This window comes from Hemiscyllium ocellatum, chromosome 26, assembly GCF_020745735.1.
Source record: "Hemiscyllium ocellatum isolate sHemOce1 chromosome 26, sHemOce1.pat.X.cur, whole genome shotgun sequence".
Taxonomy (NCBI): Eukaryota; Metazoa; Chordata; class Chondrichthyes; order Orectolobiformes; family Hemiscylliidae; genus Hemiscyllium; species Hemiscyllium ocellatum.
In genome coordinates, this window is record NC_083426.1 from 15,633,691 (window position 1) to 15,885,704 (window position 252,014).

General features: G+C 40.6%; 1 long non-coding RNA gene across 2 annotated transcripts; it reads right to left on the reverse strand.

The window, feature by feature from the left end:
- Window positions 1-74,247: 74,247 nt before the first annotated feature.
- On the reverse strand, window positions 74,248-223,874 carry LOC132828304 (uncharacterized). Of its 2 annotated transcripts, none has more exons than XR_009646099.1 (3): window positions 223,607-223,874; window positions 196,249-196,348; window positions 74,248-74,308 (listed from the first exon to the last, which is right to left on the reverse strand). It is a non-coding gene; the product is annotated as an uncharacterized LOC132828304 (long non-coding RNA). The 2 variants fall into 2 exon arrangements; XR_009646098.1 differs by lacking the exon at window positions 74,248-74,308 and adding an exon at window positions 161,632-162,099.
- Between the last annotated feature and the right edge of the window lie 28,140 nt (window positions 223,875-252,014).

The following is a 252,014-nucleotide window of genomic DNA, read 5'->3' on the forward strand; positions in this document are numbered from 1 at the left end:
AGACACTATGCGGCAACTTAACTTGGCCTGCACATTTTGGGCTGTGGAAGGAAAATGGAGCACCCAGAGGAAACTCACACAGACACAGGGCAAACATGCAAACTCCACACAGTCACCTGAGGGTGCGACTGAACCTAGGTCTCTGGCCCTGTGATGCAGCACTGCTGACCACTGAGACACTGCCAATTTTGTTGTTAAGCCAAATTTCTCTCCGACCTTGCAACATTCCTGTGGGTCGTGACAGCCGTCTCTTTAGCTTTGAAAGTTTGTCGAGAATTTCTATAATGCGTTCTGGAAGGGCAAAGTAAATAACAGACTACGTTTCTTTCATTAATGATCCTTGATTCATCAATCAAAAATGGTAATGCTTGTTAGAATATTCCTCATGTACACAACTCCCTGTAGTTTTTTATTCATTACATTTAGTCTTGATCTATAATCTAGAATGGATTATTTCTTAAATGCCTCCAGTATTGCATGCAAGACTGCATATAACTCTGTAGTTTACTAAAGATTGACACTGTGTTAGCAGCTTCTTATCCTTCTACTGTTATCTCTTTTACAAGGAACAATTGATGATTTCAAGCCACTGCAATCTTTATCCTTTTAATTTGGAATCCTTCTTTCTCCCCAGTTAAAGGTATAGTTAGTTCCACTTTTAAGTTCTTTTTTCTCATTTTCATCACAATCAACTCTTCAAATGACACAAAGGACTTTATTTTTCATAGCTTCTTACAGCCCAGAGTTTTCTCTGTGCTAAGAGGCACTTATTCAGACTTTAATGAATTTAAAACGCCTTTGATGAATGTCAGAAGAATAATTGATTGATTGTAGCTATATGGCATTAATTCATCTTGCCAATAACAGTTGCGGGTGTTGGATGGCGATGGAAATGGAAGAGTTGTCCTTCCTCTGTTTCTTTTATTAGATTAAATGAAAAAGGCACAAAATTCTTTGAATAGTGGAAGAAACTTTGGAGAAAAATATGGCAAAGAAATGAAAGAGTTGCTAAATGTTCTTGAATTGCCCACCAATCCATTCACCCCATCCTGCCTGAAAGAGCTGTTCAATTAAATCCATTCCATAGCCCTTTCCCCCAAGCACTTCAAGTATTTATCAAAATTCCCTCTTGAAAATTACTGTCAGATGTGCTTCTTCCAGCCTTTCATTTGAACACATTCCAGGTTACAATAAATTTTTAGATAAACAAAAGAAAATCTCCTCATCTCACTTCTACAGAACAGTCATCAGAAGATTTGGCAAGACCTTTGCTCCATGCATAGCTATTAATTAGTGCAAACGTTTGTATATACCTACAAAATAACAATGGCTTGTTTACAGATCAATAAATTCTTCAAGCACGTAGAATAATGGAAACCAACCTCATATACCAGAAACTTAATGATGAAAGATTTATTTTCACAAGCACGTCAGAAGGTCATTGCCTGAGTGTGTCAGCTCACTATACTGCATGGGCTACTCAATCATCAACTTACTGTCATCATCCTCTTTAAATGTAAGAAACTACACAGCCTGGTTGGTCCAGTGTGGTGAAGGAAAACCTCTTTCCTAAATAGAAGAGGTTCCTGTAGTTAACAAGATATAGTTTATTACACATTAGCAGCTAGTTGCAGATTAGATTGACACAATAGACATTGAGTGGAATCTTACAGGGGTGTGAGTGACATGGGCTATGTGTGCCAGAATCAAATGAGAAATCATGTGAGACCCAATTTGGCTTTGGGAGCAGCTTGCACCAGCTCTTATGTTTTTCGCGAGTGGTGTGGTGAGTTTCTCGCTAGGCAGCGGACAATTGTTAATTAAGCGGGATCAGTGCTTATCTTGTTAACAGCATATCTTGTCTCATTAATATTCAGCTTCCTATCTTACCAAGCCACCAAACAAACCAGACGCTGGGAAAACCTGACGGGGAAGCCAGAGCAGATTCGGCTTGCCACTTGTTCTGAGCGAACTCCACGTAGACTTTGATCAAGCTACACTTCAGGGCGTGACCCACAGGCACTAGTCACGTGCATCCTACACCACATGGTGTTAGCGATTTTGGAGCCACAAAAAGACATGACCCACTCTCACTAGTATCCTTACATACAGGTGAGGAAGGACTACACTTTGACTGGGAAAACACATCTATCCTAAGACCAGGTAAAAACAATGACTGCAGATGCTGGAAACCAGATTCTGGATTAGTGGTGCTGGAAGAGCATAGCAGTTCAGTCAGCATCCAAAGTGCAGCGAAATCGACGTTTTGGGCAAAAGCCCTTCATCAATATCCTAAGACCAGGCAAACAGAACCGTGCACAAGAATCCCTAGAAGCATGGCATTCCAACTGGAATTCTATCAACAAACACATCGATTTGGATCCCATCTATCACCCTCTGAGAGAAAGAATAGGAAATGACATCAGCAACCCAAGGAATCCTAAACACATAAATCGAAAGCTGGCCATAACATTAGTGCTTCACTGGAGGCTCACTGATGATGTTACCTAGTATGGTGATGAAACTTATGAAAACAGATTTCCCACCTCAGCAAGCAAGCTTACATTGAGAACCACTGGTTCAGAAGACAGTTCATCATCTCTTTCTCAAGGGCAACTAGGGATGTGCTATAAAAGCTGGCCTTGCTACCAACACCCTCATCTCATGAAAAAATGTATTAAAGAGCCCTTCCTCCGTATATATTGACATGGGATATCCAGCAACTGCTCATCCTGCCATCTATCTGATACATTGGCACTGTGCTCTGGAAGCAAACTTGCATTGCAGGGTGCATGCCCACTCACACCGAAAGTCTGCCCCCACCCCCCACCACACTGTACACAGGCACAGTCACCTACTTCATAGATTGGATCAGGCAATATCTCAGTTTTGCAAGCTTACTCTCTTAGCACTCACTCTCTTAGTGCCCACTGGCATACTTCAACATACTTGCCTTGCCTTGTCTTACCTCCCACCATGCCAATTAACACAGTCCCATTACCGGGCAACTTACCTTGCCAATCAGCAGTTTTCAGTCAACGGCTGTGTACAACTTGTTGTCTGCAGAGTGCTACATCAATCTCTCACCTGCATAATGGTGCTGAGCGGTGAGTTGCTCCGGGAATGGCATGTGGTAAGGAGAGGCAGGAATTGGATGTGACGGGCAGCGCAGGGTTGGATGAGGTTGTTCATGAGGTGGGTTTGGTGGGATATAGCAAGAAAACTCATGAGTCCTCACTATGATAATCCCTCCGAGAAACCCAATGCGACTTGAACTTAGCCAAGACAAAACATGAGATTCAATCCATTCTCACTGAGACCTTTAGCAGCTATAAGGTCTCACTCCTTTGAGATCCTACTGTTCTGCCCTCAAGGACATCATCAAAGTGGGTAGGTAGTGCTTATGGCACCCAGTATTAACCCTTTCAGACCCATATGCCACAGAGGTGGTTAGTGGCATTGAACTAGAATTTTAAGAAAGATCTTAATAATTTAAGAAGATTGCTGGTCACTTTCAATCCAGTTCCTGGCACCCATAGGTTCAAAGCAGAAAACGTTCCTAATCCTATGTTAATTGGCAGTGAACTGGCAGTATCACTGACACAGGACAATTGGCAAAGAGGTAACTATTATAGTTGAGACTGTGGATCTTCAATTTGATAATAGGGCAGGACCAGTGTTTTGTGTTTCGATCACGCTCCTGCCGATGCTTTTTTGATGGAAACAGCAATTAAGGAAGGTTAGCTATTTAGCCCACTCATATTTACATGGTCTAGCTAAACTGTGTTATCATAAAGACTGCCCACTTTCCCCTTCCAGCTCCATTTTGATTTAACCCACTCCCCTCACCCTACCTTGCCTTCATTTTTGATGGTCTGCGTTGCTCTTAATGGCTGATTTTAATCACTGGTCATAGTTAATAGATGAGAATCTACTGCTGGTGATTTGGTGATGGGGAAGAAAACATGTTTAGTTCTGTGTAACAGTACTTCTAAATATAAAAAGTAGTCTGCCAAATTCCACCTCTGCACCATTGGCTGCACCACCCCACTGCTGAAAACCTCATTCATGACTTGATTACCTTCAGACTTGACTATACTAGTCAACTTCTGACTGCTTTCATGCATTTTACACATGATAAACTTAAGGTCATTCAAAATGCCACAGCCTGTGACTGGAGTCATCTCAAATCCCATCAACCCATCACTTATTGGTAATACAAATGAGACCTGTGACAAGATTCCCCAAGTTGTTATGGTTTCAGACAGATATACTAACATTTGAAGCTCACAGGTAGGCAGGTATCTCACCTTCTTTATTCATCTACCTCCTTGCTTGGATAGAACATAGAACAATACAGTGCAGAACAGGCTCTTCAGCCCTCAATGTTGCGCCAACCTGTGAAAATATTCTCAGCTCATCCCCCTACACTATCCCATCATCATCCATGTGCTTATCCAAAGATTGTTTAAATCTCCCTAATGTGGCTGAGTTAACTATGTTGGCAGATAGGGCATCTCACACTCTTACCACTCTCTGAGTAAAGAACCTGCCTCTGACATCTGTCTTATCACCCCTCAATTTGTAGTTATTTTCCCTCGTACAAGCTGATGTCATCATCCTAGGTAAAAGACTTTCACTATCTACCCTATCTAATCCTCTGTTCATCTCGTATGTCTCTATAAATCCCCTCTTAGCCTTCTTCTTGTCAATGAGAACAGATTCAAGTCTCTCAGCCTTTCCTCATAAGAGCTTCCCTCCAGACCGGACACATATTGATAAATCTCCTCTGCACCTTTTTCAACGATTCCACATCCTTCCCAAAATATGGCGACCAGAACTGTACACAACATTCCAAGTGCGGTCGCAATAGCGTTTTGTACAGTTGCAGCATGATATTGCGGCTCTGGAACTCAATCCATCTACCAATGGAACCTAGCACACCACATGCCTTCTTTACAGCACTATCAACCTGGGTGTACATGGACTCCAATATCTCTCTGCACATCCACATTACCAAGTATCTTTCCATTGACCCAGTACTCTGTCTTCCTGTTATTCTTCCCAAAGTGCATCACCTCACATTTACCTGCATTGAACTCCATTTGCCACTTCTCAGCCCAATTCTGCAGTTTATCCATATCCCCCTGCAACCTGTAACGTTCTTCCACACTGTCCACCACTCTACCGACTTTAATATCATCTGCAATTTACTAATTCATCCACCTATGCCTGCTTACAGGTCATTTATAAAGATGACAAACAGCAGTGGTACCAAAACAGATCCTTGTGGCACACCAATAGTAACAGGACTCCAGGCTAAATATTTTCCATCAATCACCACTTGCTGCCTTCTTTCAGAAAGCCAGTTTCTAATCCAAACTGCTAAATCACGCTCGATCCCAAGCCTCTGCATTTTCTCCAACAACCTACCATGTGGAACGTTATCAATGGCTTTACTGAAGTCTACAATCACTATGTCAACTGCCATACCCTCATCCACAGGCTTGGTCACCTTCTCAAAAAACTCAATGAGGTTTGTGAGACATAACCTGCCCTTGACGAAACCACATTTACTATCTGCAATCAAATTGTTGCTTGCTAGATGATTATAAATCGTATCTCTTATAATCCTTTCCAAAACTTTTCCTACAACAGATGTAAGGCTCACAGGTTTATAATTACCTGGGTCATTTCTACTGCCCTTTTTGAACAAGGGCACAACATTTGCAATCCTCCAGTCGTTTGGTACTAAACCTGTAGACAATGATGACTCAAATATCAAAGCCAAAGGCTCTGCTATCTCTTCCCTAGCTTCCCAGAGAATCCTTGGATAGATTCCATCGGCCTAGGGGACCTGTCTACTTTCACTCCTTCTAGAATTGATAACACCTCTTCATAACTAACCTTGATCCTTTCTAGTCTAGTACCTTATACCTCATTCTTCTCCTCTACAATATTCTCCTTTTCCTGTGTGAAAACCGATGAGAAATGTTCATTTAGCACGTCTCCAATCTCCACAGGGTCCATACTCAACTTCCCATTTCTGTCTTTGACTGGCCCTATTCCTACCTGATTCATCCTTTTATTTCTCTCATACCTATAGAAAGCTTTAAGTTCTCCTTTAGTCTATTTGCTAAAGACTGCTCATGTCCTTTCTTTGCTCTTCTTTACTCTCTCTTTAAGTCCTTCCTAGCTGATCTGTAACTCTCCATCGTGTTATCTGAATCATCTTGTCTCATCAACACATAGGTCTCCTTCTTCCGCTTCACAAGAGATACAATTTCTGTAGTAAACCATGGTTCCCTTACCTTATCACTTCTTCCCTGCCAGAAAGGACATATCTATCAAGGACACGCAATATCTGTTCCTTAGACCAGCCCCACATTTCCATTGTCTGCACCCCCCGCATTTTGCTACCCTGTTCTATGCATCCTAATTCTTGCCTAATCGCATTATAATTGCCCTTGCCCAATCAATAAATCTTAACCTGTGGCATGTACCTATCCCTTTCCATCGCTAAACTAAATGTAGCTGAATTATGGTCACTCTCTCCAAAGTGTTCACCTACAACTAAATCAAACACCTGGCCTGGTTCATTACCAAGCACCACATCCAGTGTGGCCTCCCCTCATGTCGGCCCTTCAATATACTGTGTCAAAAAACCTTCCTCTACACATTGGACAAAAACTGATCCATCCGACGTACTAGAGTTACAGCATTTCCAGTCAATGTTGGGGACGTTAATGTCCCCCATAATGACCATCCTGTTCCCTTCACTCCTACGCAGAATAATTTTGCCAATCCGCTCCTCCACCTCTCTGGAACTCTGCGGAGGCCTATAAAAAACTCTAAGCAGTGTGACCTCTCCTGTCCTGTTTCTAACCTCAGCCCATACTACCTCAGTAGACGAGCCCTCGTCAAAAATTCTTTCAGGCACCGTTATTCTATCCTTGACTAACAAGGCCACACATCCCTCTCTTTTACTGCCTTGCCTGTCCTTAATGAATGATCTAAACCCTGGAACCTGCAACATCCATTCCTCACCCTGCTCTATCCATGTCTCCGAAATGGCCACAACATTGAAGTCTCAGGGACCTATCATGCTGCAAGCTCACCTACCTTATTTCGGAAACCTCTGGCATTGAAGTAGACATATTTCTTGCTGTCTGGCATCATACTTCTGTGACTGTGAAATCCTGTCCCTGTCCTCCCTACTCTCGTCCTCCTGTGCATTGCAACTACACCTCAGTTTCCCACCCCGTTGCTGAGCTAGTTTAAACCCACCTGAATAGCACCAGCAAATTTCCCACCCAGGATATTAGTACCCCTTCTGGTTCAAACGAAGACTGTTCTGTTTGTACAGGTTCCATCTTCCCCAGAAGGAGTCCCAATTATCCTAGTGCCTGAAACCCTCCCTCCTGCACCATCCTTGCAGCCATGTGTTTAGCTGAGATCTCTCCCTATTCCTTCGTTGTCATGTGGCACAGGTAACAAACCAGAGATAACAACCCTGTTTGTTCTAGCTCTCAACTTCCACCCTAGCTCTCTGAAATCCTTCCTTACATCCCTATCCCTCTTTCTACCTACGTCGTTGGTACCTATGTGGACCACGACTTGGGGCTGGTCACCCTCTCCCTTCAGGACCCCAAAGGTACGATCTGAGACATAACGGACCCTGGCACATTGGAGGCAACACAATGAAGTTAAATTTTGAAAAGAATCCCTTCACTTGAGGATGCTGTTTTCCCAGACCTGATCAGTTTGTTTTCAAAGGAGAAGTTCAGAGCTGAGTTCTGAAGAAAAGAGACAGCGGACACAAACATGAACTCTGTTTCTCTTTCTGCACAGATGCTGCCTGACCTGCTTTGTTTGTCTAATATTCAGTGTTTGATTCAGAGTTCCAACGTTGGTTGTATTTCACTTTTATACAAGCTGTTGCCCATCATGGTTTCAGCTGGTAACCAAAAGTTGCGGAGTATCATGGTGAGCAAGGGCTTCCACCCATTTTGATACTATCCATCTGGAGTTAAAATGGAACCTAATTGGGTCGTTGCACAAAACAGCAAATTCATTTTTTATGTGACTCACAAATTCATGATCCTGAGTGCATACAATAGGAAAATGCATCATTCCGTATTGGATATACTAGGACACTTGACCTCATGTCAGATTTCAAAATAGAATTAACTAATTCATTCTTTCTTTCTATCTATCTATCTGTCTGTCTGTCTATCTACCTACGTGTCTATCTACCTGTCTGGCAATCAGTCTATCTATTAGTCTATCTGTCTGTCTGTCTATCTGTCTATCTACCTGCCTATCTATCTATCTGTCTGTCTGTCTTTCCTTCTCTTTTTCTTTTTTATTCTCTTTTTCATGCTGTTCTTTCTTGTCCTATTTCTTGCTGGTTCATAAAATAAGAGTAGCAACCAACCCATTAACAAATCCGTTTATACTTTAGTGGCTGAAAGAAATTGGATGAATGGTCAGCCATCATGCTGTGACCTTCCAGCAGTAGCAATGCCTTTCTTTGAACCCAAACAATTCACACTGTGACATTACTATATGTAAGAATTCTCAGTGCACAATTATCAATATTCAGGACATTCTGAAAACAAGGTTCTTAAAGAACGCATTTGTCGTTATTTTGTTTTGTTAGAAACTGTCCAACCTTGCCGTTGGATGCATTACTTCGATATGCATTTGTTGGTTAATGCTTCAGAGAGTCTGGGTCAATTCAACCAGAACCCAGTTTTAACTCTTTATAACCCAGACTCTTCCTCAAATGAAAACATCTGTCCAAGGTTCACAGACAGACATAAAAGTTGCAGCAGTTGTTTCTTCTCAATTTAGTTCAGGCTATTTTCACAACTCATTAAATATTCAGTTATTGATCCATGCAGAAGGCACATCTCATGAGTGAAGTTAGCGATGTTATTGCAATTTAATTGCTATTGCAATCAACCATTTACCATGCAAAGTAACTTGTAGCTATGGCACATCTGAGCAATCTGAGGGTTGTGATTTGAAATTGAATGAAAATGATGAATGGATTGTTGGTAAATTTACAACTATTACAAGCATGATGGCTGACCATTCATCCAATTTCTTTTAGCCACTAAAATATAAACGGATTTGTTAATGGGTTGGTTGCTTGACTCATCTTACCTACAGCCTGTAGGGAAGGAAACCTGCAACCCTTACCCGGTGTACGTGACTCTGATTTTACATCAAGTGGTTGATTTTCGTGCCTTCCCACTAACTAGGAATGGACAATAAATCTTGGGCTGCCAGAATTAGGCATGCCGTCAGAACGCTTTAAAAAATTGCCATATTTTTAAAAAATCATAATTGAAGTTACAGAAAATTGTTTAGCTGATACTGGCCAATGAAGCAAATAAAATAATTTGCAAATATTCTTTTACTGCTTTCTCCTCCAACAAGAGTACAGCAGAACCTTTGGTGATGCAACTGGTTGTAATGGAGTACAGAAACTTGATTGAAACTCTCTGGTCTTTGTCTGGTTGAAATGCATCTTCTAAACTGCAACCAACTCTCAGGCAATTGCAAATGCTTTGCTATTTAGTTCAAATTGGTCCCTAGCCAAATTATACCTTGAATTTGGTGGTCAAATCTGGGGTCAGCTCAGGGTATGTTATTACAACAAAGAAATTCTACATACAGTTGATAATTTATGTGGAAGAATTCTCTTCAGAGACCTGTGTAACATGGGTTTGAGATTCTCATAAATCTAGACTACCTTTCAATTAAATAGATGGAATATACCAAACTAACTTGTGCCTATATGCAACTTATGAACCAAACTGGCAAATTAGAACTATCTTCTGTTGCCTCGATAATTCTTTTCAGAGATTGCAGGGTAATTTTTTTTCATTGCAAGCACTTGATGGCTAAGGCTAAGAATAAGAGTGTGCTTCTTAAAAAAAAATACCCTGATAGTCAAATCATGCAGTGTGAGCTGTGCTCAATCTAGCCTTTAAGAAAGAAGAATATAACTTGTTCACGAATTTCCATTCATAAAGGCAATGACTCATAATTTCAAGGAATCCTGGACATCTCAAGTAACGGACCACTCCTCAACTGTGTGGAGTTTTGTTGGCTATTTACTCGGAGAAAGTGAGGACTGCAGATGCTGGAGATCAGAGCTGAAAATGTGTTGCTGGAAAAGCGCAGCAGGTCAGGCAGCATCCAAGGAGCAGGAGAATCGACGTTTCGGGCATGGGCCCTTCTTCAGGAATGAGCCCTTCTTCATTCCTGAAGAAGGGCTCATGCCAGAAACGTTGATTCTCTTTGACTAGTTACTCCTTGAGTGAAGAAAATGGACGGGGGGGGGGGGGGAATGTACTGCTTATGTCTTCACTGAGCATCCAAGAAATTACTTTCCAGCATGGCACCCTGTCAATTTAACACTAACCAAATTATAAGATTTGACCATTAAGCTGGTCACTCCATATGAATATTCTAATATGATTTCACACTCTCCAATAACTGTTGACCCCTTTCTTTTGACTTTCCCCTGTTTGAAATCATACAATACCTATGATGATAAGAAAAAGACAAACACATAACCTCAACACCAAGGAGAGGGAAGCACTGAAAGCACTAAGAAACGATAAGAACATAATCATACTACCAGCAGATAAAGGCAGAATGACGGTCATCCTAGATAAATCAGATTACATCAAAAAAGCACAACTACTCGCAGATACCAACACCTACCAAATGAAGGATTCTGACCCCACACCACAACTCACCAATAGAATAAATAACACACTAAGGAATCTACAAAAAAACGGACAGATAACCAAAGCTGACCTACAAAGAATGAAACCAGAAAGCAACAACATCCCCAGATTCTATGGACTACCCAAAGTACACAAACCAGACATCCCACTCAGACCCATAGTATCACTACCAGGGACACCAGCATACAAACTGGCCAAAGAACTACAACAGAAACTGAAACACCTGGTCAGCGGATCCAAACACTCCATACAATCAACACAGGAATTCTTGGACGTCATCAGGAATACACACATAGACAAAGGAGAAACCATGATCTCATTCGACGTGACGGCACTGTTCACTTCGATTGACAAAACCCTAGCCAGAGAAACAATAGCCAACCTACTGGACACACAGAACAGAAAACAGGAGGCGGAACCTATCAACAAAGACGGCATACTTAAACTACTGGACTTGTGCCTCACTACACACTTTACATTCAACAATCAGATATACGAACAAATCAACGGAACACCCATGGGATCACCAATCTCGGGACTCATAGCAGAGGCAGTTATGCAAAGGTTAGAACAAACAGCCCTACCACAAATTCAACCCAAACTCTAGGTCAGATATGTCGATGACACGTTTGTAATCATCAAAAACACGGAAATAGAAAAAACACACCGGATCATCAACGCCACACTCACAGGAATCCGATTCATGAGAGAAGAAGAAAAGGATAGCCAACTCCCATTCCTAGACGTGATAGTACAGAGAACACCGAACGGAGAATTCACCACAAGGGTACACAGGAAAACAACACACACAGACCAAGTCCTAAACGATGAAAGTAACCACCCCAACACACACAAACGAAGCTGCATCAGGACACTATTCAAAAGGGCCACAACACACTGCAGTACACCAGAACTGCAAAAAGAGGAAGAGGAACACCAATAAAAGGTATTCGCCAAAAACGGATACCCGCGCAACTTTATCAACAGATGCCTAAGAGACAGACCATGGAACGAGGACATGCCACAACCAAAAGGACTAGCCACACTACCATACATCAGGAGCGTTTCAGAACTGACAGCCAGACTACTGCGACCCTTAGGACTCATAACGGCACACAAACCAACAGCCACGTTCAGACAACAACTCACTAGAACAAAGGACCCGATACCCAACATGAGCCAAACTAATGTAGTTTACAAAATACCATGCAAGGACTGCACAAAACACTATATAGGACAAACAGGAAGACAGCTAACAATCCGCATACATGAACATCAACTAGCCACGAAACGACACGACCGGCTATCCCTAGCAGCCACACACACAGACAACAAGCAACATGAATTCGACTGGGAAAACACTACTATCATAGGGCAAGCCAGACAGAGAGCAGCCAGGGAATTCCTAGAGGCATGGCATTCATCCACAAACTCCATCAACAAACACATTGACCTGGACCCAATATACTAACCACCACAGTGGACAGCTGAAACTGACACCCGGAAGTGGCAAGGACAGACCACTATAAATACCGGAAGAAACATCAAAGAAGCGCTTTGCAGGAGGCTCCAGAGCACTGATGATGTCGCCTAGCCAGGGGACGAAACGTTTGCAACAAAAACTTCCAGCTCGGCGAACAGAACCACAACAACGAGCACCCGAGCTACAAATTTTCGCACAAACCTTGATCATACAATACAACTTAATGTCTCAATCATCCTAAGGGATAAAGCTTAAATACTTCTGTATGATAAGCTATTGCAAGTCTAGTCCTGAAATCAATTGTTTTAGAAACACTAGTTGGCTGGAAGGTTATTGTAACAGACTCAAGCAAATTAAAACATCATAATAGGACAGTGCTTTGAGATTGGAAATATGGAAGGTACAGTATTTGGATAAATAAATTTATTTTTATACTACTTTATAATGCTTTTTAATCACTGGTTTGTGATTCAGTAAATATTTATATCAGTGGTGTTTTCTGGTTCACTCACATGTGATTCAACTTTCTCATATCATTCCATATTGCAAAAAAATTCCAACAATCAGAAGTGACTTGGTCCCATGTATTCTGACTGGACAGGTTCAAGTGTAATGTGGTAAAGTCATGGAGTTCCTGGATATGATCCTTAAGCACATGAAACCAGCTTGAGGGTCGAGTGCATCACTAAAAGTAATGTTCCTTGAACAAGATCCAAATATTGAATCCCAGTATTGGGAACTGGCCATTTGATTTTCACTTTGTATCCTAATACCAGGATTTCAAGTGGTCACCCCAATTTTACACAATTTAAAATACAGCTTAGACTTCACATTTATGTTTAGTAAATGTGTTCCAGTCCAGAATATCAAACCGTAAGTACTATAGACTTAATCTCATGGTTTCTGATAGATTTTTAACATAATATAACTGGATGATTATGCACCAACAACACAGCCTTGTAAATATACTAAATTGGATTCATATGATATCCTGCTAGAACAATGCATTTGTGCACAGTGGAATGTCACTACTCAGGTTTACTCCAGACATTCCAATCATAGAGAGTTCCTTATCTCATTCATGCCATCAGGGATGATAGGATGGCAAGTCTGGTGAAAGGTCATTGATCTGAAATATTAACTTTATTTTGCTCTTCAAAGATGTTCCTAGATGCTTTGAAGGACAAGCTACATGCATAGCAGCCATCTGCACCCTTTGCCCACCCTGGATGACATTGGCAAAGCACTATCCTCACCAAATCATCATGGCACAGTTGAGACTCAGTTTGAATAAAGTTCAGTTCTTCAGTACTGTTCTTTGGAGTTCATCAACACTTTTTATTGCAATGCTGTTGCTAGGTCACTTTGCATGCAGGGACAGGCACCCAGAATTGCATTGGGACAATGCTCTTTGCTTTCTTTCTTAGTGCTCACTCACTTTGATTCCTCCTGGATGTTCAGAGCATCTCAACCTTGCCTTGCCTTTTAGCACAGAACTAGAGCCAGGCAGCTGGTCACTTTTGGAAGCACAACTGGAAGTAATGTACTGTCAAGGGGGACGATGGTCACTCAGGGAGTTGGCCCTTTGTCAGTCAGGAAAGATGGTGAGATGTTCCCAAGTAAAGCACAGAGGGCAGGAACAGTTAGTAGTTGGGGGGAATGAGATGGATGAGAGTCATTGAGAGAAAATAATACAAACAATATTGAGAGTGGAAGCTATGGTCCTTTTTGGGAGGTAGTCCAATGACAGAGTTAGAGTGAGTATGAGGTATAGAGACATGATGGTGGCCCTTACCTTTGTGAGGAGCAGAAGGCCATTACTCTTCTTGTGGCAGTGTGGCACGTTCCTCTAGACTATGGGCAACACTCTGACCTGGGTGGCTACTTCAGACCAGGCTGACAGCATTTGACACAGCGTGCATTTGGGGTTTAATTATGGCGCCATAACATGAAAAGCATTTCAGCACTGTCAAATATCTCGCACTTATGAACACACGATTGTGTTAGACTGGTGCTGTGCAGGTGTAGTGCATACTTAATGAGGTGAGCAGTGTAATATTGTGTGAAATAACTCCATTGGGCTCACAGAGGAAAAACCTCCAGGAAATTCCCCAGAATTGACACAGTCAATTTCTGGACATGTTTAGCCCACAATGTTAGACTGAAGAATAGGAGAAGTAGGAATAGGAGTCGACACATGGTCTATCAAGACTTAGGTTGGGCTTCAATTCACCTCATTAACTCTCAATATCCCTTGACTCCTTGAGAGAAACAATGGCGGTCAATGCTATCCTTAAATATATCTAATGAAAAAACATCCACAATCTTCTAGGGTAGAAAATGTGAAAGATCCAAAACTGCACGAGTGGAGAAATATTTCCTTACCTCATCCCCACTCTGTTCCGTATTTTAGATTCCTTGGAGTTTCAGTGTCTACTCTGTCAAGCTCCTTCAGAATTGCATATGTTTCAATGAGATTACCTCTCCTAAATTCCTAAGATTCCTACCTCTCCTAAATTCCTGAGATTACCTCTCCTAAATTCCAGCGAATATTATCCCAGTTTACTCAGCCCTTATTACAGGACAACTCTCTGATTCCAGGGACTAACCTCACGAATCTTCACTGTGGCTATCGGCAGTGCAAATATATCATTCTTTAAATATAGAGAACCAAATTTACACAGTATTGCAGGTATCCAATATTCAGTATTATCTGAAAATAATTTAAATGTGAATTGAAAGAAAATGTGGACTGTAAGGTGACTTCTTGGCTCTTTTGGTTACATTTTTGATGATTGAGATAGGTTGTACAAATGTGTTCTCAATGACAATGATCTTGTTCTTACACCCTTCCCAAATGATTATGTTTATCCTTTGAAAGAATGTTTAGCTTGAAAGAAAGGTAGTGGTGCATAATGCAAGAAAACCTCTAACAGTCAGGTGTAGTGGAGCATGAGATATTGTTTCAATGTGCAGTTAGCCTGCAGAGGAGAAATCAAGCAAATACAAAACCGAACAGAAGTAATTGAAAACACCTGGAATAAAAAAGCAATGTGAGTTTGTGCAACCATCTCTTTATTAAACTGAACACTCTTGCTTTGCCTATTTGTGATATCCAACAAATCATAATAAATCTGGAACATTAGTTCCGTTTATATTGATAAAAATGTTAATATATATCATAATATTCAATTAAACGAATAAGCAACAGTTTCTTTGCATTATATCGTTTCTTTGGTCAAATTAAGCACTTCGGTTGCTGAGTGAATGAAAATGCTGGACAGTTGGAAATATGTTCATGAGAAAAAAAATAGTATATTTGTGCCCATCACATTAAATGATACACTGATTTGACTGCAATGTTCTTTTTAAATGCTCTAACTTTAGTTTGATTTTCAATCTGATATCTGCTATGCACCACATCTTCAGAAGTAAATGTGTCAAACACGACGTCCTTATGCAGCATTGCACGAAATGTAAGCTTTGACCAAAAGAAAGTTCGCAAAATAATTTTAAAACAAGGTTAGTCTTTAGAAGCTTGAACATTAGAGATTACATCGAATCAATTTTGGCATTTGCAGTCTTTAGTGAAGAGAAGCCAAACTTGGAAAGTTATAATTGATTAGATAGTGCATTATTACAGTCTCACATCAAGCCTTTGAGCAAACGCTTTAACAGCATAACCATATCCTTCAGTGACCTTTTTGATTTTTGTCAAATATTATCAGCTTATCAGAATTGGCAGAAAAGAACTGAATCCCACTTGATTTTGATGAAAATAACTTGTATATGGTATTGATATCTTTTGTTTCAAAAATCAAGTTTCAACATAATTGCTCATATTCTAACTAATTCCAATACCCCAGGTTCAAAACTGTTGAGCTCCTGAATTTAATTTGTCCTTAGGTTTACGTGTTTGACTGTTTGAAAAGTCTTACCCTCCAGTGCTGTTGATGTGTTGAACCATTAGCCCAGGAACTTTGTGAAAAGTTCTCAATTAAAAACAAACTTGGACCTAGATTGAAAGAAATATCATTACCATATTTTATGCTTTAACTTACTGTTATTGATGTTGATTCTGTAGCTGTGTCACTTCTGGCAGTTCTTATAAGAATATCATTGTCTGTATTCCCTTTAGAAAATCAAATACTTATCATTAGCTTTTACCTTCTTTCGTCTATACTGTTGACTTTTTTCAATGCACGTGTTTATAGATTGTATGCAGCTGACTTAATTGGAGCAATAAATGGGAGGTGTTTTGATGTGCAAGGGGAGTGGAGATGAACTGATGCATAGAGTTGATTCTAAAATAGTCGAGATTTATGTGCACTGTTCATTCAGCTACTTCAGACCTTCAGATTCAGCATCTCCTCCCTAACAATCTCCCCACTTGCTAACTCTTAGCACTTGAATAAAATTGCCCCTTTAGAAAGACAGCTTTACTGAAGTTTACTGAAATTAAAGTTACTCCAATGTTTTACTTAAAACAGAATCAAAGTTGACATTGTTCCTTATATACAATATTACAAATTGATATTTGATATTACAAATCAAATTAACATGAAATAACAGGTTTAAAGAAGTAAAAATAGAAGATTTAACCCTTATCCACAGCTACTGCTTTTTTGAGATTAGGTTTATTTTTAAAATACTTTCTCTTGAGTGCCTCAAGCCAGCTGGCCTTTCTCCCCACAGATTAAATGTAATGGCAGACATGATAGTATACCTGCCACATCTGTTCGTGTGACATATGCTCCTGAGGGACATGAGGGTCAAACTGTGGTTGAATAGGATCAAATAGCTACAGTCTGCCAAATGCACCAGATTCAAAATGCTGGCAATCACAGGGTAGCAAGAGTAGAATTAAAAACAAAAGGTTATTATGAATTATAGGTTTTAATTTGGCACATCATTGATCGCAGGTTCACAATATTTGTGATTTGACTACTGTCTGCGACAACTGAACCAGCTGCTCCTTCAAATATCTGTGTGAAAGCATCAGCAACCATCCTCTGCTGCTTTACAGTTTATCAAATAAATGCTATGCTCTGTAAAACAACTGCAAGACTAGCCCAGTAGTTATGATACAAATAAACAAACAAGGACCACTCAGCCCATCAAACCTGCTCCACCAAGCAATAAGACCAAGGTTGATCTGATTTTAACCTCAACTCTACATTCCTGCATAGTGCCACAATTGTTCTTCCTCAAGAATCTATCTACCTCAACCTTAAAAAAAATTTAAAGAATATGTATCCACTATCTTTTGAGGGAGGGTATTCCAAAGACTCACAACGCTTCAAGTGAAAAATGTTTCCTTATCTCTGTTATAAATGGACGACATGATATGGAGGTGCTGGTGTTGGACTGGCATGTACAAAGTTAAAAATCACACAATTACAGGTGATAATCCAACAGGTTTATTTGGAAGCAGTAACTTTCGGAGCGCTGCTCCTTCATCAGGTGGTTGTGGAGCGGTTTCACAACCACCTGATAAAGGAACAGTGCTCTGAAAGCTAGTGGTTCCAAATAAACCTATGGACCATAACCTCATGTTGTGTGATTTTTAACTTAAATGGGTGACACCTTATTTTTAAAACACAGCCCCTAGTTTTAGATTCACCAATAAGAGGAAACATCCTTTCCACATCCACCTGGTCAAGTCCCCTCAGAATCTTGAGTTTCAGTGATGTCACCTTTGACTGTTTAAACTGTGGAGGATACATGGTGCAAAAATGAGGAACGATACTATAGTGGCCATCTTATTGGAATCTTGGATAAATTTTTAATAGCTCATGTCAGAGGATGGTTCATGTATGGAATGAGCTGCCAGAGGAAGTGGTAGAGGCTGGTACAATTACAATATTTAAAAGGAATCTGGATGGTATATGAATAGGAAGGGTTTAGAGAAGTAAGGGCTAAATGCAGGCAAATGGGACTAGATTAATTTAAGAGATCCGGTTGGCATGGATGAGTTGGACAAAAGGGTCTGTTTCCATACTGTGCATTTTTATGACTGTATTACATTGTGAATTCAAATTCCATTTTGAGAATACATTTCTCTTTAAAGCTCTGTAAAGGTATAACAGTGACTGTGAAGTTGTTTGTTGCACAAAACAAAACCCCAATCCTATGGGGAATGAAATGAGTCAGCCCTACCCTGGAAGACTCCTGGCCAACACTACAGTTCACTCCTAACAGCCCACTGAAGTCCCCACACAAATTAGTCAGTTGTACCAAACTTTCAGAGGTTAAAGAGAGTTATTTACCACCTTAGCAGAGGAACCACGATGAGCAACAAATGTTGGCCTTGCCAACAACACACACATTAAACAATACACATTATCCAAGTCTCTTAAAGGTGTTTCCTAATTGGAATGAGGTTTTCTTTCTTTGTGTATAAACAGCACAGAGCTGAGACACAGATGGAATAAAAACCATATTTCAGAATAAAAGGATATTTTAAAAAAAACATAATGGTAATGGACAAAAAAAAACAAAGTAAAACTTTGAACATTTTGATGACCAGATAGCTCCACAGATTATGTGGTAACGTGAATACTGAGAATTTTAAACATGCTGATAATGTAATTAACTCCATTATCCACAGCTAGATTCAAAGCCAGGTCCCAAAAATAAAAAAAGAGAGCATGCTAATATTTGTAAATCATTACAGGATGAAGATTTCAAGTGTGTGATGAATGATCATTAATGTATGAATTTATCTCTAACAAGGTGATTTATCTGATGTGGTAATGTGTACGTTATCTAATGTGGCACACAAAACTGGGTGTGCACATCATGGTGTTGAAGAATCCAATTGACAATGTACAAACTTTACATTTCTCAGGCACATAAGCATCTGGGCTAACATTAAATTAGTAGCTTACAAAAGAGCAACATTCATTCAGTGGAGTTTTATACTTTAAGAGATCGAAACATAAGATAGAGTATGATACCTTTGTACCATCAGGGCACATATAATGATGAAGTGATGATATCATGAGCACATTTCTTAAAGGCTTACTGACATACTGGACATGAGATACAACACAATTTATCAACGCACTATTTATCTTACTTCTCTGTCTTGAAAATGTTGATATCTTGTCCTCTCAAATATTTACCTTTATACTATGATGTTTGTTTTCAAGACTTGTTTGTATCCAGTAGAGTATGTACCTTGGAATTACTTTTGGTTAGCACTTGGTTTGCAGCTCTAACAGGTTCTTCAGCAATATTTTATGTTTAGTATGAAACACCAGCAGCAGCTGCCTTGGATGCAGCTATGTTGTCACCATAAAACATAGGAGCAGAATTAGGTCTTTCGGCCCAACAAATCTGTTCTGCTATTGAAAGAGATCATGGCTGTTCTAGTAATCCTCAACTCCACTTTCCTGCCTTTTTCTCATAACTCTTGGTTCTTGTACTGATTAATAATCTGCGCTGAAAATGTGTTGCTGGAAAAGCGCAGCAGATCAGGCAGCGTCCAAGGAGCAGGAGAATCGACGATTCGGGCATGAGTCCTTCTTCAGGAAAGGCTCATGCCCAAAACGTCAATTCTCCTGCTCCTTGGATGCTGCCTGACCTGCTGCGCTTTTCCAGCAACACATTCTCAGCTCTGATCTCCAGCATCCACAGTCCTCACTTCCTCCCTGATTAATAATCTGTCTAACTAAGCTTTGAATACACTTAATGACCCTAAGACATGTATCATGTGTCCCTTAGTCTTACAAACTTGTTTTTGACAATGTATTCCAGGTAATATGAGACGTTTTAAAGTTAGAAGCACTTTTTTTTATGTTCCATGTTGAACTTGTTCCCTACGTGATACCTAGCTGACCATTTCAGTGCAAATTTTAACTGCTGTACCTTTGCAGTTTGGAGACCACAAGCGGAAAGTAATAAAGGCAAGCTATTCCCTGTTACTGAAAAAGTTACATTAAATTTCTTGATAATTTGTGAATTGAATTGGAACAATTGTGATGAAGCACAAGTTTTGGGTTTTACTCATGGAATAAAAAAGGCATTAAATCTGAACAACTGGTAACGCATGTTAACTGTAGCCACATTTGTTGTCAGTTTCTCTTTAGATTAGAATCCCTAGCGTGGAGACAGGCCTTTTGGCCCAACAAGAGTAACACACCCAGACTCATTTCTCTCTGACTAATGCACCTAACGCTATGGGCAATTTATCATGGCCAATTCACCTGACCTGTACATCTTTCGACTGTGGGATGAAACCCACACAGACACAGGGAGAATGTACAAACTCCACACAGGCAGTCACCCGAGGGTGGAATCGAACCTGGGAACCTGGGACCCTGGTGCTGTGAGGCAGCTGTACTAACCACTGAGCCACCATAATTTCCCAAATTCCTTTACTTCCACATCTTCCTTGAAAATATTGGCATTTTGTCCTCCTGATCCCTACCTTCTCAACCTCATAATCCTGCACTTACATATCATATTCATAGGGAGGATACTTTGAAATGTATTCACTTGTAGTCCAAGAAACAATAAGCCCTCAGAATGAAAAGCATCACTTTTATTTTCCTTACAAACTTCTTTCTCCAAAGCAGTCATTATTTCTTTGCTTTAGTATGGATCAGCAGACACTGACAAGTTTGATATCCTCTGCTGTTGTGTATTTATATAAATATGGTGGACTGTCACTTTTAGAGTCAGAATACATGATGCAATGATTACATCATCAACCATTTTAGAGGAGACAAGCGGCTCTCTCTAACCTTACTGACTGCTGAGTGAATACCACCATGATAAAGATTCCTGGGCCTCCTGGTTCTTCATGGAACCTAATATCTCCAAAGAAAACATTAATTACTTACACAATCATGGGCCATCATAATCAAACTGCATCTAATGCTTGTCTATGTACATCTGTCACTAGATCAGGAAAGGGAGCCCTAGGTGATAGTCACCTGCTTTACTCAGGACCATCACAACACAAATGTAACTCAGTACAGACCAAGAATCAAACCAATAGGGTCCAAAACAAATAAATACAGACATTTTTTGAGAAACTTAACAGGTCTGGCAGCATCTGTGCAGGGAAAACAGATGCTGCCAAACCTCTGAGGTTCTCCAGCAAGTTCTGCTTTTGTTTGTTTCAGATCTCCATGTATTCATATAAAGTGTTATGCATTCACTGTATAAACTGGTTAAGTCAGTGGAGTGGCAAATTTTCTCGTAATAAATTAAATATTAATTGTAATATCACTTCTGTTTTTACAAATACATTCCTGGCTAAATTTAAGCTCAAATTAGCACTTTGTAATGAATTATACAATTTGTTCATACCTTGTAAAGTCCTTCGCAGGTTGTAACCTGACCAAGTCATCTATGTATACAACCTAGATGGATAATCCTGTGTCCGTTAATCAATGGAAAACCGCTGGTGCAATATGTTTTCATTCAAAACTGCATGACTTCACATTGATAAAGTCCATCTGGTATTATGAAAACTGATATTTCTTTGGCTACACCAGTGAAAGAAAATTGTCAATATCTTTTGTAACAAATAATACATGTCCAATCCTCTCAATTGTGGGAATTATATATGAAGCTGCCCTGTTTCTATGTTTTTTTTTCAAATAATCTATACATATTCATTTTGATCCATTTCGTTTGCAGAGGAGCTTCAGTAGCTATGACTCAGCTCAATAATGCTATTGTCCATCATGAACTCAATCAAATCCCCCATTTGAGCTACATTTCCTCTGCTGAATGTTAAGGATGTTGGTTTATGGGTAGTGCATCCTCACATTAACATCACATTTAACTACAGATGTTTTTCCTTGCCTTTTTGCACAAATCATTTATTTTCTTTTGTAAGTCACTTCTGCCATTTTCTGAGAGTAGCATGATATTCCATCAAACTACTTAAGCACATTTGTTTCATCCAAACTGCTCACTAGAGAATTGCCGTTTGAATTTTCACTTTCTAAGTCATTGTCAAGTTGTCTTTATTTCACTCCAGACTTAGATTCATAGAGTCATAGAGATATGCAACACGGAAACAGACTGGTCCAACTGATCCATGCCGACCAGATATCCCAACCCAATCTAGTACCACCTGCCAGCATCTGGCCCATATCCCTCCAAAACCTTCCTATTCAAATACCGATTCAAATGCCTTTTAAACATTGCAATTGTACCAGCCTCCACCGACACTCTCTGGCAGCCCATTTCACACACACACCACCTTCTGTGTGAAAATTTTGCCCCTTAGGTCTCTTTTACATCTTTCCCCTCTCACCCTAAACCTATGCCCTCTAGTTCTGGACTCCCTGCCTATTTACCCTATCCATGCCCCTCATAATTTTGTAAACCTCTATAAGGTCACCCCTCAGCCTTCGACACTCCAGGGAAAATAGCCCCAGCCTGTTCAGCCTCTCCCTACAGCTCAAATCTTCCAACCCTGGCAACATCCTTGTAAATCTTTTCTGAACCCTTTCAAGTTTCACAATATCCTTCTGGTAGGAAGGAGACCAGAATTGCATGTAATATTCCAAAACTGACCAAACCAATGTCCTATACAGCTACATCATGACTTCCAAACTCCTGTACTCAATACTCTGACCAATAAAAAAACAGACCAAACACCTTCTTCACTATCCTATATACCTATAACTCCGCTTTCAAGGAACTAAGAACTTGCACTTCAAGGTCTCTTTGTTCAGCAACACTCCCTAGGACCTTACCATTAAGTGTAGAAGTCCTGCTAAGTTTTGCTTTCCCAAAATGCAGCACCTTGTGTTTATCTAAATTAAACTCCATCTGCCATTCCTCAGCCCATTGGCCCATCTGATCAAGATCCTGTTGTAATTTGAGGTAACCTTCTCCACCTCCAATTTTGGTGTCATCTGCAAACTTACTAACTATACCGCCTATGTTCACATCCAAATCATTATTATAAATGATGAAAAGTAGTGGACCCAGCACCAATCCTTATGGCACTCCACTGGTCAGAGGCCTCGAATCTGAAAAACAACTCTCTGTCTTCTACCTTTGAGCCAATTCTGCATCCAAGTGGCTAACTTTCCCTGTATACCATAGATCTAACCTCACTAACCAGTCTCCCATGGGGAACCTTGTTGAACCCCTTACTGAAATCCATATAGATCACATCTACTGCTCTGCCCTCATCAATCCTCTTTGTTACTTCTTCAAAAAACTCAGTCAGGTTTGTGAGACATGATTTCCCACACACAGAGCCATGTTGACCATCCTTAATCAGTGCTTGCCTTTCCATTTACATCTTTCACTGTTGTAAATATACTTCGTTCTCACTGTCCTCCATGTCAGACTATCATTGTAACAATCACTGATTTTTTTTCCTTCTGTCTAGTGTATTTACTACATAATTTACACCACTGAGTTCATTTCTAATTTTATAAGATACAATGTACCTTGCTATTAATGGTTGCCCAGAGAGAGGTAACAACACTAACACCTTTTGTCCAGCAGTAAAACTCTGAGATTTGCTTTTTTTTTATCTTTTTATCAAACAGTTTGTTGACCACTTTTCAAATGCTTTTTGACCCAACTTGCAAAATTTGATTAGCTTTTTGTGAAGTCCGACATGCAAGTTGAAGTTGGAGAATCTGAGCTTTCTTTATATTCGTTTAAATAATTTAAGTGATCCTCTTGCATCATAACCTGAGATCAATTTAAAATCTGAATCTTGAGAAGTCATCAGGAAATCCCTAATGGGAAATCAAAACAAAGGAATTCCTTTACCTCAATTACTAGGATATTCCTGAAAATCAAGGTCTTCAAAGTTTGATATCATCTTGATTAGCCAGATACTCCCAGATATTATTTATTTGAATATCAGTGACTTACAATTTAGCCTTTGATCTACCTGTACTTCTTTGGATAATTCATATCATGTGAACAATTGAACTGACTTTACTGCACTACTTTTGTCACAGTTTTTTCTAAGGCATTTCTTCAGGAAATCTTGTTGACGGTGTCCTTCTGTTTGTTCCCTGATCTTAATCCATTTCCATCCCCAAATATTCTATTCCTCCAATTTCCTTGTCAATTTCCATCTGGTCATTTTTACAAATGTAACTATGCAAAATATCTTAATTACCCGCCAGAATCGCTGGTTCTCTGAATTTTTAAACTTGACACTCATCACAATAATTCTTAAGAGATTCTGGAAAACTACTGAAAATTGAATTCTTCCATAATCATGATTTTCTTCACATTCTCAAAATCTTTCTTTGACTTTATATTGAAACTTTAGATTGCTGTTTTAACAGTTTGATAGTCTGCAGTTTTATCTCTGACAAACTGGCGTACAATTCGTTTCTGTAACTTTCAGAACAATGTAATATTGAATTCCAAGCATCTTTGGCCTCTATAACTTCCTTGCTTTTGTTTTCTTAATGAGTTGTTAAAATGTTAAAATGAGTTAATAAAGATGTTTAAATGAGATTAAAAAAAGATTTTTTAATTCTTTCAACTCCATCCATTGTACATAAAAACAATAGACACAGATTTCTAATTAAATCAAATTCATCATTGGGCTCACAATCATCCTCTGAGCCACTGTCTCTTCTTTCTTGCTTTAGTCTAAGCTTTTCTCGAGACAAGTCATGTTATCTCATTTCTCACACTCTTTTGATCTCAAGCTTGTTTTATTCAATTTCTCTTCATTTTTCTTTCTACTGTTTGAATTTCTTTTGTTTTTGTCTCCTCATTTTCCAAATCTACTGCTCTTATTTCCATTTCTCTTTTCCTTTCTTTCTTCTCCCTTCCATTGATATTTTCTTTTCATCATCTCTTTTCAATTCTAATTCAATGTATTAGTTTTCTATATGAATATTAGCAAATGTCGACAGTGACATTGCAATAAAGACTGAAAGAGCTGCGGATGCTGTAAATCAGAAAGAAAAATAGAAGTTGCTGGAAAAACTCAGCTGGTCTGAGAGCATCCGTGAAGAGAAATCAGAGTTAACGTTTCAGGTCCGGTGAGGAAGGGTCACTGGACCTGAAACATTAACCCTGATTTCTCTTCACATATTTTGCCAGATATGCTAAGCATTTCCTGTGACATCACAATTTCAAGTTTCTCTCCTTCTACTTCTAAGTGCTGGGTAATCACTTCAAGAATTTCATCTTTGTGCATTTATTATTTCTAAGACAAATTAATCTGCGCACTGTCTCTGGCAGCCTTAGTCAAAGATTTCAAACAATCCATGGCTATATTTTTTAATCCCAGGAAGTCTTACAAAAATGTAAAGGCGGTTTTTGACTCTCCCACCCGATGTGCTTCACAACAATTCTCCTATTTTTATTTCCTGTAGTTCCAGGTATTAATTTCCTTAAAGATTCATGAATGCCTCTAAAATTCAATGGCTTTCCATCCCAATAAGACCTCTACTTTGTGATGGACATACTGGTGGTAATACTGAATAGCTCTGTCTCAACAGATCAATTTTATTTTTGAATGCTATGGTGATCAACAACTGAACATATTAACAAGAGACTAACAAGTTACTTTTAAGAAAAGAGCCTAAGTTTATTACACAAATAAGAGGCAAGCAAAGCTATGTAGGTATAATGATAATATGGAAAGGTTTTTTCATAAACAGCAAAAGGAAAGACTAAATCCCTTTTACAAGTAATATCCTTTACTGACACTCAACCCCAGATAAATATCACCTTTATTTCACTCCTTACTTTTGCACTGAACTGATGAGCTTGCAAATAGTGATTCTGTCTCTCTCCCAGAGACACACAGGCACAGAATAACTCACTGACCTTTCTCTCTGACCTCTAGGGGAGTTTTCTTGCTTTTCTGCTTTTCTGATTTCTTTTAGATTTTTAAATAGCTCATCTGCTTGCAATGGTATTTTCTTCAGTATTCAACCTACTTTAGGTCTCACTTTTCCTCACTCAAAAAGGCTCAGTTTAATAAACATCCCTACAATTGCCTCATCGGGTAGCTCATCTCATCCCTTACCTAAGTCTCATGACTTCCTTGACATGTTATTTTGACTCACTGCAAAAAGAAATTGTGAACCTTATGTAAAACAAGTTGCTTTCTCAGAACTGAAAACCAAAAGTCCATCTACCTTTACTTTAGAACTCAAGTTACCAAATAATATATTAAAGTTCTATAACACTCTGGAACATGTCAATCGACAGAATTGTCTTGCAGCCATATTGTTTGACATCTCCCACTGTTAATAATCCCAGGTAATGCATAATTCTGTTGGCTCACTCTTAAAGAAATTTAAGTTACCAACACAGTTTCCGAAGCTGTAAATATACAGAAAATGTGTGGGTGGCTCAAGAATTGCCACTAATCAGCAAAAACTATAAAGAGTCAGTTGTGTTAATTCTAAGTGACCAGAAAAAAAAGAACATAGTAAATCAGAGTAGGATAGATCAAATGGCATCTATAGTTTAACCTGCTATTCCATGTTGGACCATGGCAGATTTTCTATTTCAACTCAATTTCTCTATGATTCCTTAAAGCTCCTTATTTCCTGAATGAACAAAATCTGTCTGACTCTGCCTTAAATAAATTGTATAGCGGACTACTCACAACTCCCTGTGAAAGAAAATTTCCAAGATTCACAATCCATTGAATGAAGAAAGTTCTCCTTATCTCATTCCTAAATGATTCATCCCTTTTTCTGAGACTAGGTCCCTGTGTTATAGTTTCTCCAGCTAAGAGAAACAACCTCTCATTTTCGACTTTATCAAGGCCCAAACTGTATTTTTCAATAAAATCATCTCTCATTATTCTCAACAAGGAAGAGTACAGACCCTTTTCTCTCAGGTTTTCACCATAAGACAATTTTCTCATCTCATGAATTAACTAATCGAATCATTGCCATATCTTCCTCTAGGACATGTGTAATGTCTTTGATATAGAGACCAATACTATGCGCACTACTCCAGTAGTGGTTTCATCAAAGCTCTGTACATTCGTCTCAAGACTTCCCTATTCTGTGGCAATTCTCATGCAACGAAAGCCAACATACCATTGGCCTCCCTAATTGCTTGTGTACCTCCATGTGATGTGGGTGTTGCTGGCTGGGAGTCAGCATTTATTGACTATCCCTAATTGCCCTTGAACTGACTGGCTTGCTAGGGACACTTCAGAGGGCAGTTAAGAGTCAACCACATTGCTATGGGTTTGGGGTCAGGTGTAGGTAAACTTCCTGGACAGGCAGGAACAAAGCTGAAAATGTGTTGCTGGTTAAAGTGCAGCAGGTCAGGCAGCATCCAAGGAACATGAAATTCGACATTTTGGGCTAAAGCCGTTCTTTAGCCCGAAACGTCGAATTTCCTGTTCTTTGGATGCTGCCTGACCTGCTGCTCTTTAACCAGCAACACATTTTCAGCTCTGATCTCCAGCATCTGCAGACCTCACTTTTTACTTATGGGCAGGAACAAAGCAGAGAACAATTAAACTGCATTTATTTCAATGCAAGAGGCCTAACAGGGAACGCAGATGAACTCAGGGCATCATTAGGAACATAGGATTGGGATATCACAGCAAATACAAAAATGTGGCTCAGGGATGGACAGGACTGGCAGCTTAATGTCTCAGGATACAAATGCTACAGGAAGGATAAAAAGGGAGGCAAGAGAGGAGGAGGAGTGCCGTTTTTGATAAAGGATAGCATTACAGCTGTACTTAGGAAGGAAATACATCCAGGGAAGTTATTTGGGTAGAAATAAGAAAGGGGTGATCACCTTACTGGGAGTTTATTATAGACCCCCAATAGTCAGCAGGAAATTGTGAAACAAATTTGTAAGATTTCAGTTATCTGCCAGAATAATAGGGTGGTTATGGTAGCGGATTTTAACTTTCCAAATACAAACTGGGACTGCCATAGTGTTAAGGTTTAGATGGAGAGGAATTTGTTAAGAGTGTACAAGAAAGTTTTCTGACTCAGTATGTGGGTGTACCCACTAGCGAAGGTGCAAAACTTGACCTACTCTTGGGAAATAAGGCAGGGCAGGTGACTGAGGTATCAGGGGGGAGCATTTGGAGCCAGCAACCACAATTCTATTCATTTTAAAATAGTGATGGAAAAGGATTGACCTAATCTAACAGTTGAAGTTCTCAACAGCAAAAAGGGGACATGAGATAACTTTGGCAAATAGTGTTAAGGAGAATCCAAAGGGTTTTTACAAATACATTAAGGACAAAAGGGTAACTAGGGAGTGAATAGAGCCCCTCAAAGATCAGCAAGGTGGCCTTTGTATGGAGCTGCAGGAGATGGGAGTGTTATGAAATGATCATTTTGCATCAGTATTTACTGTGGAGAAGGACATGGAAAATATAGAATGTGGGGAAATAGATGGTGACATCTTGAAAAATGTCCATATTACAGAGGAGGCTTGAAACACATAAAGGTGGATAAGTCCCCAGGACCTGATCAGGTGTAACCTAGAACTCTGTGGGAAGCTAGGGAAGTGATTGCTGGGCACCTTGCTGAGATATTTGTATTATCGATAGTCACAGGTGAGGTGCCAAAAGACAGGAGTTGGCTAACGTGGTACCATTATTTAAGAAAGATGGTAAGGACAAGCCAGGGAATTATATACTCAGTCCCAACCCTCGAACTCAGCATCACCTTCCTAACCTGCAATCTTCTTCCTGGTCTCTCCGCCCAACCCCCACTCTGGCCTATCACCCTCACCTTAACCTCCTTCCACCTATTGCATTTCCAACGCCCCTCCCCCAAGTCCCTCCTCCCTACCTTTTATCTTAGCCTGCTTGGCACACTTTCCTCATTCCTGAAGAAGGGCTCATGCCCGAAATGTCGATTCTCCTGCTCCTTGGATGCTGCCTGACCTGCTGTGCCTTTCCAGCAACACATTTTCAGCTTTGAAATGCCCATCAGCCATGATTGAATGGCGGAGTGGACTCGATGGGCTGAATGGCCTTACTCCACTCCTATGTCTCATGGTCTTACGGTCTTAAAGTGGAGTCGCAGGTCGATAGGATAGTGAAGAAGGCATTTGGTCTGCTTTCCATTGATGGTTCAGAGCATTTAGTGTAGGTCATGTTGCGGCTGTGCAGGATGTTGGTTAGGCCATTTTTGGAATATTCTGGTCTTCTTCCTATCGGAAGGATATTGTGAAACTTGAAAGGGTTCAGAAAGAATTACAAGAACATTGCCAGGGTTGAAGTATTTGAGCTATAGGGAGAGGCTGAACAGGCTGTATCTGTTTTTCCTGGAGCATTGGAGGCTGAGGGGTGACCTTACAGAGGTTTATAAAATCATGAGGGGCATGGATAGGATAAATAGACAAAGTCTTTTTCCTGTGGTGCAGGGGGCCAGAACTAGAGGTCATGGTTTAGGGGGAGAGGAGAAAGATATAAAAGTGACCTCAGGGGCAACGTTTTCACACAGAGGGTGGTGCGTGTAGGGAATGAGCTGCCAGAGGAAGTGGTGGAGGCTGGTTCACTTGCAACATTTAAAAGGCATTTGGATGGGTATATGAATAGGAAGGGTTTGGAGTGATATGGGCCAAGTAATGATAAACGGGATGAGATTAGGTTAAGATATCTGCTCGGCATGGATGAGTTGGACCGAAGGATCTGTTTCCATGCTGTACATCTCTATGACTCTATTATTGCATCACATGGGTTATTACAACAATTCACAGTGGTTTAATTCCAGATTTTCACGGATTCAAATTTCACCATCTGCTATGGTGGGACTCAAACCCATGTTCCTAAAGCAATTGCCTTGGTTTCTGGATTGCAAGTCCCATGACAATATCACTACACCACTACCTCTCCACATCCAAGTCCCTCGGAATATCAGAGGTCCATATACATTACAATGCTTTCCATTACCTTAATTTCAGAATTAACTTCTGGAACTTTTAGTTAATGCAAAGAACTTTTTTGCAAACTGCTAAATTTAACAAGCACTTTCTATGAACACTACCACCAGCTCCTCGAGGATACTAGATTCTAATTTCCCTCCAATACGTTTCTTTTCTTTCGTAAAGATGCTGGTTCATGTTGGGATAGAGTTCCCCCATTGTTAGTCACTTGCAACACCTTGCCCGAATGCCAATCATAAGTATAGGTAGCCTTAAAGCATGTGGTTGTAAAATGAATCAAAGCCAAATGCAAAACTATTTTCACTCAAAGATCTTTCACACACATCGTAATCAGTTTCAGCAATCTTATTATATGTATTAGAAATGGATGTCCTCCAGCAAAACCAATTAGAGATATAAATTATATGGATTATGACATTGCAATGATTTGTTGATTGCAAGGATTGCAGTGTTTCAATATGTGACTCAACACCATCTTTTAATGGCAATTCAAGAAGGACAACAAATTCTGGATTAGCCAGTGATACCCACATTGTGTACAATAACTTTCCAAAAATCAGGTGACCAGATGAGTAATGGTGCTCTTTTCTTTGCTGTCAGATAGATTAGGTTTGGACATCTGGTTGGCATGAACCGAAGAGTCTGTTTCCATGCTGTGCATCTCTATGACTCTCTGACTCTATGTGTGTTTGTGAACGTAGGAGTGTGTTTGTTTGTGGGAATGGCAGTGATGCGCCTGTTTGTGGGAGTGTGTGTGTGTGTGGGGTGTGTGTGGGAGTGGGTGTGACATGCGTGTAGATGAGGTGGATATGCTTGTGTGTGTGTGTACATGTGTGGGTGTGACGTACCTTTGTGTATGTATATGCGTGGGTGAAGTGGATATGTTTATATCTGTGTGTGTGTGGGTGAGGAAGCAGAGATTGTAATTGAGCATCGTAGCAAGCAACATCTTTAGTTGCAGTGTGGGCTGATTATCAAAAATATAAACAATTTTATAAAGCTCATGTTTACTGTTTAGTAGAAGAGAGACTTGTGGACGTAAAGCTAACTTCACTTAACCTTTTACCATGAACACTGTTGAGTATGGAGAACAATAAATACCAGAAAATTGGGTGAGAATGAGAATACCCAGTTAATTGACTCTCTTCCACAAATTTAGTGTGGAAATGCAATCTTCATGAATAAGCAAATAAGGTAAACCTGCCTCAAAATTCACTGGACCACCTGTATATAAGAAAGTGCCGTCAGGTATTTTTCATGAACCTGGAGAGCTTGTGAGACCCAATTCATAAACTTCTGGGAGGAAATTATGTGGATGGTAATAATTTTAATAATGAAATAAGTTTGAGGAAAGCCAACGTGTTGGAATGTGGTACTAGCCATGGGTACCCGCATGGGCCCCAGCTATGCCTGTCTCTTCGTAGGATATGTGGAACAGTCCATCTTCCGCAACTACACTGGCACCACCCCCCACCTTTTCCTCCGCTACATCGATGACTGTATCGGCGCTGCCTCGTGCTCCCACGAGGAGGTTGAACAGTTCATCAACTTTACCAACACCTTCCATCCCGACCTCAAATTCACCTGGACTGTCTCAGACTCCTCCCTCCCCTTCCTAGACCTTTCCATTTCTCTCTCGGGAGACCGACTCAACACAGACATCTACTATAAACCGACTGACTCCCACAGCTACCTGAACTACACCTCCTCCCACCCTGCCCCCTGTAAAAACTCCATCCCATATTCCCAATTCCTTCGTCTCCGCCGCATCTGCTCCCAGGAGGACCAGTTCCAATACCGTACAGCCCAGATGGCCTCCTTCTTCAAGGACCGCAGATTCCCCCCAGACGTGATCGACGATGCCCTCCACGCATCTCCTCCACTTCCCACTCCTCCGCCCTTGAGCCCCGCTCCTCCAACCGCCACCAAGACAGAACCCCACTGGTTCTCACCTACCACCCCACCAACCTCCGCATACAGCGTATCATCCGCCGTCATTTCCGCCACCTCCAAACGGACCCCACCACCAGGGATATATTTCCCTCCCCTCCCCTATCAGCGTTCCGCAAAGACCACTCCCTTCGTGACTCCCTCGTCAGGTCCTCATCCCCCACCAACCCAACCTTAACTCCCGGCACCTTCCCCTGCAACCGCAGGAAATGTAAAACTTGCGCCCACACCTCCTCCCTCACTTCCCTCCAAGGCCCCAAGGGATCCTTCCATATCCGCCACATGTTCACCTGCACCTCCACACACATCATCTATTGCATCCGCTGCACCCGATGTGGCCTCCTCTATATTGGGAAGACGGGCCGCCTACTTGCGGAATGCTTCAGAGAACACCTCTGGGACACCTGGACCAACCAACCCAACCACCCCGTGGCTCAACACTTTAACTCTCCCTCCCACTCCAGTGAGGACATGCAGGTCCTTGGACTCCTCCATCGGCAGAACATAACAACACGACGGCTGGAGGAGGAGCACCTCATCTTCCGCCTGGGAACCCTCCAACCACAAGGAATGAACTCAGATTTCTCCAGTTTCCTCATTTCCCCTCTCCCCACTTTGTCTCAGTCGGTTCCTTCAACTCAGAACCGCCCTCCTAACCTGCAATCTTCTTCCTGACCTCTCCGCCCCCACCCCACTCCAACCTATCACCCTCACCTTGACCTCCTTCCACCTATCACATCTCCATCGCCCCTCCCCCAAGTCCCTCCTCCCTACCTTTTATCTTAGCCTACCTGGCACATTCTCCTCATTCCTGATGAAGGGCTCTGGCCCGAAACGTCGAATTTCCTGTTCCTTGGATGCTGCCTAACCTGCTGTGCTTTAACCAGCAACACATTTTCAGCTCTAGTCTTCTGTCCGCCTATACCACTGTGAGTTTTATCCCCATCTTATATTGCAAAGGTTAATGGATGTGTTTCCACATTGTGGGTATTGGACCTTGGGAGCCACTATATGGTGATGTCATGGAAGTGTTTCCCACATGGCTTAAATAGCACAACATGGGAGGAATGAACTAGAGTTGAATTTGTTCTGGAGAGAGAATCAACTGAGGATAATCGTCTCTTAATAATCTAACGTAAGATTTAACCAGGTACTTCTCAGATTGTTATACACAGGTGTGTATAGTCGAAAAGTGTGGTGCTGGAAAAACCCAGCAGGTCAGGCAGCAGCCAAGCAGCAGGAGTGTTGACGTTTTGCGCATAAGCCCCTCATCATCAATATTCCTGATGAAGGGCTTATGCCCAAAACATCGATTTTCCTGCTCCTCGGATGCTGCCTGACCTGCTGTACTTTCCCTGAGCCATGTTTTGACTCTAATTCTCCAGCATCAGCAGTCCTCACTTTCCCCACAGTTGTATATAGTGTCAACATACAATAGAGTTCTACAAACGTTGAAGTTTGAAGCGAAGTTTTGACTTTGCATTCTCCTTGAGCAGTCTAGTTTTGAATCCAAAGTAAGTGTGGCCCAATACAAAAAAAGGTGAAAGACACATCATGACCATGTTAATGGATGGCCTATAAGGTGGCAAATAGTGAGGAGGATAACCTTAGATTACAGGAGTATATAGATGGGCTGGTCAGATGGTCTGATTACTGGGAAATAGAATTCAATCTGGATATATGTGAGGTGATACACTTGGGCAGGACAAACAAGGCAAGGGACTACATGATGAACAATAGAACCTTGCTGAATATGGAGGATCAGAGAAACCTTGATATGCATGTTCACTGGTCTGTTAAGATACCAGGATGGGTGGATAAAGTGGTTGAGAAGGCATATAGGTTCTTGCCTTTATTAGCTGTGGCATAGACTTTAAGAGCAGGCAGGTTATGTTGGAACTGTATAAAGTGTTGGTTAGGTTATAGCTAGAGTATTGTCTGCAGATCTACGTTATAGGACGGATGTGATATCACTGGAGAGGGAGCAGAGGGGATTTACCAGGATATTGCGTAGACTCAAGAATTTTAGTTATGATGAGAGATTAGAGACAAAAAGATTGCAGATGTTAGAATCCAAAGTAGACATGCAGGCGGCTGGAAGGACACAGCAAGCCAGCCAGCATCAGGAAGTGGAAAAGTTGACGTTTCAGGTATAAGAAGGGTTATACCCAAAACATTGATTTCTCCACCTCCTGATGCTGCCTGGCTTGCTGTGTTCTTCCAGCCTGCTGCATGATGAGAGATTGGGCAGTCAGGGGTTGTTTTCCTTGGAGCAGTGCAGACTGAGCGGCAACATAACTGAGGTAAATAAAATCATGGGGGGCATTGATGGGGTAGACAGGCAGAGGATTTTCCCCTTGATGGAGGGACCAAGACTAGAGGCACAGATTTAAGGTAAGGGTTTGGATGTTTGGAGGGGACGTGAGGAAAGATATTTTCACCCTGAGCATGGTGAGAATCTGGAACTCACAGCAAGTAAGGGTAGTAGAGGCAGAAACCCTTGTCACATTTAAGAAGTATTTAGACTTGCACTTGTGCTGCCAATGCATACAAGGCTATGGGCCAAGTGCTGGAAAATGGGATTAGAATAGGTCGGTGGTTGTTTTTGACTAGCACAGACTTGATGGGTCGATGGTCCTTTGTAAACCTCTAGGACTCTATGAAAAGTGCAGGCAGAATTACACAAGGAAGATGTAAGTGGCAATTTACATACATATTAAGGTCAATTCCCAGGCAAAAAGCCGAAGAATGAAGGAAACAATCCCTCAAAAGGAGCCAGTCTTCTAGGTGTGTCTGTGGGAGTTTCTAAGTGAGGAGGTGTGGGACCTTCTGCATGGAACAGGAGGAAGCATGCTAGCAAGATGGCACTGACACAGGAGGATTGCCAGCACACCTTTTGCAACATTTCTCCAGGTCCCTGCTTGGCAGAGAACCAAATCAAGCAGTGCCCACAGCAAGCGAGTTTTGGCGTTTACATCCAGCACACTCTGGCTACATTGTATAGTCTTATTGACCTACACCCACCCATTACCTTTTCTTGGTAGCAATCACAGGTTTTCCCATCATTGTGAAGTTTGATAATTTTTTAACATAACAAATCAAAATCAGATGGATACATATTGGATGCATTTTGTTCAACTTAGACTAAGGAAGAGGTTGAGGAAGGTCTGCCTCTTAAAAAAAAGATGATAGTGGGTGAAATAACTCCACAGAGAGAGGCTGGTGTCCCATCACCAAGCCACCCTTTATTACACACGGAGAGTCCTTGACACAGGTCCAGCTCTTTCACAGCCAGCTTTCAGAGTGCCAGGATGTCTGACACTCTTGCTGAAAATGTGTTGCTGGAAAAGCCCTTCTGGGCTTATGCCCAAAACATCGATTCTCCTGTTCCTTGGATGCTGCCTGACCTGCTGTGCTTTTCCAGCAACACATTTTCAGCTCTGATCCCCAGCATCTGCAGACCTCACTTTCTCCTGTCTGACACTCTTGTTCATTTTTCTAGAACCTGTGACACAGCTGTTTAATCTTTTTTCTCTTTTTTTGGGCGTATTTTTTCCCCAGCATCCATGTGTGTGTGTCAGTGCGAGACACAGTGGAAGACGCAAGGTGCACAAATCTTTATTCAATTTCCACCAGATTAACAACCCCAATCAGGGAACTCATATTCTATGAGGTCCACCTGGCTGACCTCATTACAATCACAACAGTGGACTCCACATTAGGCCAGGGACTACTTTGAGAACACCTTGGCTGAAGTTAGGTAATTGAGCAGATTAGCTATTGAAACTAGAGTTCTCTTGGTCTGCAAAGTTCATTTCTATATAAGGTAGTACTGAGTCACTGAACTTTTGTAATAAACAGTATCTCTGGAATCAACATAGTTAGTTGCTTAATTGAAATGCGGAAAATTCAGAGGCAAATCAGTGGGTAAAAACATTTTTTTAAAAAAAGATTATTTTTAGGTAAAGGGAAAACAGAATCATCCTTTCAAATAATGTAAAGCATGTCAACAAATCAAGTGCAAAACACACATGAAGGGCAAAGAATACCACATACATTGCTAAATGTCACAGATGCTTAGTAATTATTGCCTTTCAGGAAGTAGCAGTAGCAATGGGCCCGTGAACCTAGCCACAGAAGAAGCTGGCTGTGTGGTATTTATGAAAATCACGCAATAATGGAACAGAAACAAAAGCTGGAAATTTTAAAAAAGATGGCAAATCATTAGAACTACTCAACAGAGCAGGCAGTATTTGTGGAGAGAGAGAGAGAAAGCTCAGAACTAGAAAATGTTACAGGTTAATAGCTTTCAGACAGAGGACAAAAGGAAGGGGTTTCTGACTGGGGAAAGGGCTGGCAGAGGGAATGGAGTGAAACAAAGGATAGGTGGTCTCTTGTGACATGGGGGAGGTAGTGTCCCCACATCTGCATCAGGAGACCTGCGTTCAAGTCCCACCAGCTCCAGGGGCATGTAATAACATCTCTGAATAGGTTGATTTTATAAAATAACAAAAGGTGGTCCTGAAGACAGGCAGGTGGTAACAGCAGGATAGCAGATGGTGAAAGGAAATGTGACAAAGAGAAGATTGTTGTGGCTTGGAATGAAGAAAGATAGGCATTTCTCAGGGCTTGTGGAAAAACCTGGTAGTCTTGTACCAAAAGAAGGAGCATACCTCAAACATGAATCTGCACCTCCTCCAGAGTGACAACCCTTATACACTAAAGATAATGTCACCATAGTCCCAGAGGACCATTCATTAGAGACAGACAACTGCTGGTGAGTTTGACCTGAGGGTTACCACACTACTGACAAGGGCAAAGTTGAAAAGGTGGGACCTTCATGGTGACCTCAGCACACTCAGCACAACTGAACCTGTGCTGTTGGTGTTGCTCAACTTCACAAACCTGCTAGCCATTCTGCCAACTGAGCTAACCAGATGCCCATGAAACAAGATAAGGGATGGGTCGACTGGAATGGGGAAGTAGGGGAGGCTTTGATTGTTGCTGATAACCATCGAAGGAGTTGGATTGGGTGGGGGGGAGGGGAGTAGTGAATGCTGACAATTATTGCTCCCCCTGTTTGCCAATGGCCACAAGGCAAGAGGACACTCCAAGGCTGTCCCCTACAGACTGTCCTAGAAATAAAGGTCATAATAAGGGACCATCCTTAAAATAAGAGACATTTGGTCACCTCACCCTCCTCTTGTGCAGTCAGGTTCCACTCTCCCACTCAGGAGTAAACAGGAGCAATGGTGAAGATTTAAAATTGTTGAATGAAATATTAAAGTCCAAAGGCTGTAAGTATTGAGTTGAAAGGTAAAGTGCTATAGGAAATAAGAACAGAGTGGTCACTTTGGTCACAGTACAAATCAGATGGTGAATTAAAGTGGTAAGCAATCCTGAGTTCATGAAAAAGTATATTCACAGAATCCCAATGGTGTGGAAGCAGGCCATTCAACCCATTGAGTCCACACCAACCCTCCAAACAGCATCACATCCAGACCTATCCCCCTACCCTGTCCCTGTAACCCATATTTCCCACAGCGAATCTAGTTAGTCTGCATATCCTGGCCATTATAGGCAATTTAGCATTGCTAATCCATCTAACCTCCACATCTTTGGACTATGGGAGAAAACTAGTGCACCTAGAATGAGACAACACAGAGAATGTCAAACTCCACACAGAGCAACTACCTAAGGCTGGAATTGAACCCAGGTAGCCTAGCACTGTAAGGCAGCAGTGTTAGCCATGCCACATGGAACTATTTGGCAAAATGATCACCAATCCAGCATTTTGTCTCCCTGGTGTAGCAGTGGTTGCATCATGTGTAGCATACACAGTTTGCTATGTTTGAAGAAGAATATCTCTGCTCCTACTGACAGGAGTATTTGGCACTCTGGATGGTGGGATGGGATGAAATGAAAGGACAGGTGTTGCATTTCCTGTGTTTACATGGGAAGGTGCCAATGGGAAAGGAAAGAGCATGGGGGTGGGGAGTGGAGGTGCTGAACACAAAGTAGACCAGTGTCTCACAGAAGGATTGGTTCACTTGGAACAGTTCAAGGATATAGGGAAGATGAGATTGATAATGGCATTACAATGGAGGATCCCTGGATGCTGCCTTACCTGCTGTGATTTCCAACATTTTAATTTTTAGTACAAATTCCAGCATCTGCAGTAATTTGCTCTGACCTTATGGCAGAGGATGGTGCTTTAATTTAGAGGCATCTGGGCTGGAAATCATAGGTTTTTGCAAGGGAGGTGTAGGAAGGGCAGCGATTGGGGCAAATATGGTGGATGAAAGGATAAAGGAAAACATTCTGGAAGTTGTACTGTGGAAGGTAACACGAGAAGGTACGGGATGGGGTTTGGGAAAAAGATTGATGAAATGTTCTCTGATGGGGTTGCAGATCAGTGTCATTCAGTTTTGAATGTCAACGACTGAACATATATCTAGAAACAAAAACATAAATTGCTGGAAAAGCTCAACAGGTCTGGCAGCATATGTGGAGAAAAATCATAGAACATGGAACATAGAACAGTACAGCACAGTCCAGGCCTTGTGGCCCTCAATGCTATGCTGACATTTTATCCTAATCTAAGATCAAACTAACCTACATACCTTTCATTTTAGTGTCATCTATGTGCCTATCCAAGAGTCACTTAAATGTCCCTAATATATCTGATTTTATTATCACTGCTGGCAGTGCATTCCATGTACCCACTATTCTCTGTGTAAAGAATTTACCTCTGTCATCTCCCTTAAACCTTCCGCTAATCACCTTAATATTTGCCCCCACCCCCTGCACTTATTGGCCATTTCCACCCTGGGAAAAAGTCTCTGGCTATCCACTCTCTCTATGCCTCTCATCATCTTGTACACCTCTATCAAATTACCTGTCATTCTTCTTCACTCCATTGACAAAAGTCATAGCTTACTCAACCCTTTTTCATGAGACATGCCCTCCAGTTCAGGCAACATCCTGGTAGATCTCCTCTACACCTTCTCTATGGCTTCTACATCCTTCCTATCATGAGTTGACCAGAACTGAACACAGAGATTATATTTCTGAGGAAGGGTCACTTGGCCCAAAATGTTAATCTGGTTTATCTCCACAGATACTGCTAGACCAGCTGAACTTTTTTAGGATTGCTGTTTTTGTTTCTGATTTCTAGCATCCACGTTTTTTCTGATTTTTTTTAGGTTTTATTTACTGTCAGATTTAAAGTTCTCTTCCATTTATTCCCTTTTTGAGTCTTTATTTGAGTTGAATTGATAAATTCACAAAATATAGACAAAAGCTAACTGCCATGATTAAAATGTACAAGTTTCAATTAATAATATAGCAGAGATGACATTAAAATCCAATAAAAATTGACATTAATTCAAAACCACACAGGTATTGCAGTGGTTAATTGTTCCTCCCTCTCAAAAGTCATTAGAAAGCAATGATGAGCTGGATACGTGGGTGTTAATCACTGGTAATAGCTTGTGGGGATGCAGCTATTTAAATTGTGTTTGGTGATCTAAAACCAAGATAAACACCTACAGTGATTGCTCATTCATGTTCCTTGTGGAGTGTTCACAAGTTAATTGCTGTTGCTGGGGTCCTTCCTACATTATTATTGAACTAAGCCAATAGACAGGGTATTGCATGAGGCACATGCTTCATAAACAGCAGGTTTTTGCAGGGTTGTTAAACACCAGGCAAGCAAATGTACTCAATCCAATGTAAACCTGGGCAGAAACTTTACCAGGATATTTACCACTTCTTTAATATTTTTAATTCTCAAAAACATTGACTTCCTGAAAACAATAGTTCGTACATTCTGCAAAATATTATTGTGACTTTGTATTTTGAGCCCTGGAGGCTATCAGACCTTGCCTTGTGCCAACCAGATGAGTTTAGTTGCAACGTAGGTCTGTTGATGTTTTAGAAACTGTTTCTTTTAAATTAGGAGAAACTAAAAGTGCTGTACATACAGAACTTGCACTTGGTATTTTTGGGATATTCAGATCTATTGTGAACTATATCCATGTCCCTAAAGAAACATCCAGTGTGAACTTGCCATTATTAATAACAAATGGATAGTTTGCTATATTGTAAAAGTTGTGAAGTGATATTTAAGGATATTCATGTTGCTACCATCTGTAAAAGTGTAATCTGCCAAATTCATAGGGCCTCTTTTGAAACTTTACCAATGGAATAGCCACATTTTCTTGTAAAATAACACAATATAAATCGTGGATTAGGAGCAAATAGTGTGTATTGGCCATAGGACAATACTATCATGTTACCAATCAAGCCTGGAACTGTCAAGATTTTATTTCTAGCTTAACCTGAGTAAATGTCTTTCTAAAACATTGTCAAAATTTGTCCTGCAGTGAACAAATCACTCTTAAATTTTCTCTTGCGTGACATTCCAACGTTTAAAGGCTGGGAAAGAACTAACAGGAGTGGGAAATTGGGAACGAACTAGAAGACTTGAAGATGTCACTCTGGAAATTCATTCTGTGGTTGAGGGAAAAGGGGGATTTGGAGCTTGCTCTGCTCCATTAATGGGCTGGTGTACAGGCAGTCAGGGATAGTGTGATCTTCTTATCTTGTATTGCTCCAGTTTCCTTTACTCAAAATGATCTCGCCTGTCAGTAAGTTACTCCCACCTAATTCTCTTCTGTCCAGGTCTAGTACACCTCCAATTATAGTCTGACACAATGAAACTGGTCCTCTCATGAAGGAGACAGATTTGAGACACAGAGACATAGTGATGCACAGCATGGAAACACACTCATCAGTCCAACCCATCCATGTCGACCAGATATCCCAACCCAATCTAGTCCCACCTGCCAGTACCCGGCCCATATCCCTCCAAACCCTTCCTATTTATATACCCATCCAGACACCATTTAAATGTTGCAGTTGTACCAGACTCCACCACTTCCTCTGGCAGCTCATTTCACATGTGCACCACCCTCTCCATAAAAAAGTTGCTCTTTGGTTTCTTTTATATCTTTCCCCTCTCACTCTAAACCTATGCCCTCTAGTTCTGGACTTGCCCATCCCAGGGAAAAAACCTTATCAATTTACCCTATCCATGCCCCTCATGATTTTATTTACCTCTATAAGGTCACCCCTCAGCCTCTGATGCTCCAGGGAAAACAGACCCAGCCTATTCAGCCTCTCCTAATAGCTCAAATCCTCCAACCCTGGCAACATCCTTGTAAATCTTTTCTGAACCCTTTCAAGTTTAACAACATCCTTCCGATAGGAAGGAGACCAGAATTACATGCAGTATTCCAAAAGTGGCAAACGCCTTCTTCACTATCCTATCTACCTGTGACTCCACTTTTCAGGAGCTATGAACCTGCACTCCAAGGTCCCTTTGTTCAGCAACACTCCTTAGGACCTTACCATTAAGTGTTTAAGTCCTGCTAAGATTTGTTTGCCCAAAATGCAGCGCCTTGCATTTATCCAAATGAAACTCCATTTGCCACTCCTCAGCCCACCAGCCCATCTGATTAAGATCCCATTGTAATCCGAAGTAGCCTTCTTTGCTGTCCACAACACCTCCAATTTTGGTGTCATCTGCAAACTTACTAACTATACTACCTATGCTCGCATCCAAAACATTGGTATAAATTACGAAAAGTAGTGGACTCAGCACCGATCCTTGTGGCACTCCACTGGTCACAGGTCTCCAGTCTGAAAAACAACCCTCCACCACCCTCTGTCTTTTACCCTTAAGCCAGTTCTGTATCCAAATGGCTAGTTCTCCCTGTATTCCATGTGATCCAACATTGTTAACCAGTCTCCCATGGGGAACCTTGTCGAATGCCTCACTGAAATCGATATAGATCACGTCCACCGCTCTGCCCTCATGAATCCTCTTTGTTACTTTTTCAAAAATTAAATCAAGTTCATGAGACATGGATTTCCCATACACAAAGCCATGTTGACTATCCTTAATCAGTTCATGCCTTTCCAAATATATGTACATCCTGTCCCTCAGGATTCCCTCCAACAACTTGCTCACCAATGACATCAGGCTCACCGGTCTCTAGTTCCCTGGCTTGTCCTTACCACCTTTCTTTAAAGTGGCACCATGTTAGCCAACCTCCAGCCTTCCGGCACCTCACCTGTGACTATCGATGATACAAATATCTCATCAAGGGGCCCAGCAATACTTCTCTAGCTTCTCACAGAGCTCTGGGATACACTTGATCAGGTCCTGGGGATTTATTCACCTTTATGCATTTCAAGACATCCAGCACGTCCTCCCCTGTAAAATGGACATTTCTAAAGATGTCACCATCTATTTCCCTATATTCTATTATTTCCATGTCCTTTTCCACAGTCAGAGCTGAAAATGTGTTGCTGAAAAAGCGCAGCAGGTCAGGCAGTATCCAGGGAACAGGAGATTTGACGTTTCAGGCATAGAATCTCCTGTTCCCTGGATGCTGCCTGACCTGCTGCGCTTTTTCAGCAACACATTTTCAGCTCTGATCTCCAGCATCTGCAGACCTCACTTTCTCCTCCTTTTCCACAGTCAAAACTGATGCAAAATACTCGATTAGTATCTCCCCCATTTTCTGCGGCTCTACACATAGGTCGCCTTGCTGATCTTTGAGGGGCCCCATTTTCTCCCTAGTTACCCTTTTGTCCTTAACGTATATGTAAAAACCTTCTGGATTCTGTTTAACTCTATTTACCAAAGCTATCTCATGTCCCCTTTTAGCCCTCCTGATTTCCCTCTTAAATATACTCCTATTGCCTTTACATTCTTCTTAAGGATTCACTCGATCTATCCTGTCTATACCTGACATATGCTTCCTTCTTTTTCTTAACCAAACCCTCAATTTCTTTAGTCATCCAGCATTCTCTACACCTATCAGCTTTTCTTTTCACCCTAACAGGAATATACTGTCTCTGCACTCTTATTATCTCATTTCTGAAGGCTTCCCATTTTCCAGTCATCCCTTTACCTATGAACATCTGCCCTCAATCAGCTTTTGAAAGTTCTTGCTAATACTGTCAAACGTGGCCTTTCTCCAATTTAGAACTTCAACTTTTAGATCTGGTCTACCTTTTTCCATCACTATTTTAAAACTAATAGAATTATGGTAGCTGGCCCTGAAGTGCACCCCCACTGACACCTCAGCCACCTGCCCTGCCTTATTTCCCAAGAATAGGTCCAGTTTTGCACCTTCTCTATAAGGTACATCCACATGCTGAATCAGAAAATTGTGTTGTACATGCTGAACAAGTTCCTCTCCAGCTAAACCCTTAACACTATAGCAATCCCAGTTTATGCTTGGGAAGTTAAAATCCCCTACCATAACCACCCTATTATTCCAACAAATAACTGAGATCTCCTGGGAAATTTGTTTCTCAATTTCCCCTGACTATTAGGGGGTTTACAATACAATCTTAATAAGGTGATCATCCCTTTCATAGTTCTCATTTCCACCCAAATAACTTCCCGGGATGTATTTCTGGGAATATCTTCCCTCAGTACAGCTGTAATGTTCTCCCTTATCAAAAATGCCACTCTTCCTCCTCTCTTGCCTCCCTTACTGCCCTTCCTGTAGCATTTGTATCCTGGAACATTAAGCTGCCAGTCATAGAGTCATAGAGATGTACAGCATGGAAACAGACCCTTTGGTTCAACCCGTCCATGCCGACCAGATATCCCAACCCAATCTAGTCCCACCTGCCAGCACCCAACCCATATCCCTCCAAACCCTTCCTACTCATATACCCATCCAAATGCCTCTTAAATGTTGCAATTGTACCAGCCTCCACCATTTCCTCTGGCAGCTCATTCCATACCTGTACCACCCTCTGTGTGAAAATGTTGCCCTGTAGGTCTCTTTTATACCTTTCCCCTCTCACTCTAAACCTATGCCCCCTAGTTATGGACCCCCCGACCCCAGGGAAAAGACTTTGCCTATTTACCCTATCCATGCCCCTCAATTTTGTAAACCTCTATAAGGTCACCCCTCAGCCTCTGATGCTCCAGGGAGAACAGCCCCAGTCTGTTCAGCCTCTCCCTATAGCTCAAATCTGCCAACCCTGGCAACATCCTTGCAAATCTTTTCTGAACCCTTTCAAGTTTCACAACATCTTTCCGATAGGAAGGAGACCAGAATTGCACGCAATATTCCAAAAGTGGCCTAACCCCCTGTACAGCTGCAACATGACCTCTCAACTTGTGTACTCAATACTCTGATCAATAAAGGAAAGCATACCAAACGCCTTCTTCACTATCCTATCTACCTCCTGTCCATCCCTGAGCCATGTTTCTGTAATTGCTATGACATCCCAATCCCATGTTCCTAACCATGCCCTGAGTTCATCTGCCTTCCCTGTTAGGCCCCTTGCATTGAAATAAATGGAGGTTAACTTATCAGTCCTACCCACATCTTCAGTTTGACCCACAATCTTCTCTGCACTTGCAGTATGTTGCACACTATCTCTTCAAACAGACATCTAAGTTAAACTCAAACTAATATAATCACTGGCCAGGTAGTAACACTATGATGATGCTGTAAAAGAAATGTCCAAGTTGTAAATTTGAAATTGTTGACATCATAGTCGTCTGACTAAATTGACAATTATTTGGATGCTATTTTGTGTAAAAGCAAGATGTTTGAAACATGGACATGACAAAATATTTTTGCAAGATTTTCATAATATGTTATTACTTCCAATGAGACTTGAAATATCGACATGCCTTAAACATAAATCAGTTGTTATTTATAGGAGGGGAACGTATGATGTTTTGAAGGGAGTGGTGACAGAGTTTTATTTGACAGGTGGCCAACTACAGTTCATGCACAGTGTGGAATTCTTCCCACAATGTGGCTTTATTAGTTTCTATGTTGGTAGGAATTCAAAGTCCATACATGACTTTTGCCTGTTCATTGGAAACAGGTTGATAATGCATTCCTGGTTTAAAGTAGCTCAACAGGAACTGGATAAGTTTTGACCTTTCAATTATTGTGTTACCAGATAGCAAAGTAGGTAGCTACCAAAGCTTTATTTGTGCTATCCAACATGTCGTCCTGCCAAACCTCAGACAGATTATTTATGTGACATACGCACTCTTTTTCAGCATGTGACGACCAGGGTTGTATATTACCAGGATGTCTCTGGTAACTTTGTTAAGTCACTCGCTAATGATTGCTCCCAGCTCATCTTAGGTGGAAATATAGCAGTTGATTCCAGTCTTAGTATATACACTTAACATATACTGATGTACCACATAACTACATATCTGATAGCTTGGCACTGATCAGGAAGCGAGAAACCTGGCTGTCCTGTCTTAGGTCCAGTCCAGGAGCCAGAGTTCAATTGTTAACAAGTAGTTAGTATTCTTGTGGAGACCAATCAGCAGAAAGAATATGAGCAAAGACATCACCATAATTTTTTAACAAGCTTGGTATATTTTACGGAATTTTTTTCCAGAGGCAACTGTTCCAAATGAAAACTGGAAGGGATCCCTGAACTCAGAGTGAAATAATTTGACACCAAGGTAGAGCTTGCTTTCTCAGCTTTGCAATTGTTTTAGTTGACCTGCGGTGTGTGCCATTAATGTATAAAAATATCTTGTTCACAATGTTCATTGAAAGACACATTCAGAAGAAGATCCATTCCTTTCTTTTTAAAGATCAATATAATGTAAATGGGAATGTTTGAACTTTTTAAATTTTTGTTTTTCTTATGATGCACCGTTAAAAATGTCTTTCATAGCTTTACAACAATGAAAGAAACTCTTTAAATGCAGCCAGTAAGCTCCCACAAACAGTCTATTTTGATTTGATCTGATATTGATGGACCAATAGGTATTAGCCCACTGGAGGTTGGTTAGCTCAGTTGGCTGGCTGGCTGGCTGATTTGCGATACAGAATGACACTGACAGCAAGAGTTCATTTCTGACATTAGTTAAGGCTATTGTGAAGGTCCTGACTTCTCAACCTCATCCCTTTTCTGAGGTTTGGTTTGCTCAGTTTAAATTCACCATCAGCTGTCCCTATCTACTGAGAGAGAAGCCCCACAGTCCTCTGGGACTATAGTGACTTTACCTTTAATACTGAACAGGTCGCTATGAGGTCTCCCTTCCACTTTTGTAAATCACGCCATGGGATCTTTTAAATTCACCTGAGTGGACAGTCAGGGGGTTACCTCTTCAAAAGAAGATATTTGATAAAGAAGAAAGATAAAATTACTATTCTGTTATTGAGTTGGTGTTATAGGAAGCAAGGTTAAAAATCACACAATACCAGGTTATAGTCCAACCAGTTTATTTGGAAGCACTAGCTTTCAAAGCGCTGCTCCTTCACCAGGTGTTAGTGAGAGAGGAAGACCTTAGATACAGAATTTCTGAGGAAAAGATCAAAGGATCATACAACTCATGCAAACGAATTGAACACACCTAAGATGATTCTTCACTCTTTAATCAGTTAGAATGGAGGTGTAGATTTTGATTGATGCAATGTGACAAGAGAATGCAATGAGAGGAAAATCAGTAATTCATCAAAATCTTTGCTGTGCTTTTTTGTTCAGCTACATGTGAGTACTGTATCAAATAAATTGCAATCACCCCCATTGCTGTGACAACGTTTTTCTCATCTACTAATATATGTTTGGAAAGCACTGCCTGCAAATGTGGTTAGAGACAATAAAAAAACTGCAATTACTGGAATCCAAGGTAGAGAGGCAGGAGGCTGGAAGAACACAGCAAGCCAGGCAGGATCAGGAGGTGGAGAAGTCAGTGTTTTGGGTTTAACCCTTCTTCAGGACTGTTGACTACTTCACCTTCTGATGCTGCCTGGGAAATATGGTGGAGGCAGATTCAACTGAAGCTTTCAAAAATGAGTTGGATCAGCAACTGAAGAGGAAGGATTTGCAGGGCTATGGAGAAAAGGCAATGAAATGGCACTAGGTTAACTGCTCTTGCAAAGAACTGACACAGATATGATTGGCCGAATGATCTTTGTCTATGCTGTAACCATTAACCTATGATGCATTGTCTAACTGATCTTTTTCAATAGCCTTAAAATCACTTTTGGCAATACTAAAGTTTAAAACATTCTTTTGACATTCCTCCAATATTTTGTAGTGACAATAACACAACTGACATTTTTACAAAATGCCCGCATTGCAAATATTTCTGGGATAATGCCATTTATTAACAGTAGTAATTAGTATTCAATCTCAATATTTTCTCTCATAGCAAGTTTCTCAGAGAAGATGCATTTTTTTCTCCCTCAGACACAATACTAGTCAACTTTTATAAAGTGAACGATGATAATCGGTTTCATTTTTGTTCTAGAATGCTTTTGGAAGGGGAGGAGCCTGTGCAGAAGGATGGCCTCTGTATTGTGAAATGAATCAATTTTTGCGCATGGCCTCTTGTAAACCATGAATAGATTCAGCAGGCTAATGACAGAAGGTCTTAGTTTGATGTGCTGTAGCCTAGGAGAATTTGATTCAAGCTTGGGCTTACTCCAGGTAATGAGTTATCATTCAGCTGAATTGCCAGGCACATTACTAAGCTCAAGTGAAGCGTAGAAGGGTGAAAAACTTAATTTGTGTGTGCACATCCTCTGATTGCGGAGCCACTAACAAGAAGTTTCATCAATTTTAAATTGCCTCTAAAAGCCTAAAGAATTAGGAAAACTGATTTTTACAGATTTGTTGGAGTTAGGAATACTTTTCCATAGGGAGAGATCATTGGATTTTCTAAATGAAAAGTTTAATGTCTAGGAAGATTTAGGGTTATAAATGACAGGCAGTGAGAATAGTTTAAAATGTCATTTCAAAGAGCTAGCACAGTCAGGCACAATAGCCTGAATCGTCACTTTCTGCACTATAGCTTCTATAGTCCTATGTATACATTCATGAGCACACAGACAGGCATGTTGCCTTAGACTGTGCTTCAGCATCCCTTCTAGTGGATTGACAATACCACATTGGTATCAGCTAGCCTTTGCCAGTGGTCGCCACTCATTTGAAGACCACGATATAAACCAAGTTAAAAATAGAATTTTAAAATACAATGGTTTGGGCTTTTATAGAAAGAAAGAAATGGTAGTTTTAGCATTTAGGTCATCTTCTGAGAGTTTATCCTCATCAAGCTGTTTATTTCTGCTGCAAATAGTCCAAAGCACAATTTTGGATTAACATGTCAATCTTTGGAAATGTTATGGTCAATGATTCAAAGCTCCAAATCTTTATCAGATATGTAGTATGTGCAAACATTTGCGACATATATGATGGCCAACAATTGCAGCCTTATTACCAGAAGATCCATTGCTAAATTGTAGATGTTCAGATTAAACATAAGGCCTTAAATGTTGCATAATTCTCAAGAGTAGCTTATTTTTGGTTTTGGACAAAACGATGCTTGAAAATTTGTAGCCCTTTATACAGAATGTTTCCTCCTTCCAACAGAATTATGAGTAGATTTTTTTAAAAAAAATGTACACTTTTTAAAGTGCTAGGTTTACAAAATGGGTTTTGTAAGTTTCTCTTCACTTTTGTACAAGCTATGAGGTAACCAGTTCCTTTCAGCTGGTATACAGCTTTGCTTGACGTGTCAATCCTTAGCTGAAATGAAGGCCAGGAAGACATCTATAACAGTTGGCAAGTTGAAATAAGAGAGGAAGTTAGATGCGGCAGCTGGCAAGTATTCTTCCTATTGCTGTTCTAACCAGCCTGCAGGTTACAGCATCAATGCACTCAAGAGGAAAGTGCCTATTCAGTCAATTCCGCTTAAAGCGGCAGTATTCCTTTTTGTCAGTCGACACAGGCTGTATTTCAAAACTGATAGAATAAAAGTTACACAATCTCTTCTTCAGTATAGTCAGAACAGAGTTCAGTAGTGTTTCCTGCACTCTTTCAACACTGAATACTTCAGGGAAACCATTTTATCCTATAAGATATCATGTTATTTTACTTTTCATAAATGTATTTAAACTATAAACAATCAATAAAAAAATTGTAACTTGTTTCTATTTTCCTCCATTTCCTATTTCTGACTGTTTTCTCTTCAGAAGTTCCCCTCCCATGGCTATGAGATCTTCCTCAGTCAGGTGGGTGGGACATCAAAATTTGGAGATTTTTACCTGGATATCATGAATGTGATCCATTGGACAATCTTTCACAGTTATTACTACCTTGTTACAGAAATGCAGGGAGATGTGGTCTTCCATAGATAACCCAGTTGGGACTTGTACAGCCCATTCTCTGATATATGGGAATTGGAGGAAACTCCCAGTTGAAACTGCGATTCTTAAGTTTACAATTTAAGAGCTGGATATTTTAGCATCATTAGTACCAAGTCACTATTTATAAGTGAAGTGAAAGTAAATTAACAGCTAAACATGTTATTTTGGTTTCAATGGAGTTAACAAACACTCGTGTGAAAACAAACTTCTGTGAAGCATAACGTAGTTCCGTTGGCTACCTGACCTCGCAACCTAACTCTCGGAGTTTAAATAAGTTCAAGCAATTCAAGATCAGGAAGTAGGTGGAAACAAAAAACTGAATCAATAGCATCCCTTTATCATGTGTCTCCAACAATAAAATACAGGATGGTATTAGTCCCTAGATATAGGGATAGCATGGACAGGATAGTATTGGGTGGCACGGTGGTTAGCACTGCTGCCTCACAGCACTAGGCACCTGAGTTTGATTTCAGCCTGGGGCAACTGTCTGTGTAGAGTTTGCATGTTCTCCCTTTGTCTTTGTGGGTTTCTGCTGGATCTATCAGTTTCCTCCCACATTCCAAAGATCTGCAGGTTAGGTGGATTTGCCTTGTTAAATTGCACCGTAGTCTCTAGGGATGTGCAGACTAGATGGGTTAGCTATCAGGAATGGAGGATTATGGGGAGGGGGGAGTCAGTGCAGACAAGGTGGATCGAATGGTTTGTTTCTGTTATGTAGGGATTCTATAAGGACTGATGCAAAAATCCTTCCTTTCTCAGATGTTGCTTTTGCTCAACCATTACCAGTTTTCAAACACAGGTGCACTGGCTCACTCACCAAATTTCTAGACTGTTACCACATCTACAAGGAAGTGAACAGAACTGCCCCATACAAATACTGTGGCTTGAGGAACAGATGAGATGCTGGGAAACGTGTGGGAAGTAACTCACTTCCTAACTCCTGAAAAACCTGCCCACTATCTTGACCAAGCACAAGGCAGGAGTGTGATAGGATATTCTTCGCTTTAGCTAAATGCCATCTAGAACAAAACAACTCCCTTTGTTTGCACCCTATCCAACATCTTAAACATTCACTCCCTCCAAAACAGATGTACCATGATAGCAATGTGTACATTATACCCACCAAGACTCCCTTTAATAGCACCTTCCAAACCCATGAACCCGACCGCCTAAGTCATCATCCTGACTTGGAAATATATCGCTGTGGCTCAGTCAACAAGGTACAGAATGGAGCAAAAGCTGAAAATGCGAGAAATACTCAGAAGGACAGTGTAACATTTTTAGAAAAAGAAATTGAAGATTAATATTTTGGCTTAATGATCTTTTGACAGAATGAAACTGTAACATTTAAACATTGAGACTGTTTGGTCCATTGGTTTCTAAGAATTTTTCCATGTAGACATTGAAAATACATGTGGAAACCATGTAAAAGAATAATTTATAATGACTTTAATTTGGGTTTCTGAAAATCACTTCGTATGATACTTACTTTTGCTGTGAGGCTGTGTTTGAATTGTGCCCATGTATCATTTCAAGGTTTTGTCAAGAGAGGTTTATTGTATTATCTAATTCTGATGTATATTTCACATTTAATGTAACAGAACAAAGCTTGATAGCCTATGTAATCATACGTACACCATTGGTGAAGGATGAATACAAATATTCTTTCATGCGTGTGCTATCATGACTCATCGCTAACAAAAGTAGCTGTAAGTCGCTTGTTAGCCCCACTGTCACTGTAGAACTAAAGAAATGCTTAATTAATTCAAAGCATCATATCAGCTTTTTGTGAGTTGCAGCATGCTGGTGTCTGGACTGTGGCATCAATACTTTATACCCAGCACGCTGGGAATATTTCTGGCAGGGTAAACTACTCTCAGGACTTTTGGGGCAAAGTTATCTGCACTTCACAGTTGCTTTTAGCCGTGCACTGGGCATTTTGTTTCTGTTTTGCATCCATCAGGATAGTCCGGCCCCTTGCACGTGGATTTCTAATAAGTTGAGAAAGCAAATGTTGAGATTTCGGACACTACTAGCTACCTGATGAAGGAGCAGCGTTCCCAAAGCTGGTACTTTCAAATAAACCTGTTTGATTATAACCTGATGTTGTGTGATTTTACGATGTTTCAGTAAACTGAAGAACATCAACCCTTTCTCTGAAAGAAGCTTGGAACAATTTATGGAAGAATATGGTCACCATTTTTGAATGGTGCTGAGAGAGGCTGCAAGGGTTTAGATAGTTAGAAATAAAACGCATAAGAGAGAATTTGATTTTGAAAATGATTATTTTTAGAAGTTAGCATTTGAATATACATTGAAGCACCCAAATTAGGAGCTGGAGGAAGCCATTTGGCCCCTCAAGTCTACTCCACCATTTAATAAAATAATGACTATTCAGATTGTCATTTCAACTCCACATTGCCACCTCTTCCTGATAACCCTTTGCCTCCTTGCTTACCAAGAATCTATTCAGCTCTGCCTTGATAATATTCAATGATTCTGCTTGCAGCTTCTTTTGAGGAAGAGACTTCCAAAGACTCATGACCCTCTGTGAGGGAAAATTTCTCCTCATCGCTGTCTTAAATAGGCAACTCCATTTAAACGACGATGGACAATTTGAGAATGACATTCAAAGAAGGTTGATGCTCACAGCTCCTGAATTTCAACAGTACCAATGCTGAGCTATGCTGCGCACAATTCAATCCCCAGGGATTTCTTTGTGAGGGAGTGAGGGAATACTGGGGTTGAGGAGCAGGGTTGGCATGGAGATGGAAAATTAACCTAGATGGTTGCTATCTCACTTCATTATTACAGAACTGATGGAGGATACAGGCTAAGTTATCCACATGACTGCTCACTGGGAAAGATACATTGCATGCCAATAGAGTTATTTAAAAAACCGAAAGGGGAGAATTTGCCATACCCAAAAGATTGGGGATCTGTCTTTTAGTGCATTTACCAAAAACTAGATTTGAATGTTCATGTCCTCATTTTATCCATCCTTATGGATGAAGTACAGTATTGGATGGAGTGTAAAATAGTGACCTGGTTTGAATCCAGCCCAGTCTTGCCGAATGGGTTAGATATTGTATTGACAATTTTCCCCAACTAAGTAAGAGGTCAGCCAACTTGGGTCTATTCATCTGCAGTTTTACAAATAACAGTATTTACACATACATACTACACCACCAAGCTGTATACTACCGTATCTTATTTCTCAGTCCCACATAACATCATCTAATGCATTCTATTATGGATATAAACATACTTTTAAAATAGTAATTACTCCATACTTCCTGATATTTAAAGCTGTTTGTTAAAATGAAGGAAAAGGTAACACATTCAGAGGTTGTAAATACATATTCCCTTTAAAAATAATAGTCTCCAAATAAAATTAAGCCTTTACCACTGCTGTGATAATCTTAATTCACTGCCTTGTGGACACCAATGCACAAAAGAGGATCCAAAATTTGGCATTGATTGTCACAAATTCTCATTGAGAAATCCCTCTCTCAGATTGGCTGCCTGAATAGTGTGCAAAATGGAAATGTCACACTATCTCAATATGGGGTACTGCGTTTAAGGTTGAGTAGAGGCAAGTTACTGGACCCACACCAGGGTTGAAGCTGCTTTGGCTGCAATTCACAAATCGTAACTGACCTGGCAATATCTGTCGCAGCCTCTTGGTGAAATGTGGAAATGGCTTGCGTTCCCCAGGGCTTGTCAACTCTCACCTTGTTGAGGACACGGGCATCATGGAGAACATTAACTGATGGTTGTTTGGCCATGATCCATGGGCGTTTCAACAAGGTGCATGTCATGACTTTGTTTGTCAGTGTTAGCTTGGAAGGGTTTTTTTTTGGATGGTGTGTAAACTTCAGCTTAAAAAAGAAATGCGAATTTAAAAAGAAACGGAGAAAAGTGAATTCACAAGGAATCAAAAAGGTTTCCGTCTCCACCCTGAGAATGAAAATATTGTTACATGTTAAATGTAGGCACATAACCTCACACAAAAGAGGAAGGAACTTGAGTGAAAGTGGCGCACATATAAATAAAGACAGGCAGAGGAATTAAAAGATAAAATGAGACAAAGGGAAAAAAAAATCACAAAGAACCATATCAAATCTGACAGTCAAGGATAAAAATCTTCAATGGCCCCCTGCTATTTCTATATCGTGTTCAAAGAAGTCTGAAGTCATGCCAGAACTACTCACTAGCGTAAAATCATGGTAGGTTCCAATAGCAAATCATCAAAAGCCTAAAATAGCTATTTCTGAATCTAACTTGTCCTTAACCAATTTAATCCTGCGCCAATGCTTAAACAGAAAGAAAGGAGTGCAGGAATGGGAATGGAAGATTTGTGCTTTTCATGTTGCCTTGATAGTTTCTCACCCAATGTTCCAATCCTACATTCTTTGATTCACCAGCATCATGTGTAGGTCTGAATGAATACCCCCACCTATTCTGCCACCTTTATTGACATGTACCAATACATAGGAAACTGTGAGACATCTGGATTTCAGTCCCACAGAAGTTTCCACACAACTTCCTTTAAAATCTATAATAGCTAATTTTGCAATCCACGCCCTTGGAGCAAATTGCAATCATGAAACATAAAACAGCAATCCTTTCTTTTGCAAACAGAAATCAAAAAAAAAGCAGAGGACTGGTATGGTATGAAGCCACTGATATGCCTCAGCTCCAATTAGAACATAGATCATAAAACAGTACAGCACAGAACAGGCTCTTCAGCCCACATATTGTGCCGACCACTGATCCTCATGTCTGCACCCTCAAATTTCTGTGACCATATGCATGTCCATGAGCCTCTTAAATGTCCCCAATGACCCTGCCTCCACAACTGCTGCTGGCAACGCATTCCATGCTCTCACACCTCTCTGTGTAAAGAACCCGCCTCTGACATCCCCTCTATACTTTCCTCCAACCAGCTTAAAACTATGACCCCTCGTGTTAGTCATTTCTGCCTTGGGAAATAGTCTCTGGCTATCGACTCTATTTATGCCTCTCATTATCTTGTATACCTCAATTAGGTTCCCTCTTCTCCTCCTTTTCTCCAATGAAAAAAGTCCGAGCTCAGTCAACCTCTCCTCATAAGACAAGCCCTCCAGTCCAGGCAGCATCCTGGTAAACCTCCTCTGAACCCGCTCCAAAGCATCCACATCTTTCCTATAATAGGGCGACCAGAACTGAACGCAGTATTCCAAGTGCGGTCTAACCAAAGTTTTATAAAGCTGCAACAAGATCTCATGACTCTTACACTCAATACCCCTGTTAATGAAAGCCAAAACACCCTATGCTTTCTTAACAACCCTGTCCACTTAGGTAGCCATTTTAAGGGATCTATGTACCTGTACCCCAAGATCCCTCTGTTCCTCCACACTGCCAAGAATCCTATCCTTAATCCTGCACTCAACTTTCAAATTCGACCTTCCAAAATGCATCACCTCGCATTTATCCAGGTTGAACTCCATCTGCCACCTCTCAGCCAATCTCTGCATCCTGTCAATGTCCCGCTGCAGTCTACAACAGCCCTCTATACTGTCAAAGACACCTCCAACCTTTGTGTCATCTGCAAACTTGCTGACCCATCCTTCAATCCCCTCATCCAAGCCATTAATAAAAATTACAAACAATAGAGGCCCAAGGACAGAGCCCTGTGGAACACCACTCACCACAGACCTCCAGGCAGAATATTTTCCTTCTACTAACACTCGCTGTCTTCTGTTGGCCAGCCAATTCTGTATCCAGACAGATATGTTCCCCTGAATCCCATTCCTCCTGACCTTCTGAATGAGCCTACCATGGGGAACCTTATCAAATGCCTTGCTGAAGTCCATATACACCACATCCACAGCTCGACCCTCATCAACGTTTCTAGTCACATCCTCAAAGAACTCGATAAGGTTTGTGAGGCATGACCTGCCCCTCACAAAGCCGTGTTGACTGCATTTAATCAAGCCATTCTCTTCCAGATGGTCATAAATCCTATCCCTCAGAATCCTTTCTAACACCTTGCAGACGACAGACGTGAGCCTTACTGGTCCTTAATTGCCGGGGATTTCTCTATTTCCTTTCTTGAAGAAAGGAATTACATTTGCCTCTCTCCAGTCCTCAGGTACGACTCCAGTGGAGAGCGAGGATGAAAAGATCTTCGCAAGTGGTGAAGCAATTGCATTTCTCGTTTCCCAAAAACAGCCGAGGACAAATCTGGTCCGGGCCTGGCGACTTGTCAATCTTAATGTTTGACAAAATTTTCAGCACATCAGCTTCCTCTATCTCTATCCATTCCAGCATGCACACCTGCTCTTCAAAGGTTTCATTTACTACAAAGTTTGTTTCTTTCGTAAAGACAGGAGCAAAAAACTCATTTAGGGCTTCCCCTACCTCCTCAGACTCCATACACAAGTTCCCTATGCTATTCCTGATCGGCCCTACTCTTTCTTTGACCATTCTCTTATTCCTCACATAAGTGTAAAATGCCTTTGTGTCCTCCCTAATCCGTTCTGCCCAGCCTTTCTCGTGCCCCCTCCTGTCTCTCCTCAGACCATTTTTAAGTACATTCCTCACCTGCCTGTAATCCTCTGGAGCTGAGCTTGACCCTAGCTTCCTCCACCTGATGTAAGCTACCTTCTTCCTTTTGACGAGAAGCTCCACTGCTCTCGTCATCCAAGGTTCCTTTATCTTACCACTTCTTGCCTGTCTCAGAGGGACATATTTATTCATCACTTGCAACAACTGTTCCTTAAACAGTCTTCACATGTCTATAGTGCTTTTTCCATTGAACAATTGCTCCCAATCCATGCTTCCTAACTCATGTCTAATCGCATCATAGTTTCGTCTTCCCCAATTAAATATCCTCCCATTTTGCCTAATCCTCTCCTTCTCCATAGCTATGTAGAATGTGAGGCAGTTGTGGTCACTATCACCAAAATGCTCTCCCACCACAAGATCTGATACCTTCCCCAGCTCATTTCGGAGCACCAAGTCTAGAATTGCCTCTCCCCTCGTCGGCCTGTCAAAGTACTGAGTTAGGAAACCCTCCTGAACACACCTTACAAAAACAGCTCCATTCAAATCTTCTGCTCGAATCAATATTGGGAAAGTTAAAGTCACCCATTACAACAACCCTACTACATCCATATTTTTCCAAAATTTGCCGACCTATGAGTTCTTCAATCTCCCTGCTCCAATGGGGGGCCTGTAGAAAACCCCTAATGAGGTGACTGCTCCCTTGCTGTTCCTAATTTCCATCCATACTGACTCGGTAGGCAGATCTTCCTCGACAATAGAAGCTTCTGTAGCTGTGATACCCTCTCTGATTAGTAGTGCTACACCCCCTCCTCTTTTTCCCCCCTCCCTATTCTTTTTAAATGCTCTGAACCCTGGAACATCCAGCAACCATTCCTGCCCCTGAGATATCCATGTCTCTGTTATGGCCACTACATCATAGCACCAGGTACTGATCCATGCTCTAAGTTCGTCACTTTTATTCCTGATACTTCTTGCGTTAAAGCAAACACACTTTAACTGTATCTTGGTTCCTTGCCAGGAAAATCCTTCCCACTAGCTGGCCTACCTCTTGCTATTGTCTCATCTGCATCAACTCTCACCTCTGGTATACAGCTCAGGTTCCCACTCCCCTGCCATACTAGTTTAAATCCTCTCGAACTACTTGAGCAAACCTTCCACCCAGGACATTGGTCCCCTTCCAGTTCAGATGCAACCCGTCCTTCTTGTACAGGTCCCATCTTCCCCAGAAGGCATCCCAAATATCTACATATCTGAAGACTCCCTGTTCTTCGCCTTGCCATCTCGTGGCACTGGTAGTAAACTAGAGAACACTTAAGGGCGGCACGGTGGCACAGTGGTTAGCACTGCTGCCTCACAGCGCCTGTAGACCCGGGTTCAATTCCCGACTCAGGCGACTGACTGTGTGGAGTTTGCATGTTCTCCCCGTGTCTGCGTGGGTTTCCTCCGGGTGCTCCGGTTTCCTCCCACAGTCACAAAGATGTGCGGGTCAGGTGAATTGGCCAAGCTAAATTGCCCGTAGTGTTAGGTAAGGGGTAAAGGTAGGGGTATGGGTGGGTTGCGCTTCGGCGGGTCGGTGTGGACTTGTTGGGCCGAAGGGCCTGTTTCCACACTGTAAGTCTAATCTAAAAAACTACTCTGTTTGTCCTGCTTTGCAGCTTCCATCCTAACTCCCTGAAATCACTTTTTATATCTTCGATCCTTTTCCTGGCTATATCATTAGTGCCAATATGTAACAAGATTTCTGGCTGTTCGCCCTCCCCTTTTAGAACCTTATACACCCGATCGGAGACGTCCCGGACCCTGGCACCAGGGAGGCAACATACCTTCCAGGAATCCCGATCCTGACCACGAAATCTCTGTCGATTCCCCTAACTATTGAGTCCCCTACCACGAGTACTTTTCTATTCTGCATATAGATGGGTATTAGCTTATAAAATTGTTCTTAAACTGGAAAAGGTAAATTTTAAATAACTACTAATGCAATGTCATTTTAATTCAGAGTCCATGTATTTCTTAATTTTGCTATGAATTAATTTTTTCTAAGCCAGTATTTCATAATATTCACCTAAATAGTTCCATTCTTTGAGCATCTGTGAGGTAATACTCCTTTAGTCATACTGAACATCATGATCCTACCATTTACACCATGGAAAATAGCCCTTTGGCATATCATATCTATTCTAATCTCATTTTCCAGGCTTCAGCCCATAGCCTCTTAGCCTTATTTTTAGTTTTTGGTACCAAAGATGCCATCAACATTTGGCCACTACAAATTCTCTACTGAAGCTCACTGTTGATTCAATTTTATGTTTTATGTTTTGGTTCCTCTTCATGTCTTATAAAGTAGTGTTTAGTGAAAGGTCCATTTTCTCATATTCTCCATAGAACAAGTTGACAATGACCTCGAGCACTCACTCACAATCACTTCAATTGGTGGTCATGTCATTTGTATGCCTGACATCAAATTCCTGAATTAACTATTCCACTACTCAGAACTTGTTCATGACAGGGGACTTCAGGAGAACAACAGAAGTATTCACGACATCCCTGAAGATGTCAAACTCACAGGTGACTGACTGGAGAGCTGGCTTGTGACCACCGAGATGGAGAATATTCATTTGGGAAGGCACCGATTAAGAGAATTTGTTGGGAGCATGGGGAGGCAAAGTTGAGGCTTCAGAGCAGGACACAAGCTTTCAAACATCGAAGCTGTCTAACCCAACAAACAGCAACTTCCCCATGTGTAACAGAATCTACAGATCATCCATTATCAGCAATCTCAGAGCCCATCAAATGACCGCCAATTGAAGTGATTGTGAGTGAGTGCTCCAGGTCATTGTCAAGGAAGAAAGCCATGCCTGAACATGAGGGATGAATGAAGATGAATAGGAAACTAAACAATCAAGCCTTGGACACTGAAAACAAACAACTCGCAGGAGATTTTAAAAATCCATTTAAACAACCCATGTTCCTGCGTAACTGTCACAACAGACAAATTCAGGAACAGAGGCAAAGGCCTCTCTATTACAAAAATTTTCAGTACTTCAAGATCAAGATGCACCTTTACCTGAAGAAACTTTTCTGCTCAGTTAATGAGCAATGACCTATTCTTATCAAAGAGTACCACACAGGAATTTCCTATCAATCCTATCAATGACAACATAATCCTATTTTCTCAAGATGATATTGTCTACATCTCATCATTCTTACATAACTGCCAGTGTTGAAGTGATAGAACCATCTACAGAAACAAACATTTCTACACTTAAAGTAGAAAATGACGTTGCTTTGCCTCCAGAATTGTCTTCAGAGTTACTTCCATTTTGTTTTCAAGTATGGGATTCATTCCTGGAAAGGAGAGCAAAGCTGAAGGAAAGGAGCGTGAAAATGTTAATTTCTTGTCTCCATTTCCAAGAGGATGTGACCATTTGAATGCTGGAGTTTGCTGGAGTGAAGGGTAAATTCAGGAACAGAGGCAAAGGCCTCTCTATTACAAAAATTTTCAGTACTTCAAGATCAAGATGCACCTTTACCTGAAGAAACTTTTCTGCTCAGTTAATGAGCAATGACCTATTCTTATCAAAGAGTACCACACAGGAATGTCTTAAATGCTCAGTTACAACTACAGGCAAAAAGAGGTACAATAAAAGAACTTGTGGCGGTGTGGAGTAAAATAAATTGAAACTTTATTCTGAATACAGTTACTTAACATGTGCAAAATGAACTACATCATAATGATCTTAGATCTTATGGAACAAGAACCTATGGGTTTCCATTTAAGATGTCCCCTATTACCATCATCTGGATATAGAATAGTGAAGAAGGCGTTTGGTATGCTTTCCTTTATTGGTCAGAGTATTGAGTACACGAGTTAGGAGGTCATGTTGCAGCTGTACAAGACATTGGTTAGGCCACTGTTGGAATATAGCATGTAATTCTGGTCTCCTTCCTATCGGAAAGATGTTGTGAAACTTGAAAGGATTCAGAAAAGATTTACAAGGATGTTGCCAGGGTTGGAGAATTTGAGCTATAGGGAGAGGTTGGATAGGCTCGGGCTGTTTTCCCTGGAGCATCGGAGGCTGAGGGGGTGACATTATAGAGGTGTATAAAATCATGAGGGACATAGGTAGGATAAATAGGCAAATTTCCCTTGGGTGGAGGAGTCCAGAACTAGAGGGCATAGGTTTATGGTGAGAGGGAAAAGATATAAAAGAGGCCTAAAGCCCAACATTTTCACTCAGAGGGTGGTACATGTATGCAATGAGCTACCAGAGGAAGTGTTGGAGGCTAGTACAATTGCAAAATTTAAAAGACATCTGAATGGGTATATGAATAGGAAGGGTTTGGAGGGATATGGGCCAGGTGCTGGCAGGTGGGACTAGATTGGGTTGGGATAGCTGGTCGGCATGGACGAGTTGGACTGAAGGGTTTGTTTCCAAGCTGTACATCTCTATGACTCTATGACTCTAGTTATATTCAATAAAGCCTGTTGCTGTTTACTCACAAGAGGGTATTTCTCACATTACTTTAAAATTTGAACTCATAACCTGTTGACTTTGAGGCAAAAATATTTGGTGAAGGCTTGTAATATTATTACTTTTCAGAACTTTTATCCCAACTTAGAGTAAATGCGGATTTGGTTTTCAGTGTTGTGAAGTCCTCATCATATTTTTAAGAAAAGGTCAGAAAGTCATTTGGAACAGTGAACTAAAGACAGCTTTTCCAAGGAATTACATCAACAACTAAAGAAGTTAACTAATGAGATTTTGACTTGGGTTTTTATGATGAACAGAAAAAGACAGATGGCCAGGGGGTCACAAATGGATTCAGTTCAGAAGAAAAGATCCATTCCAGCAGATTTGAAGATATCGGTATTGGACTGGGGTGTACAAAGTTAAAAATCACACAACACCAGGTTATAGTCCAACATGTTTAATCGGAAGCACTAGCTTTCGGAATGCTGCTCCTTCAATTACCTGATGAAGGAGCGTCGCTCCAAAAGCTAGTGCTTCCGATTAAACATGTTGGTTCTATAACCTGGTGTTGTGTGATTTTTAACTTCATTCCAGCAGACGTTTGGACTTTAGTTTGCAGATGTTTTCAAGCCATCAGAGCTGGAAAGAAATATTAAGTTGTTTTAGCAGCTTCATAGGAGGGAAACGGCAATGTGCTACCCTGCCTGCCTGGTTTCTTGGGGGATAGTAACAGAGAAAATCCAATCTAATAAGGTCCAGAAATTCATCAAAAGGAAATGTTTGCAACTTTGTCAGTTTAGTAAGAAATTTTAAATGAGGATAGGATTAATACTTCACAAGGAATAAATGTCTGTAAAGGTTATTGCTAGGAAGAAATGCTGAGTTTTCTTTTTGCTATTTATGATAATATCTTTTGAGATGGTTTTATACAGTTAGCTTTGTCTATTAAGTTTGTACATTTACAACCTTGAGTGAATATTTTCAGTGACTGACCACCGCAGCAACCAAATTTCAAATATAATACTTTAGGTTTATAAAGCCAGATTTCTCTCTGGGATCTGACTTGGTCAAAGCTCCCAGCATTTGGAGTCATAACAATTGTTATCAGTCAGCATGCTGATGGTAGTCTAAGTCAAAGGGTGTGGTGCTGGAAAAGCACAGCCGGTCAGGGAGCTTCTGAAGAGCAGGAGAGTCGACGTTTCGTGCATAAGATCTTCATCAGGCAGTTCTTGCTGCCTGACCAGGGGTGCTCTTCCAGTGCCACACACTTCAACTCTGATCTCCAGCATCAGCAGACCTCACTCTCTCCTAATGGTAGTCTAAGCCTATATATTTCTTGTACAATTTACACACCAGATAGCCCAATGCCGTTTGATTTCAGCAATTCAAATTTATCCAAAATTTACAAAGTCTTTAAGCTTGGAATAATTAAAATTCTATATTTCAGGTCAAACTGAAAGAAAGACTTACGTTTGTTTCAAACTTTTCAAATCATCTGAATGTCCCAAAGCGGTATAGCCAATACAGCCAATGAAATACTTTGATATAGTTCTCACAATTGTAATCCAGGAAAAGTAGCAGTCAGCTTTCACACAGGCAATACGATGATGATCAGATATTTGGTAATGATGGTTTTAGTGGGTCAGATTTCATGGCCTTTGTAAAATCTGAGAAAGTTTTCACTGAAGGTGCCAGTTCTGAAGTAAATACAGGGGGTTTCTGATACATAAATGTCAGATTTATGAATGCTCATACGTAGGAACATGATCCCATACATGGATGTATTAATATTAATTTTAAAGCTGTAACATGCAAGTTGTTATTTTATATTGTCCTGCATTGAGTTCTGAGTTGTGCACAAATTGACTTGTGAACAGACTCAAGAATGGAACTCACTTGCAACCCAGGGACGGCCTGTATAAAGAACTTCAGATGCTTAAAATCCAAAACAAAAACAGAGTGCTGGAGAAACTCAGCAAATTTGATAGCATCTGTAGAGAAAAACAGAGTTAACAATTTAAGTCTAGAGACCCTTCATAAGAATTGAAGATAAATGGGAAAGGGTAATATTTACGCTGATGATAGGATAAAAATAGAGTACATGGGAACAGAGCTCAGAGAGAAAGAGATGGAAATAAAAGGGATAGGCAATGAAAGAGATAGATGATGACAAGCTGAGAAACAGCACAGCTAGTCTATTACGACTATTCACACTTCTTGTTCACATCAATTAAGATAACATCTTCCTGCAGACTTTTACTCATAAACACTGCTGTTCTTGGTCCAGGTCCTCATTAATTATCAGTCAGGTACATCAGTATCACTTTTATCTAACAGTAATGCCTTGCAAATGTGTTTCTTCCAATAAGATAAAGTATAGTTAATTTGTGGCCTTTGTGCTCTGGGAGAATAATGCAAACAGATAAGCTGTTTAAAACATTCCATTCATAATTAATTAAATGAGAAACTCAGGAGGCAGTTTTGGAAAAATGGACCAATTGTATAACTGTGAATATTACAGGGCATTCCTGATAAAGGGCAAATGCCCAAAATGTTGGTTCTCCTTGGATATTGCCTGACCTGCTGTGTTTTTCCAGCACCACACTTTTCCATTGTGGATATTACAGCATGGGCAGCACAAACGTATTAACTTATGACCCATGTACAAAGTAACGAGAAATCTTCTTTTATGAAACAAAAAGCAATCCTGTGACAGCCTGATTTCTGCAACATGGATTGTTTCACATTTCCTTCCCTCCCTTTTGCCACCTGGGCTTTCCTCCTATGATGGTTCAGAGGTGGCTCACTCTTACCCAGACTCAGAAGATTATGAGTTCAAGTCCCACTCTGAAGACTTGGGCACCAGAAATTGAGGCTGACACTCTTGCAATATTGGGGGAGTGCTTCATAGTCAGTGGAGCTGCCTTTCAAATCAGCTATTAAAGCAAGACCACTCTCTCAGGAAGTTATTAAAGACACAGTATTAAAGAAAAGCAGGGGAGTTATCCTTGGTGCAAAAGTCATCCTTCACAAGTATCAGCAAAAGAGGAGACCTAGTCATTATCACATTGTAATTTATGGGAACTTGCTGTGCATGAATTGGTTGCTCTTTTCCCTACATTATAACTGTTGCCTTTCACCTGCAGTGGAAGTGCAAGTCTTTATTTCTTTATTTCAATCGTTGTTCTTGTCTTAACTGACAGTATGACATCTCTGAACATCAAGATTGAAAATATTTGACTTTGCGTTTCCTCAATTGTATACTTGGCATAACATCAAACACTTGCAGAAACATTGTGTCATTTTTTAAAAGTATTGCTTAAAATTGCAATTGTATGTGCATGTAAATGTATTGTGTAAGGTGATCACTTCTTCATTTATTGTGCCTTCTCTTTTCTTCTTTTCAGCCTTGGTGAGTTTCAGCGTTGTGTACAGTTATCTTTTCCTTGTTTTCTTAATTTTCTTCAGTAAGGATGAGCTTGCCACAACTCACTAATTTGATATGCCTTTTCCATTTCTGTGAGACTGTTAAGCAGGTTCTAATAATAGGTGCAAACACTTGCTCACATACCTTGAAATCTATTCCATTTCTCAATCAGATGGGTTGCTAAATCTCCACTGATGATATCCCCTACATGCAGGAGACGTGTTTTGGTCAATGAAACAATTCCTCTCATGCTGCGCTTCCTTCAAACTACAAGAACTGACATAGTTATTTGTCAATCTATTTTATACGAAATACCTCATTCTGCTCATTGAGCTTGTTCCACTTTTCAAAAAGACTGACTGAACTCTTTGTTATCTTAACTGTACTTTCTGCTTGACTGCAGAACCCTTGACTTCCTTACATATCAAAAGTCTGCCTGACTCAGGCTTAGATATATTCAATGATACAGTTTTTCCTGCTCTTTGAGGGGAAGATTAGTGACCCTCAGACAGAAATTCCTCCTCATTTTAAACTTAAGTAAGAGACCCCTTCTCTTTAAACTGTGTCCCCCAGTTCTATATTTCCTGCCTGTATCTATCTCAAAGCTTCCATACTTGAAAGAGTGCAGTTTGAAAAAAAGTATTCAAAAAAGTAAAAAGGGAGTAATTGTATGCTGCCTCTTTTGATCTAGATGCAATCATCTGCCATTCTACAAAGATCTGTTGCTAACAATCATTTAATTATAATTGATTTCACAATTCCTTTCTAAATAGCAATTAGACAAATTAGGTTTAAACAAAGATTAACACAAGCATCAAGTACTGGATCTTACATTCCAATGCTGTCAGCAAAATAAAAGAACTGATCATTGACTGCAGGAAGAAAGGAAGAAGACATGCCGCTATCAACATCGGCAGAGCTAAGGTAGAGAGGGTCGAGAACCTCAATTTCCCTGGAGTGAGGATAACCACAAATCTGTCCTGGACATCCCCCATAGTTGCAACAGCCAAGAAGGCACAACAACGCCTCTTCTTCCTCAGTTTAGGAAATTAAGCATGCTCATAAGGACTCTCACCAACTTTTACAGATGCACCATAGAAAGCATTCTATCTGGAAGCATAACGGCTTTGTACAGCAACTACTCTGCCCAGGACTGTAAGACACTACAGAAAGTTGTGTAAACAGCCCATACCATCACAGAAACCAACCTCCCATCCATGGGCTCCATTTACATGTCTTGTTGCCACGGAAAGGCTGCCAACATCATCAAAGACCTCTCCCACCTCGATTGTAGACTCTTGCAACCTCTACCATCAGGTAGAAGATACAGAAGCCTGAACACATACAACAGCAGGCTCAAGAGATCTTTTTCCCTGCTGTTGTTAGGCTGCTGAATGGACCTCTCTAATTTCAAATCTAATGTTCACATTGCTTTTGGTCACCTCCTGTGCAGCTGTCTAACCATCCTATGATTTGAATGTCCTGCCTGCAAAACAAAACTTTTCACTGTACTTGGTATATTTGACAATTCAAATCAAATCAAATCAAAATTGAAAATATCTTACTTGTCATGAGTAATGGCAGGAGATCTTCAGTTAATATTAAAATAATTTAGTTGTTCATAAATGTTTGCACAAAAGGTCTTTTGTTTTTGTCTTCCAGCTATTACTGAGAATAAATAAAAACCCCATAGATTTGCTCTGTGACAGCCTGCTCGCAAAAATCCCTTTATTGGAGCATGAGAAGGTTGTCTTTCAGTCCACCTATAATCAAGTTAATTTGTTATATGTGACAGCAGTTTAAGAACATTAAACAAGTGACCATAACAGTTTAAGACGTAGAGGAAGACCATTTGGCCCATCAAGACTGCTCTGCCATATGATGAAATCATGGCTGATCTGGTGATCTTCAACTTCACATTCCTGTCTTCCCTGCATACACCTTGATTCCTTTATTGATTAAAAATCAGTCCACCTCAACCCTGATTATAGATTAGATTAGACAACTTACAGTGTAGACACAGGCCCTTCGGTCCAACAAGTCCACACCGACCCGCCGAAGAGCAACCCACCCAGACCCATTCCCATACATTTACCCCTTCACCTAACACTACGGGCAATTTAGCATGGCCAATTCACCTAACCTGCACAATTTTGGACAGTGGGAGGAAACCCACGCAGACACGGGGAGAATGTGCAAACTCCACTCAGACAGTTGCCTGAGGCAGGAATTGAACCCAGGTCTCTGGCGCTGTGAGGCAGCAGTGCTAAGCACTCTGCCACCGTGCCACCCCTAAACTTAACGATTAATCTTGACAGCCCTTTTATTAAAGAATGCTACAGAATCCTTACCCTCAGAGAGAACAAATTTCTCTTCATCTCTGACTTAACAGGGCAACCTTTAGTCTGAGATTATGCCCTCTGATCCTAGACTTTCCTACAAGGGGAAACACCTTTCCAGATCTACCCTGCCAAGCCCATAAGAATCTTGCATGTGTCAATAAAGTCACCTGTCATTCTTCTAAACTCCAATGGGCACAGGCCCAGTGCAACTTGGCTGCTCAGTTCCATTGTTAGTTGTCATCCATTCACTGTGCAAGCCTGTTCACCATTTTATAAGCAATACTCATGCAAGAAAATCATAAAGACACACAGTGCAAACATCACATTCTAATCGGGTGGTTTTCTAAGGTTGGGATTGAACCGTGTCTCATACAGTTGCACTCACATTTGACTCAGCAGCTTGTAGATTCAAACGCCACACCAGAGATTTAAGTGCATAGTCTAGCCAGTCACTCCAATGTAGTACTGGCTATCACTTGAGAGTTTACACCCAGCCTCTGTCAGGTGACCAAAAATGACACCATTCAAAGAAGAGAAGGGCAATTCTCCCAGTACCCTTGCCAATAGATGTATCTCAATCAACACCTCAAATAGAATCCCTGTTCATAACTGCTAGTGTCTGTGGGACCTATTACATCTCAAATGTAACTAATTGGCTGTAAAGAATTTTGGGACATTTTGAGGTCATGAAAATGGGGTATATAAATGTCAATTCTTTCTTTACTACTTTATGGCAAAATGTAGTTCCATTATCAATCAGTGTGGTGTTCTCAAACAAATAGTTTTGAGAATAATAATATTCCAGATGTGGATGTCTGTACAAGTCTGCTCAGTGTACTGGTGCTCTGTTTTAATAAATGCAGTCTAGTTGTTGTGATAAACTCTTCATGGGATAATTTTGGTTATAACCCACAGCATTTTAAAAGCGAAAGGCTTGGAACATAATGGAGAAGATCGAATACAATGATGTTTCAACTGTGTTGACTGTGGAAGGATTGAGTTGTGGGACAAAGACCCAAGGTCAGATTCCTGGTGAATGAGATAATACAGCTCACTCTTCATTACAAGGAAATGTCTTTCATTACGTGCTCATCCATAGAAATACATACAAAACTGCCAGTGAGGTCTTTCATCAGAATGAGGTGAGTGACAAGGTAGTCAAACGAGAGGATTCTCAACTTCCTTGGAATGACTGTTTCAAAAATACGCTCAACAGTACAGAAGGAGGCATGAAAATTGGAAAAGTATTCAATGCAAAAAAAGATTAAAGAAAACAATTTTGCCTTTTTAATATTTGGACCTATGAGAGAGTTGCAAAGTTGCTTTTCTTCTTGTTTAGTGATTTTTCATTCATTCATTTATAAATATTTTATCAATGAAAGGGTAAACAAGGAAGGCACACACACATAAAAAGTGAACCATACATATACCTGAGTTCAGGGGAAGGGGAGTGAAGGCTACAGCCATGCCAACGTTTGGACAGACCTTCCTTGAAGTTATTTACACAGGAAATATTACAAGGTGTCCCCCTAGTGGCTTAGATTAGAACTGGCTGCACTTGTCACTTGTGAATGTTTCAGAATAATTCATGAAAAAATTGGATATCCCTCTCCTCTGGGAGTGAAAGTAGGTCCTGAGCCTGAGCAGGTGAGTGGTCGGGTACTGGAAGGATTTCACATTAGGAGTGCAGTGCAATTGAGAATGGCGGCTCTCCTCTCAGAGGTGGTATTGCCTCAGCAACTGTATCAACAGCAGGCATCAGGTGATGCAAGTGACTGCTACTGAGGCTGCCTGCTGTGGAAATGTACATAACTCTGCTGTGGCACCCTCGAAGGCAAGGTAGGTTTCCTTTCTGTGCCCGATGACCAGTGAGGTGGACAACTGTCACAATGGGGTGGGCTCTTTCAGGACTTTCTCTCTCAGAGGGTTGTGAGTCCTTGGAATTCCCTTCCTCAAAAGGCAGTGGATGAACAATCTTAAGACAGTGGGAAGACATTCTATAATATGGAGGGGATCAAATATTATTGGACATATGAAGGAATATAGAGTCGAGGTTAAAATCAGCCATGATTTATTGAATGGGGGAGGATGTCAAAGGCCAAGCAGCCTACTCTTGTTCTTGTTTGTGTGTCTGTCTGGATTAACTATTACACAAGTCACCTCCTCCCATGTCACACATGGAACCCACAGTTTATCTGACGGTTGCCCTACTTGTTGTATCAGATTTGGAATAGTTTTGACGATGCTAACGTGATGGTGAATGCAGAATAACACATAGTAAATCTTGGTGCTGGTCAACAAAAAAACTAACACTGGATGGCATGGCTGCTCAAAGTGCCAGAGACCGTGGTTCAATTCTATCCTCGGATGAATGTCTGTGTGGAGTTTGCGTGTCCTCCCTGGGTCTGCGTGGGTTTTCCTTCGGGTGCTCTGGTTTCCTTCCACAATCCAAGGATGTGTAGGTTAGGTGGATTGGCCATGCTAAATTGTCCAAAAAATCTAGAGATGTGCAGGCTAGGTGGATTAACCATGGGAAAAGTAGGGTTACAGGGTTAGGAGAGGTTGTAGGTTTCCGTGAATGCTCTTCAGAGGGTCAGTGTAGACTCGATGAGCTGAAAATCTTGCTTCAACACTGTAGTGGAGTCTATGATTCTACGAATATACAATTTCTAAGTTTTTATCCCAGAGCAGACCTGATAGCTCATTCTGACATTGCTCCAAAAAATGCAAACTCTGAGAAATCAATTAAATGTAACAAGTGACTTTTTTCCCTCAAGCCTTTTCTCAGAGTGAGAACCATATCAGCATGGTTGCACTTTAGGGTATGTTTACTGAAGAAACCGAAACTTCAATTAATTAGTTTCTTTCTGACTATTAACATACTTTAATGAGAATCGCTTACATTTTACTGATCTTGGCCAAGAAAGTGCTGATTCATGTTGACTCAATAGGCATTGGCCACTCTGATAACTTATTCAAACATCATATCTTCATGCATCAGCCCAGACATTAAAGGAGAGACTTTGACCTTGATGCCTTGGCACCAGCAATAAATGGATCTTATTGATCTGTTTACCTTAATCTTCTCTGAATTATTACCTGAAAAGATTATATGATTCAGTGGCAAAAGCAGAATTGTAATTAATCCTAGAGTTGTAGAGTCATGCAAATTTATAGCATGAAAAGTTTTAGAATGCAACAAGTTCACAACAAGCTCCATTCTTGCTAAACTCCTCATAATTTTATACAATTCAGTTAGGACTCCTCTCAGCTACCTCTGTTCCAAAGAGAATGATCTCAGCTTATCTATAAACCTCCCCAGTTGCAGATTAGGAACCAAATCACACTTACCCACAATGAGTCTTTAGTCACCTTGGCTATGACTAGGTTCATAGTCAACTATTTTCTTAAATGTTATGAGGATTTCCCACACCATCCTTTCAGGCAATGAATTACAGACCTCCACCATCCTAAGGTTCAACACTTTTATTCTTGAATCCCCTATAAAACCTACTACCTATTACTCTGGACAGTGTTACGAACCATTCAACAAAGGGGTAATGGGGTTTTACACTCCATTCTATCTAAACCCATAATAATTTTATACATTTCAGTCTGATCTCCCCTCAGCTATTTCTGTTCTGAAGATAATGGCCCCAGCTTGTCCAATATTCCTCGTAATGACAGTTCAGCAGTGCAGGCAATCTGTTTGGAAATCACCTCATGAACCTCCTTAGTGCACTCCAAACTTTGCTGGAAAGTAGTAGCCAGACTGCATGCAGTACACCATGCAGTGATCTAATTAGTGTTTTGTACAGTTTTCATATTTTATGTCTTGTAAAGCCAAGAAATTCTTATGCATTCACATCCCCTTCATCACCTGCCCAGCCCATCAGGAATCCATGGGTATGGAATGAATGGTCTTGATTTATTTCTGCAGTTCTTAGTATCCCATCATTTACTGTTTGTTTACCTGGCTTGTTAGGCTTCCCCAAGTACACTACCTTATTCACCTCCAAAATGACCTATAGCTGCCACTATTCCATTCACCTGATTGGTCCATTAATGCCTTCCTGCAGTCCAGAGTGCTTTTCCTTAATTTTAATTACACAGCTAATTTGGTGACTTCAACCTCAAGATGGATGTTCTGCAAAGCTACAGTAACCTAATGACGATTGAAATACATGTATTAGTGGGAAATAATACATTCAACAGCACTTCACTTTGCTATTTAGAAAATGTTGGGCATGTTTGTCTGATCAGACATTAGTTTAAAGTGAAAGATACACAAATATTTTAAGTGCAATTCTTCATCAGTTCTGATGGAGCACTCACCCCGATAAATTAACCCATCTGACATTCTGAGCTTGTTTAGAAATTTGCTTTCCTGTGTTTTCTGCTTGCTGTTTTTTTTTATCATTTGCTGCTATGTAATTTACACAATTTCCAAGTAATTTTCAGATATTTCCAGAGTCACAGTTCCAATTTGCAGCTTATAGATTGGTAATGGTTTGTAACAGCTACTTGTTAAAGGTGCAACTCTGCAGGCTTTGTAGCACTTTCGCATTATGAGTAATTCTGGAGGACAGAATTTGGCTCTGTTTGATGACTTATCATTGCCAGAAAATTTTCTTGCTTTCAAGTTCATCCAGCTACCTGTCATAAATAAAAATACTATCACGAGGTACTATTTACAGAGTCTCATGTTTAGAAGTTTACACATTGCATACCAAGTTACATGATGAATTTGTAAATAAGAAATTTTTCACCATAACTGTTTAACAAAATGTTACTATGAAATAGAATCGCTCAATTTTATTGAAATATAACCACCTCTGGGTCTTACGAGTTTATATGGCAGACAATATTTGTATTTCCGTTTGTCAGACCCCAAACATGGGAAATACTAACTAAAATATATCAAAATCTGTTGTTGCTGAGAGAGATCAACTTCTTCAATCCTTTATCTGTTTAATTGAACACCAGGTTTTACTCTGTATTCACTTTGTATCTTGAGTTATTTTTTAATATATTTGATGTCTTATTTATGAGCCATTGGAGTCCATTGGTAGTCACTGTTCCCACTTAGGAACTTAAGAGGTTCATACATTACCACAGAGACAAAATTGAGGCAGACAATCCTGTGTAGTATTGACGGAGTACACGCTGTCAGAGGTGCAGTCCTTCAGGTGGGATGTTATATCAAGAGCCCCTCTACTCTTTCACGTCAATCCAAAATACCTCACAGAGCTACCTATTCTTTAGTAGTGCTGAAGAGTGCAAGTGAACATTTATCTCTCAAACAACATAAATAATATTTTTTAAATCCTCCAATTATTATAATATTTATCTGTGGGACCTTGCTGCGATTCATACATTGGGTGCGATTTTTTCTACATTCTAACCACACGTACATCACAAAAAGGGCTTTAAGGCATTCTAAGGTATTTAAACCACTGTAAAAATAAAAGATTACCTTTCTTTTTCAGGCAGTGTTAGAAACAAAAAGGTATCCTTTATAAAAGTGGAAAAATTCCAGGATTAAAACCTGCATTATCTCAGGAAACAGTGTCACTGAACCATCAGTAGAAAACTGATTTATTGACTTTCCAAATATTTTTTACCATTAATTCACTCTGAAAGACAACTTGGCCTTTCACCTCAGTGACAAATTTCCCTTTGAAGCCTGGCTGCTGTGCAGGAATCCACTTGTCCCAGAGATGGATACAGCTCAGATTCTCAAGGCTGCAATTTTCTAAATGTGGTGAGTATCAACAGACTTTGACCGTACCTGACATTATCTCACATTTCTTTCCAATCCAAAAAGATGGCAGGTTTTGCATTTATTACCCAGTGATCAGAGGCTGAATTGTAGGGTTGTCACTGATGGGAATTTGATGAGGTAAATCTTTAGTGATTTAGAGTGATTGAAATTACATAGGAAGCAGCCACAAAATACCTAATCTTTTGGGTACCATGTTACAACAGTTTGTACTGAACCCATGTGTAGTATAACAAGAATGTCTAAAATTCAGAATAGATTAGAAATGGAAAACGTTTGCTGGAATTCCATACATTCTTCAGACTTTATTGAATTGAGTTACATGGAGCTTCCAGTGCTGAATCAGGCCATTCAGCCTAACTAGTCTGTGCTGTTGGTCACACACCATATGTATTTCCTCCCATTCCATGTACAGAGGAACCTTGATTATCCAAACGAGATGGGTGGGCACTATTTCGTTCAGATAATTGATTATTTGGTTAATCGATCCAATGCCGCTCCTCTGGGGATCAGAGTTTTCTGAAAGTTCCTTTTTCCTCGTTCTGCCTGCCTTGCTCCCACTCTCTGTCTCAGGGTTCGTTTCTGAGCAAAGACACACTTGTATATAAGGGACCTGCAGCACTGCTGAAGCATCCTGCTCCCCCCCAATCAGTTCACTGGGATTGATACAGCAAGCATTCAGGAGACCTGGCAGCAGCACACCACGCACGAGCCCCCAACCCATTGTCTGACACCCCCAACCTCATCCACCCCGGCCTCCCTCCAACCTCCATCCACTCCGCCCCCTGTCTGACTCCCCCTAACCTCATCCAACTCCACCCCCGCCCACACGCAGTCACACACACAACTGTTTACTGCAACATTTTGTCAAGTTCCACCTTTGCCCTGTAAGAACAATGTTGGAGAGATTACCTGGGGAAGGGGGGTTTAGGGTACACTCCTGTGTAGAACTCCAGGGGAAGTGTGAGGGAGAGAGAGAGAGGGCGGGTGGTCAGTCATTTGGAGACGGTGCCTAGGGTCCCATCAATGTGTGGGACTGTTCTCGGCAGCATTTCAGTAAGCCGAGTTTGTTTTTAATCATTGTAAACAAGTTATTGATATCTTTAAGACTAACATCAGGGCAATGGAGTTTTGTTGCACTATAGCTGGTTAAATCAAGAGCCTTTTCTCATTGAGATTCAGCTGATAATGGCAAACAACCTGACCACAAATTGGTAGTAGTTGGCATTGCAAACACACAACAAGTTTAACTTCGATATATTTATGAGGTAGAATTCTCTCGAATTCTCCCTGTTATTGGACTCTGCATTTCGAACAATTGGTGAATATTTTCATTGCTTAATATTTAGGTATTTGATTCAGACCACTGACCAAAGAATAAGGTAATAAACAAAATGTACAGGCCAACATAATTTTACATAGGTTCCGTATCTGTGTAAAGTGATTGATAAGTACCTTAGTGAAATGACATCAAATGTAAATAAAGTAAACTGACTTATTACATGAAGGCAAAAATTAACCACAATGTAGTTTTCAGTTGAATTCAATCTATTTCCTACCATAATGTTGGCAAAGTACATCGCTCCCATTAACGCAGTTATCTGACTGACTGGTGCCTGAAACTACCTGGTATTATGGTGCATCATTTATTCAGAGTTCAACCAGCAGACTCCACTTCTCCCTGGATCACTAAGAAATGAGATGTCTCTACTTCACTGACTGTTTTCAATCTGTAGACTAGAACTAATCCTATTGCAAGAACCAACAATTGATTCCACCAGTGTCCTGGCACATAAGCATTCACCAAGCATTTCACATGTTTACCATTTCCTATCTCCTTTACCTCTTGTTAATGTTCAGTCTTCAACTGCTCCAGAAAATAAGATCATGAAAATCGAACAACAGCAGATGATGACAGCAATTTACTGAAGCAAATAACATCACTGACTTAAGGCTTCATTGGTTACAAGCTCCAAATGTATCACTTTTTGAACAATGTTGAAAATCACACAACACCAGGTTATAGTCCAACAGGTTTATTTGGAAGCACTAGCTTTTGGAGCGACGCTCCTTCATCAGGTGGTCGTGGCACCTCCAAATCAATTCTGAACAATGTTTCTCTTTTTCCTCTAAAGCTTTATAATTTCTGGCACTATCCACTTCTTTCAGTCCTACTTTGGTATTATCCTCCATTATTTTTGTTTTGTGATTTTCTCTAACTCTTCAAGCTCTCTCAACGATAACCACTGATTCACAGATCTGAGCAGACTGGTCTTAGCTAACCCACGATAGCTAAAAGTTATAGTTGCATAGGTACGCTATAGTTAACACACTCTTAAACAGATATGCATATAGAGATATTTGTGTCAACTCACCATTTTGTTTTCATATCAGTCTGTTGGGGAAATGCCCTGTCTTCACTCTGTTCAAGAGTCCTAAATTGGATGAAAATATTTTGCATGAATTTTTTGACATTTTAAAGTATTTGTCATATTTCCTGTTAGAATGCTGCTTAGAAATTCCTCTATGAAACCTGACTATTTCAGGTTTGAATTATTTGTAAGTTAGCTCAATTCCAAGCCGATTATATACAAGGTGTTTTGAAGATGGTAAATCTGAAAACTTCATATTTAAACAGAAAACTAGAGAAACAAACATTATAGGAATAAACTTTGTGAAATGAGTTTCAGCATAATTTAAAGCCACATTTTTCTGGAAAAATCTGAAGCATTTTTGATTGAATGCAGAGCATCTGAGGCAGTAATTAAAGCATAATACCTGTAATGTCAAAACATTGGGGGGAGGGATGCAATTTTCATGGTACTGCATTTGGTGGGGAGCCCTAGAGGAACTTAAGGGCTAGAAATGTGTGGGAATGAGAGAGAGAGAGAGAGAAGGGCAAAAATTGTGTTCGAATGTTTAGTCTTTCCACTTATTTGCCTTTTAGGTGATCCATTCAGGAGAAACATTGCACAAAGTGCAATGATACAAAATTGAAGCGTTTGGACAGAGTTGAGGTATAGATCATCTAAAATTAAATCAACTGCATTATATGGTGAGATTTTAACTCGTCCAAAACCCATCTAATTACACAGTGACAGAACGGGTTTCTATTCTGCCTTCGGGCTGGACAGAAGAAATCAGACAATTGACTTTTGTTGGGGTACAGTTACATAGGTTTTTAATTTATTGAGCAAATGCAAATCCAGGGGACGTCAAGTGATAACTTCCTCTTTTGCTCATTTAGAAGTGATCAGTCTGCCACTTAGTCTGTAGCATAAAGGGGTTACACATCTGTAATCTATACCATTCTTTGTGTCTCTCCCCAAGTGCATAAAGGGTTTGTATTGGGACCATGGGTAAAATATAAATAATATATTGAAACATATAATATATTTTACATGGATATAATATACAAATGCCACACCCCTATGGCCATTATTTTTAAGCCAACCTGGCCAGCCAGTGTCAGGCAGAATTTGACTTGATACAATATTATAGATACTACAACTAAAATGGATCTTTGTCTCAGTTGATACCAATGCAGATGCAGATAGCAAAACAAAAAGTACACAATAATGATTACAAGAATGAAAACTCATTCTAATTGTTCGATCATTTTCATGGACATGAATTAATGGATATATTTTATTGGGAGAGGGGAAAGGATTTTTATCCTGTGAGCAGAGTGATAATCATTTCAAAAACGAACTTATCAATCCGTTCCATTTATCAAATAAAGATTACGAAATGCAACAAAGGATGACAAGTGGAACTTGCAGGTCAATCTTTTCTTCCACAGTGGCTTGGAAGATCATCAATTCTGGCTACACTGAGTTATTTGGTTCACAAACCCCAATAGGGAGGGAATGGATTTTAATAATCCTAAATTTCTGCTTTATTAAATATCTCTAATAACAATTAGATTTCTAATTTATAACTGAGAAATGCATGGGGTTTTAGCTGTTGATTATAGTCTAGTTGTTTTCTTTCAAGCATCAAGGTTTTTAGAATTGAATTTCATTTCCATATATTTTAAATTCATGGCCTGAGGTTAGAAATTTGGATAATCCACTGTTGAATCCAGGAAGTTCCCTCAACCTCAGCTAACGACATACAGTGGTGCATGAATGAAAAATTCCATTCATAAAACTAGCCAGAGGCAAATGGTATATCAACACTGTTGAGTGGAACCCAAAACAACATTTTGTAAGTGGTGTCAATGCCTTTATCCTTTTAATTCCCCAGTGTCATTTTCCCCTCTTTCCTGTTACCTTTCATTCCTTTTTCTTTCATCACTGTTCCTTGTACAAAAATTACACAATCTTCTTTTTATTAATTTATATCATTTGCTCAAGGTTACAGTCAAGTCACAGTTCAGAACAAGTTGCATTATTTAACAAAAAATCCAACCCATCAAGAAACCTGTATACTTGAAACCTTGAGGAACTTTTTCCAGTGTACTATTGGGGAATCTGCTGCTTATATAGTCATAGAGTCTTGGAGATGTATAGCACGGAAATGGACCCTTTGGTCCAAGTGGACCGAGCCAACCAGATATCCCAACCCAATCTAGTCCCATTTGCCAGCACTTGGCCCATATCCCTCTAAACCCTTCCTCTTCATATACCTATCCAGATGCCTTTTAAATGTAATTGAACGCATCTCCACCACTTCCTTTGACAGCTCATTCTATACACGCATCACCCTCTATGTGAAAGAAGGTGTCCCTCAGGTCCTTATTAAATCTTTCCCCTCTCACCTTAAACCTATGCCCTCAAGTTTTGGACTCCCCTAACCTGGGAAAAAGACCTTGGCTATTCATTCTACCCATTCCACTCATGATTTTGCAAACCACTATAAGGTTACCCTCAAAAGTTCTGTTACATTCATGATTCTTACTGAAATAATTCCTTTGGATTAGGCATGAGATTGGAACAACTTCATCTTGATTTGTGTGAGCGAAAGTGAAGGTGTACAGATCAGGAAGCAGTTAAATACAAACCAAGTCATCAACATTTCTGATAATGAGAATTCCTTAGGAGCTCATGGATTATTTATAGAAAAAATATCGAGAATGTTCCAATGGAATCGAGACAGCACCATTGGTTCAGAATACAGGCAACTTTTAATCAACTAACATGAAAATGAGATGGTTGTAGCCACTATAACTGGGAGAATTTAGTGCAAATGCTGTATCCAAGTCACTATACTGGATTTGTGGTCAACTTACAACACATGGACTACATTGGTTCAAGAAAGTAGCTCACCATCACCTTCCCAAGATCAACTAGAGATGGGCAATAAATGTTGGCAAGCCAGTAACACCCATGTCCCATGAATGAATAAAGAAAAAAGATCTTGCTGCCTCTCAGTAGGGTGACCATTGACTACCAAAAATATAATAAGCCTTTTAGCTCAATGCAGTTTGCACCAGCTTCACAAAGGAAGGTCTGATGTGGAAATCCTTGCTAGCTAGCAAAATTCACCTCTTGCTTAAATAGTATTTTTCTCTTTGAAGAACATCCTTACATATCAACCTTGGTCCACTGGTGTTACACTTGCCTCTGACTTTAGAAGGTCATGGATTCAGGTTCATCTTACAGATTTAAGCATGTAACACAGAGTGGCATTTTGATGTTGCATTAAAGAAATGCTGGACTATTTGAGATTTTGCCCTTTGGATGAGATATTGCACTATTTGAGGTTTAAAGGAATAGAAGGATATTTTCATTAATATTGGTCTAAGTTACTGGCACCAAGTGGGGAAGGATGTTACCACAAAGTCTTCAGCAGAAGAGAGGTTCACTCTAAATAAAATATGTTTATTACCTAGTACTTAATAGCTATTTACATTACATCTGAGTTAAATGAAAGTCTCTTGTGAGAGATCAGGCTAGACCTAAGAGTTCATAGATACATTACTGCACAGCAACATGTAACATAGCACTATAATGAGTGAAAATAGACTGGTTACTAACACTGGTTAGTCTAGTATCCTGATAAGTGGAGCTTATTTTGTGATGTCAGTTAGAAACTAATTGTCTTGCACAAAAATAGCAAATAGAAGTCATTGTCAATTTTCTTTTACTCTTAAAGGAGTAGCCAAGTCCACAAGAGCAGGGAGAAATTAAGAATGACTCCTTGAAACTTCACATTTTTCATTTCTATGAAGCCTTAGAGTACTTACTGAATGAGATTACCGAGAGTCAGAGATGTGGAAATAGAAAGGTAAATATGAGCTTCAAGGTCCTTGTAGGTTATTCCTTCTCTTACTTGATTGCATCTTATGCAATGCATCAGGAAACTAGCGTGAACTTTCATAAACTTCATAAACTTCAACTGAGAAAGGTTTGGGTCCAATGATCATTGCAGTCTACAGAAGTCCAGGTACGTCTGGATGCCTGAGAAGGAGCACATGGGATTTTCCTTTCCGAGGGCAAATTGGTTTAGTCTGCATTCACTGGAGTTTAGAAAAATGAGGGGTAATCACATTGCCATACTAAATTGCTCATAGAGTCCAGGGATGTGTGGGCTAGGTGGATTAGCCATGGAAAATGCAGGGTTACAGGGATGGGATGGGTCTGAGTGGGATGCTGTTCAGGTGGTTGGGTGGACTTGATGGGCTGCACGGCCTGCTTCCACACAAGATGAATTCCTCTATTCTATAAAACAGGGTAAACGCAGGAAGGAAGATGCAGATGACTAAGGAGTTTGAACCAGAGTCACAATCTAAGGATATGTTGTGGGGCATTTAGAACTGAGATAAGGAGAAATTTCTTCACTCGGAGAGTGATAAACCTACGGAATTCCCTGCCACAGAATGCAGCTGAGACCAAAATTTGGAAGTTTTCAAGAAAGGGTTAGAGCTCTTAGGGCTATAAAAAATCAAAGGGTTTGTGTGGGAAACAGGGTCAAACCAGTGAGTTGGATGATCGACCATGATCATATTTAATGGCAGAGCAAGCTCAGGGTGCCGAATGGCGTATTCCTGCTTCTGTCTTCTATTTTTTTTTGTCAATGACGATGAAGAATTGAACTCTAATACTCTAACCAACAAAAAACTCTCCCATAAACCATCTTTGAAATGATACTTCTAAGTTTGACTAGAAACAAAACAACACCAGTTTCATAGAGTGACGTGGGATTATGCTAAGTGATAATGATAATGCTCATAATTTGAGGAGATGCATTGAATGTGGGGATGTTAAGAGAGTGGTGGATAAAAAATTGGGAGTAAAATATGCACTGGTAAATCACATTTGATAATGGGTATCACCAGCTCTTTGTTAAACCTCTAGATTATCAAGGTGATATAAAATATGGACTGTTGGTACTTTTATTCTATTGGCTAATTTAATACCTGGGACCTGCATGGATGGGAACAACATTCAAAAGGCACAAAAACATTGACTTAAAATGGCCACAGAGTTCACTTGGCTTACATAAGTTAACAAAGTTTACATTAAAGACCGACTGAACTGAAATTAATATTTCTTCAAATACAGTGAAATTAGCCAGTCAGATACAATGGGATGTGTGCAAAGGTCCGCAGCTATATTTTGATTTACACCATTATGAAAATCTTAATATGCTGGAGATAATGCAGGTAATTATCAAACCTAACACTTAGCTGATGCGCAATATACAACTGACTTTTATTCCAAGGATATCATTAGTATACCAGGAGGAGATGGAATTAAGGATGTAGTGCTGAACATGGGCTGAAAAGGCTGCCTCTTTCTTAACGTGTAACCTCCTTCTTAAAGGTCAACTACATTAATTGGAAAAACGCATCAGAGAACTCAAAACTTAAAATGATAATTGCAATATTTCCTCCTCTGATCTTCTAAGAATCTGACTAACCAACAACCATGGTTAAACTGCATGACTCGAGGGAACCCAAAGAACTTGAAACCTCCATTATTTTAACTCCTTTTTTACTGAACACTATCCCTGGTTAACTCTGTATCTGTGATACGTAAGGGCCCAAATGACTGCACAAAGGCATTATGAATATTTATAAACCATTATAAATATTTATAAATAAAACCATTTATAATAAATAAATATTTATTACTTTATCTCAGGGTTAGCGGGTAATAAACCTATTCTTTGTTTAACTCAACAAAATCTTGTGAATGTAAAATTGGTTAACACCAGCTTAATTAGATAGAGTTATCATGTTACGCTAAAAAACAGTAAACATTTGCTGTGACCAACTGAGAAAGTTGAGAGAAAGGGAGATGGTTCACCCCTTCTCATATGTTGGGCACAAGATAAAATCAATAATTGAAGCCATCTATTAGGCAGTGGGTTAGCCATCTCAACATCAATGTTAACTTCTGTCAAGCAGCTTCAATTGGACATCAGTCTGCACTCTCTATGGAGATTACCACCTGGCTGACTCGTGCTCAAAGATGCAAGCCTTTTGGTGAAAGACACCTAAGAATGAATGATATTTATCTTTAGAAATCTAATATTGTCTTTCTTATGATTAACGTGGCCACATCAACACATCACATAGCTCAAAACTCTAAATCTTGCTAATGGTGCTGAACAATGTAAATACAGTTGCTGAGTGACTGCTCCGAGATTTTATGACTGATGGTGAAGTTTAAGTTTTTCCTAAATAGCGCTGGATGAATGGTTCACGCTTGGTTTATCCAGAATAAGTATTTCTTCAGAGAAGAAAAACACATACCTACATCATTAATGAGGATGAGTGGGGGGGCGTTAATACAGGTGTGGGTAAAGTTTTACAATATTTGATGATGATAGCATTTAAACTAGGTGAAGCAAGTCTCACCCATTCGCTGAAGGGGGATCTAGCCCAGAATGTATTATCCATCCCTGATTAGTTGAGGAGGTGCTGAGCTGACTTCTTGAACCACTGCAATCCATTTTGTGAAAGTGCCATTAGAGAGGGAGTTCCTGGACTATGACCCAGCAACATTGAAGGAACAGCAACATATTTCCAAGTCAGGATGGTACACTACTTGGAGAGGAATTTGCAGGTGATGATGTTCCCATGTATCTGCTGCCTTGTCCTTCTAGATGGAAGTGGTAGTAGGTTTAGAAGTTGCTGTCTAAGGAAACTTGGTGAATTTCTGCAGTTGACGGAGCACATTGTTTCTACAGTGGTGCAGGGTGTGAATATGTCATTCGTGGAGAGATTGAATATTTGTGGATATGGTGCCTGTCAAGTCGGTTGTTTTGTCCTGGATGATGTCAAATTTCTGGAGTGTTGTTGGAGCTGCACTCATTCAGGCATATTCCATCACACTGCTGATTTGTGCTTTGTGGATGGCAGACAGGCTTTGGGAAATCAGGATTCCCAACCTCAGATCGGTTCTTGACATTACAGGTATTTGTACGGCTGATCCAGTTCAGTTTCTGGTCAGTGATAACACCTAGAGTACTGATATGGGAGATTCGGCAATGGTGATGCCACTGATGTTAAGTGTTCAAGGTTTGTGCGAAGATTTGTAGCTCTGGTGCTTATTGTTGTGGTTCTGTTCGCCGAGCTGGAAGTTTTTGTTGCAAACGTTTCATCCCCTGGCTAGGCGACATCATCAGTGCTTTGGAGCCTCCTGCGAAGCGCTTCTTTGATGTTTCTTCCAGTATTTATAGTGGTCTGTCCTTGCCGCTTCCGGGTGTCAGTTTCAGCTGTCCGCTGTAGTGGTTGGTATATTGGGTCCAGGTCGATGTGTTTGTTGATGGAGTTTGTGGATGAATGCCATGCCTCAAGGAATTCCCTGGCTGTTCTCTGTCTGGCTTGCCCTATGATAGTAGTGTTTTCCCAGTTGAATTCGTGTTGCTTGTTGTCTGCGTGTGTGGCTACTAGGGATAGCTGGTTGTGTCGTTTCGTGGCTAGTTGATGTTCATGTAAGCGGATTGTTAGCTGTCTTCCTGTTTGTCCTATATAGTGTTTTGTGCAGTCCTTGCATGGTATTTTGTAAACTACATTAGTTTTGCTCATGTTGGGTATTGGGTCCTTTGTTCTAGTGAGTTGTTGTCTGAGCGTGGCTGTTGGTTTGTGTGCCGTTATGAGTCCTAAGGGTCGCAGTAGTCTGGCTGTCAGTTCTGAAACGTTCCTGATGTATGGTAGTGTGACTTGTCCTTTTGGTTGTGGCATGTCCTCGTTCCGTGGTCTGTCTCTTAGGCATCTGTTGATAAAGTTGCGCGGGTATCCGTTTTTGGCGAATACCTTGTATAGGTGTTCCTCTTCCTCTTTTTTGCAGTTCTGGTGTACTGCAGTGTGTTGTAGCCCTTTCGAATAGTGTCCTGACGCAGCTTCGTTTGTGTGTGTTGGGGTGGTTACTTTCATAGTTTAGGACTTGGTCTGTGTGTGTTGTTTTCCTGTATACCCTTGTGGTGAATTCTCCGTTCGGTGTTCTCTGTACTATCACGTCTAGGAATGGGAGTTGGCTATCCTTTTCTTCTTCTCTCGTGAATCGGATTCCTGTGAGTGTGGCGTTGATGATCCGGTGTGTATTTTCTATTTCCGTGTTTTTGATGATTACAAACGTGTCATCGACATATCTGACCCAGAGTTTGGGTTGAATTTGTGGTAGGGCTGTTTGTTCTAACCTTTGCATAACTGCCTCTGCTATGAGTCCCGAGATTGGTGATCCCATTGGTGTTCCGTTGATTTGTTCGTATATCTGGTTGTTGAATGTAAAGTGTGTAGTGAGGCACAAGTCCAGTAGTTTAAGTATGCCGTCTTTGTTGATAGGTTCCGCCTCCTGTTTTCTGTTCTGTAAGTCCAGTAGGTTGGCTATTGTTTCTCTGGCTAGGGTTTTGTCAATCGAAGTGAACAGTGCCGTCACGTGGAATGAGATCATGGTTTCTCCTTTGTCTATGTGTGTATTCCTGATGACGTCCAAGAATTCCTGTGTTGATTGTATGGAGTGTTTGGATCCGCTGACCAGGTGTTTCAGTTTCTGTTGTAGTTCTTTGGCCAGTTTGTATGATGGTGTCCCTGGTAGTGATACTATGGGTCTGAGTGGGATGTCTGGTTTGTGTACTTTAGGTAGTCCATAGAATCTGGGGGTGTTGTTGCTTTCAGGTTTCATTCTTTGTAGGTCAGCTTTGGTTATCTGTCCGTTTTTTTGTAGATTCCTTAGTGTGTTATTTATTCTATTGGTGAGTTGTGGTGTGGGGTCAGATTCCTTCATTTGGTAGGTGTTGGTGTCTGCAAGTAGTTGTTGTGCTTTTTTGATGTAATCTGATTTACCTAGGATGACCGTCATTCTGTCTTTATCTGCTGGTAGTATGATTATGTTCTTATCGTTTCTTAGTGCTTTCAGTGCTTCCCTCTCCTTGGTGTTGAGGTTATGTGTTTGTCTTTTTCTTATCATCATAGGTACGACCGTTTGTCTCACTGTTTGTTGTGTCTCTTCTGTCAGTCCATTGTTCCTGACTGTGCATTCTAGTGCTGCTAGGAAGTCTGCTGTCTTGGCATCCCTGTGGTTGTAGTTGAGTCCCTTGGCCAGTATAGTTCTTTCCATGTCTGTGAGCTGTCTGTGGGAGAGGTTTTTGACCCAGGTGTGTGTTGTAGTGTCCTCTTTTTTGTGTGTTAGTTTGGCCATTTTTTCTTTTAGTGCCGTTTTTTTGCGGTGTGTTGTCCTGTTCTGTCCTATAGTGACAGCCTGTTCAATGGCCCGGGTCCATTCGTGATTAGTGGTTTTTGAAATTAACAACTTTTGGCGCGCAATTTCTTGTTTGTATTTGTGGAGTCGGTTGTGAGCGTCTGGGATCATTACCTGGATCATCCTGAATCCGTTCTGCTTGGCTGTTTCCCTGGCTTGTGGATTGTTGACTGGTGGTCTGTACTTGACACATTGTGGACGGATTTGATTCTTTCGGCATTCGTGTAGGAACCGGAGTTGTTCGTATGTGGCGCTTAGGCAGTTAGCGCAGGATTCCCATTTCCTGGCTTGTCTCAGCGTCTCTCGCCCGTAAGTGTTCAAGGTTTGTGCGAAGATTTGTAGCTCGGGTGCTCATTGTTGTGGTTCTGTTCGCCGAGCTGGAAGTTTTTGTTGCAAACGTTTCGTCCCCTGGCTAGGCGACATCATCAGTGCTTTGGATCAGATTACATCAAAAAGCACAACAACTACTTGCAGACACCAAAGCACTGATGATGTCGCCTAGCCAGGGGACGAAACGTTTGCAACAAAAACTTCCAGCTCGGCGAACAGAACCACAACAACGAGCACCCGAGCTACAAATCTTCGCACAAACCTTGAACACTTACGGGCAAGAGACGCTGAGACAAGCCAGGAAATGGGAATCCTGCGCTAACTGCCTAAGCGCCACATACGAACAACTCCGATTCCTACACGAATGCCGAAAGAATCAAATCCTTCCACAATGTGTCAAGTACAGACCACCAGTCAACAATCCACAAGCCAGGGAAACAGCCAAGCAGAACGGATTCAGGATGATCCAGGTAATGATCACAGACGCTCACAACCGACTCCACAAATACAAACAAGAAATTGCGCGCCAAAAGTCATTAATTTCAAAAACCACTAATCACGAATGGACCCGGGCCATTGAACAGGCTGTCACTATAGGACAGAACAGGACAACACACCGCAAAAAAACGGCACTAAAAGAAAAAATGGCCAAACTAACACACAAAAAAGAGGACACTACAACACACACCTGGGTCAAAAACCTCTCCCACAGACAGCTCACAGACATGGAAAGAACTATACTGGCCAAGGGACTCAACTACAACCACAGGGATGCCAAGACAGCAGACTTCCTAGCAGCACTAGAATGCACAGTCAGGAACAATGGACTGACAGAAGAGACACAACAAACAGTGAGACAAACGGTCGTACCTATGATGATAAGAATAAGACAAACACATAACCTCAACACCAAGGAGAGGGAAGCACTGAAAGCACTAAGAAACGATAAGAACATAATCATACTACCAGCAGATAAAGACAGAATGACGGTCATCCTAGGTAAATCAGATTACATCAAAAAAGCACAACAACTACTTGCAGACACCAACACCTACCAAATGAAGGAATCTGACCCCACACCACAACTCACCAATAGAATAAATAACACACTAAGGAATCTACAAAAAAACGGACAGATAACCAAAGCTGACCTACAAAGAATGAAACCTGAAAGCAACAACACCCCCAGATTCTATGGACTACCTAAAGTACACAAACCAGACATCCCACTCAGACCCATAGTATCACTACCAGGGACACCATCATACAAACTGGCCAAAGAACTACAACAGAAACTGAAACACCTGGTCAGCGGATCCAAACACTCCATACAATCAACACAGGAATTCTTGGACGTCATCAGGAATACACACATAGACAAAGGAGAAACCATGATCTCATTCCACGTGACGGCACTGTTCACTTCGATTGACAAAACCCTAGCCAGAGAAACAATAGCCAACCTACTGGACTTACAGAACAGAAAACAGGAGGCGGAACCTATCAACAAAGACGGCATACTTAAACTACTGGACTTGTGCCTCACTACACACTTTACATTCAACAACCAGATATACGAACAAATCAATGGAACACCCATGGGATCACCAATCTCGGGACTCATAGCAGAGGCAGTTATGCAAAGGTTAGAACAAACAGCCCTACCACAAATTCAACCCAAACTCTGGGTCAGATATGTCGATGACACGTTTGTAATCATCAAAAACACGGAAATAGAAAATACACACCGGATCATCAACGCCACACTCACAGGAATCCGATTCACGAGAGAAGAAGAAAAGGATAGCCAACTCCCATTCCTAGACGTGATAGTACAGAGAACACCAAATGGAGAATTCACCACAAGGGTATACAGGAAAACAACACACACAGACCAAGTCCTAAACTATGAAAGTAACCACCCCAACACACACAAACGAAGCTGCGTCAGGACACTATTCGAAAGGGCTACAACACACTGCAGTACACCAGAACTGCAAAAAGAGGAAGAGGAACACCTATACAAGGTATTCGCCAAAAACGGATATCCGCGCAACTTTATCAACAGATGCCTAAGAGACAGACCACGGAACGAGGACATGCCACAACCAAAAGGACGAGCCACACTACCATACGTCAGGAGCATTTCAGAACTGACAGCCAGACTACTGCGACCCTTAGGACTCATAACGGCACACAAACCAACAGCCACGCTCAGACAACAACTCACTAGAACAAAGAACCCGATACCCAACATGAGCAAAACTAATGTAGTTTACAAAATACCATGCAAGGACTGCACAAAACACTATATAGGACAAACAGGAAGACAGCTAACAATCCGCATACATGAACATCAACTAGCCATGAAACGACACGACCGGCTATCCCTAGTAGCCACACACGCAGACAACAGGCAACATGAATTCGACTGGGAAAACACTACTATCATAGGGCAAGCCAGACAGAGAACAGCCGGGGAATTCCTAGAGGCATGGCATTCATCCACAAACTCCATCAACAAACACATCGACCTAGACCCAATATACCAACCACTACAGCGGACAGCTGAAACTGACACCCGGAAGCGGCAAGGACAGACCACTATAAATACCGGAAGAAACATCAAAGAAGCGCTTCGCAGGAGGCTCCAAAGCACTGATGATGTCGCCTAGCCAGGGGACGAAACGTTTGCAACAAAAACTTCCAGCTCGGCTAACAGAACCACAACACTGATGTTAAGTGTCCAGTGGCTAGCCTTCCTCAGGATCACGGATGCCAAGGGTGGAAATCCCAGCCCTGAAAAGCTAATGAGTAACTAGGTTTATCAACTATGCTTAAACAAAATCCTGAAGGTTTCATCAAATGATTGTCCCTCCCGCCATGCTCTAAACATTAATCCACTTGTGACATCCAATATTTTTACTCTAACTGGAAAACAGACAAATAGCCCTTTTCTCCAATCTTTCAATATAAAGAAAAACATTCAAAGAAAATGATGAAAACAAGACGTTTTTAAAAAAAAACCGTCTGCACAGTGATTGTAACAAAATCAGTTAGGTGCATCTCATGGAATATGAATTCCCTGTTTGGGGCTGTTAGTACATAACCTGGCTTCCATTCTGGCACCTTTGTATCAACTTTTAAAAAAGGGTCAGTCATGGAAATGGCTACGAAGCCAAGTCAAAGCCTTCCGGGAAGTGAAGAAACAGCTATCATCCTCTAAGGGTGTTGGCACACTACATTCCCAAGGGAGATCTGGTATTGACATGCGATGCTGTCCCATATAACATTGGGATGGTGTTAGGTTATAGGTTGCCCAGTGAAGAGAAATACCCAATAGCATGTGTATCTAGGACCTTGGCTAATGCAGAGCGTAATCATGCCCAGATAGAGAAGAAGGTTTGGCAGTCATATTTGGAGTCAGGAACTTCCACCAATACTTTACGGACATAAATTTGTAATAATAATAGACCACAAATACTTGCTAGGTCTACTTAAAGAGGACAAGGCAGTGCCACCCATCGCTTTCGGCTAGATTCAGCAGTGGACTCTAATATTAAGTGCACTTAATACTCAGAACACTGTCTGGAGGGCTAAGTATCAAGCACAGATTCATTGAGCTGCCTCCCACTGGCAAATACACCACTAGTGGTGCTGCCAATGGAAGAATCATAATGGTTTTAAATTTTCTTCCGGTCACAGTTGATAATATCAGACTTCTGACACAGAAAGATCAAGTCCTGGCAAAACTGAAACAGCTGGTGATGAAGGGGAAACCAAATGACTGTCACAACGAGAATTGAAGCCTTTTTGTATCTGGAGAGACCAGATCACAGTAGAGGAGGGCATATTATTATGCGGAGCAAGAGTGATTGTCCTGAGCAAAGATTACCATCAGAACTCTACCAGGGTCATCCAAGGGTTTCTAAACTGAAGATATTGGCAAGAAGTTATGTCTGGTGGCCAGGATTGGATGCAGTGTCCATGGTGCCAAGAGGACAAAAATTACTGCTAGAAGCTCCCTCACATTCATGGGAATGGCCATAAGCCCTGGACTCAGTTACACATCAACTATACAGGTCCTTGCATGGCCTCAATGTTCTTAGTCAATGTGGACACTCAAAATGGCTGCAAGCTGGTTCATCAAGTAAGGAGGAGGGCAAATGGAGTGTGAACCTTTATTGTAAGGGAGAGTAAGTGAAAAAGTAAGGACGTTTTGGCGCAATGACTCTAACTGTACATGGAATTGCTGAGGCCACACACATAATATTCTCTGCAGTTGTGGTCTCTTTCCTTAAGAAGGAATATAACTGCATTAGAAGCAATTCAAAGAAAGTTCGCTAGTTTGATTCCTGGGATTGAAGAACTTACATTATGAGAAACATTTGAGCAGGTTGGACCTACACTTAATGGTGTTTAGAAGAATAAATGGTGGCCTTCTTGAAATATTGAATTACATAGGATTCTAATAGGGCTCAATGGGATGCATACTGAATGGCTGCTTCCCTTCAGGAGGAATCTAGAACTGCAGCTAAAAAATAAGGGAGCTCTAATTTGGGACAAGGAGGATTTATTTTACTCTGAGCGTCTTTAGTTTTTGGAATTCTCTTTGCTAGGAAACGTGGGAATGAGACAGATTTTGAGCAACAGGGAAGTCAAGGGTTATGGGGCAGAGAGAGAAGTGTCAGAGAAAGTCACACTCAGACCATCCATGACTTTACTGACTGTTACAACTGGTTAGAGGGGCAGAATGGCCTATTCCTGCTCCTATTTCTTATGTTGTATTCTCATCTCTACGTTTCAATAGTTGCGTAAAGCGAAATAAAGAACTCACATCTTTTGAGATTCCCCAGCACCTCTGATTGCTTTCCACCCACTGAATTACTGTTGAAATCTAGTCACTGTGTAATTCTCCTTTTTTGCCTTTCTCATTTTTAATCCCATGAACTTGACTACTGACAAAAGATGGTGAATGGGAAGGAGCAGGTGCCATTAGCACCACACAGGGAGTGGGAGGAATCAAACTGTGGCTGGCAAACCCCTGACTTGTGCCAATGCCAAGTGCTTTTCACACAGTGCAGTCCAGCACATGTTTAGAAATCAGAGGGCTGGGCTTTCACTGGTCTCCCACCGTAACCAGAGGAGCTTGTGCAGAATTTCAGCCAGATCATTTTCTGGCACTTGCAGGTCTCCGTTAACCCACCTCTGGCTGAAGGCTGAAAATATAACATTTCAATTTCAGTATCACAAGCTCCACAAAGTGTATCTGCTTCATGCTACAAACATAAGTAAAATGGTAATGCTCCCTCCCAGCCTTAGAGTTTTAACAAAACTGGAATCTAATTAAATATAGGTTTCCACCTCTATTACAATTATATGATAAATGTTTCAAATATGCAATAAGCTCACTCTGAGTAGAATGCCGCTGAGTTACAAAAATGTCTAGCTTCTATGAGTAAGAATATGTCTTCTTGAAAAAGGTCAATGGACAGAGGTAGAGACAGTAATAACATTTAGTCATGTGTGAACACAGCTTGGCTCTTGATTCTGCAGTTTCTGATGTGTTTAGGAATCACGTGATTTTGATCATTGTATGGAGGTGCCACGGTGGAAACACCAACACTTCCAAGTTCACCTTCAAGCCCTGCATCACCACATCATCGTGGCTTGGAAATTTATTGATGGTTTCTTCATCATCAGTGGGTCAAAATCCCCGGGTTGCAGCGTCCAACAAGGTAGCTCACCACCACCTTCTCAAAATCAATAAGGTATAGGTGATGAATGCTTGCTTTACAGTCCTGCCTACACCCCATGAATGTATAAACAAAAAAAATACAAAGCTGTAGCTGCACTTAATCCTGACCATTGGCGCAGCTAATAACCCCCAAATGACTGGACAGCAGAATTACCCACCACACTGAAGTTCTAAAGGACAAATTGGTAATGAAATTGTCATTCAAAATTTCAGCTGTTTGTGCTACCTGCTTTACATCACAAATTTTGAAATTCAGCAAAACAATTGTGCATTAGCAAAATGGTGACAAAAAGTCTTACGTTCTTAGAGAAAAACACAAATTCTGTTTTACATCAAAAAAATTAACTCGGAAAAAAATCGAAATCGATACGTTGAAACAGGAAATTGTTACAGCATCTTAAGGCAATGTGGTAGCTGATCATCTTGACTTTACCTATTTATATATATGTTCTGATGCCAGTAGAAAATGGAAATAGTGAGAAGTGCTGAGTTCCACTTCCTTCAAATGAATGCAAGTCAAAATAGCAGGAATAATGCAGCAAGACCGCTTTTCTGAAAGCTTTGAATTTGAATGATCATTTTCATGAGAATTATTCAGTTGCAAACAATCCAGTTTTGTTAACCTGACCTCAAAGCAAGTTCAGTCATAAATAGCTAACATTTATACAGAGTACTGTTTTCTATGTGCACAGATAGACACTATTGATCAGGTTTTTGAAAATTATTGGTTGAAGATTGTTTTGGATGTTCTCAAGGGAGGCTTTGAGTTATGAAGAGATACTTCAGAAGTTTGGGTATTGCCCATTGACACTGAAGAGATTGAGTGGCAGCCTGATAAACATCCTCAAGATAACGAAGCGTCATAATTTGGAAGAAGCAGATATAACATTAGGATAAGCACATGATGAAGTAAAGGGGAGTTAGATAAAAAGAAAGGAACTCTTCACATGGAGGTTTAAAGTGTGCCAAACTGTGTTGCAAACTCTTGTCGAAGTGGAACCCATTAGAAGGGAATTAGATGCCAAAAAGTGAGACACTACAAGGGGTAATGAGGACAGTGACATTAGACTATAATGTTCAGAAAGGAAAAAAAGGTAGGAAGTTGATGTTCAAACGCCTTGGGCAGAATCTTCTAGTGGTGTGAATGATGTGGGCTTTGACGAGAAGTGTGGCAGAATCATCCAAGAAGTCCATCAAGGTCTATCTCAATGTGAGGAACAACATCGCTGTATCTTTTAATTATGTTCTGGGTATCAAAGTGAGTTTCTCACCAGGCAGTGAGAAGTTGCCTATTGAAAGGGATTACTGCTTGTGAATTACCTCACTAACTGCATGTCTCACTTTATTAATATGCAGCTTCCTGTCTCATCATCTTCTGTGAGCAAACAAGATACTGAGAATTGTCACCGGTGACTTCAGCTCACTGCGAGCTATGGAGAGCCCCCATGTTACATTGAAATGTAGAAAGATAGAAAATAGGAGCAGGATTAGGCCATTCGATCCCTCGAGCCCTGTTCCCCCATTCAATATGATCATGGCTGAACGTAGAGCTCAATACTCTAAAGAAGCCTCCCCCCACAGCCCATGATCTCTTTAGCCACAAGAGCTACATCCACCTCCTTCTTGAAAACACATTGTTTTGGCCTCAACCACTTTCTGTGGTAATCAATTCCACAGGCTCACCAGGCTCTAGGTGAAGAAATGTCTCCTCATCTCAGTTCAAAAAGGTCTACCCTTTATAATTAAACAATAAACCCTGGTCTGGATTGCCCCACCATTGGGAATCCTTCCTGCATGTAATCTGCCTAGTCTTGTAAGAATTTTACAGGTTTCTATGAAATACCCCGCTCAATCTTTGAAATTGCAGTGAATATAATCCTAACCAAGTCACTCTCTCTTTAACCATCAGTCCTGCCATCCCAGGAATTAATGTAGTAAATCTTCGCTGCACTCCCTCTATGGCAAGAACATTCTTCCTCAGGTACGGAGACCAAAACTGCATGCAATATTCCAGGTGTGGCCTCACCAATGCCCTATATAAATGCAGCAAAACATCATTGTTCCTGTACTCAAATCCTCTCTCTGTGAAAGCTAACATACAGTTAGCCTTCTTTACTACCTGCTGCACCTGTGCACTTATTTTCAACAATGGTGCAGAAGAACATCCATGTCTCATTGAACGTTCCCCTCTCACAATTTACTGCCATTCAAATCAGAATCTACCTTCCTATTTTTGCTCCCAAAGTGAATAACCTTACATTTATCCACATTATACTGTATCTGTCATGCATTTGCCCCACTTATTCAGACTGCCCAACTCACACTGCAATATCTCTGCACCCTCCTCACAGCTCATCTTTCCACTCAGCTTTGTGTCACCTGCAAATTTTGAGGTATTACATTTAGTTCTTTAATCTAAATTAATGTATATTGTAAATAGCTGGGGTCCTGGTACCAATCCCTGAAGTACCCCACTAGTCACTACCTATCATTCACAGAAACACTAATTTATTCCATCTCTTTGTATCCTGTCTGCTAGCCGATTTTCCATTCATCTCAATATATTACTCCCAATCCCACAAGTTTTGATTTGACACATTAATCTCTTATATGGGACTTGATTGAAAGCTTTCTGAAAGTCCAAATCCACAGGCTCCGCCAATCAACTCTACTAGTTACAGCCTTGAAAAATTCCATCAGGTTTGTCAAGTGTGATTTCTCTTTTGTAAATCAATGCTGACTGTATCTGATTCTACCACTGTTTTCCAAGTACTCTACCATATATCCTTGATAGTAGACTCTAGCATCTTCCTCACTATTGATGTCAGTCTCATGCAGCAGCATCTCAGTCATGGTCCATGGGCATCAGCCACACACACACCATTCATCCATGGACATTGGAATCAGTTGAGCCAACAGATTCTCATGACATTTATCTGATCTACTTGCAGGACTGTTAGGAAGTATGGACCTGCATTGCAGGTCACACTGGCAACTAGCATTGAAAAGCTGCTGCAAAGACACTTTATGATCAGGGCAGAGATGGGACCAGGCTGCATTTCAGCCCCAATGTCCGAAATGTCGATTTTCCGGCTCCTCAGATGCTGCCTGACATGCTGTGCTTTTCCAATACCACTCTAATCTTGACCCCAGGCTGCATTTCAGGCTTGCTCACTTGTTCTTTGAGGAGTTGCTCACTTGGTGCCCACCTGGATGTTTGCAGTATCCATGTTTTTGCCGTACCTTGGGTGATAGTGCATTGGTGCAGCCAGAGCCTAAAGGCTGACAGTACTGAAGAAATGAGATGATCTTCGACACAGACACACAGACAGGCTGCATGTCAGTCCAGATCTGTCTGGGATGGGGATACCTTGCTATGCAGCACACCAAGGATTTGATTTAATGTGTACTAGCTGCCTGCATGGCAAACACACACCATGTTTATTCAATCAGATGGCCATGTTGGAAACTGGGTGGGGATTGGTCCTCAATATAGTCAAGGATGTAATCTACTGTCAGTCAAGGAGTCCTGGTACCATCTGTCATGGGTGCAATTTGCACACCGTCCAAGAGCTTGGCCACAGTCAGTCGTTCACTCGATCCAGTCACATTCAGAGGTAGATTTCTGTCTACAGTCTGGAGAGTGGGTAACAAACAGTTCCATAGGTCAATCCCAAGCAGTTAGGGGTATGGTGTACTGTCAGGCAGGGAGCTGCAGAAACAGTGGCCAGGGGTCTGGCCAGTCATGTTTAGAGACTGCTTTTCAAAGTCAGTCCAAGGTCTGGGGTATGTGCATTCCTGGGGATTCATAGGTCAATCACTGAGGGAGGTGCAAGGGGCATCATAGATGCAGCGGGGAATCTTTCCAAAAAGGGTGTGGAAATCAAGCCAGGGTGGGAACAAGAGGCATGTGTCACATTGGACACAAGGATGCTGACAGGAGGCAGTTAAAGTCAAGTGGGAGGGATTCTATATAGAAACTGGGCTGACAGGGTATTGCAATGTTAAGGCAGACATGGAGACTGTGGGGGAGACTGGTAGGTGAAGCACGGTGATGCAAGCTGTGAATCCCTCCAATTATGTTTCAGGAAAAGGGTGTCCCATCATCCTGGTATGTGGTGCTCTGGGCAATTGGAACAGGAGACGTCCAGGATGCCAAGGAACAGCAGGAACGGGACCAGTCATCCAAGGAGGAGGTTGAGGACTTTGGGAAGGAGGAAGCTGTCCTTGTCCGTGACAGAGCTCAGCTGCATTGGGTGCAACAAGGCAGACAGAAGCTGACTGACAGCTAGTTCCAGTCACTGGGAGCTGAGGATGCAGCCAACAATCATGGACTGTCAAGCAGTTGTTGATCATTGTTATGGAATTAGGTTTTTATTGTGGCTGACACTGCAACCTCTATTTGTTTTGTTTGTGTTCACTTTAACTGGCTGCAAATAAAAGCTCATCGTTGGGTTTGTTTGATTAATTGATTGTGATGTTCCTCTACTGGATAACAACAAGATACAGGACTACAGAGGGCAATGGAGACAGAACAGTGATGATTTAGAGAGTGTGTGTTTAGACAGGATGGAGCAAACAGAACAAACTGTGGGGTCTGGTGGTTTAATGGCAACTATGGTGACAGAATGGGGTTGTGTAAGGAAGTAGGAGAAAGTAAGGATTGCAGATGCTGTAGGTCAGAGTCCAAACGTGTGATGCTGGAAAAGCACAGTTGATCAGGCAGCATCTGATGAGCAGGATAGTCGACGTTTCGAGCATAAGCTCTTTATCAGAAATGTGGAATCTGCTCGAAACATTGACTCTCCTGCTCCTTGGATGCTGCCTGACCGGCTGTGTTTTTCCAGCACCACACTTCTTGACTCTGATCTCCAGCATCTGCAGTCCTCACTTTCCCTCACATTCCTGATGAAGAGTGTATGCTCAAAACATCAACTCTCCTACTCCTCGGTTGCTGCCTGATCAGTTGTGCTTTTCTAGCACCACACTTTCTGTAAAGAAGTGCCAGCCACGTGGCTATGTGGACAGGGTGACTTTTGTGGCTGCTGTGCCATTACCTTGCCAGTGAAACGCAACGGCAGCTTGCCAATGTTTGTATCAGTGCTCAGTGGATCTTCAGAGGTGGCACACGTGCCTGAATTGCTGGCCTTTTAGTGGCTATCCAGTAAGGGACAAGTTGTTCCGGTGCAGTGAATGTTGGATCGGGGCTAGAATCGAGTATGGGGGGATGCCATTGGGGTAGGGTATGGAAGTTAATGAGGCAAGCTTATGAAGATGCAGTGAGAGATCACACTAGGCTTCAGCAAGAGAAAGTGGTTGAAAATGCGTTGCTGGTTAAAGCACAGCAGGTCAGGCAGCATCCAAGGAATAGGAAATTCGACGTTTCGGGCATAAGCCCTTTTACCTTCAGCAAGAGAAACTCTCTCAACCAGAGGAGTGTAAGACGCAGACCCTTGTTGGTGCATTGTGACATTCTACTATGCTATGTATATTTGCAACAGCAGATGTTAAGGTGTGTCTGTATGTGAAGAATTTGAAAATAAACTTAGTAGCTTGTATTTTAGCTTAATCTCCCAGCATCAACTGAAATTAATGTTTGTAGAATTTGGAGAACTATCCTGATTGCACCTTATGCATTCTCACCCAGGACTGCTTGATCATTAGAAAGAGACAACTAGTGGTGGTTTACCTGAGGGTCACTGCACCTCAGATGAGGGGAGATGTTGAGAAAGAGAGTCCTTCATGGCAACCTTAGCTGATGCAGCAATTGAACCCACATTATTGCAGAACAGTTGTCCAACCAATTGAGCTAACTGGGCTCCATATGTACGCACCACTGTACTATTGAAATAATAAAAAGGGAGTATCTCCTATTTTTAATTTACAAAATGCTATGCTAATTACTCCAAACTCGATTTCTTTGTTACAATAACATTCCTTGTTGGACCTTCTTTTAAGTGGTTAGGAGATTGGACAGTTCCAATGAAGTGTTCTAGGCATTCTAGGCTTGTTCTCATTACCTCCTACTCTGTGTATTCTCTGCTGTAGTTAATTCTGAGTGAAGGCCGGACACATTTACAAAGACACATTTTCGTGGCCCTGGTCTGATCTGAAACACCAGTTAGCAATGAGTGATCAACAGTGATAGAAGCAACACAGATTTACAGCTTATTCTTTTAGCTGAGAGTGCATAGGAAGGAATATTGGATACATGATTTTAATACCTCACCGACACCACCTCAGTTCAGGTTTGGCAGAAAGATAACTTTGAACCAACTCAAATATTTCCCATTGAAACACCATCTTTTGCCTATGCACACACAGACAATGTGAGCTAATTCGTAACTTGTACTTAGAGGATTCTTCACAGGAATCAAGGTTGAAGACCTGAAACAGAAACTACCCATTCTCTACATTGTACCAAAATGTAGAGCCTGGCACCAGTCACTTACCCTTCAACTGTAAATGATTCATAGTGTACAGCAATTTAGATAAGGATTTTGTACTCAGCCAAGCCTTTCAACAATTACTCTGTGAATCCATTGTCTGTTCTGCTGAGAAAGTACCTGTTTTCTTTTGTCTCTCTCAAAATTGTAGCAATAAAGTCAAGGTTGTAAGGTTCAATATCAGTAAAGATGACAGAATTATACCACACATTGACAACACAAGTAGGTTGGAGGTCCCATGCTCTATAGGTGTTTCTCGTTGGTTTGGTCCTTATTGTGTCTATACTAAAGAAGGATGTGAAGCTAAATCCATGGATGGAAATTACTAAATGTCAGGTATAATAACTGTCAATGTTTCAGCATTTAAATAAACATGCCACAGTGTGTGTGGATGTGAGCACACAACCACAGTTCCCACAGTTTGAGTTCCTAACCTTCATTGTGCCATTAGTGGGAAGCACCAAGCAGATGTTAGTCACTTTCTCACAGAGTGGGAGTCAGCTTCAGCAACCTAAACACTTTGACCTTGAACTAAAGAGATCTAGAGAAATATGTCTGTCCATGATCTTTCTCACATGAATAATCAATGGCACATAAGAGTAGATAGGATTTAGAAGAGCAAGTTTGAACAGGGTGAACAGAATATAAGTTTTCAAAAGCATGAGAAATCTGGATAGAGGTGATGGAGAGCAATTCCTTTCATCTGTAAAGGGATCAAGAATTAGACAGCACAGATTGAAATCAAGTTTGTAGAAGCTGCAAGTGTGATGTGAAATGAAGACTTACACAATTTGTGTTTTGAATTTATAATGCACTGAATGGAAGTGTGATACAGCCATATTCATTTGAAGCACTTAAGAGAGGACATTTGATGTTTATTTGAATAGAAGCAATGTGCAGGGGGAAAAGGCAAGAGAGTGGCACAAAGTCATAATGCTCATTTGGAGAGCTGTTATAGACCAAATGGTCTCCTGTGCCCTAACATTTCTGTAATTCTGGTTTCCACTGAGTCTACAGGAAAAGAAAAGTGTCTGAGGCTGCAAATGATCAAGCATGCTGAATAGTCTCAGTTAACAGAGTGGTGAGCATGTGGAGTTCTCTGCCATAGAAAGTGGTTGAGGCAAAAACATTGAATTCTTTCAAGAAGGAGTTGCATATAATTCTTAAGGGATCAAAGGATATGGGGGGAAAGCAAGAAAAGATATTACGTTGGATGATCAGCCATGATCATAGTGAATGGTGAAGCAGACTCAATGGGCTGAATGGCCTACTCCTGCTCCTATTTTCTATGTTAATAGGACATGCAAACTAATCAAGAGCAGTATGGGTTAAGGAGGCATTATCCTAATAAAAGTAATACATCCTTTTTTAAAGATTCATTCATCAAGGAGTCAGCTATATCATGACCAAGAATCATAACTCCAGACCACCTTTGGACTTATCAAACTGTAATTATGTGTTTTGTTTTATTAAAGATATATAGCCAAAAGTTGACTGAAGATGTAAGTTCCATGGCTGTCGAGAGAGAGAGAGAGAGAGAGAGAGAGTGAGAAAACCTCTGGAATGTCAAACCTGACAAGGTATGTGAAGAAAGCTTCAAAAGGATTGCTTTAAAAATGGAAAAAATACTACAAACTGAATGGCAATCTGTTGGGAGTTATTTCAGGCTATGAACATGCTGGGAAAAAAAGACAGCAGTCTGGTCGAGAGACACCTTTACATTTTAACCTTTCAAAGATACACAGGGCAAAGGTTCAAAGGAAGGTTCAACCCTGGTCAGTGTGTATTAGTGGACTGACATCTTAGTGTGTGTGCTGTGAAAGTCACAGTTTTGGAACAGCTATTAAGCACCCCTGCTACACAGGTAAAGGAAGAGAAGAGGCTTTTTCTAACTATAACTATCACCAGCCAATGACGATTAAAAGGAACAAAGGAATTTCAATTGACCTGTCTTAGCTTTTTTAAAGACTCTTTTCTCATTTCTAATCTGTGGTAATGTGCTATTACTTCTTCTTGTGTTTAAAAACTAATAAATTTACTCCTTTGTTAATTCTGGAAAGCTTGGTTCAGTTTGCTCTTTTTAAAGAACTAATTCATTTATTCTGGGACAAAGGTATCCACAAGGGAAGGGATCCCTTGAAAATTAACCTTATTTGCAAACACCCAAGAAGGCTGGGTGAATAATGAAAGTGAGCACGTTTATCTCTCCTTGTCTGGAAGTTTAATAATTTGGGGTAAACCGTCTGATACCATAATGCATTGTGGAGTCTCACCTAGGGACTAGTCATAACAGCAATAAAGCTGAGGAATACAATTTGTAATTTAATAAACCAAAGCAAATAACATTTGATCATATTCCTTTCAACTTTTAATGCTTGCACTAACTTATCTCTCAAAAGGTTCTTAGTGATATTGCTTTGCATCTGGTCCTTTCCAGACATGTGCCCATATCTGTACACAATGCTCCAGATGAGCCCTGACAAGTGTCCTGTACAAGTTCAACATCGTCTCCTTGCTCTTGTAGTCTATGCCCATATTAATAAAGAATGTTCCTCTGCTCCTGCACCCTATTATAGATTCTTAATAAGCAAGGAATCTATGATTATGGCAAATTGTCAGGAAAATGAAATTGAGGATTATACCATCAGCTATAATCTCACTTAATGACAGAGAAGACTCGATATGCTGAATAGTCTGTATCTTCTGCTATGTCTTATGGTCTTCTGCTTTTTATGGGCATTTCCGCTATATTACGTTTCCACTAATTGTTTGGTAGCACAGAACACAAATCCCTAAAAGTAAATTAAAGTTGAAGCTGCATTCATCAGGACTGAAATGCAAGAAAAGCAACTTTAGAAAGGAAACAACATGAAAAAAGAATGCTGATTGGTTGGCTTTAGTTAACTGATTAAATTCAAACCTGTCAATTTGACCAGGGCATTGCCATGGGGATTTGGCATGGATTGACCATCTTTGCATCCCTTTCCTCAACATTATTCTCTCCCAATCTGATTTTAATGGGGCACCAGAAATTAGACCTCAACAATATGTGATGAACAAAATCCACTTACTAAAATGCAGCTAGTTCTACAAAATGTATTGGATTGCAACGTTCCAATATTGTGCAAAAACTGACTTTCCAACTCTGAAGGCAACACTCAATGCACTTAGGTATGAAACAAAAACTGAAAAATCAGCAGGAGCTGTAAATCAGAGACAAAAACAGACGCTCCTGGAAAAGCTCAGCAGGTCAAGCAGCATCTATGAAGAGAAATCAGAGTTAACATTTTGGCTCCAGTGACCAAGTATGCAATGAGAGCAAATGTCACCTGTATGCTCTCTAAGCCTGATAATTACATCTCCAAAGATAGTTTTGATCTGATTCATGCCACTCCCTGACAATTTCAGCAAAGTTAGCTACAGACAGAAAAATAAAGTGGTTAAATAAGTAGATATGGAGAAAAAATATGAAGATAAATATAAATGTATGTATATCAGGGAGGGAGGCAAATATAATAGTAGAAAAATAAAACTAAAAACACATAAAGAGAGAAATAGCACAATGTCAATTATCCTGTCATATATTCAAAAAAACACATGAATTGGAAAACAGAAGCAGACAGAGATATAGGTAAAAATATTTGGGAAATTCTAGTTGAAGTTGTGGCCAGTTTGGCTGGTTGTCAGGGGCTGAGGTCTCTTTATCAATTAAGGCAGGAAGATAGACTGTCTTCAAGCATTATAAAAGATGTTTGCAAGTAAATAAAAAACATGAAAAGTTATGTTATTTGATGGAAAATATGTATATTGTAAGTAGTGGATAATTGTTGAATTGTTGAAGGCTTGATATCCAATTATTTGAGAAGGAGAGAATTTTGGGAAAGTTGGTGTCTGTGTATTGATGAACACTGGATCAGGATGGGATTAAATTTGACTTGTCACTAAAACCATCTGTTCACGATCATTGTTTTGCTTACATCTGAGAAGCTGCTTGGAAAAAGTACTAAAGAGTAGTTTGATTCTTTGCAACTGTCCCTTCAGGCATGGAAAAAACTCAGGTTAAAATACCTATCATAAGGGTTATCTGACAGCAGGATCTTATCAATGCTATAAACTATAGTAAGGGAAATTCAGACACGAAAAGACATAAAATGAATCCAATCATAAGTGAGACTGCAGCATTGAATAATATTGATACTAAAAATAAGTCTCAACTAGGTTTGGGTGGGACTTTAACCTCAAATGAAAGGGAATATGACTAACAGTGAAAGAAAAACATTAGTGGCTAGAAGGGTACAATTTTATACAGTTTGGATGAACCTTAACTCATCTACTTGAGAGGCAGGATTTATACTCTGTATGAGCTGTATTACATACATTGATATCATAAATAGCAGGCAGAAGTCTTTATTCTGATCACTTAACCCCTCCTTTAAGTTCTTTATTTGTGTGCAGAACTTGGGCAACTTTCAATGTTTATCTCAACTGTTCATGACTTACTGGTTTCAGTTTTGTTCTATTATCAGTTCACCAAAGAACTGTTGATGTTTTGTGCAGAGAGGTGGCATGGTAGGGGAATTCACGATTAAAGAGAGTGTCAAACACAGCCACCACCCTAAAGATAATTTAAGATTATAAGAAATAAATGCAAGAGTAGACTATAAAACCTCTTAAGTCTGTTCCACTATTCAATAAGTTTATGACTAATGCTCTACTGTCCCCTTGAATCACTGAGGAACAAAATAAAATCTGACTCAGCCGTAAATATAATTAATGATGGAGCATCCATTACTCTCGTGTACAGAATTCCAAAGGTTTACAAACTCTCAGTAAAGAAATCTTTCCTCATCGCTGTCCTAAATGATCATAGCTTTATTGTGAGGCTATTGTTCATTGCCTAGATGAAGATCATACAAATATCCCAACGTTATATTCTTATACTGCCATTATTTTCTGTCCTCAATATGATGTACAGCATGAAATATGATCTCAAAAGCAGATATAAGAACCAACATGTGAATATAGATACATACTTAGAGTCATAAAGTCATAGAGCTGTCCAGCGTGGAAGCAGACCGTGCGGTCCAACTCGTCCATGCTGACCAATTATCCTGCATTAATCTAATACCATTTGCCAGCATTTGACCCATATCCCTCTAAATCCTTCCTATTCAAATAACCATCTAGATGCCTTTCAAATATTGGAATTGTACCAGCCGCCACCACCACTTCCTCTGGCAGCTCATTCCATACACACACCACCCTCTGTCTGATAAGGTTGCCCCTTCGATCCCTTTTCATTCTCTTCCCTCTCACCTTAAACCTATGCCCTCTAGTTTTGGACTACCCGCCCCCAGGGAAAAGACCTTGGTTATAAGCCTTTTGTAAACCTCTAAGTTCACCCCTCGGCCTCCAACACTCCAGGGAAAATAGCCCCAGCCTATTTAATTTCTCCCTATAGCTCAAACCCTCCAACCCAGGCAACATCCTTGCAAATCTTTTCTGAAACTTTTCAAGTTTTACAACATCCTTCCAATAGCAGGGAGAGCAGAATTACATGCAGTGTTCCAAATGTGGCCTAACCAATTCTTGTAGAGCCACCACATGACCTCCCAATTCCTATACTCAATGCACTGACAGGCATACCAAACGTCTTCTTTCAAAAGTAAATCAGGGAACGCAAATGGAGCAAGTGGGGTACATCTTTTTTAGAATATTTGTGGGAAGGATTGTAGCGTGTTTAGAGACCTCAATAGGCCGGATTATTTGAGGACTGCACACTCCATGTCATTCTTTCTGTAAATGGTCAAGTTGGAAAAAAGGAACAAAATTGGCCAAAGTGTAACTAGAATCATAGAATGTCTTACAGTATGGAAGTAGGCCATTCGGCCCACAGAGTCCACACTGACCCTCTGAAGAACATTCCACCCAGATGCACCTCCCTACCCTAAAACCCTACACTTCCCATGGCTAATCCATCTAGCCTGCACATGTTTGGACTGTGGGACAAAAGTCAATGTCTAATCCATGTGTACTCAGTTATATATTTGCAGCTAAGTTTTGGAACAGAGGAACTAGATAGGTGATGTGACCCTCTCGAGCCTGCTTTGACATTCCATGAGATTATGCTGATCTGATCTTGACTTCATATACTGGCCTTCTTTCTATCTCCGTTGGCACTGTTACACAACAAGAATCTAACGATACCAATCTTGGCAGCTCCAATTATTTTCTACTATCTCCTGACATCTGGGAGACAGAATTTCAAACATCTATTCCTCTTTGCATGAGAAAAGTGTTCCTGCCTAATTCCTAAATGATCCCCAATCTCTAATTTTCAGGTTATATCAGTATAATAGAAAATAGTTTGAACAGTGCACAGTTAAGGAGCTGCACCCTCCCGACCACATGGTCCTCTCCAGGGGCAACAAGAGACTAATTTATTATCAAGTAAAAAATGAGGTCTGCAGATGCTGGAGATCACAGCTGCAAATGTGTTGCTGGTCAAAGCACAGCAGGCCAGGCAGCATCTCAGGAACAGAGAATTCGACGTTTCGAGCATGAGCCCTTCATCAGGAATAATTTATTATCAACTCTATCAGTCACATGGTATTAAATTAAGATGTGGATGGTCTCGATTAGATTAGATTAGATTAGATTCCCTACAGTGTGGAAACAGGCCCTTTGGCCCAACCAGTCCACACTGACCCTCTGAAGAGTAACCAACCCCTTTCTGACTAAAGATGCATTTTGTTGCAGAATAGTACAGTACTACAGAAGTCTGATTGATTCAAAAAGGTCTGAGTTAACACTTTAAATGTAAATTTTATAGAATCTTTACAGTGCGGACAGAGGCTGTTTAGCCTACTGAGTGTGCACCGACCCCAGTACTTATTGTCTCCCTCTAACTCTGAATTTAGCATGGCCAATCTACCTAACCTGCACATCATTAGACGGTGGGAGGAAAGTAGAGCTCTGGTGGAAACCCACAAGACATGGAGAGAACATGCAAACTCCACATCCACCCAACACTGGATACGAACCCAAGTCCCTAGGATGTTAGGCAACAATGCTATCCACAGGGCCAATGTGCCATGAATTAAAGTCAGATTACAACACCGCAAACAAGTAAAGTGTTTGAGAAACTGTGATAATTATGGGATATGAATCTCACAATATTTAACCACATTTATCATTAATGGAAAAGAAAAATATTGAATAAATTTTGTTATGATTCTTTATTGTAAAATCACAAGGCAAAGAGTATGATTTGAACTTTGATTATGTGTACTAGCACCAATCCTGTTTCATTTCCTATGGTGAGCCGTTATTGGCGAAATATCAGTGTAACAGATTATGGAGAACTATAGGCTTCGCTTTGCTCCTGCATTTAACAACCAGATTGGAAGCAGCTGCAACCAATAGGCATTTTCTGAAGAACATCAAATCTAAATATCTTCATTTCCTTTGCCTCAAACCAAGAAAATCACTTCCACTTTGTTAACAGTGTAGTGATTGTAACAAGGTCAGCCAGGTAGACCTCATAGAATATGGGTTCCTGACTGGGACTTTTAATCTGGTCCAATCAGGGAGCCCTGGCTGACAGATATAGACTGGAGTGTCAGAGGTTCTGTTCCCTCTGACAGCTGGGTCCGAGCGAGCTGGATCAGTGTCAGGTACTCTGCATTTTTAAATAAAAGCTGAGTTGGTGATGGGACCAGCCTCTGTGGAGTTATTTTCAAACAGTACAGTTCTTCTCCCATTAAGCTCCACTCTCTTCAAGTTGATTGCTTCCCTGTTAACCCATTTCCTTTTCCCATCCCCACTCAACTATTGGCCACTCATTTCGTGATCCTAGCCTTCATGGCTTTTTCTGTCAGGCACCAAAACCCTTGCTCAAACTGCCAGTGTCATCAGACTGCTCCTCCAGAAATTCTTTTAAATTGAAAGTTGAGAAAATAAAAGGTGATTATAGTGGTGGGCTGGACATCTACGCTGTGGGAGATCAGTGGCAGGGACCCTACTATTTTTCCCTCTACCTTGATTACATATGAGACAGATAGGCTTATGGATGGCAATGCCATTCCATCAGCAATTGAGACACTAAAATGGGCAAATACCCTCGAGGGCCTTTATCCATCAGGGGTCAGAGCCCTCAACATACAGAATTGCAGGCTCCTGGAGCAATTCCTTGTGCAAAGATGCTTTTTCATGACTGAAAGACCCAATATTGGGCAAGTTCTTACTTTGTTGACACTGACAGTTGTTCCAGACAATTTTAGAATATTGGGAAAGTCACTATTGTTCCCCAGTTTATGCTTCTGGATTAAGATGTCAATCACGCCTCAATTATCTTAAGAAAGCTCATATGATAATGTCTGCCTTTACAATTTTAAATTTAAAATTAGCTGAGAGGATGTGTACCAGCCCATTTTCATTTTAAAACTGACCTCAATGTGTCTGGATCTTCTTCATTCACACGTTCGAGTCTGGCTTTTCAGTCACACCGACTTTCATTGGAAGGAGCATTGAGTATAGGATGGGTAAGTTATGTTGCAGCTTTATAGACCTTTAATTAGGCCACACTTAGAATATTGTATACAGTTCTAGCCACCACATTACTAGAAGGATCTGGATGCTTTGGAGAGGATACAGAAAAGTTTATGAGAAGATTTGTAGCTCGGGTGCTCATTGTTGTGGTTCTGTTCGCCGAGCTGGGAATTTGTGCTGCAGACGTTTCGTCCCCTGTCTAGGTGACATCCTCCAGGACTGCACAAAACACTACATAGGACAAACAGGAAGACAGCTAACAATCCATATCCATGAACACCAACTAGCCATGAAACGACACAACCAGCTATCTTTAGTAGCCACACACACAGATGACAAGCAACATGAGTTCGACTGGGACAACACTACTATTATAGGACAAGCCAAACAGAGAACAGCCAGGGAATTCCTAGAGGCATGGCCATCATCCACAGATTCTATCAATAAGCACATCGACCTGGACCCAATATACCGGCCACTGCAGTGGACAGCTGGAACTGACAACCGGAAGCGGCAGAGACAAACCATTATAAATGCCCAAGGAAACAACACAGAAGTGCTTCACAGGAGGCTCCCAAGCACTGAGGATGTCACCTAGACAGGGGACAAAACGTCTGCAACACAAATTCCCAGCTCGGCGAACAGAACCACAATAACAGGGTACAGAAAAGTTTTACCAGGATGTTGCCCGGTATGGAGGATTTTAGCTATGAACAAAGATTGAATATACTGGGTTTGTTTTCACTGGAAAACAGGAGGTTGAGGGGTGACCTGAGGTGGTGAAAGCAGACACCAATAACAGCAACAAGAAGCACCTGGACTAATAGATGAATTAGGAAGAGAATAAAGGGATATGGATCCTGTAAGTGATGACAGTTTTAGTATGGAAGGGCAAAACGTGTCAGCGCAGGCTTGAAGGACTAAAGGGCCTGTTCCTGTGCTGTATTGTTCTCTGCTCCTTGAATTCAAACTGCACACTGAGCTAATAATATTGTTTCACATTTTCCAATCCCTCCACTGTTTTACATCACTGTATCGCTGAAACATTCTCCAGTTCTTTAGTTGGAGAACTCTAAATATCAGACTGCGTCTTATTTTTTTCAGCTCTTAACCTCACCATTTGAAGCATAGCCTTCTGCTAACTCAAATCGGTTCTTTGGAACACTTTACCAGAAGTTTTTGTTACTTTGCTTCCTTCAACATCTTAAAAACTCTTTATAAAATATTATCTTTTCTGACAAAGCTACTGGTCCCCCTCCTATGACTTGCCCTCTATAGCTTGGGCCCTGGTTAATTTTCTACCTCTTTTCTTTGTCACCCCCTGCTTTCTCCATATGACACCCTGCTTTCAATGTTAATGCCACAGTTTAAAAGACAAATTGTTGTTATTGAAGGGTTTCACTAAACTGTTTCTTTTTCAAAATGACTCTCCTCAAATGAATCTGTTTATGTTTTGCAGTAAAAGACATACAACACGGAGGAGCGTTCTCTATGAAACTCTGCTTTTCAACCCGTACCTTAGTTACTGAGGTACTTTCTGGACTAGCTGTGTTTGTCACAATGGAAAGTTTATCAGTTTTTATTTATCAGTTGAGAATATTTTTGTATCTTTTTAAAAGAAATGAATGATTATTCAAAAGGGACTTTTCATTAAAAAAATACAAAAAAATGAGTAACTTTAATGTAATCTTCAAATGAATAAGCTGTAACATGTGGTGTCAGGATGTGTGGGCACTGTCAGTGAGAAAGACAAAATTTTTATACTATTAATTGACCATTATTTTTTCAGGATGTTCCTGAATACTAATTTGGTGGAGCTACAACTGGCATTTATACTAATTAGCACTATAGAGTCACTCTAATTTAAACTAACCAATCATATTCTGTAACAAAATAGAATGCTGGTGATACCCAGCAGGTCCAGCAGCATCTATAGAGAGAGAAACAGAGTTAACATTTCAAATCTGATATGTCTCTTCTTCAACTCTTCTCAAAACATATTCTGTGATAGCTAATGCAGCATTCACAAAACACACTGACCAGCATCTGTTCATCGCTTTATTTGTTTTCTAACTTCTCACACCCTCTAAGGGATGGTGGTGGGGTGGTGGAAGATTAGCTGGTGGAGTATCATACTGTAGAACTACATCATGAATACTCCTTCCATGGGCAACTCCAAGAGTGGGGTTTGAACCCTGAGCTTCAGACTCAGAGGTAGAGGCTGAGACATAGGACCCCCATAGCAGTCACACTGACCAACCTCCTCCAATCAGACTGTATATTACTCCTTAGATACCTCCTCATTTTAATCCTTTTGTCTGATCTGGTTCATTCCTCACAACTAAATTGAGTGTGACCACTCTTTTGCCAAGCTTCTTAGATATTGGGTTGAAAAGGATTCATATACCAATTGTCAGAACTCCATCTGCTTAAATCATCTCAATCAGCCAATTATCTTTCTGGTTTTGAAGTTCTTTCTGTTGTAAACTTGCAGAATGGTCAAGAATTTGGCAAATAAAATTCTGATAGATAAATAAATGACAATACATTGTGGTAGGTAGGTTGGACATGTTTCTTATAACTTGGAAAATGTGAGTCTGCATATAAGAGAGGAACAAAGAGGTCTCAGATTAAACGAGTACATCATTGCAAGAGCTTCCCCACCTATTAAACACACCACAAAGTTGCAAATCAAGCATTAGGCTTTTCATTTAGAGGGATAGAATTGAAAAAGGAAGGACATTGTGCTCTATTCAAACTTAGATAGACCATCTTACAGCAGTTCAGGTCACTATATTATGTACAGAATGCAGAACACTGAAAAAGGTGTAGAGAAGATTTAGGATAATACTAGAAATGTATGGATTTTCATAACAGGAGAGCTGTTTGAAAAATCTTTTTACAGGTTGTGACCATTGTTAGCAGGGTTGCATCAGTTTAGTTGCCAATCCCTACTTGCCCTAGAGAATGTAAGCTGTTTTCTTAAAGTCTTGCAGTACATGTGCCAGGAGGAAAAAGCAGGAAAATTGCTTTTTCCAACCTGTCTTTTATACTTCCAAATGGAGCTCCAGGAGACCCAGTACATTAGGCAACACAAAACCACTTCCATCCAGAAGGACATGACCTGAAAATTTCCCCCCGAGCCACACACATCATCCTGACTTGGAAATATATCCCTATTTCCTTAGTGTCACTGGAATAAGATCCTGGAGCTCTCTCCCTAATAGCATTGTGGCATCCCTAACCTAAATGGACTGTAGCAGTTCAAGAAGACAGTAAACAATCACCTTTACTAGGGATAGGCAATAAATGCTGGCCCAGCCAGCAATGCCTGCATCCCATGAGTGAATAAAAAATAGTATTGTGATTTTTTTTAGGTTCTCTACATCCTTTAGGGTGATGGAAGTACAGGTACAGGCACAGGCTGTTAGGAAGGGAGTTGCAGGATTTTGATCAAGTGACAGTGAAGCTACGCCAATAGAATTGCAAGTCAGGATGGTGTGTGGTTTGGAAGAAAACTTGAAGGTGGTGACACTCACATGAGTTTGCTTTCCTTATCCCTCTAGGCAGTAGGGATTTGGAAGATACTATGGAAGGAATGATTCTCCTTTTTTTTTGCCAATTTATACCCCAACACTCCTGCACCTCATTGAGCTATCCATTCACATCATGGAAACCAAGGATGCAAATACTAACAGGTCTTATTGCACTTGGACTCCTTCCAGACCTATATACTTCGATGGCTATTAAAGATGGGAACTTCAAGTGATTTCCCCAGCAGAGTACTGTAAGCTAATCATAGCTCTCCAACTGTTATCCTAACTCAGATCACTTAATTCATATTGGTATCCAGTGATCATTCGAGTAATTGTTTCTGAGTATCATGTTAAACTGTTTGTTTAGTAACTACACTGTCAAATCCTAGCTCATTGCACCTGTAATGCAATATTGTATACCTGCCTCAAACACATTTATTGAAATAATTTGTTATTCAAATGATACCAGGTAGATAATTGAATATTAAGTGTGAAATGCTGATCAATGTAGCGTTAGATGCCTAGTAGGATAATATCAAAACATATTTTGTGCTGCATATTGTTTTAATTAGGATAAATTTTTACAGCCCCATCTCATACAGATTGTTCTGCTATAACGTGTGTTTCATTAATACAAATTTGCTGTAATGTAATTGACGAATTGGGGATGTTGTTTCTACTGTGCAAACTTTTAAAACGTGTTGGCTGTAATGCAATTACATCACCAACATTTTACGTGCTGTTTCTAAAGCACGATTTGTCTATAATGCAGAGTTGCACAAGCACACAGTTATCGTGTTATAGAAGAACTTCCTGTATGTTTACAAGAATTGTTCCAGGAATTAGAAACATTGGTTAAGAAGATTGGATTAAAGAAGTTGGGACTCTTCTCCTTAGAATGAAGAAGGCTGAAAGGAGATTTGATTGAGATTTTCAAAATACTGAGATGACTGGATACAGTAGATAAGGAGAAGCTGTTCCCACTCATTAAAGAGACAAGAACAAAAGGGCTTAGATTTAAAATGATGGATGAGCGAAGTAAGGGTGATGTTTGAAAAAGTTTTCTCACAAAGCAAGTAGTTCAGGTATTCATAGCCCTATCTGGAAATGTGGTGAGGCAGGTTTAATTTAGTCATTCAAGAGGGCATTTGATGATTTATATAGATAGAGATGGTGCGCAGGGATATGGGGAAACGACAAGAGATTGGCACTGGGTAATGGCACTGGTACAGCATAATGAGCTGATTGGTCTCTTTCGCTGACATAATAACTCTGTGATTCATCATGATTAATCATTTGGCCATTTTGTTTACCCAGAGAAATCCCATGTGTTCCTACTTGATTTGTCCAAATGTTGGCCCTGACGGGGTCAGAGATGTAGAGGTCTACTGAACTGCTCTGACAGGGGTGGGTGGCAAAGAGAAGATGGAAACATTTTTTATGCTCGTGGTTTATGCCTGCATGATGAAGGTGAGGGCTCACAGTCCTCTCTAACGGACATTAACTTTCCATTTGTCACACAGCGAATGCATCGACTACAATGAACGCAAACACAGCACAGGTGTCCCGGCAACCCCCTGATAATGAATTTTAACCACAGCGTCTGAGCGGGCCAATTACTGTACTATTCTAGCACTTCATTCCCCACCTGCATGATCCTTGTGGTCTCTCAAAACAACTTTTATATTTACGCATAGGTCTTTTCTTCTTGTTTGTGGAGAACATGCTCCTGTAGCTTTACATCTGAAGGTTTTGGCCAGCATTCTCAAACTAACTGTCCCCTCCTCCATGCCATGGTGGCTGGGATGATCCAGACCATCAGAGTAGAAGCAGGCCATTCAGCCCATCGAGTCTGCTCTGCCATTCAATGAGATCAAGACTGATCTGATAATCTTCAATTCCACTTTCCTGCCTTTGCTCATAACTCTTGATTAAAAATGTATTTATTCTAGCATTGGTTGTATTTAATAACCCAGCCTCAAAAGTCCTCTGCAGTTAAGAATTCCACCGATTCACTAACCTCTGAGAGAAGGCATTCCTCCTTATCTCTGTCTTAAATGGGTGACCCTTTAGTCTGAGAATATGCTTCTGGTCCTAGACCCTCACACAAAACGAATCGACATAGAACATAGAATTGTACAGCACAAGAATGGGCATTTCAGCCCATGATGTTGTGCCATACATGACAACAAATTAAACTAATCCCTTCTGCCTGCTCTTGGTCCATATCCCTCCATTCTTTGCATATTCTTATGTTTATCTAAAAGTCTCTTAAATGCCCCTATCGTATCTGCCTCCACCACTACCCCAGCAGCATGTTCTCGACTCCTATCACTCTCAATGTAAATAACTTACCCCTCACATTTCCTTTGAATGTTTCCCCATCTACCTTAAATGCATGCCCCTTAGTTTTAGATATTTCAACTCTGGGAGAAAGATTCTAACCGTCAACCCTATCAATGCATCTCATAATTTTATAGCTTTCTATCAAGTCTCTTCTCACCCTCTGCCAGTCCAGAGAAAACAACCTGAGTTTTTCTAGCCTCTCCTTATAGCTCATTCTCTCTAATCCAGGCAGCTGGAGAGCTGGTGGCAGGAGAGTGAATCCCTGTTGGGTCATTCCTGGGTGCTCTGATACAGATAAGAGACATTCAGGCACTGCCTGGCCAGCACCAGATTCCTGGTCCTTTACGGTGAGGAACCTCCATATTGGAGTTCTGCCATCACAAACAGCAACACCACGAGCAGTGGCCGCAGCTGGTATTGCAGGATGCTGAAGGAAGAGAGTCCCTGTCTAAAACTGAGGTAAGTTGGGTAGGCTTTGCAGTGGTAAACCCTGGTGAGGATGCATGGTTTAAGGGCTGGGGAGGGGTATCCTATTGTAGGAGAGCAACTCTTAGTCCCAATGGGCATAGGGTGCTAATGTGGGAAAGTTAACCCCTCCCAGGTTGGCAAGTCCATGTGGCAATATTTGGTGGTTTGTTTGTATGACCTGAATAATCAATCCACCCTCCCCTCATCATTTACCCAATCAGCAACAGACGACTGAGGCCCTTCTGCCCCTTAATTGCCATTTACGGGCTTCAATTGGTCTCTGAGCAGAAAAACAGTCCTTGATCATTCCTGTCCTGCACTTAACTGGGATGGGGGAATGAGAGGTCAGGAAAATGATGGGCTTTACACTTTTCCAGCTGCCACACCATTGTACAGTCCCCCCAAAACACCTCCATGAACAATCCTCTATTTAAAAGGAACCTAAGGGGCAACGTTTTCATGCAGAGGATGGTGAATGTATGAAATGAGCTGCCAAAGGAAGTGGTGGAGGCTGGTACAACTGCAACATGTAAAAGGCATCTGGATGGATATATGAAAAGGAAGGGTTTGGAGGGATGTGGGCTAAGTGCTGACAAATGGGACTAGATTAATTTAAGAAATCTGGTGGGCATGGATGAGTTGGATTGAAGGGTCTGTTTCCGTGTTGTACATTTCTATGACTGTGACTCTATTGCTGTATTGTCCTCCCACTCTACACTCATCTGAGATGGCTATGCCACTTCACTTCTGGCTTTGTATGTAACTCAGATTTTCAATGCTGTACCACCGATGACAGTGGCTTCACCCGTCCAGGCCGTACACCTTGAAATTCTCTGCCGAGGTTCTCGAAGTTGCTTCTTAAAACCTAACTCCTTGATCAAGCTTTTGCTCACCTGTTACAAGGTATACATGTGGACAGGCAGGAGGCTGGGAGAACATAACAAGTCAGGCAGCATCAGGAGACTGGGGGAACACAGCAAGGCAGGCAGCATCAGGAGGCTGGGAGACCACAGCAAGGCAGGCAGCATCAGGAGGCCGGGGGAACACAGCAAGCCAGGCAGCATCAGGAGGCTGGGAGAACACAGCAAGCCAGGCAGCATCAGGAGATGCAGAAATCGACGTTTTGAGTGTAACCATTCTTCAGGACAGGATAGACATGTGACTCATGGTCAGATTTTGCACGAAATGTCCAGGGATATGTTTCACTACATTGAAGGTGTCATATAAATGCAAATTTGTGTTGTTGTCTCCAGGGAACATTAAAACTTAATAACAGAATTTGGGGAAAACTTGTGTTGAGTCTGAAAACTGGCTTTGGTTTCTCGTCACCCTGTCTGAGAAAGAATATTGTTGCTTTCCATTTCATGAGGACTTTTAGTTGGATCACAATATGAAAAACTAAAACATATAGTGCTTGTTATGAATTCTTGGTACCTGCAACAACAATGACCACGTTAACATCACTGAGCATCTTGAATTTTATTGCAAAGTACTACACCATCTACAATCTCTTTTTCAGTTAGTCTTTGAAACCATTGTCCACTCACTGTGTTTAAAAGAAATTTCCTCTCATTTCCCTTGCATATGTTGCTCAATAATTTAAATCTGTGCACACAATCCTTGGACCATTAGTTAATGACAACTGTTTTGCTGTGTCTATCTCATATCTCAATCCATCATAATCTGATCAATATTCACCAGAACTATCATTCTTTGTGACTCCAAGAAGAATGACCCAGCTTCTCCAGTATCAACGTCACTAGAATCCTGCATTCTGGAATCATTCTGGTTTGTCTTCTCTACACCCTTGTCCATTTTTCACTTGTAACTCCTTGCCTGAATCGCTCTAATCCAGATTTCAACCCAAACGTAGCAGCAAAATGACCCTAATCAAAGTCAAACATGACATTAGCTAATTCTGTGAGCACAGTTCATTATCCTTCCTCACCAAGCTTGATTCCCCTCAGCCTTTGACACTGTTGACTGCACCGATCAGTGCAGCACGATAGATTGGATGTGCTGTAACTTTTCTATTCCTTTCAGTGCAATTACTTCAGATCTATGGGATTGCCATCATGTATTTCTACTTTTGCCCATTTGATATTTGTCAAGACATTGCCAGAAATAGCTAATATTTACAGACCGATATGAAAACAAAAACACATGAATTCAGAACAGAATTGATCATTTGGACCCTTTAGCTTAATTTGACATTTGATGAGATCATGGCAGCACACTGGCTCAGTGGTTAGCATTGCTGTCTCACGCAGCCAGGTTCAATTTCAACCTTGGGCGACTCTCTGCATAGAGTTTGCATATTTTCCCTGCCTCTGTGTTGGCTTTCTCCGGGTGTTCTGGTTTTGTTCCATAGTCCAAAGGTTTGCAGATTAGGTGAATTGGCCATGCTGAATTGTCCATAGTGTCCAGAGGTGTGCAGGCTAGTGGGTAAGCCATGGCAAATGCAGGACTTCAGAGGGGTGAATCTGGGTTGAATGCTCTACAGAGGATCAGTGTGAACTCAATGGGCTGAATGGCCGGCTTTCACACTGTAAGGATTCTATTCTATGGCTGATCTTCTTGTGGCTTCCACATTCCTGTCTGTCCCCCTAAATACCTTACTTCCTGTGTTTGGCTAGTATTTATCTATTTTAGTTTTAAAAATATTCAATGATCCTGACACCACTGCTGTCTGGGGAAGAGAATTCCACAGACTAATGGCGCTTCGAGAGAAATAAATTCTTTACATCTTCATGCTGAATGTGTGACCCTCTTAATTTTAAACTATATCCCCCAATTCTAGTCTCTCCCACAAGGGAAAAAATACTTTTTGCATCCACTGTATCATGTCTCCTCAGGATCTTTTCTATTTCAATAAGATCACCTTTCATTCTTCAAAACTCTAATATGCACAGGCTCAAACTTTTCTTACTGTACAATCCTAACCCTAATATTACCCCTTAACCTCATTCCTCATTCCCAGAATCAGTTGAGTGCACCTTCCCTACACTGCATCAAATGCAATTATATCTTAAATAAGGAGACCAAGACTATTCACAGTGTTCCAGGTTGCACCATTGCTTGTTACAACTGCAGAAAACATCCCTACTTTTCTACTTCACACTCCTCACAATAAACAACAACGTCCCACTTGCCTTTCTAATCATTTGCTGTCCTTGCAGAGTAACATTTTGTGATTCATGTATAGGGCCACCCAGATTGCTCTGTACTGCGAACTTCTGCAATCTCTCTCCATTTACATAATACGCTACTTTTCTGTTCTGCCTTCCAAAAGGGTTAGCCATGTATATTCCATCTGCCATTTTTATGCCCTCTCACTTTGTTTGCCTGTATCCCTCACAGTCTCCTCTCGTCCTTTTCGCAACATGCTCTCCTGCTGTTATCAGCAAATTTTATAACAAGCTCCTTGACACACTCCTTGCTTTCATCCTGTCTCACATCCCCAGTTTTGGATGTGGTGCAATCTCCCCAGCTAAAGGTTGGAAATGTGGACCTCCCCATGATTCCACTTTGTAGCTACTTTTCCAAACTGTGTTGAACTGTAAGTAACTACCCCTGTCTCTTTGGCACAATGCTAAGCTTCTGACCTCCCATTCTCTCCATCAGCAAATAACCTGATGTTCCTGCATTAATTCCTGTTGGCCTCTTGTCTTGGCTCACTTGCGTAATGTTTCCAGTTTAATATTCTCATCTTTGCACTTGAATTTCATTATGGGTTCACTCCCCCTTAACTCTGTAACATAATCCAACTCTACAACCACAACCTTAATTCCCAGTCCTGAGTTTATGACCACGGTGGGTTTCTGTCGGGTGCTCCGGTTTCCTCTCACAGTCCAAAGATGTGCAGGTTAGGTGGATTCGCCATGCAAAATTACCCAAATTATTCAGGAATGTATAGGTTAGGTGGGTTAGCCATGGGAAATGCAGGGTTATAGGGATAGGGTAGGGTGTGGGTCTGAATGGGATGCTCTTCAGATGGGCGGTGTGCTTGTTGGGCCGAATGGCCTGTTTCCACATTTTAGGGGTTCTATGGATATGGATTTCACTTTCTGCCATATTGTTGCCAATGATATCAGCCATCTTCGAACCTAAATTGCTTCCCCAAGCCCCTTTACTTCTCTAATTTCCTTTCCTCCTCTTAAAGCCCATTGCTTTTCTTAACTTTTAGGTCTCTTCTAATATTTGTTTCCCTGGCATCCCTTCAAAGTGCTCTGCCAACAATTTTATGTTAGAAGTTCCATATCAGTTTAAGTTATTTATTTGATCACACACTATAATGATGAATATGTGCTTATGAACGTCTGTTCATCAAAGTGAAATTGCATTGCTGGTTAGCTGGTGTTTCCTATTAAAGAGGTTGAAAACAATGGAAATTGATGATTGAAGCTCATTTTGGTCAGGGTGGGTTTTCCCAAGCCCAGACAAAAACTTGGCCCAGACTGTTTGACTATGTGTTGAATAAGCCAGACAGCAAAGGCTTGATCTACATTGTGGTAAAACTAGTTTCTATCATCAAGTTCAATGCAAATATGTTTCATTTGTGATGTGAATGGAATAAAACATGGCCTTTAAGGTTCAGTGCATCACTGAATTTTAAAGGCACACATTAGCCTAAACTGTAAAATATCTAAATGGGATCCAAGTTGTCTTTTTCAAGCTAATCCAAAATTCGTGACTCTTATTACATTAGCCTCTGAGATTGACTCAATCAATTCTTGTTCAACTCATTTTATTACTCACTAAGACAATAGTAAAATTGGCGTGTTGCCAGGAAGGTATCGTTCTAGCTTTTTATCAAAACTTTGCTCTGTTTCCAGTCAGTTAGTGGTTGTCCTTACTGTGGTTCAACAGCTAAAGCTCTTCCATTTCGCAATGTGATTCTGAATTAAAGATTTAAAAGCAGAATGTTCAGAGTTACTCTTGAGGCTCAGTCGGAGTAAATTTCAGCTAGAATATTTTTAATGATTAAATCTTAGGTATAATTGGACACAGACGGCACTCCACCACCCGACACCATCCTCCCCCAACTCTTCCCCTGTCCTAAGCTGGGCTGCAAAAAGTGATTGGATCTCAAAATGCACATAAGCTGTACGGCTTCAAACACAAAGCTGTTTCTTCAAAATGCTCTTCCCACAAATTTAAGAAAGCTATTCATAACAGTGGTTCTTCTCTATCAATGAGCCTTGGACCATTTGATGAGTCTCATCTGACCAGAGGAATGAGACCACAGTCAAAGTAAAAGGTCCAATGGGGTGTGACACCAGGGTCTTCCTCACCAACAGAATATAATGTCAACTTGATTGATCTTTACATATCACTAAACTACAATTGATTGTTGGAAATTAAACTCAATCTGGCATAGCTATTGGACCATCTCGTGATTTGTTTCGTTCAAAGCAACACTTGCGAAAAGATGTGAACGTAGCTGGAGTTTCAACTGAAAGCATCACATGGCTCAAAACAAGATATCACACAAGACAAACATTAAACTGGGTGCCATATCCTGACCAAACAGTTTCATCCACCCACAATGTTTTGATCTGGTCATCTGTGATCAGACACCAAACCCCAATAGGAAACAGGAACAAGTTTTGTGTACATTCCCAGCCCCAACACCACCCTGTCCACACCTTCCTACCACACCCTAGCACAGGCACAGAATTTCAAAAGTGCAGTTGCCCCACCCACTCTTCTTCAAAACCAAAACTAAAAACAACCACTCTTCACCCACTTTTGCAAATTTGAAACTGTTGAGTGTAAGTCGGCTCAAATGGTTTTCTGAGGCTGTGTTAGATGGCTGCACGTCAGATAGTAGGATCTGCGGCAGGCATCATTGTCATCCTGACAGTAGAGTGGGTGAATGCTCAGTTTCTGACACTTGCTGTGAAGTTTCTATGTGAACATCTGGTGTGACTGAAGAGATAAAGTCGCTCACTTCTTAAACAGCAAAGATATGCTATTGTTGGGTATTGTGGACCCACACAGTTGCTTTTAACTGCTCATTAAAGTTTTGCAAGGAAATTTTCTCCATATATAGTCAGATGTTATCTTTAAGCAGATAGAATCGCATTTCTCTTTGTTTATTTCTTCAATAATTCTGAACATTTTCTTTCGAATATCCTGTTTGTGGATATTTCATGTGACAATACTGTTGTGAAAACAAGTTTGTTTATTTTCCAAATGTTTTCCAAGTGTTTGGTGGCTGTTTGGCAGAGACTCGATGGGCCAAACAGCCTCTTTCTGTGCTGTAGACCTTTTTGACTCTTACTTTACCTTTCCCGAAGGCAGTCACTCTGATATTTTGATCCTGGGGAGCTCTTGAGCATTCTGATAGAGCGAGTTTCAATGGGATACGTGACCTTTGAGTCACCCCCATCTACAATCTTGATCCTGTCTTCACCTCCATTTTTCACAGTAAGAGGGAGGTCTTGGCCACTGCTTAGTGATGAGACCATAAGACCATAAGACATAGGAGTGGAAGTAAGGCCATTCGGCCCATCGAGTCCACTGCGCCATTCAATCATGGCTGATGGACATTTCAACTCCACTTACCAGCGTTCTCCCCGTAGCCCTTAATTCCTCGAGGCAACAAGAATCTATCAATCTCTGCCTTGAAGACATTTAGCGTCCTCGCTTTCTGAAACCTTGCTTTATCCAATAGAAGCCCTGCAGACTACCTTCTCACCTGAGCATAAAAGCTTTGAAGGAAGCATGCAAAATAAGTAGGTATTTCTCCAGAGTGTTGTTCTTAAAAGTGCAAAGTTTTTAATTTCTTCCTTTCCCGAATACTACTGCAATTTGTAGAAATCCATTGCTGGTGAAGTTGGGCTAATTTTGCAAAGAGGAGAGATTACTGACCCAGCTGGTCTTGTATTAGGCTAGATTATATAAACTTAATACTAACACTTGGTTTGTTGACATTTATGATCTAACTGGCTGGCAATATTCTGGAGTTTATTTTCCAAATCCAAATATATTTCATGATTTGTTATGGCAGAGCCAACATTCATGAGACAGCAACTCTGCAGAGGATAACTTTCTTTATCAATAAACTATCGGTAACAAATGGGAGTAATATCAGAAAGAACAAGTAAAGCACTGACAGGTTCAGCAATGCTAGATTTAGATGTTGATATGCTCTCAGAGAAAGCTTGACATTGTAGTGAAATCTCTGGGAATGCAGTTAAAGGACCCTGTCCATCTTGAAAAAGAGGAAATATGTATTACTTTTAGGTCAAAAGGGCTGACTTTTAGTAAGGTTTGCAGGTAACAGAACAAAACGTGATGTTAGGCGAAGCAGTACAATTGAGACTTGGTGTGACTCAAACAACATTAAATCTAAACGCGCTGACATTGAGGAAACTGCCCAGCATTGGACTTCATAGAAATGATATTGTTTGTCTTGAGCAACAGACAGTAGCCAAAGATATGTGAGAGATGAATTCACTTTTTTTTTTCCTTCTACTTCATGCATCTTGGATTCTTTCCCCTACCTTGATTTCTTTATCTCTAAATTGCAGTTCTTCCAAACTGACTGGAGCAGTTTTTGGAATATAAGGAAAGTTGGGACTGCCCTGCTTCTTTATGGAATCGCCTGAATCCAAATCTCACTTCAAACTGGGAATTGGAGGAAAGATTATGATTTTGTGAATGCAAGTGCAGAGTGTATGAATGGTGCTGGAGGTCGATTAAACAGGAGGTGAATATTAAGGAGATTGTGAGGAGAACAACTGCCTTCAGAGAAATTGAACATATCAGTGGAAAGAGACTGGGAAGAATGGACATAATGAGAAATGGGACTTTGGACGTGAAGTGGGGTATGGTGTGGCAATTGCTAGGACAGAAAAGACGGCAGACAGCATGCATGCTATTTTATGATTTGAATAATATTCTACTATTTAAATGTTATTGCAACCATGAGTAATGATGCCCACTGGATGGCGCTATAATTGGAATGATTACATTGAACTTTCGAGAAATTATAAAGTAACGGATTCCATTTATTCTTGAAATTGGAATAATAAAGAGATTTTGGCATGCAAGATATATCAAACGTTTCTCTGAAGAATAGATACCAAAAACAGGAAGTGGTAAGAGATTGAGAGGTAAAGAAAAAAAAATCCAGTAAAACTTGAAATTGACTTGTACTCGTCTGACTTGTATATCTGAAAAAGGAACTCCAGTACAACTAGTATATTTATTTCTCAGTTGACTGTTTTTCCATTTTCTTCCCCCATAACCTGTTCATAAAAGTTCTTCCATCAGTTTAATGTCACTATTGGTCACAAAATATATGTAATCTATTCAAAGGTGTTCAAATTAAAAAGGAATACGAAGTTGATTGGTATGCCTTTTTATTGTGCTCTATAGTGGACATAATTCTGTGCAATTCTATGTATTTTTGTTAGTCCCACGGATTATTAGGGAAACCAGTTCACAATTGATAACCATGAGAATACCACATTGAGCAACTGGAAAGATGAATTTTTCCTTTATTCATTCACAGGATGAGGGTGTTGCTGGCTCAGCAGCATCTATTGCCCAGAGGCCAGTTAAGACTGAACCCCATTGCAGTGGCATCTATAGTCACATATAGGCCAGACCAGGTAAGGAGGAGAAAGTGAGGACTGGAGATCAGAGTCGAGAGAGTGTGTGCTGCTGGGAAAGCGCAACAGGTCAGGCAGCATCCGAGAAGCAGGAAAATCGACGTTTTGGGCATAAGCCTTTCATCAGGAATGAGGCTTGTGGGCTGGGCTGGGAAGCTGAGAAATAAATGGGAGGGGGTGGGGCTAGGGGGAAGGTAGCTGAGAGTGCAAGAGATAGATGAAGGTGATAGGTTGGAGCGAATAGATGGGGACGACAATGGACAGGTCAAGAGGGCAGTGCCAAGTTGGAGGCTTGGGACTGGGATAGGGTGGGGCGGGGGGAGGGGAAATAAGGAAACTGGTGAAATCCACATTAGTCCCACGTGGTTGCAGGGCAGTTCCCTTCGTTAAAGGACATAAGCAAACCACATAGATCTTTCCTGGCAATGGATTCACAATCATTATTAGACTAACTCTACATTTTCCCTTTTTATTGGATTCAAACTCCACCATCTGCTGTGGCAGGATTTGAACCCAGATCCCCAAAACATTTTCTGGGTCTGTAGATTAACAATCCAGTAAACCACTAAACCATCAGTTGAATACAAGTGTTGCAAAGTGGGTCTGGCACTGAATAATGATGTGCAAGCCACATACAACATGTGATTTCACTGGAACTAGGCTGGCTAATCTAAATACAGATCATTTCCTTATGACTATCTCAATCAAAATTGTTAGTTTTAGGCTTCCAGCTGATATAAATAACAATATTTATTTTATGCAGTCAGCAAATTTTACTCAAGTTAGCCTTGGAGATATCTCCTTCTGCTACCTCATAACATCTTTCTAGGACAGAATCTATGCTTAAAATGAAATATTGGAAATGACTTGCCATTATCTCTTCCTTTATGGACAGTCGCTCAGCATTAATACTAACCTTAAGATAATGCATACTGCAGAACTTCCCTGACATTGGAAAAAATAAATTACAGCATTTACCCTGATATGCCTTCAAAAGGTTGCCAGGAATAACAAAACAAATACAGGGTGATGATTCTATAATATTCCAGAGTTAGGGGTTGAAATTACAGCACGAACCAATATTATCAAAAATTTGAAAGTTCCTAAATTGAGTCTCAGACCTGAAACATGAACTATTTCTCTCTCCGCAAATGTTGCTGAATATTTCTAACATTTTCCAGAATCTATTAATTTATTTTGAAATAATCATTATTATATTTCTCATCAGTATAAAATCATAGAGATTTAGGGTACAGGAGGAAGCTATTTGACCCATTAACATTATTAACACTTTTGAGAAAGCAGTCGTGCTTATTCCTAATGCCTCACGTTTTGTCTTTAATCGTGCACATGCGAGGCAATGGTTTAGTGGTATCAGCTCTAGGTTATTAATCTAGAGACTAGGTAAAGTTCTGCGGGCTTAGGTTTGAATATTGCCTTGGGAGATGATGGAATTTGAATTCAGTAATATCCTGGAATTATGAGTCTAATGATGACCACGAAACTGTTGCTACTTGTCAGGAAAGGCCAAAAAAAAACCTTTTGCTCATTACTACCCTTAAGGGAAGGAAAATCTGCTATCCTAATGTGGTCTGGCCTACGTGTGACTCCATACCCACTGCAATGTGATTGATTGACCCCTCTGAGCAATTAGGTATGGGTATTAAATGCTGGCCTAACATGCACATCCTGTGAACAAATTTAAAAGAATGCTCCTCATTCTTGAGTTAGATTGTCCTTTTTAGTAGCAGGTGCACAATTTTCAATTAACTACTGTGACAATACGATGGCTTTAAAAGGTGTATTTTGTCCTTGTTTTTTTTTAAATGAAAAAAGGTCGAGGCAGTGGTATAGAACAGTCTGCTGCAAAGCCAATGAAGTAAATAGCTCTTGAGGCCTTGACTTGTTTTTAAAAGTTGGAACAATAGAAGCAGCCTGAATGGGTGGAGTCAAACTTCCACAGAATCAGGATTTTTTTTAGTTTTTGCCTTCAGTAGCAGCTGCTGGAGTCTTGAAGCTGGATGTGAAAGCTCTTGTTCCTCTCCCTGTTACAGCTGGAGGTCTCTTCCTGCTGCTACAATTACATGTGGAACAATCTATTGCACTGAATTTGTCTTTGCCAAGGGTGTGTTTATGTGATGTTACCATATTTGAATAATTAATTTGTGGTAGTTAATATATATATATATTATTTTGTTAAACATTTTAATAGAATTAAAGTTAAGCCAATTATTTTGTTTTTATTTTATCTGTATTTTAATTATAGAGTATAAATAAAGTGTGTTTGTTCCAAGTCTGTAGTTTGCCGATCGAACTACATCTGGAACACAACGCTTTACACTCTCACTTTTAAAATAAGAAGAAATTACAGTATAGGTAATTTCCTTAACATATTTTGAGGGACTTTGGTCTGGTCCACAATGCTATTCCATTCTGGGTGTGTGCTGAGCCTCTTAAGTGCATTAAAAGCTGGATCCATCCAGATCAGTTATGCATATTTCACTAACAACCTTTATTCCTCTGTTATTTAGATCCAGAGATAGGTTACATCTTCAACTCCTACATCTCTTGTCCATTACCCCTGTTGAACCAGGAATCTACCCATTTCTCCTCTGAATGTATTAATGAAATTTGTACTCATTGTGCTGTGTGGAAATTAACTTTTAAGTTGTTCAATTCAACATCCTTAATTTACAAAGTTAAAAATTACACAACACAAGGTTATAGTCCAACAGGTTTAATTGGAAGCACTAGCTTTCGGAGCGACACTCCTTCATCAGATGGTTGATCACCTGATGAAGGAGCGGTGCTTCAAAAGCTAGTGCTTCCAATTAACCCTGTTGGACTATAACCTGGTGTTGTGTGATTTTTAACTTTGTACATCCCAGTCCAACACCGGCATCTTCAAATCATTAATTTACAATGATAGCTTATAACTCTCTGACCACAAATAACTTCCAAACCAATGCTGCCTTTTAAAGAACCTGATAAAGAGAACAGAAACAACCCTCCCCATAAGTCCAACCAATTGCTCACTGTGTTGATGCATTATTTTATGTTGTTCATGGAACAGGTTGCTAGCCTTTTAGCAGAGGCTGGAGCTTGAGGGGGGATTAATCCACATAAAGCATAACTGGCCAGGAATCTCTCCCACTCTTACCACCAGCTAGAGTCATGTGGGATGGATTTGCAGGTTAGTGGTCAATGTGCTTGGCTGCATTATGAACACACCTTCTGTGGCCAAATGCTTCTGTGCTGGGATTTGAATTCAGAACTACTAGGTCAGAGATAGGGACATTGCCATGTGCACCACAAGACCGCCTCTGGTAAATGTGAGAAATACTTCAAATGCAGACTTACCAGGGTTTTTCATTATAATTTCTCATCTTTTGATAAACTTATGTCTTTGCATTTTCTATTATACAAGGTAACAACATGACCCATTAGCATACAAAATCTTCAACCTGGTGTACTTCTACAACGTAGAAGGTTACAGTGCAGGGACAGGCCATTTGGTCCATCTTCTCTGTGCAGGTTTTTATTGCAGCAACTTAAAACTAATTCTTCTATGTCTCACTCTTGACTCTAAACTTTCCTCTATTGGAAACATTTATTCAGTTTTCAGATACAATGGCTTCTGCATTGTCTATTCATTTTGACAAGTCATTCTGTACCCCCTCCTCTTCCACATATCAAAATGTCTCCTTTTGTCTCTCCTTATTCTCAAAAGCAGTGATGGCTAGTCATTTAATCCTCATCAGAGGAAATATTTGTTAAATAAATCTCCAAATTTTTAAAAAACTCAATTGAACCTCCTCAGTCTTTTCTCATCCAATAAAAATAATCCTAGAACCTTGAGTATCTACTCATTCCTATAACTTACCAAAATTTAACATCACCTGATGAATCTACATTGTAAGTTGTATTTGGCTTTAAAGTCCATTCCACAAATGAGTGCTGAAAACTCCATATTAATGCCTTACTGCAGTCGAAACAGCATTTTGGAAACATTTGTCAAGACTTCTTTACTTTTGTGTTTATTCCTCTATTTATTAAATTAATATTGCAATTGACCACTTCAATAGCTTTACCTACTTGCATTTTCATTTTCAGGAATTTTATTTACTTTTACATACTTTATACTACTTTTATTTTCAACAAATATGTGGCAGATCCCTTTGATTAGCCAATGCATTTTTACATTCACAATAATTTTGCTTTCAGTTATGAATTTTAAGAGCTTGTCAAGAGTAGCTTAATACTCTTTAACTTCCTTGTTTACCTTTCTTCTCCCACCATACTCAAATGATTCTGGACTGATTTCCAGTTTTAGGGCACAGAGTGCCTTGATTACTATGATCCACTATTAATACTGATGCAACGTAATTATTAAACACTTCCTCATTTGCACTTAAAATGTCATTATCAGTTTTTAAGGGAGTACTTTGGTCTTGACTAACTTGTTGGTCCTAATATAATGATAAAGTTTTTTTTAAAATTCCTTTCCTTACTTATCTTTTGTAACAATCATAAAGATTATTGAATGAGGAGGGACAAAGGTGCCACTGTGACCAAATGGATATTGTTTGCCTTGCTACCCATGGTTCACTGGGCTCTCAGCACAGATTTCTATCCTTGGAACCTCATGTGTGACCGTGACGTGCTGTCAGATGATGTGAAAATTCATTCAGCACCTACACTGAGATTCACAAGCAGACAAATATTAACATCAGGAATATTAAAGCAAAAACTGAGAGTGATGACCAAACCTTTAAACATGGTCTCTTTGTTGCCCTGTCTGATTTGCAGACCTTGTATCATGAGGTCATGGTTTGTACTCCACCCCTACCCTGTTACCAAGCCTTCAGTCCTGACAATTGAATGAATGGAGCGATAGAGTGTGCATGCCTCTCCAGCAGCCCCTGAGAATGCTGGACCTGGCACTCCATGGCAGCTGCCAAGCTGTCCATGGAGGCAGATGGATGGTTGCATGATTTGCTGCATGCTTTGTTGTAGTTTCTGGGCAATAGGGCCATTGCATCCTGCATGTGTGTCTGCAATTCCTGTTCCTCCCTGTGCATGTAGACAAAGTCCCTGATTGCTGATACCATGGGATCATCTCCTGCCTGCGGCTGGGCAGGAGCCTGGTCACCTGCAGTGCTACATGTGCCAGCAGCCTGGGGTGTTTCTTCCTCAGGTAGTGGTAGGGCTGTCACAGTGGGGTTCTCACCAGCTTATGTACCTACACCCGCTAGAACCTACAGTGTCAGTGTCTGGGCTGGTAGGAGGTGCAGGGGGCAGCCTTAGTGATGCTTTCATTAGGACTTGAGAATTCTCAATCTCACCAGTACAAGAAGTTACTTCTGGGGGTTCTAGGCAGTTTCTTTTGCAGAGATTGTGGGCAGACTAGGGGAAACCTCCATTTCAAACAGATTGAACATTATAATGTTGCAATACCACTATATCTTCATATGGTTCTGCTTTTGATATTCATATAGAATCAGCACTAGAACTGCAGTATAATTCATAGAACTCAATGTTTTGCCATCAAATATGATGAATTTGATCAGATAACTGGACTTGCACTAGCTGGCTAACTATAATTTAAGCCACTGATAACTATCCTTTGTGATGTATTATTTAATTAATTAAGTAATCTCTCTTAGCAAAAATTTACTGATGCGAAAATTTATCAAATGCTTTTTCAAAATCAAGTCAATACATAAGCCCTGACAACTACCCATAAGATAATAGTGTAGAAGTATTTAACTTGTAAAATAATCAGAAAAAAGCTGAATATCAGGTGACACAAAGCATTCACACAGCATTATTTCAGAGCCAAGTAATATTCAACATTATGTTGTTATTCACTAAAACCTAGATAGTCTCAAAAATTCAGGATTTCTCCTCTTTTAAGATTGGATTTATATAACTTAACTTTCATTTGGAAGCACCTTTCTGCTATTGGACCCTCAGTGAAAATACTTGCTTCTTACAGCATTTTGGTGCAGAAATGTTATGATGGTATGAATGCATTGATATAAAGGGCCTGGATGAATGACTCGGTTTCAACCTGCTCACGGTAGAAATGGTACATAGTCGAGTGCAGATTTTGCCGACTCATTTCTTGGGTGGATGACTTTCATTTATTTCCAATCAGGTTCCTAGATGAACCATTACCAGAGAGCAGTGAATTCTATTTCTAAGAGTGGAAGTGACTTTTTCTTTCACCCTGGAACATATTCTCTGATGGAGAAGCTTGCACCCTTAATGTTGGAGGACAGTCGGTTCTGCAACAATGCGCGTTTCAACGTGAATTGTCTTTAACATGATTGAAGAACTGAGACTGTTATTTGGAGAATGCAAACATTCCTTACCTGTACTGGTTATAACGTGATTCTGGTCCCATTAGTTTAAATGGCATGGCAATTGCATGATTTCTTTATAACACTAGGATGGAACTATTGCCTTACATCAGAACTGACGGTGTATGCTCAGTTATGGTTAACTTTCCTGTGCAGGATAAAAATGGTGTAGCTTTGTAATTTAATTTAATACTATTTCATTTAATTTGAGATAATTGCCTTTCAAATATTAGTAGGTAGTTTATTGTTACAAGGATGTTGCCAGAGTTGAGCTATGGGGAGAGGCTGAACAGGTTGGGGCTGTTTTCCCTGGAGCGTCGGAGGTTGAGGGGTGACCTTATAGAGGTTTACAAAATTATGAGGGGCATCGATAAGACAAATAGACAAAGTCTTTTCCCTGGGATCGGGGAGTCCAGAACTAGAGGGCAATCTGGTCAGCATGGTCGGGTTGGACCGAAGGGTCTGTTTCCATGCTGTACATCTTTATGAATCTATGAGTCTATTACTGTAACATAATAATGTGGTATTATTTCTACTTTTCTGTATTTTTGTACTTTTATAACTTATTGATCTTTTTGTAAAAGAGTAAAAATTTTTCAATAAATACATATACTCAAAAAAAATGTAGTCTCATGTCATTGCCACCAGCACTTTCTGCTGCTAACTGATGTGTTAAACACCTAGTATATTGCTGACAAGGGACATCATTTTTGAAAAAGAATTGGCAGGTATGTCTAAAATATCAAGGTGGAGCCAATAGCTTATTTGTGGCTGTTAACAGTCTCTTGGATTTTTGGATCGCGCAGAAATCATACAGAGCACAGACCAAACGATAATGAAAGGATGCAGCTTGACTTCTTTAAGGAGTGAAGATTAAACAAGCAAGGTCAGGGGGTCACCTTTAGGATGATACTATGACCAATAAAGGGCAGGTAAATGCATGACAAATTTATGGGGCACAACAGTTTGGAAATAATACTTCACAATCTAACATTACAAAAACAAAATAAGACCATACAGTTCAGGACATTTATGTTGGAAATATAACCTGATTGCATAAAAATTGACAACATTCTTCACTGACAGCACAGATGATAGATTTCTTCCTATTCTCATTAGTCTGTTCTCACTAGGCTCACTGCCTGTGTCACTAACTGGCTTTCACCATCAATTAGTCTACTTCCTGGCTGAGACAGGCTTGCTGATCAAAGAATGTTCAGCTTGACAGGCATAAGAGGTCCATCTCAAATACAGTCAGTGCTCAATTCCAATTCAGGTACAAAACAGAATATCAGAGTCATTAATCAATAAATCTAAAGCCAGCTTGTTTGGACAACATATGCTGCACGTTTCACCAATGCAAATAGGTTTTATATGTATATTGTGTATATCTGCATCATACTATCGCCAGAGGTAAAACTCACCATATTTATCAAACAGTATAGTTACAGTATATTCAATAGAATTATAATTGCAAAATAAGAGAAGTATTTAGCTGCTGGTAACAGCTGCATTTGAATGTGATCAAGTTGGTTAAGGTCAGAGGAATTAGAAACAAAAACTTTTGAAAGTATGTTGGTGGCACAGCGAGGTCATGGAACATTCCAGAGTAGGGGCAGTTGTAAATGTTATGTCAAAGAAGGCTTTTCACATAAAATTCCAAATTTTAGTGTTTTGTATTGAGGTCAGAATAGATAGTGCAGTACAAGCAGACCATGACGCCTCTAGTTTAAAGGGACTCGCCATTCATATGAAAAGTATTTAAGGTAAGTCAATGAATTACAGCACTTTTACATGTAGGAGTTATCTTTTAATCTAGCCTGGAGCGATGGGATGACAATTACTTTACATTTGGGGAGGTCCTAATTAAAATTAATTTGGTTAACACATCGATTTGTAGGTGTAATCTTGACAGATTGTGTATGGCTGATTTTAACCTGGTGATCTGATCCAAATCTGACCAAATATGACCTTGTCTTTTGATACGGTAGCATGATAGCATCGAATAGCCAATTATCTGATGAACTACATCAGGACACTTAATTAGCACAGTCCCTATCAGTAAAGTTTTGAAAAACACCGATGGCAACACTTCCCACTTATACAAAAGGAAACAAAGAAGTAGAATACATGCTACCGAAGCTATCTGCCATCTGTTGTCTGAAGCATTGCTTTTGTGTTTATTTTTACAGCTTCTACAAGGAGCCTGTACATAAGGACCCATTGAACTGGAGAGCAGAGCCTGTTTCTGCCTCATTTGATTTAGCCCCATAGAGAAGATCTACTGGAGACAGAGGATTGGCTTGAGTTTGGCTGAGGTTCAGAGGCCAATTCAGTGACTCTCAGTTATCCATGTAATATTTGCATTGAATGACTTTTGGGACTTTCCTTTCGGCACAATCACAACCGGAAAAGATGAAATGTTTCAGGTATAAATTTCAATCATAAAGAACTTTGTTAAACTGGAATTTTTCAGGGACGTTTCTTAGCTGTTAACTATATTGAATATGCAGTAGATAAAGAGGCCATTCAGTCTAAAGACAAATTCTGGTATTTAGATTGATTTCAAGCTTCCTCTGTGCTGCCTTCATTCAAATCCAATTCACATAACATTCCATTCGCTTTTCCTTCCCATTTTATCTCACTTCTCTTTAAATGCATTTATGCCATTTACCTCAGCTACTTCTTGTGGTAATGAGTTCCTAATTCTAACCACTCTCTTTGTAAAGAAATTCCTCTTGAATTCCCAGTCACTATTTTTTAATTTTCGGGGGGGGGCATCAGCCTTGTTGGCAAGACCAGCATCTATTGCCCATCGCTAATTGCCCGTGAGGAGGTGGTGGTGAACTGCCTTCTTGAATAACTGCAGCCAATCTGACACTTGTACACCACAGTGCTGGCAGGGACAGAATTCCAGGATTTTAGCTCACCAACAGTGAAGGAATGGCAGTATAGTTCCAAGTCAGGAGGGTGGAACTTGCAGATAGTGGTGGTGTTTTTAGGCATCTGCTGTCTTTGCCCTTCTAGTTGGAATAACTAAGATAACTAACTTATTTTCATAGCTCTGAATTTTGGTCTCCACCTTGTCTACGTCTGTCAAAACTCTTCAGACGCTTAAGAATATCCACTAGGTTACAGATTTGTCCTTTTCAAGTGACATTTGATTTATTGTTTTCTGTTCTTGAATTGTGCCTGCAATTCTTTTTTGCATCTTTGCTAGTATCTCCAGCCTGAACAGAAAATCTTCCATCACTAGTGCCAGAACAAGAATAGTATCTATATGGTGTCTTCAATATCATAAAAGATCCCAAGGCACCCCACCAAAGCACTATTGAACAAAATTTGACACTGTGATACATTGGAGAAGGGGTTATTTTATGAGGAATAGTTTGGACAAGTTGGGCCAGTGTCCATTGGAGATTAGGAGAATGTGACGCAATCTTACTGAAACATGTAGCATTCCGAAGGGACTCAATTGCGTGAATGCTCAAAAGATTTTTTCCCTTTTGGGAAAGACTAGAACTGGTGAAGACAAGTCATAAGTAAGGGGCAGATTCTCAATGAAACTTGACACCATTCAGGACAAAGCAGCCTGCTCGATTGACTCAACATCCACAAATATTTCCTTCCCCCACCACTCACAAACATCTAAAAGATGCTCTGCAGAATTTCATCAATCCTCTGTAGGCGGCACATTCCAAATGCAAGACTGCTATTATCTAGAAGGGCAAGGACAGCAGGTAAATGGGAATTCTGCCTTCTGTAAGTTCCCCTGCCAGGCACACACCATCCTAACTTGGAAATATTATTGCTGTTCCTTCCTTTTTAGGGAATTCCCTTCTTAACAGCATTGTGGATGTACCACCACCAAATAGACTGCAGAGGTTTACGAATGGCCACCAGCACTTTTTGTAGGCAACTAGGGATGGGTAATAAATGCGGACCCAACCAGAGAAGCCAACATCCCCGAATGAGTAAAGAAGTGACATTTCCTTCAACATATTCCACCCTCCAGATTTTGCCCACTCACTTAAACTCTTTGACATTTAATTTGAAAAGAAGTGTCAGACTCTTGCCAATTCTTCGGTTAGTGGAGGAGCCCTGTCACTCCCATTAAGTACAACCCTGCAAGACAATATAACTGAATGGTTTCATATACTGACAATATGTTGCACCTACTAAAGCTAATCTGGAAAAGGGGTGGTAAATATTAATTTTCAAGAGAATTACCAATCTCTACAATTGATTTTTTGGAACTGTACATATTTATGGAACAGTCAATGGATCTTGTCAAGTTCAGTCAGCGTAGCTTGACCTTGCCTCAGATTTTGAAGGTTCAGGATTGCTGCAGAGAGTACAGCACAAAAGTCATGGCCCACGGTCCATTGGCGTGCTGCACTGCCATCCTTCAGTCAATGTTAAGCCAATGTCCTAGTTCTTTCACATAGATATCTGCAGCACCCCACCTATGCACAATTCCAAAGAAGCACAGGGGATATATGTTTAGTAGTACAGGCAGTCCCTAAGTTACGAACGTCTAAATTACATATGCTCTTACCTAGAAATGTGATTCTACATGGTGATGTATTAATTTTAAAGATCAAACATGTGGACAGTTCTTCATGCTTGTGAACAGCTATTTTATATTCACCTGAATTGTGTTCTGACTTGCATACAAATTGAGTTCCAAATGGATTCAAGAACAGAACCTCTTCGCAACCTAGGAACTGCCTGTACAGAGTTTAAATATTGCTAAAAGAAGAATAGTTTTTCTCTTGAACTCATCAAAACTGGGATGCAAGAAGCCAACTGGAAGAAAGTGACACCATCTAATGGAGTCAAATAAAAAATAAGAAATCTGAAATAAAACCAGCAAATTCTGGAGAGACGCAGGTCTGGCCACATCTGCGGAGAGACAAACAGAGTCGTTTTTTTCGCTTTGAACAGAGTCTGTAATCTATGATTTAAGACCGTCAGCCAAAGCAGGGGAGTTATCCTAACTGTGCTAATCAATAATTATGCCGCAATCAACATCACACAAAAACAGATCAGCGGCTGATTACTATATTGCTGGTCAAGCAAGATCTCGATTTTAAAATTGTTATCCTTGTTCTCAAATCCCTCTGTGATACTGTGTCTCCCGATCTCAGCAATCTCCTCCATCCCACAACCCTCACTGACATCTGCATTCCTCTCATTCTAGTCTCAAATGTCCATGCTTACAGTCGTTGCACCATTTGGTAGCTGTGCCTTCTGTTGTCTCGGCCCCAGGGTCCACCAACCTTCCCTATATTACTCTTGACCTCGCTTTCCTCTTTAAAGATGCTCCTTAAAATCTAACTCTTTATCTACTTTGGCTTAGTGTCAAATTTTAAGACCACTGTGATGGGTCTTTGTTCTTCATATTAGAGGTGTTATGTAAAATATTGTTATAAAATATAATTAATTAAACAACTTCTGTGAAGCAGTGGAGAGTGCAATGGTTCAAGAAGGTAGCTTACCACCACCTTTTCAAGGGCAAATAGAGCTGAAAATGTGTTGCTGGTTAAAGCGCAGCAGGTCAGGCAGCATCCAAGGAACAGGAAATTCGACGTTTCGGGCAAAAGCCCTTCATCAGGAATCTGATGAAGGGCTTTTGCCCGAAACGTCGAATTTCCTGTTCCTTGGATGCTGCCTGTCATGCTGCGCTTCAACCAGCACCACATTTTCAGCTCTGATCTCCAGCATCTGCAGTCCTCACTTTTTACTCAAGGGCAAATAGAGGCAGGCACTAAATGCTGACCAGCCAGCAATGTCAAATGTCAGAAATGAATAAAGAAACAACACAAACATACCACTTTCGCAATGTTATTTTAACCTTTACAATATAAACCCGGCTTCTAGATTCTGCAACAATCCTCTGCATTAGTTTAAATTTTCAAACTTGCCAACTCTTGAACTTCATATGGCAATTTTTGACCCGAAAATATTCTAGATGGTGTTTACAATAGTGAGTTGCAAATCAACTCCCCTTTTAATGAGTTTCAGTCTTTTAGGAAAGAAAATATATTTCTTTTTTGAACTTTAATTCCACGGTTGTTGGAACAAATATCAAATTACTTCCCCAACTTTTACCAATTTGTGGGTTTAATGCTGTATGGTTCTGTCAACTGAGCATCAATCACCAATCACTCTCAAAAGCAGATCATCATGTGTCCTCCATCATCTATTATTTGCCTTTACTGCCAATATCCAGTTCAATTATAACATTACACAGAGATTGTAGAATAAAATCATTGCTGTACATACTGCCCACTCACTACTGACTTCTATCTTCATGGAAAGTGAACTGAAAATCTCTGGCAGGAGGAGGAAGAATTGCAGATCAACAACTCATTTATTTTACATAAAATACAGAAATATAAAAAAGTTTCACAATGCAATCTGACAGATCTCTTCTTCTATGAAAAAGAACAAAGATGCACATTTACTGTACTTAAGGCAACTTACAGCTAGCCAATCACACGTCTTTCTGCAGCTAATTAACATTTAATTTACTACTATCAATTCCATTGTTTCTTACTTATAGGTTGGTGTTGTGTCAAAAATCTTGCATAAGGTATTGTATACTAATAAAAATTCCACTCAAGCAATATTGAAGAACGTAAAGCACTACGGTGATTATTTATAAAACACTTTATGTAACCTCAGAGCAATCAACTATCTTTTCAAAGGTATTCACCGCTGTGGTGTGGAACAGACACTTGTCAGTTTGTGAATAACAAGCTCCTATAAATGGTGACATCATTACTGACCAGATATTCTGTTTATCTCCAGCTGCTTGATTGCTCAATGTGCTCAAAATAATATCATGGGATCTTAAAACCAAGCAAGAGGGAAGACAGGGATCTCAGACAAAGGTTTCTTCTGAATGATACCACCTCTGATTTTGTCTATATGGACTGATGCGTCAGACTGGATTTCGTGCTCAAGTCACGACTGTGACACCATGCTCTTCGGCCTAAAGGTGTGGCTTATTGTATAAAGATCTGAAAAGGTTCATAGTGATGATTGCCTTAAGTGTCATCCACTATGATGATGTCACACAAACTTGGTATGCAGAATATCTTAGGATCTTGAACATCCAGTCTTACCTCATTGTCCCTGTAACAATATATATTACATCAATGTAACCTGTAACTAGTTGTTAACATGTAATAAACTACCTCTTGTTCAATACAAGAGCAGCTTCAAGTTAGACTAGTGTTTTCTTCTACCAAACTAGAACAAGCAAAAACGTGTGGTTCCCTTCAGCAAAGAGCCTAGTGGCAGCTAATGAAGTCATAGCGAGGTGCAGACTTGGTTTGGCTGCATATATAACATGGTTTACTCAAAGATGTAGTTGGCACTGGTAACCCAATGTCAATTTTGATTCTGATCTCTAATCTAATTCAGTAACACTGAGTTCAATTGCTAAGCTTTCATCACCACTACAGCTGAAGTTAGTTCATGTAGCATAACTAGGAGATCAAACCTGGTCCATCCTTATCTATACTTTTCTAAGTTAAAAATCACACAACACTAGGTTACAATCCAACAGATTTATTTGGGAGTACAAGTTTTCAGACCACTGCTCCTTCATCAGGTAGTTAGTGGGGCAGGATCATAGGACACGGAATTTATGTATACCTTTCTAGATCCTGCAAGCATGGAGTGACTGACTGATCATTTGTGGCAATCCACAATTTTCCCATTTTCAAGGAGTCAAAACAATTTCATATAACTAAGTAATATGGGCCAGGAATTCCCATCCCTGCCCTTGCTAGCTCTCGCGTTCCTTGCTTATTAAAATTTAATGGGGAGAATATTGTCAGTTAGCAAGTAACCAAATCATAACTTTGGCTTATGTCCATCTTTCTGAATGTGCCTGCTTGACAAACAAACAGAATAGATACATTCAATTTTTAGCAATTGTGTAAACCTGCAGATCCATATGGCTTTCTTTTTAAAAGTTCCTAATTAATTAAGTGATTCTTTGTTCTTCTACTAGTCATCCATGGTCTCTTTAGTCTCATTTCAAAATCATTGACAAATAAGTTATATAAAGTACAACTAGTCTACAGTAACAGATAGGCTCAAACTTGATAAATGGTAAAAGTTTGATATGTAAAGACATTATCTTTTCATTTTTCGGTAGTTTTGATTGTGGACTAAAGTGGGAAAATGACTGTTTTAAAACCAGGAATGGTGAAAGGAATTGCTGCACTTCTTAAAAGCAAGTTACTGAAACACATTGTAAGTTGTGTTTACATCGTTGCTTTGTTCAAATGGTGGGCAAGTCTGTTTATAGATTGACTGGCACCAGGGTATGTAAACATAGTGAGATTTGGCTGGCAACAAGTACCTGAAAACAACTATCTGATTTAGTCATGGGGAGCAGAATAGTTTGTGGGTGCCAACAATACTGGCAGAAGCACTTAGAAGGGGAGGTAGTATGTTCTTTCCAATAAAGTTCCTAAAACTTGAAGAAAATCAGTTTATTTTCCCCTTAACATTTGCTATAACCTGTGGCTTTTACCCAGTAACTAAGAGATTTTGCAGTTAATGCACCAGTTACTCTGTGCTTCTTGACAACAATTGATAAGGACCGAGGGGCAAGATTGGAGAACAAGTCTTGACAAGCAAAAGCATCAGCTCAATGATTCCTGTGAATTTGAGCCCTTGAACTGCTTTCTCACCCTCCTCCCATAACATCAATGGTTTATCCATCTGTCTATATGTAGGCAGAGAGGAACTCGTTTTAGGGTAGAGTTATGCATCAACAGTTTATAGTTTGTTTATCTGTGGTTACAACCTATTTGCTATAAATAGTAGTTCTTGTTAAGTATCGAAACCTGGTTCATGTTTTCAATCAACCTAGGTACTAAAAGACAGGTTAATTTGGGAATTTTTCATACTTTGATAAATTCTTTAACTTTTGTGATAGCTGCATGAGTAGCAGGACTTGATTTCTAGTGTGCTATCTCAATGATGCATAACAATTATATAGTACTTAACAGCTGGCTATTTTACATCTGAGAGATACAAGATTGTCTCTTGCGAGTCCTCTAGTTCAATTTAAGAGGAAGCACAAGTTACATGAACCTAGCACAACTTAGTGACTGGAACGTAACACCTCTCCAATATCCTGACGGCTGATATGATTTCATCGTGTCAGTTAACCCAATTGGATGCTAACTGTTATACAGCATAAAGTTTCCCGAGGGTCTCTGATGGGAGGGCAGGGATTGGGATTCCTTCACTGGATAGGATTCCTTCACTGCAGCAGCTAGGGGCTAAACAGCAGCAAAAAAAAAACAGTATTACAATATATTAAAACTTCTGGTGTGAAACCAAAGGAGAGGGTGGGCATAATCCTGTACCTTGGGATTTTAGTCTTTATTAGTCCTCTGAATTACTTGACCATTCTTGTGTTGATAGTCAGAATTATCTTGCAAAAATACATAGAATCCCAACAGTGTGGGAGCAGGCCATTCAGCCAATCAAGTCTACACAAACCCTCTAAAGAGCATCTTATGCAGACCTCTTCCCCCCACCCCCCAACCTATCCCTTTAAACCTGCATTTCCAATGACTACATATCCCTGGACATTATGGGCAATTTAGCATGGCCAATCCACCTAACATGCACATCTTTAGACAGTGGGAAGAAACCAGAGCACCCAGAGGAACTCCACACAAACACAGAAGGAATTGTGCAAATTCCACACAGACAGTTGCCTAAGGGTGGGGTCAAACCAAGATTCCTGGTGCTGTGAGGCATCAGTGCTAACTAGTAAGCTACCATGCCACACTGATACATAGGTAATAGTTGGAATATAGACAAGGATCTACAGTCAGACTGGACTAATGCTGAAATCTATTTAGTATCCCTTCCAAAGTTGCCGAAGCATAACCCACATAGATCCATTCCCCTACATTTACCCTTCACCTAACACTATGAGCAATTTAGCATGGCCAATCCACCTGCACATTTTTGGATTGTGGGAGGAAACTGGAACACCCGGAGGAAACCCACGCAGACACGGGGAGAATGTGTAAATTCCACGCAGAGAGTCACCTGAGGTGGGAATTGAACCCGGGTCTCTGGCCTGTGAGGCAGCAGTGCTAACGACTGTGCCACCGTGCCGCCTATAATTATATAGCATTATTATACATCTCTCCCAAATCACTTCACCCCTCAGAAAATGAACAGGAAATGACATCACCATAATCTCCAGGAACCCCATCCAGGACAAACATATAAATAGAAGGCAGGAGACAACAGCTTTGCTTCACTAGGAGGTCGCCACTGATGATATTACCTAGCCAGGTAATGAAATGTCTGAATATCAAACCTACACCCTAAACTTCACATTCAATCAGTGAAGAGACTAGGAAACTGAATTTTTCTAAGTTTGTGAGAAGATTTGTAGCTCGGGTGCTCATTGTGAGGTTCTGTTCGCTGAGCTGGGAATTTGTGTTGCAGACGTTTCATCCAGGTGACATCCTCAGTGCTTGGGAGCCTCCTGTGAAGCGCTTCTGTGATGTTTCCTCTGGCATTTATAGTGATTTGTACCTGCCGCTTCCGGTTGTCAGTTCCAGCTGTCTGCTGCAGTGGCCGGTATATTAGGTCCAGGTCGATGTGCATATTGACAGAATCTGTGGATGAGGGCCATGTCTCTAGGAATTCCCTGGCTGTTCTCTGTTTGGCTTGTCCTACAATAGTAGTGTTGTCCCAGTCGAACTCCTGTTGCTTGTCATGTGTGTGTGTGGCTACTAAGGATAGCTGGTTTCTTTGTGCAAGGAAGTTTAATACTGGTCATTCTGCTATAACGCATGTTTTGTCAATGCAAATTTACAGTAATGTGATTTGAAAATGGTGGGAGGGTGCTGTTTCTAACGCGCAGACTTTTAAAATGTGTGTTGGATATAATGCAATTGCATCGGTAACACTATTTCTATTGTATAATTTTTATATAGCGCTGAGTCACACAAGAACATAACCAGTGTGCTATAGAATAAATGCCTATAGAGATTAAATGGAGCTTTTTAAGATCATGAAGAATTTTATTGGAGTAAATAAAAAGAATTGCTTCCAGTCGTGCAAGTGTTGGTAACCACTAGTTTAAGATAATTGGCAAAACCAGCAGAAACAACAATGAAAATAAATGCGTGCAGTAAGTTGTCGTGATCTGAAATGGACTGTCTGAAATTGTCATGGAGGCAGGTTCAGTAACTTTGGGAGTGAATTGTATAAGCACTTAAATTGAAGAAAATCACCAAGTTCTGGGGAAAAGGTGGCGATATGATATTAGGTAGATAACTCTTTCAGAGATCCTGCACTAACATGACACTAATGATATAGAAGATGGTATTACTAGTAACATTAGTAAATTTGCTGATGATACAAAGCTGGGTGGCAGGGTGAAATGTGAGGAGGATGTTAGGAGATTACAGGGTGACCTGGACAGGTTAGGTGAGTGGACAGATGCATGACAGATGCAGTTTAATGTGGATAAGTGTATGGTTATCCACAGGAAGGCAGATTACTACCTAAATGGAGTCAAGTTAGGTAAAGGGGTAGTACAAAGAGATCTGGGTGTTTTTGTACACCAGTCAATGAAGACAAGCACGCAGGTACAGCAGGTAGTGAAGAAAGCAAATCGCATGCTGGCCTTCATAACAAGAGCGATTAAGCATAGAAGCAAAGAGGTTCTTCTGCAGCTATACAGGGCCCTGGTGAGACCGCACCTGGAATATTGTGTGCAGTTCTGGTCTCCAAATTTGAGGAAAGACATTCTGGCTATTGAGGGAGTGCAGCGTAGGTTCACGAGGTCAATTCCTGGAATGGCGGGTCTATCTTATGTTGAAAGATTGGAGTGACTGGGCTTTATACCCTTGAGTTTAGAAGACTGAGAGGGGATCTGATTGAGATGTATAAGATTATTAAAGGATTGGACACTCTGGAGGCAGGAAACATGTTTCCGCTGATGGGTGAGTCCAGAACCAGAGGACACAGCTTAAAAATAAGGGGTAGGCATTTAGGACAGAGATGAGGAGAAACTTCTTCACCCAGAGAGTGGTTGATGTGTGGAATGCTCTGCCCCAGAGGGCAGTGGAGGCCCAGTCTCTGGATTCGTTTAAGAAAGAGTTCGATAGAGCTCTCAAGGATAGTGGAATCAAGGGTTATGGAGATAAGACAGGAACAGGATACTAATTGAGGATGAGCAGCCATGATCATAATGAATGGTGGTGCAGGCTCGAAGGGCAGAATGGCCTACTCCTACACCTATTGTCTATTGTCTATTGACAGGCCAAATAGTCTTACATTGCATGCTCTCCATTGTAACTGTTATGAATTATAGTAATTGTTTCATGCAAGTAAGTGGACTGACTATTGAATCTGTTGGTTGTTCTTGAAGGAATGTTGTTAGCAAGGAAACACTAAGAGCTCCCTACACATTTTGAATTGTTGCTTGAAAGCTCAGCTAACTAGGTTCAGAAGAGAAGTTAAAGCGAATCCTTTTGGATGGATGTAAAGAAGAGCAGTAGATCTATCGCTTGTGTTCTGGTCAATATTTATCCCTCAATCAACAAAGGAAGAGAGTATCTGCTCACTATCACATTTGCTGTTTGCTCTGTCCTTTTTGGCAGCAATGTTTCTTACATTCCAACAGTATATCCACTGCAAAAAATACTTTGTTGGCTATCAAGCGCTTTGAGGTGCCTAGTAGTTATATCTAAATGCTATATAAATGCAAGTCTTTCATTACCTTATGAATCAGGTGGAAGCTTAGTTTAACATCATCTGGAAGATACTGCATTACCAGTATTATCCCAAAATGTGAAGGAATTAAACATTAATTTCTTGATTATTGTTGTGAGCAGCCCAGGAGAAAACTCGCAGGTGTGTTTTTAAAAGTGGTATATATCTTTGCAATGGGATTTGTTAATTTTTTAGTTTTTAAAAAAGTGGCAAGCAAGGCTGTTTGACATGGGGGGCGGGGAGGCGCTATTGGAAATGGAAGATATTCAAACCTTTGGGATTATGTCTTACCAGTGCTGGGTATGCTAACTTGCCAAAATACAGGGCTTCTTTCAGACTGCAGTTAAGCATTACTCACTGCTGACATCCTGGAGCAGATCTTCAGCCTACAACTTAACCCAGCACTACCAACTTAGAGAACCTGATGACTACTACAGGGAACAGGTCTGAAGAATAATTGCCTTCTTCTGATGGAGGAAACTATGCTTTCGTTCAGCTGCATGACCTAAAACTCTTCACACTGCAGCTGGCAGATTTGACTGTCACGCAGTCCCGTGGCTTAAATCTGTGACTTCCTGCGCCTGAAATACATGTCGGAATTTGTCAATTTGCTAGCTTCACTTTATCATGCCAGGGTTTCCCATAGTAAACTCGTTTCTGGTGCAGAGATTTTCAGTTGAAACTATCCAGAAACTTTTCATCAGAAACTTACTATATTGATGGAAAGAAAATTGAGCGAATTTAAGCAAGTTGCAAATCTGAAAGTCCAGGAGATGCCAATGTTTTAGCAATGGCAGATACCGACTCAGTAGCAGCTTCTGTCTGAGCTGCATTGTCACGTGGTATTTCGCCTCCTAACCTTGTCGGGAACAGGGGGGAGAAACAAGAACATGATAGATTGCAACTGTGGTCAGACCAATCAGTAATTACAGCCAGCAGGAAGCTAACAAACCACACAGATTCTGAAAACAGTATAAAACAATGAAAAATGTTCTTAAATTAGTTCATAACAATATTGGAATTGTTGTTGTGAACCCTTGCTCAATCATCAATATCAACTTGGATTATATGGCATCTTTTCGGAGTATGCACCAAACCTCCAAAGAGTATCCCACCCCTACCCTAACCCAATAACCCTGAATTTCCCATGGCTAATCCGCCTAGCCTGCACATCCCTTGGACACTATGGGCAAATTCGTATGGCCACCTAACCTCCATATCTTTGGAGGTGATAGGTGTGATGGCCTTTTTAAATATGGTGTTACACTCATCTCTAGTAGTATGTATCTTACAGCTGAAAGTATCAAGATATAAGTAGGCTATTGGACACATTAAGAGTTTTCATAAACTGAATTTCATGCTGCTCATTCGATTGATATGGTAGAATAAACAATTTCTGGTGATGATAGTTTTTGCAGAAGATTCAAATGATATTTCATTTTGACAGAGAGAGAAACAGAACCATTATAGAACACATCCATATCCCAATGGTAGGTTTTCTGAGCTCATTGGAATTAGGGATGAATGTATTGAAGTTGTGAGATGTCAGGGAGCTAAGAGTGAAAGATCCTGCCTCAAAGACGGTGAGTAATGAATCACTGAAAATGAGTGTTGCTGAATTTTCAGAGGAATGCTAACAGCGGTTGTGTTGCTGAAATGGTTGCTGCAATTTGCTACTGAAATAAGTTACAGTTATTTTTCTGTGTTTCCCAATGATTTTGCAGTGTGATCTCTTTTTTGGTTCAGGGAAATACTGGCCCAGATAGCAAGAATAACTTACAAACTTAATCTTTCATTACAATAAAAGTGATGTTAATTTTGTTTATTTGTGCACTGATACAATTGCAATGATCAGTTTCCAGTAGACTTTCATTGCAGTAAAAAAAATTTGCATTAAATTTAAATTTTGTGGAAAGCAGCCAGACTTCACTATCAAGTTGTATGTTTTTACTTTTAAGCAAAAATACCGTTGAGAATTCCCGTACAATTAATCATTAATCTTCCATCTTCTGTATTCTTGAACATAACATTTTGTCAACACATTGTCCTTTCTACTGCTACATTGAATACCTTTAATTTCTTAAATGGAAATTTTAAGTCAGTTACAGTGAAGCTACCCTTGCAATAGCAACTGTGGCTCCACTCAATCTTCTCAGCACTTTGGTTTCATGTTAGGATTACTTATTGTCTGCTTCAATTCTGTGGCAGCAGTGTTGCCTTGGGGACATAATGTTGTGCATTTAAACTCTGGTCCAGGGATCTGAGCACATAGTCCCAGCCGTGTACATTCTCTCGGGTGAAGTTCAGGTGTGTTCTTGGCCTATACACATACCTCAGCTAACAGCATCAAAATAGGTGCTGTGTTAGCTATTTCTTTTTTGAGAAGATTTGTTGCTCAGGCTGAGGTTCTGGATGTAGGTTTGCTCACTGAACTGGGTTGTTTGTTAGCTATTTCATGGATTTTTGGAGTCATAGCCACAAATGAATTAGTGATTCCAACGCTAGAGCTGTGATTATGTTTCAAAAGTGCTTACTTGGCTAAACTGTGCTTTAAAATGTCCTGAGCTCGTGAAAGGCTCTATATAAATGCATAATAAAGGCTCTATATGATTTTTCCATTGTTTTTGGGAAACCCACACATATTTTAGCCTCATCCTTATTTTGATCATTAAATCTATTGAGTTGATGGAGTTCCTCATCAAGAAATACACTGACATTTCACCATAAGGTAAATAAAAATTTGGACAAGATATTATAGATCATACATATGGTATAAGCTATAAATTGAGATGACATTTCCATCTTGATTTTCTGCAAGTCTTTCTACTGTAGTTCAAAGTTTGGGAGAAGATTTGTAGCTCGGGTGCTCGTTGTTGTGGTCCTGTTCGCCGAGCTGGGAATTTTTGTTGCAAACGTTTCGTCCCCTTTCTAGGTGACATCCTCAGTGCTTGGGAGCCTCCTGTGAAGCGCTTCTGTGATGTTTCCTCCAGCATTTATAGTGGCTTGTCTCTGCCGCTTCCAGTTGTCAGTTGCTGTCCGCTGCAGTGGCCGGTATATTGGGTCCAGGTCCTGGACCACAACAACTTTCTACTGTAGGTTGAATGACAATCACTATACCTCATTTCGCTGAATTTCCAGTTGTTCCACTACATAAAATTACTTCCTTAGTTAAATTCAATTTTCTTTTTCATCTTGTTTAATGCACTTTAAAATGACTACATGAAGATGACTTGGAGTCATTACTGTGAAGGTTAGGAAGTCTCTAAAACACTAAATGTTACATGAAAAGAACTTGCCAGTATAGCATTTGCCAACCCTCCCTTGCCTGTTTGAACAAGATTGAGTATTTAGAGTACAAGAATAGACAATGCTGGAAATAACTCGATAGGTCTGGAGGCATCCGTGGAGAAAGAAAGTTAATAGACTGAATCTTTTCTGTTTAAGTGCCGATTGGAGGGATTTTTATATAAGGCCTGGTAAGTTGACTCACCTTGGCTTATCAAACTCCCTCATTTACTATCTACATTACTCCTGTGGTCCAATTCCTGGATCAATCTGCCAGTCAGTAGATATGCGCTGAACATCCATCATTTCAAATATTTCCATTATCCACGGTATTTTGCTTTTTGTATTGCTGACAATTTAATGGTAAATAATTGATAATTCACCCCTAGATTCTCATGCCCGTGCATTTGGTCAGCAACTCAAGATAACTTTTTTTTGCTTATTCATTCAAGCCAACATTTGTCACCTACATCTCATTACCCTGGAGAAGGTACTCTCTTAAACCATTGCAGTCCATGTAGCTTACAATCCTTCAGGTGGGAGTTCAAAGATTTTGTCCCAGTGATGATGACGGAATGGTAATATAGTGCAAAGTTAGAATGGAGAGCCATGGAGATCCCATGTGTTTGCTGCACTTGTCCTTCCAGTTGGTGAAGGTGCTGTAGAGAGAACTTTCGTGATTACTGCAGTGTGTTTTGTTGTACACACTGCTGCCACTGTGCTTTGGTGGAGGGAGTGAATGTTGATGCTGGTGGACAGATGCCAATCAACCCAGCTGCTTTGACCACTTTCACTTTGGACATCCATACACATGAAGGAAATAAAGCTTCCAATCCATTTAATCTGATTGGAACTCAACCCTGCGTTCCATAGTTGAAAGCCTGTGTTCTTGCTCACTGCACCTGTCATTCCCCATCAATTTTTCCTTTTAACCAAGTTTCCAGTTCAATACTGTCACACAACAACTACCAACAGGAAGTTAGGAGGGCTGATGAATTGTTCCAGGAATGTTTCATCTAACATCAGATCAGTGTATCCACATCATGCTTCCTCCATCAGAAGATAAATCCCTGCAATGCCAGCAAAACATTCCATGAAATATCACTCATGTTCTGTTCTTATCCTCAGTTAACACATTCGGGAAGAAAGGAGATCTTACAATGCATGATAACACTGCCAAATCATAAATTATTTGGGGGTCAATTTGAAATTAGACCCTTTGAAGTTTTACTGACTGAACTTTGGCAGTGATTCAGACCACTTTGTTCATTGTACATCTGTAAACGACGAAAATTGTTTTAGAAATCAGTAAAAATAAGGCTTAAACTGTGTTGATAATCATGGCAATAAATACAAAGTCAGGTCAACTGAGCAAGTGAAGTGGCCTGTAATTGGTCTCATTGTTCCCATGATTTTAAGTCCTTTTTCTGTCCAGTATGTGATAACCCTACCAAAAACATATACATACAGATACTAGGTGAGGATGTGATTGGGCTAAATCATTCCCATCCCTGTCCCCACAGTTTAATTCCCACTGCTAGGATCAATGAAGAACAGCTTTTGGCGTGAAGTATGTACCAGAAGAGTAAGGCTTCTGTATGAATTCTTCCCTTCACCAAATACATAGCTTGGAAAAGGTAATCTGATCCAGGAAGCAGTCCCAAGGAATTATTTGGGCTCTTGTTGTGCAGTGATATTATCCTTACCTCTGAGCTAGGAGCCATTCCTGATGAAGGGCTCATGCTCGAAACGTCGAATTCTCTATTCCTGAGATGCTGCCTAACCTGCTGTGCTTTGACCAGCAACACATTTGCAGCTGTGATCTCCAGCATCTGCAGACCTCATTTTTTACTCTGAGCTAGGAGATTGGGGTGCAAATTGCCCTTGCTCGAAAGGACTGTAATAAATTTTTGAACAGATTGATTAGAAAACACTTAATCACTTGGCAGTTTTCTTCTGGTTTCCTGTCCAATATTGATCCCTCAACACCACTGAAGCAGATTGTCATGGTGCTGCTGTTGGGATCTAATTTGCTGTTGTGCACAAATTGGTTAGCGTGCCTTCTACATTGACTTCTGTGACTACACTTCAAATGTACATTACTGACTGCAATGTACTTTTGTAAGTCCTGGTGAAATTTGCCACATACGGCAATCTTTTCTTTTTAATGGTGAACCTATACAAAAAGGGAACATGGTTAGTGTACAAAGTGCAGCTTTGCGACCTACACAAAATGAACTGTTAGAGCTGGTACAATGCCAGTTACAAAGCAAAATAAAAAATCAAAAGGAAAGAGTTGCATAACTTGAGATTTTGTTCAAAAATATAATTGTGCATTATATATTTATAATAATGAAAGGATGAACATGGAAGTTAAAAGCAAGTTATTTCTATTGGTTTAGGGTTTCTTGACCTCAGTATCTAAATAGCTAAAGATATGAGATTAAATATAAATAATTTGGAGCAGGGAGCAAGAGAAACCTTTGTACCCTGAGAATTGCAAGGATGGAAAGTCAGCTCCAGGTTTTGGGGCTAAGGCTGTGACTATGTCAAGACCAGAGATGATGGAATTCAGCTGCATGGAGAGAGTGAAGAAGCTAGGGTTGGTGTCTATCAAACAGGGGAAATCATGAGGAGCTTCCATGGTGATGTTCAAAACTGTGAATGGTTTTGACAGAGTATGCAAGGAGAAACTGCAACTGTGACAGTGTGATTGATAACCAGAGGACAAAACTGAAAGACAACTGGAAAAATAATCAGTGGTGACACACAATTTTTTTTACACTGTGTTTTGATGAGCTGGAATGCGTGACTTGAAAGGATAGTGTAAGTTGATTCAGTGATAACATTCCAAAAGAATTGTATGAAATTTGAAGTGATAATATTTACAGGGCTTTGTGGAAAGAGGAGAAAGGATGAATAAATTAGTAGATCTATCAAAGAGGCAACACAACATGATAGGTCAAATGGCTGAATATAAATCAGAATATTCAGCTGTGTGGAAGGCAAATGTAAACAGAGACTGACTGGGCTGAAGGGCCTGCTTCCACATTGTACTTTCTACAAAGTCTGTGTATTCCTACTGAAATTGTGAAAATGGTTTCATCTGTACAGCATCAACAAAAACCACTGAAGCAAATCTAATTTAAAACAATAGTCATGTCAACCATATTTCTAGCAGAAAGGAATATTCCTTCAAACATCCTTATCAGGTACGCTTCAAATACTAAACAACAAAACCATGACAATGGTTTCAGCCATAGACTAATTACTGCAACCAGCATGATGGAAGGAAGCTTTGATGAGAGATTAAACTTGTCAGTACACAAGTTGTGGCACTTTAAGATAAATTGCCCAAAGACCTGCAGGACTGAAGAAAACATTTGGATCTAGTTATTTTAATTCAGCCGAGCATATTGAGTTGCAGTTAGTTCTCATTACTCTGAATGCAATTGAGCTATGTATCATTCAGGGAATAGAACTAGTCACAGCCAAACTGGTCAATGCCAATATTTACACACTGCACAAGCCTCCTTCCATTTCACATTGTGTAACCATATCAGCTTCCATTTCTTTCTATCTCTTGTGTTTATCTAGCTTTCTCTTTAATGTATCTAAGCTATGAATCTCATCGACATCTTGAAGTAGTGGGCTCTATTATTATTACTCATTGGCAGAAGTATTTCCTACAATCCTTATTGGAATTATTTGTGACTATGTTATATTCATAAATTCTAGTTTTGTACTTTCCAGCAAATTGAAAACGTTATTCTGTTTTCCGGATCAGGAGTGTGCACCGTGTGATATATGCAATTCCAGTGACAATTTAAATACTCCAGACACAGGGATAGGCCATTCACACCTTCAATCTGTTCCACCATTCATTTTGATCTCAGCTAATATCTATTTCATCTCTATTTATTCATCTTTTATTCATATATATTAACACACTTCTTTAAAAATAATTGATATCAGTGTGACGATATTGTGTTTTGTCCTGATTTCTTCTAGAGAGAGATTGGGGAAAGGTACCAAGTAGTATATGAAGTATATGATAAAATAAATAATTTGAGAGGCCTTGGTTTTGTTTTGAAAGATGGAATAATAGAAGCAGCCTAAGTGGGTGTGGTCAAGCTCTCACAGATCTAGGAATTTTAGTTAACTTTCAGCAGTTGTTACTCGGGTCTCAGTAGGGTTGGAAGGCATTATGTCTCTCCTGGTTGCTACACTTACTCCCTGAGTTTTCTCTCAGGATTATATTTTGATGTTCTTTCCTCCTGGATTGGAGAACTCTATGTGAGACAATCGGTTTTCTGAATTTACCTTTGCCAAGGGTATGTTTATGGGATGTTGCTACATTGGAACACTCACTGTTTAACAAGAAAATAACTCATTATTCGGTTAAATTTTCCTCTTTCAAGTGCCTCTTTCTTTTGTTGTATTTTAACTATGGTATTTTAATAAATTTTGTTTTGCTTAATGTTGAGTAGTTTGACCAATCAATTTGCATCTGAAACCTAGCACCTCACTTTAAAATAAGAAAAGTTAGGGTCTATCTCTGAACAGGTGGTTTAGAAAGATAGGTTAATAAAAAATAACACACAACATTAACTTGATGCAACCTTTTTACTACCTGCTCCTTTTAATGATTTTAGCATACAGTGTTGTGAAGGCACATCTATTATGCTATTTGGGAATTCCAGGATTTTGGTTCAACAACAGTGAAGGAATGTAATACACTTCCAAATCAGCATGGTGCATGGCTTCGTAGGGAACTTGCAGGTGGTGGTGTTTCTGTGCATCTGTTGTCTTGTCCTTGTAGGAGTACAGGTCATGAATTTTTTAGGTACTGCTAAAGGAGCCTTAGTAAGTTGTTGCAGTGCATACCAGAAAAAGGGACTTGTAACGACTCAGCCGAGTCCAAAATTGCCTGCCACATCCAAATGCTTAGAGCTGTGACGATTGTCTCATCTTTCTCATGACACTTCAATAGTTATTGATTTCCCAGGCCCCGGCATATCAAAGCTCTTCCTCCTTTCATCTGATTCATTTAGAAGCTTCAATATTGGACATTAAAGATTTGCCACTGCCATTTCTTGCTGGTTTCTGGTGTGGTTTCTATGCTATATCAGTGAACTTGGTGCAGTTACATTGCTGAAACAACACCCTCATTTGCAGTGAAATTAACATTGGCATTCATGAAATAAGAGGTTAATTCTGCACGGCAAGTGGCAAAAGCATGAATTCATTGCACCGAGCTAACAGGAATGAAACCACAGCTGTATGGTGCAGTCTCATTCAGCTTGTGCCAGTATATGTAGAAGAACAGATTGCGATGACTACCTAAATGACTGCTGCTTGCTGATGCGTTGTTTGATGGTAGAAGTCAGTTACTCCAGACTGCAAAGGAACCACATGTGGCCTTAAAGCCACATCTGCAGCTGAATCATCATCGTTGTTGAACTAACACTGCAGTGCAGCCTGGCCATGTAGATCACACGACTCCAAGAAAATTCAACTTAAGTGACTGACTAACTGTCAGACAACAGTTATCGTTGGAAACCTTCCAGTGCAATAACTATCTGTGCAGCTGATGCTCAGATGCACTTTTTTCTATCTGTGTGTATTTAAGGTTTTAACAGTTGAGAACACATATGTTTCACTCTCTGCCCTCGGACACTTAATTCTAACTTCTAAAGGAAAAGTGTTTGTACTTTCTCCCTCCATGCCTTCCTCTCCTCTCCTGAAAAGCAACAACAAAGCTACCTAGTCATCAACTAAGTGAGGACATACTCTCAAAATGAATCAGAAATAACTATCTTCTACCATGTACCAGTCAGTCATCTATTAATGTAAAATACCATCAGTGCTGCAACATCTGATCATTGCCAACCCACTGGACCCATCTGATCATTAGTCTACCAGTCTCCACCCAGTACCGTGAATGGTGATATATTCTTGTTCACTCTTCTGTTCCTGTCATCTTTGTGATTTCCTGGCCACTTTTTCTTGCCAACATCATTAAAAGTAGCTAATCTCGAAAAGGGTATGCAATGGTCTGGATTATTGGATATTAATCCAGACAACTGGGCAATGTTTTGGCGACCTGGGTTTTGAATCCTGTCATGGCAGATGGTGGAATTTGAATTCCATTAAAAGAAAATCTGTAATTAAAAGTCTAATGATAACCATGAAATTGTTGTCAATTGTTTTTAAAAAAAAAGCACATCTGGTTCATTAATGTCTAGTCGTGAAGGAAACTGCCATCTGTTAGATGAGCTTTAGATTGGTTTCACAGGTCGGCATAACATAGAGGGCCGAAGGGCCTGTACTGTGCTGTAATGTTCTACATTCTTTCCTTATCTGAGCTAGCCAACATCTGAGCTAAGTCCAAGCTCACAGCAATGTTTTAGCAATTAGGAATAGGCAATAAATGCTGGCCTAGCCAATGACACCCAAATCCCATGAATTAATAAAAGGAAAACAATTTGTCTTCTGTTGGATTCCACCATGAATCTGGAGGGTCCTGTGAAATCCTCTACAGATTACCCTTTGACCAGTTGTTCCATATCTGGCTATTCATTAATCAGCTGTTTCTTGACTTTAACTAGTTTGACTTCTTCCGCTATTTAAAAATGAATTTGGTTAAGACTCAAGTGAAAACTGTGGATTGTGAAGTATCTATACATTATTTCGAGGTGCTGGTGTTGGACTGGGGTGTACAAAGTTAAAAAAAATCACACAACGCCAGGTTATAGTCCAACAGGTTTATTTGGAAGCACTAGCTTTTGGAGCGACGCTCCATAGAGACTGACAGAACAGTTGTGATTCTCCACACTGTCAGATCCGCAGCATCTGGACTGTATTTGCTTTTATTGCATCAAATGATGCTCATTTAAAATATAAAAGTGGACCTAACAGAACTAGGAAATGCAAAGAGCAAATGACAGCAAAACTTTGTGTAATTATTAAATTAAAGTGAAAAGAGAAATTTTGGTATTATTCCGTGATGATATTTTTACATTGTGTTTCCTTCTTTGAATAAATAGTCTATTCTTTTTATTCTTTTTTTTTGTCTCGGCTATTCTTCCCACATAAGAGGGCAAAAACACAACCCATTTGTATTTTTGGAGTCTAGTCTCTAATCCCTGCGTATAGATTGGTTTCAGATCCAGTTACCCTAATTCCACAGGGATTGCTTCAACTGAAAAGGCTCTTCAGATAAGTTTTCATGAACTGAGCATCTTGATATTTAGTCAGAATGGTAAACTCTAACCTGATCGCTTCAGAGCACAGTGTTTCAGATGAGGGAAAGATGCAGCGTTCCAACTCTAATTATATTGCAGTACTCGGGTGATCATGAGATTGCATCTATTTTTAAGTTTATGGTTCTGAAATCCACAGTCCTTTGTAATGGCAGTTCTGGGCAATGGAGTATCTCCACACTGGATCAATGCGTACAGGGTACATTCACTCCTTATATACACATGATTTACCCAATTCCAAAGAGCTCAGGTGGGTTTAGTGACCTCCAGTATGCTCAACCATACTATTGGGGTTTAGCTAAAAATAAGTACACGCAGCTCATGGCTCCCCACCAATCATTTAATCAGAATCCTCCTACCCTCTAGTAAAATGACTTGGAGGGGCATCTTAAGCCTGACAATACAAGTTTTTCTGGGTGATATTGTTCTTCAGCTTTTTGAGAAGCATTAGGCAAATCAATTCAGCTCCTGGCAGACCTGGGATTTCCTCTTCGGACCATTCAGAATTGATAGAATCCCTACAGTACAGTTACAGACCATGTGGCTCATCAAGTCTGTGCTAACCATCCAAAAAGCATCCCACCCTATCCCTGTAACCCTGCATTTACATGGTTAAAATGGAGGCCTGCACATCCCTGGATACTACAGGGCAATTTAGGATAGCCAGATTATCTAACCTGCACCTCTTTGGATTGTGGGAGGAAACCAGAGCATCCAGCAGAAAGCCACACAGGCAGGGGGAGAATGTGCAAACATTGGAACATACCTTCACTCTCCACTAAACTTGTCAACAATCTGATTTACACAGTAGAGAGCTAGCCTACTGTGCACCTTAAAAGAAATTTTACAATACAGTGAAGGCTGCAAACCTCAAACATTTTGAAACCACTTATTTATTGTTAAAATCTGACATCTTATTTCTCAACACATGAGTTGGTATTATTAAGTGCATGGAACAAAAAATGCAACTTCCCTTTGTATAAGAGCAAATACACCAGCTAAAACTATACCTCCGCTCAAGTGATGTTCTCAGCAGTTCTAGTTTGATTTGAAGAAATGAACTACTTTTGATCAAATACACTAAACAGGGAAAATAATGTTCCAGTTGAAATAACCTTAAAAATAAATCAAACAATTTAAAGTTCACAATTTACAGGTAATTTTCAAAAGTTTAGGACAGTGATTAAGTTACCATCAACAGAAGAACACAACCCCTGAGTCACTAAGTCTCCGGTCAGACTTTGTGGTCTTTGGTAGCTGTGCTGTGTAATTTTACAGGGTTTTCCACTAGGTGGCATTTCTATGTCCCATCTCAGTCAGGGTAGTTGCAGGGGCATTGTTGGAGGCGAAGGTGGAATGTGTTTTCAGGTTGAGCTCAGGGCTTTAAGGACTATGGTCGGAACCGACTGATCATTTGATTTGTCCTACTTAAATTGCAAAGCTGCTGCTTACTCAGCACACAGTAGAATGAATGGGGGTGTCTAGGAAGCGTGTGATTCAGATTACTTTCTACAGTCCAAGCTCAGCTGTAACTGACCTATAAAGAAAACAAATCTAAATAGACAGAGACTTTAGTTAACATTTAATAACAAAAATAAATACTGAAATTTTATTCCTGTCAGACATGAGTTCAATGAAATGTCTTTAAAAATTGATCATATTGTATTGGTCTTCACACAAAAACAATTGTTACAATGTGATTCAAACATCTCTAAACCTTTATTTAATACCATCTAAAACCAAACTCCCTTAGTTTCAATAATACTGGACCCATTTTATATATGTACTTTGTGTGGTCATTAAACCTACACTCACAAAATGTCCATAGAGGATAGCATTTCATGTGTATCCCGTCTGTCACTTGCAGAGTGCCAAGGTAATTGGGGTTAAGGTCATGATCCCAGAAGAAGGTCATGTGTCACAGGGCATTCAGCCATGGTACCTGGAAAGGGCAAAAGAGTCCCAAATCCAGCTGGACAACAGGTGGCTCTTTGCACAGCCAGGAATATAGAACTTGTAACATTCTGATCTTCTCATTGACATCAATAGTTAGGCTATTGACAGATCAAAGTATCCTAATATGGCAGCAATATTTACAGATTCATGCCCCCATTTAAAGCAATACTTTTAGCTTTCAAGTTAAATCTGCCACAAACTCAGAAATTTCTAATTAAAATTGATAACAATAGCACGTGTTTTATGGGTTTATATCAATATCGCTATGTCATGCCATTACAGACTAACCACAAATAAGATCTGAGTTATGTGAATAATTGATGGGTAGTGTGGGATATTCCTTTACAATTATGGCACGTAAAATATGCATGGTAAATTGCAGCAACAGTCAGCTGTTCACTCATCATTATGGCATTTATGCAATACATTTACGAGTTAAATTTCTTTGGTACAAAACACATCAAAAGATCTTCTTTCTCATGGCACATTCTCTTCAGGATAACAAAAATTTATTAGAAAGACATAAGTAAGCAAATGGCTCTAGAATATTGGAGCCAATTTGGTGAATTTATCTTGAGTTTATGTGGATTAACTACATCACTCACATAATGCATGGAGCCAGGCTTTAAAATATCTAAATCTCTCTTCAACCTCAATTTTACGCAAAAAGTTTGCGCAATGAACATCATTCAGTGGGACCCACTGTTTTACGTCTGTCTGCAAGCTAATTCTTCCAACAAAAACAAAAACCTAATTTGCTAGAGAAACTCAGTAGGTCTGGCAGCATCCGTGAAGAGAAAATGGAGGTAACATTTTAAAGAAGGATCACATTTTCCTTTTTTTTTGCTTTCTTTCCACAGATGCTGCTGGACCTGCTGTGTTTCTCTATTTCTGCTTTTAATTGTTTCGAGATCTCTCCAGTATCTACCATTCTGTGTTTTAATTTTAACTCTTTCAATACTTGTGGTTCCTTCAGCTGAGAAAATGGGCCCATGAAGTATTGAGTTTAGTGCAATGATGTTAGTGACGGTTGATTAAAATTAAAATAAATGAGTAAAATAAATAATTGTTGGCTCTTTGATCACCACAAGGGTGTTATACTGCCCATGTAATGGTATGAAAATAATTCCACCCTTGACGTAAACCAGATGTACTTGTTGCTTGTGAGTCATGCAGTGAAAACCTGTTACAGGGAAAGGCAGTTACTATCCTTAGTGCGTCACAGGCATTTTTCAGGCTGTTTGGTCTGTTAGTTTTCCATAATATGCCTAATGTGATTACAGAGCTAATAGGCAAACAGTTTCAGGTGATGCCACTAAGTTGTGACCTCAGTTGGGTGTTCGCTTACTGCAGGCAATGGTGACTGCTCTTGTGTGAGGCATGGTTGGGAGTATGAAAAATGTGTTGCTGGAAAAGCACAGCAGGTCAGGCAGCATCCAAAGAGCAGGAGAATCTACGTTTCGGGAATTCCTGAAGAAGGGCTCATGCCCAAAACGTCGATTCTCCTGCTCTTTGGATGCTGCCTGATCTGCTGCGCTTTTCCAGCAACACATTTTTCAGCTCTGATCTCCAGCATCTGCAGTCCTCACTTTCTTCTAGATGGTTGGGAGTATCCAAATTGCCATGTTATAGCACTATCTGTGTCCATCAAGGAAGAAGGGTATCTTTGATAGGACTTTGCAATTGCCTTATTTATGCCTGCGTGGTTAACCATCCTGCCCACGCTCATATTCATCCCCACCATCTGAGTGATAAACTGGCAAATTGCATTGCTTGCCAGTCACATAATCCTTGACCATAATCCCCATGATTTTAAGTTCTATTTAGATTAGTTTAAAAGATAGATCGGGTGAAGGGCACTGCTTGTCACTGGCCACCCGGGTGTTTTCCTATCTTCCTGGTGGTGGAAATTAAATAAGGATTTGTGCACTTTGTGTCTCTCACTGTGTCCCACACCTGCACACACACACACCATGGGTGCTGGGGGGAAAAGAAATTTAAAAATAAAATAAAATAAAATAAAATAAAATAAACAGGAGCCGCATTGCCCTTTGATGTGAAGGGCACTGCTTGTCACTGGCCACTTGGGTGTTTTCCTATCTTCCTGGTGGTGGAAATTAAATGAAGATTTGTGCACCTTGTGTCTCTCACTGCGTCTCACAAGAAGAAAAAAAGAAAAAAAAGAAAAAAAAAGTAAAAGATAGATCGGTGTACAGATCACAGGATGTCTTAAGCCTTCAGGGCAAGACTCCTATCAGCTAAGTCATAGCTAACAGATGATAAAAAATGGGTCAGATTGTATAAAGGACAGACAATTTATTCCATCTGTCTAGTCCTAAAGCATTTTTTTTTCATTTTTCTCTTGGTCATGCGATGTGGAATTTAATGGCAATGCCAACATTTATTGCCCATTCTTAATTGTCCTTGAAAATGTCATGAGCCACAAATTTGAACTGCTGCAGTCCATTTGAGTAATCCCACAATGCTATTAGAGAAGGAATTCCACAATTTGACCGAATGAGAATGAGGGACGATGATATATTTCCAAGTGAAGATAGCGCACAATTTGCAGGGAAACATTGGAGTCAATTGTGTTCCCATATATCTGCTGCCTTTATCCTCCTTGGCAGTAGAACTACAGTTTTTGGTTATAGCCTTGGCATTTGTGCTACTGTGCCAGACAACACTTGAAGTATTGCCTCTTGGGTAGGTTCCTGGAGAAGTCTAGCACTGGTGGAACTGCAAAGGGGACAGCAAGAGATAGAAAAAAAAACTTGTAAATCCATCTGTTGCATTACGACACAGTGGCTCACTAGTTAGCACTGCTGCCTCATAGTACCTGGACCCGGGTCCGATTCCAACCCTGGGTGACTGTCTGTGTGGAGTTTGCACTTTCTACTAGTGTCTACGTGGGTTTCCTCCGGGTGCTCTGGTTTCCTCCCACAGTCCAAAGGTTAGGTGAATTGGCTATGCTAAAAATTGTCCATAGTGTTAGGTGCATGAGTCAGGGGTAAATGCATGGAAATAGGTCTGGGTGGGTTACCCTTTGGAGGGTCAGAATGGACTTGTTGGGCCAAATGGCCTGTTTCCACATTATAGGGAATCTAATCATTATTACATCTTCAGGAAACAACTTAAGGGGCTCCACCTGAACTGAATGCCTTTGCTATCTAGTCAAATTATCTCGAGAGAGAGAGAGATTACACCATCTTGGCGTGCTGCAGATTTGTACTTGCAGGGAACAAGAAAGCAGATGGTGTGAAGTCACACCAGCGGGCTGTTTCCTAGAAATGGTCAAACACCAAGCACCAAATTATGAGTTTAACTATTTCAGCTTGAGTCAATGCTTGCTGCATGCAAATGCAAACTTCTCTGCAGTGGTATGAAACCTGCAGCATCAGTGTCCTCCTGGAAGTGAAACTGAAATACATCCTTGCCTCACTAACTGGACAGACTCCAGTCATGGCTCAGTCATGTGAAAGTGCAAACAAATTCAAAATAAAATGAAGAGACTGATAATCCACTGAGAACCACACAGGAAGATGTAGAATTAGTTAAGGCTCTAGCAGTAATTGCTCTCAGAGGGAAATCTCAATTCCTCGAATGTAAACCAAACCCCAAAATATTATTGATGACCTCTGCATAGTTTCTTTTTTTAAACCACTTGCGGAATTATCTGTGAGTTGAGGTACAGTTGCGTGCGCTTTTTCAGGGCTTTGAACTGATAAAAGAATAAATAGGCTAAAAGCTCAATGTTAAATTAGGACAAAATAGAACTCTATCAGAAACAACAGTTGAGTGTATCGCTACTCACTGTATAAATATTTTAGGAACGTAGAAAGCCCATTGAGTCAGCAAGGAAGAAATATAGACTTAAAATGGTTTAGGGGGGTCACCTGACCACAAATTGAGGCATGCTTTGCAAAACTCATAAACAAAGCTGCGTGCAATAATTAATAGTTTGTAATTGAAAGATATCAAAACCAGGCAACTGAGTTAGTGTTAAAAAAAATTCATCTTCTGTATAACTCATACATGTGTAATACTTTGACATATTGGGGGATGATTGGCTCATCTGCATTTAGCCAGTTTGGAAGAACAATGGAGCTTGACTCAGGAATGCACACTGAACTATATTTTAAAAGTTACTTTTGAGCAGCAGAACAGAGAGAAAGAGAAAAATAATGCGACAGCAAGAGCTGGAGCTTTCTCTCTCCTTGCCGGTTTTTCTCCTCATCTCAAAATTTAGCAACTGATGAGAAAGAAAACTGGGGAAGCAACCATTCATCACAGACTTATTTAAAAACTATGCTCCTGTTGATCATACAGGTCAGCCATTAAACCACTGTAATCTCAGGTTAACACCTCAAAGATTCCAAGAACTGTTTAATTGCATGATCATTATTCTCCCCGTTTCACCCTGTATTCTTACTTTTAAACTTATTATCTGTGTTTGTGCATCTGTATTTGATGTCATAGGTTTATTATTTTTCTCAAGATTAGTAGATAGTTAATCTCATTCCTTTCAGTTACAAAAAATGTTAATTGGTTCCTTCATTTTTGAGTGAATAATGTTTTAACTGAAGTGTGACAGCTGAGTGTCAAAATGAATTAAAACCATTTGTTGTGACTGATTGAGAGGGGGTTAGAAAGAGGGGAGCCAATTTCCTCCTCATCACCTGGTCACAACTATAAACCACCCTCAACAATCTGAAGGCATCCACTGGAAGCTTGCGAGCACAGGAGTTTCTGGCAGCATTGACCACACAAATACTTATAACTGCATAGCCGTAATATAGCAGAGAAACATGCCAATCTCAATGTCTTCTGAAGGGCTTTTGCCCGAACGTAGATTCTCCTGCTCCTCAGATGCTGCCTGACCAGCTGTGCTTTTCCAGCACTATACTCGGCTCTAATCTCCAACATCTGCAGTCCTCACTTTCGCATTGTCTGCATTACACTCTGCCAAAAGATGGTATTAGTTTCTATTACATCATTTATCTTTAGTCATTCATGGAAGACTTGTGTTTTACAGGCATTGGTGTGAAACCATAGTCCACAAAAGGTCCATAGTTATTTTGAGACACCATTCACAGCAGACTAAATTAAGAAACAATTGGTTATGTATTGCTTTAGGGTATTGACACCACAAGTGTGGATTAAGACAAGGAGGCAGTTCATCTATGAGCTACAATAGCCAGTGCTGGGCTTGAATCCCGCAGTTGGCTTCATTATGCATCAGTTTAGTTCTGAAACCAACTGAGTAAACTAACTTCCACTACTTTACATGTAAGACAGAATTTACATCCTTGCATAGCAAATGAGGGTTCGATTGTGCTTTGACAATGGACATTAACTGGGATTCATTTGTGCTCCTCTATGCAGAGACAGGCTGAAACTGTGGTTGTGGAGTTAAGAAGTGCATGTTTTTAATATGCATCTCTATAAATAAAATTTAGTACAGTATTTAAAGATTAGGGTCTGGTTCAATCCTTCACTACCTAGCTTTCTGGATTAGAACACCTGAAAAGATGAGAATGAGCCACCTATATGATCAGCTGTAATCTGTGGTCTAAGTATACCCACATACTAGGAGACAAAGAGTTTCAGGATTCTGACCAAATGACTGTGATGATATATTTCCAAGTCAGGATGGTGAGTGACTTGGAGGGGAATTATTCCAAAATTAAGCAACTCTATGTTAGAGGAAGCTTGAAACCTAATCCAATCCATGTAATTTCAAAGGTCTGCTTTTGTCCAATGCGCATTCCTAACACCGGCACTAATTACCTTAAGAAAATGTACCTGGCGTGTTGAAAGTGCACACCTTGCTATTAAAATGACCATCACGATGACCGACACAATGGACCAAGAATTGCAAGCTTAATTCTGAAAATATTTTAAATTAACTGCTATTTTCAGAACTACTAATATTATTCAAACCTGTTATAATTATTTGGGATGGAGGAGGAGAGCCAGCGCTGTAAGGAGCTGGAGTTTGTGAGGGATGGCACTGAGTGGAAAATTGTCTTTTTAAATCCATGAGTTTACATTCAGAAATCCCGAAGGAGGTCCTTGCTTTTGACCTGGAAAGTGAGTGCAACAATAATCCTGCTCCCTTTTAGACTCCTATTGATTCATAACAGAAGTATTTTAAAATGTCCTTGGGTTCATCTGTTAGCATAGACGTTGCAGCTATACTGGACAACATGATACTGAAATGTAACAGTGCCCCATCAGAAAATTCAGATACTGTCATGAAACTGAGTTGATAACAAAAGCTTTCCAATGGATTTCTGTACTTTTTGAAACCAAATGCTCCTAACGAGAATATGATTGTGATATTTGTCCTCTCTTGGATCCGAAGTTGTCCATCCTAGTATTTGACCCTCTGTGATGCTAATAGATTGAGGGCTTGCTCATAACCCTGACCTTTGCAGCACCATTCTGCCTAACATCTGTAGCACTGATCATAACTGAAAGTGATCTACAGGGGTGGTGTATAGTGCCTAACATGAACTGACCCAGGGGAGCTATCACAGACCAGCTTAAGGGAGGGAGGAGAAGGATGAAAACATTTCTGCTTCCTGATTTTGCTACCAGTTACCTAGTTTGGCAAAGTCCTGTCTCTGAACTCAAGAATTAGTCTTATCAGATAGACGAATATTATACTATAAAATAACGTTTAACTCTAACAATCCTGATGAAATTACATTTATATTTTTGTAAGTGCTATTATTTTTTAAATTCCTTTTCCTGCTGTGAAAACTATGTTCACTTCAATGCTTTTCTCGTGGCATTGTAATTAAAGCCATTATATAAAAACACTCAGGCCCACACCTAAAGCACTGTAACCTGGCACCTACCTACTCAATGCTGGAAAATGAGATTACAATAGGTGGATAGCCTATACAGCCGATGAAAACATGATGGGCTGAAAGTCTTCCCTCTTTGCCATAACCTTTCTATAGTTCTATGTACAGTTAAATGCATTTGGAAAAAGAACTTGCATTGCAAAATTTGTTTCTACCAACCTTGCTTCTACAGAATTAATTTAAAACAACAATTGCTATTTGCTTTTCTGTAAACACTTTTTACAATCTTTGGTCATATGTTTATGAAATTATATTTCTGAACGACAATAGCCTCCTCTTTTCACCTCTACAGTCTCTGCTGCTGTTTATTTCTCCACATTAAATTACTTCTGCTGTGTAGCTCTGGATCTGAATATGCTGTTGACATTATTGTGAAGCCTTTTGTAGAGGTCTTCACTATTCTGAAGGCTGTTATTTCTGTGTCATTCAATTTTGGTATTGCTCTCCTAGTATCCAAGTCAACACTACATGTGCGCGCGCACACACACACACACACACACACACACGGCCATATTGAGGACAAAATTTCAGTTTTAGTGGTACCCATTAATCCTAATCTTTGGTTTCTTGTCAATTAAACCAATGTTAAATCAAGGCAGTTACATTGCCTGGTTTATTACAATCCCCAGAATATAAATAGCTTTCATTTCTGTGTACATGCATAGATCAATTTGTATGCAAGTCAGAAAATAGAACAGTTCAGTATTAAGTATCTAGTTGTTTAGTATGACCGAACGTTTGCATATTGGGTCCTTAAAATTAACAGTAATATGGGATCTCATTCTTCAGTATGAATGTTCAGAAATCAGATGTTTGTAACCACCTCTGTAGCCAAAATTATTTCAACAAGCTTTGTCCGCAACAATTTATTGTGTGAAAATCCACATATAATATCAATTGCATTCATTATCAGAGTAGCAAAATACATTTGAAATATTCCTCTAGAAGAGGCATATCCACCTTGAAACATTAACTCTGTTTCTTTCTCTACAAATGCTGCCTGACCTGCTGAGTTTCTTCAGCACTTTCTGATTTTATTTCAGATTGCCAGTACCTGCAGTATTTTAGTTTTACTACAACAGCATCTTGAGCATTCGGCTTGAACTTGGTCAAAAAGAGAGAGGCTTTAAGAATTGTCTCAAGGGAGCTAGAGAAACAGAGAGGTTTTGAGTGGGAACTGCAGGGCTAAGGGCTGAGGGAGCTGAAGGTATGATGGCTAATCATGGGATGCTGGGAGTGGGGAATGGACAAGAGGCAACAGTTTGTATGATATATAGACAAGGATTATACGGCTGAAGGAGGTCACAGAGATAGGAAGGGACAAAACCATAGAAAGATTTGCATATACAGATAAACATTTTTGAGTGAAGCTTTTGAAACTGGAAGTCCATGTGGACCAGCAAGCACAGAGATAACGAGTGAAAGAGACTTGAAATGAGCAGTAGAACTTTGGATGGGCTTAATTTTGTGAAGATTGAAAGATGGGAAGACAGTCAGGATAGCTTTAAAAGAGTCAAAGTCTGGAGCTAAATAAAAGCATGAATAGACATTTTGAATAGATCAAGGTGGAGGGCATCAGAGCCAAATAACTTATCTATCTACTGAACTATTCGGTTCAAATTCTCAGGCGGAGGATAGTGTGGTTGGGACATTTAGCCAAAGCATACTAATAATTATCCCTGAAATCAGTTACATTTGTGACCAGTTTTGTTTGTGCAGAATCAATATTTATATCATTTGGGTGCCATATCAAGTGATGGACAATAGAACCAGAGATAGAATGCCCAAAATAAAAACAGAAAATGCTGGTGATATGAAATGTCTGTTAACAAAAAAGACAAGATTATATTTTGAACGTAAAATCATTCCACAGTTCTGCATTTCCAACATTCTATTCTTATTCCTCATTTCCAGCATTTTCAGGGATTTTTCTCTTTCCATGATGCAAGAATCTAACATTTGTATCTCTACTGATGACAATTCATCTTCTTCCTACTTCTATATACACTCAAGAAATCATGTTAACCAGCACTTACAGTTTTAAAACATAATGCAAAAAACAAACTTCTCCAGAAAAGTGCAGGAAGTGCAAAGAATTTTCCTTTATTGTTAATATTACTGGAATAGTTGTTATGAGAATAATGAGACCCCTCTTGAAACGTACTGTAATTTCCAGAGTTATACCTTACATATAACATTGAGAATGGAGAAACAGAGGGTGGCTACAAGAATAACAATAAATACTTGCATTGTTTTGACACTCCTCATATGCAAGAAAGTAACTCAGAACATCATGCAGAAGGAGAATATCGGGATTCCATAATTATTGGGTGTGTGAGGAGCGGGGAATATAGTGAAGACATGAGAATGGGAAACCAGAGGATGATCGTGGAGTTTAAAAAACGATGACAAGGCAGAGGAGCTACGGAGGATTCCAGAAAGTAAGTACATCGTGATCGAGTGATTAGTCAGTATGGAGTGGAGATGCAAGGCAATGAGTAGGGAGAGTAAGGACAGGATAGTGTTGTGAAGGTTAAATGGTGTTCAAAGGAATGGTGTGAAATGACCACTGACATTACTCGAAACTAAATCTCAGCAACTGATTCACTTTTGCCGTTAACGTGGAGGCTTGTTGACAAGTTTCAAAGTCAATGAGGGCACTTATTAAGCCGTTATCTTCACAGTTATTAGTAAGTTATCACTTTTATGCTGGCTCTTTTCAAGTGTCCTTTCCAAAAATGCACATTGTGGAGATATTCAAGTGTTCACAGGGGACTGAAATTTAATGACCAGCCTTTGTGCTCACATTGTAGACCTATATTTCTCATCTCTGCTATACAGGCACTGTATTTAGAGCAATTAGAAGTTTAAAATGTGAGCAGTCTTGGGTATATGGCACTTGGCTGAAACAGGATTTATTAATAGAGTTCAATAATGAGGGTGGGAGGAAACCTGTATGGAACATAAGCGAACTGAGTGAAAGTTCGAGACTCAGTGTAATCTGTCCTATACAATAATTTATTAGAATGGAAAACACAATGCCCATTCCACCAGTTTACAATTTGTTTCCCCTGTAGTGAACACTGGTCACTCCTGAAATAGATATTGTATGTAAATCTGAGATTTGGAATTTGGAATTTGGAAACTGTGCATTGGACCAAACTGGTAGATGATGACATTACCATTTTCAAAAAAGGCAACAGAAAATACTAAAATATACAACAGGTCAACATGTGAAAGAGCAACTAGAATTTAGGATGGATCCCATTGTAGTTTCTGAATTGGTCTTTATTTCTAACCTTTTCCCCTATTTTTGCTTCAAACTGACAACTTACACCATATTTCTATCTTCTATTTTTGTCTCCACAAAGATGCACTTTGTAAGGTATAATTTGCCTGCCTAGCATGCAAAACAACACTTTTCACTGTATCTCAGTACATGTGACAATGATAAATCAAATGATCAATCAATCAAATCAATTAAAGCTCTGTGTTGCAGAGTACCCTATATTTCATTAATGTGAGTAGAAGGATTGTGGAAGACATCTAACTCCCATTGACATGACATCCCAACTCAAGAAAGTCAGTAAGACTGGGAGTAGGAAAAGCTTGAGAGAGTCAAGTCAGGCTCTTGTTTAGGTGTTTGTTGAGTGAGACGAGACAGACCATTTTACAGCATGTACTGCCATTGGATCAAAATGCCTTGAAGCCACATGCATCTTTGGTGCAGGTGAGCTACATTGCATTGGGGAGTCACATGACATAAAGAGGGAGAAGAAAGTTAACAAGTTGTTGTCAAGGGATAACTTTCGATATATTATCAGGTATGTAATCCATATCTGAGATTAAACATCTGGGTGATGCTGCTGTGTAGAGGCACCAAGCTGTGGTTTGGACGGTCATCTTTAGGCTACTCCACTCACAAGTTTGGATCTGCTCTACACTTCAGCCTCTGATATCTTCCAAGAGAGTCATCCTCCATCTGTAATTGAGGACAACCCAGGGAAAGATTAAAAAAAAGAGAGGGGTGGGGGGGGGGGGGGGGGGGGGGGGGGAAAGAGTGAGAGAGAGAGAGAAAAATAATCAATTGTGGTTGTCCTCCTTCCCACAAAAATAAATAATTCAACAAATATGTATTTATGTAAGTCACAGTGATGTTCTAAATTGATACGACTAATTCTGGCTCAGGCTACAGTCTAGCGAGTTCATTAATTTCTAAATAGTTAGCTTAATCCAATGGTGAACAAATTATGGGGAAAATTCTAATGCTACAACAGTCGTTACCAACAGAACCTAAGCGCCCTCTTCAGGCCAGATCAGGGGAGAGCGGTCGTACTGAAGCAAAGGTATTCTGGGGCTATCAAAGCACTGTGTACCAGCTCACAGACGAATATCATTCACTCTGGCACCCTCTCTATTTAGTACTTCAAAAAAAAGGTATCTGTCTTTGTTTCCATTTGCAAGACACTGACACGAACAGACAGGTAGAAGAAAATGCAGCCTGTGTGACCACCCACAGTGCAATGTGCCACATTTGTTGCCAGAAATTCTTGTTTGCTGCTGTCACACACAAGCAGCATTCTAACTTGAAGGCACTGTATGTGAGGGAGAAATTATTTATGTGAAATTCTCTAAAAGTTTACCTCAACACAGATGAACAATCAACCCCCCAATAGGCAGACTGGGAGGCACACCTGAGTAAAAATGGTGGGAAATCCATATGCTGCAATATTTTTGTTTATTTATGCATTTGTGGGCTGTGGGTGTTGCTGGCTGGCCAGCATTTACTACCCATCCCAATGTATGATTGAGACCAAGTGGAGAGCTTTTCTGCAGTGGAAATACATAGAGGGCAAATACATAGAGTGTGGTGAAAAACTGAGAGAGTATCATAGTGCTATACACAACAAAAAATAGATGGAGGGTTATACTGCAATACCTGACTAAAAATACAGGGAGTGTTGTTTTGGAACGGATGACTGGATTTGCATTGTAGAGTATGACTAGATACAGAGAGAAAGTTGTAGTGAGAATGAGGACTGGGGGGAAATTCTTTGCATCCTACTCATTCATAGAATGTGGACAATCTTGACAAGGCCAGCATTTATGGTCAAAACCCCAGTTGCCTTTGAGCGTACTTAAGAGTCGGGGTCAGGATGTAAACCAGGTCAGGTTTCCTTTCCCAAGCAACATTAATGAACCAAATGGGTTTTTAACAGCAGTCAATGTTCGATGTCACAGTCACTATTACTGAGACCATCTTTCAATACTGAATTATATTATACAATATGACTGACATCGAGAGAGAACAGTTTTATAGAATATGACTGAAACCCAGGGGGACTTGGATCTTAGACATTATTGAAAATGTATAACTAAATGTATTATAATTCATAATGTGAAAGTAAGAGGATGGGATATTACAAGATCTGACTAAACCCTAGGGCACTACTGTGCTACAATAGATTACTAAATAATTGGAGATTATTGTATTTCAGAACATGACTGACAATAGTAAAGAAACTTATATGAAAGTAACAGACCATAAATGCAGTGACCGTAAATGACTGTTTGAATGCAAAAGAAATATATCACAAAACTTTAGAATTTGATTGTTCTCATGAAGATAATGAATTGCCTGATCAATCTTAATGAAGACACTTTGCTTTGATTCAATTGTAGAGTCAATAACCTTTTTGTATCAAAATGCTCACTTTATAGCCCAGGTCAGATAACTGTTGCAATGTGAGCATATTTTCATGGAGTTCAGCTTCTAACAGAGGTGTCAGCAAGGGTGGCAGGAAGTTACAGTTACAGTCAATGCACAATCAGCAAATGCAGATCTGTTCTAAAAGAGATTGCATGACTTCAAACAGAAAGAACAAAATTAAGCCAATAATGTCACCATAATAAAAAAAAACTTAACACTTCTAGACATGAAGAAGACAGTACTTATTAAAAATACTAAGTAATCATTCATGACAATGTGGTACACAAGATGATACTCGGCTTTATAACGATAGGAATATTGCCATTATTACACAATGCTAAGGCAAATCTGTGTCACAGCTCAACAACATCATAGAGTCACACATAAAGTGTCAGAGTACGGAAGGAGGTCATTAGTTCCATTGTGCTTTGCCAATTAATTCACTCTACGTTTTATGGATTACCAGTGTTTTATTGTGAAGTAAATAAAGAGCAGTTGCTTAAGAGTAAGTCTAACGTTTGAAGTTATAAAATAATGGCTTGGAAAGTTTAGTTCTGTGCTTCTAAATATTGAACAGGGAAAGTAACAGATGCCAACTCCTCGAAGCCCTGGAAGAAATGGCCAATGAGACCCTTGTGTAAACACATGAATCTCTCTACCTGAAATATCTGATTAGTCTGGCTGTTCGTCCTTCTGATACATTATGATATATGCAACTGCACTCAAGTTGTTAGTCAAAAATCCCAGCTGTACCATTCACTACTGTAACTGCTATGGCAGTTTCTTTTACTTTTCAGCATTTCCCCATGTTCTTAAGTTAAACTTTGTTTTTAAGTGGTGTTTCTCTAATGTTCAGTAATCCAGCTTTTTGAGGGTCAGAGAAACATTAAATATGGACATAAGCCTGCTTGCATTGTCTGGTTGTCTTTACTCATACCACCCTTTTTTCCCCACTAAAATTAACAAATGGAATAAATTACAGTGTAATATCCCGCAGCGTGCTGTTTCCAGAAACACATCCAAACAAATCTCCAAGCCTTTCCCTGTGACTTAATCCACAACCCCTCAGTGAGCAAGTGCGTTGTTGGAGCCTGGGAAATTGGAATCAGCATTTCTTAACACGGCATTAAAAAAAATTCCAACCAAGCACTACAATAAAACTTCAGAAGACAGACATATTTTATGGAGAAGTAATACAAAAATGCAAAAACATAATTGGAGCAAACAATTGGTTTACGTTTTGCAAAATAGCTGTTCTTAATTGAAAGTCATCTCCATCTTGTTTCACATTGGTTTGTAAAACACATTCCATTGTTGGCTCATGTGAAGGTATTGATATACTGCCATTAACAAATTTACGTTTGCTCACATTGAGTCTGATCCTATAGCTAGTCTTTAGTAGGACATATTCTTTGCAAGTAGGGGGAGGTTAGATAGTATCTCTATGCTTTCATAGAAGCTACTCAAATATATTACTCGGAACAGGAAATCCTCGGAGGAGCGGAGCTGGTTTTCTGAAGAATGGTGTGGTTTTAATGCTTTTATCAGTGCAATGTGCATTTACTTATTGCATATCTAACTTGGCGACAACTATGAACATAGAACCTACACCCTTAACAATACAGAAATTAAAAGACATACACATACCGTACCAGCTGTGGAGCTTGGAAAATGATCCGAAATTTCTGGAATTTCAAATCATCATATTCATCCAAATTCTGATACATTTGTCCTTCTTCTCTTTTTAAGAGAGTTCATTCATTGTCAGTTTGTGAAAATATGCTTAGCAACTGGCATTGCACATGTTTGAATGAATCCATTTCTATTGGTCAAATATCATACTTGAGGAAAACTATCCAATTTCGTGTTCTATAATTAGCATATAAGCTTTTTGTTTTATTTGGATGCTTGATACCATATAAGCCTGTCTTCTTATTTACTTGAATATAATTCTGGTTGCTAAATAAATGGACCTTGTTGTTTCACAGTTTGGAATATATCATGCAATGGGACAACATTGATAAAGCGATCTTTCCATAGCTCCATGGACCTCAGTCGACAGACCAGCAAGAGGAAATATTTTCTTTCATGGGACATGCACATCATTGGCAAGGACAACTTTTGGATGCCATCCCTAATTGTTCCTGAACTAAGTGGCTTGCTAGGCCATTTCAAAGACCAGGTCGGAGTCACCCACTTTGCTGTGGTTCTAGTGTTACATTGTAGATCACACCAATGGTGGCAGAGTTCCTTCCTCAAAAAGGGACCCTGATTGGCTTTTCACAATAATCAAACTTGGTCACCATTACTGAGATGAATTTTCAATTGAATGCAAAGACCACTAGCTCCTGTGCTGAGATTTGAACCGATGACCCAATACCTCTACTTTGCAAGTGTAGTAACATAACCATGATGCCAACTCAAAAGTTCAACAGAAAGAGCACAACCTTGCCTCAGCTTCAAGGGACACAGTGTTAGGACCAAACATAGTGCACTAACTGCACTTTGGGTACCCTGTTATAAAATAATGTCATGTTCATAGAGTCAAAGAGCTGTACAGCACAGAAATAGACCCTTTGGTCCAATTGCCCATGCCAACCAGATATCTTAATCTGATCAAGTTCCACTTGTCAGCATTTGGCCCATATCCCTCTAAACCCATCCTACTCATGTACCCATCCAAATACCTTTTAAATGTTGCAATTGTACCAGCCTCCACCAGTTTTTCTGGCAGCTTGTTACATCATGCACCATTCTCTGTGTAAAAAAGGTGCCCCCTCTGGTTCCTTTTAAATCTTTCCCCTCTCACCTTAAACCTATGACATTTAGTTTTAGACTCCCCTACCCTGGGAAAAAAAGACATTGGCTATTCACCCTATCGATTATTTTCTAAAATAACTTAGTTAAAATATTAACAGCCTATTAAATTGTATTGCTGGAAAAGCGCAGCAGGTCAGGCAGCATCCAAGGGACAGGAGAATTGACGTTTCGGGCATAAGCCCTTCTTATTGCTGTCAGAAAGACACTATTTTCATCAATTGAAAGATTAGTTTTAACCTTTATCACATTTTAACTGTTAAAGAATCAAAGTCTAAAATGGCCTGCTGGTTAGTTATCATCCCTCTTTTGTTCAATGACAAAAGTTAAAACTGCTATCATTGATAGTATAACTAATAATAGAAAAATGAGTACATCTAAAGTGAAACTGTACTCATTCACTGGTAAAATATTTTCCATTCAGACCATATTAAAGCAACAAGGATAGGTATCAAAACAAGCAGCCTCCGAATTCTTATCCCATTTTACATTCATTCATAGACACAATTCACTTTGCCAACATTCTTTTGGGCTATGCAGATAAATTCACTCAATGCCAACATAAAAAATTATTTAATGGGTATGTATGATAAATAATTGTGGACCCAGCACTAATCCCTGTGGTGCTCGACTAGTTAATGCACGAATAAAGCAATGTGAAATATACAGAGGAAGACAATGAAAATAAAGGGCTGAATTTTCCCATCTTCAGTTAAAGTGCTCTGTCAAATGAAATTCATCATGCCCCATCCACCAGGGCTCCGTGACTTTTCATGCTTGGTCTCTCACTTTACACTTGCTGCAATGTGCAAGGAAGCACTGTTGTAAGCTTTCTCATGGAATTGCACAGCCAGAATGGGACAAGTGCACACCAGAGTTAGGACCTCTCAATGTTCATGCCACTGGTATCAAGCTTAAAGACTTGGTGCTCACATCACTTCGGACATAGCAAGCCAGGAGCCATTCTCTGTACTTTGGTGCCTGACTGTTATCATGGAGGACATGGCCCAAAGGAAAGACAAGCTTGCTCTGCATTTCACAAGCAAGGATTGGAGGATGATGTGGTGAAGAGGAGGACGGACATTATTCTAGCTGACAGTGACACTACCCTAGACTAAACCAGACTGTACTCAAACTACAGTCTGGGTTAGTACTGTGCCGTGGCTGAAAAGGAATGTCCAGCAGTTCAAGAAGGACAATGACCTTTACTGTGCCACAATGGTAAATGCAGCCATCTCCTCTGTGATCCCTCAACAGGGCCATCATTTTAACTCTGCCACTGCACATGTCCCTGACCAAGACTCATAAGCTACAACTCTTGGGTGCATCATGTCCACTCAACAGCTCTTACGTACCTCATCCTCCCAGTAGCCCTTTCACCCTCTGCTTCCTACTCATTCGCAATGCATACCTTACCCCCTCTCCTGCTCATGCATCACCACTAACTGCATTTCCATTACATTCAATCCCTCCCTTTGTCTTGTTGTGGGAAATGTTGTTCACTTCTCCCCTATCCCACACTTGTGTCTCCACAACACCCAAACAAATCTATCTGTAACCCCAGGACTAGTTACACTTCAGCTGCAAAACTGCCCTTGGCTGTATACTGCACTACATGAACTCTGGTGAACCAAACACTTGACTGACTGTCCCACTGGATTGGAATCAGCAAAGCCCCTCAAATTCCTAGACTCTCCCAAAAGGGAAAACAACCTTTCTGCATCAACCCTGTCAAGTCCTCTACAAATTTGTATATTTCAATAAAATTGGCTCTCATTGTTCTAAATCTTAATGAGTAAAAGGCCCAACCTTTCCTCACAAGGCAGTCCTTCCCCGTCTGGGATTTACCTAATGAATCTAGAGAGCCTCCAATGTCAGTCTACCTTTCCTATTAGATAAGGGGTGCAAAATTGTTCACAGTATTCCAGATATGGTCTAACTAGTATCTGGTATAATTTTAGCAAGACTTCCCCTAGTTTTATAATCCATTTTCTTTGAAATAAAGGACAACATTCCATTTACCTTCTTTATTACTTGCTGAACCTAGATGCTAGCATGTTATGACTAATGCACAAGTTGTCCCAAATCCCTCAGTGCTGCAGCTTTCTGCAACCTTTTTCTGTTTAAATAATATTTAGCATCTCTATTCCTCCTGCCAAAGTACATAACCCCACATTTTCTCATATTATATTCCATCTGCCAAGATTTTGCCCACTAGCTTAACCTGTATCCCACTGCAAACTCTTTGTTGTAATTCTTAACACTTGCCTTTCCACCTATTTTTGTGTCAACTGCAAACTTGCCAACAATACATTCACTTTCCTCATCAACTAGCGTCATTGACAATCTGCATTATTATAGAATGGGTAAACATTATATATAATTGTGGATACAGCACTGATCCCTGTGGTACTCCACTAGTTAATGCACTAAGAAAGCAATGTGAAATATACAGAGGAAGACAAACTCCAAATAAGGGCAAAGTGATTGAAGTCTAGAAAGCAAGCTATGAATATATCCTGTGTAAAGGCATGAGACGTGTGTGTCCTTGCCTGCAAGACAACCTGGCAAAAGCATATTTTAGGTATCCCTGAACTCCTAAGTAAAGTGTTGGAGGAGTGATGTAGTGTGTGAGTCAGTTGAGAGCAGGCATGGTGATGGGACGAGGTCGGCGATTTGGCAATGCCAACTGGAATGGATGAAAGGTTGATGAGGATGGTGGCCATGGAGTATTTAGGAATATATTTACAAAGAAACACTTGGACAATGGCCAGGTCAACTTTCGACAAGTATTAGCCCTGATTAGCTCTGGTTTACGTGTTGACAATTTCAGCTGTGTAATTTCTCTGGGAAAGAGAAGAGAATCGGAAGTGACATATAAATAAGGAGAGTTTGGGCCTTTTATGAGATGCAGATTCCAAAAGGAAATTAGATTGAAACCATGCAAGGGTGAGATTCTAAAGCCATCATTTATGGCTTGAGTGGAAAATCACACCAAACTTTTCCTCAACATTGAAATTCTGATTTATTTTCATTCTTTTCATGTTACCCCATCTTTCTCAACACTGCTCATGCCATACCTTGGGAGGAAAGGTTCTATGCATAATTTCTAATAAGGTATGATAGAATGTAAGGACTTCAATGATGAAGCTATCAGGCAATAAATACCTTAAGCATAAACCTGCAGTGTCTCTTATGAACAAGTGAGGTAATTCATGTTGTCTGCTCCACCCATTCACCCCTAAAGAAACCTGGTTGTTTTTTTCACTCTTGTTTCCTTTTGCATAGCTCAGGCAGTTATGGATCTCTGAATATAACAGAAAGCAATTTAATATTCACATCACATTCCTGTCACAGCATCAACTGTTTAACTGTTTATCAAGTCTATGGTCAACTGTTAGTTAATGCATTTATCTTAAAGATGCAGCAATTGCAAATTTCACTTCTCTTCAAAAGAAAACTCAGCTGATGATTGAATTAATCCTCTGAGAAGGTGGCAGAATAATCGCTATCTGTAGGAAATTCTAAGGGCAATCATGTTATTGATGACTTTGTGTGATTTACAAGTAGGAGAGAGAATGTTTTCTATTGCTCACTCAAACTCTGAGATTGGATTTGTTCGTTGAAATTTGTCCCCAGCTCGTTAATTTCCACGAGTTTAAGGTTTATACAGAAGTTTAATTCTGTGATTGTGCCAGCAACTTCTGTCAATTAAGATTCATTTTGGTCTTGCATAATGAAAATAAAATACTGCAGATGCTGGAAATCTGAAATAAAAACAGAAAGTGCAGGAGAAATTCAGCAGGTCAGATAGAATCTGTGGAGAGTGAAACAGAGTTATATTTCAACTTCATTGAAAGATATTCAAGTTGTAATAGACACAAAACATTAAGTTGCTCTCATCCCACAGGTGCTCTGGACCTGCTGACTTTGTCTAGCGCTTTCTATTTCCCTTCCGCTTAACTCCAACACTAGCTGTTTTATCCTGGTCTCAAGTAATGCTTACTTGAGAGCACAGGCATCAGGTTATGATCAAAAATGGGAATCATAGTTGATCTCTTCCTTCACTTGGTCAAGGAAAACAAGCTAAAGTCTTCTGTTCCAATCAGGCACATTGATCCAACTCAAAACAAATTGACCTGTGGAACTTGGAGCCACATTGTGTGGAACCTTTACACATTAAGCCATTGTTGGACAGGTAGGTGGAATTTTTCATCTGTCCTGCCTGAGCATTAAGTAAACCTGGACAGAAATGTGGGAGGAAAACCTTGCATGCCTATAATGGAACCCATCCAATTTTCCTCCATTGATAAATTGGAAGAAAAATCAGATGCGCTATAGAATAACCGCCATCTGATTTTTCACTCTGCATTCCACTCTGGTGATGCCAACTTGTTTAATAAGTATCAGTTTAGCATGGCTATCCACAGACCTCCTCACTAAGATTATTTGATGTAGAATTTTCAATTACTGTATGTACTCGAGTAATAATCAAAGTTTTTTGACTACTTTTTAAGATTAAATTTATGGGGTTGACGATTACGTGGATACAATTTTTGAGGGGCTGAAATTCATGCCCATCAAATTCATACTGTATCATTAGCAGATGTCCAACCGATCTCTAAATGAATAAAGAAAAAAAACACAATAAATTATGGTGATTCTGAAGACCTGGAGTGCAGCGGGATGGCCAGCACACTGACTCATAAATGTTGGTCTGTTACCTGTGAAGAACTAAGGTCGACTTTTCCACGAGATATATGGAAAATTCCAGATTTTGTGCCAAAACTAGGGGATTGACTTTTACGTGATCAACTATTACTCAAGTATAAATGATAAATGGCGATGTTAGTTTGAACCCACGTAAACTGCACCTTCACTGAGAACAAAGTAAAGATATATTTTGGAATAATTATGATTTACCAGTCAGTGGTAATTTTGATGTTCAAAAATACATCCTGACTTCATCTTGTGTCAAGAATGACCAATGTAAACAAATTCTACTTACATAGATGCTTTATTTCCATTTTATTGATGGAGAAAGCATTCTAGAGGGTGACTTAAAAAAAAAGTCAACAACTTGGCTGATTAGACCTTCATAAGGAGTCACAAGTTTGGCATGTATGAAGTGAAAACTTTATTCATCCTAGACCAGGAATTATTGTTTCTTCGCTTGCCTGTGAGAAAATGTTTGTTCCAATGACTGGAGCTTTTCAGAATGCTGCACAGCAGATCACAAAAGAGAAAGGGAAAATGAGTCACTGTTCCAGGTAATGGAATAATACATTTTTTCTAAACTCCTACGAGTAGTGTTCCAAATCTAGTTAGCTTTTCGTTGTGATACATGCAGCACAGCACAATTAATTTGAACTTTGAGTGAACCTCTCCATGGATAATCTGATGTGTGGACTTAGAAGGAGCGATTCCTCATTTTTTGAGGAACTTACACATAGGAAGTCCCACCATCTATCCTATGAGAAGTTTTAACAACATTAATAAACACAAATTTCTGATCAAACTAAAAGGCACATAAATTCAGGATAGAGCACCAAATTGGATATTAATATCTTTGGAAAGTAGGGAAGAACTGGAATTAGAATTAGAGTTAGGTTCATGTTCATGTGTACTGAAGTACAAAAGTACAGTGAAAAGTGCAAAGTTCCCATTCCCAGCACCATCTTAGGTTCAAAAGTACCTAGGTACAAAATCTTAGGTACAAAATAGAAAAATAAAGAAATAAGTTAAAAGAGAGGACTATATTAGAAACACAGGGATGGGAGTAGGCCATTCAGCCCGTCAAGCCTACTCCACTATTTAATGCAATCATGTTTGATCAAACACTTAATGATTTTTGCCCACACTATTCCTGTAACCTTTTATGCCATTGATAATCAAAATGTATCAATCTTTAGAGTCATAGAGATGTACAGCACAAAAACAGACCCTTCAGTCCAACCCATCCATGCTGACCAGATATCCCAACCAAATCGAGTCCCACCTGCCAGCGCCCGGCCCATATCCCTCCAAACCCTTCCTATTCATATACCCATCCAAATGCCTCTTAAATGTTGCAATTGTACCAGCTTCCACCACTTCTCTGGCAGCTCATTCCATACCCTTACCACCCTCTGTGTGAAAAAGTTGTCCCTTAGGTCTCTTTTATATCTTTCCCCTCTCACCCTAAACCTATGCCTTCTAGTTCTGGACTCCCTGACCCCAGGGAAAAGACTTTGCCTATTTACCCAATCAATGCCCCTCATAATTTTATACACCTCTATAATGTCACCCCTCAGCCTCCGACGCTCCAGGGAAAATAGCCCCTGCATGTTCAGCCTCCCCCTATAGCTCAAATCCTCCAACCCTGACAACATCCTTGTAAATCTTTTCTGAACCCTTTTAAGCTTCACAACACCTTTCCAATAGGAAGGAGACCAGAATTGCACGCAATATTCCAACAGTGGCCTAACCAATGTCCTGTACAGCCGCAACATGACCTCCCAACTCCTGTACTCAATACTCTGACCAATAAAGGAAAACACACCAATGCCTTCTTCACTATCCTATCTACCTGCAACTCTACTTTCAAGGAGCTATGAACCTGCACTCCAAGGTCATACTCAAATTCTGAGCTTCCACAGCGCTCTAGGGGTTTAAAGATTCACCACCATCTCTGTAAAAGAATTTCTTCTCATCTCGGTCTTCAACGGCATCCCTCTTATTTTCAAACTGTGACCCTGGTTCTAGAGTCTCCTATTGGGGAAACAGCTGACTACATCTACCCTGTCTATCCCTTTAAGAATTTAATCTCATTCCTCATATTTCATAGAAAACACAGTTTACACAGTGAGGCAAGGCTTCACTACTCCTGTACTCAGATCCTCTTGCAAATTAGGTTTCCTAATAGCATGCTGCATCTGCATGTTAGCCTTCAGTGACTTATTGTCAAGGGCACACAAACCCAACATATCTTGTCAGCTGTGCAACTGCACATACCCTCTTTGAGGTTCTGTGCTTGGCAATCAATCTGTAGACACTGTCTATAGCACTGCTTACCAGTTTCAGAAGTCTCTGCTATGCACAGACCTCAAGAGTCTGCACAGGAGAAAACATAATTAACGGGAATACTGCAAGCCCCTTTGCCTATCTGCACTTTCCAACCTCTCACCTCTAATTTGAGAAAGACTGTGCTCATTTGTCTTCCCACCAAAGAGAAGAACCCCACATTTTCCACATTACATTCCGTGTGCCATGTTATTGCCCAATCATTTAGTCTGTCCAAATCTCTTGAAAACATTTTACATTTTCCTTGAAATGCACATTTCCACTTAGCTTTGTATCATCCACAAATTTGGAAGTATTATACTTGGTCCCCATGTCCAAGTCATTGATATAGATTGTGAACATTTGGAGCCCAAATACTAATCTTTGTGGTACGCCACCAGTTACCAAGTCTGCCACTGTGAAAATAACTCATTTGTTCCTACTCCCTAATTTCTATTAGCCAATACTTAACCAATGCCAGTACATGCCTATCTTGTGAAAGATGTAGCTTTAAGTTTGGGCATGTGTTAAGTGGAGCACTGCAGTATCTGTGTTTTCATCCCCTTTGCTCGTTGATCCTAACCTTTATAACAATCTGAACACAAAAATAACCTGTTGAAATGTGAAATATTTTGATAGCTTTATAAAAATATGGACAGCAACAGGAACAAAGCATATGTCAAATCTTTAACAGAAGGACTTGGATTAGCTTTCTGACTACACTGGAATGTACCCTGTATATAGTTTAGAATCATAGAAATGATACAGCTCAGAAGGGGACCCATTACGTCCATGCCAACTCAGACATCCAAATGCCCTTTCTAATCCCATCTTCCTGCACATGACCTATAGCCCTGCTGCTTACAGCATTTGAGTTACAGATCCAGATACTTTTTTAAAAAGTTGACAATCTCTGCCTGCATCAGCAATTCAGGCAGTGAATTCCAGACACCCACCACGCTCTGCGTTAAAAGTGTTTTCTTCCTCACATCCTCTCTAATCCTTCTGCCATTTAGTTTGAATCTATGACCCTAGATTTTTGAACTTCCTGGTCAAGGTAACAGGTTCCTCCTGTATACTCTATCTCTACCCCTCACAATTTTGTATACCTCAGTGATGTCACCCCTTTACTTTCTCTGTTCCAAGGAAAACAATCTCATCGTCTCCAATCTCTCCTTGTAGCTACAATTCTAGTAAATATTCTAGGCAATATTCTAGTAAATCTTCTCTGCCCTCTCTCCAGAACAATTACATCCTTCCTTTGAGATGGTGTAGCACACAACACTCAAGTTGTGGCCTCACTAGCTTCTTATACAGTTTCACCCTTACATTGCTACTTCTGTATCTATACTTCTGCCAAAGAAGGAGAAAATATGCCTTCTTTATAACCTTATCTACTTGTATTGTTCCCTTTAGGGACCCGTACACTTGCATACCAAATCTCTTGCTTCGTCTACCCCTCCTAGTGTATTCCTGTTTATTGTGTAACCTTTTTACTATTTGACCTCCCTAATTGCGTTATCTCACACTTATCAGAGTTGAACTCCATTTGCCACTTTCTGGCCCACTGCACCAATCCATCTATATCACTTTGAAGCTTAAAGCTATCCCCTACATGAACCATGAATGGCGAATTTTTGTGTCATCTGCAAATTTCCCACCATGTTCAAGCCTAAATCGTTAATGTATAAAACAAACAGCATGGGTCCCAACACTGAGCCCTGCAGAATACCACTTGAAACAGCTTTCCATTCGCAAGGACAACCATTGACCATTGCCCTTTGTTTCCTGTTACTAAGCCAGCTTTGGATACAATTTGACACATTACCCTCCGTTAATGAAGCCATGTTGATTGTCCCTGCCTAGTCCATGGCTTTCTAAGCATGGCCAATCTACCTAACCTGCACATCTTTGGGTTTTTAAACTTGTTTATATTTTTTCATGCCCTCGTTTTGATTTCCTTATTTCTTTAATTACTTGATCACTGTAATTTCTATATTCTTCATGCAAGTTATCTATCATATTGTACATTGATCAAACTGAATAGAATTTGTTTGAGATTTTGAAAATATGGAAATGGGGATATTTGCAGATATTCAGTTTTCGATGTCCAGATAATGCCACAAAGCAACTAAGAAGACAGACTGAATTCTGAATTTGTGGTAAAAATCTATTCATAATTACGAAAACGATTCCTACTCCTGAACGTGTCGGCCTGAGCTAAGTAGATATTATTTCCTCAGGCCTTATCTTTAATCTGCTATCTGTTGTTACATATCCCATCTCCCCTCTATGAAACATCTTGGCACATGTTCAAGGTACGTTTAGTTGTTTGAAATACATTAGGTGGGGCTAACATCTGGTATCAGCGTTGGCTTAGGCATTACATAGAGGAGGTAGCTGGCTGATCTTTTACAGATATTTCAACTCAAGACGAAACCCTTGCTATTGCTACTGTCCAGCTTGCTAGGCTGGTCTTCTGAAAGGATGATCACTTAGTAGAATCATTAAAGAGTGATGTTGGAAACATTAGAATGCCCATATTATTTGCATACTATTTACTGTTTACACATCTTTCCTCTCTTCCTACTGTTCCAAAAAACTATTATACACAAAGCATAAATCAGTGCCAAGTTCTCCAAAAAGTCTTCAGTAAGGGGCTTCTATTTAAGAGCATACATAGTGAATGTATGTTTGAAATAAAGGAGACATATTTGAAAACATACGTGGCATATACCATGTCTTTGCTACTTATTGCTAGTTTCCACCTTAAACTGAAGCTTTGTTTTAGTAAAAAATGTTCGTGCTCATTCCACATTACCAATTAAGTACACACGAAGAGACATGCTGGAATGGGATTTTTTTTTAAAACCTCATGTTCCGGTTATTATTTAAGGATCATTGGATTCCATCTTTTATTTTATAGCTTCAAGGCTTGTCACGAAACATTATCTATGAATGAAAAGGACCAAAAAGATTTTTGTTTTGGGAACTTAGGCAACATGCCAAGGCTTATCATGTAAGATGCCACCAAGGTTGAAAAGAGTTGGAAAGCAGATCAAAGGACTTGAGGTTGAGAAACTTGTAGTTTGGTGGGAAATCTGAGGGGGTAAAGTTTCCTATTCTTGTTTGGTTTTATTCCCAACTGTCCCAGTGTAGCTGCTCCATCTCTCAATGGCTTCATTTCCCATTCTTTGGTCCCATCTGCCTAGTTTCTGCCTCATTTTGGTGATATGCACCTCCCAGGTTTTGGTGCACACCCCAGCCCCACCAAACCAAATACCCAGCACCTTCAGGTAATCTGTCCTGATGAAGGAGATAAAGAATTAGGTTGTAAGTTTGCTCACTGAGTTGGTAGATTTGTTCTCAGATGTTTTGTAACCATGCTAGGTAACATCATCAGTGACGCCCAATGAAACACTGGTGTTCTGTCCCACTTTCTATTTATGTGTCTTGGTCTGTTGAGGGTGGTGAGATCACTTCCGGTTCTTTTTCTGAGAGGTTGGTAAATGGGGTTGAAAACAGGCTGTTTGTTCTAACCTCTGCATAACTGCTTCTGCTAAGAGTCTTGATATTGGTGATCCCATGGGTGTTCCATTGATTTGCTTGTAAGTCTTGTTGTTGAAGTTGAAGTTGAAGTGTGTTGTGAGGCACAGTATACTCATTGGACGATGCTGTCCTTGCTGATGGAGTTGGTGCTGTCAGATGTTTATGTCCTTGGTTTGTCTAGTAGTGAGGCCAGTGTTTCTTTGGTGAGGATCAATTGATGTGAATAGGGCTGTCACGTCTAAAGAAACCATGACCTTGTCATCCTCTACTTTGGTGTATTTGATGATGTGAAGGAATTCCTGGGTGGAGTGGATGGAGTGGCTCGAGCCTTCTACTAGGTATTTCAGTTAAAAATCACACACCACCAGGTTATAGTCCAACAGATTTAATTGGAAGCACACTAGCTTTCGGAGCGCCGCTCCTTCATAAGGTGATAGTGGAGGGTTCCATCCTAACACACAGAATTTATAGCCCTATAAATTCTGTGTGTTAGGATTGAGCCCTCCAATACCATCTGATGAAGGAGCGATGCTCCGAAAGCTAGTGTGCTTCCAACTAAACCTGTTGGACTATAACCTGGTGTTGTGTGATTTTTAACTTTGTACACCCCAGTCCAACACCGGCATCTCCAAATCATGACTAATACTTCAGTTTGCATTGCAGTTCCTTTGCTAGTCTGTATGTCGGTGTACCAGGAAGTGAGACTATGTGTCAGGGGCGGGTGGAGGGGGGTTCTTGTTTGTGTACCTTTGGTAATCCATACAAATAGGGTGTGTTGAATCCTTCCAGTTTCATTCTTGGAGGTCTGTCTTGTTAATTTCACCTGTCTTGTGAAGTTTCCTCAGGGATGGTGTAATAGCTGTGGAGTCAGGTCCATTGCCACCTGTTGGTAGGTGTCGGTATCTGCGAGTAGCGTGTTTGCTTTCTCAATGTATTGTGTTCTGTACAGGATGACGGTCATGTGCCCTTTGTCTTAACATCATCAAAGACACCAAGGTAGAGGATGACAAGGCCATGGTTTCCTTTGACATGACAGCCCTATTCACATCAATAAACATCACCCTCACCAAAGAAACACTGCTAGATGAAACAAGTACACAAACACCTGACAGCACCAACACCATCAGCAAGGACAGCATCATCAAACTAGTAGACCTGTGCCTCACAACCCACTTCACTTTCAATGACAAGACCTACAAACAAATCAATGGGATGCCTATGAGATATCAGTTATGCAGAGGTCAGAACGAACAGACCTTCCCACAATCCAGCCCAAACTTTGCATCCACTATGTGGATGACGACTTTGTCATCATGAAACGTAACAAATTGGAAGAAACCTATAAACACATGAACAACATCCTTACCAGTATAAAGTTCACCAAAGAGGAAGAGAACAACATCAGACTCCCTTTCCTAGACGTCACGGTAGAACACAAAGCCAATGGAGAGCTGCAGACCAGTGTTTAAAGGAAAGCCACACACACTGACCAGATACTCAACTACAGGAGCAATCATTCCAACACCTACAAAAGAAGCTGCATCAGGACATTATTTAAATGATCCACAACATGCTGCAGCACCCAGGGACTGAGAAGTCGAGGAAAAACACCTGTACAATGTATTCAGAAACAACAAGTATCTAATAAGTACAGACCACAAACAGACCTAAACAAAATGACACAATACACCCAGAAACTCGAGCCTTCTACTAGGTATTTCAGTTACATTAAAGACATACATTAAAGACATCTCTAAGATTTCAACCTGACTACTCGGGTCCCTAGGCTTCATGGTAGCCCACAAACCTACCACCACACTGGAAAGCTCCTGATGAATTTAAATGACCCCATAACAGAAACCAGCAGAATGAACATCATATACAAAGTATCCAGCAAGGACTGCAACAAACATTACAGTGGACAGATGGGCAGGACACTGGCCACCAGCATACATGAGCACCAGCTAGTTACCAAAAGAATGACCAACTCTCACTAGTAGGAGAAAGTGAGGATGCAGATGCAGGAGATCAGAGTCGAAGATTGTGGTCAGGCAACATCTGAGGAGCAGGAGTGTCGACGTTTCAAACATAAGCTCTTCATCAGGAGTGAGGGATTGGCCCAAGGGGCTGAAAGATAAATGGGAGAGGGTGAGGCTGGGGAGAAAGTAGCTGGGGATGCGTTAGTAGATGAAGAAAGGGGTGAAGGTGATACGTTGGAGAGGAGGGTGGAATGGATAAGTGGGAAAGAAGATGGACAGGTGGGACAGGTCATGAGGGCGATGCTGAATTGGAAGGTCGGATCTGGGACACAGGGGGAAGGGGGAGCCTGACCGGCTGTGCTTCCCCAGCACCACACTGTTCAACTCTGATCTCCAGCATCTGCAGTCCTCACTTTCTCCTAGTTAATTATAACCTTACTGCGAAGCCTCTTCCAAGGATGCATACTTTGAAGAAGTTCTCCTCCATCTTCTACAAAGATCTCAGTGAGTCTCTCTCTCTCTCACTGCAATCCCCTTGTCATCTCCTCAGCCCTGAAGCTCTTCAGCCACATCCTGAAACAAAACTCTAACCACCTAGCACCTGGAGGAAGAACGGCTCATTTTCTGCTTTGGGACATTCCAACTACATGGGATCAATGTCAATTTCACCAGTTTCCTCATTTCCCTCTCCCCACCTTATCCCAGATCCAATCTTCCATCTCGGCACCGCCCTCTTCAACTGTTCTATGTGTCCATCTTCCTTCCCATCCATCCGTTTCACCCTCCTCTCCGACCAATCACCTTTACCTCTACCTTCATCTACCTATCGCATTCCCAGCTAGCTTCCCCCAGCCTCACTCCCCTCCCATTTATCTCAGCCCCTTCTCCCATCCAATCCCCATCCACATTCCTGATGAAGAGCTTATGCTAGAAACATCGAGTCTCCTGCTCCTCGGATGCTGCCTAATTGACTGTGCTCTTCCAGCACCACATTTGGACAGCTGTTACTTGTGTCCAAACACAGGGATGAAGAGGGACACCAGTTCAACTGGGACAATGCGTCCATCCTGAGATAGATAAATAGGAAGCGGGACATAACACCAGCGCTTCATCGGAGGCCCACTGATGATGTTACCTAGCATGGTGACGAAATGTCTGAGAACAAATCTACCAGCTCAGCAAGCAAACCTGATCCACAACCTGAGCTACAAATCTTCCATAAAATTGGGATTAAGGGTTGGTCAGCTGCTTGCTTCGAAAGCTTGTGATTTCAAATAAACTTGGTGGACTATAACCCAGTTTCATGTGAATTCTGACTTAATAATTAGTTGAAATGGAACACAACCCAGTGCTTAGCTTTATCATGTGGTGAGCTTCAAATGTCATACCCTATTAATTCCTGAAACCACTTAATATTACCTTTGCAACATAAGGACCCTACCTTTCCCTTACTGTTGCTGAAAACATTATATGTTTTTGTTAGCTCCAGGCCAACTTTCCAATGACCTTCAACCTGGTCTCCCACAGACCACCATAAAAACAGAAAAGAAAGAATGCCCATTGACAGAGCCCTTATTATCACTGTGCTCTTATTGTCATGTCCTTAACAAACCCAAAAGAGCTTCACACTCAATCGAATTCTTTTGAAGTATTATGGCAGCAACTATAAACTCCAAGCTGACTGAATTTCTGCTCTAACCCTACCACTGAATCACCTTTAACATGCAGTCTTCCAAAACACTAAATTCAAAATTCTCAGCCAGATTTTGTCTCAAACCTGGGGCCAAGGCTTTCGACAGCCTGAAATCCTTTTTGTCCAACACTTAAAAAACTAACTCCCAAACTTACTTTGTTCAAATCTTCAGTCATTCCTTCCAATTCAGGTTTTAGGTTTGCTCAATGAGTTGGAAGGTTTGTTTTCAGACGTTTGATCACCATGCCAGGTAACATCACCAGTGAGCCTCTGGTGAAGCGCTGGTGTTGTCCCGCTTTATGAGTCTTAGTCCGTTAAGGTGGGTGATATCATTTCCGGTTCCTTTTCTCAGAGGTTGGTAAATGGGTTCGAATCAATTTATTGACGGAGTTCTGGTACTCACTGACGATGTGGCACTCCATCCATGAACACATTGGTAAATGAGGTCCAAATCAATCTCTGAGAAAAAGAACCTGAGAAATATCAACCTCCTTAAGAGATTAAGACACATAAATAGAACGTGGGACATAACACCAGCACTTCACCGGAGGTTCACTGATGATGTTACCTAGCATGGTGACAAAACATCCAAAAACAAACCTTCCAGCTCAGCGAGCAAACTTACAACCTGAACCTCAACTTGAGCTAAAAATCCTCTCAAAAATCACATTCCTTCCAATTAAAAAAAAACAATTCCCTGAATCCATGTTGCATTCACTTCAATCTCAGTTTTGGTCGGATGTCACTGACTAGCCTCTGAGCCAGCGGTTAGGGGTTCAAACACCATTCCAGAAACTTGAATTTATAACTCCAGACTGACACTTCCTGTTATAATACTGAGAGAGTGCTATACTGGTGGGTGCATCATTCCTCAAGTCAGATTTTAAGTTGAGACCTCATCTACCTTCAGATGGACGTAAAAGATCTCATTTAAAGAAGAGCAGTATTGTAAGATCAGGTGTCTACTCATGTGAGTGAAGATTAACAGGCTTTATTAAACGTAACTATATGTGCAAGGTATATTTTCTGAAACCCTACAGATATATACTCCTGTGTGATTTAAAATCACTCTGACACAGCTCCTTGCAGACATGCTCAGTAGCTACTTCGAAAGCAGAAATATAGTTATCCCTATACTCCACAAACAGGTGTGATCTTCCAGGTGCCACTAATTATCCCGCTGGTCTCCATTCTTTCTTTCAGTTATGTTCGTTCAAATTTGCTATGTCCAACTCGGCAACTGCACTTCAACGGGGCTGAAAATTGGAGATATGAAAACAGGTCGCCAATTTGCTACTGACCTTTATTAAATTATAAAGTCAAAACGGTTTGGAGGTGCCGGTGTTGGACTGGGGTGGACGAAGTTAAAAATCACACAACACCAGGTTATAGTCGAACAGATTTATTTGGAAGCACTAGCTTTCAAGGCTGTCTCTTCATCAGTTGGTTGTCACCTGATAAAGGAGTAGCACCTCGAAAGCTAGTGCTTCTAAATAAACCTGTTTGACTATAACCTGGTGTAGTGTGATTTGTAACAAAGTCAAAATGGACACAGAGTCTTCATCATAGTGACCATAAAGCTTCAGGAGATACACCCGTATTGAATATAAGTACAGCCCAAGGGTGCTGATTGCTAAAGATTATTGTGATTATAAAAGGTTTAATCTTAAAATGCCAAATTTACCTTTCTGGCATGCATGTGATGGTGCTGTTATTTTGGCCCAGGAACAAATAGCTTTCCCAAAATAATGTGACAATCCTACAGGCGCTTCTGTCTTCAGATGTTAACGTTAATATAACACACCAAACTTACCGATGTTTAAGTCTGCTGCTACTGGACTTGAGATTAACCAAGTCAGAGGATGAGGGAGTATTCAAACAGAATTTTCTCTATGACAATTAAAGGTTTGTTAGAGTCCAGGATATGGTGGGTTGTACTTGACCTGTTGAACAGGTTTGAAGGGTGAATAGCATTTCCTCATTCAGTGTTACTTTCACGTTCTGGAATGTCAGTTGGAAAGGTTTGCACTGCAGTTAACACAAAAACATAAGAACTAAGAAGTGGAGTAGATATGTTCAGCCAATCAAGCCAACTCTGCTACTCCATACAAACATGGCTGATCTTGGGCTTCAACTCCACCTTCCTGGTCGCTTCCAATATTGCTTGATTCTCTGAGGGACTAAAATTCTCTCCATGCCAGCCTTAAATGCATTCAACAATGGCGACTCCATAACCATTTGGGGCAGAGAACTCAAAATATTCAGAATCCTCTAGGTGAAGTAATGTTCCCTTGTGTTGTCCTAAAATGATCACCTCCCGATGTTGAGCCGAGACCCCCTGTGTTTTACATTCCCTGGCTCATGGAAACAATCACTCTGCATCTCTCCTATCAAGCCCCTTTGGAATCTTGAATGTTTCAGTGAGATTGCCTTTCGTTGTACTAAACACCAGAGAAATTGGACCAAATCTGTGCAGCCTTCCATCACAGGATAAAGCCTCTCATCCCAGATATTAATTAATGGACCTTCACTACCATGCCATCAATGGGAGTATATTCTTTCTGAAATTTGAAGACCAGAACACTATATTTCAAATCTGGTCTCACCTAAACCTGTACAATTGTAACAAAATGTCTTCATTTCTGTTCTTCAATTTACTTGCAAAAAATGCCACTTTGCTTTCCTCATTATTTGCTGTACACATGTGCTAACTTTCTGTATTCCTTCCACACGCACACTTAAATCTCTTTGCACATCAACATTTATAAGTCTCTAGCTTTTAAAAATATTATTTTCACCATACTATGATGAAAGTGAATTACTTTGCACTTCCCTACAATATAATACATGTGCCATTATGTTTCCATTCATCTAACCAGCCTATAGCTCTGCAGCCTTTTTGTTTAATGGGATATTAGCTGAAGTGGTTTATGAAGAATGAGTTCTGGCAAATGTACAATTTTAGTGATATAATTTGTGTTAAGTGTTTAAAAGCACTGAAAATATTTGCTAAGTATTTTAAGGCAGTTTATGTAGCAGTAAATATCAAAGAGATTTTGGTATATTTTGTGATCATTGTCATTTGAATGAAAGTACTAAAATACTTTCTACAAAATCTTACACAGGTTAACAGCTATATTGAGAATGCTCACATAGGTGTATCAGTGTCTTACATTATCATATGGAAACTGAACTAGACAGAAAATCTTCCATGGGAGATAAACCTTACTGAACTTCAATGTCAATCCAAAGATGACTTGTGATGTCAGGGGATGGGGGAAAAGGGGGATGATATGTGCACAAACCATTAGTTTCCACTGCTTTCCCAGTGATTTACAGGCAAGTTTTGCCACCTAGAGGTTGACAACTGTAAGGTACACAGTTGCACAAAATTGAACAACACTGATGGTTGTACAAAGCTGAGGAAAGTCCCTTTGCACAGGGACTGTCCCAAAATCGGTGGTCTGGCCTCATTAGTACTTGCCTTCTATTTTTCACCATTTCAGAAAATATTACTCATGAGAAATCAGAAGTATCAGATTTTGTAGGTTCCCATCCAGGAACAAATGCTGGGTAAGTTTTGAAATCTAGTCCATGAACTCATTTACAGGAAATTTGTGGACAGATTAATATCTAGACTCAGTGGGAGTAATTTTGAGTTTGCGCTATTGTCTAGAATAGGTGGTAGCGAATTGACAGTCTCTGACGATCTTTATTTCTAAAACTTTGATTGAATCAGAAATCAGGAGACACCGCTCACGGACGTCAATCATACAGTCGCTGGATTCTGATGGAGCTGGATTTTCTTTCTGAAATGATTAATCAGTTTTTGCTGCTCTCAAGGTATGTTACAATAGTTGTTTAATTATTGCATTGGTTGGGAACTTAGTACGAAAAGCTATGCGTCACAGTTTCCCTTCCAGATATTGTACTTGTGCTAAACAGAGAGGTGGTCACCATATTCAAATGGGTTGAGCTTGGCCAGGTAGATCACTACAGGCTGAACATTCCTGAGATATGATGTGGAGCAGCCAGTGTTGAACTGGGGTGGATGAAGATAAAAATCACACAACACCAAGTAAAGCTAGTGTGCTTCCAATAAAGCTAGTGTGCTTCCAATTAAACCTGTTGGACTATAACCTGGTGTTGTGTGTTTTTTTTTTAAACATAGTCCAACAGGTTTGTTCGGAAGCACTAGTTTTCAGAGCTGTGCATTCCGAAAGCTAGTGCTTCCAAATAAACCTGTTGGACTCTAACAGCTCAACACTAAATACTGACACCTGCTGGAAGTGTTGCATATATCCAGTGAAGACAGAACTCAACTCTCAGCACGACCTCTCTAATTAACCAGAATCACAGCACAGAAGAGGCTATTCACACAGTCAAATCCATGTGGCGTCAAATCCATTTGGCTCTTTTCAAGAGCTATTCATCCACAGTCCCATCTGTGTTCACTCTGATATCCAACCCTTTCCCTCTTGCTCTACTACTGTTTTCCCTTCAAATAATGATCTAATTATTTTGAAAACCACAATTGAATCTGCTTCCACTGGCATTTCAAGCTGTGTGTTCCAAATCATAAGTATTCATTGTGTAAAGAAATGTTTCTTCATGTTGCCTTTGGTTCTTTCTAAAGTCACCTTTTCATTGCTTCCTCTGCTTCATCAATGGAAACCATTTCTCCATCTCCAACATCTAGACCCCTCACAATTCGAATACCTCTATCAAACATCCTCTCAACCTTCTCTGCTCTAAGGAGAACAACTCCAGCTTTAGTAATCTATCCACAAAGTTGAACCATTCTTGAACCAATTCCAATCCAATGATTACTGATACATGATTATAAAGGGCCAATTGTTAGAGGTTTGCAGAGATCATGAGCAACCTTCAGAAAGTAGCTGCAGGAAATGAGAAAAGGAGTCAGATGACATTGGCAAAGGAAAGAAAAATAATTACAGTGTGATCCATTGAAGAATATTGTGGAGCTGTCATGTAATGTGACAAGTTATGTTTTTGTATCTATAACCGCTATGATTGGAGATTATCTAATTTCAGAAATGAAGCCAAGCATTTCTCTAAACAGGGCATTGGGAAGACCAAGAGAAGAGGTATCACTCTCAAGCAACTCCTTGCTAATAATCCTGTATTCAGGTTAGTTAGCCCTATGCCATTTTCTAGCTCATTTAGAGTTTGAACCGATATTAAAATCCCAGATATTTTGTGGCAATGAAGAGAGGGTTGACTTTAACATGCATGGATATGTTTATCCCAAAACATTGCAATAGATTAAACCCTCATTATTAATTATTGTTTGTGGGAGTTTGCTGTGTAAAAATTGCCATATTTCTTACATAACAACAGTGCGGCATAGTGGTTAGCACTGCTGTCTTACAGAGCCAGGGACCCGGGTTCAGTTCCAGCGTTGGGTGACTGTCTGTTGGTGGTTGGATGTTCTCTCCGTGTCTGTACGGGTTTCCTCCCACAATCCAAAGATGTGCAGGTTAGGTGAATTGGCCAGGCTAAACTGCACATAGAGTTCTAGAATGTGTAGGTTAGGTACATTAGTGAGGGTTGGGGAATGGGTTTGGGTGGGATATTCTTTGGAGGGTTGGTTTGGACTTGTTGAGTTGAATGGCCTATTTCCACAGAGTATGGTTCTATGGAGTGATTGAACTTCCATAAGGCCTTGATGGCTGTGAAGCAGTTTGTGACCTCCTTAAGTGATGATAAATGCAATGCCCTTTTTTTGTTTCTTTTGCCCTTCCTTCCCTTCTTTCTTTTATCTCTCTCTCTCTCTCACTCACTCACTCACACATTGGAATCCTAGGCTTTGTAACACAGGCAAGGAAGTTATAGTGAACATTTATAAGCTAATGACATGGTCTCAACTTGACTTTAGGAAAAATGTGAAACTATTTGTGGGAGGTCTTGTTGTAGTGGGTAACCAGAAACTCTGGATTCACATCCCACGCCATGTTTTGCTGGATATATAACGTGGCCAAACAAACTGACTAGCAAGCCAAAACTCCTTCCAACATGCATACATAGTAAGAGTGAGACAGACCTCTGGTTGGTCATGCTTAATGCAGATTGGCACCCATCAGGCTGTAGCCTCTGGCACAGGATAGTGACTTATTCCAGGAATCTAGCTATGGATGTAAGGATTAAGTTCATCTGCCTCATCTGCCACTAGGTGGAATAGAAGAGAAGAGGTTTAGGAAAATGCAGAAAAGACTTACCAGAATGTTTCCACAGATGATGGATTTTAGTTCAATGGATATATGAGGCTGTTCTCCTTAGAGTAGAACGGGTTGAAAGAAAATTTGATAAAAGTGTTCAAACCATAGAGAACATAATAGTTGGGGAGAAACTGTTCACGCTGATGGAAGGGAAGAGAAAAAGAGGAAACAGATTTAAGGAAAACTGTAAAGTGACATGTAATGATTGGAAAGAGGGCGAGGAGGATCTCATAGACTGTGAGATCTTTGATTGGAGTTATTAACCTGGCCCAATCAGGGAGCCTTGTCTGACAGACATAAACAGGAGATTACGTTAGAGCCCAGGTGTCCTTGGAGAAGGAGCACGCGGTGTCCACCAACACCCTGGAGTTGTTCAGGGAGAGGTGGGCGCAGCAGGGAGTGGAGTGCATTATTTCCCCCTCCAACTCTATTTTGATTTAATCCTGCCCTCCCCTTCACTGTTTGATCACACAGCATTGTCCTTTGATGTGAAGGGCACTGCTTGTCACTGGCCACCCGGGTGTTTTCCTATCTTCCTGGTGGTGGAAATTGAATAAAGATTCGTGCACCTTGTGTCTCTCACTGTGTCTCACACCTATACACACACACCATGGGTACTGGGGAAAAAATAAGCACTACCGCAGTTAGGTGGTAGTGTGGGGGTAAAAAAAATAAATAGGAGATTCAGAGAGTCTCCTCATTCAAGGGACAGGTTCTCAGCTGGCTGGTCAGAGCCCATTGTACCATGCACATGGAAATAAAAGGTCACTTAGTGATGGGATAACGGTCTCTGTGCAGTCATTTCACAAGCAATGAACACAATGAGAGGCTAGGATCTGGAATTCAGTGACTGAAAGTGGGATATTGGGAAAACATTTGAAGAGAGAAGATTTGCAGTGCTATAGAGAAAAGTTTCCCTTCCAGAGGACCTGCCCAGGCACAATGACTGAATGGCTGCCTTCTATATCCTAGGATTCTATGGAACTTTGCATTTAGTAAAGTAAAGAATTAATTTTGCTCTATTTCTATGTGGAGCCCTTAATCGCCCTTTCTAATAGTTCTTTTCTTTGATATGGTCTCAGAGCATTTCTGATCAAACTCCTAAGAGGTAGCGTAGGGCATTTTCTTACATTAATAGTATTATATGAAGATGTTTGGTACCACTGCCAATTTATCATTGTCAACAGTTGCTATCATCCAGATGGTAGCACTCTCATCTGAGTCAGAAGGTTGTGGGGTCAAGTTCCACTTGAAGACTTGAATTTCAAATCAAAGCTCGCACTACATTGCAATGTTGAGGGAGTGTTGCACTGCCACCAAGGCTTTTACATCCATCTGAGTCATAGAGTCATGGAGATGTACAGCATGGAAACCGACCTTTCAGTCCAACTCATCCATGCTGACCAGATATCCCAACCTAATCTAGTCCCATTTGCCAGCACTTAGCCTATATCCCTCTAAACCCTTCCTATTCATATACCCATCCAGATGCCTTTTAAATGCTGTAATTGTACCATCCTTCACTGCCTCCCCGGCAGCTCTTTCCATACACAAATCACCCTCTGCGTGAAAAAGTTGCCCCTTAGGTCCCTTTTATATCTTTCCCCTCGCGCCCTAAATCTATGCCCTCTAGTTCTGGACTACCCCACCCCAGGGAAAAGACCTTGTCTATTTATCCTATCCATGCACCCTCATTATTTTATAAACCTCTATAAGATCACCGTTCAGCGTCCGATGCTCTGGGGAAAATAGCCTCAGCCTATTCAGCCTTTTCCTAGAGCTCAAATCCTCCAATTCTGGAAACATCCTTATAAACCTTTTCTGAACCTTTTCAAGTTTCACAACATCCTTCTCATAGGAGGGAGACCAGTATTGCACACAATATTCCAAACAGAGGGAAGATGTTAAATTCCTTGAAAATGAATAAAGGCATCGGAAAATCAAAATGAAAAGGATGGTTGACCCATTAAAGGGTTAAGGAGATGTTGCTGGCAGTGATTTAAAACAATGAACAGCATCCAATCCTTTCAGCTGTTTCTGGCCAGCTGAACCACATAGGAATGGTGGTTTTTGCAAGATCTTGACAGGACAATGCTTACTTACAAGGGCTGAGTTCTCTTCCTGAGAAAGACATTGTAAAGTTAATCTGAGGAAGCAATCCCATCTGAGCAGCTCTATTCAGGTACTGCATAAAGCAGAGTACCTGAGACCACAGTTAGTACAACAGCTCTGGCCTCTTTAGCACCTGTATGTAAATTACTGCGTGGAAGAATCTTCCCAGCACACTTTTGCAAACAATAGCAAGCTAAAGCCATCCAGTAATCTTTGTGGTATTCAAGGGGGCCGGATTTGCAGATCAAACGTATTACATTCCTTTGTGCATTGTGATTTATTAACATCACATACCTTCTCAAATTTAGTCCTGGGAACCATTTAACTGCCAAGATATAGCAGAATGCCCTAGGAAATCTAGTGTGAAGTTTAACACTTTGCATACTTCAGTTTGGTAATCTGTTGTGGCCCATTTGTACCATTTTAAAGATGGCACTTTCTGCTTTTCCGTGACAACTCAGTTAAGTAAATATCCCTGGGGTTGGCGAGTGCGTTCAACTGCTGAAATGGGGTGGGGCAGGGGGAAACAGTCACTGAGTCACTCCCTGCAAGGTTTCCACACTACCCCTCTTCTTCCTGCTTTGCACCCACCCCCACAAACCCTGCACCACATTTGGGGAATGGAGTGAAAAAGGATGGGGAAGATCAGAAGCATTCAATTAAGTTTTTTTTAACTGGATCAATCCCGGATATCGGGATTGGCCAAAGTCTGACAACAAACTGGCTACATTCAGGAATAAAGAACCGGAGGAGAGTAAATTTAAAATATAACAGGGTAGCCCATCTTCTTTATTTTTAATGCAAGGTAATTTTATGTCACTCAAAACGTCAGTTTGAAGCTATGGATTGAAGCACATGATAAACTTATCAATCACTCACTGTCCATCATTGACTATTTGATTTCATCACTTTCTACTCCATCACCAAGGTCAACAGAGTCTGGTAGAACGATGGCGACTTTACCTTAATGTCATAATCCTCAACAGGGAGCCTTCCATTGTGTTCATTATCTTCCACATCACTTTAGTCTTAATGCAACAAAGAGCTAAAGTTGCCATAGTGCTACCAGACCATAGCTTTTTCATCACAGAGAGAGAGAGAGACAGACAGAGAGACAGACAACTGGTGGTGATTTAACCTGAGGGTCACCGCATCTCAGATGAGGGGAGAGGGTGAGAAGGAGAGCCCTTCATGGTAACATCAGCCAGTGTGGGAATTCAATCCATCACTCTGCACTGCAAGCCAGCCATCCAACCAACTGAGCAGAGTGAGCACCCAATACAACAACAACCTGCACCAATCTGAGCCTGAACCAGGTTGTTTGCAACCACCAGTGTCATATTAGACCCCCATCTGCTCCATCTCTAAGCCAGCCTATTTCCACCACTGTAACATTGTGTGACTCCATCCTGACCTCAGCTCCTTAGCTGCTGAAAGCCACCCTGCTTCCACACCGGTGTTTATCTCACAAGTGAGGAACATAATAGTGAGAGACAATCCTGACCCATTGTCCTGACCCAGTGGAAGAGGAGGCCGTATTCTCTATGCCAGGAACTCATTGCCAAAAGGGACAAAGGTGACATGAGTGCGAGAATGTTTACACAGTGGGGTTGTTATGATCTGGAATGCACAGCCTGAAAAGGATGTTGGAAGCAGATTCAGTAATAACTTTTCAACAGGAAATTAGATAAATACGTGAGAAGGAAAAATTTACAGAGCTAACGGGAAAAAGCATGAGAATGAGCCAATTGCATAGCTCCTGCAAAGAGCCAGCAGAAGCACCATGGGCTGAACAGCCGCTTTCTCTACTGTACGGTTTTGTGACCTAATAAATGTTGGGGGTCTGTGAGCATAGGAAGGGGTGGGAAGCAAACTTTATTTTTAAAAAAATGCTTTTGTTTGCATCAGCTGATGGCAGAGGCCACAATAGGGTATCATTGTGTTCAAATCATGTGACATAAGGGGGCATTTATGCAAGGGAGTGAAACCATTCATGTGGTTTAAAGATCAGATGATCATGTGTCATGCCACACAGCAGAATTTCATTGCATACCTGGCAAACAGCAACTTCAAACACATTTTCTGATCATCTTCTGGTTACTTTTTAATCTGTCAGGCATTCTTTACATTTCCTGGCTGACTGAGACACTAAAAGAAGCTCTTAACTTGCAACAAACTTGCTTGTGACGCTGAATTCTCTCACTCATCTCTGAAGGACAAAGGTCTCCACCTACTTGAATTCAAATCTTTCTTTAAATTTAACAATAAACAGTGCTGTAATTTGGCCTGAGAAATTCCATTTGCCAACTGCAGTTAATTTCCAACTTTGTTTGTCCAGAGGAGAAAAGTAACACTTCGGTATAATTCCAGTGTTTTGTGTCTCTACAGTAACGTTCAATCCCTTGTTTATTCTCTCAACCCTTTCTTGCTTCATTTCATTCTCAATGATCTGTAGCACTTTTGTCACTGACTCCCAGAAGCATCAAACACACATTTGATCAGTTTTTAAAAATATTACTTGTTCCCAACTAAAGTTTCAATGTAGATATCACAGAGGCACCTTTTAAAGCAATTTCCATTGGGGGAGATAACAGCACCACTAGATGGTGCTGTCCTGCTTTTCAACTCTTGTCTTGACCTCTCCTCCCATTTGATCATCTCCTGCTCTCTTTTTACAGGTCACCCTTTTTCTTTATTGATTTCACCATCCATTCCCTTTTCCTTGCTCTGTTACAAAAACCTGAGGCCATCTAAAACTTGGCTACCTGTGTCCTCACTCACACAAAGTCTTGTTCACTTGGTTACGCAATGTGTTGACCTTACAATTCTCACCTTTCTTTTTTTTAATACCACTATGCCCTCACTTCTTCTGGTCTCTACATTCCCTTCCATCTCCAGAACCGTTCAAAACATCTCCACTCTTCCAATTCCACCTTCTTACCATTGCTGAATTTGATCACTTATTAGTGCTTCCAGTGCTTTAGTCTTTGCAATTCCCTCCCAAAACATTTCCTTTTCAGTTCACTTTCACCCTTTAAGACACTCCTTAAAACATTCTTCTTTGACCAAGCACTTAGTCATCTGCCAGCATATTATTATCTTATGTGGTTTGCTATCAAAATGCATTTTAGGGTCCTCCTGGGCAGTGCCTTTATAAAAATTCATTCAAAGGATGAAGACTTTGCTGATCAGGCAGTATTTATTGCCCAGAGGGGCAGTTAAGAATCAACCACATTGCTGTGGGTCTGGAGTCACATGTAGGCCAGCAGCTTCCTTCCCTAAAGGACAGTAGTGATCCAATGGGTTTTGCCAACAATCAACTCATGGTTATCATTTTTTAGTGACTTCAAATTTCACTGTCTGCCATGGCAGGATTTGAACCCAGGTCTCCAGAACCTGATGTGGGTTAATAGCCCAGCGATAATACCAACAGGCCATCACCTCCCCTAATGCTTTATTACACTATGTGAATGTAAATTGTTGCTGCTATTGTTCTTCATTATAAACTGATCAATCAATAGTATCTTCAAATGATAAAGGATTACAAATGTTAACTTTCTACAGATATTGCCTGCCTTGATGGGATTTCCAGCCCACTGTGTAGTTGAAGCAATTGTAAGGGTTTTTTTGTTCAGGGGATGTGGATGTCTTTAATTGTCAGAATTTTAATACCCAGATGTAAGGAGTCAGGATAATGCTGAGGTACTGGGGTCACAGGTAGACCAGGCCAGGTAAGGATGGCAGATTTCCTTCCCTAAAAGGACAACAGTGAAGCTTTTCATGAAAATTGAAAGTGGTGTAGGGATTAGGTTAGATTACTTACAGTGTGGAAACAGGCCCTTCGGCCCGACAAGTCCACACCGACCCACCGAAGTGCACCCAACCAGACCCCTTCCCCTACATTTACCCCTGCACTTAGCACTACAGGCAATTTAGCATGGCCAATTCACCTAACCTGCACAGCTTTGGACTGTGGGAGGAAACCGGAGCATCTGGAGGAAACCCACACAGACACGGGGAGAATGTGCAAACTCCACATTCAGTCACCTGAGGCAGGAATTGAACCCGGGTCCCTGGCGCAGTGAGGCAGCAGTGCTAACCACTGTGCCGTGGTTGCCAGGAGACCAGCTTTTTCTTAATTTCAGATTTTATTAAGCTCAAATTTCACCTTCTGCCATATTGGGATTTGGACTGGGTGGCACAGTAGTTAGCGCTGCTGCCTCACAGCGTCAGGGACCCAGGTTTGATTCCACCTTCCGACGACTGTCTGTGCGGAATTTGCACAATCTCCCATGTTTACTTGGTCTCCTCTGGGTGCTCCAGTTTCCTTCCACAATCCAAAGATGTGCAAGTTAGGTGGATTGGCCATGCTAAATTATCCATTGTGTCCAGGGATGTGCAGGCTAGGTGGACTAACCATGGGAGATGCAGGGTTATAAGGATAAGACAGTGGGTGGGTCTGGGCCAGATCTCCCTCTGAGTGTTGGTGTGGGTTTGATGGGACAAATGGCCTGTTTCCACACTGTAGGGATTCTATGATACCAATGTCCCCAGAACATTAGCCTGACATTCTGCATTACCAATCTAGTGACATTACAATTATGCCCCGCCTTACCAATAGAAAAGCTTTTTGGATAAAATGTTAAACATAAGCCCCACCTGCTTTTCAGATGGATTCCATAATGTTACGCTGAACAATAGGAGGAAAGTTCTTTTTGACTAATAATGATTTCATTTGTTGGCCCTGCCTTCACTCGGTGATGCAGGCAGTTTTGTTTTGTGGATCTATTATTGAGGTAGGTTACAGTGTTCCTCTGCCAGATCTGATGATTTGCACAGGAGTTATATTGCACTGTATGATTTAAACTGGAGTGATGCTGATCTTTCAATGCTTCAAGGATGTTGCATCCCCTTTACATAATATAGTTGTACAATGCATCTGCTGCAAAACACAGAGATATACATTTTTGGTGATTTAACATTCCGTCAGGCCAGTGGAAAGCTTAGTCTATTCGCAACACCTGTTGCAAATAGGGTCACATAATTTCCTTGCTGTTAGAAACATTTTATTTTATAGTCACTTTCACGACCTCAGACCATCCTGGACTGTTCACAGCTGTCTGATGGACATTTACTTTTGAGTCCTATCTCTTTACAAAGAGATGTACAGCATGGAAACAGATCCTATGATCCAACTTGACAATGCTGATCAGATATTCTAAATTATTCTAGTCCTATTTGCCAGCATTTGGCCCATATCCCTCTGAACTCTTCCTATCCATATAGCCAAACAAATCCCCTTCAAATGTTGTAATTGTACCAGCCTCCACCATTTCCTCTGGCAGCTCATTCCATATACACACCAACCTCTGCTTGAAAAAGTTGCACCTTAAATCCCTTTTGAATCTTTCCCTTCTCACCTTAAACCTATGCCCCCGAGCTTTGGACACTCCTAATCTGAGGAAAGGACCTTGTCTATTTACCCTAAGCATTCCCCTCATAATCTTGTAGACCTCTATAAGGTCACCCCTCAGCCTCCAATGCTTCCTGTATGAGGTAAAGCTTACAGACTGGGTTTGTTTCCTCTGAAGTTTGGAAGAATGAAAGACGACTAAATCGAAATGCATTGAACCTTGAAACATCAAGGTAAACATGGAAAACATATTTACCCTTGTAGGTCAGTTCAGAACTAGGAGACAATGCTTTAATGTTAGTCATCATCCCTTGAGGACAGTGATGAGGTTTTTTTGGAGAATTATGTGACTGCGGAACTCTGACTCTAAAGGCAATTGAGGCACATTCATTATATGAAATGTTTTATGGCAGATTCCTGTTAGGTAAAGGAATCAAAGTTATCAGGCATTGATTGGTATGTTGAATTCAAAACATAAACACATTGGCCATGATCTTATTGAAAAGTGGAATAGGCTTGAGGGGCCGAGCAGTCTACTTCAGTTCCTCTTTTATATCATTGTTATAACTTAAAAACTAGAATCAGATTATTCAAGAGAGAAGGTGAGAAATATTTAAACACACTAAGGGTGATAAGAGTTTCAGAAAATATTGTGGCATAGTGCTAAATCCATTAATCTTGTAATCAGACATTCAGGTAACTGCTCTCGAAATATAGGGTCAAATCCCACAATGGCAGTTGGTGTAATTTGAGTTCAGTTAATAAATTTGTGACGTCACTAATCTCAGTGATGGTGGCCATGTCAACTATCAGCAATTATTGTAAAAATCAGGCTAGTTCACTAATATGCTTCAAGGAAAGAAATCTGACCTGGTTTGGTCCATGTGTGACTCACAAATGAACTCATCTATATAGGACCCTCAGCAATATTATTGACTCTTCACCACACTCTAAATGGCTACTCAGTTCAAGGGTAATTAAGGATGAGTAACAGTTGCTGACCTTGCCAGCAACACCCACATCCCATGATAGAAATGTTACTCTCTGTTGCTTACAGCTAATGCTGGGTCAGTTGTTGACCTTAAATCCAATGTTGGTGGATTTTTGTTAACCAGAGGCATTGATTCAAACCAAAGATGTGTATATAGTGTTATCCAATCACATTGAATGGTGGAACACGTTTAAACAGCTGATGTCTGTTTCTATGTTCCAATGCACTTAAGTGTCAAGTTAGATTAATGCTCAATTCTTGGAGTGAAGCTTAAATATATAATCTCTTTGTCTCAAAGGTGAGACAGTTACAAACAGCAGCAAGGTGACGCAACTTGCAGCTTATTTAAATCTTCAGAATGCAGTCATGCAATGTATTGAAACAGAAAAATAAAGTACCACAGGATAATAGCTTAGGATACAGATGAAGCCTATTACATTTCACCATCACACTCTTGTTTCCAGAGGATAGGAAATTGCATTAAAACATCGAGATATTCTGTCAATGTGTGAAATGTGCCAAGATAGTTCTACAGTCAGAATAAGACTCAGCAATTCATATACACAACATGCACATGGTTAACTTACAACTGCATTGCTCTGAACTGTCCTTTAGCAACAGGTATACTGTTTCTTTGTCCACATTGCACAGGAATGGAGATATTTCCTTGCACCAGATCAGTGAGCTCTATAACAAAATAAATTTAAAGGAGTGAAAGATCAGCAGGCACTAGCTTCATTTTTAAATCATTTTTAAACCTTTATTCATCCAATGATTTTCTGTACCCAACTCCATGCCCCCCCCCCCCCCACCAGCTCCAATCCTTTAAGGTGTTGTTGGGGTGTCCTTTAAGCAGTGCTATAATTTAAATATATACAGTGCCTTTAATATGGTAAAGTATCCCAAGGTGCTTCATCAGAATATTATCAAACAAAATTTGACACCAAGTCACAGAAGGCATATGATGGCAGATTTCCAAAAGGTTCTTCAAAAAAGGTTTAAAGAGATGTCTCACTAAGGAGGAGATAGTGGCTAAGTAGATCCCTCCAAACACTCATACAAGAGGCTCTGATTCACGTGAAAGTGAATATCAGCCTACAATTTACCCATAGGTGCATCACAATAGACCCAATTCCATCAGCACATGGTGTTCACACACCAGGAGAAGTCCAATAATAGCTTTCAATAATCATCACTGAATAGTGATTAGAAGTAAAAATGTCTCTCCCTCCATAGTTAAACAAAAAATCACCACAACACAGGTTATAGTCCAACACATTTATTTGGAAGCACTAGCTTTCGGAGCGCTACTCCTTCATCAGATAGCTGTGGAGCAGGATCATAAGAATTTATGGCAAAAGGTCACAATAGCATGCAACTGGAATAATATATTGAACGAACATAGATTGCTATTAAGTCTTTCATCTTTTAGAGAGGGTTGCAGGTTTCTGTTTTATAATAAAAAGTGACATCTCAGCTCAGACAATGTATTGAAGGTGTGAGGTTAGAGTCTGTCTGTATCCCAATCTTGAGTCAGACTTGTTCTATTTCCAAAGTAGGAATTTATAAAATGTTACATGGACTGATTACCTGCATTGACTGCCTGCAGATTGTGTGCTTTTTCAGCAAAATAGAACATGCCCGCAAATACAATTCTACAAATGCAAATTCAGCCCATAGACTTATATGTGTGTGCGTGCATGTGAGGAAGAGAGAGAGAGTGTCAGTGTGTGCATGTGAGTGTGAGTGCGTGTGAGAGAGTGTGTGCATGTGTGCATGCTTCATAGAGTGTGTACGCGAGTGTGATGAAGTATAAGCCTGTGACAGGATGTGTGCATCGGTGTGAGTGTGGGGGGTGGATATGTATGTGTGGCTGAGAGACCGTGTGTATGAGAGAGGGTCTGCATTTGTGTTAGTATGTAAGAGTGTGTGTGAGAGAGAGAGAGACAGAGAGAGAAAGTGTGTAGTGTAGTGAGGTTACTATGTCGTGTGACCAGATTAATTTAGGATATCTGGACAGCATGGATGAGTTGGACCAAAGGATCTATTTCCATGTTGTACATCCCTATGACTCTATAACTCTAATGTTCTACATTACATTGGTGAATGGGTGTAATGATAAGCAGCTTTGATTCGCAATCCTCTCCATTGTGAATTTATAGGCGAACATATGACAGAGCACTGGGCGACAATAATTCAGGCTGTTTGGGCTAATACTTATATCCAACTTGGCATTCACAAAGAAAAATTGTCTACATTTCTTCTCCTGCCTCCAAAATAATATCTCTGCAGGTACAGCTAACACAAGATGTTCCCTTCTCAGAATGTTACAGGATTTAACCAGGAAAGCAGAACATTTTTGAATACCAGTCAAGCTCAGAATTGGAACATTTGGATTTAAGTCCTCTACTTTTAGGGGTACATAGGTAGCAACATCACTTTGTCATATTTATAAGCTTTAGTTGAGTGAAACTTGTTTTAAGTGCATTTCCGTACAGCTAGGAATTTCACAGACATAGAATGGGGTGTCGGCTCCATCTGCTGGTCAATTTGTGCCTAAACGTATTTTGCACTCCAGGCTGGTGATTGACGATCTGGGTCTTCATGATTATGGTTTCTCTCACGACATTGCCACAACAACTCAATTATCCTTCAACAGCTCCTTCCAAACCAACTTTCTCTACCATCTGCAAGGACAATGGTGGAAGATACATTTTACCACAGAGGTGTTAAAGATCAGAGGGCACATGTCTAAGATGAGGAGTACGTGGTTTCGAGGAGACCTGAGAGAAAACAAAATCACCCAGAGGATGGTAGAGATGTGGAATGCACTGTCTGAAAGAGTGGTGGAGGCTGGTACTCTTGCAACATTGAAGTAACATCTGGATGAGCACTTAAAATGCCAGGGCCCATTAGGCTATGGATCAGTGTAGTTTGGTGATTGTTGACTGACATTGACATGCAGGCCAAAGAGCCTGATTCTATGCTTTTCATGACTCTATGACTCTACCAGTATGATCCTCTCCAAGCCACACACCATTCTGACTGGAATGATATCGGTGTTCCTTCACATTCACTGGGTCAAAATCCTGAAACTCCCTCCCTAACAGCACTGTGCATGTTCCTACACACCAAGAATGCTGGGGTTAAAGAAGGTGGCCCACTTCCCCTTCCCTAAAGCAGTTAATGATGAGTAATAAATGCTGGCCTCGCCAGTGATATCTCCATCCCATGAACGAATAAATAAGATAAATCAGTGAGCTGCATTATTTTCCATTGAGGTGCAGAGGCATCTTATTTACGATTGACTAACTCCAGGCTAACAATAGAAAGAGAAAGAACAATAGGAAGTAAACCAAAATACAAAAAGTTTTAAATAAATCTTGAATTATTTTATCTTATTGCTAGTTCAGGCTAGCATCCAATTATATTTCTGTCTCTTGCCTGTCATTCACTTCAACTGACAAAGGAGTAGTGCTCTGAAAGCTTGTGATTTCAAATAAACCTGTTGGACTATAAGCTGGTGTTGTGTGACTTCTGACTTTGTCTTTCAATCAAAGATCTAATCGACTATATCACACCTACCTTATGACATTGCTAGATACAGTTCCCTGGTTCATCCACAACATATCTTTCTCAGAAACAGTCCCGAGGGATGGAGACAGTTTAAGTGAATAGGGCAAAACCTGCCATTGAAGAAACAGCAATATATTTCCAAGGTGTCCATCTTGTAGGGAACTTGGAAATGATGGCGTTCCCTTGCAGCAGTGTCATTATCTTTCTGGGTAGCTGAATCAAAGAGGTGTTGATGTAGGAGGGTTGGCAAATTGCTTCAACATACTTACCAGATGGTACACAATGCTGTCACTTTTCACCAATGGTGAAAGGGGTGAATTATTATGTGGTGGAATGCCAATCAATTAAGCTACATTGTCCGAAAGGGTATTATTCTTGAGTGTTGTTGATGCTACATTCATTGAGTGAAGTGTAAAGTATTCTAACACACTCTTGTGTGTTGAAGAGGGGATGTTTTGAGGGGTAATGAAGGTAAGTAGTAACTCATGGCAGAATATACAGTCTCTGATCTGCTCTTGTAAAATTTTAATGTGACTAGCCCATCTTCATTCCTCATGAAAGGCTTTTGCCTGAAACGTCGATTTTCCTGCACCTCAGATGCTACCTGGCCAGCTATGCTTTTCCAGCGTCACTCTAATCTAGACTCTGATCTCCAGCATCTGCAGTCCTCACTTTTGCCAATTAGGTTCTTGTCAATGGTGACCTGACATAAGGAATTCAGCAGTAGTAATGCTATTAAAAGGTCATGGGGAAATGGCTAGGTTCTTTTGTGTTGAAATAGTCATTGCCTGGCACTGTATGATGCAAATGGTAGCTGTGAATGTTGCACCAGAAAAGAAATAGAACACTCTTACAGTCACTTTGTCCATCTGCTAACCCACCTCTAATTGATCATACTGTCATATAACATACAAGACACCAGGTTATAGTTCAATGGGTTTATTTGAAAACACAAGAAGGAGTCCCACTCCTTCTTCAGGTATTTGTGAGAGGGGGAGACCTTAGACACAGAATTTATAAGTAAAAGATCTAAGCGTCATACAACTGATGCGAATCTGAAATTTTGGGATTTGCATACTAATCAATTGAAACCTGCACCTCTATTCTAACTAATTAAAATTTAAGAGCCATCTTAGGTGTGCTAAACTTTGTTCACATCAGTTGTGTAACACTTTGGATCTTTTACTTATAAATTCTGTGTCTAAGCCTCCCTCTGTATAATCTGGACTAAAATCTGGTGATGTGTGATTTTTGACCTTGTCCAACACCAGCATCTCCACATCATTACATAACCCCACCACCTGGTTACAAACCACCAGAATTGTGGTTAGGTCCTGCTGGCCAGGGCATCCAATTATTCTATTATATTATTATTATTATTATAAAAAGTTATTACATTTCTACAGTAAACATATTCCAAACTATTCCAGTAAAGGAGTAATATTTCTCAATATATTTCCAAAGATTGGATATGTACAGTTAAATATCTTATACACCTTTATGATTAATATGCTTTTTTTTGTATCAAGAACAATTTATGAAACAATCTGTTCATGCAGATAAAGATTTGGAATTGATTTAGAGGGTTGGTTTGCTGCTTAAGCTTTATTTTAAGCTTTCAAGGATTGATTCATTGTTGTCATGTGTACTGAGATACAGTGAAAAGTGTTGTTTTGTTTTCAATACAGGCAGATGATGCCATACATAGTGTATCAGGATAGCAGAACATAATGAGAATGCAGTGATACAGCTGCAGAGAAGTTGCACAGAGAAAGAGGTCAGAATTAACATTTGAAAGATCTGTTCAAAAGTTTGATTACAGCAGGGAAGAAGCTGTTCCTGAATCTGTTCTTACATGTATTCAAACTTTTAATATCTTCTTCCTGATGGAAGAGGTTCAAGAGAGTATAACCTGGGTGCAAGGGATCTTTAATTATGTTGGTTGCTTTCCTGAGTCTGTGGGAAGCATAGAAGGAGTCAATGGACCTGATCAGTGAAGCCAATATCAGGGTTTTTGGAATACAATGAGCATAATGGCAGAACTTGTTCCCCATGCTGCTTAGCCCAGGCAAAACTAGTCTGTGTAGGTAATATAGGAATAGCCAGATGCACAACACATGAAAGGTACCTTCTTTCCCATGACTACAGGAGACCAGATGACTGCAACCTGATCATAAAAGTGCGGAATCCATTATGATGGGTATTTAGGATTGGATAGGCTTACCATCACTAACAACACACACACACAGTTCACCCAAATTTGTGCATGTCCTTTGAGGCACAAACTCCCTTCTGAAAAGGAATACTTCTTTATTACTTTAGATTTTTTATTTAGATTATTTATGCAAGAACATAAGAGGGAGCAGCAGGAGAAAGCAACCTGATCCCAGGAACTCATTGTACCTTTCAATATCATGGCTGAGTTATTATGGGAACTGGACTTTTCTGCCTGATCCCATACCCCTTGTTTTTCGGAATGGTTATGATTCCAGCTAAACAAGTCAGATCCCACATGAAAACCTGCCTCAATTTTTTTAATGTTTCATTTTTTTGTAGTTGGTTATGGTGCTGGATATTCATTGAAACATGCTCACGTGAGGCTGTAGATGTTCTTTAAGAAAGAACATGTATTTATTACACAAAAGAGAAAAAAAAAAGCAAAGCTATATTTATATGTAAGGCAGTTAGAAAGATCTTAACACAAACAGCTAAGTAAAGTTTTAACTTGTACCCCAATATCATCCTATTTACAGATACTCAACTCCAGAGGAATTTCACTTCTATAGTAATTATGGAGCTAGAGAGTTATACAACACAGGAACTGACCCTTCGGTCCAACTTGTCTGCACCAACCAGATATCCTAAGTTAATTTACTCCCATTTGCCATCATTTGGCGCATATCCCTCTAACCCTTCCTATTCATATACCCATCCAGATGCCTTTTAAAATGTAGTTTTTGTACCAGCCTCCACCACTTCCTCTGGCAGCTCATTCCATACACGTACCGCCCTCTGCGTGAATCATCTCAGTTTAAATAGCTGTTCTCTTATTTTGAGACTCTGGCTCCAGCATTAGACTCTTGAATCTCACAAAACAGCCTCACCATTGATCCTACGTAGAATTTCATCTGTACCAATGTCATTTGCTTTAGTTCTTCTGAACACTGGATAATATAGGCTGATTCTATTCAACCTTCCCCCATAGGACAATCTTCTCATCCCAGAAATAGTGAACATTCATTGAACTCCATTTAAGGCAAGTATCCAGAGGTCAGGAGACAAAATCTATGCAACATACTTCAGATGTGATTTCATCAAGGCCTTATCATTGCAGCAATATTTCCTTAGTCATTACACCTGACAAGATTAATTCAAAAAGGATCTCTTCCCTTATGGATCCCTTCCTCCCAGAACCAAATGAACTTGTGTTAAAATGAGCCAATTGAACCAGACATTCCTGAATTAACAAAAGGTTTAGTAATTACTAAACATGAGAAAAAAAGGTAATGCAACACGTACTCATAACGATTGGAAATAAGAGGTGTGTCCAAAAAGATAAAGTTTTTTTTTAAATGTACATTTCAGTCTGTTAGAGTGTATGGTTGAATGTTGCAGCCACTGTAGTGGATGTTACTGATAACATCAACATTCATGGATCTATAGTTGGTTCAAGATCCTTAGTTTTATAGACTGGCTGAATATCTGAAGGTAAGATGCACTTCAACTGGAATTGAATTCCACAACTGGAATTGAATTCCACAGTCCAAAGATGTGCGGGTCAGGTGAATTGGCCATGCTAAATTGCCCGTAGTGTTAGGTAAGGGGTATATGTAGGGGTATGGGTGGGTTGTCACTTCGGCGGGTCGGTGTGGACTTGTTGGGCTGAAGGGCCTGTTTCCACACTGTAAGTAATCTAATCTAATCTAATTCAGGATGAGAGAAGTCCTTCGTTCTGTTTCCTTTAAACTTGTTTACAACACTCTGAGATGGACAGGCAACACAGGGATAATGAGGGGATAGTTCCTCGACTATAGCCACCACAGCACAGTAACACTCAAATCCAGGAGTGTGCAGTTGCAGTAATCCACTTCAGTGGATTTGGAACTGGCATTTTATCCCTTCTCCTTTTATATTCCCAGAGAGTAAACTACACATGGAGTGCTGCTCTCACATCTATCTGACAACTACCTGATGAAGGAGCAGTGCTCTGAAAGCTAGTGGTTCCAAAGTAAACTTGTTGGACTATAATCTGGTAGTGTGTGATTTTTAACATTGATTAAGAAACCATTCTTTGTTTTTTTTTGATGTTCTGTCTAATCAGCTGTTAAAGCAAGTTCATCTTTGGATATTCCAAAATATTACACATTAAAACGTAAAAAGCAAGAGAAAAAATTTGGCATCTCTCTGAACAATACATCTGCAACTGATTTGACCCTCAGATGATCTTCTGACCCCCGTATCTTCTCCATCACCATTCCTACCTACCTCTATTTTTGTGAAGGTGTCCGTTTCAGCCCTGGCACAGATCTGTCGGCACCATCCTCATGATCTGTCCTACCTGCCAATCTTCCTTCCCATCTCTCCGTTCCACCCTCCTTTCTGACCTATCACCTTCATCCCCACCCCCATCCACCCATTGTACTTTTTGCTACCTTCCCCCCCTCCTCTCTGACCTATCACGTCCATCCCCACCCCATCCACCTATTGTATTCTTTGCTACCTTCTCCCCAATCCCACTCTCCACCCTGGAGGCACCTTTCCTTCAGTCCTGATGAAAGACTTTTGCCTGAAACGTCAATTTTCCTACTCCTCGGATGCTGCTTGACCTGCTGTGCTTTTCCAGCACCACTCTAATCTAGACTCTGCTGCTGATACTCCCGACCTTTGCTAGGTTACCTTTAGATTCAAATAACGCAATGCTCTCCAATTAGTCTCATTCTTTGCAGCCTTCATACACTTATTCCTTAATCACACTAAATTCTTTGACCCAACTTCCCTGTGCTTGCTGACTTAATTTGGCTTCCAGTCTGGAAACACTATAGTGTTAAAATTCTCATAATTATTTTCAAGTGGCATTGTTCCTCTGTATCACTGTAACCTCTTTCTACTTTACAATGAACCGAAACCTGCAACCCATTCTAAATCATGAAAGACTTAACAACATTCCAGGTTTGTTCAATATATCATTTCAATTGCATGACTCAGAATTTATAGCAAAAGATTACAATGTCTTATGTTCTTATACTCCACAAACAGCTGATGAGGAGCGGTGGTCCAAAAACTAGTGCTTCCAAATAAGCCTGTTGGAGATCGCCTGATGTTGTGTGATTTTTAACTTTGCCCACCCCAGTCCAACATCACTCCTCCACATCGTGCTTCACAACTGCGTGAGGTCTCGTTGCACTCCTCCAATTCTTGTATTTGCTCACCTTTTATTGCTCCACCATTGTTAGCTATGTCTTCGACTGCAAATCCCTAGCTGCAGACTTGCCTTACTAAACCATTCCAACTTGTTATCTCTCTCTTCCTTTTAGACACTCCCTGAATTCTATCTCTTTCACTAAACTTTTGGTCACTGGTGGTAAACCATGTTCAGGTGTTGCATTTTCTCCTTGTGTTACTTGGTAGAAATGTTGCTTGTTGATATCCTCATGAAACATTTTACCAAACTTTACTTTGTTAGTCAGAATTAAATGGAGGTTGTTATTGTACACTATTAATAAATGTATGTACAGCCAAGCATCACAGTAACCAATAGCTGCAAGGTACAACTGATTGTACAAAGTTGCCTGTTAAATATTGTTCTGAATCCTAAGTGTTTAGAAAATCATTCTGAAATATGTATAGCATTTTGCTGTTCAGCATATTTGTTGTGACACCCACCTACGTGATTTAAGTATCTTCCTGTGTTCTGCTGAAAAGTCGGCCTGATGTATATATCCTGTTTTCACAGGTAAAGTTAGATGCAATTGGCAACAAACATCTGACAATGTGCGGTTTATTTTGTTGCAATACATGACTCAAATCTGCAAATGACATTTCACAAGGAAGATGCAATTTGATGATTTGATAAGCAGGCGTGCCTCTTACAGCAGTTTGACCGTAAATGTTCCAAAGTTTCTTCGAAAAAAGAATTCCAATTCCTACTAATACAAATTGAAACCACCTGAATTCCTTAGTTAATGCAAACAGAGAATTAATTAAATCAGTAGGGGATTCAGAAGAACCATCTAAATCGAGAGACTGGTGACTTAGTGGAAGTGGCTACGAAAGGGAATAGTTGAGGTGAATTGTATAAACATGTGTAAAGGGAAACTACATAAGCACACAAAGGTGAAGAGAACAAGGGTGATTCTGATAATGTTATGGAAGGAAAGCTAGGAGGATGGGAAGTTGATGGTCTAGTGGTATTATCATTTGACTATCAATCCGGAAACTCAGCCAATGCCCTGGGGATCTGGGCTCAAATCTCATCATGGCAGATGGTGGAATTTGAATTCAATAAAGAACCTGGAATTAAAGGTCTAATGATGACTATGAAACCATTGTAAGGTAAAAAAAAAACCATCTGGTTCACTACTGTCCTTTACCACCCTTACCTCATTTGGCCTACATTTGACTCCAGATCGAATGCAATGTGGAAAATTAGGGGTGGGCAATAAATGCTGGCCTAGCCAATGATACCCTCATCCTGTGAGTGAATTAAAATAGCAGTGGGGCATAAAAACAAATTTGGAGTAGTTGGATAGATCGGTCTCTTTTTGTGCTGAAATTCTATGAAAATAGCTGCCCTAAATTAATCCTGTGATTGCAGAAGCAAACATCAAAAGAGATGTGATATTGGAATGAACTCTTCTACTTACCTGGAAGGTCCTCTGCTAGGGTCAAAATGGGACATGTGACCAGACATCATTAGGTGCTGCTGGAACAAGACGTGTTATTTTGCTGACTGCAGCTAATTAACACATCCACCACTGTGGCTACAGTCCAATTAGGGATGCTGTTTTGAGCAGAGCTGCTCCCTAGTGCTAGTAAGTGCTGGGACTTTATCTCCAGTGGGACAGAGTCTCAACGGTGAGACTATGTTGAGAAGAAGTGAGTACGGTTGGAGTAAAGTTGATAGCATGAGGGGTAATGGTTGGTGGTGGTGGTAGTTGAGGGTGTGATGGTAGTGGGGGTGACATGTACCATCAGCTGTGTATGGCCACAAGGGCGGCCATTGCCATTGGTGAAGGCTCTTCTGTGGGCTTTGGGGTTACTATTCAGGAAGGGCCCCCACTCCAACAGTTGTTCATCCTGATGCAAAATGCCCATGGAGGTTCAGGTAGTCCTTATTGAACAGTAAAATGGCCTGATTAGCTATCATTGGGCAGGCAAGCTTCCGAGTTTCCCAATATATTCTGTCGCAGTGAGAAGACATCAGGCTCCACATTCAACACCTTCCTTCATCATTATGGAAGCCCTGCTCTCTCCCAGAAAGGACCAGAAAGATTCAACTCATTGTAATGTCTCTTATCATACGTCAGTATAACAGCATACAAAACTGCAGAATAAGGATTGCCTTTATTTGATACACATTGGTGTGCACTAAAAGTATAACAAATCTATTATAATCTACGTCATGCTTATAGTATGTTGCCAATATAAAGATAAAAGCAAGATAATGGTCTGCTAAGTGCAGAGTGGAAATTGTAGCCATGTAGACTTGTGTTAAATTTGTCAGGTAGCATATTGCACTGTGGCTGCCAGGTGAGAGCTCTGCATCCTCTCCTCATCCATGTATTTTGAAAACACTTCAAAAGGTGGAAGATTAGAAATTTGTGTCCATTTTACATCTGTATAAAGAGAGGCTGAATGCACAATCACATTCCCTGCTGCTTGTAATATTAGTAAAGCAGCAAATAAAGGCATCCAAGGCTGATGTCTATAGCAAATATTTTGCCCTTTATACATAGGGAGCCCAAAATCTAATGACACTCGAGAAGCTCAATATGATTTAGGACAAGGCAGCCGATGAGATAGGAACTTCATCCACCACCTGCAACATTCAATCTCTTCAGCACTGGAACATAACCATTGATTTGCCATTGATCAAGAGTCTATCTCAGCTTTAAATATAGACAAGACCTCTGCCTTCACAGCATTCTGTGGCAAGTAGCTCCAAAGACTCAGAGCCGTCTGAGAGAAGAAATTCCTCCTCATCTCAGTCTTTAATTGGTGCACTTTATCCTGACAAATGCCCTCTGGTCCTGTGAGGGTAAGCATCCTCTTAGCATTTAACCTGTCAAGCCCCTTCAGAATCTGATATGTATTAATGGGATAACCTCTCGTCCTTCTAAATTCCAACCTATTTAACCCATGTTTATCAGACATTCATAGGAACATAGCAACAGGAGCAGGCCATTCTGCCCTTCAAGCCTGCTCTGCCATTCAATAAGAACATGGCTGATCTCACTCCATACGCCTTCATTGGGCCCATATCCTTTGCTCAATAGAAATTTGTCTTCCTCAATTTAAATTTAACAACTGAATTAGCATTGACTGCCATTTGAGGAAGAGCGTTCCAAACATCTACTACTCTCTCTGTGTAGAAGTCCTTTCTAACATCTCTCCTGAAGGCCTCACCCGAATTCTTAGACTATGACCCAGGTTCTGGAATCTTCAACCAGTGGAAATAGTTTATTTTTATCTAACTTGTCTTTTCCTGTTAATATCCTGAAGACCTCAATTAGATCACCCCTTAACATTCTAAATTATAGAGAATAAGGGCCTAATTTGTATAATCTCTCCTCATTACCGACCTTGCAAACCTGTTTTGAGCTCCCTCCAGAACCGAAGCATCCCTTTGAAGGTTTGGTGCCCACATTCACTGATAGTACCCTAAGTGACGTCTACTAGGGTTTTTGCATAACTGCAGCATATTGTCTGCATCCCTGTGCTCCAGCTCTTAAAATGTGAAATTCAGCATTCCATTAGCCATCTTGACTACTTGCATCACCTGTTTGTGGTATTTTCAAGAGCTATGTGCCTGAACCCCAAAATCTCATTGACCATCCACTCTATTTAACTTTGTGAGTTCTAAAGATCTGAGCTAACCTGTTTCTGTTCAAAATGGATGACCTCACACTTTCTTATCTCAGAATTCATTTGCCACAGCTATGTCCATCTAAATGATCTGTATCTTGCTGTAATGTAATGCTGTTGTCAGCTTTGTCTACAATGCTGCCCAATTTTGTCTCTTTCCCTCCACTCCAGGCATCATCACAGTGAGCCTTCTCTGAACTACCTCCAGTGAAGTAATATCTTTCTTTAAATAAAGCGACCAAAGAGCTGATGGAGGAAGGCAGTTTCAGATCTCTGGATCATTGTGATCTCTTTCAGGGCAGATGGGACCGATACAAGGAGGGCGTATTGTACCTATTCTGGAGGGGCACCAACATCCTGGCAGGGAGGTTTGCTAGTGCTGCTTAAACTAGTGCAGTAATGGGTGGAACCAGAGCAGTCACCATTGGAGCGATTGAGGAGAAGGTAGAGGTTAAGTCAAGTCAGCCCAATAGGAAGAACAGGCTGTGCCAAGTTAATGAACACACCGGAACTGGAGGTCTGAGGTATATTTATTTTAATGCAAAGAGTACAACAGGTAAGAGAGGTGAGTTTAGACTTGGAGTACTACAGAGAGCTACTATGTTGTAGCCAATTCAGCAACTTGGTTGAGAGAAGGGCAGGACTGGCAGCTCAACATTCCAGGGTTTAGATGTTTTTGGCATGAGAGAGAGTATTGTGAAAGGGATGAAGGAAAATGTCACATCTGCACCAAGAGACGATATCTTGAAGGTCTATCCAGCAAGGCCATTTGTGTAGAACTCAGGAATAAGAAAAGTGCAAGCACTATGATGGGGTTATACTATACGTCTCCCAACAGCCAGGAAATGTAAAGGTAAACATAGAAAGATATAAAAACAACAAATTGGTATTTTTAAACTTTCCCAATATTTACTGGGGCTCCCTTATTGCCAGGGGCTTAGTTGGGGCAGAATTTGGTAGGTGCTTCCAGGAGGTTTTGTTCAATCAATATGTAGGTAGTCCAACTAGGGAATGGGCCATATTAGACCTTGTAATAGGGAATGATCAAAGTTTCAGTGGGAGAACATTTTGGGAACAGTGATCATAATTATGTAATTTTAGGTTAGTTGTGGATAAAGATAGTTGGGTTGTCAGGTGGAAGTGCTAAATTGAGAAGGCAATTACAACAGTATTCGGCAGGAACTGGAGAAATTAGTTGGGGGGGGGGTGTGTGTGGCTGTTTGAGGGTAACTCCACATCTGACATGTGGGTGTATTTAAAGTCCAGTTGATCAGAGTTCAGGGCCACTGAGGAGGAAAGATAAGGATGGCGAGATTTGGGAATCCTGGATGACAAGTGTTTTTGCAAGTATAGTCAAAAAGAAACAGGAAGCATATGTACGGTTTAGGAAACTGAAACCAGACAAGGCCTTGAGGAATATAAAGGAAGCAGGGAAGAACTTAAAAATAAATTCTAACGGCTAAAGTGGCCATGAAGTGTCCTTAGCAAGTAGGATTAAAGAGAATCCCAAAGCATTTTATAAGCATATTAGGAGCATGAGATTTGCTGAGGAAGGGCACGTTCACTGAAGAATGTATGAGGGAATTTATGCTTGGAGACAGAGGAAATGGTAAGGTTCTTAATGACAACTCTCCATTGGTATTCACCAAGAAAGGCAAGGATGATGGTAAGATTAATGAGGGGTATGTTGACATTTTAGGGCATGTCAATATTAAGGAGGAGGAGGTGTTTAGTGTCTCGAAAACATTAAAGTAAATAAGAATCTAGCCCAGGTTACTAAAGGAGGCAAGGGAGGAGATTGCTGAGGCCTTGACAGAAATCTTTGTATGTTCTTTAACCACCAGAAGAGGTCCCAGAAGACTGGAGAATAACCAGTGTTGTTCCTTTGTTTAAAAAGGGCAACAGACATAATCCAGAAAATTATAGACTGATGAGCCTTACATCAATGGTAGGTATCATTAGTGGAGAAGATTCGTAGGGAGATAAGGTACTTGCCTTTGCAAAAAAATGGACTTAAAGGAGATAGTCAGCATAGCTCTGAGAAGGAGAAGTCTTGTCTCATAAATGTGATTGAGCCTTTTGAGGAAGTAAAGAAGATGATTGATGAGGGTAGAACATTGGATGTTTTCTGCATGGACTTTACTAAAGCAATTGACAAGGTCCCTTATGATGGGCTGGTCCAGAAGATTAAGTCCACATGGGATCCATGGTGAATTGGTAAGTTATATACAAATTGTCTAGGTCAAAGAAGGCCTTTGATAAGGTGTTGCACATGAGGCTGCCGAGTAAGACAATGGCCCATGGTGGAAGAGGTAAGGAACTAGCATGAATAGAAGACTGGCTGTCTGGCAGAAGGCAGAGAATGGCGATAAAAGGGTCTTTCTCAGGATGGAAGCCAGTGACTAGTGGTATTCCACATGGGTCAATATTTCAATACATACATTAATGATCTGGATGAAGGAATTGAGGGCATTCTGGCTAAGTTTGCAAATGATACAAAGACAGGTGGAGGGGCAGGTAGTATTGAGGTGGAGAGGCTGCAGAAAGATTTAGACAGATTAGGAGAATGAGCAATGAAGTGGCAGATGAAATACAACATGGGAAAGTGTGAAGTCATGCACTTTGGTAAGAAGAATGGAAGCATGGACTATTTTCTAAATGGGAGAAATTTCAGAAAGCTGTAATGTAAAGGTACTTGCGAGTCCTCGTCCAGGTTTCTCTTATGGTAAACTTGCAGGTTGAGTTGGTAGTTAGGAAGGCAAAAAAATGTTATCAGTAATCTAGATAGGACTAGAATATAAAAGCAGTGATGTACTTTGAAGGCTTTATAAGGCTCTGGTCAGACCACAATCAGAATATTGTGAGCAATTTTGGGTCCCATAACTCAAGAAGGATGTATTGGCCCTGGAGTGAGTCCAGAAGAGGTTCAAGAGTATGGTGCAGAGTGTTTGAGGACTCTGGAGCTGTACATGATGGAATTTGGAAGGATGATGGGGGAATCTAATTGAAACATTCAGAATACTGAATGGCCTGGACAGAGTGGACATTGGGCAGATGTTTCCATTGGCAGGAGAGATGAGGACCCACGAGCACAGCCTTAGAGTAAAGGGAAGACCCTTTAGAACAGAAGTAAGGTGAAACTACTTTAGCCAGAGAGTGGTGAATCTGTGGAAATCATTGCCACAGAAGGTTGTGGAGGCCAGGTTACTGAGTATATTTTAAACAGAGATCGATAAATTCTTGATTGCCATGGGGATAAAAGGTTATGAGGAGAAAGAGGGAAAATGGGGTTGAATAACCTACCAGCCATGATTGAATGGCAAAACAGACTTGATGGGCTGAATGGCTTAATTCCTGCTCCTACATCTTATGATTGTTTGGGTATTTTTCTGACTGTAGGTCTGTGATCTTCTGCAAAGATCAGTGCTGGGACCTCTGTTGTTTGTAATAAATATAAATGATTTGGATGAAAATATAGGTTCAAATTAGTGAGTTTGCGTGTGACATGAAAATTGATGGAGTTGTGGATAGTGAGAAAGATTGTCAAAGAATGCAGCAGGATATAGATCAATTGGAAATTTGGGTGGAGAAATGGCAGATGGCATTTAATCTGGATAAGTGAGAGGTGATACATTTTGGTGGGTCAAATGCAAGAAGAAAATATGCAGTAAATGGCAGTACCATTAGGAGTGCTGATATACAGAGGGATCTTGGGATGCAAGTCCACAGCTCCCTGAAAGTGACAATACAAGTAGATATGGTGTTAAAGAAAAAGGTATGACATATTTACCTTCTTTGGTCAGTTCACTAAGTTTAAAAGTTGGCCAGTCATGTTGAATCCATAGGAAACATTAATTAGATCACATTTGGAATATTGTGTGCAGTTCTGGTCACCACACAATAGGAAGAAAATGGAGATTTTGTAGAGGGTGCAGAAGATGTTAGGTTGGGCAACTTGGATTGATCTTGCTAGAGCAACAGAGGTTGCAAATATGTAAAATTGAGGCATTGATAGGATGGGTAGTCAGAGTCTTTTTTTTACCAGGATAGGAATCTCAAATATTAGGTGGCATAGATTTAAGGTGAGAGGAGGAGACTTTAAAGGAGATATACTGGGGAAGTTTTTACGAAGAGGGTGGGAGGTATCGCCACCAGGGTGGGTGGTAGAAGCAGCTATGATAGCAATGCTGAGTTGGCATTTAGACAGACACATAAACAGGAAGGAATAACTAGAATAAATGTGCATGCAGGTGGAACTAGTTTAGAATGGCATCATGATCAGCACAGACATGATGGGCTGAAGGGTTTGTTCCTGTGCTATACTGCTCTATATTGTATCTTATGTTCTAAGGCTGCTCACATTAGTTAAAATGTGGTCTCACCAGCACTTTGTACAGTTGCAGTAAGACTTCCCAACTCTTCTACTCCAACCCTCTCGAAATAAGAACCAAAATTCAATTTCCCTTCCTGATGTACCTGCTGTACCTGTGTGATAGCTTTACTTTTTGTGCTCAAGCGCCCCCAACCTCCTTTGTGTTGCAACTTTCTGCAATTTTTCTCCATTGAAGTAATAGTCTGTTCTTTTGTTCTCTCCTCCAAAAGGACCACTGGCCTAGCTAATTGTACTGGTATCCCATACATGAATTTATAAGTGACTTCAGTTTCCACAACAGCAATTCCAGGAGATGGAGAAGACACCACCTATAACCTTAATCTACCAGCCGAAGACTAAAACCTTGGAGAGCCAAAGCCAGACAAGGCAGTCAGCTACAACCAGTAAGCTCTTATCTTTTTTCCTCGATTGAACTCCTCTATTCTGTCATTTGTACCCTTCATATTCAAGTGTCTATAATTGTGTGTGAGTTGTAGAAGTTGAGATGTCTTTTTACATTTGTAGTATTTAATATTTTTAGCCGGGTATGTTCTAGCACAATAAAACTAACACCTTACTTGTTTCGCTCACAACATCCTGTCTGACTAATTCTTTACTGCCTGCACGCAATCTGAGAAGTTGACACTGAATTGGATAACACATCCTTTTTAAATTTAAAACCCTGTCACAAAGCAAAGAGTGGGAAAAGCTGAGAGCCATTCCATTCCATTCCTCCTCATCTGCTCTTAACATTATAGTTAGAAAGAAAGTGAGGACTGCAGATGCTGGAGATCAGAGCTGAAAATGTGTTGCTGGAAAAGTGCAGCAGGTCAGGCAGCATCCAAGGAGCAGGAGAGTCGACGTTTCGGGCATGAGCCCTTCTTCATTATACATCTAACATAATAGTTAGATGTCATGCAGCACAATTTCCAAAGAGTGAAAAAACCCGACCCTTGTGCCTGCACTGTAAGTTATGTAACAAATCCATTCTAAAACTGCTGTGTCATAGGAATAATGAGATATGAAACATTTATGGCATAGCAGAAGACCATTTGGCCCACCATGCCCAGCCTAAATAGAAATGTATAACTTAATTCCACTTTCCACACCGTGGTCCAATGGGATTGCCAACACCAATTGGAAATAGTTCTGAAACTTTCATTGCACGATCTCCCAGCTTCAGACATCCTACTCTACTGAGCAGCCACTTTTTCAAATCTGTAATATTATTGTAACTGAGGAACTTTATCAAAAGTTTAAATGCCTTTATTATTCTTAAATTAGTTTGTGTACAGCAGTGTCCTAGGATTTTAATCTTCAACTCTTGTAAACTCTGGCGTAATCCTGGAGGCTAGGAAACCTACAGATTACAAGTGCGAACATCTAAACATTTCTTAAATGTGTTAAGAGTTTTTGTCCCTGCCACCCTTTTAAACTCAGGCTACTACCATCTCTAATAGAAAAAAATTCTCCTCAATTCTCTTCTAATCTTTGCTTTAAGTTAATGGCCCCTAGTTATTAATCTCGCTGTTATGGGAGACACATATTTCCTATCCATCCCATCTGGACCCCTCTTCATTTTATATCCTTCAATTAAGTCACATCTCAGCCTTCTCTGTTTCAAAGGAAGTAATCTGAGCATGTCAAATCTTTCTTTATACTTAAAAATCCTGATTCCTACCTGCATCTTCATGAATATAGCTTACAATTAAAAATATAGAGATCTCTATTGTTCTGAACTTTCCTGTTGACTTAGAATTCATATTTCCATCTTGTTTGAAAAGTACTGAGTGGTTCTCAGTCATAACATTATTAGCAATTTGAAATGACAGTGTTGAAAGGAGAGAACGTTAATCACCATACCTTTGGAAAACTGATTAAGACATCATAAATATTGGAAACTGCAGGCGTTCCAGAATTTGACGTGAACAAGAACTGGTATAAAATGGTTTTATAATTTTCCCTTTATACGTGGTGGAAACATGCCATTAGAATTGGACTGTCTCTTCAGAAGGTTTTACTCTCCCAATTTGTAGCACTCAAAAAAGGATCCAGCCTGCCTATTCCCAAAGTCTTGTATTTTCAGATCTCTGCTCTGTCATCCCGAGAAATCTATTTTTTAATCAAATGTACAGTTCCCAAAGAGAAGGATTGGGCACATTTGAACAAAACTCTTCTCAGCCATTCTCTTATGCCTTCTAACTGTTAATCACAGGTGAAAAGTGGTCTGATCATGTGAGTAACATGAAACCTGAGATGATACCTGCCTGTTTCCCCTGGAGTGTTGAAGGCTGAGGGGTGACCTTATAGAGGTTTACAAAATTATGAGGGGCATGGATAGAATAAATAGACAAATTCTTTTCCCTGGGGTCGGGGAGTCCAGAACTAGAGGGCATAGGTTTAGGTGAGAGGGGAAGATATAAAAGAGACCTAAGGGGCAACTTTTTCACAGAGGGTGGTACATGTATGGAATGAGCTGCCAGAGGAAGTGGTGCAACATTTAAGAGGCATTTGGATGAATATATGAATAGGAAGGGTTTGGAGGGATATGGGCCGGGTGCTGGCACATGGGACTAGATTGGGTTGGGATATCTGGTCGGCATGAACGGGTTGGACCGAAAGGTCTGTTTCGATGCTATACGTCTCTATGACTCTATGACATGAAAATTGTGACAGTGGCACAATAATGTATAACAATTGTTCGTAGATCAATAGACCTTCCGTGATTTTATTTCTGAGAGATTTAAAAGAGTTCACCATTTTATGCTATTGCACAAAGTCAACATGTATCCTTGTAAGTGATGGTACAGCTTTTCAATTTGAGGGATTAGAAAAATCCAGTTGGATATTATTGCTTGGAAACTCATGTACATCTCACAGTTTAACATGGATGGATAGGAAAAATGCACAGCAGAGGAAGATTTAAAGAAAGTAGGAAATAATTACACTAAATCTTTTGGAACATTTTATTAGGTTAAAAGCATTCCACAAAATGCAAGCTGCTGTAGTTATTTAGATTATTCCTTTTCATTTTTAAACTTCTAAAACACATTCACACAAGTTGTTTGAAATGCAGTAACTGGTGTGATGTGTGGAGAATAAGAATATTTAAAAAATGCAAGCAGATGATAAACTTGTGTCGAGTGTGGTGCTGGAAAAGCACAGCAGGTCAGGCAGCATCCGAGGAGCAGGAGAATTGATGTTTTGGCCATAAGCCCTTCATCAGAAATTCTGTTATTGGGATTCAGAAAGAGAGGATGAAGTAATGGTGCTAGGGAACTAAATATGGGATAAGTACTCTGTCTATTGTATAGAAAGAAAGGAACTAATTGGAAATCCAAAGAATAGGCAAATAATCATTCTTAGGTAATGCAAAAATAGGACTGATTGTCAATATCCAGACCTCATGATAGACAGCATTCGAGAGCTCCTTGTATCTTAGGGCTATAGGGAGGTAGTTCGAACCACTTACAAAAAGGGGAATTGTGTTGGCAATTTCTTAATTTCATGATAATTTGGAATACTTTGTCATTTTGGGTAATGGTATCCCCTGGAAATCATAACAGTAATTTCTTTGAAAGTATCCTTCATTCCAGTTCTGTAACTGATAACTAAGGTGGTTTTTCTACAATATATATGTACTACTTATTTAGAATCAGGAATTGGCACTTTGAGCTTTTCAATTAGTGAAACAAGAACTGGTACACTTAGAGACATGATAGCTGGATACCTACCCCAAATCATTATTTTATTGAAGCTTGCACTGTGTTTCTGCGGGTTATGTTTTCAGCCCAGTGTTGTACCTGCCATTTCACACTAAGTCATGCAGAGCAGTACCATTAGAGGTCAACATTAAACTGCACTAACTGAGGTGAGATCATTTCACATTTCAGAGAACCTGTTTTAATTAATGCCATAAATATCAATTCCTGTTTTTGGCTCAACTGTAACATGTGTCTGTGTCATTTGACCCATTATTTTACAGCACAGTTAAAGGTCCTGTAATTTTATTTATGCGCAGAACTTGCCTAGCAAACATGACAGAAAAACATCTTTGAAAGGAAGGAATGGTAGCTAAACAATTTACCTTCTGTAATGCTGTTCTATAGAGCCTTTGTCAGACCCCACCTGTAGTACCATATTCAGTCTGATATATGAACATAAGCTTAATTGGTCTTTCAAGCCTGCTTCATTATTCATTAATTTATTGCTGATCTTTTCTTGTTTTAATTTTTGCATTCCCATCTTTGCACCCCATCCTTGAATCTCCTTCCGTACAAGAATTAACAAAAATTTAATATATTCAATTATCCCCACTTCCACCACTTCTATTGCAGGGAATTCCACAGTTGCAATATTGTCTGAGAAAAATTCTCCTTATGTTTGTCCAGAAGGGGGGACCATGAATTTTTAAACAGTGAACCAATCCACAATGGGAACACCTATTTCACATCCACCTTGTGAAGACAGTTTAGGTTCTTGGACACCTCAATCAAGTTGGGGCATTGTCTCAGGAAGGACATATTGACCTAGAAAGGATGCAGTGCAGATTCACTGCAATGTGTCAGTTTGAGGTGTAAATTGTTGGAGGGGTGCTGTATAGATAGGTTATATAAATTTGCTTTGATATGCTCATGAATATATTAAACCGAGGCATGATGAATTATAAAATCCCTAGAGTGTGGAAGCAGGCTATTCAGCCCATTGAGTACATACTGACTATGCAAAGAACATTCCACTCCCCTACCTTATACCTGTAACCCTGCATTTCCCACAGCAAATCCATTTAGCCTGTACATCCTTGGAGACTGTGTGCAATTTAGCATGGCCTATCCCCCTAACCTGCACAAGTTTGGTCTGTGGGAGGAAACTGGAGCACGTGGAGGAAACCCACACTTGGGGGCAATGTGTATTAAAGAACTTGAAGAAAGGATTAGAATGGTTAGATGACGAGAAACGATATTCTCTGACAAAAGAATCCAGAACAAGTGCACTGATCTTTAGAATCCGAGTCATGCTAGGTTTGATAACTGGAAATAACATTTGCACTTCACAAATGCCAGGCAATGATCAGCTTCAATAAAGAGAGAATCTAATCATCTCCCCTTGACATTGCTGGATTCCACCACCAAAAACCATTGACCAAAAACTGATTTAAACTAGTCACATAAATACTATGGCTCAAAGAACAGACTCGCAGTGAGTAACTCATCTCCTAATTCTCCAAACTTTGCCCATCATCTACAAGATCCAAATCAGGAGTGTGATGGAATACATGTGTGATATTTGCCTGTATGAGTGAAGCTTTACCAACACTCAGGAGAGACAGGCAAAAAGGAAAGAGAAGTGGTTTTATACAGACAAAAGGAATAGGATCAATATATTAATGAGAGAGGATCTTAGATTGGAAGAACAAAATGTGCAATCTGTTTGGGTGGAGCTATAAAGGGACAGCAAAAATTAGTAGGAGTTGAAAAAATTCCTAAACTGTAGAGGTAACATTAGGCATAGTATTAATCAGGAAATTAGAGGTACACTTAATACAGGAAATGCAGTAATTATGAGTGATTTCAATCTACATTTAACGAGGTCAATCCCATCAACACCAATGCTGTGGAGGATGAATTATTCAAATGTGTATCAGATGGCTTTTTTTGGAGAAGTATGATAACAAACAATTAGGGAACAGTTTAGTTTAGATCAGTATTATATATTGAGAATCTCATTGTAACAGATCCTTTAGGGAAGAGTGGCCATAATATGATAGAGCTTTTCAGTAGGTTTGAAAATGATGAATGCTAATCTAAAACTAAGGTTTTAATTTGAAACAAAGGATACTATGAAAGTCCAGGCACCAGTAGGCTGGGAAGATACATTAAATTGTATGATAGTACTTAGGCAATGAACTGTTTAAAGAGTTAATAGTTTTCAACCAGTATACATTCCTTCAAGGGGAAAAGTGGTCAACATGGCTAATAAAGTTAAATGTTGTCCTATAATAAAGGGTGTGGCTATACAATTGCCAAAAAGATTAATAAGACTGAAGATTGAGAGTATTTTAATATTCAGGAAATGGGAACCCAGAAACTGATAATGAAGGAAAAATATAATATGATTATAAATCAGAAAGAAATATAAAATACAACAGTAAAAACTTCTAAATAAATGTCAAAAAGAAACATTTGGTAAAGAAAAATATGGTTTGATTATAGGCAGATAAAGAAGAATTCATAGTAGAAATGAGTGAAATGGCAGAAATGTTATGCAAGTTGGACCAAAGGGTTTGTGTTCATGTTGCACATCTCTATGACTCCAGACCCAAATTATTTATTTTGTGTTTAGAGAGGAAGATACAAAAATCTTCCTGGAATATTAGATACAGAAGATGAGTAAGAATGTGAAACTGAAAGTAGTATTAGGTAAAAAGCAGTACTGTATATGTTAGTAGGTCAGAAAGTTTACAATCTGTAGGACTCAATATTCCTCATTTCAGTGTTGAAAGATGTGGCTTTAGAAATAATGAGTGCATTGGTGATCATCTTTCAAGGTTCTATTAATTCTGTTGTAAAGGAAGTGAAGCTAGATACTTAGAAAATAATTACTAATTGAGGAGAGTCAGAGAAAGGTAAGTCACATATGAGAAGCTTCTTAGGTATTTACAAGAATAAAGAATGGAGAACCAGTGGATATGGTGCGAGGTCGTGGTGTATTTCAATTTCAGAAGGCAAATAGTCTGCTGTCCTTTCTCACAAATGAATTTGTGTACAGAGTAAAGTATCTTCCTTCAATTGGATAGAATCTTGGTGAGATCACACCTGGCATACTGTAGATTTGGTCTCCTTATTTCAGGCTATACTTTTCATAGAGGGAGTGCACAGGAGGGCTAGTAGACTAATTCCTGGATTGGCAGGGTTATTCTCTGAGGAGAGGATGAGAAGACTGGACCTTTGTTCACTGGAGCTTAGTAAAGTGAAAGGTTATCTAATTGAAACTTACAAAATTGTTTAAAGGACAAAGCAGGATGGATGTATTGAGAATCAAATGATGTCGTCTCAACATGAAGGAAAAGGCAATAAAGACAGATGAAGAGGAACTTCTTCACTCAGAGTGTGACAAATCTTTGGAATTGCCTACCCAGAGGGCTGTGGAAGCTCAATCATAAGACAGAGAATGATAGATTTCTAGATGTCAAAGGGAATAGGGATAGTGTGAAAATGTGTCATATGGAATATGACTAGCTTTGATTTAATGGAGGAGCAAGTCTGAGGAATGACAGATATTCTGAGGAAAGTCTGATATTCCTAACACTTAAGAAAATTGACCAACTGGTAGGAAAACAACCCACCTGATTAGCAACCTATCCACCACGAATGTACAGTAGCAGTAGTGTGTACCATTGACAAGATGTGCTGCAGCAACTGAGCAAGATTCCTTCAACATCTCCTTCCAAACTTCTGACATCTACCACTCAGAATGATAAGGGCAATGCATGCATGAGAGTACCACAGCCTGCAAGTTCCACTCAATGCACGTACAATCCTGATTTGGAACTATTACATGACTTCACTGTTGCTAGGTCAAAATTGTGGGTGTCTCAATTCCACACAACTTGCAGAGTTTCGAGAAGGCTGCTCACAACTATTTCCCCAAGGGCAATTAAAGACTGGAAATAAATGTTTCGCAGCCAACGATGCCAGAGTTCCATCAATCAAATGAATAAACAATTCCAAACCAAAATCTTCAGGTGCAGGTTTTCACGGAAAGGGAACTAAGACTATTTTCCTCCAACAAAAGCTGTGGATTCTTAGTCAACTGCATTTTTAAAGACTGAGTTCAAGAGACTTTTGTTAGGTGAAAGTATTAAGGGACATGGATCAAAGCGGCATAAATGCGATAGAGGCACAAATCAGCCATAATCTAGTTAAATCACCTATATCTATCCCTATGTTCCTATTTCATCATCAGCAGGCTGCAAATTGAAGTAACATTCAACTTGGTCTTACTATATGCTGTTGGCATGTTAAATTCTCGTAAGTAATATCTTAATCGAGACTTGACCTGTTTAAAGTGAATAGGTTAATTTTCTTTTAATAGAGTATTGTTCATAAATATGCGTAATGCTAGTGTCACTTTCTGGCATTACATAATGCATTGATGACATCAACATTTTAAATAACATAATGAAAGTGAATGTTGCATTTGATAAGTAACTAAGTTTAAATCCACAGGTGTTAGTCTTAATAATATTGCAATTAAGCAACACTATTAGGTTAGTTATTAGTAGTGCAAGTTATTATTTTTCTCTTGGAAAGAGTGTGAGGGATTATTCTGTATCTCATTTTTTCCACTCAATCAGAAAATTAAATGAGAAGTACTGATTGTGTTCATGGTTATCTCTTCAATCTACATGTTGGACTCTATCAACCAGTAAAGAGAGAGATAAAGGGCAATATGAATGTTTGAGGTCTGATTTGTATTTTAATGAAGCTGGATTGCCCCTTGGTTCAGCAATAAATGAGTATTTAGCAGATCTAAAAGTTGAAGATTCAATTCCTGGTCTGTACAGAGTTAGATGAATGGGGAAGTAGCATTCATTTGATAGGAGTTGGTCTTAACATTCACCAGGCTGGGAAAGGTGAGGAAGGTGAAAATGTGTTGCTGGAAAAGCGCAGCAGGTCAGGCAGCATCCAAGGAGCAGGAGAATCGACGTTTCGGGCATGAGCCCTTCTTCAGGAATGAGGAAAGTGTGTCCAGCAGGCTAAGATAAAAAGTAGGGAGGAGTGACTTGGGGGAGGGGCGTTGGAAATGCGATAGGTGGAAGGAGGTCAAGGTGAGGGTGATAGACCGGAGTGGGGGTGGGGGTGGGGGCGGAGAGGTCAGGAAGAAGATTGCAGGTTAGGAAGGTGGTGCTGAGTTCGAGGGTTGGGACTGAGACAAGGTGGGGGGAGGGGAAATGAGGAAACTGGAGAAATCTGAGTTCATCCCTTCTGGTTGGAGGGAGGTGAGGGAGGGAAAGGCCACAGTACCAAGTTTGCCTCCTAGCTGGAGAATCCATACAGAAAAGACATGGACATCAGCATAATGTGAGGATAAGATCAGGCTCATCTGTGATGTTTCCTAGGGTAATAACTTCATCTTAATTCATCTGGGAAGGAGTAGACAGTGTAGTGAGTTCTGAACCCACTCAATATTGCTGTAGGATGTAAAACTAAGGATGCACTCAACTTTTTATAAAAAGTTATTTCTGGGATGCGGGCATCAGTGACCAAGCCAGACCAGGTAAGGATGACAGATTTCCTTCCCTAAAGGTCCTTCCCTAAAGGACATTAGGTTTTTAGGACACCAGACAGGTTTTTCCCCCAATAAGTAGCAATGATTTCATTGTATTCATTAGACTCTTAATTCCACATTTTAGTCCAAATTCCACCATCTGCCTGGATGGGACTCCAACTAAGGTCCCCAAATATTACATAGATTAACATTCTACTGATACACCATCACCTCCACCAGGTTAAAGCTCACCCCAATTGTCTGGTTCACCTATGAAAAATGTCCACTTAGACAACGTAGTCAACTGTATATCTCAAAGACTTGACAACTTTGAGGAGAATGGAGGAAAAAAAGCTGGGAAAAAATGAGCTGAGATAAAATTGTAAGAAAACAAGATGGTGAGGTGGGGCACTAGCAGCTCCTGGTGTCATTGGGTGTGGTTAGGAATTTACACTTGGAATCGCGACATAGTTAATAAATCCAAAGCAGTTAATCCAGGATCACTATGAAGCAAATTCAAGATTTCTTTCCTAAAGAAGGAGGAAAAATGAGAAAGATAACTATTCCTAAGCTGTCACATAATTTTCCTGCCAGGAACTACGAGCTGAAAATGTGTTGCTGGAAAAGTGCAGCAGGTCAGGCAGCATCCAAGGAACAGGAAATTCGACATTTCGGGCATAAGCCATTCCTGAAGAAGGGCTTATGCTCCAAACGTCGAATTTCCTGTTCCTTGGATGCTGCCTGACCTGCTGAACTTTTCCAGCAACACATTTTCAGCTCTGATCTCCAGCATCTGCAGACCTCACTTTCTCCAGGAAAATTACTAGGTCCTGGAAACCTACTGTCCTTTAGGGAAGGAAATCTGCCATTACCTGATCTGGCCTATGGGTGACTCCGGACTCACAACAACACACTTACCGGCCATCTGAGCGACAAGGAATTGGCACTAAATGCTAGCTTGGTCATCGATGCCCATATCCCATGAATACACTTTTAAGAAAGTTGAGCGCAATATTAGTTTTACATTCTAGATAATTGGCCTGGGAGTTTAAAGGAGGTTTAAGACAAGAAGCGAAGTTTGTTGGGTACATCAGGAAGACAATTTACTGAACTCAACAAAATGGGTTTACAGAAAATATAAGCAATGTCACATTGATTTCACGTGCAAACTGAAAAGCCTAACTTTTAACACGTTTCCTCTTACACATGACTGTAGCACACTTTTATAGCATTCCGCGACAGGCAAACAGCCTGTTTTCACATGATTCTGAGTCACTGAATTTCACATTCTTTTTAGTCAGTATTGTTTTGACGCCATTCTATGTGTCACTCAAAGGTGGGGCTCTCGAAAGATAAAAAAGCTGATCTTATAATGTTCCTGCTTATCTGTATGCATCGACGTCTTTGCCTTGGTTGCGTTACCAACTTAAAAAGAGTCCACTTGAACAGTAAAATGAGCGAGGGGGAGGGGGGCTTGTTGTTTTGTAAGTTTTCAAACATTTCTGGTGCAGAATTGTAATAGGAAAATAAGCTTTTTTAAAAATAAAAGCATCAATACCTGTGCATTAATACAAAGAGTACTTATCACACAAAGAAAGCAGGTCAGACACATTGCATTAAAATTGGGACAATCATAACATTACCTGTTTTTTTTTCCCGGTAGAGTTACTTCCATTCTTCCAAAAACCTTTTCTCCGTTTTAGACTTTTTTTCGGCAGCCTTCACCCTTTTACAGATTTATGACAGGAACGGATAAGCAAGGCAGCACAAAGCTCCCTCATCCCTGCAGAGATGAGGATCTCTCAGCTTAATAAACCGCTTTCTTCCCCCTCACCCACCACCCCGGTTTAATGAAACATTGGATCAAGCCTGCTCTGCACAGCAATTCGTGCGATCAACCTTTTAATTCCTTGAGGTTGGTCTGCATTGAAACCTTTAAACGTCAACGTGCTGATTGTTTACTGTTTTCGCCCTCTATTTTGATTTGTAGTTATTCAGCCCGGAAGAGGGGGATTTCCTTTCACGCTTTCTGGCAGTTTTGTGTCGGAACACGGCAGAGCTAAACGACAGAAGTGGCTTTGACAGCTCATCGTGGTTGTAACTGAACCAGCTCAGCTGTCCGCCAAGCTACACGCCATGGAGAGGAAGCCATTAATTTTACTAATAAATCATTATGCGACAGTTAACACGTTTTCTTTCACTTCCTCAACAAAAGAAAAGTTTGCATTCCCCTCCCCAGTGAATTGCTCCCTATTTTGGAAAAAAAAGCAAATGTTGACAAATATTCGAGGTATGCTTCTTATCCCGTTTAGTTCAGGCTTACACAACTTTTCACAAGATCATGAGACACTTAGAGATACTTACATTAGATTGGAAAGGCCATTTAACCCATCTGAATAATGCATCAAAAATAACTCTACCTCCTCCCTTGTTTCATGAATTTTGCTCTTAAATGATTTGAGGAATTTTCCTTCCTCCTTCAGCACAAAATGTTTTTGCATTGCCAGTTCTTGGGAATGTGGGCAATGATAACACAGTGTGTGCAACAGAGCATCGAGCCCTAAGTGAACAGAGGGACTAACAGTCCAGTCGTTTATGAACTGATATTTAAGGATTGAGAAAGAAACGACGAAATGACAATTAAACTGAGCAAAGTAGAATCAGATCAGGGATGGAAAGGGAGAAATAAAGAGGGAAAGGAAGATTAATTTAAGAGAAAAAGAGACAAAAGCAACAAAACAATTTGCATTGATGTTCAGAGTAATAGAACATCTCGAAGCTGGTCCACAATGGTGATATTCGGACAGATGTACAAAGATTTGGTCCAAAAACATAGGTTTAAGTAGAGTCCTAAGAAAGGAAAAATTAACTCAGTTGGCAAGTAAGGCTAAAAGCATAGGTTCTGTTCCTGCATTGACTGAGGTTACTGTAAAGGATGCTCCTTTTCAACTTCTCCCCTGTCTGGGTGTGATAACCCTCAGATTAAACCACCACCAATTGACTTCCTCTGTGAGAGAGCAGCCCTATGGAATGGTCAGAGTCTGGAAAGTTTAGTTTAACAGCAAGTGGAGATTCAATAAAGGAAAAGCAAGATTTTCCAATTTAATAATGAACCTCTAAGAACGACTTACTACCTCTAGTAATGAGCTTAGACATTTCAATTGTTCACTTTCTTGACCAGAGATTGTCTATGCATAAATTAACAAGCTACCTACACCCCTACCTTTTCATGTGTGTTTAATGGACTATTAATGTGTAAGTGTAATAAATTCACAAAGCAATTTAGAGTAAACTGTCTTTTTGTAATTGAAATAATGTAGCAGCCTGACCCATATTCAATCTTGAGTTGATTCTTATCTTACTACTGAATTTTGTATTCCAGAGTCAATTAATCCTATAACTCTTAGTCTCTAGTTCCAAAATGATCCAATCTTAACCTTTATTGCTGATAGTGGGTTTGTTCAGCAGATGTAGGACTTGACACATGCTGATGTCTGAATGGTAATATTGAAAACACACCAGTCTTACAAGATTACAACAAGAGGTAGAAGTGGGATCTCCATCTAACTTAACCCTGGTGACTTCAATCAATGTGATACATACATGTGATCCCTCAGCTTCCTTGTTCTTTTGTGATGATCATCTGCAAGATGTTCCCAAACCACCGCCACCAAATAGATGTCTTTCATCCCATTTAATACTTTCTTCTCAAAGCAGACTTCATAGTATTAGGGTAATAGGTACAGACTTAAAACAGAGATGAGGGCTAATTACTTCTGTCAAAGGGTCATGAATCTGTGGAATTCACCACCCAGAGAACAGCAGACACTAGGATACTGAACAAATTTAGGAAGGAGTTAGACAGATTTTTAATTAATAACAGTTTTAAAGTGTTAAGGAGAGTGGCAGGAAAGTGGAGTTGAAGCTGAGATTAGTTCAGCCATGGTTCTAAAGAATAGCAGTGCAAGCTTGAGGGACAGAATTGCTTACCCTTCTCCAAGTTCTTATGTTCTCATGTTCAAAGACCAGAAAGATCCAATTTAACCAAAATTACCTTGCTGCAGTTTGAATGACTCCAATTACAAAAAATGTCACTGAACCAAGTCAGGTCAAGCTAAACACTGGGTTCCCACGCTCCACATTTAGCAGTTCATAAACATTCCAGTGCTGATTCAAGGTAAAGCAAGTAAACATTAAACCTGCCATTATTCTGATGGTAAAATCTGAGGCAGAGTGTAAATTTAATAAAACAATGGTTTTCTCTAATTTAACCTGAATGGAATAATCCTGGAGGACTGAATATAGCTACCTCTAAATTTATTGTAAACCTCTGCACGCTACATTATTTTCCACTACAAAGCGATAAACCAGCATTTGTCATCAACTGGGAAGGAAGAAATGGAAGATGAAATGGAGGAAAAACAGCAGTAAGATCATCCTCTAGAATCTAAAATCTCCCAGTGTTTGTGACATGAACATGTACTTCCATCTGAATTGTTCATCTTTAAGGAAATTAACATGTACTTGCATAAAATGATTGAACCGGAATCATTAATCTTGCTTGGAGCAAAAATGCAATATTAAAAGTTATAATGAAAATAAAGTATTATGAAAAATAAGAAGCTTTCACATTATATCATTGTTTTCTCCTGGTCTACAATCTTTATTGTGTAAAGCGATCATGTTGTTAATTATGGAACCCTATGAATGAATTTGAAATTTGTCTACCGGTAAAGCCGACGCTGGGCTATATGAAATGCTCTGACAGGCTATATGTGGCCCACAGGCCATAGATTGGGCACCTGAACTCTACATGACAGAGCTTTAGAGGACACCTTCTACAGCACTTTGCCTGAACCATTGGTCATCCCCTTCCCAATGCACCATCTATGTTTATGAATAGATGGACATTAGAGATGGGACCTGAAGGATTTTGAGTTTGACCTGACTTAGTTCAGTGACATCTTTTTGTAACCTGGATCATTCAAAGAACAGCAAGATAATTTGGTCAAATCGATGTCTCTGGGCTTTGCTGTGAGATTAAAGTATAAAAAGAGTTCCCCTGAGAGGGATCTATTTGGCTGAAGGAGGTCTGAGAGCATTCACAGGTGGACCCTCATAGAAGAATAAGGCTGGGAGAGGAACCTTGTGTGTATATGTCTCATTGACTGACATGACCAGTGAAAGATTATATAGAGGAAAGGGTCTCCACATTATAGTGCACTATATGAATCAATTCCTTCACTGAATTTAAATAGAAAAACATGCCAGAAAAAGCAGCGAAAGGTCGGAGACTTTGCAAGACAAAGTTACCCTTAGTTACAAGATTGATAAGGACGGATATTTGTTATTTCTGATACTTAAATCTTTGGATGAGAGAACTGTTAATTTGTGCTGAGAGCTACTAATGCAGAGACAGGCAGTCAGACAACACACTTCCACTACTTATTAACTTCATTCCATTTTGGATACGAGAGGCACAGAGACTGGGGCAACTCTGACACTCTGAAAAAAAAAACAAGAGAACTATGGATGCTGGAAGTCTGAATCAAAAACAGAAATTGTTGGAAAATCTCAGCAGGCCTGGTAGCATCTGTGGAGAGAAATCACAGTTAACGCTTTGGGTCCAGTGACCCTTCCTCAGAAAAGAATTGGGTTCTGAGGACGGGTCCCTGGACCCAAAGTGTTAATTCTGATTTTGCTCCACAGATGCTGCCAGACCTGCTGAGATTTTCCAGCATTTTATGTTTTTGTGTCATTCCTGCTGCTTCAATTGAAACTCAGACTTTATTCCTGATGGGTTTGGGATCCATTATAAAGGGAGATTCAGAGAGTCACACTACTCCTGCACTGTGCCACAGTGAAGTGAATTAACAGAACAGTTAAATGTCACACATTCTGCAGCCATCTGAAGCTCATCAGTGTTCCACTTTCCTAAGCTGGAGCTGCTGCAGATCCAGAATACAGAAACACTAGGATAATTAAACAACAAGTTAGTAGAGGCATGCAGGGTTTCCTCAGATATAATTATTAACGCTCCAAGGTCATTTGTTATCCAATTACGAAGTGAGATCCCAAACTTTTTATTGAATAGATCTGCTAGTATTTGTTTTGGTTAGTCAGTTGGTTGGATGGCTGATTTGCAATGATGAATGACAGCAATAGTGCAAGTTCAATTCCTGCTGAGCTTTCCATGAAGATCTCACCTTCTCAATCCCTCCCGTTGCCTGAGGGGTGGTAAAAAGTCACCTCTCTTTAAGGACTGAGTAGCCCTATGGACCATTAGGACTATAGTAAAACTTTTGACAACGTTCTGCATGGTTGACTAATCAGTAAAGTTCGATCACATGGGATTCAGGGTGAGCTTGCCAATTGGATACTAAATTGGCTTGATGGTTGGAGGCAGAGGTTGGTGGTGGAGGATTGTTTTTCAGACTGGAAGCCTGTCAGCAGCAGTGTTCCACAAGGATTGGTGCTGGGTCCACTTCGGTTTGTAATTTATATAAATGATTTTGGAGGAGAATGTAGAAGGCATAATTAGTAAATTTACAGATGACACCAGAATTGGTGGTATAGTGGGCAGTGAAGAAGGTTATCTAAAATTAGTTCATAGAACTGTTCACAGAATCACTACAGTGTGGAAACAGGCCCTTCAGCCCAACAAAGCCACACCTACCCGCCGGAGACTAACCCATCCAGACCCATTCCCCTACTATCCTATATTTACCCTTGAACAATGTACCTAACCTACACATTGTTGAACACCATGGGCAATTCCGTATGCCAATTCACCTAAACAGCAGATCTTTGGATTGTGGGAGGAAACTGGAGCAAACCCACACAGAGACAGGGAGAATGTGAAACTCCACACAGAACATTCACCCTGGGCTAGATTCAAACCTGAGTCCTTGGTGCTGTGAGGTAGCACTGCTAACCACTTAGCCACCATGTCACTGTACAAAGAGATCATGATCAAGTTGGTCAATTGGCAGATGGAGTTTAATTTGGATAAGTGCAAGGTATTGCATTTTGGTAAAACAACCAATGACAGGACTTACACAATTAAAAGTAAGGCCTTGGGTAGTGTTATAGAACAGAGAGACCTAGACATTCAGATATATAATGCTTTGAAGTTTGCATCACATTAAACATGGTGGTGAAGAAGGCATTTAGCATGTTTGCCTTCATTGCTCAGACCTTTGAGTTTAGGAACTGGGATGTCATGTTGAGGTTTTACAAGATATTGATGAGGCCTCTTCTGGAATACTGTGTCCAGTTCTGGTCACCTTGTTATAGGGGATGATATTATTAAATTGGAGAAGTGTCAAAAATGATTGACTAGAATGTTGCCAGGAATAGAGGGTTTGAATCATAAAAATAGGCTGTATAGGCTGGGGCTTCTTTCACTGGTGTGTAGGAGGTTATGGGGTGACCTTATAGTGGTTTATCTAATCATGAGGAGTATAGATAATGTGAATGACAGATGTCTTTTCCCTAGGGTGGGGGATTTTAAGGTAAGGGGAGAAAGATTTTAAAAAGACACAGGCGCAATTTTTTTACACAGAGTGGTTCATGTGGGAATGAACTTCCAGAGGAAGTAATGGATGTGGGTACAGTTACAATGTTAAAAAACATTTGGATAAGTAAATGAATAAGAAATGTTTTGAGGGATGTGGGCCAAGTGCAGGTAGGTGGGACTAGTATAGTTTGGGATTATGGTCAGCATGGACTGGTTGGACTGAATGGTCTGTTTCCATGCTGTATGACTAGATGATACTATGAATATAGTGACTTCATCTTTTGTCATCAAAGGAGGGCACCTCCTAATGAACTGAAAGAAGACAATGATGGTGATTGTGAGGACAGTGGTCTATACACTCTCTCTCTGGCCCTTTAGAGATAGCACGATGACTCAGTGGTCAGCACTGCTGCCTCACAGCTCCAGAGATCTGGGTTCGACTCCACCATTGGGTGACTGTCTGTGTAGAGTTTGCACATTCTCCATGCATCTGTGCAGGTTAGGTGGATTAGCCATGGGAAGTGTGGGGTTATAGAGATGGAGTAGAGATCTGGGTCTGGGGTGGCTGTTCTTCAGAGGGTCTGTTCTTCAGAGGATCAGTGTGGACTTGATGGGCTGAATGGCCTGCTTCCACACTGTAGAGATTTCTGTGTATCAGTCTGTCAGCATTGAAATAATCCAAAAGTGATTTCTGCTTCTTGAGAGATTCAGGTTTTTATCATGCTGTTCAAGCAGTTGCTTATGCCTTTTTTAACATTGTTGAACTTTCAAGCAGATTAAAGTTAATTCTGCGTTTCTCTTAGCTTGATACTGTTTGATAGAAGTACATGAGATCTGTAACTTTAGATTTTTGGCTTTCAGATCTCTGGTCAGGCACTTGGTTTCTATTTGCAGGATGTGTTGCAGTATTTCATCATAAAGTCTTCTTCCACTTAAATCGATATGTATTTCCAGTGGGTTTCTGTGATGTCATTTCTATGTGTGATTTCTTTGTGATAGGCATTTCTGCAATGTGGTTGTATTTGTGGTCCAGAATTGCATGTGTGAGTTCTGCAATAAAATCTTTCTGGGTTAAATGACACCAGTGTAATGTGGCTGCAAGAAAAAGTCACCTAGGACTTAGACTTACAGAGTCCCTGCTCAGCTTTTTGACTTCCATCTGTGTAGGTTTGAAATTGACTTTCATTTGTCCACACATTATCTGTGACATCAAAATAGGCACAGATAGAGAGGACAGAAGAAAATTCCCAAGTGAGCAATGACATTGACTGCAGTCATACCTGGACTGAGTTTTCTCGATCATAGCATTAACATAATACACTGAGGATCATAAATGGGGCTCTTGTGGCCTTTGGCTAGGATGCCAAGAAAATACTCGCTGTGCCTTTTGTAACCATCCATTTTGTGAAGGACCAATTGGATTTTGCTACATATCCTTCTTTGGGGTGAGGTGAGCACCCAGCTCTTCACTGTATACCACCACACTGCTGATTATCCAGCAGAAAGATGAATCATGGTCAATCTTATATTGAGTTTCTTCAGAATAATGTAAAGGCTACAGACAGGAATGTCACATTTGATCTGTGTGTTAATTCATCACACTTCATGCACATTAGTGCCACAAGTGAAGACTACGTGGAGACTTTCTGCAAAGCAGCCCCTTACTGATTTGGACAGCATTGAGGCTTGTTTGATAAATAAAAAGTAACATTAATGTCACACAAATGCTAGACAAAGACCATCTCCAGTAAGAGAGAATCCACCCATTGCTCCTAGATATTCAATGGCATTAACATTGTTGTATCTACGTCTATCAACATTCTGAGGGTTACCATTGACCAGAAACAGAACTGGATCAGCCATATGAATACTGTGGCTACAAGAGCAGGTCAGAACCTGGAAATTCATTCACTTCCAGATCAGGCAAGTCAGGAATGTGATGGAATATTCTCCACTTGCCTGGATGAGTACATTTCTAACCCATAAGAAACTTGACACCATCTAGGTAAAATCAGTGTTCTTGAGTGGCACCCCATCTAACACCTTCAACATTCAATCCCTCCACCATTGGCGTTCCACTGTTGCAGCTGTGTGGACCATTTACAGAATGCACAGCACTACTTCACTAGGAGTCCTTTGAGAATACTTTTCAAACATCAACCATGATCATCTAGAAGGACAAGAGCCACATATATATGGGAACACCACCCCTGCAAGTTCTCCTCCTACCCAAACACTATACTGATTTGGAACTATATTACTGTCCCTTCAGTGACACTGGGTCAAAGTGCTGGAACTTCCTTCCTAAAAGTAGTGTGGGTGTCCTACCATGGACAGCAGTAGTTCAAGAAGGTAGTTCATCAGCAACTCCTTGAGGGAAATTAGGGATGAATGATGAATGCTCGTCTAACCAGCAACCCTTTGTGAATGATGGCACACTCTACTGTTATTGTGTGTTGGAGTTGGAGGGATTACATTTTGGAGGTGTTAGATTCACACCTTGTCAATGTATATAAAAACCCCCTTCTTTCAGTGTATGGATTAACATGGTCTACTTGGTCTATTGTAATAAAGGAAAACCACATACTGGTCTAACTTTTGAAAAGACTTTTGCATTAAACAAGAAGTTTACTACAGTACATATTATCAACAAATTTATAAAAAACACATTTGATACAGAGACTATGAGGAGGACCTGGCGGTTCGGTCTTATTCCTTTGAAATCCTGTGTTGCTCTGCCCACAAGTTCATACAACATCATCATAGTTGGAGATGTTTATGTGTTAACCCATGCAAAACCCTTTCAAACTCATACACAACAACTTTCCCTCAGCATTCTTTCCACTATTATCATTATACGTTTGTGTAAGTAATTACTATCCTTGCTTCCTCAAAATCACTGACATTACATATTAAGATTTACCACAAGGATCTGTTTTGGGACCATTGCTTTTTGTTATCTTTATAAATGATCTAGAGGAAGGACTTGAAAGCTGGGTAAGCAAGTTTGCGGATGACACGAAAGTCGGTGGAGTTGTGGATAGTGAGGAAGGAAGTGGTAGGTTACAGCGGGATATAGATAAGTTGCAGAGCTGGGCGGAAATGTGGCAAATGGAATTCAATGTAGCTAAGTGCGAAGTCGTTCACTTTGGTAGGAATAACAAGATGATGGATTACTGGGCTAATGGTAGGCTACTTGGTAGTGTGGATGAGCAGAGGGATCTTGGTGTCTATGTACACAGATCTCTGAAAGTTGCCACCCAGGTAAATAGTGCTGTGAGGAAGGCATATGGTGTACTGGGCTTTATTGGCAGAGGAATTGAGTTCCGGAGTCCTGAGGTCATGTTGCAGTTGTATAAGACTCTGGTGAGGCCTCATCTGGAGTATTGTGTGCAGTTTTGGTCGCCATACTATAGGAAGGATGTGGAAGCTTTAGAACGAGTGCAGAGGAGGTTTACCAGGATGTTGCCTGGAATGGTAGGAAGATCTTATGAGGAAAGGCTGAGGCACTTGGGGCTGTTCTCATTGGAGAAGAGAAGGTTTAGGGGAGATCTGATAGAAGTGTATAAGATGATTAGGGGTTTAGATAGGGTAGATACTAAGAACCTTTTACCGCTAATGGAGTCAGGTGTTACTAGGGGACATAGCTTTAAATTAAGGGGTGGTAGGTATAGGACAGATGTTAGGGGTAGATTCTTCACACAGCGGGTTGTGAGTTCATGGAATGCCCTGCCCGTATCAGTGGTGAACTCTCCTTCTTTATGTTCATTTAAGCGGGCATTGGATAGGCATTTGGAAGTTATTGGGCTAGTATAGGTTAGGTAGGACTCGGTCGGCGCAACATCGAGGGCCGAAGGGCCTGTACTGCGCTGTATCCTTCTATGTTCTATGTTCTATGTTCTAAGATGACCTAGAGATTTCACTCCTCTCCTGGAACTTGGTCTCTTCATTCAAGGAAGAACATTAGTTTACGTGATGGGAGAACTGTTGACCTTGATTCTCTTCTTCACAGTCTGATGTTTGTCAGTGTCTTTAAATTGGAGGACCTTTAATCTCTTAGCTTTCCTTTGCAGATGATATTTTCCCTACTAAAACGAACAATTGCTTCTTTTCCACATCTTGAAACTTGAACGTTGGACATCCCTTCTTGGTGGTGGTTTTCATATGTATGTATTACATCTTCACTGTGTGTCTGCACTTTTTAATTGTCAGTCTGCCCAGCAAACTGTGCTGAAGTAAGCCAGCTCTTTACTTCAACTTGTCGATTGATTTGGACATTCTCATTCTCTCATAGTAGACTGCCTTACTGGTGAAAATAAGATGATTCCCTTCCTCAGTTCCACTATTTAAGGATTCCTTCTGACTTGGCCTCATCTCTGTTACTAAGGATTCTTCCTGGGAAAATATGGAAATCAAGTCTTCGCTTTGAACTTGACCCTTTCAAGTTGCCCGTGCATCCAATATCAGACTTGAATCTGTCATAGCCAACTGTTCACCAGGTTGCCTTGCCCTTGTATTAACATCAGTTATAAATGTATAATTAGATCAAGTGTTCATTAGCTATCCCATTGTTCAGGCTTCCTCACAAGCCTTGCTGATTCTTGAAGTCTGAACCCTCTTCAGTATTGATAGCAATGACTGGTTCCCATCTTATTGACAGCATGACATAAGTTTTTTATGCCAACATGACTAATCTTGGTGCATTCTGACTTCTACCATGAATCTAAGGAGACAAGCAGGCGGCTGGAAGAACACAGCAAGCCAGGCAGCATCAGGAGATGGAGAAGTCGACATTTCTGGTGTATCCCTTCTTCAGGACTGGGGGTGGGTATAAGGGGAGTTGCAGATAAAGTTGGCAGGGGCAGGGTGGTGAAGTAGGGATGAGTGACTCAATGAATCTAGAGAGGCCTGTAAAATCTTCTACCAGATGTCTTTTGACTAATTCCTTAATTGTTTGTTCCTTGACCAGTTGTTTCTTGCCTTTCAGAAGATTGGACCTGAAATGTTAACTCTTTTTCTCTCTGCACAGACACTGCCAGATCTGTTGAGTTTCTCTAGCACTTTCTGTTTTAATTTATTATACTCTTTGACTTCGACTGGTTTAACTCCATCCACCATTTGAACAAGATTAATATCAAGACATGCATTCCACTTCAAGAACGAGAACTTCTGAATCTGAAGTACATATTGTTTTCTACGATTTGATATTAGAGAGTTGATGTGCCATATGTCCTCAGCCTTGCGTTTGTACTGTTATTAGCTGTAGTCAGTATTTCACATAGAAACGTAGAAAATAGGAGCAGGAGTAGATCATTTAGCCCTTTGAGCATGTTCTACTGTTCATTATGACCATGGCTGATCATCCAATTCAAAAGCCTGTTCCTGCTCTTCTCCCATTTTCTTTGATCTCTTTAGCATCAAAGGCTGTATCCAACTCCTTCTTGAAATAATAGTGTTTTGGCCTTGGCTACTTTCCGTGGTAGGGAATTCCACAGGATTACCACTCCAGAGGTGAAGTAAATGGTCTACTCCATATCCTTAGAATGTAACCCTGGTTCTAAATATAATCTCATTGGGAACATCCTTCCTGCATTTGTCCTGTGTAGTCCTGTAAGAATTTTGTAGATTTCTATGTGATTCCCCCCTCATTCTTCTAAACTCCAAAAAAGATAATCCTTACTGATTCAACCTCACTTCAAATATCAGTTCCTGCCATATCAGGAATCAGTCTGGTAAAACCTTCACTGCACTCACTCTATAGCAAGACATCCTATTTTTAAGCTATGGCTCAATATCTGACTTCAAGGTAACACTCTCCTTGAGTTTAAATTGAAAATCATAGGATAACTTTAGACATAAATATCAACTTGCCAATATCTCAGGTCTGGATCCCTAATCTCCAGTAATGCTTTAGGTTTTTCTGCTATTGTTCTGCCTCATTAGACACATTCTGTAGGTAGTTACTTGACTTGGTGCTTTTTTTTGAATTTGCCCTACTTTAGTACCTTATATGAAATTGACTTATTATATGATGGATAAAGCTGATAGCTGTGCATTATCTGTACCTGTAAGATTTCTTTGCCCTTCAGAACTGACAAAGACTTTTCATGGCTGATGTCTGTCCTAATTGCTGTATTGGTTTCTCATGCTTGTTACTTGTGGTTTTGTACCTTAAGAATTGAATGGACAATGCTGATCCCCTGCGGCAAGGTTGATCTTTTCCTTTTAAGGTTGATCTGTGTTGCTTCTGAACCTCTGCTTCACTGTCTTCACTCACCATGTGAGTGGCTTTCTTTAGAGTCATGTTTACTTTGGAATGAAATAAATCATCAAACTGAACAGTGCTTCTGTCACTCCTCAGAATTTACTCTTTCAGACAGTTACACAGCGGTCTGCACTTCTCCTGTCCCACGAAAACAACAATAGCAACAACAACAGGCATTTATGTAGCATCTTGAAGATTATAGAAGAACCAAGGGAGCTTCAGAGGAAAAAATTGAAGCAAAAATTGATACTGTTCACATAGTGAAGATATTAGAACATGTAACAATTTGCTTGCTCAAAGTGATAGGTTTTTGGGGATCATCTTCAAATAGAAAAGAGAAGTAAAGAGACTGAGTGGTTTGGAATTTGGGGAACGGATTTGCTGGGTTTGAGGCTTGGTAGCAAAACATATGACGTTGATAGTGCAGTAATTGAAATTGGTGCTTTACAAGAAGGCAGGTTTGGAGGAGCAGGTAACTCAGAGGGATGTAGAAAGTTACAGGCAGTCCTCAGGTTGTGAATGGGTTCTGTTCTCTCATCTGTTTGCAGGTGGATTTGCTTGTGAGTCAGAACTCAATTCAGGACAATGGAAAGCAGCTATTCATAAGTACAGGATGTGTTTGTATCTTGGGTCTTCACATTTTAAAACCATGTGTGGGATCAACTTTGGAAATACAAGCATTTGTAAGTCAGAAGTTTGTAAATCAGGGACCCCTCTACTGAAGTACACATGTAGAGAGAGGTCAGGTCCTGGAGGGATTTGAAAAGAAGGATGAGATTTTGCAAATCAATGTAATATAAAAGTACAATTGCATGAAATGGAATCATAGAGTCAGAGGTTCATATTGCTTGGAAACAGATCCTTCACTCCAACTCATTCATGCTGGTCAGATATTCCAATTTGACCTAGTCCCATTTGGCCCATACCTTTCTAAATCCTTCTTATTCATGTACACATCCAGGTGCTTTTTAAACATTGACAGCTCATTACATACAAACACCAACATTTTGAAAAGTTACTTCAGTTTCTTTTCCAATCTTTCCCTTCTCACCTTAAACCTATGCACTCAAGTTTTGGACTACCCCGTCTAAACAAAAAGACCTTGGCTATTTGCTGTATCCACACCCCTTGTAATTTTATAAACCTCTATTATGTCATCCATCAGCCTCCGATGGTCCAGGGAAAACAGCTCCTGCCTATTCACTCTCTCTATATAATTCAAACCCACTAGCAATACTCTTGTAAATCTTTTCTGCAATCTCTCAGGTTTAACAACATTCTTCCTATTGAAGGGCGACTGGAATTGTATGTTGTATTCTAAAATGATCTGGTGTTATCTGTGAAGATAGAAGTTAATGTTTCATTCAATGAACTTTCTGATGAATGTTCTGATTTTATTTCAGATTTCCAGTGTCTACAGTGCATTGAATTGCAATGGAAGCCAATGTAAATCAGGGAGTACAAGAATGACAGATGATTGGGAAATTTGCATAATTAGGGCAGCAGAAATTTGAATGAATTTAAATTAATGGGAGTGTCCACTGTTGCTCCAGTGAAGCAGGGTTCTGCTTTCAGTCAATGACATCCCCCTCTGTGTTACATCTTTGCCTTCAATGCTCTATTGTCTCCTTTCCCTTATATGTTAATTTCCCACTTAACCATTATAAGCACTCATGCAAAGATTAAAAATTGTTCAATAGCAGGTTCTCACTACTCAGATAGGGTTGTGTCATATAGATTTGAGAAGTCATGATCTTCAGAAAGTTTTAAGTGTATCAGAGAATGCTCGATCAGGTATTTCATGTCACTTAAATAAAAGGAAAAGTCAATGGGAATTAAAATTAGAATTGGGTATTCTTGTCAGCTGTAAAGTACAAAAACACAGGTGTACAGTGAAAGGTTTACAATGCCGCACCCCATGGCACCATCTGAGGTACAAATCTTACAAAGAGAAATAAAGAATAAAAATGTTACGTTATCTTCCAGTGATTCATTGTATAAGTTAAAAAATAAGACACATGGTCAAAGGGACTAACATTACAGTCAGACAAACAGATTGCAGACAAACATTACATTGCAGTATATCAGCGCGGTGATTTCCACATGTGGTCTGACTGGCCTTGCAAACCATTGAACACACATACCAGTCCCATGTCCAATAACTGTCCCTGACTCCGCTCCATCCCTCCTGCCCACTCCATCCTGGCTCTCAGCTGTCCCTCACTCTGCTCCATCCCTCCTGCCTGCTCCATCCCTCCTGCCCGCTCCACTCCGGCTCTCCGCTGTCCCTCACTCTGCTCCATCCCTCCTGCCCACTCCATCCTGGCTCTCAGCTGTCCCTCACTCTGCTCCATCCCTCCTGCCTGCTCCATCCCTCCTGCCCGCTCCACTCCGGCTCTCAGCTGTCCCTCACTCTGCTCCATCCCTCCTGCCCACTCCATCCCGGCTCTCAGCTGTCCCTCACTCTGCTCCATCCCTCCTGCCTGCTCCATCCCTCCAGCCCGCTCCACTCCGGCTCTCAGCAGCTCCAGCCTTCCTGCCCATTCCTTTGTGGCTCTCGGCCACTCTGCTCCATCCGCCAGACTGCTTTGCTCCAGCCCTCAACTGCACCTGGCTACATTTTCTTCTGCAAGAAAGCACTTTAAAATCTTAGCAAAAAAAAGAGGAAGTAAACGGAGAAAAAAGAAAAGCAGATGAGCCCTGGGTTGAGGAGCCTGGACGCTGCCTACTCTGCCTCTGTCATCTTGATAGGATAGGATATAGATAACGCAACACTGACATTACTAAATGGCCCCTTCCTTCATCATTTAACACCATTAAGTGATTGTTTACTTTATACCTCTTAAGAATGTGACCACATTTTGAAATAATTGGCTTCAATGAAACATGTTCCATTTTCCCTGGTGATGATGCAAACACACGGGCGGCACGGTGGCACAGTGGTTAGCACTGCTGCCTCACAGTGCCTGTAGACCTGGGTTCAATTCCCGACTCAGGTGACTGACTGTGTGGAGTTTGCACGTTCTCCCCGTGTCTGCGTGGGTTTCCTCCGGGTGCTCCGGTTTCCTCCCACAGTCACAAAAATGTGCGGGTCAGGTGAATTGGCCAAGCTAAATTGCCCGTAGTGTTAGGTAAGGGGTAAATGTAGGGGTATGGGTGGGTTGCGCTTCGGCGGGTCGGTGTGTACTTGTTGGGCCGAAGGGCCTGTTTCCACACTGTAAGTCTAATCTAATCTAATCTAGCAGTGAATTGCAGAATTCACTGTCACAAAGCTGAATATAACTCAGCATTGGATTACTTATGATAACTGCAGGATTAGGTAGATTGCAATTTCTGGCAGATTGTTTACTGTTGAAATGGAAATCCCTTTTTTTAACTGTGTTTATAAATTATTTAAATAGCTCAGCGCCCCCTAGGCAGACTTGCAATCGACTTTGCTCACTGCTCGCAATCACAGTAACAATACCGTTAATGGAATTATTCTCAGCTCTTCTGGCTGAGGAAATGGAGTAATCAAAAGGGGTTCCTGCCTTTCATTTTTTTTCCCCTTTTTTTTCCACAAATCTTTATTCAATTTTCCACCACCAGGAGGAAAGGAAACACCCGAGTGGCCAGTGACAAGCAGTGCCCTTCACATCAAAGGACAATGCTGTGTGATCAAACAGTGAAGGGGAGGGCATGGATTAAATCAAAATAGAGTTGGAGGGGGAAATAATGCACTCCACTCCCTGTGGCACCCACCTCTCCCTGAACAACTCCAGGGAGTTGGTGGACACCGCGTGCTCCTTCTCCAAGGACACTGGGCTCTATTGTAACCGCGGAAGAGGGGCAGGCAGTCGGCCCTCACGACCCCCTGCACGGCCCGCTGCCTGGACCTGTTTATGGCCAGTTTGGCCAGGCCCAGGAGCAGACCCACGAGGAGGTCTTCAGACCTGCCCTCCCTCCTCCATACTGGATGCCTGAAGATCAAGAGCGTGGCCTTTTAATTTTAAATAAAGACCTCCTAACGTGATTGGCAAGTGAGAACGGGATTGAATTTGATTTTTTAATGAGCAGCATGCGGGCACTCACTGATTGCTCGTATGCAAATTGTTGTGTTACTGGAGAACACCTGTGGAGCTGCAGCCCCAAAAAGAGGATCAAAAAAGATAAAAAGATTTGCATTCATATGTAAAAATTTCTAGACCAAAAGATGTCAGTAGCAATTAAGTATTTGATGTCAACTATCGCTCGGTATGAATTGAACAGTAATTCCTCAACCTAAAGATCATTGTGTAGTAGGGTAATGGGATCTGCAGTGTGTGTTCTCACTACACAAAGGAGCTGCGTTGTTACAATTTATATGTATAACCCACACGTCCCAGCAGCAGATGTCCTGACCTTCCTGGGAAGGTACGTGCAGCTTGAAAGAGACGACACTGATGTTGAAGATGCCTTTAGCATCTGGACCAGTAAGAGGCAGGTCAAGGTAGCCCTGAAGGTGGATGCCAGTGGGAATATCCTCCACCCACCCTCCAGCTTCGTGATTGGAGGGAGCAGGAGCTACCTGAGATATGCAGGGCAGCTTAGAGTGTGCCAAACCTGCAGGAAGGCAGGGTTCATGGCAGCAGACTTTAAAGTGATCGTCTGTAGGAACAAAGCTAAAATTCACACAACACCAGGTTAATAGCCCAACAAGTTTATTTGGAAGCACTAGCTTTCAGAGAGGTGCTCCGAGAGGAGCCCACCTTATCCTAGATCCAAACATCCAACTCAGTACAGACCCCTTGAACTGTCCTACCTGTCCATCTTCTTTCCCACCTATCCGATCCAACCCCCCCCTCCAACCTATCACCTTCACCCCCGCCTTTTGGGCATGAGCCCTTCTTCAGGAATGAGGAAAGTGTGTCCAGCAGGCTAAGATAAAAGGTAGGGAGGAGGGACTTGGGAGAGGGGCGTTGGAAATGCGATAGGTGGAAGGAGGTCAAGGTGAGGGTGATAGGCCGGAGTGGGAGTGGGGGCGGAAGAAGATTGCAGGTTAGGAAGGCGGTGCTGAGTTCGAGGGATTTGACTGAGACAAGGTGGGGGGAGGGGAAATGAGGAAACTGGAGAAATCTAGGTTCATCCCTTGTGGTTGGAGGGTTCCTAGGCGAAAGATGAGGAGCTCTTCCTCCAGCCGTCGTGTTGCTATGGTCTGGTGATGGAGGAGTCCAAGGACCTGCATATCCTTGGCAGAGTGGGAGGGGGAGTTGAAGTGTTGAGCCATGGGGTGGTTGGGTTGATTGGTCCGGGTGTCCCAGAGGTGTTCCCTGAAACGTTCCGCAAGTAGGCGGCCTATCTCCCCAATATAGAGGAGGCCACATCGGGTGCAGCGGATGCAGTAAATGATGTATGTGGAGGTGCAGGTGAACTTGTGGTGGATATGGAAGGATCCCTTGGGGCCTTGGAGGGAAGTAAGGGGGGAGGTGTGGGCGCAAGTTTTGCATTTCTTGCGGTTGCAGGGGAAGGTGCCGGGAGTGGAGGTTGGGTTGGTGGGGGGTGTGGACCTGACGAGGGAGTCACGGAGGGAGTGGTCTTTTCGGAACGCTGATAGGGGAGGGGAGGGAAATATATCTCTGGTGGTGGGGTCCGTTTGGAGGTGGCAGAAATGACGACGGATGATACGATGTATGTGGAGGTTGGTGGGGTGGTAGGTGAGGACCAGTGGGGTTCTGTCCTGGTGGCGATTGGAGGGGCGGGGCTCAAGGGCGGAGGAGCAGGAAGTGGAGGAGATGCAGTGGAGGGCATCGTCGATCACATCTGGGGGGAAATTGCGGTCTTTGAAGAAGGAGGACATTTGGGTTGTACGGTATTGGAATTGGTCCTCCTAGGAGCAGATGCGGCTGAGACAAAGGATTTGGGAGTATGGCATGGCATTTTTACAGGGGGCAGGGTGGGAGGAGGTGTAGTCTAGGTAGCTGTGGGAGTTGGTCAGTTTGTAGTAAATGTCCGTGTTGATTCGGTCACCCGAGATAGAAATGGAAAGGTCTAGGAAGGGGAGGGAGGAGTCTGAGACGGTCCAGATAAATTTGAGGTCGGGGTAATATTTGAGATGCACTTTTCCAGCAACACATTTTCAGCTCTGATCTCCAGCATCTGCAGTCCTCGCTTTCTCCATTTCCTTCTATGAATAAAGTATATTTTTGCAATAAAAGGAAATGGAATCTGAGTACAAAGTTTGTTTCCCTTTTGTCCCATGTCTACATCATTAAGATATTGTGTTGGGGGCAGCAGTGGTGCATTGGTAATGTCAATGGAATAGTAATCCGGAACCTTAGACTAATTAGATTAGATTAGATTCCCTACAGTGTGGAAACAGGGCCTTCAGCCCAACCAGTCTGCACTAACCCTCCAAAGAGTAACCCACTCAGACCCATTTCCCTCTGAGTTGAAAAATGTGGTGCTGGAAAGGAGATTCTCCTGCTCCTCGGATGCTGCCTGGCCTGCTGCGCCTTTCCAGCTGTTATGTTATTCAGGTGGATATCCTCAATAGGTATGGGTTACTACCGGATTAAACTACAGTACCTCGGGCATATACCTGAGGCCGTTACCTGTCAAGTTTACCAGTGGTCCCTATTGACTGTATGGTCCTGATAGCTACAAACTCGGCTGGGTTTATCGCAGGTCTCTAGGTCCCTTCAGTTTATCCTTTCACCTAGGAGTGAGAGGGATTCACTTTAAGTCAATCCTAATGCCTTCTCAGCTAAGTTCTAGACTTAACATACCAACACAAAGGTAAACATATCTTATCAAATAAAGGTTCGGCGAATACAAAGTGTGTGGTGTAAAATATAATAGAAATTTATCAATATAATAATTTGAATACTCACAATCAGATGTTTTCAGTTAATCACAATCGTTACAGCCTTTTTGAATGTTCTTAAAAGATACCTAGGATAAAAGCAGAGCTTAATACCTGAGTGTCCCAAATGGGATCTTCATAGACTAGCGTGTATCAGCTAGTTGGTTCAGATTGTATCTTCTTCAGGCTAGAATGCAGTGCCTCAACCGAGAATCTTTTAGGCAGGCGTATTTCAGCAAGCTCTTAGCCGTCCGTATGTTTCATCCGATCGGTCCGTATTTTGCACAAATGTGTCTTTTCTGCAAGCCTGGTGGTTCAGAGGATGGTTGGGTGACTCATTGTCTGTGTTTCAAGACAAGAGTGAGTTCTGTCTGTTTTAGCTCTGCTTTTATATCCCTTACAGTCTAAGTTAAGCAATTACATCATTTGTTTAAAGAACTGGAATCTCAAACTGTGCCTCGGTCAGCATTGTTTAAAGGTCGCGTTAAACACTTAATTAGCTGAGAAAACAATAAGTAGCTGATAAGTAGCTGGTAGAGAGCAGTTGCCACATAGTCATAGTTATACTTAATTGTTGCTAGGCTAAAATACAATAAAGAGTTAATAGTATCATTGTTGCTACAATCTAATATAATCAGGTAAAATTCCACAGAAGAATTGAGTCTTTTCATGAAGAAGTAGACAGATCCCATGACACTTAACGAGTTAATAGCATCATTGCTGTTAAGCTTAATCTTATACAATATAATATAATCAGGTAAAATTCCACAGAGGAATCGAGTCTTTTCATGAAGAAGTAGACGGATCCCATGACACTTAACGAGTTAATAGCATCATTGTTGTTAAGCTTAATCTTATACAATATAATATAATCAGGTAAAATTCCACAGAGGAATCGAGTCTTTTCATGAAGAAGTAATGGATCCCGTGACACAGCATCACACTTTTCAACTCTGGTCTCCAGCATCTGCAGTCCTCACTTTCTCCCATTTCCCTCTGACTAATGTACCTAACACTATGGGCAACTTGGCATGGCCAATTCACTTGATCTGCACATCTTTGGACTGTGGAAGAAGCACACAGAGGAAACCCACGCAGACACGGGGAGAATGTGCAAACTGCACACAGACAGTCACCCGAGACTGGAATCAAACCTAGGATACTGGTGCTGTGAGGCAGCAGTGCTAACCACTGAGCCACTGCACCACCCTAATGTCCTGAGGATTTGGGTTTGAATCCTACCATCATGAATTGAATCCAATAAAGATCTGGAATAGTTTATTGGTGACCATGCAACCACTATCAAAGGGTCATAAAGATCCTTCTGGGTCACTAATGTCCTTTAGGGAAGGATCACAAGAAAAGGAATTTGTTGGAAATCTGGAGCAGCTTGCAATGGAGACCACTAGGAAACAGGCAATTCTGATTTAGTAAAGGTAAACTCCTCGGATGCTGCCTGAACTGCTGTGCTTTTCCAGCACCATTCTACTCCAAATTCTGGATTTAGTGTTGTGCAATGAGGCAGATTTCATAAGGGAGCTTAAGGTGAAAGAACCCTGAGGAGGCAGTGACCAGAATATGATAGAATTTACTCTGCAATTTGAGAGGGAGAAGGTGAAATGTTGTAATAGTATTGCAGTTCAATAAAGGCAACTGCTGGGGAGGGGCCTCTTTCCTTTACTTCGCATTCAGGCCGGTGTCTGGGGTTCGCCAATTACTGTGGTAGTCTCTCTCCAGCAAGCTCTGAAACTTTAAAGACCTGGAACGCACACTAGGGTAACTCCGCTGGAGAGAAAGAGAAAGCAATGAACCGACTCCGCTGCTTATAGTCTGACCAGTGAGTCGGAACTTATCTCCACACAGCAATTGTGACCACCCCCAATGTCTTGTTGGTGAGACAACAGCCACCTTGTATCGACTCACTCGGGCAGTACCCCAAAGAGAGAGAAAAAGAGAGATCGAACTGCTAACCACTGTGCCACCGTGCCACCCAGGGACACAAGGTAAATCTTTAACCTTACACAATTACAGGGTACTTATACTTTAAGAATTGCACAACTACCCTCCCCCAATGCCTAACCAACTACTCCAGAGTACGAGTGTCCCAGGCCTGAAAAGGGTTCTTAGGGTCTCAGTGGGACTTGTTGCCTGATCGGTGGAGCTCCCTCTCTGCCTCGGGTGTTGTTGCGGACTTCTGAAGTCTGAGGTTGCAGACAGGGTCGATGTTTTCAGTCCCAAAGGGTTGGTTTCCAGAGACGCAGTGAGTTCAGAGCGAGCAGAGTGAAAAGAAAAAGAGCCCCGATAGCTGGCCCTGCTACCCCTTTACCCTTGCAATTCCAAAGGGCAGGCCAGCTCCAGCACTTAAGGTCATTCCATTTCACAACTCATTGCTGGGGCTGGTTTAATCTCCTCATTTGTGGAAACAAAAGGCTTGATATGGTCCCAAATTTACATAACTGAAATTTTGATGACTTCATGGAGCCTCCCAAACTCCACTCGGGGCAGCACGGTGGCAAAGTGGTTAGCACTGCTGCCTCACAGCGCCAGCGACCCGGGTTCAATTCCCGACTCAGGCGACTGACTGTGTGGAGTTTGCACGATCTCCCCGTGTCTGCGTGGGTTTCCTCCGGGTGCTCCGGTTTCCTCCCACAGTCCAAAGATGTGCGGGTCAGGTGAATTGGCCATGCTAAATTGCCCGTAGTGTTAGGTAAAAGGGTAAATATAGGGGAATGGGTGGGTTGCGCTTCGGCAGGTTGGTGTGGACTTGTTGGGCCGAAGGGCCTGTTTCCACACTGTAAGTAATCTAATCTAATCTAAACTGTTTTCAGATTAGAGTAAATAATTATCCCAGGCAAAAGTGAGGACTGCAGATGCTGGAAACCAGTACTTAGATCAGAGTGGTGCTGGAAGAGCACAGCAGGTCAGGCAGCATCTGAGGAGCAGCAAAATCGATGTTTCAGGCAAAAGCCCTTCATCAGGAATAGAGGCAGGAAGCCTCCAGGGTGGAGGATTGGGAAGTCTACAAAGACCAACAAAGGACAACAAAAAAGGAAATAAGGAGAGAGAAAATTAAATATGAGGGTAAGCTAGCTGGTAATATTAGGAAAGATTGCAAGAGTTTCTTTAGATATTTTAAGGCCAAAAGAGAGGCAAAAGTGGACATTGGGTTGCTCGAAAATGATGCCGGAGAAGTAATAATAGGGAACAGAGAAATGGCTGAGGAACTGAATAAGTACTTTGCATCAGTATCCACAGTGGAAGACACGAGTAATTTCTCAAATATTCAAGAGAGTCGGAGAGCAGAGATAAGTATGATAGCTATCACCAAGGAGAAGGTGCTAGAAAAACTGAAAGGTCTGAAGTGGATATATCACCTGCACCAGGTGGGCTACAACCTAGAGTTCTGAAGGAGATAGCTGAAGAGATAGTGAAAGGTTTAATGGTGATCTTCCAGATATCACTGGAGTCAGAGAGGGTCCCAGAGGACTGGAAAATTGTTAATGTAACCCCCCCTACTTAAGAAGGGAGTAAGGCAAAAGATGGGAAATTATTGACCAATTAGCTTGACCTCAGTTGTTGTTAAAATTTTGGAGTCCATAGTGAAGGATGAGATTTCTGAATACTTGGAAGTGTATGGTAAAATAGGGCATGGTTTCATCAAGGAGAGGTCAGGCCTGACAAACCTGTTAAGAATTCTTAAAGGAGGTAATGAGCAGGTTAGATTAAGGAGACTCAATGGATGTATCTATCTGAGCATCCAGAAGGCCTTTGATAAGGTGTTGCACAGAAGGCTGCTGAGTAAGATAAGGGCCAATGGTCCCTGGTTGGGGGCTGGCAAGGGGCTAACTAGACAGTGGAGAGGCCTTCTCCTAAAACAAAATCCTAGCAGCAGAGCTCTCACCTATGGAGAGGTTTCCACCAACCAGAGACTGGCAACTCTTCTACTCAGCAAGGGGAGGTGATTGCCTAGTGGGATTATCACCAGATCATCAACCTGGAGACCAGGGCTCAAATCCTGCCTTTGGCACGTGGTTGATATTGAATTTGGTTCAAATATGGATTTAAGAAATTATGTGGGCAGCACGGTGGCACAGTGGTTAGCACTGCTGCCTCACAGCGCCAGAGATCCAGGTTCAATTCCTGACTGACTGTGTGGAGTTTGCACGTTCTCCCCGTGTCTGCGTGGGTTTCCTCCGGGTGCTCCGGTTTCCTCCCACAGTCCAAAGATGTGCAGGTCAGGTGAATTGGCCATGCTAAATTGCCCCTAATGTTAGATAAGGGGTAAATGTAGGGGTATGGGTGGGTTGCGCTTCGGCGGGTTGGTGTGGACTTGATCAGCCGAAGGGCCTGTTTCCACACTGTAAGTAATCTAATCAGCAGGACAACTGTGATTGATGGCAGAAGGACAGATACTGGAGCCACAGGTTTGCAGAGTGACATAGGCCACATGTTTTGGGGGTGGGAGTCATGCAGACAGAGGTGCGGGGATGTGGTGACAACTGTAAGAGTAGGGGATAGCTCTTCATGGTCACCCGTTTCCTAAATACAGTCCATCAATCAAGTACTATGTGCCTTTGATCAAGAGAAACCCCATTTCCCAAGGCATTATCTGGAAGCCAGGTGAATTATCCTATCCAATATTGATCTCCTCAATAAAAACAGACTTTCTTTGTCGAGTTGCCTGTGGGACACTGTTGCGGTAAAATTATCTGCTATTTGTCCAGCAATAACAGAACGACTGTATTTCAGAAGTACTTTCCTTGCCGTAAATTGCTTTTAGAAGTGCTGTGATTAATTCCTGTTGTCACGAGAGATCAAGAGTTATTTTTCTTTAAGTGGTCAATTTGACAGGTCGTTCATAATGACATCTAAATATTCACACATTTATTGAAATTTTATTGTAGATTTATAGTGACAAATTACATTCGAATGTATTTATTTGCAAACCATTTCCAGAAAACTATTTTTATCATTCCCCCTTTTTAAAAGAATGGGAGTCTTGAATTTACAACTTTTGGTGGACGTATTATGAATAATATGGGAAAAAAATTCAAATCTGGTTGGTGCAAAGTTGTGAGTAACTAATCAGATGATTGTTTTATTCCATGACTATGTCAGATTGGGTCTATAATGGGCAATCAAACTGTTACTGCCAGTTTTATGTCCCCCCTGAAACTGAATGTTGCAAAGATGCAAAATAGTGCACATTCTATGTGCAGTAATTGAAGATTTTTGGAAAACAAATCTTCATCTCTGCTCAAAAATATCCTGACGCAGTTATGATGTCCACAAATTTCCTGCCTCTGCTTTAAATAATAACTTTTGGCAGGAAGTAGGTGTCAGCCAAGGCTCAGTTACAACTTGTGGATAGATGTCCTACTCTAGTACTTAAGTAGAAAAATCAAGGCTCGTACTCTTCCTGTAGCCCCAGTGTGCTGCATTGTTAATGGTGCTGGTTTTTAATGAAATGTGGAGCTGTCCTGATGGCAGTAGAAATCCCTGCCCTGGTTTTGAAACTGTAGACTCTCTATCCCCTCAGGTGGATGTAAATATTTGGATGGCCCTATTTCAAAGGGGAGCAGAGGCAGCATAGTGGCACTGTTGTTAGCATTGCTGTCTTACAGTGCCAGGGACCTGGGTTCGATTCCAGCTAGGGTGACTGACTGTGGAGATTGCAAGTTCTTCTGTTTCTGTGTAGGTTTCCGCCAGGTGCTCTGGTTTCCTCCCATGATGCAAATATGTTCAAATTAGATGGATTGACTGTACTAAATTGCTCTGCAATGTTCAGGGATGTGTAGGCTCGATGGATTAGGTATTGTAAATGTGAGTTTATAGGGTGGAGCCTGGGTCTGGATACAGCACACTTTGGACGGTCAGAGCAGACTTGATGGGCTGTCTAGCCTCTTTCTCTAGTGTAGGGATGCTGTGCCTGGACAACATTTCTTCCTCCGTTTCCACAAGGCAGTGATTATCAGATCATTATTACTTTGCTGTTTGTGGGAGCTTGCTTCATGTAAACTAGTTGCTGTGTTTCCTACATCACAACAGTAATGACACACAAAAATAAGTCTTGTACTTCCACTGGCAAGGTGATTCAGTGGTTAGCACTACTTCTTCACAGCACTAGGGTTCTAGGTTCGATTCCAGCCTCAGGTCTGTGTGAAGTTTGCACATTCTCCCCGTGTCTGTGTGGGTTTCATCTGAGTGCTCCGGTTTCCTCCCACAGTCCAAAGATGTACAGGTCAGGTGAATTGGCCATGCTAAATTGCCCATAGTGTTAGGTGCATTAGTCAGAGGGAAATGGGTCTGGGTGGGTCACTCTTCAGAGGTTAGGCATGGACTTCTTGGGCCAAAGAGCCTGTTTCCACACTGTAGGTAACCTAATAGTACCTTTACATGGCCACCAGATTCCTCAAAACACTTTACAACCAATGAAATTCATTATCATTCTCTTAATACTTGTTCAAACTCTGTCCATTATTGATTGTGCACAAACATTGTTCGCACAACTTCTTATTGCAATTAAAGTTGAAAAAAAAGATAAAAACTGAAAGAACTGCAGGTGCTGTAAATGAGGAAGGGTCATTGGATCCAAAAAGTTAACTCTGATTTCTCTTCACAGGTGCTACCAGACCTGCTCAGCTTTTTCAGCAACTTCTGTTTTTGTTTCTGAAAAAAATGATAGGCTATAATACAAAATGAAACTAACCACATTGACATACTGACCTACTGATGATGCTATTCTGCTCTATTTATGCAATGCAGCATTTTTGGGGGGCAATCTGCCACCAATATGTTTTTTCTGAAGTAAAGCTAATACAGAAAAACAAAGTTGTTACTAACCGTGGGAGACAAACACAGAACAATAACTCAATCCAATCCTCACTTTTCATGTTATTTTGTGTGTCACCTGTGGCTCAGCCCGGTAGCAACCCTGCATCAACTGACTGTGTGCTGAAAGCCTGTTCTAGAGTTTAAACACAAAAATCTAGTGTGAACCGTCGGTCCAGTGTTGAGTGAGTTCTGCAACGTCATCTTTCAGATGAGATCTTAAACTTAGATCCTGTCTGCTCTCTCAAATTTCCTATATTACAATAGTGACTGCACTTCAAGAGTTTATTGTCCGTAAAGAGCTTTGCAATACCTGTGCTCATGAAAAGTGCAAAGTGGATATCTGGTCGGCATGGACAGGTTGGACCGAAGGGTCTGTTTCCATGCTGTACATCTCTATGACTCGTTGACTCTAAATGCAACTGTGATCTGTGGCTCAGTTGGAAGCACTCCTGCCTCTAAGTCGAAAGTGTCTGAGTTTAAGCCTTCATCTCGGACTCAAGTGTCAAAACAAAAATTGCCCCTCATGAGGTGGTATGTGAAATAACTCCATAAAGACCAGTATGCCATCACCAAGTCACTCTTTATGTATACATGCATAGTACATAACACTGCTGAAAATGTATTGCTGGAAAAGTGCAACAGGTCAGGCAGCATCCAAGGAACAGAAAATTCGACGTTTCGGGCATAAGCCCTTCATCAGGAATTGATGAAGGGCTTATGCCCGAAACATCGAATTTCCTGTTCCTTGGATGCTGCCTGACCTGCTGCGCTTTTCCAGCAACACATTTTCAGCTCTGATACTCCAGCATCTGCAGACCTCATTTTCTCCTAGTACATAACATTGTCCCAGTTAGCATAGAACAGGCTCCGAGAATGAACAGAACCCCACTGACACTCCTTTTTTGTCTCTGTTTTTTTCCTGCTTTTTAGCACCCATGTCATGTGTGCAGGTGTAGGACACGTTGAAGAACAACAAGTGCATAAATACTTATTTATACTCTACCACCCAGAAGAAAGGAAACACCAGAGTGGCCAGTGACAAGCAGTTTCCTTCTCGACAAAGAGCAATGCTGTGTGATCAGACACTCCTTTTTATATCTGTCAGCCAGGGTTCCCTGATTGGGGACCAGGTTAACAGCCCCAGTTGGGGAACTCATATTAAATTATGTCTGCCTGGGTGACCTCATTCCAATCATTACAGCACAGACTGTTGGAAGGCGCTAGCTTTCTGATGATACCTGTGTCTGCTCTCCCAAATTGGCTGGTGTGCTTTATTCCCCATGAGACGTATGAGCAGAAGTAGGATATTTGGCCAATGACATACATTCTACCATTCAAACAAAACATGGCTGATCTGATCATCCTCAACTCCACTTCATGCCGTGTCACTGTAAACCTTGATAAGAAATCTCACCCTTGAATACAACTAATGACCAGCCTTGGTGGTACTCAATAACAAAGAATTCCTCACGTTCACATCCCCTCCACCCCTCCCCCCCCTGCCCCGAGGGAGAGTTAAAAACCACATTACATCAGGTTATACGCCAACAGATTTATTTGCAAGTACAAACACTGCTCTTTCATCAGGTGGGGGATCAGAGGATGCAGAATTTATAGTGAATGAGAGAGAAAACATTTCCATGCTGTACATCCTTATGACACTATGACCACATTCTAAAAGCATTAGAATGTGGATTTTACTTTAAATCATAAGGGGAATAGACAGAATAAATAGGCAAAGTCTTTTCACTGGGATGTGTAAGTACAGAACTAGGTTTAAGGTGAGAGGGATAAAATGTAAAGGGACCAAAGAGGCAACTTTTTCATGTCTGTGCATGGAATGACTGCCAGAGGAAGTGGTGGAGGCTGGTACAGTTACAAAATTACAACATTTAAAAGGCATCTGGATGGGTGTATGAATAGGAAGGGTTTGGAGGGCTTGCAAGTGGGACTAGATTAAGATATCTGGTCAGCATGGATGAGTTGGACTGAAGGTGAAAGTGAGGACGACAGATGCTGGAGATTAGACGAAAGTGAGGACTGAAGATCCTGGAGATCAGAATCAAGATTAGAGTGGTGCTTCTGCTGCTCGGATGCTGCCTGACCAGCTGTGCTTTTCCAGCACCACACTCTCGACTCTAATCTTCAACGTCAAGATTAGAGTGGGTGCTGGAAAAGCACAGCAGGTCAGGCAGCATCTGAGGAGCAGAAAATCCTGATGAAGGGCTTTTGCCTGAAACATCGATTCTCCTGCTCCTGGGATGCTGCCTGACCTGCTGTGCTTTTCCAGCACCCACTCTAATCTTAACGTTGGAGATTAGAGTCGAGAGTGTGGTGCTGGAAAAGCACAGCTGGCCAGGCAGCATCCGAGCAGCAGGAGGATAGACGTTTGGGCCAAAAGAGCCAGGGTCCGTTTCCGTGTTGCACACCCCTCTGACTGCTTGATGCGAGTGATGTGTGAGGCTGGGAGGACTGGGCTGCAGTTCCTGCTCAGCCTGCGCAGGGGGCAGTAGAGGCTGCGAGGACTGGGCTGCAGTTCCTGCTCAGCCTGCGCAGGGGGCAGTAGAGGCTGCGAGGACTGGGCTGCAGTTCCTGCTCAGCCTGCGCAGGGGG